Raw genomic sequence first — 273,460 nt, 5'->3', positions numbered from 1 at the left:
ATAATTTCTTGATTTTTTTTTTTCTTGAAAGGCTCCACGATCCACTTGCACGACTCCACCTGCCACATAATTCCATCCGCGGCATTTGACATCGGAACTCTGTCTCCTACTACAGTGGACTACGGAGTGGGCAGAGCTCCTGTGGGCACCGGCCGTCGGGGCGCTGGGCCGAGCCGCCAGCGGAGGCCGCCGAGGGGAGGCCCAGAGAGCAACACCCAGCGCGGGCGAGGCGGGCAGGAATGGGGAAACCCGCCCATGGGAACCAGGGAAAGGCCTTCAGGGGGAAAGGAGGACGCAGAGCCAGGCCTTAATGGGTCGGCTGCAGCTCGAAGCCTCGCTGGCTGCTGGGATGGCCTGGCCGAGGCTTCCAGGGCCCGGACAAGGGGCATCGCCGGGCTGCGCTGGGCACAGCCTGGTGACCGCCCCCCTGTTGGGTGGATCTGACACTTCCTGTCGTCTGGACCCCAGGGGCCCTCTCTCGGGGAGCTCCATCCTGCCCCCTCCGGGACCTGGGATCTCTCCCTGTAAGGGCTCTAACTCTTCTCCTCCTCATCAGCCTCTGTGCTCTTACCTTGGTGACAGGCACGAAAGCCACCGCAAGACGGTGCCGCTGTGCCCTCGGCCCCGTGCTCCTTCCCCTTCCAGCCAGACTTCCAGGCGCCGACAGCCCTTTTCTGCGTCTCCCCTGCACCGTGCTGTCCCCTCCACCTCGGGCCTGCATGAGCGCGGCTCTCCCCCAGCCCCCAGTAACGCCCCTCTTGCTCCCTGTTGTGGGGCCTCCAGAACCTTCTCTCCTGGCCTCTCAGTGGCCTTAGGCCCCTGCCCCCTCTGTACGCCTGTTGCTCTCGGCTCCGGGACCCATCGCCCTTCCGACGTCCACGGCTTCGATGGCCTGCTCTGTCCTCTCTGGGGCCTCTCGGCGGCTCCTTCCATCCCTGTTTCCATTGCACACTTGCTGGCGGGGGGTCCCCTCTGCTCCCCTAATTTCAATTACTGTCTCTCTCGGGCTTCAGATTTCCACGTCCAACTGCCTACACGACATCGCCTGCTGGGTACACACCAGGCCGGGACAGCAGCGCCACCCGGCCTGAGCTCGGGGCTGGCCCCCTCCCGCCTTCCCCCGGGACTGGGGGTGCCCTCCTTGGCTTGTCCCTCACCATCCACCGCCTCCTGCAGGCGGGGCCCCTTCCCTTGCCTCCGCTCCCTCCCCCTGCCCCCCTGGAGCAAGCACGTTTCCCATCGGTCAAGCTCCTACCCCCTTGGTCCCCCCCAGAACCTTGCTCTCCCCCACCTGTTCTCCGCCGCCAATCAGAAGGTGTCCCCTGCGTGCTGACCCCCCTCCGCAGACCTCCCGGCCCCTCGTGGAGAAGCCCTTTGATATGGCTTATAAAGCTCGCCATGATCTCATCTTCATTTTCCTTTTCAACCTCATTTTTTTTTTAAGTTTAAAATTTATTAAGCCAAAGGGAACTGGCTTCACTCCCCCCAAATATAGGCCAGAAGCCACAGTGAGGAGCACAGACTCTGGCAGCAGACTGTTTAGGCTCAAATTCCAACTTTGTTACCTACTGATGTCTGACCCCAGGCCAGTTCCTTAACTTCTCTGTGCGGTTTTCCCGTCAATAGAATGGGGTGATAAGTGACTTAGGGGGACGATTAATCGAGTCAGCTGAGTGTAAAAGGCTCGGAGCTCTGCCTAATGGACATTGTCTCATCACCACTGGCCCTAAACGCTGAAAAGACCGTGTTGACCTCACATTTGGAATTCAAAATAAAAACTCCAAACTGTAAAATACCTAGAGACAATACGTAAGCCTTACCAAGGTATGCGCTTTTTTTCACCCCCAATTTTCAATGAATGCCACATTGATTCCTTTTGAAAATAGATTGAAAAAAAAAAAAAAAAGAGAGTCCGTGGTTCCTGCTTTGTTGGCAATTGACCCCAGTCTTAGTCTTGGGTTTTGATCCAGTGCAGGCTTTTCCCTCTTCCTAGAGTATTCCTCCCTGGGACGCCCGGGGCGGGGGGGGGGGGGGCTCAGATGCTGAGCGCCTGCCTTGGGCTCAGGGCGTGACCCCGGGGTCCCGGGATCGAGTCCCGCGTTGGGCTCCCCGCTGGGAGCCTGCTTCTCCCTCTGCCTGGGTCTCTGCCTCTCTCTGTGTCTCTCATGGAGAAATAAGTAAAATCTTAAAAAATAAAAATAAGAGTCTTCCGATTCCTACTGCCTCTTTCTGAGTCCAACGCTGCTCCTCCTGTTGAGTCTCAAGTAACACGTCGGTTCTTCTCAAGGGCCGGCCCGGGCCTAGGCACTGTCCTTGCAGGCCGCACCCCCTAACGTGGCACCTGCCCTTCCATGTCATAGACGCCCCCACTTGCTGTGTCTCCCTCTGCGATGCTGTCCCCGCGGGGGCGGAGACCACGCTCCCGGCCACAGTATCACCCCCCGGCCTGGCGTAGGACGAGCTCAGTAAGTCAGAGACTGACTGTCAGGAGCTGCATTGTTCTTCAGGCATCATCTCACTAGCAAAGAGATAATTCTGTGTAAGAGCAAATTCACCTATTCTGAAAATACCATTTGTTTATTTTCTTCTTCTGACGTGACGGTGGCACCGCCTTAAAGGCCACTCATAACTAGCTCGGGCTCTGCCGCTTTCTAATTCAAATGAGGCAGAAATGAGGCAATGCATCTGCTAAGAGTGTGTGCTTGAAAACCTTTTCAAAAATGTGAGGTTTTCTGTGCGCGGGGGTTTAAGAACCGGTTGTGGAGGCATCGCTTATCTTTTTTTTTTTTTTTTTTAGTTAATTTTTTTCTATTGAGTATAGTTGACCTACAGCGTTATTCGATCTGTTGTCCTAAGTCTACCCCCAGACCCTCAGTGGTGGGAATCCCAAGCCTGGGCCGACTGGCGAAGAACAGATGCCCGTCAGTGTCTCGGGGCAGTTACGGGGTCACTTGCATACGGAGCGGTTTCTGTGTTTGAGATCTGGAGGCCCCGGGAGGCCCCTGATTCCCTGCTGGCGTTTAGGTGCTGAGATCTCATGTTACCATCGTGAATTCTGCAACACACATTCCTGGGGGTTTGACCGGTGCCTGGGAAGCATGAGGTGATGCTCAGAGACAGACTGGCCCTGCCCTGCAGAGGAACTATCCGGACGTCCCCTGCTGCCCATGGGAACCTGTGCCGGACACCGTAAAGGGGGTGCCCGCGCCCGCCCCAGGGCCTTTGCAGGTGTCCCAGGACTTTGGCTGCATCTCTTGTGTCTGCGGCTCTGATTTCAGACCGATGCTGGCTCTCTGTGGTTCTGCTTTGCGCCTCTTCCTTGATCCCTGCCGGCTGCCCCCGGACCTAGCCCCGCTCTTCTCCGGGATTCCTGCCCCAGGCTCCTGAAACACCCGTGGGCAGCAGGGAGGGGAGTCAGACGGCATCACTCCACAGTGGGATGGCGTGAACGGGAACGCGGCTCCCCACCAGCCACCCGAGTGGGACGCGATGCCCGCTGGGCTGCCTGGCGCCCTCCCTCCGTCTCCTCTCCAGCCGCCTCTCGGGCCGCCCCGGGGAGAGGACGAATCTGTCCCCGCACCTGTTTATGCTCCGCGATCCAGGCCTCTCCGTCCCCCAGCCACCGACTGCTGGTGTGCTCGGCACTCAAGGCCCCGCCGCCCGCCCTCCCCCTTCCCCCCGGGTGTGTGACTCCGGCCCCTGCCAGCCCTGCCTCTGGCTCCTCTGCAGGCGCAGGTGGACGCAGTCCCACCTGGTGGGGGACAGTTCCTCCTGCTTTCCCCATGGAAGCTCCAGGCCCGGGGAAAGTGTAGAAGAAGGAGAAGAAGAGGAAGAGTCTCTCCACTGAACGCGCTCCTTGGGCACTTAAGAGCCAGGCCCAGGTGTGTTCAGTGTCGCACCCGGACCCACTGTGCACCCAGGCTGCCCTCAACATGTGTCTGTCCCCTGAGGGACGTTAGCCATTTCTGGGAGAGCGACGTCGGAAACACACGAGTCCCTTTCTCCCCCCATAGCTCGCCCCACCTACTCTTTCTAGTTACCTAGCGCATACTGCATTCTAGAATATTCGGGGCACTATTCATTTGAAGCCAGGTGTAGTCATCTGGCTTGCAGGCTTTCCAGAGCTTTCTCCCTGACGTCTAAGGCAAAACAGCAAGGACTTGGCAAAGCGCTTTGACTTTGCAGACTGCGGTGCTGCTCCCTGCAGGGGCCCTGGCTGCCACTATCTGCACCCCCCTCACCCTTGCCCCAAGATAGGATGAACCTTGGCTCTGGGCACAGCACCAAACCTCAAGCTGTTCCCCGCAGGAGGCAAGAGCTCCGCTGGGGTTAAGGACTCGGTGGCTCCTGCTAGTGCTTTCGGGCAGCTTCGCCTGCATTTGCACCGTGAGGAGCTCTGTGCCTGGCAAGCACGCAGGCCAGCCAGAGACCACGGCGGGTTTGGGGTGCGCCAGCCAGGACTGCGGGGAGTCCAGCTCTCGGGATGAGGTCTGACAATCATGTTTTTCTTTAAATAAACGCCAACAGCTTCGCCACCCGCAGCCGTCTCCTGTGTGTGTTCGAAGCATCGTGTCCTTGGAAGGAGTCTCATCTCTCACGTAGCCTGTTTATTTTTGCAGGTGAAATGATCTCAGAGACGCACTCATTTAATGGGATTCCTGGCCTGGACCAGGGAGCTTTATGTGCCGACGGGACGCTTCTTTTCCTTCCGTATAGCTTTTCAGTGAGGAAGCTGCCGGCGATTGGGCTGTTGACCTCGAGGATGAACTATCTGCCTTTCCGCGCTGTGCCCTTTCTCAGGGGAAAGTTCGGTTATTTTCTTGGTCCTTCGGTGAAATATCGCGGTCGCTCACATAGGGAGGATGCTTGGATCCTAGACCTACAATGTCACAGGTGTCCCCACGCCGTCCCCCGCGCCCGCATCCTGTTTGGAACCAGCCGAGCAGGGCCGCCCCTTCGCCGTCTCCCTCCTCATCAGAAGGGCTCCTCCACCAAAACACAGCAGCTGCGCTTCACGCCAGTGAGGGGATTGCGGCTCCTGCAGTGAGGAGTGCTGGGGAGGAGGCCTTTCGGAGACCCCGCCGTTTCCTCCTGCCCCCAGCGGGCCATCCGTTAGGCCCTGAGCTCCCGAGGAACAGCCTTATAGTTCCTGCCCTGGTGTGGGGGCCCTCTGGCCGCCCTCGGGCTGAAACACAATCCGAAGGGTGACAGTGTTTTGAAATGTTGCTCTTCCGTTAGCAGCTGGAGAAACACCTTAGATTAGTAGTAGTCTCTCAGGTGCTGCAAAGAGAAAGGGTTTTGTGAGTCGCCTTAGAATGCTGTTCAACTACTCTAACCTACGAGGGTGTTTATGGTCCTTCGGTGGCTGTGTTCCTTCCCCTCCCCTTTAACGTATTATCCAATAACCCAATCATTCTATGATTCTTGTACTCTTTATTTGTGTATTCTTCAACACGCATCTATTTAGTGTCTTTTCCGTACAAGATGCTATGTAGGACTTGACGGGATGAGCACTGGGTGTTATTCTGTATGTTGGCAAATTGAACTCCAATAAAAAATAAAGGTAAATAAAAAAAAAAGATGCTATGTAGGATCATCGATCCTGCCTTCCTCAAAAAACAAAACAAAAACCCTCAAAACAAACAAAAATGGTTGACGATACAGGGTGACTAAAACCAACAGCCTTTAAAAGGCTGCGTGCCTTTTTATTTTTATTTTATTTTTTTTACAATTTCCTAATTACTTCCACCTAGATTATCAGACGCGCACTCCACAGTGTGTACACGTAGAGACAGGATTAGAATTCACACCTTCTAATTCTCTTTCATTTTGTAATTTTGACTTTATCATCCTCATGCCAACTGTATTTTACTTAGCCTTAAAATTATGCTTAAAGAGTACGTTTGCTTTTCTGAACATTTTGCCAAGGAATGCATAAGGACATTTTCTTTCATCATAATAATTTCCCCTGTGTCATCGAGGTTGCTCGTTCTTTATTTATTTATTTATTTTTGAGGTTGCTCGTTCTGGTATTTCTTTACATGCCTGCTTATTTCCCTTCATCCCGAGACCATTAGGAAAAGGGGTCATGTCGTAATTAGAATGTTCATTGAGAAGTCGGATGCCAGACTGCATGTCTGCCGGGACAGCAGCAAGACACAAAGAAAACACTCTAGAATGTACCAGTAGCCACCACTTAAAATATGTGCTTGGAGGAAGGAATTTCCTTCTTTAGAGGATACAGTTAATTTACTTTTAAGGAGGGACACAATAGTCTGGAGCAGATTGTACCGGTCATTTAATCCACGAAGGGGGAAAACAAAATAATAATTCCTAAATAAACTTCCCTTTCAATTATGATCTCTATGTCTCCTGCAGCCAGAAAATTCAATGATTCTAATTATGTTCTGTGTGACTGTGCGTCTTGACCTCTCTAACAAAAAAAAAGACCGCAAAGGTTAGGGTAAAGTGGAGATAGGAAAACAGCCAGTTAACGTGACAGACGCAGAAAATCGGAGCCAGACTTATGATCCCCTCCTCCTTGCCCCCTGGCTTACATGACTCAGTTCAATTTTGCGTTGGGTAAGTAAAATCTGAGAGAAGAGCCACATCAATGAGTCTGGCAGAGACAGACCGATGGATTTATCAACCCCAGATTATTCCATAGCGGGAGGATGGGCCTATTTAGGTCACCTAAAATGTCACATTTAGATTTCGTTTTTTTTCTAGCAAAGCATTTTCATATTTGTTATTGTCACAACCTTGTGATATGGGAGCTGTGATCATTGGCATGACCTGAACCAGAGGTTCTAAAAAGATTTTTTTTTTCTTTCTCAAAATACCCAAGTGACTCGATATGCTAAAATCAGTAATAGGGCTAATGACGGTAGCAGTTCTCAGTAGGGGGGATGCTTTTCCAATATGGAATGCATTTCCAACATTATGGACGCATATTAGAAATCTGAGGAGGGGGCTCACTTCATAGCTCACTATCAACCCAAAGAAAATATGCTCCTCCCAGCCTCTTCCAGCTTAAGTCATTATTTCTAACTGAATGATTATCTTTGATTACCTGGGAGTCCTGTAAATATCAGTGGAGGAAAAATCAAGGAAATCACCAGGATTTCTTCCCAATCAGAGTGGAGGCATCAGGAGAGGGGCACACAGGGAGAAGGTCATTTTTCCAATTGATCTTTACCTCAAGATGGTTTGGATTGACACAAAGACCATGTGGTGGAACCACGTAGGGAACCTCTTTGGAGAACACTGGGGTCCATCATCTAGACAAGTCATATCTCCCAGTTGTTTGAATTTGTTGTTACCCTAATCATGAGGATATTTACTTTTCATTTATATCATAGGGAAGAATCACGACTATTCGCCTCTAACATAAGTGTAGCATGTTTCACAAAATGAGCTCAGACACAAACCCTGCTATCTTATTTTCAAAGAAGGAACACTGGCAAACTGAATGGTGAGTTAACATGTATCTATAGAGTGGCTGAGTTAGTAGTTTACTCAGTGGGAGAAGATACTGGTAATACCTCAAATGTAGGAGGATTTGCATAATCTAGAGGTTGGGTAGGATGCAATAGAAAAAATTTAAAGTTGGGCTGTTAGTGCATTCTGCTCCAAAGCGGTTGTTCTGAGAAGTATATGCCTTGTTTGACTGGAAAAAGCGATGTTGAGTGGTTGGCGTATTAGAATAAGTATGGAAGGAGGGAAAATTGGAATAATAGGACCCAGCTACAGCACCCAGAGCCTTTAGGGCCGGGTTAACCATTCTTAAAACAGAAACATGATAGACGTTTTTGAATAAGGGGTATGTCGTTATTCCAACCATGTTTTCGAAAACGAGCTTTGTAGCAACGTGCGTATAACAAAGACTGATTGGAAGGCTCTTACGACGCTCCAGGTCAAAGGCTTGAGGGCAGAAATTAGGATGCCAGCAGGACCCTATCCTGAGGTATCAAATATAAAGAGAAATGGAGGTAGAGTCACAAGATTTGGAAGTGACTGGATATAAATTTAGGGTACTGCAAACAGAGTCAGGAATGAGTTGAAGTTGGTCCATTGGTGAGTATGTAGAATGTATTTTCCCAGTGAAATAATGTTCCAGTGGTTATGTCCTCATTTTTATCCATAAAGTACGGTTTAATTTATAATGTGGCCCCTAAATTAGAAAAGCATGGCGGAGGGACGCCTGGGGGGCTCAGCGATTGAGCATCTGCCTTTGGTTCAGGGCACGACCCCGGGTCCCGGGATCGAGTCCCGCATCCGGCTCCCCGCAGGGAGCCTGCTTCTCCCTCTGCCTAGGTCTCTGCCTCTCTCTCTCTGTGTGTGTCTCATGAATAAATATAAACTCTTAAAAAGAAAAAAGAAAAGCATGGTGGGTGTGACATTCAGAGGTCAACGCAAGAGGTCTTGAAAATCAGTGCCATTTATGTCAAATTGAGCGTGGGAGACCAGAGAAAAGGGAAGATGGTTCCCAGGTTTGCAACTGGTGAATAAAGAGATAGTGATGCTATGCATGGAAATGGGAGCATCGCGGGAGGAGTTTCGGATGAGTGGAATTTGAGTCGGGGGCTGACCCCCAAGGTATAAGGCCTGCCAGCTCTGCACGTCGCCAGCGCCCTCCAGAGGGCCCCGACCATGGGGGCCTGGGGTTTATAGAGGCCTTTGGAGGAAGCTGAGAGTCTGATGGTCGTTCTCTACAGAGGTGATAGTGGGAGTTACAGGAAGGAATGGGATGCGGTTGCTAAATCACGAGTCTAAAACGAATAGAGAAAGGGCCCTGGGGAGCTCTTTGGAGAATATAAACGTGAGGAATGGCTGACAGACATACAGGTTTGGGCAAATGCAGAAATCACAAATCAAAAGTGGACCACCGAAATATGCAGCTTCTCTGGAATCACGTGTGTGTGTGTGTGTGGTCAAATATCAGTGGTTTCCACTAATACCAGTGGTTTCCACTCCTTAAACCAAGCAGGGCAAAGGTGACATGGTCTGTCCAGGTTCTCAGTTGTTGTGATATTTGTTTGCAGCTGGGGTTGTTTCTTGGAAAGATTAAAAAAAAAAAGCTACAGCTCTACGTTTGCGTCCACGGAGTAATTCTCCTGGTTTGCAACACACGAGCTCCCCAGCCGCTCTAGCAGCGACCCCAGATGTGCCTCAGAAGAAGTAGCAGTCAGCGCAGAATGAGAAATGATTCATTTCTGGTTCAACTTTAGCCTTGGGCCTGCTCCTACATGAAGAATTGCCTGGTGAGCCTGATTATATGCAGAGGCTTAGAGGCTTGAGCTTCCAGAAAGTGCTCTCTTAATCATCGCACTCAGGTCCTCAACCTGACATGGCCCGGGCCCCAAGGGGAAATGCCAAAGGCTTATCGGTTTTCCACCAACATCTTAAGGGATTTTACTACTCTGCGGCCTGATGCGTCCCTCGCCTTGTCCCCTTCCAGTCTCCCCGAGCAGGCTCAATGTACGGACTAATTGCGGGAAGCCTCTGAGTCATCGCTGTCGCTCACGGGGACCCCGCAAGCCGTCCCTAATCCTGCTCCCTCGCCGGCCTCTGGGGCCTCTGCACTTGCGTCCACTGGGCCGCGGCTGTGCCTCCTTCCCCGGACCCTGGCCAGCTCCCCCTCCCTCTGGGCAGCCCACTTAGTGCCCGGCCGCCAGAGTGGGGACAGTCGCCGAGCCGAGCGTCTTGCCACAGTGCAGCTGGGTCCCACGGTGCCCGCCGCCTGTCCCGGGAGCTTCTTGGTCGCGTCCCGTGCTACCCCGGGGGCAATCACTCCACAGACCAGCGCCGGTCCCGGTGTTCCAGCTCATCGGGGCTCCACCCTCAAGTCAGGGTTGCTGGCGGCCCTGGGCGCCCCCCGCTCCCCGAGGGCAGAGCCTGTCACCTCCTCCTTGCGCTCGGCTGCACAGGGGGTGGTGCGTGGCCCCGCGGCCTGTTCTAACCGGCTGGCAGAGCCCAGGCTAAGGACTTGTACCGGTGTCCGGCGGGGGGGCCCGCAGGAGCCGTGGGCCAAGCCGTGGACCGAGCCGTGGGCCGCTGTGGGCCGCCGTGGGCCGAGCCATGCACCAAGCCGTGGGCCGCCGTGGGCCACTGTGGGCCAAGCCATGGGCTGAGCCGTGCACCGAGCGGTGGGCCCCGTGGGCCCAGCGCGGCAGCTCCCGGCAGGTGCACCCCCGGGCCGCGCACGGATGGGACAGGTGCGGAATTGAGAAGGTGGCGTGGCCCGGGGCCCCGAGCCTGCGGAGTCGAGGGCAGGTGACACTCTTTGACTATGGGCCTCCCTCGGGCATTTGGAAAATGAGGATGGCCTTGCGGATGCCCCGAGGCACCCCTAACCTAATGTCACGCTCCTTTTGGATATTAGGATGTACGGCAGCCCGGGGTAGCTGCCCACGTGGCTCTTTATAAAAAAATGTTTGGAGATGCTCCTCTGAGAGCAATTTCGCTGCAGCTGTGATGATCGTGATTGGCATCGTTGCCTTAATACTTGGGCGTCATTCCTAGGACAGCTTGTTGAGAGTGGGCGATAGCTTAATGGCCAAGTCACCCCTTCTCACCCCCTCCACTGACATTCAACTCCCCAGGATAGCAAACGACAGAGTCATTATCAGCGGAAAAAGCGCTCTTTTCTAGCAAACAGACTTGAAGGGGATGTATATTCATCGCTGATTTTACATTAATGTTTAGAATAAACTTAGTGTAAGTGCTGGTACCCGGGTTGCTAAGCAACCGGTGGTGATTCTTATGCCCAATATTCACCTCTTGAAGGTATGCTTAATGGGTGTAATCTTCAATTTAGCTAGAGATTAATTTAAAAATGTATAGCTTGGAATGCTTTATGTTAATAAACTTTTAAATATTGCAGCATGGTATTAACACTGAATGTGTCACAGGCACTGAATTTCAGAAAGGTTCCTTAAAACTGTATCAGCTTGTGGTTAGAGCTAAATTATTCTGCCCACTAAAATAAGTGTTGAATAAATTAACAAATTAATTAGCGTTATCCTCAAAGACTTGGTGAAAACCTGCATATTTCTGGGTAAAAGATTGCAGACATAGCAAATGTAATTATAAGAGCTGTAGCCATCAGTTCAGTCTTTGGCGGTTTTTCTTTTAGCCTATTGTCTCCGGGATTAAATAAGATCACTTTTCAATCTTTACTGTCATCAGGAGAAATACAGGAGGAACTCTGATTTACTACATTGGATGCAGTACTGAGATTTTAATATTTATTTTGGAATGATGATCCACAATAGTCTAATAGAGTTTTCCACTCGGAGCGATTGTGATGCTTAAAATTTTTTACGATCTTCTTATTTGACTCTTCTTTCATTTGCTTCTTTTTGTGGTTGAAATGTTATTTATTTTTTCTTCATTCTTTTTTTTTTCTTCATTCTTAAAAGTAAAGACAGTCGTGCCTCTTTTTGTGGGAAGTATGGTCGACCTGTTGTCTGAACATTTGGACGTTGAAGGAGAGCAACGAAATTAAAGTTAAATAGATCGTTGACTATTGGAGACACTGTTGTTGGTTCTTTAACAGAAAATCCTTCTTGTGTTTCCCTGACCCTAATTTCTTGCTTCAGAACCCAGCTTTCTTTTCATTTCCTGGAGGAAACTGGGACTAGCTCCTCAACAAGGTGGATCAAGCTGAGCCAATCACAGTAATTCTAGTCCCTTTGCCTGCCTTTGGCTTAGGGCATGTGATGCAATTCTGGCCAAAGCGATAGGAGGAGGGAGCCCGGGTGGCTCAGCCGTTGAGCGTCTGCCTTCCGTCCAGGTCGTGATCCCCGGGTCCGGGGATCGAGTCTCGCATCAGGCTCCCCGAGCCTCTCCCTTTGCCTCTGTGTCTCTCATGAATAAATAAATAAAAACCTAAAAAAAAAAAAAAAAAAAAAAAAAGGAGGGGTAGCAGAAAAATATAAGCAAAATTTGTGCCCTAATTTCTCAATGTGGCACTTGGATATTATGTGATCATGTGATGTTTGAAGCTACGGCACCAGCTTAAAACCCCAAAGGAAGCCAACAGGAATCAAAGCCTGAAGTTAGCAGATAAAAAAGATGCCACTGTTGAACCACTGAAGTAATTAACCCTGGAACTTCGGGATTCTTTTTCTGTGAGATAATACATTTTCCTTAGTGTTTAGGCAATAAACTTCCATTTATTTATTTATCTGAGAGAGAGAGGAAGAGAGAGAACAAGTAGGGGTAGGGGTAGCGGGAGAGGGATGAGCAGACTCCTCACTGAGCAGGGAGCCCTATAAGGGTCTGGATCCCAGGACCCTGAGATCATGACCTTAGCAGAAATCAAGAGTCGGGTGCTGAGCCGACTGAGCCACCCGGGCAGCTCCAAACTTATCATTTCTTGTAGGCAAGACATCATGACTGATTATTACCTGGCATAGGTAATATTTCATTTTTAGGTAGGATTTGTGCAAAGACAAATGTTTATGATCTCTCCTATGTCTTATTTTCTTAGATCATTAAAATTGCAGACAATGGACAATATTTTTCTTTGCTTCAATTGGCTGGCTCTGTATGGCATATGCTTGCACGCTTGCTTTCCAGGCAGCAATCAGATGAACTGTTCATCAATCATTTGGAGGCAAGCCCCTCTGCCAGCTACCTAGGAACAGTTATAAATACAACACAATCCCTACAATCAAAGGGCATTCAAAAAAGACAAAACTGGATTTTTGGTGCATACTAAGAATGCATCTTTGACTGGAGAGTGGGGGAGGATGATGGATAGGGATAAGGGAGGGAAGAAAGCACTTAATTTGTATTTTCAGCAATAAAGCCCTGTTAGTAATTACATTTCCATAGAAAGGCATCAGTTCTCTCTGTGTCAGTTTTCCTTTAAAGTGTTTGCAGGCAAGGTGAGCAGAGGTTACAGCAGAACACACCTAGAAGTCCGGTCGTGCAACGTGCCTGTTAATGGCCAGGAGCAACCGCACCGCGGGAGTACGGAGGGATCACCAGGGCCTCACCTTGGAATAAAACTGTACAACCATACAATCCAAACGGACTCATCTCAGTCGACAGACCCCAATTAGAGGAAGGATGGACGCAAATACACATAAAGGACAGAGGCTCTCGTGATTGCTTACTTTTCATCCCAACCACGCCCGATTATTCACTGTTGCCCAAATACCAGGCTATTCCACACTCTGTACCTTTGCACACACTGTGACCTTTATGCAAATTGCCCTCTGTTTCTTGTTTGTTGGCTACATTTTATTTATTCTTCAAAGACATCTCCGCCACTGTGACCCCCCCTTGTGGGCCCCTGTCCTGGAAAATAGTTCAGAACCCTGTTCTGCTGCTTGGAACTGATACGCTTCCATGGCCGGGATTGCTTTCTCTGTCTGTCTTCCCCGTCTTCCTGCTTTCTCAGGCTGCTTTGGGTCCTGTTTGTGTTTTCAAAGCCTAACACGGGGCAGGGCCCGTAGTAGGCAGCCCGTGGGCACCGCTGTCCTGGTGGCGAGTCGGGGAGCTGCCGCCACATGATTGTTAAGAAATAAAGTTTTATTGTCCTGACGGTACAGACGCTCCCCTTTCACCCAGCACTGGGCCGCGTTCTAGGCTTCTTCGTACCCACAGACGTGCTGAGCCAACTCACTTGACAGCCTATTACCGAATGTATAACTATCTGTGCCTTTTGTTTCTCTCCTTTACGAAGTCTCATCTGGGGGCAGTGATGATGCTTTGTAAGGAGACAAAGAGGAAAGATGTGACTCAGAAGGTTGGTCAGTCTTAGTAATGTTTGGGGAGGGAGGAGGGAGGTTCAACTGACCCTAGCGCGAGGGTGTTTGATCGGCTCTGGGGTTGCCTTCTTCTCCCTTGGGCCCCATAACTGAGAGAATAGGCAAGACAAGGGAGATCCCAGCCTCCGTTGGCAGGTGTGATTGGATGAGACCCAAGAACCTTCACTTAGGTTGCAATTAGGAGCTCACAGAGTAGGTAACAACTTGACTGCTGCCTTCCTTCCCGTTATTCCTGGGAGAACCCCAGTGGAGTCCGTCTTTAGCAGTCTCTTTGGGTCTTTGATGAACAGAGCAGTTAGGCCCGAAAGAGCTGTGAAATGAATAAGAGAATATTGATGCCCCACTCTTTAATTGCCTTCTAAATCCATGGTAAATTTTCCAATGATTTTAAACTCTGAAAGAATAGCAGACTCATTGATTTCCATAATTCATTTATTTAGGGATTTCTATTATCAATGGAATTTGATTGATGGCTTTATGACAAATAGCTGTGTGCTCAGCATATACCAGCCCTCTGTAAGCTCACTCAGCCATAAACAATGTGTGATATAATTCTTGGGTCGTTTTGCTGAGTCCGTACTTTGCTATTTGGGGAAAAACTGGTTGAGATGCCTTAAGTGAATGAGGTAAAGTGAAATTCCCATTTAGTTCCCTTGGCTAGGGAAAAAAAAAAGAAGAAGAAGAAGAAGAAGAAGAAGAAGAAGAAGAAGAAGAAGAAGAAGAAGAAGAAGAAAGAAAGAAAGATATCTGTATGTAGACCCTGAGATTTCTCAAAGTCCTGTCCTGAGACTCTATGGCATTTTACTCCAAGATTGCAAGCCCCCTCTCGTGATCCAGAGCACAGCGGAGGCACTTGGACCACAGGAGGCTGGCGCCCTCTGTATGCTGTTGTAGGTGAGCCTATCATTCAGTCTTATTTAGAGGGATGGTAGATAGGGATGATGTGCCTTCATCAAAAATTAAAATGGAGCCACATAAATCATTTTAGTTTGTTTTCCTTATAAAAGACTTTGATTCACAACTTCTACATGGATGGAAATCAAATGCATTTTCTATTTTTAGAGAGAATGAGAAGTCATTATATAAGACTCCAGTTCTGAAAACTTGCTTGCCAGTGAGATATCCTTGACTCTAAATATTCCTTCCCATTATATAAATATAAAGACGGAAAATTGTGAGACCCATTTTTAAATACTCTTACTGCTCTTCCTGGTTATAAATCAATTAATGTCTATTAAAGGCAATTAGAAAAAATTTTTAAAAATATACAGGAAATTAAAATTACCAAGTAAAACCACTAGCCAAAGACCACCATTATTATTAATATTTTAGTTGATTAGCTGTTGTAACTGAATCATTTTCTTTCTTGCCAAAGATCATTATTAATATTTTAGTTGATTAGCTGTTGTTAACTGAATCATTTTCTTCTTAGAACCCCCAAGCAGGCAAGGTTATTAGGCAAGGGCTAATATTGGTCACAATGATGAAGGTATCATATTTTTGCTATTTACCTAACTTCTACCAGATAATGTAGAGATTGAATCCAAAAGTCGGGTCAGGGACACTGAGACAAGGTGGACAAGTGTGTGGCTACACTGGGCCCCAGACATTGCTCACCTCTCTTGAGGTGACACATGAAACCATGGCCACCATCCTCTGGAAGAGAGAAACAGGAAATTCCACTCTAGCCTCATTTTTAGCATCATAACTTATCAACTCACAGGTCAAAGTGTTAGCTATCTAAGCCATGATGAACCTATGAACAAGTAGAACTGAGAGATAAAGAAATTATGTTACCTTTTTCGATAAGTAGCATGAAAATGTTTACTTGTGGAATGTGGTGATTAGTTGTTTTTTTTTTTTTCTTTTTTTTAGCACAGATCATGACAAGATTGAAAAGCATTGCAGTAATTTTAGGGAAAGATCAAATAAGCAAATATCTTGATGGACAGTATTCCTATTGTCATTTTATCTTTATTTTGCATTAGCTTCCCTGACTGGAAAACAACCTTTCTTGAATAGTTACTAAAATGAGTTAACCATTTCATATTCAGCTCTTGGGATTTAAAAGACATGACATGAGTCACACATTGAAACAATTTCTTTTAAGAATATTATCTGCCTTCTGTATGAGTAAAAAAATTATAGTCAACTAGTGTTTATAAAATATAAAGCAAATTGTAAATATAAATATGCAAAATATAGTTTTTAAGGAAAAACTGAAGAAAAGTATTAATACTAATTTTCTAATCATTGATGAATTTAACTATATAAAAATAATATAATAAATCATAATACAAATATTTGGGACTTTTAGTAGGCCCTTTTTTGTTATATTTTGAATTGTGGTAGACAATTATCCTCATAATGAGTAAAGTTATGCTTTATAATATTGAATTATATAACTGAAATGTTTGTGTAATTACAGTTAATTTTTAATTATAGTAAAAGAAAAAATGACATCGGGATCCCTGAGTGGCTCAGCAGTTTAGTGCCTGCCTTCAGCCCAGGTGTGATCCTGGAGGCCCAGGATCGAGTCCCACATCAGGCTCCTTGCATGGAGCCTGCTTCTCCCTCTGCCTGTGTTTCTGCCTCTCTCTCTCTCTCTCACGAATAAATAAAATCTTAAAAGAAAAAAAGAAAAAGTGACATCAACACATTAAAGATGAAGTTAATCCAATAAAATTTGTAGTGTTGTCCATGGAGTCTACACTAGTCCAACCCCTAGAGGAGCACCAAGAGATACGTAGCACTTTTTTATTTTTGGCCCTTCTTACTTTCTTCTTTTTTTTGGAAAAAAATGTAGAATTTTTTTTTTTCTGAATATCCATCACTACTGCTCAGTAAATTGGACATAAATGTAAAATTTCCTTCAATCTCTTTGCATTTTTTGTTTCAACCCATTCTTGGGGGTAGTGTGTTTTTTAAGTTTGCCCTCGGTGTACAGTATCTTACAAGTTTTATTTAAGAACTAAAGCTTTAACGTTTCAAGGAGTAGCCTTTAATTCTGTCCATCAGTGAATGAAGCCCTCATCGGTCTATTTATATGCTTTTTTATTCAATAAACATTGATCGTATAATATCACTCAGGGGTTGTGATTCTAAGCTAAGAAGTTTTAACAATTTAAACCTATTAGGAGACTGTCTACTTAAATCCTTTACTGATCCTTGACGCTGTTTACTGAACTTCACTCAGTTTGGTTGTATTGCCAAACAATACAGGTGGTGACCAGCAAAGGCAGACACTTGGCTGCTTTAGATATGCCTAGGCTTGAAAATGTTTTATTTCAGAATAAATTACTAGGATTTTAGTAATTGGTAAGATCTCCTATCTTATACATATATAATCTGTATGATATTTTCTAAAGCGTATCTTTTAACATTGGTCCACATTAAAGATCATCCACCAATTTTTCTACTTAGAACTGGAAGGTCTTTGTTTGCTTGTTTGGGTATTTATTATTTATTTATTTATTTATTTATTTATTTATTTATTTATTTATTTTTATTTGTTTATTTATTTCTCCCTAGGAGTTGGGATAGCCCGCCGCTGAGATCAATTTCATATCACCTACAAACTTGATTTCTTCTTTTGGTCATTTTTGGGAGGGGGAGAAATTGTGTATAAAAGTGGTTCATCAGGGATACCACGATTATCATTTTACCATCCAGAGACATTCCCGTTAGCCTTTCCCCTTTGCCCCATTCATTACAGCTGAAAAACAAACAAATCAACCCACTGTGTGTGTGTGTGCGTGCGCGCGTGCATATAGCATGTTCGTATGGAACTTTGTCACAGCGTACTCAAAAGTCCAAAAGTCCACTAGTTTCTCTTTGAACTTGTGCTTATAAATCCCTACATCCTCTCCTTGGCTAATATTTGGCTTTATTATGGAGATTTTCAAACACGCAAAAGTAGAAAGAAAAGGATGATAAACCACTGGGGGCCCATCTGATCAACAGTCTGCTTTGTTTCTTGTTACATCTGTTCCTGTTCCTAACTGTTTTTCTTCCTGGGATATTTTAAAGCAAATCCCAAATATTATATGATTTATCCATAGATACTCAGCCTCCTTTCTAACAGATAAAGCAGTCTTTAAAAATAAACTCGACCAAATTTTGAGAATTTCTTTGTATCTGCTTTGTGCTTCACAGCCCATCTGAAACCCGTCCCTTGTAGATGACTAGCCAACCCTCATACACAAACCCTAACTCCTCTAGGTACTGCTTTGTTTAAAGTCTATGCAGAAGCTATCACCTCATCCCAGGCAGAAATCAAGCGGAGAGGCTTATTTCCAGAATCTCCCTTGGAGTCCCCCCAGCGTGAGTCACGCTGGCGAGCTGCCCTCTTCTCCTACCCTGGTACTTAGTGACAACAGGCTCTAGGTTTTTGGCCAACAGGTGCTTATTTCATCCTTGAGTTCCTTTGAAAGTCTTGGGTGGATGCCGTCTGGTCCTGGTGATTTATTTATATTTGGTTTTTAACTTAAGTCTAGGAAAATTCTATTTCCTACTGTTTGTTCTAATACCTCTGACTTGTCTGCTTCAAAGTGTTAAAAAAAAAAAAACAAAATTCAGCCGAGTAAATCTGAAGATCTAATTGGTTTATTAAGCGATTCATGAAACCGGCGTGTGGCTGGTGGAGGGATACTCCGGGGAGCTGTACAGAATGGAAGGTTTTTGTAGGTTTTTATTGGAAAGCAGGTGGGGCAAACAGTTATTAGCGAAACACAAGAAAGAATTGTTTTAGGCCCAGGATATCTTTTCAGGGGGAGGGGACCTGCAAGGTCTTTTATCATGTAGATGACTTCCCTAGTGCTGATCTGGAAATTTCAGGCCCACAGTTGCAAGGTCACCTGCCCGGGGATAGGTAGAAATTGTAATTAAGTCTTGGGTAGCTTTCATGGAGGGAAATGACTCCATTTGGAGCTTGTTTTTTGTTGTTGTTGTTGTTGTTGTTTTTTTTTTTTTTGCTTTGTGTGTGTGTGTGTGGTTTGGTTTTTTTTTTTTTTTTTTTGGTTTTGTTGTTGTTGTTGTTTTCCAAAAGCAAGATGGAAATGAGACTCTTTCTAAATTTTTTCTTCATTTACAGACTGAGGCAACTAGTTCACTGATTCTCCCTCACTTTTTCATCCCCGATCGACCTTGGCTTCCTCTAGCTGTTGTACTTCCAGGGTTTGCGGCTCTGCCCTGGAGTTCCTTGTGCGGGGCTCTACTCATTTCTTCATGGACCATTTGTTTTTACTTTGCCTCTGACCTGCTCTACATTCCTGTTCCTCCAGAGTAGCAAGTTTTACATTTAAAACTATTCACCCGGCCCTTTTAGGTTACCAGCCTGGCCTGAGTGGCTTTTGTTTAAGGGTTGTCTGTTCTGATCGGTGCTCACATTTTTCCTGGTCTTCCAACAAAGTGTTTTAACACAGTCTCCAGGGCTGCTTGCTGGTTTTGAAAACTTCTCCTCTCCAAGCACGTATCTCTTCTCCTTCACCCTCTCTCGCAAGAATTGGCAAACTCACGAGATGGATTCTGAAGTTTTCCCTGTTCCACTTGAATGTCTGGATCCTAGGCGTGCTTGCGGTTCATCCGTGGATCTCCCACGGGGTCCCTCTGGCTTCATTTCACAATCTGCTCCTGAGGATCAGGTGATCTGTGTCTGCTTCTGGAAAGTGCTTTCCAACTTTCTCCTGAAGCCCCTGACCTGCCTGCCGGTATTTCCCTCACTCTGATCCTAGGACTCTCGTCTCCATTCTTTCAATTAACTGAACAGTGGGGAAAGGTCATTGGAAATTTGTTCCGAGTTTACGTGGAGCCAATTTGACTTATGTCATTTTATCATTTATGTTTATCATTTAACCACACGGATAATATCTACAGATAAGTAAGATTTGGACTATAAATTTATTTATTTATTTAAGATTTTATTTATTTATTCATGAGAGACACAGAGAGAGGCAGACACACAGGCAGAGGGAGAAGCAGGCTCCATGCGGGGAGCCTGAGGCAGGACTCGATCCCAGGTCCCTGGGGTCACGCCCTGAGCCGAAGGCAGACACACAGCCACCGAGCCACCCGGGCGTCCCTAAACTTATATGTTGTTTAGATGATGCAGAACAAGAGTTTCTAGTAGAAATGTGAAGTGAATTACACATAAAATTTATATTTATTTATTTATTTATTTATTTATTTATTTATTTATTTATTTTTTGAATTACACATAAAATGTAAGAACTTCCGGTAACCACATTTAAAGAGGTAAAAAGAGGCAGTTGAGATTAATTTTAATAACATAGTTTATTTAGACCAAATACTGAAAATATAATTATTTCTGTATGTAACCGGGATACACATCGTTGAGATACTTTATGTATTTTGTACCACACTTTTGGCATCGAACGTGTGCTCAATAGGTCACAGTGCATCTCTACGTTAGCTCGCCTTTCCTCAAACCGCGTGTGACAGTGGCTACCTTAGAGGACGGGCCAGCCTTATATTGGCTTAAACAACAGTCCCATAATGCTCTACGAATCATTCGGAATTTACACACACAGATATCTATATATATTTAGTGGGGATTTTTTGCTTTTTGTGTTTTTTTTTTTTTTAACTCTCTACTTTACTCTTTTTTTACTTGTGTACCTGCAGCAGCACACGAGAAGGACCAACTCTGAAGGAGCCGCTTCACCCAGCAATGGGAAGCTGATGAATGTCTTTAACTTTACTGCTCTAACGTCCTCGGCATATTGCCTCTAATTAAAATACGATTATCTTACAATTCTGAAATGACCACCTGGGATAATGGAGTCAGAATGTGATGAGGGTGTCTTCACCAGGTGCTAAGATAGGCTGCAAGGCCTGGCATTCCATCTCGAGTGTCCGATGATGTTGACATACCCTTTGGATCTCGGATGCATTTAGGGCTTCGTAGGAACTCCTTCAGGAGCTGCAGATTTGCAGGACTGGCGGGGTGACCCTAACCAGGGGGTCCTCTGCGAGCAAGGCGTCACAGCGCTGGCCCGCAGCAGGTGCACAGGGACAGAGGGCCGCGAGAGGGCCTGGGGGCTCCGTGGTCCCTGCAGGGTTGCAGGTCCTGTCCCGGGTCACCTAGGTCATCCCCACGTGTGCGTGTCCTTGCACGCTTGCCCGGCCGCCCGTGGCGCCGTCACCTGCCTTCCTTTCACAGGACAGAAAGCAGGGTTGACCAGGGCGAGACCCCTCTGCCTAAGATCCCCCCTTGCCATCAAGGGGGGCGCCCCGAGTATGTGCCGAGAACCACGTTCTCTGCCTCCCTTATGAGCCCTGGGCGCCCACTTTGGGGGGCTCTTGGCTGGTGCTCGTCTTGCTCTCACATGTGTCCTACGGCGACCCCTGAGGGCTCATCCCCTGAAGCTGCTCCCTCAGCCCAGCAGACGACCGTGGTCAGGCTCCACACCCTGTTAAGAAAATGATGTTCTCTGCAAGTGTGGGCGAGCGGCCTCTTCCTGACCCGCGGGCCCGTCACAGCTGGTCCTGTCCCTCCTGATCCCTGAGGATGTCTAGCGCAGTCTGCACGCCCTTTACGAGCTCCCCTCGGCGAGATTTAGTTTTCGAAGGAGACTGCCCAGCGCCCTGAGTTAGAGACCCGATCCCAGCCGCCTCCCCTGAGCCCAGGGGCTGGGGGGGGACAAGGGCCCCAGCAAGAGCCGCTCCCGCAGGTGACCTGCTGCATGAGGCCGCATGGGAAGCCTCTGCGGGAGGGGGGCCCGGACCTTAGGGGCTCACTTAGCACCCCTCGTAGATGCGGGAGCTTCTGCGTGTTCATTCCCTGCTTGGGGCGGGGAGGGGGTTGGCAGAGACACAGAGACCTCGCTCCGGGAAACATCGCCAAGTTCAGGAGAAGTACCACCTGGACTCTGTCTCCACTCCCCGCTCCAGCCGCTGACTGGGGTGGAGGGGTTTCCTCTGTGTCTCGCTGCCTTGTCAACTGTTCGGCTGGTTGACCTTGACTTTCTGACTATGATTACTCGTTCATTTTTTTGCGTCTAGTGGAACGAGAATTCACACGTGCTCCAACGGCCTATGGACTCAGTGTGGACCCTTTGGCCTCTGACCCTGCTCCTGACCACAACCCCTGTGTTTCTCTGTATGCCCGGCTGGAAACCCTGGTCACCTGAGCCCACATCTGTCATTTGGTGCAATCAGCATCTTTTTAGCCTTCTTTGCCACTTTGCCATCCTCAGGACCCACAGGGCCACTGAAAGCCATCACCTTGGGGTGGGCCTGGGAAAACAGATAGGCTGGTTGTACTAAGCACAGGCTTTCTGAAAGGCACCTGATATTTGCGGCTACGGAAGGACAAAAAGAGGAAGCAATGCGTGGAAATCACAGTGTCTCATATAAACACCTCTGCTGAGAGCAAAATGAAGGGTAAATTGTGTCTGACATACAGCAAAGGCAACAGGGCTGCAGGTTTTAGGGGAAGTTGCTTGATAACATCATTCTAAAAGCAACCAAATCTCTGGAGTTGATACCAATAACAGGTGCTATTATGAGCTGATTTTCCAAACATTCTAAACAGAAACTTTTTCTTAAAACAAGTCTTTTTTTTTTTTTTTCTTTTCTCCATTTTGCTAGCCTTTAGATCACTTCTCCTCAGCTGTCACTGAGCTTCACAGGCTTTAAGATCAAGATGCCCAGGCTGAAGGGTGCTCACACTCATTCTGACCCTTTCTCCTGCCTGGACTTTGCCTGTTTGACCCTATGGCTGACTCCCCCTTTCACTAAGTGCAAGCCCCAGATCAGATGGAACGCCTCTGGCCTATTGGGGATGATCTGGCCGTATGACTGGGTACAAGAATTAGGAGGGTGCTTTGTTTTGTTTGTTTTGTTTTATGCTGTTCATTCAGGGCAGAAGTGACTGGTTTAAATTCCGGGTTTACTTCAATTTTTATTTCAAGGTGTAGGCAGACAGATGTCCTATGTCAGAATTACCAGGGGGTGCTTGTTACATATTTAAATTCCCAGGGCCATCCTGGGTCAACCAAATCTGAATTGATAGTTCTGGAGCTCAGGACCTTCTTCTAAACAACTTCTTTAGATCATTCTTATGAACACAAAATATTGAGGTTCAGTTCTAGTTTCCAGAACTCATTTTTATAATCTAAGATACCTATGAGATATTTAGAAAATGTAGACAATCCCACTTAGTGAACGTTCTTTCTTTCTTTCTTTCTTTCTTTCTTTCTTTCTTTCTTTCTTTCTTTCTTTCTTTATGATAGTCACACAGAAAGAGAGAGAGAGAGAGAGGCAGAGACACAGGCAGAAGGAGAAGCAGGCTCCCTGCAGGGAGCCTGACGTGGGACTCGATCCCGGGTCTCCAGGATCGCGCCCTGGGCCAAAGGCAGGCGCCAAACCACTGTGCCACCCAGGGATCCCTGAACGTTCTTTTAGCACAACTCCACGAATGGGTGGTACATATTCAAGCAAGTGTACAGTGGTCCATTTGCGCACCTAATGAGTTGTGTTAACAAAAGCCATTCAGTGCCTGCAGATGTATGTTTAAGTCCTTCTCATTATACGTCGCTTGCCCTTATTTGGCAAAGAATATCATTAGGGTGTTATAGCTTCTTTATTATCTGGCAGTCATTCACTGGGTGAGCAAACATTGCTGAAAGGGTGGGAATCTAATTTAAAAAAAAAAAAAAAAGATCAAATGAGATCTGTAATGTCAGAAAGCATCCCCAGGTAGCCTTTCCACTGACAGGACCAAGACCAAAGTGTGGTATATTACTAAATAAAAGTGAGACAACTGTGGAACACATTTTTTAAAAAGGTTTTATTTATTTGTTCATGAGAGAGAGGCAGAGACACAGGCAGAGGGAGAAGCAGGCTTTCCGATGCGGGACTCGATCCCAGGACCCCGGGGTCATGACCTGAGCCCAAGGCAGGTGCTCAATCACTGAGCCATCCAGCTGCCCCTGTGGAAAGCATTTAAAGCTTTAAATGGAAAGCGTTTTAAAGCTTAACTAGATTTGAAGTCCATAAGTCATTATGACAAAAGACAAAGTGAGAACTGTCATGGTTGTGTCTGAATGTAGCCTGATGGGGTTTTAAAGTGGCCTGTGCACATTATACGTGGATTATGGACCGTATTGGTGAGTTAGCTGAACTTCCAATGGCTGTTGTAGACCACATAGAGATGAGCCCTGCTGGGAAGGTGTGACCCCCCCCCCCCACCGCCGCCCCAGCCTTGGGGGGAGGGGGGAGCAGGAGGACAAATCAGAGCAGGCAGGGAGACCTTTTTGGAAGATGTAGGGGTGTGGAGGGTTAGCGGCCTTGCCCTTCTCTTTTGGAAACCATGTCTCCCTCTGTTTTTTACCACATTATACTGCCAACCGCCAGCCTATGGATCAAGGGGAGGATGGCTGACCCTAGCTGGATAAATTAGAAAACTTCTCAAGAATATGAAATCTGGGGCTGGAAGACCCGAGAAGAGAAACCCTAGTGGACCACAGTGAGGAGTAGGGTGGAGCTGGAGAAGAAAGTGCAACAAACTCCCGTCGCTGACTACCCTGGCTCCTGACCCGCTTAGGCCTTTCGTTAAACCCTTTGTCGAACTTGTGGTTTAAGGTTTTTGACTTCACGCAACTGAAAGATCTGGGTATGCAGTCTCTAGAGATAAGGCTACGAGCTAAGCACGCACACTGGCCCCAGATTCAGGGAGGCTGAAGGGGGAGACCCAGGGGAAGGCAGAGCAGTTGCGGGCTGGCTGCTGCCTCGTGCCCACGGGTGAGCGAGCTGCCAGCCGCGACGTAGCCGCGTGCTGCAAAGGGGCTGCTGCTTCATTTCCACACTCCAGCTTTCCTGCGCAATGGGTGGAACCCAGACCCAGTTCAGGGAACTCAGCCTTAAGATTCTGTTCCTCTGGCACCGCCCTGAGAATCAAAACCTAAGTTATCTATTGTTGCGGGATACGGTATCCCCACACTTGGCAGCTGAGGATAAACAAGTGTGGGTTAAACTGGGTGGCTTGAAACAATAAACATTTATAGTATCTGCGGGTCGAAAATCTTGGAGCTGCTTCCTTGGGAGATTCTGGTGGAGACTGTCACAAGGTTGCCATCAAATATGGGCTGGCACAGTGGTCATCTGAAGGGTCAACTAGGGAAGGATCCATTTCTGAGCTCCCGCTTGTGGCTCTTGGAAGGCCTTAGTCCCTTGCTACCTGGGCCTTTTCACAGGGCTCCTGGCTTTTGCCAGACAGAGTGATCCCGGTAACCAAGGTAGAAACCACTTTTTCCTATAACTTAATATTGGGTGTGACATCCCATCACTCCTGCCATAGCCTATTAATCAGAACTTAATAAATCTAGTCAACACTCAAGGGGAAAGGATTAGGCAAAGGCATAAATACCAGGAGGTGGGGATCGTGGGGGCTATTTGAGGCTTCCCACCACAACCCTAGGTTGGTTTTCTTTTCTTATGCTAATTTGAATTGTGTTCTGTTATACAAATAAGTACATTTTGTTCTATAAATATGACTTCTGTCAGATAAATAGGCGAGTAAATGTTCCCTAATGTTATAGGATTGCAGTAAGTCTAAGCAAGAGATCGGGGTTTTGCAACGATAAGGACAAGAGAGATTAATTCAGAAAAATACCGCTTTATATAATAAAAACTTCATTATTAGAATTGATCATCTTGGCAATGTTAAACACAGGGTCAGAGTCAGAAAGATGGGTTTGCATTTTGGCCCTTGTGTTTATTAGATACCCGGAGTGGGGCAAGTTCTAATAAACCCATTGGAGTCGTGGTTTCCTCACCTATAAAAGCGTACTTACCTCACGGCCGCGTTGTTGAGAGGATTCTATGCACAAGCATCACTCGGGGGTCCCAGTAGGGAAAAGAGACCCCACCCAAGTCTAGTGATTGACAAGAGTTTAATGGAGGGAATGTTCACAAAGATGTGGACAGGGCTGGGGAAAGAACAGGGGCTGGTGAAACACAATAGTTAGCACGTCTAGGCCTTAAGAGCAAGGGCAGGAATCTGTAGCTGTGACGCTTGGTGGCCGGTTAGGGGTTTTCATAGCAGGACACCACTGAGCTGCTTTGACAGGGAAAGGGGGAATGATGCCCCGACCTCATTTTTCTCCCTTCCACCTGTGGGCTGCCCGTTACTTGTATCTGTCAGCAGAACCCATCCAGAAGCCCAAAGGTAAGGGAGCCTAAGGATACGGTCGGGAACGGCCAGCCTCTCAGAGCACGGAGAGGGGGGCCCAGGCTGGGGGGGGCACGCACAGGGTGGCTCTGCTGGGCACGTGGAATGATTCAGCCTGGCACGTGAAGCTCATGCGGGCTCAACACCATCATGTCAGAGTCGGTGCCCAGTTCATGGCAACTATCATTATAATTATTACAGCCTGCCGACGGGGTACCTAAATGGGGATAAACTGTGTAGAATGTGTGTGTGTGTGTGTGTGTGTGTGTGTGTGTGTGTGCTGGGTGGGGGGGGGATTTCCAAGAAGCTGAGTTAGAAGTCTCCCCTGGAAGAGGAGGTCTGGTTATGCCAGCATCAGGAAGCCCAGGCGGAGCAGCGTGTATCGAGTTGCCCTGCACCCTCTACCCGGGCAGTTAGGGGGCCGGTCTCAGTCTGCGAGTCTGTCCGTGGCAGCCCATCGAGGCGTCCTCTTCCCTTTGCAGTCATCTTGGAGTAACAGAACACTGCCCCCCAGAACATCTTGTAGCAACTCCTGGCATAAGCCTTCAGCACCCCGTCCGAGAGTCAGTCTTGCTCGGCAGGACCCCGAGGAGCTCTTGGAGCCCACGGCCCCCCAGCTGGCGGCCGCTGCCCGGTGCATGGGACTGTGGACGGTGCACCCCACGCGATGGGGCCGGGCTTCTGGGGTTTCCTAAGCGTCAGGGTGGCAGCCAGCAGCAGATGGAGCCGCTGCAGGGAGAGGGGGGCAGTGGGGCCGGGGCCACGGGCAGCCTGGGCGATGGGGGGCGGGAGCGGGGGACAGCGCTGGCTGCCACGGGGAGGGATGCCTGTGACGTTGCAGGCTTCGGGCCTCACGTGCGCCCGGCCCCCTCCCCGCAGCCTCTCCCAATCCAGCAGGCCTCGCTGGCCCCACCGTCCTGGACGGGGCTGTGCCCTTGCAGCCCGTGGGTCGGATTTTCCCTCTGAGGCTAAACTGCAGCAAGTCCATTGTGCCTTTAAGGAAGAGATCGCCACGGTGCAGATGGTGTTTCAAACATATTTGTTTCTGTGTCATCTGCTCGGAACATAAATATCAATTCAGCGACTTCACTGTTGTAAGTGATAAGTTGAAACATCATCAGTTGTTTTTTGGTTAAATGACAGCAACAAAATGAAAATCACCATTAAAAAGGCTATATTTGCATATTTTCTTATGCTGTCAAAGAACACGGCACTAATGCAGCATACGGAGAGTTCTTAAACAGAAACATTACAGTTTTCTAAATCTAAAGACGATCAAAAAAATAAATTCTGAAATTTGGTGTATGAAAAGGAACAGGGAACGGTTATTCTCTGGGCAGAACAATAAAAGCACTTTCTAGTGACATTTTTAATAGCATATTAATTCAAAATTGTAATTTTCAGAAGGAGTGATTCCATCTACATAAACACTAACTGCATTCTAAATGCTTGGTATTATCATAATGAGTAGAAATTAAATTAATAATGCCAGGATAGCTAAAATCTGAGGCAACCTTCTTGAATCTTTTGTATCTACATGAATTATTTCTCATTCCCATTGAGCTCTCATCCTGAACTTCGTTTGTTGTTTTAGTTTTTCAACGATCGGAACAATTCTTCAATTTTAAGAGAGTGTCACTTTTGAAAGTTACCTTCAAAAGGCATTTGTAGTCACTTTGAGCCCGCCGATGGTTTCAACAGCCCAGGGGGCCTCCCTGGTCACCCACACTCGGGCGTGGGCACAGGGTCCCCCCCGCCCCAATGTCATGACGTTGCCACTAATGGTCCTGCTACACTACGGTCGCTTACCACAGCTTGTAACAAGGACGGTGGACCTAAATAGGTACTTGTTTTAATCCTAAATGAATAGAGGATGCCTTTCAATCTAAATTAGATCGTCTGAGCAACATTTCATAAAATTAAGATCCTTAAGCCAGGGGGACAAGTTTTCTAATCCCATCCTGAAGAAGACCGTAAAAGCACTACAAAGGTCTTGGTAAAGAGATTCCTTTAGGGAGAGTTTCTTGGTTTCCTTTCTTGTCTTTCAAGCTTTCATCAGGATGGTTGGCAAGTCCAATCCTGCTGCTCGTAGCTCCTTTAATGAGGCACAGGGCAGCAGGCGGTCTTGGTTTCAACAGGTATGTGCTATTTAGGGCTTCAGAGACTCCAAGTCAGACGTGGAAGTGGATGGTCTGCTGTAGGAGTATCTAGGGTAATTCACAGAGAGGACGTGTCTGCTAGGAAATGTAAACAGTATCCAGGACATTGAGCAACATGTTATGCCTCAGCCCCTCACCACTTGGCAAGCTCTGATGATTATTTTAGAAGGCCTCAGATCGCTTTGTTTCCTATAGCACACCTGAAAAAGATGACTAGGACGTGCAACTCATTATGATACAGCATCAAACCAGGCAGGTTGTGCTTCTCTCAGGGTTTTCCTTCACTGCCCAAGCACCCCGCTACCCAAATGCCAGCGTGGTATAGGTTTTGGCTACAATAGCCGTGGCCATCGCAGTGCCCAGATGAGACTTTTCAAAGGATGTGCAAAACATCCACCTTCCGCAAGCTGGTCTCCGTGCTCTCAGACCTGCTCCTCCTTGCACCTGCCCCAGGTCTCCCTACTTCTCCAGAACGGTACCCAGAATGGAAAACGCAAGGAAATGTTAAACTGTAAATGTCCACGATCAATTAGGAATTATTTATTCTGAGAGTCTCATTGGTTTCCAACCTGAAAATGGTAGTGATGTTTGTTTGGGAAAAAAAAAAAAAAAAGGACCCAGGGTGCATTATTCATGGGTAGCTTGGTTTCATAGATCTCCTTGCAATTTGTTTTTAGAGCAAGTCTCTACACAGAGATCAAAAGTGCATTGCTAACTCTTTGCCTTGGTTCCCATGCCTCCGGTGTGGAGGTCCTTGCTGTAAGTCCCTTTATAGTTACCTAAGGCTGGCCTTGCCCCGAATTTGTAGCTCCTAATATAGTTCTGTCCCTATAGCCTCCTCTTGGAATAGTTCATTGGACCCAGGACAGATTTGAGTGGACTCAGTCCAGACAACAAATACAACCCAGTTAAATCTTGCTGGACATCAATCTTATTTTTCTCATCCCAAGGAGGGAAAGAGTAATCAAATTTTAATAATAAATGTGCAAACAGGGATCCCTGGGTGGCGCAGCGGTATGGCGCCTGCCTTTGGCTCAGGGCGTGATCCTGGAGACCCGGGATCGAATCCCACGTCGGGCTCCCGGTGCATGGAGCCTGCTTCTCCCTCTGCCTGTGTCTCTGCCTCTCTCTGTGTGTGTGTGACTATCATAAATAAATTTAAAAAATTATAAAATAAATAAATAAGTAAATAAATATGCAAACACATAATAGCAACGTATGCAATTAAGAAGAGTTTAATCTCCTATTGGATCTTACAGATTTTTTTCGCTCTAGTACATTTTGGGTCTGACAGATTCAGTGCCTTCTTCCTACTAATCATTTCTACTAACCATTAACAAAGCAGGTTCTTTTTACCTCTGTGTTTAAAACAGGCAGGAGGGGATCCCTGGGTGGCTCAGTTGTTTGGTGCCTGCCTTGGGCCCAGGGTGTGATCCTGGAGACCCGGGATCGAGTCCTGCGTCGGGCTCCCTGCATGGAGCCTGCTCTTCCCTCTGCCTGTGTCTCTGCCTCTCTCTCTCTCTCTCTGTGTCTTTCGTGAATAAATAAATAAAATCTTAAAAAAAAAAATAAAACAGGCAGGAGCAGCAATGCAGCCCCTTCGGGTTAGGTCACATACCACAGCTTTTCCCCTCCTCTCTCTCACACTTGCCATGTGACAATGGTCGGTGGGCAACATCCAAAGGTACGCGCTCGCCTCACCGTGGGATGCTCTCTGGTTGCCTCTCCTGGCCGTGATTTATTCTGAATGCATCTCGTTCATGTACAGCTGACCTCATGGAAAGTAGGTTCATTTTACAGTTTCTACCTCAGTAGCTTTGGAAGTACTGTTCTTCGGTCGCTCACATTTTTCTCTTTTACTTGCATCCCTTCACATGAATGGCTAATGATAGAATCAAGACCCATGTCTTGAACAAATGAAATCAGACTAGGTGCCCCTTGTGGGAACAAGATTTGTGTTTGGGTTTTATCCCACATATCAGTTCACGTTTGGGCCCTTCTGAGCTCCACCGTGCAGAGTCAGCCATTAAATGAGTTTCCCTTCCTTAAAATCAGATCAGAACCAAGTCATATTAATAAGAAATAAAATGAGAGGCTGTTTCCATTGTATTTAAAGGAAATGTGTATGCTGCCTGGAGATTCCAGGAATGACTCAGTGTTCCCTCATTTTCTTTTTTCTTATTTTTATTTTTTTATTTTTTATTTTATTTTATTTTTGGTTTCCTCATTTTCTTGGCAAGATTTTTTATGCATGTTTGTTCGGCGGTCAAGGTGGTCACGAGGCCTTGGGTTGCCTCGTTCCGGGCACTGAAAGGGCGGGCTGAGAGACGCAGGGGAAAACAAGTTTACAAAAGGACCTCGGAGTTCCAGCGCCTTTCAGAAGCAACAAGTCATTTTCAGACTGACAGCTTCTAATCCGATTGATTGTGAGATAAAATGCACCCAATCAGTGTCAGAGTCGCCTGAGTTAAAAAGGAAACAACCAACCAACCCTGGTGTGTTGCAAGAGGTATTTAAGGTTCCCAAACCTTTCAGAAAGGAGATGCCCTTGAAAGCTCTCATAGCAATGAGTTAAGGGGCTCAGCTGGGGCTGCTGACATGTGGTAATGCTGTAGTTCATAGCACGCCAGCTCCTTACCAGCCTTTGCACCACCAGGGTGCTGCCTGGAAGCTGGTGCGGCCTACAGAGCGTTGGGACGAAGAAAGGGGAAAAGAAATAGGACCTCAAGACCCTTTTAGCAGCGTCTGTCTGGTGAGCTGAGAAGCTGAGACTTTGAGGCCTCCTTTAGAGACCAGTAACTTTCAGACTTTGTCCAGATAAATCTTATTCAACTTCTGATTTACGCCATAATAACATAGCTATGTCCACGACTTATGTGGCCAGCATTCCAGGTAGATGGGCAAAGCTCAGAGATGACTTTGATTTCATTCATTCATTCATTCATTCATTCATTCATTCATCAGGTATTAACTGAGTAGCTACAGTGGTCCAAGAACTGTTCTAAGCACGGAGGTCATATAAACAAGGCAGTCTTCTTGATCTCATTTAGCTTAACATACTTTGGGGCAGAGAGGCCAGAGGTGGAACAAGGATGGGGAAACAAGTAAAACCTATACATGAACAAGTATCATGTCTGATAGGATATCATGTACAGGGAAGTCTGGAATTATCTTGTTGACCCCTTTCCCCCGGCACCTCTACTTTAGGAGCTCTGTGGACAACTGAGGTCATCAGAAGTGGGAGAGTAAGGAGGAGAGGACGGCAGGAGGGAAAGCCAGGAACCCTTTTAATATATAAAGAAATATAATATATAAATATATAAAAAATATAATATAAAGAAATATATATTATTAATATATAATATATTTATTTATATATAAAATCAATATATTTATAAATACATATAAATATATAAATATAATATATAAATACATATAGAAATATATGTTATATATAAAATATATAATAAAGACAGCACCCTTTTAATATGTTGAAACGGGAGTTCTGGTGTGACTCATAGGTTGTCTCTGAGGATAATTCCCATAGAAAAATTTCAAACTATTGCAAAAAAAAAAAAGAAAAAAGAAAAATTTCAAACTAATTGGAGCAACAGCAGCATTATTGGAACAAGTATCTGGCTGGCCAACAGGTAACCCTGAAAGATGTACCATTTCTGACATGCTAGTAGAAAACAAAAAGTAATGGAAACAGCATGTTCCATATAGTGGAACCGAAAGCGTCTTGGGTTGACCTGGATTCAAATTCTGACGACGGTCCATACCAGCTCTGTGACCTTGGCCAAATGATTTACAACCGTGTAAGCTATTTTATGGCCACTCCATCATAAAACTGTTGACAATACCGACAGGTCTCAGACTCATTGTAAGAAATAAGTGAAATAATAGTCAAAAAATGCCCCAAACAATACCTCTCCCAGAAAAGATGGGTAGGAAATTAATACATGCCGGTCTTGCTTTTTTTTTTTTTCCCCTTTTTCTAAGATTTTATTTATTTGTTTGAGAGAGAGCACGAGTAGGGGGGAGGGGCAGAGGGAGAGGGAGAAGCAGCTGCCCGGCCCGAGTTGAGGCTCGATCCCAGGACCCTGAGATCATGACCTGAGCCAAAGGCAGGTGCTTAGCTGACTGAGCCACCCGGGCGCTTTGTTTTTATCCTGAGTCATAAATGATAATTTTATGTACACCAGGCGCTATCACGAGCAGTAAACCAGAGCAGCAATTCTTAAAATCTTTTGACATAGTTAGAAAAAGTCAGCCCTCTGAAGGATGACTTCATTCCTCACCATGGGGTCGAACAAGGGGTTATGTCTGAAATGGAAGGAGTTTTGTTCTGTGTATTCAGGATCAATTCTGGCGTTAGTGTTCCTTTGAGTATGGCCACTATTCAAGTTAGCTTTTGAGTTTTTTTTTGATATTGTGAAACAACAACTCAATGAAGGATCAAAGGATGGAGAATTCCAGGTTGATTCATGAATTTTAAAGTGAGGATGTCTCAGAGTATGAGGCATGATGTGAGGCAGTGAGTGAGTGTCAGGGAGATGGAAACTCTAGAGAACAGAAAGGCCTTGATTTCAAAGAAAGGAAGCAAAAAAAAAAGAAAGAAGGAAAGAAAGAAAGAAAGAAAGAAAGAAAAAGAAAGAAAGAAAGAAAGGAAGGAAGGAAGGAAGGAAGGAAGGAAGGAAGGAAGGAAGGAAGGAAGAAAAAGAAAGAAAGAAAGAAAGAAAGAAAGAAAGAAAGAAGAAAGAAAGAAAGAAAGAAAGAAAGAAAGAAAGAAAGAAAGAAAGAAAGAAAATCAACAACTTAATCTCTCTAATGCCTCGGATCCTGACAGAGAAACTTGCCATGATGAAAAGAAGGAAGCAAAACACAGACGGCTGGACCAATTTTCCTCGCATGACCAGAGGCCTGCACACTGTCCCCCAGCAGGGCCCCCCGGGTCCGGGGACTTGGGGAAGGGCTCCTCACTCGCTGTGTTGCTGCCAAGGGGACAAACAGGCAGGGGTCACGAAGTCAACTGGTTTTGGGGCCGTAGCCGGTGCTTCCGGCCACGACCTGCGGGGTGGGGCGCGCGCCTTCCTGCAGGGACCTGGGTGTGCTGCAGGTGGCTGGCCTCCCCGGCGAAGTGACGACGGATGGCACCGAGGAAGGCGGCCCGGGCCCCGGGTCGGGGTGTGACTCTCCGGTTCTCCACTTTCTGAAAATGAGGCCCAGTCTGCCTGGTGTCGACGGACAGTCCTTCGCTTGCCAACGCAACCTGTCCCGAGTAGAGGATCCTGCTCTGGCCTGGGTTTTGGGGCGACTCTCGGCTCGTTCGCCCCCTTGCAGCCTTTCCTGCGGGTGGGAAGGGGAGGCCGCATGGGCAGAAGGGCGCGGTGGGCGCTGGCTCTCCCTGGGGGTTCGAGCAGCTTCGCGGGAGCCGGTTCCCGTGGCTGTGCCAGGCTGGGGCCTCCTGCGGCGCCGGGCCCGGGGGTTGGAGGGGGCCTCCGGTTCCCCGCTGAGCTGCAACCTGAGGTCGGATCCCAGAAAAGCTGCCCCCCTTTGTGGCCAAGCGGAGCGCGGAGGAGCGACGGGCCCCGAGAAGAGGCAGCCCGCCCGCGCTTGGCTGCCCCGCCGCTCTGGGGCGCCCTCTGAAGGAGCATCTCCCGGGCTTCTGGAAAGGCAGAGGCTCGGGCCCTGCCCAGGCGGGTCCCTACGGGCCGGCCAGGCCCCGGGGCAGCGCTTCTCACCTGGGGCTCGGCCTCGGCTACCAAGCTCGGGCCTCCCACTTCACAAGGTTCCTTCGGATGCTGGGTTCTAACCAGTTAAAGACGCTGGGTCACCGTCAGCCCGGCGGGGGGACGGAGGGGAGAGATTGCACAGGGAGGCCGGGCCGAGGCCTGCAGCCGCTACGGAGTCAGGGCCCTTCGCCCTCGGGCCCGCGTGGCCGTGGCCGAGGGGAGCTACTCACGTGGGGGTCGGGCACCCCTGGAGCTGGGCGCCAGGGCCCGGCGGTGTAGACGGGACCCGGGCCGGGCGCGGGGAGGCACCTGCTGCCTGCAGCTCTGTGCCCTCGCGGGCACCCAGGGTGGCAGCCCGGGGTCCCCGTTCCCACTCCTTTCTCAGCCCCCACCCCCCCTGCAGGGCAGGTTCTGCTCGGGCGACTCCCCTTCTCAGAGCTAAGCTGTCCTTGGGGCTTGGGGCGTCTGCTCTGCTCGCAGGCCCGCCCCCCCCCCCCCCCCCCCCCGCCCCGCAGACGGCAGGTGCACCGGCCTCCGGGAAGCGGGCGCAGCGGCCTCCGTTGCTCGCTCGGCCTCCCCGATGCCACCGGGCCGCCGGCCACTCAGGACTACCCCACCCTGCCCCTGCCCCGAGGCAGGTCAGATGCCCCCGCGGCCCGGGACGGGGGAGCCCTCCCCGTCTCCTCCGTCTGGAGAGACTCAGTGCCTTGGCACCAGGCTCTTCAGCAGAAGATAAAGACCTAGGCTGCCTGTCTTGAGGCCGAGAAGTGTGCGGGGAAGAGACGCACACGACCAAACCCTGACGCGAACCCCCTTCTCCGCCTCACCCAGAGGCCTGCACACTGGTTGGCGGAGCTGCGCCCCGGCCTCACCCCACCACCCCCGCCCCGCCGACCTGCCCCCTGCACCCCCGCCTCCGCGCACCTGCCGCCCTGCCCTGCTCGGCCGGACACATGCCTCCTCGTGAGGGGCTGCTTGAACGAACCATCTTGCCGTCACCACCCGTCTCGTCCGCTTCAATTACGTGGCATCTCCGTGGCTCTCCCCTGGGCTCCTCCCTCAGCTCTCCCTCCCGGGCTCCCCCCAGCCCCCCTCAAACCCGCCTTGTGCGCTCCCACGGCGTCTTACTTGAGATGCTGTTGGTCCGGAGGTTAAGGATACGAACAGGTGAAATCACGTCCAGCTAAGAATTATTTTTTCAAGGAAGTGGTAAGGACCACAGTGACCACAGTGCTTTCGACTTTGTTTCCTAAACAGCTCCCTTGCAGTGACACGTAACAGAACCTGTCAGAGGAACAGACCGTCTTTACTGGGCTAGTTCATTCCAGGCCCTTGTGCCGTAGCTGACCTGGGCCCAGGCGACGGCCGGCTGCTATCTGTGCACTGTCCATGTCCTGCAACACTCTGGCAGCATTTTTTTTTTTTTTGGTATTTTTAATTAGTCGATTTTATATTGTGTCCAGGGTTGATAGTTGGTTCAAGTGTTTTTGAAAAGTACCGTATGATACATTCTCGAGTGAATGAGAATAAGAAGTATGTTCCTTCACGCCATTGCTGTCTACTGTGGCTCAGTGTTAGACTAGTCATGCCAACGCCTGGCTCTGAACCAAACCTCATGCCTCAGTTGATGCCAATGCACGGCCTCTTTCTCCCAGCAATCGAGGCGGGAAGGAGAGTCCCAGGAGAGTCTGGGGGATGAGTCAGCTCAGAGGTCTGCACCGTCATGAGCTGGGTCTGACTTAAGTGCAAGGTGTTGGCGGAGTGACAGCGTGGGCACAGGTGTGCGGTGCACGCGACGGTGACCTGGCCAGGGTGCGGAGAGCAAGCGAAGGCTCTCACGGTGCGTGGAGGGAGAGCTGTTGAGGCACCCGTGGATCGAGGCAGACGCCAGTTAGGTGGAGGGACAGTTAAGGAGGAACAGTTGATCTGGCCCCCTTCCTCTGGGGACACACGCCGGAGAGCCGCGGAGCACGAGGCCGGGTCCCTTGCCAGGGCTGCAGGAGCGCTGAGAGTGGAGGGGCCGCTCCCGAGTCGCGTGGGAGGGCGTGGGAACCAGCGGTTTGGGGACACAAAGGGGAAGATGCAAAGGGGCCCTTTGAGATCCTGGCTGAACTCCGAGGCCCCCGCTGGTCCATGATGGAGAGGGGCGGTTAAAGCTTCCTCCAGAACCGCACGTATGGGGGCCTAGGTGACCATGACACTTTGTGACTTGTCGTTTCGTGCGGATTCTGTTTATTAAGAATTATTTATGGTCTTATAAAAAACCTCGACTTACGTTCACTGAAGTTATCTGAGAGGCCCTATGCCAGCACGGCGCCGTTCCTCTCTCGGTGGTTTATGTTTCTGGCTTATCTGGGGTTTCTAATTTTAGTTAAATGTGATTTGTGCCGCACGTTTACTCGTAGCTCCGTCTCCCGTGGTGACAGCTTAGGACATTATTCTGTGCTTCGTTTCCGTAGCGGGGCTCCTGAGAAGGCCTGTGTTTTCGAGCCTTCACTCTGTGGAGAAGAATCGAACTTGCAGCAGGGAAGGCGGTAACAGAGGACGAAGGCTTGGTGATGTGAAGGGACCGGTGGTTGGGAATCAGAGAAGGGGACAGGGCCCCAGCAGAGGGGAGCCTGTGGCCCTCTCAGAACACCCTGCAGGATGGCTGGACTGTGCGGGGCAGGAGGACGGCTGCTGCAAGCCATCTGTGGCTGAGCCTCCCGGGCTCAGGAGGGCCAGCAGTGGGGTCACTAGGACCAGAAGGCCACGTCTGGCATGGCGTGGGCACCCCGTAAACGACTGTTGAATAAATGGGAACAACTGGCAAGGCGCTAACTTTCTTCTTTCTTGCTCCTGCCCCCCTGTCCCGCGCGACACCCGATTTTGGACTTCTCATTAACTCTGAGTCAGGTGCTGGTTGGTGCTGACTCGAATTTGGTCTGGAGAATAAAGGAAGGCATCGTTTCCTTCACTTCCTATCTGATGCGAGAGAAATCATGAGAAATAATTTAAAAAGTTAGAAGTAAATGAGAAACCGAAGTCAAGAGAACTCATTCAGCACGACTGGAGACAGGTATCAGCGGAGGTCACATTCCCAGAGCGGGTGAATTATAAAGTCGACTTTTGTCCAGAGCGAGGCTGGAGGGAGGCCCGGGTAGGAGCAGGTGGGCTGCACACCACCCGGACCTTCCTGACGCCGACGGCAAAGGGCCGGATTCCTTTGTGTGTCTGTGCGTACGTCAAGGAGCCTCACGGTACATCATCCCTCATCCCGCACATCGTGTGAATGCTCACGTAAAGATAGCGATTAATTACCCGAAAAACTCTGGTCATCGATCCCCGGATGAGTAAGCATGTAGGTGAGATGTCTGCTGTGACTGGGGAGCGGGGACAGTGGGTGCAGGGGCTGCGGAGCATGGGGAAGGGCGGGGGACCTGAAGATAAACGTTAGCAGAGAGTCTAATATGACTCTGAGATAATCTCTGTACAATCTTGAGAGTCCCCACTGACTTCTCCTCAAGGATTTGCGAAAGGGAAGACTTCAGTCCTGCAAAGTCCCTGCAATATTGACTCGCTCATCCTGGGCCTGGAAACTCACACAGGAGGTTTAGCAGTATGTGCGCTAGCAGGCTAGACCCTCTTTTGAAATGAAAGAATGATCCCTCCTCTTGTTCAGACACGATGCCAGTGAACCCATTTGAAAAAAAAAAAAAAATTAGAGGAACTGCGTTCTTAACTCCCCCTTGCCTCATTTTTCCAGAACCAGTTTTCTTGTCTCCCCAAGAGACAATCATCAGAGTGAGAGCTTGATGCCTCCCGACTCTAGCCATAGGTTTCCATTCATATTTCACTCAACTGATGAAAAACATTTTTTTTCTTCTCAATTATTTGTTCAACAAATAGTTTATTGCATCCCTGAAAAAGATTTCCATGTACCGAAAGTATACTCTGAGCATGTCATCGTTCTAAATCGCAACGTGGATGGTCTTGCTTACTTCTCACGGCGGTGACACGCAGCATAGGAAGGCGTCTTTCTCTCCACTTAAAATATGATGGAGACCGAAATTAGGCAACTTGTCCGAGGCTGAGTAGTTAGTGAAGTGGGGCTTAGACCGGGACCCACTTCTGTCTTGCTTCAGAGGCCAAGTACCCACGCTCCTTGGAGGGATCCAGTCCCCGCTCACCACCCAGCCACCCCGAATCATCTCGTTCTCTCTTTAACTCTTTGAATCAAACTTATAACTTTACTGTTGTGCCGTTGTTTTTTGAATCGTGTTTAATTACTCATCACCTCTATCTCCTTTGCTAGAGCGTGAGCTTGAGAGCACAGATCTGTTAGCGACTTCATGGCCACGTAACAGCGGCTAGAACGACGCCTGCCGTGGTGTGGGCACCCCGTGAAGGATTGTTGAATAAATGGAAACAATTGGCAAGGTGCTAACTTTCTTTTCTTCTTGTTGCTCCCAGGCTAATTGTGCGGACCATTAAGGAATAACCCAGAAAATGCTAAGATGGAATTAGGAAGACTGCCAAGGGAATCACGGAGGCTTCACTGGTAAGCTGGCATTTGCTCTGCGTATTGTGGGGACAGGAAGGCCATACGGAGAGCAGCGAGAAGTGGATAAAATGTCAGAAGCAAGAAGTCAGAACTCGTACGGGGGATGAGGAAGTCATCCTGACTGTCTTACTGTGAAGACGCGCATCTACTGGGGCCTGCAGGGTCGCCGAGTGCTCTGCACCAACCACTGGCATAGTCTTTGGTCTTTTTTTTTTTAAAAGATTTTATTTATTTATGATAGAGAGAGAGAGAGAGGGGCAGGGACACAGGCAGAGGGAGAAGCAGGCTCCATGCAGGGAGCCTGATGCAGGATTCGATCCCGGGTCTCCAGGATCACACCCTGGGCCAAAGGCAGGCGCCAAACCGCTGAGCCACCCAGGGATCCCTAGCCTTTGGTCTTTGATCGTGGTTCTTATCATGGTTCATTTACTCTCAGTCTCCTGCTAGGGGTGAGATCTCTGAGGTGAGGAACCAGGACGATCTGCTAGTGAGCTCCTTACGGGCCGGGACCCTGCCCTATTTATCTCTGTATTCCCATTGCTCAGCACCGTGCTGCTAATTGGTGGCCCGCAGTACATGTAGAAGGTAAAATCAATGTGCCATGAATGAATGGGTGAATGATAGGGCTTAATAGCAGTTTAATGAAAAAAGTGTTTTAAATCTAAGGTGAGGACAAGCAGCAGAAATAGTTCACGTGGTCTCTGGTGGCAATGTCTGGTTTCTGGATATCTACAATCTTGGAACTAGAGATAGAAACGGTAAGAGAGATAGGATCGGCGATGTGAAATGACTTGTTCATGGTTCCACAACAAATTTGTGTTGAGAGTAGGAACTTGGATTTAGAGATCACGGCTCCCCGTTAAATCTGACTTTTCACGAGTTCAACTCTGTTCTCCTCTGGGCAGACTACGTCGGTGCGATTCTGAGCTCGACGCTCAAAGACATGTATAGACAAAGTAGACTTTGTCCAAGAGGATGGACGAGGATGACGCAGATGCTTAAGGGAAAGTGGAAACTGGTATCACATGAGTATCAGATGAGAACATGAAGGATGCTTCACCTGGAGAAGGAAGTACTTGCAAAGGGGCTGTGGGGTGAGTGGAAAAATCATGATATCTCTTCTAATATTTTTAAATACATGTCATCACTCCTTTGCTCCCGAAAGGGAAAATAAAAACCATGGGTAAAAATCACAGAGAAATAAATTTCAACTCAATCTGAGAGGAAAAATAATGTCTCACCATTAGAATTGACCAAGAACGAAATTCCTAATTATAAGGACTATTCAAGTAGAGGCGGGATGCTCACCTGTCACTAGACTGGGAGTTCCTTTAAAGACCATGTTCTATTTGTATTTCCCTAAGACTTTGAATAGTGCTGGGCACATAGTATATGCTCATTTATGATTCACTATGTATCTTTTAAAAGGAATTCCTTTATGGGGTAGATGAGCATGGAGGGGACTAGGAATGCACCGTATTATTAACTCCAAGGACTTTTCCAACACTTAGGTTTTATGATTCTTTGATTTAAAAAAATCCTGCAAGATAGCATACCAAATATTTAGCAAAGCAAGTCATTTCATACCCTGATCAGGGAAAGGTCAGTGGAGTTGCTGTTTCTTTTAAACTCTACGAAGCTCCATAGTGTCGCGTTGCAGCTCTCCCTTTGGGAGGAAGGATTTGTTTGCCATTGACTACTGTCTTACGAAGGAGATCACTGCTAGTACATCTCTGCACGTGTTGATCAAACTAAAGCTCCATGCACAATTTTAAATGGAGTTTATTTTGTACAAGGACCAGAAGACAGATTTATGGAGACATTTGCGCAATGGTTATGCCAATAGATTCACACTTTTCAGAGTGACTAACCTAGGAGACCAGGTTTTTCAGAGTCCTAAATCCTATTTATTTTGTCACCTTTTTAATAAAATATCTTAAATATCACTTCAGGAAACTTATTTTTCACTGAATATTTTATACCCGGAATGTGTTGATTTGATATTTATGTGGGTTTTTTTTGGACACAGGAGTGTCGTTCCTTTTAGTCCATGCGGAAGTGATCAAAAGGAGGCAATGAAAGTTCTAGATTTACTATATTAGCCACAGAAAGCTGGGGAGAACTAAGCGATCATAAGGCGATTTTTTGATTTGTTATTTACCTCTTATTTTTTGAGAGTTCTCATATTTTATTTCTTCCCAAAGTGATCATATCTATTTATATGCTCAAAAATCCCTATCAACTTTCCACTAAATTCTTTCGGATGCTATGGGATTAATTTGCTTTCTTATCTCAGCATATAAATAGGCTTCCAACGTAATTCTCTGTCCTTATGAAATATCATCATCACCATATTCCACTTCAAATAATGGCGTAGCATTAACCATAAAGCCATTCCTAAGGAATGTGGTGGCAATTCTAGGTCCTTTTTAAAGAACTCTATGCTATAAAATGTAGCACCGTGCTTCTGAGAATCTGTGGTGCTGGTGTTTCACTTTTAATGGTGTTATTACATTTTTCCACAAGTTCTTAATTCCACTCACCTAAACGGAATAGATTTTGTGCTCTGTGTATTCCTGAGATGTAGCTTGTTCTGGACCCTTCAGATATATGCACTTGACGGCGAGATTCTAAGATGCTTTCCCAATAAAAACCAATATCTTCTTTCTCTCTCTTTTATGAGTTATAAAACACTTTCCCTACCCTTCTTCTTTGATTTAATTTATATGCCAGAGATTTTTCAGCTCTGGGGATGAAAATGGAAGACCAGGGAAGAAAGTTGATGAAATAGAGATGATTCAAAGATCTGAAATATTTTATCCTCACTCGATATAAAGTAAATTATTTTTTCTCTTTTCCAATAACCATCATTTCCCTTGATCTTGGAATCACTCAAAACCTAGCCACCGAGTCCTATATAAACTAATGCTCTGTCTCAAGATATGGGGAGAGATGAAATACTGGTGCCTGCACAGATTGTACCAGCTTGATTATATTTACACTTATGAGATACCGCAAATTTAAGAATGCCATTTTTTTCTCATCACTGAGTATTTATTATATATAACAAATACATGGGAAAGAAAAAACTATATTGTGTGATATAAATAGTTTATTTACATTACAGAAAAAACATCAAGACAATGTATACTATTTCAAATATATCCATACATAATCAAATATAGCTGTAGTACATGTTTTCATTGGTGTAGATTACCACAAATGCAAGGCAACATGTGTAGATCTCTTGTCTTATTCTTTTGTCTATAATACTGTATTGTGTAGTCCCAGATCTCGGTAGTCCAGCCACTGTGCAACATGCTCCCTTTAGATTAACCTCGTGGATGCTCTTGTTGTGTTGTCTGAACTGTAGTGCCCTGTATTTTGCTTCTGTCTGTGAATTCTGTTGCTTCTGGGGCATTTCCTAGAAGGTTGGAAAGTTTACAAATCTTAGTCCAGTGCTGTTACCTAAAGTTTGGTCCTACAATTACAGAATGAAGTTGTGGATTAAGCAAACTGTTAAAATATTTCAGACAAAAGAATTTATTATCAGTAGAGGCTGGGATTATTTTGGAAGATATATATATATATATATATCTTCCAAAATATAATATCTTCCTATATATATATATATATATATATATATATTTATTTTATTTTATTTATTTTTTATTTTTTTCTTTTTTTTATATATTTTTTTTCTTCCCCATCTCCTGGCCGTTGTCTTTAAGCGTCTTTTGGGGTGCACTGATGAACAGAGGCAGACGTTGAAGAGGAATACATTTACCTGGTCTTCAACCACTTACTCAATAAGGCACAAGAATGACTCAGCACAAGGCAATCAAGCAAGTTGTGAGCTCATCCAATCTCACTTTAAATGTCTTCAACAATTTTATATTCTAAATGTCCTCAGGATGAATGTTATATTGACATTTCAGTGCTACAAGTTTAAACCCTTTCCAACCAGAGGATGAGCCAACTGTTAATATCTGATATGTAATGAAAAGGGATACTGTTTTGGTTCAGCCAGATATCATTTTTATATATTAACCCCATAAGCTAGAGACATAAATTGGTACCAACTATTTAGCTTCTATAAAAAGCTAAATTCAGTCAAATTATCTGAAAAGCTCTCCTCTGGTGTCTTTTCTCTTGTAATAAAAGAATACTTTGATGATGAAAATAAGAACTACAATTCAAAGTTCACATAAAATCTTATTGTTGATGGGTTTCAGAGATTATATATTCATATATATCTTCACATATGAATAAATACATATGTTATCTATGTATCTATTTTTTTTTTAAAAAGAGGTCAAAATAAACATGGAGCTGAAAGTCACATTCCCAGCAAGTGGGAGCTCTTGGAGACAAAAAAGATAGAAAATCCATCTTCTCAACAGGGCAACTCTTTTTCATTCCAGAGCAGGTCTCTAGATATCTATATTTATGTGACACATGCTGTATTTAGGAGGGCAGATGTTTGACAAATCATAAAAACAAGGGGAAGCAATTAGAAAAAAAAAAGAAAGTGGGAGGAGGAGGAGAGAGAGAAAAGAGGAGAGACCAGGTGATGGAGAAATGAAAAGAAAATTGAAGAGAATGAAGGGACTTCTGCTTGGTACAATTTGTAATTCTTTTAGCCAACGGGATATATTGGAATAGGTCTTCATGGGCAAGTGTGGTCAAGGTGGATGGAAAAGGGGAAGGTTTGGTGAGGGGCAGATGGCCTGGGTGGAAAATCTGGTTTTTGAGTAGAACATTCTCAAGTGAATAGAATGAATCCACACTGGGGAAAGTGTGGCTTATTGACTAGCATGACTCCTGGAAATACTTTGGAAGACCTGGACATCCCAAGATAGATTTATAAAATGTGTTACAATAATGCTAATTTAGACTCATGGACTCCTCCTCAAAAGGAAATAGAGAATAGGTTTTGTTCCTTTTTTCACGTGAAAATGAAAACGGCCATATGCCTTAAAAAAATGGCTTACTTCTACTTTGGAGCTCAGTTTAGGTCATCTTGAGCTTTAGAACACACAGCATGATGACCGGCCGAGGGGCAGGACTAGAGCAGTGGACAGGCTCTGACGCCAGGCAGCCCGGACTCCGTAGCTGCCCTTATTGCTCGGCTGTGTACACTTAGCGATTTGCTAACTTCTCATACCTCAGAGTTTCTATTTTTCAAATGAGGATAACTGTTATTAAATGCGTATGCGTCTGTGTGTACACACATGTATGACACACACACACATAACATATATGCACACAGTGCTTGGTGAGGTCAGAGCCCAGTGTATCCCGGTTGTTCTTGGAATGTATGGGAACAGAACTGTGATTAATAACAAACTTGAAAACATCTGCTAAAATGTCGAAAGTCCTGCATTTTGGTCAGTACATGAAGTAGCAAATCCAGTCGTTAGGAGATTAGAGGTCTTAAATAGGAACTTGGTTTTTCATGTGTTGACCGCGTGTACATATCAGAAGGCTCAAGACCCCTATGGTAATATGGCACCGCTTCTTGTGTTTTAGATTCTTTTCTATCTTTCCTTTATACTCAGTATTTTTGGTTTCTTGAGTTATCTTTATGTTCCCTAGAATCTATTTTAATATAATCCATTGACTCACTTGGCATCTAAACGTGAGAGTCTAGTTGATGAGCTCAACTTGGCTTTGAGCAGCACAAAGCTCCAGTCGATGATATTCCCTTAAGCTTTTAGGCCCGGCAAGGATTTATGAACCATATTTTGTCTTTTTCAAGAGCAAATGCCACACTTGTCCTCAAAGAAGATAGTGCAATACAGCTACGGAGATGTATCATGGCCTTTATTTTCTAAAGATATGATACTTTCTTTTATTTTCTTGTCTTTAGAAAAATAATTTTGGAGGAAACATTCTGATTTACTGTAGAGCTGTGCAGATGAATGAAAGTTTAAATGTCTTGTGAATTTGGCAAAAGCCTTGAAAAACTTTCTCGGAATTTTTTTCTCAAGGAGAGTGAAATAAGGTCAGAGAGGAGTGTCTTCAATATGATTTCTGGTTAGACAGGGCGTAAATAATAACAGATTTAGTTGTCATGAACTTACACACTGAGGAAGCTAAGCAAGTAAATACCTGGCCCTACTCCTTTGCTCTAAGCACCATGTCAGACATCGCTAATTAGCCATGATTTTTCTCTCCTGTTGAAACTGGATGAGGTGCCTGGATCCCTCTCAACCTAGCTCTCCAGGAAACAATTGCCATTTGGTTGATATACACGCTCGTTGTCATGTTTGTCGCATGTTTCCATATATCAAAGGTTTTCATGTACTACAACACAATCTTTTTTATTAAAGCTATTTTCTTTGAATTTTGTGATTAAAAGCTATATCATTAACTTAAGATAAAAATGTACCTGTCGTTTACGCCAAATATGTTCAAAATGATTATGTTGGAGAGTGATACTTGGAAATCTAAGTACCGTAAATGAAAGCTCTACTTTGACACTTTTCTAGGCCGTCTACACCATCCCTTCTGACCTCTTTCAGCACACTGATCTGGGTCTGGGTAAATAAGGCCACGCTGTCATCTAAATAGTCTGTTAGTAGTTCGAACGGAGACGGACTTTCTATAGCTAAAAGAGAAGAGCTTATTTAAACAAAGATTGGCATCACAGAGTAGAGAAAAAAGATCTTTGCTTCAAAACTAAATAATCATCAAAATGCAACAATAAGGAAAATAATTTGTACCACTCCAGCATGAAAAATCGATGCTATTCACAGGCTGTTAGGAGGAGGAAATAGGACTCCAGAGAACGGATGGCCGCAGAGCCCACAAAGGGCCTCAGGAGGAGAGTAATCTAAGTAAGGCGAGGAGGAACAGCACACTCCGGCATCGGGGTGGCCGACTGAGCACTGCTACTGACCTGGTGATGCAGAGGACCACCACACAGATGACGGCAATCTGAATGGTTCCAATCACAGCTGCGATTAAGACATACTGAAATCGCACGGGGCCGGGAACAACGTACAATACACTGTAGTCCTTTTTTTCACAGTGTTGTCCAGTATAACCAGCATCACACCTGGAAGAAATGAGAGTGTCCAGTTACCTGCAGCTGCTGGGCTCATTTTTTTGGGGGGTGTGTGTGTGCTCATTTTTATAGCTGGCTAGACCACTTTTATCTTCATTGTGAAATCCGGACTGTTGGTTTCTTTTCTTTTCTTTTTTTTTAAAATGTTACTCTGTAGATACAGGTTACAACTCTCTCTTTTCTTTTCTTTTTTTTTTAATTTATTTTTTATTGGTGTTCAATTTGCCAACATATAGAATAACACCCAGTGCTCATCCCATCAAGCAACTCTCTATTTTCAACAAGATCTCTTTCTGTGTTGGGTTTCAAAGATATGAGGTGTTTCTTTTACACTTAAAATAAGATTTTGAAGACAGGAGGATTGCCACATAGTTTGTGATGATGATGATATAGAGAAGCAGTGGATGTCCAGAAACCATCGTTCTTTTTACTGTTTTTTTTTTTTTTCAGGCAAGTTTCAGATTTTATTTAACTTGTTCTTTAATCGACCTAAGCTGACATGATTACTTGACAGAAGGTTTGTTTCTGAGGATGTGGGGGTAAAATGGGGCTATTTATTTATTTTTGGATAAAGCGTTCTCTATGCTACTGTGAGGACAAATGTTGAAAAATATTTAGACCAGGACTATAATAAGTAATTTCTTTAATTCGTTGATCATAAAGTTGCCTACTCATGTTAGAGAGCTAAATTTCAGGAGGAAAAATAATAATCATGGTGTAGGCAATAGAGTTCCACAAAATAAACCCGTGTGCTATTCATCTGAGAATGAACACCACTTCTCACTTACTCAACCCTCATCAGAAAGCTCCAGGAGACCATCTGCGTGTTAAAATTAGCATTTGACAATGAAATGAAGAAACTGTTCACATAACAATACCAGCAAGGATCAGCTTGTCTTTGGCTTTGTGCAATTGTTTCAGTATTTCACTTGGAATTTCTGCATCCTGGGGCCTTTCCTTTTGCCTCGGAGGGTTCAATATTGGGGGCCCTGCTAAGGATGACAGGGCAGCAGAAACAACCTCTTGGTTTTGTTCACTCTAGCTGGTTTCACTGGAACGTGCTAGTGTATTCAGTGAAGGAAAATATAAAAGGAAGACAGTTCTTGAGAGAAAGGGAGAGAGAGACAGAGAGAAGGAGGAGGGGGAGGAGGAAGAGAGAGAGAAACTCTTCGCTGTATAATAGACAACCTATTTCATCATAGGATACTTGTATATTCCTTTAATAAAAAATAAATTTGGTTTTTCACCTTGGCTTTACCATCTTTTTGCCAACTCAATAATTATGTTCTATTCATGAATACTCAGCAGATATTTATATTTATTAACTAAGTCCGGACAAGCAATTTCTTTGTGTCTCAACTGAGTTAGAATCTGGGGAGGTACGGCTAACAATCTCACTATACGAGGCTTGTGGATAACAGGTATGTGCCCAGCAAAACCAAGACTGATAATGCTTATTAGAAGGACTTTGGAAAAGATGACCTCACCAAAGCAATAATGTCCTCTTAGGGACAGTAAGTCCTCATCCATTCATCTCAGAAGGACTTAACAAGCACCTGTCCTGTGCCAAGAGCTGCTCTATGTCCATGGGAAAGAGTGGGGAATGAAACAGGGGTCTGAGCCTTTACGAAGCTGGTAATGCCCAAGGTACAATTTAAAATTCTACAAGAGAAGTACACATAACGGTGTGTTACTTAGTGCTCGTGTGTGTAAGGCACACATTTCATGGTCTTCGTGTGTGTGTGTGCAGGAGAGGCAGTGAAACGCCTTGCTGCCGGTCACTGCGGGGGGATGCCATCCAATTCTTTACAAACACCCAGAATTTGGTCCTCTGTTTTCACTGCATACATTTTAAGAGTTAAAGAGCGAAAACGTTACCTGCAAGACGGCTCCTGCATGTTGATAGAATGTTCGCACTTCCCATGCATGCAGAAACCATTGTAATGTTCTGGGCAGGGGATGTGGTGCTCTCTTGCACTTTCTTCTAGCTTGTTAGCATTCTCTGTGGATACAGATAAAAGCAGGCACCCCTTGTAAATACTTCCTCAGCCCAGTAAGATCAACCAGTACATTAAGAAGCAAAGCTATAGCAGGCAAAGATATTTAAAAGGGTAAGAACTAAAAGGCTCTGGTTCAGAAGAAAGAGGGAAGAAGAATTGAAAGACAGACATCTTTACAATTGTGTTTAGAGATGAAACTGCAAAATTACCCAGTGCTTTTCATGCTTTTATGCAATTTCTCCCATCTTTAATAGCCCGTGATGTGTCTGTGAGTTGTTAGACAGCTTTAATTTTCCTTGTGTAGGGACTGTGCATTGATCATAAAATAATTCAAGAAGAACTATCTTATTTTTTGAATTTCAAAGGCCAGCATAATGTCCCTGAGAGTAAATTGCTGTAATACCTTGATACTTTCTCAGTGTGGGAGCTTAAAAGTTAAAATATGGCTGTGTTCAGTTGTTAAACAGACGTTTTCCAAAACTAAATGCAAATTGTAACAAATGTATTCTTTCAGGCTTTTTTCATTTACTGTGAACAGGAATTCTACTAGCACCCATACATTTTTTTATTGCCAAAATAAAGCTATTGAAAGAGCAAACGTTATTTCAGAACCATTTGTGTAGATACTAACACAGTACGTACCGCATGCCCTAAGTTACGCCAGGGCCTGGGAGCTGGCCTGTGTGAACGATGGGATGTGAAAGTTAAACTTAGGATGAAGAGAGAGTTTGCCTTCTAAAGTGAACTCCTTCCTCCCTCATTAACAAGTTTTGTTTCCTTATGTTTCTACAAAGACATTAAACTCTTTTTTTTTCTGACCTTTAGCCCAAATACGTTGGCTTCACATGTCATGCTGTCTCTAAATAGTCTTTTGACGATGTTCATTTTATAATATAAAGTTTTCCTTTTTTGAGTCTTTTCCATAATCTGTGACCTGACCAGACTTTAAAATTCTTGCCTTAAAAAAAAAAAATTCTTGCCTAAGCACCTGAAAAACTTCATTTTCTTGAGTTCAATCTGAGATACTTTTCAATCCCACAGTAATAGAAGTAATGGAAGCATCAGTAGTGGAAGATTAAAAATGCATTACTGTTTTTGTGAAATAGATCATTTCCTATTATTTCACATACAGGTATAGCTTTTATTACAGTGCACCCTTATAGTTTCATACTGGCAGTCATGGATGATGAGTATCTTCATCAGGAGAAAAAATACTTTTAATATGGGTGAATCGGACAAATGCATTATTTATGTTTAAGCAGAGCTGTAAAATATCCATACCTTTTAAGATCTAGTTAGTCATCTGCAGAACTTTAAAATTTGAAGTATATTGTTAAATATGTTAAGTGAAAAAAATATGTTAAGTGCTTTCCCGTGTGGGGATATTTATGCACATTTGTATGATGCGTAATATTTCAAACCACGACTCAAATTAATAAAGGATTTATCATAATTATGCTAGAGAGACTGGAGATGACATTTAAATCATTCTTCTGTTCTGTATTTCTGTCTCTGTACCTATTTAGGTGATATTTTGTTTATTTTATATTTGTTATACATTGTCATATTATATTTCTACTTTGATGAATTATCATTAAAATGAACGAACCACTTCCATGGAAAAGACTAAAACTATACAAAATTTTCTCTTTTGGCTTCTCCCATTCCTCCAAGCTACTCTGGAATTTTCATGTCACGGTGTTTTTGGTAACAAATTACAGCTGTAGTGAGCAAACACGCATAAACTGAGATAAATAATGTTGGGTGAAATTTCCAACTTGGGAAATATGTGACCAAAATAGAATCAGGACAACCCTGCCTTTTTGATGCACCCTGGGATGGCGTGTGGTCATTTGTGAATCCACGGAGAAGACCTGGCTCATCTGTTGCTGCTGCCAGGAGGCCACAAGCTAGCGTGGTCAAACTGCGCACCTGCTGCTTAAAGACGACTTTGACAAAAAAAAAAAAAAAAAAAAAAAGGACGACTTTGACAGTGGTGTTTGCCAGCCGCACTGCTGATGTAACGAACCAGCACGGATTCTCACTCTTATTTCTGGATCTTCTCCTCATAACAAACTATTCAACACTTCTACTTAGTGTTTGTTAGTAACCCTCCAGGGCTTCTGCACAGCTGCATGCAGGAGAATTTTCTGTAACTTCCCTGCATTCAGTTATGCATTGTGATCTTAGGCATAGTATTTTTCAAACACATCCTATTAGGACTATTTTTCTTTTTGTCAGTTGCAGAAGAAGATCAAAGAATTTCCTTGACTCAAAATCCATTTTTAGGCCACTGTATTTTTAACTCCATCTCTCACCCCATATTCTTTTTGTACCGTATTCATGACTATGAACCAAAGTCTAAGGACAAAGTGAGAGCTTGTTTGAGGGAGGATGTTGCCTTAGTGTGGTAATAACCAGATATTTTCATAAAATTCATTATCTGGACAGGATGATCACGTGTGAGGGGAATAGTTTCCGTCATAAAATCTGCTAATTAGTTTACACCATTCCTTATGAGCTTGGAGTGCTCTGTTATGCTGTTCACAGGATACTGTCAAATAAGAAAGTTAGAGAGATTGAAAATAAATGAGTAGAAGAAATGATCCCTGAGCAAGAAAATGAGGAATCATCAATATATGTCAACAAATTTATAGTCAATCCAACCAAGTAAACCAGTTGATTGAAAACCTGAATATATAACCACTTCTAGTAATGCAATAGACATATTTGAGAAATGAGATTTGAGTATATTAAGAGGAATAGAGACACAGAAATCTAATATTCCAACCAAATATGTGTATGGACAACAGTATTTGTAACCCTGATGTTTATGCCTAGGTATTCAAGCAATCCTGAAGCATTTAAAGATTTAAAATCATCTAAAAATGATACTTTGGAACTTTGTATGTTTCCTATAGTGGCTGATGATTTAGACATCGATTTCTTTGTCCTCCATTGAAAAAGAGGTTTAATGTAAGGGTCGTGCTCCTTTTACTAAAAGAGACAGTGACAATGGTAGAAACTTCTCATGTTTTTGTTTAAAATCTTCAACCAGTTTCCTACTTAAAGTTCACAAATGATTTATTCTGAAAGAGATCCTGACCCTTTTAAGGAACCATTTCTTAGCCAGAGCATCCTTTTTTTTTTTTTTTAAAGACTTTATTTATTTATGAGAGAGAGAGAGAGAGAGAGAGAGAGAGAGAGAGGCAGAGACCCAGGCAGAGGGAGAAGCAGGCTCCATGCAGGGAGCCTGATGTGGGACTCGATCCCGGGACCCCAGGATCACCCCCTGGGCTGAAGGCAGGTGCTAAACCTTACCTTACCTTACCTTATAAGTCAAGTAAGGGAGGGAGGTAAAAAAGGGGCAGAGCAATTCAGAGACTTAATATAGTGCAGAGTGTGTGCGTGCGTGTTTACCATTATCCCTGCCTTATTCTTCCCCGAAAGCTGGGAATAAGATGTTGTTCAAAGAATTAATCTATCAAAGCAACACATTATGGATTGAAGCAGAAATACGACAGTGCAAAACTTGACTAAAATTACCCATGCATTCAAAGAAAGAATGTTTCCTTGGTCAAGGGTTAGCACTTGCAAAAGAAGGTTCTAAAAGTCATGTTCTCTATTCAAGTGCTCTCTGGAGTGGTGTTGCCCTGAGAAGCCAACCTGAACTTACAAATCTAGACTCCCCAGTTGCAGAAATGGATGCACAAAACTTTTTGTGTTTATTGCTACTAAATACTCAGTCAACCCATTTCTCTTGTTTTGATGTTCTATTCTCTGAACAGTCTTCAAATAATTTGACTTCTATGTAGCCTACGTGGCACTACCTGTAGTACCACCTGGATTTCTCATCCATTTGACAGTTACACATGTCATATGAGTTGAATTGATTGGTTCTGACTTTCTGTGGGTGGTTTTTTTTTTTTTTTCTTTTTTTTTTCTTTTTTCCGTAAGTCAGCTTTCTCCAGCCCACTGGGTTCTGGTGTTTTGTAAGATGAAATTCCTGCACCTACAGGCTAGTGGACCTGCCGGGCCCATGATGCCCTGCAGTCCTGGAGGCCTGTCAGGGGGCTATAGTCAGATGATATTTCGCTGAAGATGACCCTACTTTGCTTTAATCAGGCCTTTCTTTGGAATATTTACCTATCTCTTGTGCCACTGATTTCAGAGGAGTGGCCTGCTTCTGCGCAGATTTCAGAGTAGGTTGGAAAGATTCTAAACTAGAGGTAACGTGGAGGATTCAGTGGATGTTTTAGGGAGCCAATTTCTAGTGCACATTTTTAAGCAACTAGAGCTGTTTAGTAAGAGAGTGAGGAGCATAGTGAAGTAGTGAGTTTCTGGTGGTGTTAAAAAAAACCCTTCTTACTATTGCTCGGATTTTGTAGAGTGTTACTGTGTGGTAGATTTGATTGTTTCAGACCTCTAGGTTCTTTGCACTTTGAGAGTAATATTTATCTTTACTGCTAATATTTACTTCAAATAAATTACCAACAAATATTTACCAATATTTATTGTAAAATATTGTTTTTGATATGATGGGAAAAATAATTAGACAAATAGGAACATTATTTAGGTATAATAAATAATGAATATCACTTTGCCTTAATTATGGGGACATTTTACTTTATCAAAGGGTATAAAATATCTTCAATATTTACAATGGTTATAATTTAGGCATTCTAGTATAAAGTGAGCTCTTTTATGCATTATCTCCCTTTGGCGGAAAATATGTTTGTGGATTAAATTCAGTTTTTAACATCATGCTTTAACATTGCTAATTATCTTTGACAAGCACAGGCACATGAGTAGTACCATTTCGTTTATTATATTTTTAACAAGCTTTTCCTGTGAGCACACAAAAATGTACCATACTTTTCCAGAAAACTAAAATCTTCCATTTTGAATATGTTTATATAATACTTCTATTTTTTTTCACATTTAATAATGGCACAAGGAAACCCCAGCACTGAAGTACTCATGTATTTGCACACCTGTTGTGATTACTCATTGATCTGTCCCCTACTTACTGCCATGGCTCCAAGGCCATTTGAAAAAGGTTTAACTGACAAAGAAAAATCATCTTTCTATTATATTTATATTGTACCTAGCATATTATGAATTTAGAAGTGAAATCATGATTGTCCCCGTTGTTGATTAGAGTTGGTTTCAGAGAGGATATATAATTCTTAGGATTTTCTCTCCTCATCTTATTAGGAATAAACATATGAGGTGGCAGTCAAGCCTTGTATCTAGCTTGAATTGCAATAGAAGTTTTTTAAAGACCAGAAAAGTCTTTCTATTGAACAGTTTCTGAATATAATGCAATAGGAGTTCTTGAAAATTAAAAAATTCCATAATAACTTCACCTGCTGTCATAGTTTCTTGAAGGCACAGATGAGTAGATGAGAAGAGTCTTCCCTTTTTTCAAGCCTCCATGACAAAGATTCAAATGAGAATGCTAGCTAACGGTGACAGGCTAGTGGAAGGGACACGAAGGCATTTAAGGACACAATCAATTCTCAAGTTTTATAAAGAGCAGAGACTCAGTCACAATGTCCCTTATTATTTAATCTCTGTTATAGATTTGGAAAAAAATAACTTCAAAACAGAAACTAAGTTCTTTGCTACAAATTCAACATTTCTCCTACCAGTTGAATTTTTTTTTTTCCCCAGAAGAGTCATTGAAACTATTTGGATCCAAAATTTTAGGCAGTGGTCTGGGTTGGGAGTAGGATGGGTAGAGATAGAGAGAAATTCTTTCTTACCCGACAATTGACCAGGCACAAATATAAGATGTGGAATGTGATTATCCATATTACCACTTGTGTATATAAATATTCCTATTGGACATAAAAATTAAAATAAAGCTGAAGAAAACTAATTTTCATGTTATACATTCTCAGGCAAGGCCTTAATGACATTATTCAAGAATTGCTTGAATTTAAATTGGAAAAAGTACTAGCATCTGAAATAGAAATAGTAATTTGGGGACTGGAGTGATTGAAATGCAACAATATTGCACGATTATTTGCATGAGGTTTTATTATCTCAGTTTCTACTGGTAATATATTTACATAGATAAAAGCTGAGAAATCTGTACAATCTTGGGAAAGAAACTTGTATGTAAACATTTTAACTTATGATATCCAAATACAGTTATTATAATTCCAGGACTTGGCATCATAAGGCTAAATCACAGATTTAGCTGTAAATTCTGGACCTCCAAGAAATATATATATATGGACTATATATATATGTAAAATATAAAATGAATATATATATGAATATATCTGTTTATTACTAAAAGAAAAATAAGCAGATTTTTAGCCATTTGCTCTATCTTTTGCCCCGAAATGCCCTTCCTGGCTTTGGATGGCAGCACCCTCCAGCAGGCTACTGGGAGAAATTGTACTCAGCCTCTAATGGGCATTTTCAAACTTCACCATTCAGTCAAGAGCCTATTAACTCTCAGCAAGTGGGTAACTCCTATAGGTTTAGAAGATTTAGCTTGAAGATCTTTTAAAAATATAGTATTTTAGGGAACTTTAGATGTCTTTGACAACACTTCATAAATATCAGGCCTTGAGAAGAGGTAGGGATCATTAACCTCTCAGGAGTCCAGAGCTGGAGTTGCTGTAAGCTTATCTGGGGCAATTTGCTAGAGCTCTCCCCACTGAGCTTTGGCTGCAGCAACGCTCCTTACTTCCAAGCTGCTCTTCGGAGACAAAGTTTACTACAAACTTTAAAGAAAGAAAAAAAAGTATGGGAGGCCATTTCATGTCAAGAATACCCTTCTTTCTTTGGTCTTAAACTAAATCTATGCATTTCTGGACAAATTTATTTGCTCAGTGGCTAACTGGGCATCCTTTCTTAGTGAGCCTGTTTGGTGACAAGGGGGAAAATCACAGAGCAAGTGACAGAGGGTTCAGCTCCTGTCCACTTCTGCCTTCTGGACTATGTGAGTCAAGCTATTTTTTCCCTTCATGGATCACATTTGCAGAAATGGTTAAATAGTTCAGATTAACCTTCTCAGGTGACACATTTGTTTTCCTCTATGACTCCGAAGTTATTTGCCAACACAGAGTAAAAGGAGGATTTAGGTTGGAACATTCACTTACATGCAGCAGAAATAAAGGTTTTAACCATGTAAATAGGACAAAAAATGGCTTTTGGTAATTTGTTATATGAATATTTCTTGCGTACCTACTATGTGTCTGGCACTGTGCTATATACTGTATCTATTGGTTGTCTCCCTATGATTTTGTTGTCTTCTAAACACAGCCAAGAAAATAGATTTGCAAGACAAGCTGATGATAAATATATCTACATTTACTGGAGAATCTACAACATGCCCAACACTGTGTTAATACTTTATATGATAAAAATGTATTCCTTATTATGGCTCTTTAAGGTAGATTTCTAAAAATCCCATTTTGTATAAATGAAGAAATGTGAGCTCAAATAGGTTGAATTTTTTATCTTATAAATTTGCATAATCGATAACCAGAACCGGGGGTCAAAGCCAGTTCTTGCCAGTATAATGCGCAGATCATGCAGTTAAGAACTCATGAAGACAGAAGACAATATCTGCCTCCATATCTTATTTATTATTTGCTTTTTGTGATTCCTGACTCTTTATCCCACATGGATCCTACTGTTGCTCTGAAAACCAGTTCTTTTCTTTTTTTTTCCTTCTATCCTTGGAGAGATACTTTTTCCAAGGCCAAACCATCATGAATCCCAACCTTTCCATCCTCCTCAAAGGCTCTCCCCATCAGTGATCTCCTTCCTTTCCTTTACCTTCAATTCTCCTTCACTCCTTGCTCCTTGCCACTAGCATTTAAACATTTTTGAATGTTTTCCTTCTTAAAATAAAAATTTATAAACTTCTCTTAATGCATGTCCTTTCGTAGGCCTTTTGTCTCCCTTTTCTTCATAAGAAGCTAAACTTCATAAAAGTGTTATCTCTATTCCTATTCTTTACTTCCTGCACTAACTCCCGTTCACTATTTACCCACTGCTCTCTGGTAATCCCTTCAGAGAAACTGCTGTAATCATGGTCAACCCACAACATCTTTATTGATAAAATTAGTAGTCTCTTCTCTGACTTCAAATGTCCCAATCTCTCAGTAATTTGATACATGTGACCACTTCCACTTTTTTGAAGCTTTCTCCTCCCTAGAGGGGGAGGTACTATGTACCTCTTGTTTTTTTGGTTATTTTTTTCCTAGACTATTTTGTAGGCTTCTCTTTTCCAACTGATTCTTCAAGTGTTGATGCCTTCCTAAAGTTCTTCTTTTTTTATACTTTAATCATTCTCCCTGAAGGGATCCCTATGAATTTAGGGCTTCTGTTATCACCTAAATGCCTCTGATTTCCAAATTCTGATTAGTCAGCCTAGATCACCTTTTCTGAGTACTTAAAAGGCTAACCTGTATTGTGAGAGGACAAGAAAGGACAAACATTATGGGATGTTCTTATTTAAGGGAACTCTCTTTTATAGGAACATTTTGTGGGACTGTCCCAGCAGACTCCATTCTGGGAAACGTTGCATTGGACAATGGCATCTTTAGATTTTTCACATAACGACACTCGTAGAAAATGATAACATTTGGTTTTAGGTAAAAGAAGACCACTAGCCTGGGGGCTCTAGCCACCCAAGCTCCCCGAAAGCTAAGGTGGACTGATGAGCTAACATACCTGTTACTCATTCAGGGCACCTGAGAAAGCTTTGCATTAGACTATACTTTCTCTTAGGGTAAAGACTGTACTGTTTACTGTAACATCTTCAGGATATAGAACAAGGACTGGCACAAAGTGAGTATTCAACAGTTAGTATGAACAAATGAAAAAATATAGGCATGGACAACATATGTGGAAGCCACAGGTACCTTGGTGTGGCCACTTTCAAAAGATTCGTGCCTCTTAGTTGTGTGCATCAAAGAGCCAGTTGCACCTAGGTAATGTGTCCTTAAAGTCACAGACAATCCCTACTCTAAATGACAAGGTAAGGGGGTGCCTGGGTGGCTCAATCAATTAAATATCTGACTCTTGATCTCAGCTCAGGTCTTGATCTCAGGGTTGTGAAGTTAAGCCCTGCATTGGGCTCCATGCTGGACATGGAGCCTACTTAAAAAAATGGGGGCACTTGGGTGGTTCAGTCAGTTGATCATCTGACTCTTGACTTTGGCTCCGGTCATGATGTCAGGGACTTAGGGTTGAGCCTTGCGTCTGGCTCCGTGCTTGGTGAGGAGTCTGCTTGAGGTTGTCTCACACTCACCCTCTTCCTCTGTCCTCCCTCAATCAATCAATCAACCTTTAAAAAATGAGATGTAAGGTTCAATATGGTGGAGAACTCTAGAATACTCACTAAAATGTATGTATTCAGTATGTCAGGAGTAGCACAAATAAAAGCTGTATTTGCTGTGCGTCTTCAGTCTTTCTCAGTGAAAAGCAAAAGGTTGGAGAGCAAAAATGTGTTGCTAACCATAAAAGACAAGAAAGACACCTATAAATAACTCGAATATAGGTGGGTTGATGAGTTTGCACATTTCTCTGGTATGATGTCATGGCCCAAAAAGGGCAATTAGAAAATTTATAGTGTAGATTTTGATTCATTTACAAAGTTGGAGTACTGCCATATGTTAGTATCTGACCAAATTAATGTAAGTGATTCTCATTGAAAGGGTTAGAAGGAAAAAAAAAAAAAAAGAAAGGGTTAGAAGGTACACCATCTTTTCTAATATTCTTTTTTTTTTTAAATTTTTATTTATTTATGATAGTCACAGAGAGAGAGAGAGAGAGAGGCAGAGACACAGGCAGAGGGAGAAGCGGGCTCCATGCACCTGGTGCCCGACGTGGGATTCGATCCCGGGTCTCCAGGATCGCGCCCTGGGCCAAAGGCAGGCGCCAAACCGCTGGGCCACCCAGGGATCCCTCTTTTCTAATATTCGATGATGAAACAAAATAATTTTAAGAAACAAAAAAGGTAGCTTATTGTGTTATGAGTATTTTTGAAAGTTGGCTTAACATTTCACATTAATATTCTATATAAAACTGACAATAAAAAAGTCATGGAGTCAATTCCAAGCAGAACTTTACAGTTTTTCCAAGAAGTAATTTCTGAACATAGCATATAGCCCCTGAGCAGGTTAATGGCATTAAAAAGTTATTCTGTTTTGATAGTTTTCTCAATTATATCTTGGTATATGTCTACAAATCAAGTATCTTTGTGTTTAAGCAGACTAAGACAGCTAATAAAAGTGGTATTGTTTCCTAAAATAAAACTTTTAATGATGCGATAATCCATCATAGATTTCCATGTAGTTTCATTTAGCTTGTTAAAATAGAGACATAATACAAATGAACAAGTATTCCTCATGCCCAGTATTTTATATATATAATTTTTACCCTCAGTAAAACTTTTTGTCTAATGATTTTTTGGTAATACAGAGCCACATATTTTATTAGTTACTGCACTGTATTGAATAATGTACCCCCTCCCCCCCCCAAACTCACACCCAGCTGGAACTTCAGAATGTGATCTTATTTGGAAATAATTAGTTCAGATGAGTTCATACTGAATTAGACCATACCGAACCCTGAATCCAATGACTGTTCTTATAAGAAGGCTACACGAAGGCACACAGTGGAGTCATGTGAAGATGGAAGCAGAGATCGGAGTAATACCACGACAAGCCAGGGAATACAGGAGCCACCAGGAGCTGGAAGGGTCAAGGAAGAATTTCTCTTCTCTTTGAGCCTTTGGAGGGAGTGTGGCCCTGCCAACACCTTTATTTCAGACTTTTAGTCTCCAGAACTATGAGATGAAAAACTTCTGTTGTTTTAAGTCACCCAGTTGGGGGTAATTTATTCTGACAGCCCTAGCAAACTAATACAGTTACAGTTTAGCAATCAAACCCTTACACTAATGAAATATATTTTTCTAATAACCTATACAGAATCAGTGAAAATGAGCTGAAAGATTTGTTTCAGCTCCTACATGACTTGGACAGTCTCAGTTTATGTTTATTTTTTCAGCATAATTTTACTCTCAAAAGTTTTTGAGTTTATGTAATAAATCATATGGTTACCTTAGTTTAAGTTTATGTTGAAATATCTGTGGTTCACTGAATTCACAGCACAAAAACTATGTTTTAAAGGTGCTGATATGTCAAAGGATGCTAATAACCTCAGTAAAGAAGAATTTTTGAGAGGAAAGTAGAACTTCATGGAAGGGGCTACTTTTGGTTCTGATTGATTGATTCATCTTGTAAGAAAGGCAGTTATTTTGCATAATCAGTTTGTCATGCAACAAATCATGTTGTATTGCCATACAACAAATGACCAAGAATCAAACTGACACCAATGACCTTTCAACAAAATGATTCCAGGTCACATGTGGTGTATGATCTCCCACACTACCTCTGTTTGCATTTTCAGGATGCCTGAATAGGTAATGCTTTATGGAATTGACTCATTAAGAAAATGCTAGTTTATTTAGCAGGAAGGATGGGAGTTTATAGTACACCACTAAGAAAATTTGAACATTAAATGTTTTTTTGAAGTGTTATCCCTCAGTAAAATGCAAATCTTTTAAATCTAGGACAATTAATTCCTCAAATATTCTAAATAGCTATGGGTTCAAGCCTTCTCTCTCTCTCTCTTCTTTCCAATTTTGAATAACTGATTTGCTTCTGATACTTCCTTAATTTCTCGTCAGTGATAACTTTGAGTGTAAGAAACCGCTCTAGAAATAGTTAAGGATGAGGTGTGGATCTTGGTTTCTTTCCACTTGGACAGCATTTAGGGCTTAAAATTAGTTATTAACTAAATGGTACTTTGTGGTCTTAAGTGTTAGTTTACCTTTTAACAGGTCTAACACACTCCCAGTGTATACTTTGCACTCTCCAAGTACACGGTTAACCACTCAAGAAATCAATAGGGGTTATAAAACATGTACAAATTTGAATTTGGAGAAAGTCAAACACTTATTCTATCCATTAGAAATAAAACAGCTGACATTTAGAATTAGAGCTTATAAGGAACCATTTATTTTGAAATAGAAAAAGCACAAGATGACTATGTCCAGAAATGGGAGTGGAGTATAGCATAGATAATTCAAACAAAGCACCTCACTTTTCCTGCAATGATTGCCGTCAGTATCAACCTACAACCTTTGGCTGTTAATATGATTACGTAGACCTTTGGATCCATAGTAGATGAGAAACATATTTTTCTCTTATGATGTTTTGAAATTTACTAGACCTCGGTCCTGTCTATGTCTAATTAATTCACCAATTTATTTATTCAATTAAAAATATTGACTGATCTCCTCCTATATGCCAATTACTACAAGTACAGGATATACAGTGGTGAGTCAAACAGACAAAATTGGTCTCCTGAAGGGCATAGATAGTAGAGAGAGATGGGCAGTCTGCACAATGAAGAAAAAACAAATACCCAACATCTCCATTAGAAATGTTACAGGGAAAAATAGAGTATTTAGATATAGCAGACTAGGGTGGAAGATCTACTTTAGAGAGTGAGAGAAGGCATATTGAAGAAGGACGGATGAATAAGAGCCTGCTAGGAGAAGAGCCATGGGAAGACTCTCTGGCCTGAGAGAATGACACAAATGGAAAAAGACTCTAATGTAGGAAAGAAGTGTTCCAGGAACCACATTGTAGCTAGAGTAGGGGGTGTCAGGTGGAGTAGACAGAGGGCCAGGATGAATCAGAGAATAGGTGAGTTCCTTTTTATGTGAAACTTTGTAGGTCATGTTAAGGAGTACCAACTTAAAGTGCAGTGGGCAACCATTTGGATAGTTTTGAGCAGATCTGACCGATAAAAATAATGTGTCATAGAGGGAAAAGGGAAAGGACAGAGAACAAATAGGATACCACTGCAGTAGTGTGGGTGAAAGAGAATGTTCAAGTCTTGGACTTGGAGCAGCAATGAAGGGAGAAAACGAAACAACAGAATTTCTATTGCACATAAATCTTAAAGGTAGACTTAATATGACTTGTTTGTGTGTTGTAACATGGGAGGAATGAATCAAGGATGCCTCGGCTTTGGCTTGAAAATCTGGGTAGTGTTTTTTTGTGTAATGGAGAAGACTGGAGGAGGATCAATTAAGCTCTGATGTATAAACAGGATCGATCTCTGATTATGATTTTTGAAAATTCTATGTTTATGTTTGGGTATGTATATAATACAACTGATGTTAACTGGAATAAATTCACAGTTTAGTAAGAAAACTATTAAGGGGTGAAACGGTGAAATGCCTATTCATAATATTAAGCAAATTTATGATTATTAAATGGAAATCTTTAGTAGGAGAAAGGACATCTAAAGTAGGAGGAAGGACATTTATAATGGTCTACAGGGGACCTGAAGATGTAAATTTAAAGGCAAGATAAAAAATATCATGACATGAAAGGGAAAAATTAGACTGTGAAAAAACATCACTGAGGCATGCTTTTAAGCAAAGCACTTTTCTACTTTTCTCTCTTTTTGAAAAAATTATCACAAGAAAACATAAATTATTTAAAGATGAGAAGTTTGTAGATTTGCCATCTTCAATTTCCATTATATAAAATAGGTCCTATTTTGGCCAAAAGATTATTGAATTATTATTTCATTTTGTTTAATGATTTACATTTCTGAAAGTTTTTTTGTAGCTCACCCTTAAACATTAGGTAATGGACATGAATGTGTGTGTGCATGTGTATTTTTTTTTCTTAATATATTAGGAAGTAGAACCCAGAAATAGTCAATTATTCCCTAATGTATAGTAGCTCAAAGGCAGAAAACTAGCAGAGGCCATGTGTTTTCACTTTTTTTAAATGAACTTTTTTTTTTTTAGAATAGTTTACATTTATAGAAGAGTTACAAAGATGTACAAAGAATTCTCATATACCCATAACCCCATATTTCTGTGTGTTTCCCTTTTTAATCTGGTGTTTTCTTTACAATTTTTTCAATAGTAAAGGATTGTCTTAGAGTTGTACATGTAGAGTTAGGAGAAAAAATGAAAGAGGCAGTCATCTGGATAATTCCAGGCCTGAAAACAATTTTGTCTGAAAGATATAGATAATTGAGACAGAAATGTTTCTTTGGCCTGGAGAGATCCCTATGATTGCCTTCCTCCTCCACTTGAATTTGTAGGTATAGCTATGACTATAGGTGTTCACTTACTAATAGGAAACTGTGTATCATTTAATGTGAAGAATGTGGGGTGTTTTTGAGAGGGCTAACTTGCTTAGTTTCTATATTTTTTTTTCTTATAAATCACGTATATTGGGTATTTTTCATTATAAAAGCAATTTGCATTGATTTAAGAATAGTAGGAAATATAGAAAGTAAAAGAAGGATAGAAAGTCCTTATTGTTGACAACCTAAAGAAAAACACTGTCAACATTTATTTCCTTCTAGTCTTTTTACTACACATAGAGTTTGAGTCTCTTTACTTGGATTAGACGATACATGGGATATTCTTTTTATTTTAAGCTTTATATCAGGCTGTGTCTAAAAGCTGATAGCAAATAAGCAGGAAAGCTCACTTATTCAGTATGGTATCTGCTAAGTAGGCCCTTCAGACTATCTGGACAAGAATTGTACTAATTAAAAGCCCACAGCTTGTGTTAGTTGACTTTAGCTCAAGCCATGATCTCAGAGTCCTGGGATTGAGCCCCACATAAGTTTTCCCTTCAAGCAGGCAGTCTGCTTGTCTCTGTCTCCCTTTGCTCCTCCCTCCACTTGTGCTCTCTCTCTCAAATAAATAAAATCTATCTCTCTCTATGTACACACACACACACACACACATATAATTTACTCTTAGTCAATTAGCTTAGATTTAAAACTTTTTATTACTTACTAACAACCTCTCCTAGTAGAAATGTGAAATCATACTTCCCTTAGCTTATTAAAGCTTCAATACTGACGGTCTTCATGCTCTCATACTGTTTTTAAAAAAACAGATTCTCTAGTTCCCAAACTTGACTGAGTATACACTCCATGCTCTTGGAGCTCCACAATCTTTTCGATCATAGTTGCCAGTGCCAGGGATGAACTAATTGTTTTTGAGGGTCAGAACTTCTTTCATATCTCTATTTTTGATTGGTCTCAGGTCACTGGAAGCACTACCATGGTGTCCCTACTGTGCTCAGACATGACAAGACTGTCTTTTCAGAGCCCGGCCCAGCTTAAACACATACAGTGTGGGAATCTTTGAGAATCAGAATAATGAATCTTCCACACCAATTAAAGATCAGTTTATACAGCGAAGATGAAGGAACAGCTTTGCAGAGTCTCAAGATCCCATCTGTCTTTGTGCTAAGCAAAGTTGGGCCCATACAAACCCTTTATCATCTTTTCAAGCTAGGTCATTCCAAAGAAATTAGGAGCAAAGTACGAGCATGAAGTGCTTTAGGCACACTCATTTCTCTCTTAATTCGCTAAGTATTTGTAAGTATTCTCTGAAGGGTATTGAACATAAGTCACGTTTGCTATTAGTCCATAATACACAATTGATATGTTATATGAGTCAAATAGTTTTGGTAATTGACAGTGAATTTTTGGTAACAATGAAAATAATGTCATTTCTCCTACAAGTGAAGAGTCGTGTCAAAGTAAGTTCAAAATCTGATTCCTGCACCTACCAGTTGTGGATTTAAAGCAAGTCACATACCCCTCTGTGGATCAGTTTCCTCGTCTGTAAAACGGGGGTGATAATAGCGTTTATGGGGTTATTGGGAAGAACGAATGGGAATATCCACATAAAATCCTCTGAACAATAGCTGGCAAACAATAAGCGCTTAATAAACATTTTAGTTATTATTAGTGATTGTCCTCACATGTCCTCATAGTCATGTTTTACAACGTATCTAAAGGGACCAAACAAGAATGAAGCAATAGTCCCAACAAGAATGAGGCAATAGACCTAGAGATATTTTCTGTATCCTTGCAAGTCACTTTGCTTTCATTTTCACTGGCATGCACATCTGTGGAGAAACTCCCTGGCTCACATTTACAAGAGATTATTCAGCAGAGGGAAAAATGCAGACATCGGAGCAGAGAGAGCCCAAATCTCAGCATGGACATTTAGTATCATTAATTGTCTTTTGGCAAGTGATTTCACTCCTCAAGGCTTCTGTTTCCTCATCAAGCAAGAAGGAAACGGAAAAGCAAAATGGCAGACACAACACGATATGATGCCGGGTAAGGAGAAAGGCCAAACAGCATGTGGAAGAACTTATGTAGAGACCCAGGGTGAAGGTGGGGAGTGAAGGGCCTCTACTTCTTCATTTTCAAAACAGTTGAAATGATGGTCCTACCTATGAACACTTGTGGGGCAATAAGATCATGGGCTTGGGAGATTGACCTAATGGTTCAATTTTGGTTCCCTGCACCACACTCCCCAACTCTGTGACCACAACCAAGTTATTTAACCGTTATGCATGGCTGTGAAACATTTAAAGCAACACCTAACACACAGTAAGTACCTAGTGGATTATAGGTATTTTTAACCAATATGTGTAATGAGTAAGTGAGCTTTTAAATGTAAAGAAGGATTTATTAATTAAGCACAGCACCTGGCACATAGTAAGTCCTTAATTAAGCACAGCGCCTGGCACATAGTAAGTCCTCAATAAATGACAGTGATTGTCATAATCATCACCATCCCCAGAGGAAGATTATCAAAGCTGAAACATGAAGAATAAATAAGAATCAGACAAATGTGAGCATGTGAGTGTCCCATGTTGGAACAATATATACAAAAACGCAGATGGCAGATAGAGCACGGTTAGTAGGGAGACTGGCAGTTTCTGGAGCATAGGGGAAGGAAATGAGGGTAGAGGGTATGGTCTGAGGAGCGCAGAACATGCCATAAAAGCTACTATCCCATCCCGCTATAAAGTAGACACCCACCTACTGGCACATGCAAATATGTGTAGTGTTCCCACTCATAGAGAGGCTGCCTCTCCGTCAGGAACTGTAGTTCCACTGTCATGGTGGTCTTTGCCAGCCTTTGGGGATATGCTGTTGCTGGTGTTTTATGGAAGCGATTCAATTATATTCAGTAGTAGATACTTGTAAGAGCTCTGAGTAGATGAAGGAACCCTCGATAAAAGCCAGGGAGTAGGATTATAGAGTCAGTAAAGGTATACTTCATTTTGACAATCTACAAAGGAGACAAAGCCATGGTGTCTCTAAGTCTAATAAAATAATCTCTCTTCCATGAAGTTCTATAAAAGAAATGGAATTATCTCTTGGCAAAACAAAAAAATATAAGAGATTTAGGCCATTTTTCAAACTAAAGGCAGTATTAATAGTGTAATTTGAATCACTTATTAATAACAGATCTTATGACTTGAAATGTATTCTTATGTCTTAGATACAAGAGTTGCTGACTCAATATGATCTATTCTGATGGAAAGAAGCTTGTTACAAGAAGATAACATCCATGTTCCACTTTTTAAAAATAACTTTATGTTTTTATATTTGATGGAATGATGAGACTCTGTAATACGCTGGAAAAAACATGCATAATATTCATTCATTGTGGCAGTATATCATAATTACTCAGCTTCTTTTTATCATTAATAATGGAAGATTGTGAATAAAAACATACTAATATCCACCAGATGTTCGGAAAAACATAAATATCTCCAAATGTCAGCACATTTCAGCAAAAAGTCAACAAAATTTTGTCTACTTCTTTTTCCTTTTTTAGTTTTCTGAACATGTTCTTTGATTTGATATTTTTAATCCTCATAAAGGATTTGCTTTTGGTTTCCTTAATATCTGCCGCAAGAGACTGACTGCATAGTTCAAATGTAGCCAACATGCATCCTGCTACCCTTTTCCCTGTTACTCTATATGCCAAGAGGCAGGCTGGTGTAATGAGAAGAGATTAGCCAGCTTTGCAGTATCAGTTTACACATTTTTTTGACTTCTTACTGGTGAGGTGACCTTGGGGAAATCGCTTAAACTTTCTGAGCCTAAATTTCTTTGTCTTTACAATGGTGATAATAATTCCTTCATTGGAGAGTCCTTTCAGAGAAGCACTAATGAAATGCCAAGCAATCAGCCATATTCAATAAAAGGTAGCAATTATATTATCCATTTGAAGACCATTCTGATTTCTTGGGTTCCTTTGACTATTGCATTTTCCCTTTTCTTCCACATTGACACCTTACACTTATTAAAACTTCTTAACTTCTTTTTTTTCCCCTAGTGTTTCCCTTCAGTAATCATTCTAGAAGCTTATTTCCTTAGCCCCAGCGCCCTTGTAAATATGCCAGGCGAGGATGAGGGCAGGCTTTGTTAAACTTTTAAGCATCCAAGATGCAATTGTGATGCAGGCGCGACCTGACACATAGCAGGTAGCTCCTCCTGTTAGGGAAACACAATTCCCAGGTGGACTCCATAAAATGGCCAGTAAAAGCTGCATAAGATAATTTACTAAGTTTTTTTTTCCCTGTGATGAATTCTATAGCCTTAACTTGGAAAGGGACAAATGACCTACTGTAAAAATCACACCTGGGTACCTAGTGCCCGTGAACGGGCTGGGCTGCCTGTTTGGATGGATGAGACTAGTTAACTTTTCCAGAAGCAAGGAGCCCCCAAACAGTGCAGAAAAAAATATGCTTTGTAGAGTGGTACCCTGGTGTCCTGGAAGGATAATTCATTTAATATAAAGGAGTCACTTATCCCCATCTGGTAGTTTACATACTCTGGTTTACCAGAGGGATTTTTCCGAAGTAAACTATTTTGTACTAAGGCAATGGAACAAATATGAAATAGGAAAGAGGTAAAAATTATAAGTCTTTGCTTTTCTGGCACAACCTTTAAGATTTCACATGAAAAACAATCCCTGGCATAAAGGTTAAGTGGAGAAGACGTCACGAGGCCCTTTATTTCTTTGTCAATATTTAGAAGGAAGCAAATACTTGATAGGAAGTTGTCTCTCTTTTTTCATTCCTTTTTTTTTTTTTTTTCATCTGTGAATCCCTTTTCTTCTAGCTTGTTCATTTCTATTACTCATCAAGTATTGTGGGATTTGATTTCATTTTGGTTTGAATTTGGCCAGGTGGTCTATGACCTGAAGTGCCACAAACGTACGAAGAGGTAGTGAAGATGCGTTTCTCCATGTCTTGACTCATTGCTACTCTATCAGTTTATTTTATTTTGATATAGAAATTAGCTGATACTCTACAAAGTCTCCCTTCCCTGGAAATTCAGAGAGCAGCTTATTTATATGTAGATGTAGCTATATGACATTTTCAAATGCCATACATTTGCATATGAAGGTCTCTTTCTTCCCCTTTTAGTAAACAGTCTTTGCTATTACTTCCAAAGCAATGTTTAGAATTATATTTTCTATACAGGTCCTTCCTTAAAATGTTTTTTAAATGCCCAATAGAGATAAAAAAAATAAACCCTCAAGCTGAAATACATTTTTAGGGGTGAAAATGTATATATATATCTTTTAGCAACTTCTGTTTCTGCAGTTTTACACTAAAAGTCGTATAAAATGATAAAAATATTAATATGGTCAAAATCTCCCAAGAACAAAAGTGACATTAATTTGATATGGAGCTTCCTTTAAAAATTCACATAGTTTTGTTTCTAGAAAGATGACGGTCAGTCTTATTTTATTCAACAAATAATTATTTAGTGTCTACTATACACCAGGCATTTGTTCCAGACACTGCTTTTACAGAAGAAGAAAAATTCTCTGCCTTCATGGAGTTTATATTGTTCCAAAAGAAGACAGAAAACAAAAAGGTAAAAACACATACACAATTCTGTTCTCCCTCAACACCGTGAAGAAAAGCAAACATAATATTGGCAGAGAGAATGCATAGGGTGCAGGTGGACATCAAGTAGGGTGGTCAAGCAGGCTTTCTCATGAATGGCATGAAGGGTCCTGCTAGGGGAAGATACGAGGGAAAGGCATCTCTGAGAGCATAGAAAAAGCTAGGTTAGACATAACTGTCCAGAAAAAACCAAACCAAACCAAACCAAAACAAAAGACAAGTTTTCCAATAAGAAGGGGGTTTTTAAATACAACTCTCAGAGTGAAATGATCATTTATTTGACTTTCAAGTTTTAAGAAATGCGAAGAAGGAAGAAAGGAAACAAAGGAGAGAGTCTAGTGAATGTTTCCACGGTTTCCACCTGCTTCCAGAGCTTCCTGTTTCAGGCCCCACTGCTCCCTGCGGATTGATTCTTGGTCGTCTTTGCTTTTCACAGTACCTGAGTTCCCTGGCACCCTCAGACTCAACTTCTCCTTGAGGATTATTGCTTCATTATTTTAAATTCTATTTCTCTCCAGACCTCCAGCCTCATATGTTTACTTAGATGTTGATGCCCTTGAGCAAAGCAGGGGAAAAAAACCAATGAAGTAGTCTCCTCTTCCTCATACTGAGGAAACTTCCCATCAGTTCTCCCCTTCTCTTGGCATTCATATCTGATCAGTTCTCAAATTTGGTGACCTTTCATCTCCTGAATCCACACGAAGTCTGTTTCTTCTCTATTGCAGTCACCATCTGCAACATTCAAACCTCATTGTCCTCTGTTTGGTTAATACCATATTCCATATCCATATTACCATAGTTCATATTCCATAATACCATATTCCATATCCAACATCATCTTGCCTAGGATTCTTCCTCTCTAGCTTATTCCTCACTTTGCTGCCAGTATTTTTTTTTTTTAAAGATTTTATTTATTTATTCATGATAGTCACACACAGAGAGAGAGAGAGAGAGAGGCAGAGACACAGGCAGAGGGAGAAGCAGGCTCCATGCACCGGGAGCCCGACATGGGACTCGATCCCGGGTCTCCAGGATCACACCCTGGGCCAAAGGCAGGCGCCAAACCGCTGCGCCACCCAGGGATCCCAGTATTTTTTTTTTAAATAAAGAATATGACATCATTTAAGATACCTCACTGTACCTCTATTGAACAGAGGACAAATTTTTCCTTTCCTTGCTAATGAGAAAAGAGACTTGTTTGAAGCTCCAAACCACTATTCCAATTTTAGTCCATTTATTTCTCCTTCTTATCTATGCTTTAGTCACCCCAAACTATTTGCTTTCCCTAAAAATGCCTGCTTATCAAAGCCTTTTTGCCTTTATCAGTGCTGTTCCCTATGTTTATAATCATCTTTTGTCTCCTCTGCCAGGTGAACCCAATGCAACCACCTTCTCCGTGACACCCCTGACTTGTATTGACAGTCATCGTTACTCCATCGGCTTGAACATCTACTCTATTACATACGCATCTCCAGAATGCGTATTTCTTATTTCTAGAAAGGACTAATTATACCTCTTCCCCAGGCAGGTTGTGAGGAGATAAGTCAGTGTGTTGTATATATATAGTAGATGACACAAGGTAAAAAAAAATGAATATGATTTTCTGTTATTTTGTTTCTACTTTAATACCCCTAATGCTTTATTTTCTATTTGTTGTAGAAAAAGTTATTTGAACAGTCATCATTTAGTATAAGAGTGCTTATTAGAGTAAGAGCCTCTCTGAATTTAATGTTAGAGAGAGACTTGGGTGTAGTCTGCCTCTGAGTCCTTGTTTCCAAAAAGAAGAAAAGAAGGAAAGAAAGAAAGAAGAAAACATGACCATGCCAGTGAGGAACAGATGGCCCCTCATACGATGCTCACCAATTAAAATTCTGAATCCAAATAATTGACTAATAACAATCTCTTTAAGACACTGCATCTTCCACGTGAGCAGATATCATGGGTCTCACGTTGTTTTGTTGTAACTCTTCTCTGAAGTCCTGGGTACCACCATCCAGAGAACCAGGGCACTTTACTTCAAGGGTGTCATGGTTAAACTTACGTCACTTGATAGTGTCTGCAAATCTGCAAATAACTGGCACTGTTCTAAGCTTAGAATTTATTTTGATGAAAAAAAAAAGAATTTATTTTGATGAACTTGGGGCACTGTTGTTGACTGTAGCAGGAGGATTCTGAAGAGACACTGTACTAATCTGCTAATCATTTTCAGGATTTCATCCTATTTATGCAAATTCGGGGGGAAGTCATTGTTTAGCAAGGACTGAACACTTCAGTCTGTGGCTTTTTTATATGTCATCACTGTCTAGGTTATAGATGAGACTCTTACCTGGGAGACATTGAGATCACCTATATAAGACCTGTGATTTTCACGTAAGAACACTAAGGCTAGCTGTCAAAAAAAGAAAAGAAAAAAAGAAAAGAAAAGAAAAGAAATGAAAAGAAAAGAAAAAAAAGAAAAGAAAAGAAAAAAAAAAGAAAAGAAATCTAACCACTTGCAACAAAGTGGATGGAACTAGAAGGTATTATGCTAGGCAAAATTAGTCATTCAAAGGAAGACAGTTATCAGTTATTTCACTCATATGTGGAAGTTAAGGAACAAGACAGAGGATAGCAGCCAAAGGCAGGGAAGAATAAAATAAGACAAAATCAAAGAGAGATAAAACCATAAGCGACTCTGAACTCTAGGAGAGGATGGGGGGATGGAGTAACTGGGTGACGGGCACTAAGGAGGGCACGTGGCGGGATGAGCAATGGGGGTTACATGCAACTGATGAATCACTGACCTCTACCTCTGAAACTAATAATACACTGTCTGTTAATTAATTAAATTCAATAATAAAAACAAACAACAACAACAAAAAGAACACTAAGGCCCAGGGAGGTTATGATCAGATGCAGGAGCTGCCACAGGTCTCCCTGGGCCCTATAATGGCAATGACTAGAATCAAGGATGCAGTAAATTTCAATCCTGCAATTTTCCCACCTGGAAAATTGGTGGAAATGCCTCCCTTATTCAAAGATACCAGAATCCATTTTACGGGTGTTAGCAGAGGACACAGATAAAAGAGGGGAAAAAAGGGTGAGTTATACTAGCTTTAAAATTATATTAGATGTGAAAGAAAAGAAATGTTAAAACTACTTAAGATCAGTAAAAAATCTGACTTGCCCATTTTAGGGATTATGACTTTCATATTAAGAATAAAGGATGAGATGTACCATCATAGGGTTTAAGTTTCTGATGCTGAATCCTATCTTCCTATCATAATTTTAATTTAATTGTAATTTTTTCAAAGAACAAAATGGTTACATTTTGATGGTTTTATCAGAAAAGTTTTGCATTAACTTCTTAATTTAAAAAGGCTTGTTTTTAACCTTTTGGAAATCATGTCCCAAGACAGGAATATTGTGGTGTTTTTAATGAAAGTTATTTACTGCAAGTTAGATGGTAGTAGAACTTGCACCAGACACAAAAACCCCAGATGTACACATTTTCCATTAAGCCTGGTGAGACACTGAGCATTGTTAATTTGCTGGTGAGAACTCTGGCCCTATAGCAAGATTTCACTGCCTCTTATATATCTGACAGTTTCAAAAACATCCTCTACCCTAATGCTCTAAAAACACAATGCGAAAGGGAAATGACCAGTAATAGACATTGGTAGTCGGGATAATATGACAAATTGGATGAACTGACAGGTGGGTGATGAATAATTTTAACATGACCCTAAAAATAGTGAAAGGATGTTTGCACATTGACACTTCTTTAAAGGCAGATGGATATGCATGACCTGCGTTTTCAGACAGGTGTCAGGAATATTGATGGCTGGTATGGGAATGATCATTTTCTTGGCACTGTGGCAGTAGACAGTTTGCATGATTAATGATGCATCTTAGTCTTTTTTTTTTTTTTTTTGCTTCTAGGGGCAGAAAGGGATATGAACTTTTGTCACCCCAAGGGATGTAAGAATTTTGCCTGAAGGGTAAGGCAGGAGAGCTTCATTCACCTAAAAGCACCAATTTATTTGTTGGGGGGGGTGAAGACATAGTGAGATAGACGAGTGATCTTGGCATCCGAGATGACGGTTCCTGGTGGGATGATCACAAGGCGCTTCTCACGGACAGGGCTCTACCTCAGGGCAGAGAAGCCTCGCACAGCCGTGGAATGTGGAGTGTGGGTAAGCCCGGGCTCTGGCAAAAGCTCTGGAAGTGAGCTGTGGCTCTGGGATGCATCCGATCACATGCAGCGCGAGTGAGGATCCAGGACCACTCAAAGAACACAGCCGAAGGCCGAGGCAGGAAGTAAGAGGGGAGATCATCTTCCGAATGTTTGAATTCATTTCAGGTTTTCGGAGACAATTTTCTGATCCAGATCAATTCAATATTGTTCCTAAATCCTGAACCCAGTGAGAAAGAGCTTTTCTTTTCCAAGAATAATACTGTTTGCTCAGGTTTTTAAAATGTCACATAGAACAGTGAATGAACTATGCTATTTCAAGCCTCAAAATTAAATACAAAGTCTTATAATAGTTTGTAGATGCATTCTGCTAAACCCTCAGTAGCCTATCTACTAAAAATATCATGGTAAGTAATGGTAAATATAAACGACGGAGGCAAACTATGAAAGCTTTTTTTCTTTATCTTTTTAAAGGGAAAAGGGCAACCATGGGAATCAAGACCCAATGCGGTGGGGTGGGGGGCGACTTGTTTATTAAAAGAAAGCATTTTTTTTTTCTACTGAGAGTTATTAGCTAATAGATTTATGTGATTAAGAAAGAAGGCAGTTTATATCTACAAAGAAATTTAAATACAGAATAGAGGCTCATTTATATGAGAGGAAGGGAAAGGGTGAGAATTTATTCTTCATGAACACAGTGGACTCATGGTTTATTTTTTTTGTTTATACAGAGAGATGACAAGAATTACAACTTAAAACCCCTCCTTTGCCTTTCTAGAAATATTTATGTATTTATTGATGAGACTCTTAGTAGGTAAAACTCATAGTCAAAACGTGAGAATGATGGAGCGTGTCTTATCTGGAATAGGCCCTTAACATTTCTAACTCATGCTTTTAATTGGCATACTGCTACATTCAAATTCTGTAATAGAGTTCTCTTAACAGGGCTAAATAACATTACCTTAGATTAGTACAATTTTTACTCAAATTCTGAAACATTCTATACATATTGAGTACAATGAACTCTTCCATTACCTAGGCACACATCAAGCGTTCGGAAAAAAAAAAAAATCATTGTAACAATATGAATGGTTGCTCCAAATAGCCCTTGTGCATTTGGAAAATGGGAGTTGGAATAAGGCGTAAGCCAATCAGCCGGGAACAGAACTACCTGGGGCATAATTCAAAGCTCTAGACATAGTCAAAAGAAGATTGAGTCAAACAGCCTTGTTATTTTTTTATATCACTCAATTAATAGATCCATATGCAGAAATAGAAAAAAAATGGGAAATCTAGAAGCTAAAAATCTTCTGTTTAAATTTTGTTAATATTAGATCAGATCGTGTTATCCAAATTAAACAATTATTTCAACCCGAAAAACAATTAAAACTTTGATGACAAAATGAAAAACATGTTAGAATAGGTTTTTATATTCCAATGATAATTTTTTATAACTGCATAGTGAGTCACATCTCACAAAAGGGCTTTCTTATCTAAAACATGTGAAAAAGGCAGGAAATATACAATCTTCACTTTAGAGATTCTCAGAGAGGCTAGAAGACTCTCCCAGATTACGTAACATTTGTGAATTGAGCAGCTGGGTTTAGAATTTAGGTCTGATATCCTGTCCAGGGTGTTTTCCACAAAATCAAAACATTTCAGTAGGGAATTATTAACCGAATAACTTCCAATAAATTGATTTCAATAAATGGATACTTCTAGGTTATTTTGTTCATCCATTCTAGAAAGATTTTCTTCACCTCTCTTTCTTTTAATGTATTAACTTTTGGCATAAAACGAGTATAGATGAAAAAAAACAAAAAAACAAAAAACCAAAAAACCCCAAACTGTTCCATCTTTCAGAGAGAGTCTGTTTCCCAAAAGAACATCATACATTCTTAAAAAACATTAACACAAATCTCTCAGTCAATTTACTTACTAACTCCTCTTCCTTAGGTAGGGTTCTGTGCTGGTATAAAGGCCAATGGTGCACATACTATATGGATTGGTAGTAGGATAATCTAAGACAGAAAATAACATTGCTCTGAAAGTTATTCATTTGTTTCAATACTAAAGTAATTACTGTAGCAAGGACTTGCTCATTTATCATTTCCTGTTGTCTCTGCTATTTTTTCAAGTTGTCTTTTTAAACAAATATCCTCATTGTCCTTGTTACAAAACCAATAACTTTATTTTACTAGGGAGATAGCAAATGGGATGTGGTGGGGTTTCCTCCCCATTCCAAGGAAGGTCTGTGCCCGGGAGCTTCTAAACCGTGCTGCCCCTTAGTGTCCTTCCCTGAGGGGTGCGGCACCGTCGGGCTGCCCACTGGGTGACATGGGAGAGACAGCTTCAGGTCCCCTCACCGTTTCAGCGACGGAGGTTTGCATGCACACCTGCCATCTCATGTCATACCACGCAGTTTGTTCCGCCAAGAGCACAATTTTAGTCTTAAGAACTGCTGCTGGAAACTTTAGGAGATTTTAGCCAGTTGCTTTTAAACAGATTCTTATGAACCAAGGTTCACAGATATTTATTCTGTGAAAATGCCTGATAATAAAAAGAAGCTTGGAAATAGTTGCTTTTTGCTTCTCAGAGAATATCATTAAAGATCTTTCTTTTTTTAAAGATTTTATTTATTTATTCATAAGAGACACAGGGAGAGGCAGAAAAGCAAGGCTCCCTGTGAGGAGCCCGACATGGAACTCGATCTCAGGATCCTATAATCACAACTTAAGCCAAAGGCAGACGCTCAACCACTGAGCCACTCAGGTGCCTCATTAAAGAGCTTTCAGACAGGTCAGCAATTTGGCCAAAATCTGTAAGGAACTGCTAATGTGAACTAAAAGGTGACACAGCTTTGAACAGCAGAGCAGGGACCCAGGTTGTTAGAATATTAGTTAAGAATAGTGAATATGAGATGAGGGGCCCACTTACGGCTGAGACTTTCCTCAGTCACTTCTGATAACTAAGAATATGACTTCCTTTTTAGCTAGACGAACTTTTATTATTCCGATAGGTCTTTTCAGAGATAGATATTCATGCTTATTTGTGAAACTTTTCTATTAATGGAATAACTGTTATTTTAGAAAAAAAGAATGTGTGTGTTTGAAGCAGTGAGATAAAAGTTTGTACTAAGCCAATGATCCTTGGTCTGGGATTTTATCTCCTTTTGGAGGAGAACTGAAAAATGCTCTGGACTTCATAGTGTCATTTAGTTTCTCGAACCCATGTCATATGTGCTTTACCATAATTTCTAACACCATAAAGCAGGGTTTTCAAACGTGTGCACTATTGGCATTTTGGCTAGATAATTCTTTGCTGTGGAGCCCTGTCCTCTCATGGTGGGATGCTTAGCAGCATCGCTGGCCTCCACCCACTAGATGCAAACAGTACCTCCTCTCTCCCAGACAATCAAAAATGTCTCCAGACATTGTCATATGTCGCCCTTTTTGAGAACCTCTGTCATAAGGTAATGGTCAACAACTTTCCCTCAAGTTCATGATTTCTGAACTAAAGCTATATACTTGGTTGTAGAATCTGAAATCCAGAAAAAAAGGAATATTATCAACAAGTTTTACTCATGGGAGAATTTAGGTTCCGAGAGGCTAAATACCTATTTAAGTTTCAAGTTTTCTTGCGCGAGAGATGAGACTAAGCCACAAGTTTCTGCATTGCTATTCCAGTCTCTTTCTTCCATAAAATGATATTTGTAAGTCATGTGCTCTGAAATTCAATTGGAATTAAGAAATAAATATGATTACTCATATCCTTGGAGCATAGTTTTGTGGAGCATTCAAAACAGTAGATAACAAACATAATTTCTAGTCGATTTTGGAATAAAAAAAACGAAGTAATCTTATTCCAGTGGGATCATTTTCCTGATGATGATGATAATCATGATTGTAATAATATATAATGATTATACATGAGGATGACAATGGTTTTCTTAGGGTAGCATCACAGTTAGCTGTGTTTCCAAAGCATGTACCAATTCAAGGCCAAAGTGAACAGCTAAGAAACATGCTAAATTGTAGAAGGCAACCAGCTTGAAAGTGAGAGTACTTGATAATCTACGGAGATAACTGAGAGTTAATCGTTGCTTATCACTGCTGATGGGGCGTTTCAGCTACTATTGATTGTCCCACTACTTCTGGATGACAACGGGGATACTTTCCTAAATCGACCACATAGGCAAGCTCCTCCGGCCTACCTGTTAGGTCCTCCTCACGCTTTCAAGCTGTGTTTCATTAAAAAATCAGAAACTAGACCGAAAGTACATGTGCCAACTGTGGGGAAGGATGAGCTGCTAGGGATGTGGGGACGGGAGTGGGATTTGCTCAGAGATTATTTCAGACAACTGGAAACCTCCAACTTCCCTGGGGCTCTTTAAATAACAGAAAAATAAATAGGAAAAAAAACCAGTGGTGCAAGATTTGTAAAATAATTGTGACAGTACATGAACAGTCAATCTGCAGAAGTGAATTTGGATGTGTACTGCCTGACAAAACACTAATTGCTTGTTGGTTTAAACTCTGTAGACTAATAACATGCTCTTTCTGGAATACTTAATTTCTGTAGGACAAATGGAGCTTGTTTTTTAAGCTTCATTTTCTGAGTGATTTCTAAACATTTATTTAAAAAAATTTTAGTTAGACATTTGTTTCCATTATTAAATGAATTTTTTAACGAAATACTCTTGGGAGTAGTTTTTGATGTATGGCACACACAGCTCTGAATCTTAGAAAATGTAAAAGAAAGTGGAGAAGCGGTGGATTTTTTTTTTTTTTTTTTTTTTAGTGTCCTGGAATATATTTTACAGGAATTATTATGTAACAGTATCAAACACTGATAATGCATCCACCACTCTTTGCAGAACTCTCCATCTCATTCTGTGTTGGATAATTAATAAATCCATCCTATTTGTTTTATGAAATTAAACATAAATCACCATAAATGACATTTGTTAGCATAAATGCTACAGATTATCATAGTAAACCCCCAAAATATCAAACTTCGCTTTCTAAGATTTATTCATTCTTCTTTGTTATTGGTCAGATGTCTCTGGAATAATATGTTAAAGAATGGGCTTAAAAGTTAACTTTGTGTAAAAACTTTTGTATGTTTTACAGTGAAGAAGGACCTACCAATCCAATATGGCTAATGCTGATACTCTGTACTAATATTATCATTTCTAGGGTTATTGAGGGAGATCCCAGAGGATTCAGAAGTAAGGAGAACAAGATTGCTCTGTACTTTTCCAGAGCACCAGAACGCCTTAAAGTCATGAAATGCTTCTGAGAGAACAGGCCTAACTTGATCCAGATTAAATTTATTGCACCTGGAAAAGAGGTAGATTAGACAAGCATTAGCCAGAAATGGAAACTCAGTGTTAGGTAAGATCTGATCCTGGGAGAGGATGTGCTGGCCGAAGGTACGTCTCCTGATTTGAGGGTAGGGGTATCTTTATTGTGTAGACATTTGCATCTTAGCTTGATACCTTAAACATTTGAAAAATAGATCTTCTGTTCAGGCTCCCTAAGTGACCTCATTATGATTGGACTTCTCAGAGAATTCAACTCTAGGAAGAGAACGCATTGTTCAGGGGACCCAAGTCCTCGGGGTAAAGCCTTCCCATGGCAAATCAAGACACAGACGCTGAGTTTGGTTGAGTTCACTGCTGAACCACAGCTTACTCTTGCTGTGCTGAAAATTTAGATTTCTAAGTCTACAAGTCCAAGAGCTTTATAATGAATTCAGTCGATGTCCAATTCCTGCCCTGTCCTGTCCCAGTTGTCTCTCTCCACTGAATCACCAAGTCCATGACATGCTGCCATTGTTGGTTATCTATCCTTGACTAGCTTATCTTTCTGCCCCCAATTTCCAACCACTTCCCAAAGCTCACCAGGAACTCTGCTCTAAGGTCAGCAAATTCCTCCTCCCATCTTCAGAAGTTTCGCTGAAATTCTCATCTCTCTTCTTAACATCCTCAAGTACCAGCTTTCTCCTAAAATACCACATCCCTCGAGTCTTCTCACAAGGTGGCCATATGCGGGATCCTCCTCTTCTGTATCTCAGGACTCAGAGGTGAGGGTAGGTGTTGACCTTCTTGGTCCTTATTACTGTTTTCAGGTTCCTGGGCCACCTCTCCCCTCAAGCCTTATCACCAATTTCCATACATTGTTATGCCTGGAGTTTGGCTCACAAGTCAGATTCTCTTGATTACATCTGAGTTCAAACTAAAAGTCTAAGCAATTTCTAAATGAACAGTTAGAGGGAACTAGCTGTGACCCATGAAACAAGTAACAGTCAGTGTTTAGAAACACAATTTTTCCGAGAGATTTTAGTTTCACAGATACTTAAAAATATTTTTAGTTGATTATATTTGTACACAGTCTCAAATCATCAAGATGTGAGAACTGAATTTTTAATGTGCTCGATAATGTGGGTTCATATATTTGAAGCATATCAGACTCATTAACAAAAGCAGCAATCAAAGTGCTCCGGATATCTCCTTTTTTTTTTTTTTTTTTTAAACTGCTTGAATTCTATTTATTAGTTTTATGGAAAACAGTGTGTCTTGAGATTATAGAGAGCATTTGGACATAAGCTACTCTTCTTTGAACTTCTCACTCTGCCCATACTTATACCACTTCTCCTAGGAATGGAAATAACAAGCTTGAGGGGAAAAAGGTAAATTAAGGTGGAGAATTATGTCACTTTCACTAGTGATAGCCAGACGTTTGAGTTCCACCAGTTTTTCCTCTTTGCCTTCTGTACTAAACAAAACAACAAATCTAATCAAGGAAAGACAATTCTTCCTTGATGATTAGTTTCTGCTGTAAGCATCTGTCCTGACCTTGATGCTCTGACTCTTAATGGTGTACGTGCGTGCACGTGTGCAGACTGATGTTTCATAAATACTACGTTTTCTGAGTGGAAACAATGTTTTGTATAACAGATATTAATTCTTATATGCCACATTCCTGTTATTTTTGCTTGATGCCTTCCCATCACTCTGATCACGGATTATGCAGGTTTCTTTTAAAAAATGAATGTGTAGGTCCTTCATACACATACCCTGGGATATAAATGACCAATTTTACAGGTGAAGTGGAAAACAAATCTAAGTGATACCATGATCTGGAAGTCCTTTCTTTCTTTCTTTCTTTCTTTCTTTCTTTCTTTCTTTCTTTCTTTCTATTTCATTTTTTTTTGAAGTCCTTTCAAATCTTATATCCTCCTACTAAATTTCTATTTGAATCTCATGTTCTCATAATCTGGTAGTCGTGTTATTTTATTTTATTTATTTTATTTTTATTTTTAAATCAATCTTTCTTTCTTTCTTTCTTTCTTTCTTTCTTTCTTTCTTTCTTTCTTTCTTTCTTTTTGGTCGTGTTATTTTAAAGTGATCAAACTGTGCTGTACATAAAATCATGTCAACTGGAGGAAAACTGACAAGTTAGCTATGTGAAAACTTAGACACATCAGTGTGCTGAAGACTTATAAATGGTAAGTACTCAATAAATACTTCTTTATAGATGAATTAAAAAGTCAACCAGAATCTCCTGAAGCAAGTTCTTCTATGACTTGAGTTGGAAAAAAAAATAAGCCTCTTGTAATTGTAGGAGTTCATAAATGAAAATATTTGTACAAAAACTCTGAATAAGTATCAGAGTTGGACAGACCGTAGCCCATACAATGAGTTATATTTCCCATAAATTTTCAATTGTCAGACCAAAAGGAAAATAATTACAACAGCTGGCTTACAAGTTTCTTGCTAATATCTTACATAATGTCTTTTAATTCAAACTCTAACCCTGGGGAAGTAGGCTTATTATGTCTACTGAACACATGAAGAAATGAGGCTCAGAAAGGTCAATTAATTGGCTCAAGGTTAAATAATCAACAGCATGGCCAGTGTTTAAACTCAGCCCTGTCTGATTTTTAGTGACCTTAACCACTAAACTGGCTGCCACATCTTCATGAGAGAGAAAGGTAGATGAGTAACACCTCAAGGTGAACAATTTGTTGCAGGAAGGAGCATTTCCAATAGGAAAAAGTGCACATAAATGATGCAGGATGCATTTATGAACTGGGGCATAAACACAAAGTTTTCCAGAGTGTACCAGGGCCCAAGGCAACCCTTCAGTAGGAAACCTTCATCTGTATTGCAAATACTATTTCTGTGTTTATCTATAACCATGAACATAACATAATATTACAGATGACTGGCTACATGATTTTATGGGGAAAACAATGAAAGCACAGAAGTTCAAGAGAGCAGGAAAAACTGTGAGTTAGAGTTCATAGAAAGCTTTATGAATTTTGCAGCACTCTAATGTAAATCCCAGAGGGGAAAATACTTGAATTGAGACGCTTTCCCTCAGAAATCTTGAGAAAATCTTGACATCTTAATTCATTTCCTGAGCTTAAATATTCTAGGCTAGTCCGGTGGCACTGTAATAGCCTGGGCAAACATTTTTATTTATTTCACTGTTGATACCAATATTTGTGCTACAAGCTGCTGCCTACATTTGCTGCTATTTATTTCTTTCCTACAGATCAAATTATTGGCCTAGACATAACATGCTTTCTGGTGAAGTGTTCCTTGTGTTCATGAGCAAATGGAAAAAAGCTTCCCATTTTAAATGCAGATTTTTTTTCCACATGACTGAATTAATTCATGTTATAAATATGATATGTAACCACTTGATATTCATGTCGATACATATATAGTGGAAGAGCAATCAAGGCAAGCAGCAGACAAATCAAGCAAGTGCTATATTTGCATGGGTGGTGGTCAATGTGCCAAAATACCGTGTCCGGTTCTGGGTTAAGCACTTGGCCTTTCGGACCTCCAATTTTACTTCCCCCAGTATTTGTGACCCTGTTTTATTGGATTGACATGAGAGCAAATAAGGTAATGTGAGTGGATCTTCGTAAACCTAGAAAATATCACACATACGTTTTCTATTAATGTAGGATTACTTGGTAGCAAACACTGTTCGTTCTCTTTGGTTTCTCTTGTCTGCGTGGGGAAACAGAAAACAGAACAGTAAAATCTAAGACTCAAAGAGCACTTGTAGGATGCTTGGGAGAGAGAGACAAATCAAAGAGAGGAGTAACTCTTTGGAGCGTTTTACAGCAATGCAGACGATTTGGTGAAACATTTTTGAGTCCAGAACACTCAAGGGGTTAACCTCTAAGGTGCAGAGTGGGGCCAAAGGTCTCAAAGAATGTTAGGCAGTGACACTTCTCCCCTGGTCCTATACCATTCGCACTCTGCTGGGTTCTGGAATTAGTGATGATGGTTTGAACCTTAGCTCTATCACATACTCCTTTTTTAGTTAATCTCCTTGAACCTCCATTTCTCACCTGTCAAATGCATATAATATCTTCCTCACATTTCTGTCACCAAGACTGAAGGAGACAATATATGTGAAAAGCCTTTGTAAATTGCGAAGGCTTCTACAGAGAACAGGTTATTATGACAATTCACTTAGACTAGATACCCTTTCAAGATGTCAGTTTCCTCTTAGTGTGAACAAATGAATCAACGGATAATGGAATGTATGGAATTTGGTTTAAATGTATATTTCCGGTTTCTCTCTTTCATCTTTTAGAACTGAGCTTAATTATCTAAATTATTGCTCAAAGATAAGGAATAGGTTTCTAAAGAGAAAATTTCCTAAAAATTTAAGACTCCCTAAATGTTACAAAAAATGGCAAATGGCCACAGTATAATGCAAATAAGAAGACACATAGACTCCAAGCACGCTTGTACGTAGACTCAGAGCTGACTCTGGCTCCCTCTCAAGGCTGGAGACCACATAGGGCTAACTTTTCTCATTAACTGCTAATAAAAGCAGGGGAAATTTCTTTTCCCCATAAACATACTATAATTTAACAAATTTTTTAATCTTTATTCCGGCTTTCTGACTGTTCTGTTAATTCAGTTCCTGTTAAACCTGTAGATACATGAGAAAGATAAGCTGAACACATTCTCCCTCATAGCCATTTCCCTTAGTACTCTGTGGTTTTTATTTTTTTTTCCAATTTGGAAATATACATAAATATAACTCATTATGTAATCTGCCACAGAAAGACTACCATTGACTTATACGTATTCTAATGCGATGCTCTGGAATCTTATAAAAAAAATGTTATGAAAAATCCCCAGCCATGTGAAAAGCCCCTTGGCATATTTTATAAAATCACTATTGAAGATATTTATTCATTCTGTGTTTTCCAGCGATGAGAAGATCTATGCCAAAAATTTCTTTTTAGAGTTTAGCATTAGAGAAATTATGTGTTTGGTTTCTGAACTAATTATTTATTTATTTTTAATCAGGCAGGCAATGAAAACCTAAACTCCATTTTGATAGAGACCTAGAATGATGTATTCACGTTTGCAAAGCCCAGTGGAGTGCATATAGAAGGCACTCTAAATATTTGCTGAATGAATTGATCCAATCATATTTTCTCTTTTTACATTGGTTGCAAGGAAGCTTAGGGCTAAATGCAGTAGCTATAATAGTCCCTGTTGCTGATATATTTATTCTCCTCTACAGTTCTGCTTTATGTTTACACTCTCTCTTTAAACAATCTCTTTGAATATATTTTAATTATAAGCCACCACAAATCCTTTTGGAAACTGGTGCAAAATGTCATAAAAGAAAATCGTTTATTTTCTAGATGATAAAAGACAAAATCGTTTAAATTCATGGTTTGTTTTGCTTTTCAGGTGTGTTTATGTGCATGTGTATATTTTACATCTAACATTTTATAAAATTAAGTAAATTTTCATTGGGAAAAATATGTAGCTACTTTTTCTGAAGCATGATCAGACTTTTATACAAAAAAAAAAAAAACAGGGATCCCTGGGTGGCGCAGCGGTTTGGCGCCTGCCTTTGGCCCAGGGCGCGATCCTGGAGACCCGGGATCGAATCCCACATCGGGCTCCCGGTGCATGGAGCCTGCTTCTCCCTCTGCCTGTGTCTCTGCCTCTCTCTCTCTCTCTGTGACTATCATAAATAAAAAAAAAAAAAAAAAAAATTAAAAAAAAAAAAAAAAAAAAAAAAAAAAAAACAACATAATCAGAAAATACACATACCAGATTAAAAAAAAAAAAAAAGAAAAGATTGAACTTCATTTTTTTTTCATTCCAAGACATGAGGGGAACTTTTTTTAAAAAAGAAAATGTTGCAGATTTCAAGAGGTGTAAAACATTTGCTATTTATAAAATATGCTACTTACAAAAACTTCCAGAAGGGAAGTTTAATATTAGCATTTTGAAACAATGGAAATCCCTGAAAGCTCCAGCTCTGTGGTTTTTATAAAATTTTGTTCTCTGAGCCTTTCTGCAAATGAAGAGAAAGACCTACACCTAAGCTTGAGTCTTTGATGAAGGCAGGATGACATTAAGTAGCCTGTTCAGCTTATCAGACAGAAAGTCTGTCAATCAGCCTTGAAACAGACTCAGGCTCACTAACGCCTTGGGTCTCATTAAAGGAGAGAGGGCCAAAGAGAGACCCAAGTCAGGCACAACAGAAAGTAATGCTGGCTGGCATGATCTGGGAAATTCCTTGGTTTCCTAGAGTCCATTTCAGGTGTATCTTGGAACTCATGGCTCTGCACAAGTCCAGGCACCCTGCAGTCTACCTCCCCTTAGTCTGGTTGGGGCATGGCTCTCTTTGGTTTTGCTTTTGTGTGAATCGGCCCTTGCTTGCCCTTCCTGAGGTCTCTATTTTATAAATGATATTGAATATGAGACGCAGCATATTTATTTTTAGATTTAGGCCCTCTTTAAATTAATTCTCATTTTTTTTTGTAATCAGAAATGTGTGTTTTTGTACTAACAGCTTTAAGGTAGGCTCAAAGGGGAAACATAAGGGTGTCATTAAAGGTTTTTAACCTCTAGTATTAACAACATCTAAGAAAAAAATGAGAGTGTGTTAAGACCAGTACTTCCCTCCAGTGGAAGCATCCATGGATGTTTGTCTAACAAGGGAAGTGACTGTGACATTAAATGAGCTTGTGAGCACATAGCAAACTTCTAGGAATGTGAGTCACACAGTTTCTATTTTACCTCCTTGGGGAGGTTTGAAAATGTGAAACAGAAATTAAGAGGACAGTGACATACTGAGTCTCCATTTGGCTCCTTTTATGTTTCCAAAGTTTGTATCCCAAAATTTATCTTAATGCAAATACTATTGAGAGCCTGGAAATATTGAGGGATGTGGCTATTATTTAAATAATGTCTAATGAGGGGTATACTTTGTATTTTCATAAGATTACCAATGAAGATAAAGACATCTAAATTAACTTCCATGGAGTTTTAAAGTATGTAATCAGTGCTTAATGACAAATTGTAAGCTTCAATTGACATTACCTTTTTCTCTCTTAAGTTTGGATTTCAACAAACACATATTTTTAAACTTTACTTTTTTTTTTTCCAAAGATTCCATTCATTTATTCATGACACACACACACACACACACACACACACACACACACAGAGGCAGAGACACAGACAGAGGAGAAGCAGGCTCCATGCTGGGGGACCGATGTGGGACTCGATCCCGGGTCTCCAGGATCAGGCCCTGGGCCAAAGGCGGTGCTAAACCGCTGAGCCATCCGAGCTGCCCTAAACTTTACTTTTATCTTAAAAGTTTTTCTATGGAGTTTACTAGATAGATCTGATGTCAAACTAGTAGACTTAGGACAACACTGAGGGTCTGAACAGTTCATTTGCATTGATTTAAAAACACATTCTCTTTCCTTCTCATGTTCAATAAAGTAATAAGATAGGAAATAATGGCAACTAAAAGCATTGACCCTGAAGGTCAGAAATTACGTTTGAAACAAAATTCAGATACAAATTGTTTTGGAATAAAAACTCAATTTCCAAACTTTGTAATGGGCAAACCGTAAATAGGTAATATGAATGCCAATGAAAACAGTTATAACTGTTTAACAGTCAAAAACATTCCTTTAAAAAACAAAAACAAAAGCTCTACATATCATTATCAACATCAATAATTTTATCTTTATAATACTAAATTTTAGTAAAATTTAGTAACTTATTAAAGTCATATTTGCATACCCATAGATAATTTCTCACCCTAGAAGCATTATATTAGATATAATTAGTTCTCAAAATAATATTCTATAGTTGCTAAATAAAATTTACTTCTTTAAAAAGATTTTATTTATTTATTTGAGAGAGACAGAGAGCACAAGGCGAGGGAGAAGGAGGCCCCTGCTTAGCCGGGAGCCTGCTCAATCCCATGACCCTGGATCATGACCTGAGCCAAAGGCAGATGGTTAACTGACTGAGCCACTCAGACACCCCTAAAATTTACATTTTTGTATAAATGCTTGATAAAATTCTGCAAAAGTCAGAAACTACACTGTACTTGTAAAATAAATTATTATTTTAAGAATAAGTTACACATACCTTTTAAACTTTCCACTTAGAGAGATAGCCTGTATTATTATTTGTAGCTGTCCTTTCCAGCTCTTTTAGAAACCAGCAAACTTTTTTATTGTTGACTTTAATGAAAATTCAAAGAACGTTTGCATTCATTACAATATACTGCCAAAACTGCATTAATTTCCAGTGATGCCCATTAATTTGATAAATGTTTTGTCATTTGTACCATTTGCTCTGTCAAAACAAGTTAGTTATATCTTTCTGACATTTTTGACAATTGCTTTAACTCTGGCAAAAAAAAAAAAAAGTATTTTATTTGCTTCAACAAAAATTCACCATTGCCTATTGAAAGTTTGAAGAAAGCAAGAGGAGATTAGCACATGTCAGAAGTCTTGCAAGATTCAACTGAGGATCAATGGTAAAAAAATGATTCCCCCAGGACTCTTTTATGGAAGTGCTCACACTCTATAGTAGAAAGTATTATATGTACCTGCATAATCTGTTCTTGCAAAATGCCCATCTTCAGATTTAGTAGTTGTAGTTGTGTTATCTGTGTTAAAAAATAACAAGATTGATTAATTACTTCCTAAGCACCTAACGTCAAATTTATATTATTCCTCCAATAGTACCTTCACATCGATTAAGAAAGTTTTACAACGATAGTTCTAACCTACCTTTACGCAAAGACAGATTTACATCAATTTTTTGAGAGCGAAAAATAGAATGATATCAGCTTTCTAGAGTTTGGGACAAAGAGAAGGTTCACAATTATAACTGAGATAAGGTGGATAAAAGAATAACAAGTCAAAAACCAAGAAAATGTTTGTTTCTGAATAAGAAATGAAACAGAACATCTCAGTACATCCTGCTTTAAAAAATGTACTTGAAATATTTCTATTGAATCAATACATAAACATGATGTGCTTTGTTTTTAATTTTAGGGTTTTCTAATAAATCCTCAGACTCTTTGCTAAAGATGATTTTGACTTTTTTTTTTTCCTATGCAAGGAAATGTCTGCTGAATATTGGCTTCTGTGTTACAGCATTGTGAAGATACAGTCCCTTTATGTAGAAAAAGATATGGGCTGTTGCCGATAGGCCCTCAAACGTCTACAATCACCATAAATGCCACAGTAGACTCTACTATCCATTATAAATAAGAACTGTCTCCAGAAATGAAACAGCTTGCCTAATAAGGAGTTATCTTCACTTTTCATTTCTATACTAAGACTAAAAACATTCTTTGAAATGAATTTTGGTACAAACATTACCTTGACATCGACCCAACGACATGACTTCAATTTTCTCCTGTTTCTGACATGATGCTTCTTTGATTTGACATGCATTATCATAAGATTTCCCATCAGAAGCACAGAGGGGATTGAAGTTGGTTTGAGAACAGTCGATGTTGCACACACACCTAAAGGAAGAGAGAAATAAAAATGGTTGAAGGGGTTTAATTATATGGTGATGGATACTGACTAGACTTATGATGGTGATCACTTTGAAGTGTATACAAATATCGATTTATAATGTCATAGACCTGAAACTTATGTAATGTTATATACCAGTTTACTTCAATTAAAAAAAAAAAAAAAGTAACATCGCCTTCGGCCCAGGGCATGCGTGATCCTGGGGTCCTGGGATCGAGTCCTATGTCGGGCTCCCTGCAGGCAGCCTGCTTCTCCCTCTGCCTGTCCCTGCCTCTCTCTCTCTGTGTGTCTTTCATGAATAAATAAACAAAAATCTTTAAAAAATAATGTAACATCAATAGCGTTGCTATCACATTATACCTAAAACACAAAGTGGAAGATTTGCTAGGTTGGCAGTATACAAGTTGGCAAAACTGAATTGCATCTTTCCAGGGAAGTTCCTTTACTTTTCTACCTGAGATGAAAAGAAGCACAGAACTAATTGAAAATAATTCAAAAGATTGAGAAATGGATTAAAAAAAAACGAAAAAGGAAAAACTCAGAAAATAATCATCAATAAATCTCTGCCATTGGAACTTTTAAAACATGTACATACGCTTGCATTGCTGATGCCTGCAGAATTTGAATAGACTGAGGTGGCCATGAAAGAGTCTGCTTTACAATTTCCTCAAATGGGCCCTTACTGGGTTACTTCTTTTCTCAGGATATTTGAACGGTGAAAGCATGAGGAAAATGATTCAGAGGACATTTATAAGAAAGTAAGCAAAGAGATTATTTGGAGTGGAATCAGGAGTTCTATTTCTTTAGCTGCAAGAGGATGCCCAGGATATGTGCTAAGCAGGAATCTTTGGTCCTTAACATTTTGGGAGGGGCAGGGTTTGAGAATCAAATGAAAGGTATGGCTCTCTCCTCAGAAATACTCATACTCACACAGAACAACTTTCTCTTTTAAGATGTTATTTATTTATTTGAGAGAGAGAGCGCATGAGTGTTGGGGGGAGGAGGGGCAGAAGGAGAAGTAAACTTGCCTTTGAGCAGGGAGCTCGATGTGGGGACTCCACCCCAGGACTTGGAGATCATGAGCTGAGCCAAAGGCAGATGCTCAACGAGCTGAGCCACTTAGGCACCCACAAAACCAGTTTTTGCATAAAATTTCAGAGTGCTTGTGGGCCCCTTGATGTCTGTCCCGTGGACCCTGTTCCCAGATGCATACTATTTTTTCTAATTCTGGCCTTAAGTAATAAATACAGTTGATTACCCTCATGATTTTTTTCTTTAATATACATAAAAAAAATGGACATTAATTAGAATTAGGTTACCTGAAGTAGAAGAATTAGACATCTTAAAGCAAGCTTTAGATGACTTTTCCTATGTTCTTATAATTCTCTGTATTTTATAATCGACTTTGTTACTCAGAATATTTTTTATGTGTGTAAATATGTTATTGCCTTAGAATATAAACCCATATTTTAAATTTCTATTAATATTTACATTATTTTTCTAAATAGGTTATACGCTTCTCAAAAGTGGTGAAGCACACATTTTACTTCTGTAGATCTTACTTAGAGCTGGGCATATAATATAATGATTACAATAATAACTAGCGTACTACATGCTGGGTTCTTCCCATGCATTGCTTTATTTAATCTTTATAATAGCCATTTTATAGACCAATGATAGAGCAATTATAAGGTCAGAGAGCTAGTAAATTGTGGAGCAAGGACCACCTACGGATGTGTTAAAGTAACATACAGCCCCTTTCCTCTCTACCTAGGCTAGTACCGTAGGCATTAGAGTTTCCTCGAAAATTTTTAAATATAGCAATTTACTAGCAGGTTTCTGGGCCCCAGTGACTCTGGGGGTAGAGCCTAGCATGCTGCCTTCTTAGGCAGCCAGCCTGGCACCAGATTCACTTCCTGGGAATCGCTGCTTGATCCATTTGTCGATTAAGTGAGAGAAGGTTCGTGTACACACCCGTGCTTCCCGGACTGCAGTCCTCACACCAGCTGTATCGGAATCACCTAGGTCTCTGTTAAAAGTGCTGGCAGAAATTGTGCCAATGCACTTAATTTTGAGAGGGCGGGGGTAAGAGAATTGCTTTGGGAACACTTGGTTATTTTTACTTTTACATACTTAGGAACAAATAGCTCGGACAGACGGTAACCATGTCCAAATGCTTAAGTCATCGAGGAGTGGTGGTTCCTAACCTCAGCCCACGTGTGGCTACTGAGCTCCCAACTGTTGCTACCTGGGCTGATCCCTGGCATCTGAAAGATCTGAAGTTGCAAGCCGCCTACATGTTCAAAAGCTTATAGTCCTTTTCACCATGCATTTGGGGAAGTGACTTTGTAGATCAGCCTTGTTCTCCTTAACCATTTGTAGTAAATAAAGAGATGAGGGGACGGACGTTGTATGTTTTTTGGTTTTTTTTAAAAGTTGGTTCTATGTACCTTCAAGCCAGTTTACTGTTGTGTTAGAGACTCTGGGGATTATCTCCTTGCAAGATACCAACATAATTATCTGTTACTAGCAGCGGAACACATAAAAAGTTGTGTTTTCTCATCATATCTAAAGAGTAAATTATATATGATACAAGGGCTCTGCAGGTATCTTCAAATTATGTTTTGTATCTGAGTTTATTAAACTTCATTAGGTAGGAAACCATGCAGGATTCCAGGACCGTAGTCTGAAACTCTACTGCTAGTAGCTTTATGCTTTATATGCCGTTACTCCTTTCGTGATTCTGTCTCTATGAGGTATCTACTATTATTATCTCCACCTTACAGATGAGAAAATTGAAGCTTGGAGAAGTCACAAAGCTTGTGTCGGGAAGAACCTAAATTCCTATATACGCAATTTGATACCAGAACCTGCGCTGTTCTACATACTGTTCAGGACAATGAAAAACAAGACAGACGTACATTCCTACTATTAATTAATTAAAGGAATACCTTGGATGAATAGGACTTGAAAAAATAAGACTAGGTCTACTCTTGTATTTAGCATGATTTTATGAATCTAAGTCACAGTGACTCTTAGTCTCTGTCTTCCCAGGCAAGTGGTCCAGACTTTTTAGCAAGATTGGGATGTATCAGTGAACAGTCACTTGAAGACATTCTGAACTAACACCTGATTTTTAGAATGAATAACAAACTGACATGTAGTAAGCTAATCAGGCTACCTAAGACATCAGTTGTCTAAACTATTTTATCCTTAACAAAATTCTGTATAAAGTTGTTTCTATTTTCTATAAAAATACATGTTTAGACACACACACACACACACACACACACACACACTCACTCCAACTGACTCTAAGCTTTAGCACCAAATCTTTTGCAAGTTGCTCCTTCGAACCTTTTAAAGAGCCTGGAATTTTTGAAATTTCAGATTCATGGGGCAGAGAGATTTTTGTGTATTATGAGTAAATAAATTTGCGTGTGTGTTTGTGGACAATGGGCTCTGGGGCGGCATTTACTGCATTCTTTTTTTTTTTTTATTTAAAAAAATTTTTTTTTTTTTACATTTTTTTAATTTATTTATGATAGTCACAGAGAGAGAGAGAGAGAGGCAGAGACATAGGCAGAGGGAGAAGCAGGCTCCATGCACCGGGAGCCCGATGTGGGATTCGATCCCGGGTCTCCAGGATCGCGCCCTGGGCCAAAGGCAGGCGCCAAACTGCTGCGCCACCCAGGGATCCCCCATTTACTGCATTCTTAATGTGCCTATTCATTAGTTCATACCTTCACTTTCAGCAACCTTCTTAAGGCAATATGTCTTTTTTACCGTTGAATTCTTGGAGCCTAGTAGAGGGCACCATAGCAAGTCATCAATAAATAACTGATAATTGGAGAAAAGAACCGGGATATGCTCATCTAAACCCTCCCCTAACTCTGTGTTACTTGGCACCTCAAGAAGGCCACCTTCCTCCTCTACTTTGCGTCCCACAAAGGAGCCATAGCACGAGCCCTTAGCTACCTCAACGGCATCAGAGTAGTTGTGAAAGGGACATGTTTCACCATGCAGGTGGCTCCTTACACTTTGTGGTATTTGGGTGCAGTTTTTAAGAGCCAATATAATTTAAACATGGTAGTGACTTGTCAGTTTATTGCTGTTTTAAGCCATTGAAAAATACAGGGCACCAATAAAAAGGTGACAGAAATATCAGCCGGTGTAATGGTGAAATTGCAGGTCACTCTGTGCTTTAGCAGCTTATGTAAATTAATCCACGGTTTTTCTTTCTACAGAAATGAAAGGCAGATATTTTTAAAAACAGAAACTATCCCTTCTTCACTGCTTTTGGCGAATAATTGCATTATTATTCATTCTGAGAGGAGTAACTAGTTAATTACAGCATGTCACAAATACTTTATGTGAGCTGAGGATTTGTAAGGCTGAGGGCTGCATGGATGCCTTTAAGGGTTTTTGTGTGTGTGTTTTCTTCCCTTTTCTTCTTTTTTCCAACCTATCTGTCTTTTGACATTTTGACACTGCGATTATATAGATTTCTTTTCTTCTAGGCTACAAAGAAAAAGAATCAGCCCTACTTGAAAATAATAATTTTAGGGGTCTCTATGTGGGAAATACTACTCTCTGAAATCCGTCAGAGAAAATGAACATTGACTGAAAACCTTAGTTCTCTGAATTGTAATAAAGAAGAGAGGCGTCCAATAATTTAAAAAGACCACTTGATGGAGTGAACCGAAATTATAGGAAGTAAGAGGTGGTATCCATGATGGCTCACGTGCATTTATAATTATCTCATGAATATTTTTTTGGGGGGGCTTGACATTAATTTAGTTCCCTGCCTCTCTTGAAATGGCTCTTCCTAAGGGGTTCTGCAGTGAGTGAAGGAAACCTTTCCCTTATATTTAGGAATGCCTCATTGTCCTCCAGAGTGTGAGGTTGCAAAAGCTGCCAGGTAGCAAATTACTTATTCATGTGGCTGGTTGGTGGCTGCCCTCGAATCTCACTAGATTTTGTTTCATCTATTAAACATGCCTGTCACTTGTTCCTCTCCCAAGGTCCTTGACTTGTCTATTCCAAATTTTGTCCATACAACATCTCTAATCAGTTTTAAAGCACGCAACTGTACTGCAGCGAGGATGGCTTTCTGGGTTGTTTTGAACCGTGGCTGGTTTGTTTCCCTCGAGCCCGTCTGTCGCTGGGGCCGTTATGCAGACCCTCTCTGGCCCGGCCAGAAAATGAGGTCAGAGCTACTGTCTGTGCTCTCTCCATCAGAACTGTAATGGAGGAGCTGCATTATACTAATAACAGCGAAAACAGTGTGCATTTTTCATTCAAGACTCTTGAGATACTTTCAGCCTATTTACTCATTGACTCTCATGGAACTCCTCTTGATGGAGCCTGATTATAATTATTTTGTCTATAAAGAAACTACAATTCAGGAATGACAGGGCTGTGAGGGAAAAAGTGAAATAAGAGACGTGAACATCCATTGAAAACAAAAACTCTCTAGACAGAGTCTGGAAAAGCATTGACTGGGAAGTAAAACTGCTCAGTCTACCATGTTGTTACTCCGTCGACATATGTGACTTTGGGCCCATACATTTTTGTTATTTGTTTGTTTCTGTTTTTAAATTTGAGAAGGGCTATCCTTTTAGCTTTGAAATCTAGGAGGAAGGGATAATGCTCTTCTCCAGACATACTACCAAGGACGACAGTTAAGTTTTCCAAGGGTGACCAGGATTGTTTTGTACAAGGAAAAAGCTTAGTTGCCAACAATATCTATCTCTTTATAAGGCGGTAAGGTATAGAAGATGTTCTATTAGATGGAAGGTCTCGGGAATATTGGGAAAAAGCCTCGGGCAATAAAGAGCCAACCAATGAGTGTGTGAATGAAGAAAAACTAAGCTGAGAGACCCCTCCTTGGGGTGGTGTCAGGACTTTCAAAAACAGAATCATATACTGAAAAAGTGGAACAATTTCTAGGTAAAAGGCTGATGACCATGTATGGAAATAACGTCTAATACAATAGAGGTAGATGGGGAACGTGACTAGAACCTAGAATTCAGTATCGGACAGACCTGTGTTTAACTGGGGCTTGATCCTTTACTAGCTGTACGGCATTGATCTCGTTATTTAACTTCCCTGAGCCTGTGAAAATGGAGATACTAACTCCGGATTGTGGGGATTAAGTGGAATAATGCACATAAATTCCTTAATAAAGTTTCTGAGAAGTTGTAATTACCTAATACATATTGGTCATCATTAACTCTTGGCTTAGTGGTTTCTAATCTTGGATGCAAAGAAAAGTCTTCTGTGGAATATTTCAACCTTGGCCTGCAACCCAGGGAGGTCTCGCGTGAGGCTGCAGTAACTAACTGGAGTTGTCAAAGATGCAGCAGGGGATTCTGATGTGCAGATGTGAGGAGCTGCAATTACAGAAAATACTCTTTCTCACCCTCTAAGACTAAGAGATTTTTCTAATTTAGTGTACGTAGCATTCCCTTGAGAAATGCTGATGCACTGGGTCTGAGGTAAGGCTCAGAAATCAGCATTTTTAGCGACTTCCTTAGCTCTTTCTAAGGCAAATAGCTTGCAGAGCCTATTGAGAAACCCCAACTATTTTGGCTCCCAAACACCCTTTTCTCTCTCCCCTTCATTCCATCAGAAGGAACTTAATACTCTTGTTTAACATACATGATTCAGCGACCTGTATTAAAAGGCTTTCCTCCACATGCTACGGGTGATCCACGTGTGGTGTCAGGTGACAGGGACAGGTGCTTAAATGCGCTGCTACAAAACCAGCATCCGTGCACAGCAGTCAGCAGGAGTGACTCACCAAGCAAAACCAAGGAAGGGTGGTGGGAAAGGACGTGACGCTATGGAGAGGCTCCCTTGTGCCCGGCGCGGAGCTCCAACTTTCACAACACACCTAGGCTGTAATAACGCTCATGCCACGGGGCGCGCGCGAAAAGAGGAAACTGAACAATCTCCAAAGGTGAGTGGGGTTCAACAGATCTGTGATGGGGCAGACGAAGTGGGGCGGTGCGGAGGCAGGCCCGCACAGGGGCTGGGGAGCTGCAGATCCATGGGTCTGGCCGGAATGGATTCTTCCCAACCAAAGGGGCAGGATGCGACCCTCTAGACAGGTTTAAAGGGGCTCAAGGCCATCGAAGGAGCGGCCTTTATCTTCTACCCAATGCAGAGTCCTGAAAGGTCTTTGAGCACAGGGTGATGAGAGGTCAACAGGACGGAAGGGCTGTTTGGGGGCGACTGCACTCACAGGGGGTGCAGGCAGAGGGACTAAGCACCAGGCCAGCACTGTAAGCTCAGCGGCTTGCAGGGAAACCCGGGCCGGCGGGGTGCTCACGCCCACGAGGGAAAGGGTGCTTAGTGGCTCCCTAGTTAAGGCCCGGCGTGGTGAGGCTCCAAGCACACACGTCACGGCCGTGCCCTTCCTGCTCTACCCTTTCCTGCCTTTTTCCTGACCTGCGCTGTGTTCCAGAGAGGAAACTAGAGCAGCTGCGTGGGACTCAGGAAGACACGATTTCCTGGTGGGAGCGTTTCTGCGGTTGGGCCCGGGGCAGGGGTCCACTGGGGAGCCGCACGGTGGGTGCAGGCACCCTCACCTGCAGGGGAAGGAGAAGGATTCTTGCTCTGAATGTGCACACCGCCTGACTCCAGGACCGACTAGGTGACCGCAACAACACAGGCAGCAGGCCTCTACTAACGCCTGCCGCCCTGCCAGCCAGCAAGGCCCCCTCCAAGGCAGCGAGTGGGCCCTCGCCCCTTTCTGACGTGGACACTGCAGTTGAAGCCGGGGTTAACTGGAGCTCCATTTCCGTGTATCCTTGCTTGCATTTCTCTCAGGATTATTTTTCTCTTTTTGAAGCAGCTGCATTTACATCTTAAAATAATCAAAGTAAACAATTCTCCTTACTCATATACATTTTTAAAAGTATCTTGAAGCAAAAAAAAAAATTAAAAAAAAAAGTATCTTGAAGCAAAAATCCCTCATTAGCATTACGTGGTATACGCTCTTGCTCGTTAAGCTGGAAAACGTATCCAATAACCAAGGGTGACTATGTGACTGCTAAGAAGTGCGGTCGTTCTGACCGGACAGCTCTCACTGCACAGCAAAGCCAGAAAGCATGGAAATCCCAGAATAAGAGGTTGGAAGTTAAAACAATACAATGAACCCGGTATTTGATTAGAGGAGATGTACTGAATTCCCGCTCGCCCCTTTCGGGCAGGATCATATTGCATGTTCTGGCACTTTCCTGCGGGCCCAGCTGTGGGATTCCTACGCTCACTTCCACTAGCAACATGTTTATATTTTGCACACTGGCCCTCTGGTAGGCTTTCATCCGACCAAGGACTTTCAGGAATAATATGTATGAATATCATTACAGACTAGATTTTTCCACAAAACTACAATTTAATATAATACCCTTGGATTCCATCCATGAGATATAAAAAGAAGTCGATGAATAACCGCTCTGCACTGTGATAAAACTGCTAGTTTGAAAATATTATCCAACACATTGTTCAGGTGGTTTTCATGGTGATGGTTTCAGGTGCTAGCATGAACTCATTCTGTTTATAATCAAAATTTGCATTAAATGACCCCCCCCTTATGCTTACGTCATCCTTTATTTTTCATTTATTAGAGTCCATATAATTTAAATTTGCTTTTAAAATAACATTAAATGGATATTATACCATGATAGCAAAAATTTCATTATTTAAATAATGAAAAAATACAATAAAAATATTCATAATGGGGCATCTGGGTGGCTCAGTTGATTAGTAAGTGTCTGCCTTTGGCTTAGGTCATGATCTCGGGTCCTGGGATTAAGCTGAGAGTAGGGCTCTCTGCTCGGTGGGGAGTCTGCTTCTCCCTCTTCCTCTGCCCCTCCCCCTGGCTCATGCCCTGTCTCTCTTTCTCTCTCAAATAAATAAATAAAATCTTTAAAAAATTATTCATAGGGATGCTATGCTATAACCCTACAAAGGGAAGGTGGAAAATAGGACTGAGGAAGGAGGATGCTCTAACTTTATATATAATGTTAAGGTTCTTAAGAAACAACCAAAAGCAAATATGATAAACTGTTTGTATTTGTTGAAACTAGGTGGTGGATGTCCAAGTGTTATATTATTTTTGATAGTCTCAAAATATAATAAAAATAAAAATATTAGATTCGACATTTTGGTTAAAGTGATTAAATTACCAAGCTTGGTGAATACTTTTTTGGCATTGATTTGATCTGGATAATTCATTTCTAAATTGTTTAAACAAAATTAAAAATATATATGTGTGTGTGTGTGTGTGCGCGCGCGCATGTGCGCGTGTGTATGGAGAATTCCCAGTGGAACAAAATCACACTTCTTTGTAAATAACTATTTAAAATTGATTTTATGTTCGTATAAAAATGACTTTGAAGAGGAGTTTATTATATGAAGGGACTCATCTCTGTGTTTCTTCCTCTCTCTCATCTTGCTTGTTCGCCCACTGAAATGTTAAACTCGTGAACACATGGTGGCATTTTCGTTAACAGACCCAAGCCAGCATTCTTCATTGACTTCCTGCAGCACTGCCGGTGAGTTTTGATTGCTCTGAAGCAGGGCTGTATGGCAGTGTTGTCGGCCAGGAATAGTCATGAGCTATTCTGAAACCTTAGGGGATGAAGGGATTCTAAGTTAGAAATGTTTGAACATTTTGCCTTGAAATAAGCATGCTTTAGTTTCTCAAAAAATATTACGCTTAAAAGGTAAGAAGGAGAAGGAGGTGTGACCACCTCCCTGCTGCCAACTCCTGCGGGGAGAGAGAGGTCCTGTTGTTGAAGGTGCTGGGAGGGCTGTAGCCATTACTGTCACTCTTTTTTCATTTCTGTTTTATTTTTTCCCCCTCTTGGGCACATTCATTTTCATTTATCACACATTTCATTTCATTCAGTCTAATCCCATCAGTGCAGTTGAGCACCTACTTGGTGCTAGGTACTGGGCTACACGTCAGAGACACCAAGATGGCTCAGGTGATCCCTACTGGTAGCAGAGATCACAACTAAAGGAGAAAAACAAGAAAAAAAAAACTCAATCGAGACTCTAAAATGGTGTCATCGGAGCTAGACTTTGTTGGAGTGAACAACATGATTTGAGAGCACTGAGGAGGAATAATGACTTCTTCCTAGAGGCGCTAGAGAAGCTTCATAGAGAATGTGACTCTTGAACTGGAAGTTTAAGGGGGAGTAGAATTCCTGCAAGTGGTTTCCATGATGACTCATAGCAAAAGGAGCTTGAAATCCATTACTCCACTGAGGATACCTCCCTAGCAATTCACTTCTCATTCTCATCCCTCATTTGATTCCTCTCCTGCGTGTTCATTTATATGATATAGCAGAACATTTTTCTTCTTCCCTAAAACTCTTGTGTCACATTCCATGTCAGAAATGACAGAAAGTGTGTCCTATTTATGGGTCCAGAGTCACAGAGGCTTCTGGAAGTCAGGCCAGGCCATTGAAAGAACCCAACTCAGGAATCAGGGCTCCATGGTCTTGGTTTGGAGATTCTCATTCTCCAGATGCTGGAACTCTGGCTGCAGGATCCTGAAGGACAAGCTGACCCAGCAAGATGATGTCCAGGGTGGTCAGCTCTAAAATTCTGACCCTTTGTTTCTTGATACTCAAATATCTAGCACATTCTTGCCTTCCCATCATCCTACAGTCTTCGCTGCTTCCTAGTCTCTGCTAAATCCTCTACTGAATGAGTTTGACATTCATGCTTCTTTCCTAGGGCTGATGCTCCCGATGCTGGGTTGTTTACTCTTTCATCATCTACAGCCTTACTCACTTGCCCTCCAGCCTGTCCTGTGTTCCACATCTCTGCAGCTGAGTGGGAAGTACATGGACTCGTGAATCGTGTAATTAGAGCCTCCGCCCACTGTTTGTATCTAAGAAATGCTTGATGAATAAATGATAGACTTGAATTAAAATCTTAATTCTGCAAGTTGCTTGACACATCCATAAAAGGTGGAAAATAACTCCTGTCTTATAATAATACCTACTTCAAAAGGTTTCTCTGAAAGTATAAATCAGAAAAAAATGGAAGCAACTTCGCGGGATATTTGTTGCATAGCAGGTTCTGTAGCTTCCCTTGCTCACGGAGAGTTCATTCTCCATTTTGTGTTAAATTGGTCTAGTCCTTGCCAGGCTGACCACCAAACTACAATATTTTTCCACTTATACTTAATTGATCAACTGCAGATAAGCTTTGACCTGATGTGGATGAAAGAACTATTTGCCACACATATTTATCTGCACTCTATAAACTGAAGCTTTTTTCCTGTCATATTTGGAAGTACTAAAAAGATTAATCTCTCTATGTCTCTCTCTGTCTCTCTGTCTCTCTTTTTTTTTTTGGTTAAAAAAGAAAGAAGCTATTAATAGCATTTCTAATGCACTTTATTTTATTTTCGGGGGATAGGGGTGAGAGCGACAGGGAGAGAGAACGAGAGAGGGCAAGCAATCTTAAGCAGTCTCCATGCTTAGCACAGAGTCTGACACAGGGCTCGATCTCAAGACCTCGAGATCGTGACCTAAGCCGAAATCTAGAATCAGATGCTCAATAGAGACACCCAGGAGCCCTTAATGTATTTTATTTTAAAGATGAGATACTTGGCCTTGTCCTCTTGATTTTAATATCTTTAAATTTTATGTAGCTTTCAAAAAGTAGAAACCTATTTACCTGAAATATTTTAAACTTATTTATCTGAATTTCCAGAAATATTATAAATTCTCATAAAATTTTAGAATATCATTATATTGAAGAATGTTAAAAATAAGTTTGTTTCACTCCTACTTTTTCTCTAGACCTTGTTATCTCTGTCCTGTTCTTCTTTACCTTTCTCTCTTTACTGCTTGCTCTCTCTCCAAAGTGTACTTCTAAGTACTTAGGAAAACATTTCCTGCCATTGATGGAGCTTACCATCTAACAGAGAAGCTTACTGTTAAAACATGGAAAGGTTCAAAATTCCTGCTAATAATGTAGGGAAACATTTTTAAAAATATGTTATCTATTAAGATGATGTAAATGTATTTATTTGCAAAGACAAAATAAATGAAATGGAAGAGAACTAAATCTTCTTGCTTTTAAACACAGTATAAACAAACTCAATTTATAGATTTTAGATAAATATACAGAGCAACATGCAAAAATTCACATTGAATTCTTTTGCTTTCATTCATTTTTTTTTTCATGCTGGAGTTATTTGCTAATGGTGATATTCTTTTTATTCTAATTATAATGTCTGCATTTCTGTTCTTAAGCACGGGTGTGCAAAATGGTCCTGTTCTTGGTTTCATCTTGGAAGGCTTTTTAAGCTGCATAATCAAATGTGGACTTTCTTTGAACACTAGCAAATGGCCACTACAGGAACACAATATATTTCTTAAAAGAGGATTTTGAATTACTTCTAAGAGGAGAAATTCTTTTAATGAAACCCAATAAGCTATTGGCTATAACAAGCACTAGAGTTATCATAAGTGTAATTACTGAAACTTGGAAATAGATTATTTTAACTTTCTTGTGACTATGTATTACATATAGTGTATATTAGGGATTTGATTTATCCCTACCCGTGCTATATATCCATTTCATAAATTGTCAATCTTCCACTGTAAGTAAGTTATATTACAATCTCTTTGAATTCAGAACAATACTTCCTCTTATCACATAATATCTTTTATTTTTTTCAAAACAAGCACCTTGAAGTGCCACACTATAACAGGATAGCATAAAACATAATCATTTCTATTTAAATAAATCAGCCTATAGTTGATTATAGCTTAAAATCATTGAATACATGTATTCTATGCCTTTTTCACTTACAAATGATCTACCGAGATTTGACAGTTGTCAGGCAGGCCAACCTGAGGCTTGCTGAGACTGTTATCAGATATATATCAAGGCATCAATGGGACCAGTGCCAACAATCCATACAGGATGCTCTCATTACTCATCCAGATGTTGTATCAGTCAGGGGCCCCTTCAACATGAGCTGCTTATATTTTCCTTGATAAATTTTTCACCCTAAATAAAATAAAAACTGTTCTGTTCTCTAATTTGGAATTTTTCTAATATCAAAAAACCATTTTTTAAATATGAAGTTCTAATCAAGGTAACACAATATAATTAAAAATACATAAAACTTCTAGAAAGAAATGGGATAATTTTAGCTTTTATATCATACTCACATAGATCAGAGAGTAACTTGGATCATACGAAGTTCAAAATATTGTATTGAGAAAAATGATGAGTATATAAACTGGAATACTAAAGTTTTATACTAAAATTGGTAAGAGTACATACAAATGAAAAATTCTCTTTTCTGAACATAGATAAAAAATTAGGGGCTAATTCAGAATTAGGACATTAAGATGCTCAGAATCAAAAAACAGCTAAAGATATGTACTCTGCACTGTAAGTCACTAGGGAAATGCAAGGGCCTCTCGATTGCTCTATTTCTCCTCTGCCTCCCTTGAGTCCCTTCACAGCACAGCCCAGGTGATACTTTTAAAATGCAAATGAGATCAAATCATTTCCTTGCTCAAAACCCAGCAAAGCCTTCCCATCAACCTTAGAATAAAACCTATGGTTTTTACCATGGTTGATGAGGCCCTGCATAATCTGCCTTTGGCTACCTCTCCAATTTCCCTTCTTGTCAATCTTCTCCACCCTTTTCATGCTCCAACCACAATGGATTTTTACTGCTTCCTAAACACACTGTATGTGTTTCTGTCACCAGGATATTTCACTTGCTGTTCCCTCTGCTTGGCATGTTCTAAACATGACCTTTTCAGAGAAGCCTTCTTCAGCTACCTATCAAAATCAGCACACTTCCATCTCTGAATCCTGACATTATATTGCATATTTAAATTGTCTGTTTTCTCCACTTTGTTGCATATTATGTGTAAAAGGTGACTCTATCTGATTTGTCTACCGGTATTTTTTCAGGCCTAGAACAATATCTGACACACAAGAGGCACTCAGTAAATACTGTTGAATAAATGAATAAATAAAAAAAAACACTTCTGACTTTAAAATATGTTTATACCTTAGTGATCTAGACAAAATTTTGATTTGAATTATATGATTAATTAGATCAATGCATATTATTTTGCATCAATTATCAAGAAAAGTATTTCTCATTCTTATACACAATATTTATTAATTTCTGTTAAAGATTAAGCTCTTAGTGGATAGCAGTAAATATTTGCTAAACAAATAGAGTGCCACTATGTACAAGTTATTATTAGGCATTGGCATTTAACTATTTTTTTTAAAAAGACCAAACATCCCTGTTAGGTGGATTACGTTATTTTTAACATGTTGATGGATTTCATGTCCCAAGGATCATTCTTCAGTGGGGTAAAGGTCCTCACAGTTTGACAGCCTTACGCTTCATGCAGTGCATACAATTAGTTTTTTCATTACCTATGTATATTTTTGGCAATGAAATGCATTTTATATGATTTCAATATTTTTTTATTGCAATGCTTAAAATGGTGTGGACTCCCCATCTGTCAGAATTTTCTTATTCTGAACAAAAATTCAAATCAACCTTCCTTTTTTAAATGATTATTTAATTTGTGCCAACTTTTGTTGTTATTAACCTTAACAGCACCTACCCTTTACAGTAGGAGTCAGTGTTTACTGCCGTGGTAGAGAATGATTGAAGGCTACTGTCTGCTATAAGGCTTTGACCATCAAGCAGTTTCTTCACCTTGAAGTGATTGGATTTACTTGTCTAATTTCAGTAATTTGGTCATTTGATCATTCTGATCTGAATCACAATTATACTTCTATCAACAGATCTATTTCATTTTAAAGATACTGCAGCAACTACTGAAAACTAAATAGACATGGGTCTGTACTGGTTGAAAACGCTCTCTGTAGGTTCAAAAATTTAGATAGAACAAGGAGAAAAATGTGTATTAACATATTGCTTATGTTATATGCAACTATTACTAAATCATGAATAGGAATCAGGAGGGGTGTTAAATGCTGCAGAAATATCTTGGATTGAAAGACTGCATTTCACAGACTTTTTTTTTTTTTTTTTTTTGGACTATGGTTTCTAGAGACTACTAGTTAGAGGGTCTACTTTGCAGTAAACGTGGGTAATAAGCAAGCAAATGCAAAGCAGATAATTCTTCCCTTTCCTTAGCAAGATTTCTTAAGCAACAGCAATGGTCTGCTTTCCGGATCCACATGCTCTGCCTAGACAGACAGCACAGTGCTAGGGTGGTTTTTAGTTAATATTAGGGATTGGACTATATGTTGCTATCTAAAGTTACATTTACAAAAATGATTTAAAAAGTTAAATCCAGGGGAGCCTGGGTGGTTCAGCTGGTTATGTATCTGCCCTCGGCTTAGGTCGTGATCCCGGGGTCCTGGGATCGAACCCCGCACGGGGCCCCCTGCTGAGCGGGGAGCCTGCTTCTCCCTCTCCCTGCCCCCTGCTCGTGCTCTGTCTCTCAAAATAAAAAAAAAAAAAATTAAAGTTAAATCCAAAAATTATAACTGTGACTTGTTGGAATAAGATTGTTGACAGAGGGACATGAAATATGTTTGAATGGCATTCCGGAGGCTGTCATCAGAGTTTTCTTGCCAGGCTGGGAAGGACTAAAAACTGGTTACAGGTTTCAGATATTAATTCTGAAGGTAGTTCATTTGGCTACATATTCTGCAACATGGGTGTCCTTTTGACAGAATATATGTCAAAGGCTGAAGCTGTGGCGAAATTGCACAATTTATAGTCTATTTCTTTAAAGGCTAAAGGATGATCGTGTTTCTGATAAAACGTTCTTAAATCGCAGGAAACACAAGCCTATTAAATACGCCTTGTAGGAATCTTACCTAAGCAACCTATCCCGAATAAAATGCCGCCTGCTGTATTTTTAAAAGAATAATCTAAATGCAGGAAACAATGGTCATTTAGTAAGCAGATCCAAACATATGAATAGTAAGTGTGACATTTAGAAGGCCGCCCCTTTCCGTGGAAGGTACACAGTATTTAACTTGGTATCACTTTCAGGAAGTGGTACGAGAGCTGTCAGGTAGCTTGAGAGACTGGGGTCCGTCCTCTTTCCCTTGAAGCATAATGCCAGTGTCACCAAGTGTTGGTGTTGTCTCACTATATCACACACAGTGTCATAGTTCAAGCAATCACTGTGTCAGCCTAACCCAACGGCAGTGTACACTTGCAGGCATAGATGATGAAAAGCTTCACAGGACAAGACACTGAAAATGAATGTTGGCAGCGTGGAGGGTTGATACAGAGACGAACCAACGTATCTACGCCATGTCCCGAGTCACACAGGAGGAGAAGCACTTTTTAACCTAGAAGTTCTAAACGGAGAATTTAAACGGAGGATGATGATGGTCCCAAGTTTTGGAGTGGTGGCCATATCATAAAAAAAAAAAAAAAAAAAAGAACTTGCATATGGACCAACAATGATAGAATCCTTTATTTTTGTAAAAAGATTTATTATTTATTTATTTATTTATTTATTTATTTATTTAATTTATGATATATATATATATATAGAGAGAGAGAGAGGCAGAGAGACAGGAGGAGGGAGCAGCAGGCTCCATCCCGGGTCTCCCCTGACGCGGGCCTTGATCCCGGGTCTCCAGGATTGCGCCCTGGGCCAAAGGCAGGCGCTAAACCGCTGAGCCACCCAGGGATCCCCGATAAAATCCTTTAAATCGAGAGGTATGATTAACTTAACTCTGTTAACAAATTATTAGAAATATGCAACAAGGTATTAGACTATAGGGAACTGCATGGGATGATTCTCACTTCCATTCCACATAATCTAATTAGTGAATATACGTCTGCCTTTGTTTATTAACAATTCATAATTAGATTAGATTTGGTCAAGGGCCATTTACTCTTTCAAACCTTTTGAACACTACAGTTTGCCCACAGTAACCCAAAATGCTTTCACAACTATCTGCATAAAGAACTCAATCAAATAAGTAATAGGGTTTTAATCCCATGCCTTATCGACTGGAACATGAACTGTGTGTGAATCACTGATCCTCCCAGCTGGAGCCTGCTCTCAGTTGATGAAATGTACCTAGGACCCTGTGGGTCCGCCTCACAGCCTTTCACACTTTTTGCGCTTTTGTGCTTTTACCAGCTGGTTACTAGAGGTTCAGTAAAATTGGATGTTTCTCTAGTTCACCCAGCGAGTGGGATTCAGAATCTAAAAGTTGCTTCCCTCAACTGAAGGAAAAAAAAAAAAAAGAAACTAGGTTATATATTTTTTGACATTAACATTACCAAATATTGCGTCTTCTGCTGGGTAATAATAAGGCAGCATGGCAGAAAGCTATAAAAGAAAAATGACAAAAGGCAGACTCGATGGACTCATTTGTTTAGTCATTTACTCAATAGATTTGTGCTGAACATCTAACTTGTGGTAGCATTTTTAAAAATTTTGTTGTGTTCTTGTTTTTTTTTTTTTTGTTTTTGTTTTTGTTTTTGATACAAAGGTAAACATCCCTCTACCTACAGTTAAGAGCAAGGGACAAAAAATTAATAAGAGAGTGCCGTTCGAGAGGTATAGGAAAGGTTGAGAGAGGAACTAAGCTTGGACGTGGAGCATCAAGACTTCTTCGAAGAGGAATGGAAGTTGAGGAGCACTTAGTTGGGCACAGCAGTGGAAGACACATCTGCAAACTGGAGGGAAGATCTTGTGCCCAGGGACAGAGGCCTGAAGCCTCTGCTCAAGGAGCTGCAGGTGGCTTGGTAAGAAGTAGAGTGACGCTGAAGAGGTGGGCAGATCCATGACTGGCTGGGGACTTTGAAGTTCACGGGGAAGGCTCACAGAGCTTTGCAAAACGGAAGCAGAAAAGTAACAGGGGGAACGGGAGTGGGTTGGAAAGATGGGGCCTGGGAGCAAAAGCCATGCATCCATATAGAGGACAAGCGGTGAGGCCTGAATGACCTGATGACCCCTGGTAGCAGCTCACCCTTCTTTTCTTTTCACTTTGCATGTTACTGTTCTTTCCTGGTTTTCTTGTACTTCTCGGCACCCCCCCCCCCCTTCTCAGCCTGTTTCACTTCTCCTTTTCTCTCTCACACCCTGCAGGGTGGTGTTCTTCAAGGCTCCGTCCTATCTTCCCCTTCCTTCTCTTTTTTACAGTGTTTGTCTAGGAAATCTCTTCTGGTCACCACCTGACAAGTTCAAATTTATTTTTCCAGCCCGGAATCCACTAGAATCCAAGCCCCGAAATCCAGCCACCTGCTTGATATTCCCATGTAGGCGTCTCACAGGCACCATCAACTAATATTAAAAATTAGACTTTTGTTCTTTTTCCAGAAATTTGCTTCTACTTCAGTTTTCCCACCTCCATCAACCACGTGGGCAAGCCAGAGCCGAGGAGGCAGGGTTGGTGCTTCCTCTCTCTCTTACCTCTCAGCAGATCTACTCCTCACTCTCCCCACTGCTCCCTAAACCGGCAGCTTATCTGAGATAACAAACCTCTGCTTGTTGGCAGAAAGCAAGGGAGTAGGGGGGTGCGGGGGGCGGTGGTGGTGCTTCACTCTTAGATTCTGTTAAGACGATAGGTTCTGTTGAAGTCTGAAGAAACAGAAGCCCTGTTAAGAGGCAATTTTGGTTCCTCTGAGCCTCAGATCACTACTCTCTGTCAATAAACAGATATTCTATTTGGTAAAGTCATTAAAAATAGCCAGAAAAAAATTCTACATCTTAGATTTTTTTACTCTGAAAAAAAATGAAAGTGGGTCAACATTTTCCGTTTGCTTATAAGCTTTAGCTTCTCCTTATTACAGTTTTTTTAACCTCACAGATTAAGATATCATAAATAGCCTCTTCCTGATTCTCCGATCTTCTCCGTTTTGCAAACAGTTTTTGTTTATTCACACTCTGAGCATTTAATCTAGTGTATTTGTCTTTCTCTCATTTTATTTTATTCAATCATTATTTAAAAGGGGATTTGATTGTCTTTGTCCAACTGCATTGACATCCTGAACATGACAATGTCAGAGGGGGATTAGCTGGGAATGACATTAGATCCTCTCTTTCCTTTCTCCCTCTCTTGCCCTCCCTCACTCAAGTCCCCTGATGATTTTTCTCTGTGAAACTTTGATCCAATTACAGTTACGGTTTTTCCATTAAATTAGACAAATTATATTTTTGGTTTATTTGCAGTATTCTTTCAAGGTAGCAAAATTAACTTTGCTACATGTATAAAGTAGCCAGGATATGTGAGATCTTAATTCACCGCACCTATGGCATCAAACCAGTTCCTTCTAACCACAGCAACAGCAAAATCATTACATAATATTATTACTCTCTACTAAACATCCTCACATAACATCTACCATAATTCTTGCTATTTATTTTAAGGCAAAACATTCTAGAAAATAATTTTTCTGGAAGGGAAAATCTGGTGAAATTATTATACTAACATTTATTTTATTTATAACATTTTTTGTTATAAATGTAAAAAAGTAAATAAATATCAAGAAGTCTAATATTTTACTACTTGTCACTATTTGGATGGTTACTAGCACTATCGCAAAATATTATGTTGAACAAGTATTTTTTTATATTAATGATCATTTGCCAACTGTTTGATTTCAATAAAAGGAGAGTCGTTAAAGTGGATGATGCCATTTTTTTTACATTTATTATTGGAACTCTTAAACGTAAAAGGTATTAATAGATTACTGAACACAGAATCACTGAGAAGTATTAGGAATATCTTCACCTAGATATGCTGTGTAGAATTTGTCTTTTCAGCTCACAGTGCCCTCAGATGTTTAAATAATGGGTACTCTGATCTAACTTTCGCTAAACAATTTAAATAACAAAAAATAAAAGCACATTGCATACCAGGAAATTAACTTTGACAATTCTGAGCTTAAGGAAGGAAAAGATAACTCTACCATAATGGCTGTGCATTTAGAAAAAAATAATGTTAGTGTAAAAATAGCTTTCAAAATTTGTTTTCAGAATTGCTTCCTTCCTCTGAAATGATGATTATAACATGCACAAGATATTGCATTTATAAATATTGTCTTTTTTTATCTTTAAGGTTCTTGTATTTTGTATTGGCTTTTCATGATGGTTTATCTATACTAAAGTTTGCACATTTTCTTTACTGGGAATACAAAGCATTTAGAAGTTGCTAGATGGCAATTCAAGAGGACAGAAAAGGTTAGTCAAGTAATTAGAATAATACATCAATAAATATGCTCAAAATGATGAGAACACCGCATGGAGAATTGGTTTTGCATGATGAGAATAATTTTAAAGGCCTTCAGGTTTCATGATATGAAGAAACTAACTGTAATACTATTTTTGTTTGCTCACATAGAGAAAGTGTTCTGTTTTGGAAATGTGTCTGAGCTGATACACACTAAAATAGTAGGTTTCATCTATGCTTCTAGGAAACGACTCTGTTGGGAGCTCAACCAAGATGTTTTGTTACTAAAATAAAATAATAACAGTTTTTTTTCCAATTCTCTGAGAAAAACAGAACATTTTTTTTCTGATTTTTCTCCATTTTTTTTTAATTTCATTGGTTCTTCAATTTGTAATTGGCATGTGCTGTTTGTTATATGATGATGAAATGAATGAACCAAGAACACATAGAAAGGAAACAAATCTTGTATGTGTTAATTCTTAGATATATGTTATGAATCATTATTCTTTATATGTAGAGACTTGCATACATCTGGAAAGAGTCACGTTTCCACAGGTGTATTTCCTCCTCATTCTTTCATTCTCTCAATTCAATTAAAATACCATTATGTCAAGGAAATCTGCAAAGAATGTCATAAGGTTCAGGTGCTTAAGCACTTAAGCACAACTGAGAACACTGAATTAAAATGCTAAATTTATTTTTTATTTTATTTTTTTAAACTCTGTGAATTGTAATCCAGAGATTCTCAGCTATATTTGAGAATCATGAAGTATGATGATAGTACTTTATATTGTTTGGGCTCAACATTTTCTCTGAAATAGCAAAGAAAACACAAAGAAGCTAGGAAACACAGTAACTCATGTCTTTGATGGGGAAGTTATTTTCAAAAAGCTTTATGTTAAGTGACACCGTTAATGGCTGCACATCTAATCTAACTCAAGACCTTGAAGATGGTCTCTGGTTTGCATTCCATTAAAAGTTTTTAATAAGATTCCAACAAAAAAATAATAATAAAAAGCATTCCATTTCACCTTTGCTTCCCCTTAACAATTCAGAGTATCAATTATAACATAACCTTCATTTGACTTGCAACCATCCCTGTGCTCTCAACAGCATATTAAATTGTATGTGAACACTTTAGGGGCAAAGAAAATGTCTTGTTTTATTTTTTAACTTTTGTTCCATTTTAAACTGACCTCTCCAAAGCGTAACATTCAACTGTTTCTATTAAGTAGTATTTATAGGCATTTGTCTTCTTTCTTATTTTCCAAGCTTTTTGAATAGTCAAAAAGTATTTTTAAAAGTTTCAGAATATGTGTTCCTAATTCACATCTTACAGGGAGATTGCATCTCTCCAAACACAGGTGTTGTCTTTTCTTTTTAACTTATCACACTAATACTATTCTGGGATTGGAACAGTTACTTAGTGAATTTCCTTTTATTTTACCAGTCACTGGCCTAGGAGGGCTGATCACAGGACTCTTAGAAGAAATAGGCTGAAGCAGAATGTCAAAGAAAGAAGAAGGACTTTTGATTATTTAAAGTCCCAGACTCTGACGTCCCTTTGAAGGAGTGTAGAAATTAAGGAAACAGAGTAAAATTTGAAAAGAAAGGAAAATGAAAATATATAGGAAAAGCTGAAGGATAAAACAGATGAAACACTTCTGGTACCCACAGAACTATCATCTTTAAAACCAGACTCAGCAGTTCCTATCCTCTGTTGATCAGTGAACAAATATACCATTAATCTGCTTCCACAATACTGTTCCTCAAAGCCTGGTCTGCAAAGAGAAAGAAATGAGGGCCTCTGGGAGTTTGATGCAAGTGGGCAGGGTCTGCCCCCGTGGAAGCAATGGCATGAGGCATGGGGACTCCAGACGGCTCGGCTGGGATAGTTTGCCTGGAGGATATCACTGTGCCAGGAATATTTTTTTTAACTTAACTTGAAACTGAGTTTCTCATTTATTATCAGTGGACCATCTAAACCATTTGAATCTGGTGAAAAGAGCTTCAATATAACTCTAGAGTAACACCCAAAGAAAGGGCAAAGCCCTTGTATTATACAAATAAAAGTTCATGTTACAACAAGAATCATATCAAATTGATTCATACTCTATTTTCCTTTTTGTTGTTTTTTTTTAAAAGGGAAGATTTAATTAATGGCATCTTGCCTATGTATGCCATTGATTTTAATTAATTGATTTTAATGACACTGCTAGCTCTTTCCCCAAAATTCAGTATTTTACTTATATATTAAGTTAACCGATTTAAGGAGAACACAAACAAAAACAAAGCAAACATATATTCCAGAGTACTTATAATTTGTGGGCTGAATTTGGTAACTGCAACTGGGAAGCAAAGTTTAGGAACCACACGAAGAGAAGCATGGTGGGAATTGGGATCAAAGAGAAAATTACTCAAGAGGGCCTGGAATTTTGTTAATAAGCAAGGATTTGGATGACCCTAAAGATTTTTTAGGTACTGATTTTATGGTAACCAACTTATGTTGAATTTCCCAATGTCATGAGGATGAAAAACAAAGAAGATGTTGGGGACTTTTTTTTTTTTTTTTGGTATTCCCTGCCCTTTTCCTCTTGTACATCTGACTGGTAAACTGATGACTATATATCCTATTCCAATGTCCAACGCTCAGGCTTTTTATCTAAAATGACCAGTCTTTCCACCTTTAAGACACTTTGAATAGATTGAGTACACAAAAGTCTACAATCACGGATATGCCCAGCATCTCTCTATACCACTCCTCACCTGTAGCATTTGTGTGCGCAGGGATGGGGGACCAACACCAGGTACTTCTGCCTAACTATATTCTAGGAACTGTAGTTTCTGCTTTCACTTCAAGAGAGAGAAGTGGTAACGAGAAAGAGGAGGGGAACAGCAGCATTTTTGGCTTTCTTCAAAAGTAGCATTATCTATATAGGAAAGGCTGCCCAGGTTTCTGACTGGTTTCAGACTGGAAGTAGAAATAGGCAGTCTTTGTTTCTGAAGGCAAAGAATTAGTGGGTGTGGACTACATCTTTAAATCCAGGTTTTTTTGGCCTTATAGTTTGTAAAATACCTGCAGGTTTTGGTAGTTTTTTGTTTGTTTGCTTTGTTGTTGTTTTTAAAATATCTATCTATCATCTATCTATCTATCTATCAATCATCTATCTATATCTATCACCTATCATCTATCACTTATATTTCTAGTTGTGTTTTTTCTAGGAAAAAGTTTCATTAGGTTTGCTAGCCAGACTCAGTATTAAACTGGGAGATCTTTCCCTTCACCATACCCCTAATCTGCTTTTTAGAAATGTTTCTGTTATCCTTAGATTACCTGAATTTGAGACAGACTTGTTGAAGGAAGGTTTAGCAACTCACATTAATTAAAGATAATCACAAGTTTCAAAGTGACTAAAAGTTATGTTAAAGAAAGATTAACACTAGAGTCTTTTCTTTGAAATTCTGTGTAAGAACACTGGGGGTGGGGGGTTGGGACCACAGCTGGACCAGTTCACAGATGTATTTGCGACAAATCTCCCTATGCACTTATTTATTATTGTGAAAGCCCAACAGTCCTATATTTCTTTATTCATGAAATAATTTTGAATGTATTTTCCGTACATGAGGGTTTTTTCATAGTTGATTTGTCATAAATATTGAAAGGGAATTATATTTTATGGATACTTTCTGCTCTTCATTTTGTTACAAGTTGCATTAAGTCAACACAAGCTGTATTAAGCCAACACATTATTTCAATTTAAATATAGCATAACATTGTAGTCTGTAAAAAATTCATGAGTGCCCTTCAGTGTTTTGTTATTTTTGTTTTGTTTTTTAAATTTATAGGCTCTTGTCTTTTTACAAGTAAAATAAAAAGAAGCTATGAAATTTATCAAATTAAATGGAATGCTTTCTCCCGTTAGTGTCATACGCCATAGAGCTGGGTCAGGCATGTAGAACACTGGTAGTTCTTGAGTGGAATTCTAAAAGCTATTCTACAATAAAATTTTTAAAATTTGAGGTAGAATTAAATTGTTGTAAATTGCGTATAGCAGACATATTTTCCAATACCGAAGACACGTTTTAAAATACTTGCTCTAAACATAGGGCCAATGTTTCCTGTGTGTTTTCGTTTTAGTTTTCTTTCTTTTTTTTTTTTTTTTTACCTTAAGGATAAGAAAGATGGATGCCAGAGTTTACTTTTCCAAGCACTTAATTTAGAGTTTAGCCTCAGCTTTATTTAACAGTTGTCTAATGTCTTCTACAAACACATCTTAAATTCAGTGTCTACCTCTCTGTCAGTGACCATTGAGAGGCTGCAGCATGAAAAATAAGCGGATACTGGACTTGAGAAGAAGAATGTTGCCACCTTTTTGTGCACAGTTTTCTAAATGAAGCTCATTGCACGAGTAATTTCCTATAACCGCAGGGTAGGGTGGGGGGGCTAGAGCTGACTGGTCAACTGGGTGAAAATTAATGAGGAAAGGCACACACAAAGAGGGAAGGAATGAGGTATACCATTGCCTAATGTAAGGGAGATAGACTAATGTCTCCATGTGGGGAGGTGATCAGAAGTTTACTCAGTCAGGACTAAATAATTGATCTGGAGAAAATGCACTGGCAGTGAATGAGAAATCCATACTTTAAGCTACATCGGGTGTTGTGTTGGTGACTGAGAAAGTGCCTACAGTTGTTTTGCTTGAATGATGTTCCCTTTTCTAGGGCTGTTAATGGTGGCTCAGTTTTAATTTAAAGCATTTCTATCGAGCTTTTGAATTATTGAGTAGGGGATAATGATAGGCCCACAAGTTGTGAACTTACTGGTTAAGTTGGTGCTGGGAAACCTCTTATCTGAAGAAGAAATGCAACATATAGGAAAGCCTTTCACTGTAATATAGGATTTTCGTTGGAAAAAAAAAAAATGGATGCTTGGGACACCTGAGTAGTCAGTTGGTTAAGCCTCCAACTCTTGACTTGGCTTAGGTTATGGTCTCAGGGTGGTGAGACAGGAGTCCTGCAAAGGGCTCAGTCCTCAGCGAGGAGTCTGCTGGAAATTCTCTCTCTTTCCCTCTTTCTCTGCCCCTCCCCCTTTCCTTCTCTCATAAATAAATAAATAAATAAATAAATAAATAAATAAATAATAGAAAAAAGAAAAAAAGCATGCTGGATGAGGAAGATATAGAAAACAGCACAGTTCAAATCTAAGAAGTTGGTGAAACTCTTAGCCATCGGTTATAAAGGGTAGAAATGTGTTTTGTGTAATGAAAAGCAAAATTTCTGCTTCAGCATATTAGCATGGTATAAAATTCAGTACTTGCGCTTTCTATAGGAAAAGATCCCAAGACGTGCCACAGTAATAGAAATTCTGTCGGGAAGCAATACGTTGATTTCGGGCATATGTCTTTTTAAATTGGGAGATTTAGAAACGCATAAACAGATTTCCCAGGACTTCCTTCCTATCTAGGTGTGGTAGTAGTCAGTAGTCTGAAACAAAGCAGGATGCGGGACGGGTGCCGGCTCGTGGGGGCGGGATAAGCAGCGGGAGGTGGAATGTCTGAGTGCAGCGCACCGATGCAGCTCGGCTGCTTTTTGTACCTTTGTACAAAAATTAACAACACACACTCGGCTGAACTATTTAACCAACACTTCTATTTCTATGCTGCAGAGTTGAACTGTTGCTTGGTTTTTCTTACATTCTCACACGAAACGTGATGAAAATACAGTGCATTTATCGCTAAAATGCTGGTTAAGAAATTCTGGTTTAAGAGAAATAAACACAGTTTGCCAACTTCTGCCCCCCGCCTCCTCCCCCCGAGCCCCTGCATGGCTCGCACTTTTGCTTGGGTCACATTATCCCAAATCTGAAACAATAAATACCACTCCTGTCTTGATCACACATCAGCCACTAGACATTCTATTGTAAGGAAGTAGACTGCTAGGAGGACCCCAGTCACGTTGCGGCCAGAATTTTCCTTGGAGTTGATGGTTAGGAAACACCATACTTTATTCTGTTTGGGTGTTAGAGGAGAAGGGAAGGCTCAAGTGTGGAGACAAAGGTGAAGAAAGGCCTAGCCCTACAGTGGCTCCGGGTGGGCACTTCGCTGCTCTAACAGATGACCATGTGTCGACGGCATTAATATTTGGTGTGCATCAGCGTGTCATCCGTCATGTGGACTTTCACAACATTGTGAGGGAGCCGGTTGCTCTAGACGAGGATTTATATAACCAAGTGCAGTGGCTTTTACTTGGTGAAATCAGCACACATCCTGTTCTTGCAACGTCAAAAGGGATGCTTCTGTTTATACTGAATAAACAGGCAGAGGCTGGGTCCAGCCTTTCTTAAAAAACACTGTATTATCTTGAGTGCATAAACAAGACTGACAAAATAGTTTTTCTTAAATGGCACACTGATGCATTTTGTAGTCTGCTCTGTGGAAACAAAGACTTAGCTTCTGTCATTATAAAAGACCCTTGAAACAGATCTGGAAGTGAAAGCTTATGCATTATGGGATAGACCAATGAAGAAAACTGAAGAAAATGCTTAGATCTACAAAGGCTTCTGCTCATTTTTATTTCCTTTTTCTGAAAATTGAATACGAGCTCTTGGAAGCATTATTTGCTCACACAATGCCTGACCACATGTGCAAACCATTAAAAGGGCGTAGTTCCCCCCGCCATTTGATGTAGTCCAAAATAAAAATGTACATGCTAATGGAACAAGTTTCTCCAGATATGCTCCAGCTGTCCTTTGTATCATTAATTCTTTTCAAGTACAATGATTCATTCATGACAATTACCTAAATAAGACTTTTTAGAGGTCAGAAAGGACCCATGCATAGATGGGAAGACAGTCCATGACAAGGGGGTAAAAAAAGAAAGCAGTGTTTGTGGTTTGTGGAAAGATAAGCATCTGAAATCACAAAGGCAGTCAGTCATAAGATCTTGCAACATTTGAGGAATACATTAAGGTCAATTTCTCTTATTGATTGCTTTTCACAAAGACCACTCATGAGAATATAAATCAAGCTGCCACATCATTTATTCATTCATCCGTTCACTCAAGCTTGCTCTGTGTGGCATATTACATAGGACAAGGGAGTACCAGAGTATGTATCAGGAAGGAGCCCTGTCCTTGAGGGGATTACCGGCTGGTACAGTGCTGAAGATAAATATGCACAGAAATCACTAGAGAATATGAGGGAGAAAGGAGCAAGCCAAAAGAGAAAAATGATATGAATGATATGGTAGGCAGCCCCTAACAAGGTCCTTGATGCCCCCAGCCACCTGGTATTTATTTCCTTGTGTGATCCCATCCCTCTGAGTGTGGGGCTGGACCTGGTAACTCCTCTTAGCAAAAGTGATGGGCACGGCTGGTTTCATGGATATATGACCTGTCCACACAGAGCCCTGCCCTTGGTTTAATGTTCTGTTGTCATGGACTTGAAGTTCTATCTTTGAATTTCATAAGTGAAATTCAGTGACACAGTGGAACTTGTACGTGAGCAGAAGAGTGAGATTGAGTATGCGTGTGTGTCTTCTCCTTTTCTGGCCATCCTATTCCCATGCACGTGTTCACGATGCTCTATGAACATGGGATTCCTTTGAAGCCTTGATTCATGGGAGTTCAGTGAGCCTCAAAGCAAGGACAAAGTAAGCAGCTTACTTCTACAATTGAGTGAATGGGGTCCTGACAGCCTGACATGACGTCCTTTCCGTTCAAACAAGAACTGGCTTAGAGTCCAGAAGAAGGCAACAGCATCTTAAAAAGCATGAATGACCAAGGAACTCAATCATACATATTTTTCATATATATTTTTTCACTTTATTTCTCTCAATTAACTGACCACTTGCACTAAAAATTATGACTTAGCAGGAAAAAGAAAGGACAACCCATAGTTCCTGGTCCCTTTGGTCCTTCTTACTTACAAGGAATCAAAGGCAAGGAGTCTTGGTAGAATGTGTGAACGGTTGTAAATGTATTAAAAATGGTTGAGTTAGTTTCGTGCAGCTGTTTCCACTGTCCTGGTACGAATGAAATCAATGTGCATATATGAGCTACAAGGTATGGTTGCATAATTTTAGTGACTCTATATACAAATTAAGAGCTCTTATATTTGCGTTTAAACTTGGATTTGTACAATTTAAAAAATTAACTGTAAAACACATACTAATAATTTAAGATTTTAATCCTTTTCTATGCTGAATGACATAGCAAATAAAAATTACTATGACAACTCAAGAAAGAGAGACTAATGGAAGAAAGGAAGAATGCTTTTAATAGAACTTTTCTCTGCTTTTTCAACCAGGGACATTGCATTTTCCTTTTGCATCGGGCCTTGCGAAGGGCAGACATGATGATAGCCTATCACTTCTAAAATAAGGTTATTGAAATATTCTGGCTTTAGTGATGGAGGACGTGGCATTGCAGGTAGAAGAGTCTATGTAATCTAGGCTAGGGCAACATTTCTCAAATCTTTTGATCACAAGACCTTTAGAGTCTTAACAATTTTTGAGGGCCTCAAAGAATTTTTATTTAGGAAAATGATAGCTATCGATATTTACCATAATAGAAACTAAAGGTGAGGCATTTAAAAATTTGTATTTAATAATTCATTTAAAAACAATCATAGACTTATTGCATGTTAGCATAAATAACATTTTAATAAAACGATATATTTTCTAAGAATAACTTTCGTGAGAGGAATGGCAATGTGCTTATTATTGAAAATCCTTTAGTGTTTAACTTAACAAAAGAAAGCTAGATTCTAATTGAATCTGTTGAATAGTACATATTAAGTAGCCTGTAGAAAACCCCACTGTGCCTGTGTGTGAAATGAAAATGAAAAAGGCAAATACTATCCTCGTCCCTGGACCACACCTTAGGAACAACTGATCTAAGGCATGGATATAGGAGGGCTCAGAGTACTTATTGGTTCAAGTATGCTATAAAAGGAAAAAAGAAATCTCACAAAGATACATCTCGGGAGGCTTGAGTATCAACTCAATATTTTATTCAGTAGAAGGTTTGGCAGAAATTCTTTGTTGTTAATCCAAAAGCTACTCCTGTTCTCCTTCTTATTAAGGAATTCTTGATTCTAATCAGATTTTGGAAACTCACGTTTTGGGAGGGGGTGCATGTTGATTGGTCTCCCTTTCCCATGATTGTTAGAAGCCCACATATGTGACACGAAGTGGCAGTGAAAAGAAGTCGGCCATTGCAGGTAGTGATAGCAATGTGGAAGTTTCTTTCAGACAGAAGCTTGCTCCTTTCTGCCCTCAGATGCTGCGCTGTAAAACTACGATGCCTGAGCTTGCTGTGACCATCCTGTTTAATGATGAAGAAGGCCAAGGGGATCTGAGAGAGCGGACTCAGGGCCTGGATATTGTTAAGCCAGTGAATTGTTGAAGATTTTGAAACTATGAATTGACAAGCCCATTGATGTTTATGAAGATTGATCACCATGGATTGGATTTGAGGCACTAACTAGGTGGCTACTAACATAGTCCAAGTAAAGGTAATACACGTCTGAAATATACTGGTATTAACAGAAACAAAAGAGAATAGAACAGATGTGAAAGAATGGTGGCAGTAAAATCTGTAGGACTTGGCAGATGAGTAGATGGACATTGATTGGTGTGTGTGAACGGAGAATGGAAAGGAAGTTTTTGCTTGCCTGCAAAATAGTAAGCAGTACCTAGAAGAACAGTACTGCCAGAAACACTGCAGGTGTAACAGGTTTGGGGGGGAAGATGATGAATTAAATTTGGACAGATAGAGTGCAGGAGGTACCTAAAATACACGGCACATGGTTGGCGCTCAATAAATGTTTGTCATGCTATAGGACGGAATTGATCTGGTATCTATAGGGTTCGTTTCCTCATATCCTTCATCCTTTTACTGATGTGTTGCCTTCTTACTAAGCCTTCCTTGAACACTCTACCTATAGTTACAATATTCACTCTCCACTTCCTTAACATGTGTCCTATATGTCCTTATAAGTTCCATGTTACTTTTATCTTTTATGCTTTTTTTTAACCTGTGCACTTAATTTGAATAAACTACATATGTTTATTTATTTACCATGTTTTCCTAATTGAAGCTCAATAATGAAACTTATTTGTTTTATTCACTTCTGTGCCTCTAGCACCTAGTCCAACACCTGACACATAGTAGATAATAAATATATGTTAAATGAATAAACGAATGCTCAGACCATGAGAGTCAGAGCTGTAAAATATTTGTCCATCATGTACCTAAAGGTGCAATTGAAGCCTTGGGACTAGATGAATGTACTATAAATGGATATAAAACTCACGAAGATAATATCAGATTTTTACTGAGTACCAAGGATGGTCCTAAGTGTTTTATACGTGTCTTAGCATATATATATATATATATATATATATATAGTATTTATATATATAAATAGTAGTATAGTATAGTGTGTATATATATAGTATTTATATATATAAATATATATACTATATATAGTATAGTGTCTTAGCATATATATATATATATATATAGTATTTTTAAAAGATTTTATTTATTTATTCATGAGAGACACACAGAGAGAGAGGTAGAGACATAGAGGGAAAAGTAGGCTTCCTGCAGGGATCCTGATGCTGGTCTCCATCCTAAGACCCTGGGATCATGGCCTCAGCCAAAGGCAGACGCTCAACCACTGAGCTACCCAGGCATCCCTATGTCTTAGCATTAACACTTAAAAACATCCTGTGTGTAGACAGCTCTCCCACTTTACAGATCAGAAAGTTTAGGCAACTCAACTCACATCACAAAGCAGGGCCTTCACGTAAAAGACCAGAATAAGCTCTTTTGGAGAAACTTTCACAGAAACTTCACCTCTAACAGATACAATTTTAAATCGTATTCAACTGTGGTATGTAGTTCTCAAAGAAAATGATCTGGAGCTGTTTGTTCCTGCTTTCTGGCTTTGTAACAGGTAGAAGTGACCCCTTGGTAAACTTTCAGGAAAAATAGTGCCTAACTATGACATCAGAAGACTATTCAGATAACTATACATACTTGGCCACATCTCTCCTGAAGCCTGAATAAAGTAATGGTCAAAATTGATCAAATAAAAAATTAACATTCAGAAATAAAATTAGTCGGTCTATCGAAGAGGCAAAGCACCTGCAGCCCATTGGTTTCTACCTGGCACTGTAGTGAAGGGACCTGGAGCGCCTTACAGAATGAATACTACTAGCAGCGTAGGAGAGATCACACTGCCCTCCAAGCCAAGTGTTGGCTCTAAGTTGAAGTTCCCTGACTTGGAAGGTCAGTCCTGACATCCTTTCCCTTAATGCCTCAGAGGTGTTCTTCACAAAGAAAATGACTTCATGCTTATTTCATCCAGAACAGACTCAGTGCAAGGATGGTTTTCCTCCTTCTATGAAAAAGCAGGCTATTAGTGGAGATGAGGACTCTTGGCTTTGCAACATGTTTTTACATTTTATTCATGGGCATAAGATGGAAAAACAAGATGAAAATGATTCTTTTATTGAACATTCAATTAAAAAGTGTCATGACTTCACCATTAGTTTGTATAAATCCTAGAAATGAGTTTTAAACGAGACTGTGTTATTATGTTGAGGAAAAGAATGGAAGTGTATAACCTTGGGCAGATCGTTTAACTTCTCTCTGCTTTACATTTACAGGCAGTAATACAAAGAGACAGGATTATCTGATCTCCAAGGTCCCATCCAGCCAGATTTAACGCACTATGATTATTTGAGAAGCAATTTAGTGTGGTAGTGAGGAGCCGGGGCTCCGGAACCAGATTGCCTACATTTAGATCCTGCTTCATTCCCCATATTAGCAATAATATACAGCACGGGGTTAATCATGGCCCTATAAGCCTCAGTTTCCTCACTGGTGAAGTGAGGATAACAAGACTCATAGGATCCTATTGCGTATTAAACATTAATCACCTTTGTAAACTATTTATAATTGGATTTAATATGAAATCAATAAACAGTAGTGTGAACAATTGCTATTTACTTTATATTGTAAATTAAACTTTTTTTTCCCCCTCTTAACCACCACAACAAATGACTTTACTAAGAATTTGGGATGGTGTGATTTTTCATGGTTTAGATTCTTTAATCTACTTAACACCCACGCTATTTTTTGAAGTATTAAAAATAATTCAAAGCATTCATTTCATTTATTCAATTTCAAATAATCAGTCTGATTGTTTTCACTCTCTCCTCACCCCCACCTCAGTAGAAAAAGTGCTAGCATTCAAGGCCAATTTAAAAGGCTGCTTTGGAGACTTAGAAGTTTCTGAGATAAGCTAGGACACCACCATACAGGTCACCGATAATGACAGTATAAAGAATATTTCTTCAAATCAGAGTCTGAACAATAAGGTATTAGGATATACGCAAAGAGAAACATTTTTGAGATATATGTTTATGGATAAAAAATTCAAAGGAAACTCAAGTTAATGAATTATATTCTTAGGCACCTTCCTAGCACCCTTATAAAATAAATGTTCTAATTTGCTTTACATGGATGAAAACACGGAGACTCAGGAAGGTTAAGGAGCTTGCTAAAGCTGCAACACAAGTAAGTGGCAACACCAAAATTTAAGCTCAGAGAGTCTGACTTCAGCATCTGAACTCCTAATTAAACTAATTTTAGCTTAAAAGTCCTCTGCTCATTCAACCTTGTGCCTTCGGTTTGTTTTACACAACATCTATGGTCTTTCGAGACACTGATTCGCCTTATTATACATCTACCTATCTATTCGGTATCTACCTATTGATACACTCATCCATCCATTTATCCACCCACCCATCCATCAAAGCATGTTTTTGTCTATTAAAATGTGGATTGATTTCTTGGTTCATGGTCAATGCATATCGTTTTCTCAGACGTATTTTAAGTATAAATCCTCAAATTTAAAATTAGGTCAGTACAAGCAGTACTAAAGATTGGGCTAAAAAAAGATATTCATTTCCTTCCTTTTCCTTCCTCTTCCTCATCTCTCCTTGAACGGAAAAAAAAATCACTAATATGGTGTACATTATCGAAAGAAAAATAAGTTTACTTCTTTTTTTGTTCTTTTTTTTCCTTTTACTAGTCTAATTGTAGACCTCATACGGAAAATTAATTTCTGCTTTATTCTTATAAGCTTGGTTTTATCTTTCTAAATATATCCTTCTTATCAGAAGTCAAACAAGCATTTTGCCCCTATTTATAAATTGTTGTCCTACTTTATGCTTCTGATTCAGATGATCTCTGTTGCTTTTTTCCCCTCCTTTTTCATAGGTATTGTGGTGCTGGGGATCTAGAAGCTGCCCTCTCAACTTCCTGATCCTCAGGCAAGTCAACCCTAATCCATGTTAGGAGGTAGGGAGGATGACACAGCCGGCCAGCTGGAGGACCTCACCAGTCTCCCTGAAGCAGGTGGCTTAGTCTATTTCTCACTGGGTAGAGCATGGACGGGCAGGTGGATACATCTGCAGGTATGTTTTCAGGGACACCCTATGCAAGGCCTTTGGGGATAACCACATTGGAAACGTGGCCAATGTTTTGATCCATTTGGGCTGTTATAATAAAAATACTATAAACTAAGAGGCTTCTAAAAACAGAAATTAATTTCTCACAGTTCTTGAGAAGTCCAAGATCATGGCACCCGTGTCCAGTGGTGCCCACTTTCGCACAGATGACTGTCTTTTTGCTATAGCATCACAAGGCGGAAGGAGTGCGCTAGCATTCTAAGTTCTTTTTTTATAAGGACACTAATCTCATTCATTAAGGCTCCACTCTCATGACCTAATTACCTCCCAGAGGCTCCGCGTCCTATTACCATCACCTTGGAGGTTACGTTTCAACATATGATTTTAGGAGGAAACAGATGTTCAGACCACAGCACAAAGTATCATTTGCCAACTTTGAGTCTCTGGTCTTCTTTAATGACCCTTAACTTCTCCATTGTTTCCTACCTCAAGAGTCAATCTCATTAGGATAAGATGTTACACTTCAGTACTGAACATCCTACCTCAACATCTCAGGGGCTTAAAGCAACAAAGATCTATTTCTTTTTCACGTTACATTTCACCCAAGGGTCTGGGATGACAAAGCAGTCACCTACGTGAACTCCGCCAAGTTACTGTGCCAGAAAAAGGCAAGAGCTTGGCAGAGTTTTGTACTGGCAATCAAATACTCACCCCCTGGTCAAGGTATGGAACTAGACACATAAATTATCCCAACCCTAAGGGTGCCAGGAAGTACAACCCTGTAACTCAGTCCTATTGTCCCTACTCTGGAGCTGGGCAATCAGAAATATTTAGTGAGCAAGAGGGTGGTAATTTTATCTTTAAATTAACAAATGGAGGACAGCAGCTTCTTGGTTTTTTTTCCCTTTGGTATATCTCTAATTTCTTGTCTCTTAATTAAAACATACCGATATCATTCTATTTTCTTTTACTTAATTTTGTCCTTTCTTCCCAATATCACATTATTTTCCATAAACATTTTGTGTCCTTTTGCCTAGCAGTCTAATGTTTTTCTACTCCAGTGTTTATTTCCATTGCTTATTCCCGAGTCCACTTTCTTTATTAGATGTCTCTGCACTCCTGCAGCTCTTTCTGTCTGCACCACACAACTTAACCTTTAATCATTTGCCTACTGGGGATTCCCCATGTCTCAGCCTTTTATCAGCTGAATCAGAACGTAATTTTTTCTCATCACCCTCCTCTCATGCTCCAAATCGACTCTACCTCCTAATCCCTATTTCCATTATTCTCCCCCAGTGCTCAGCCTCAAAATCCTATTTGCTTCTCATAATTGTGCCATTACCAAACTCTTCTGCATGCACCCACTGTGCTCATGTGGATCAAAAACATAGCAAAAGGGAAAAGCACGTTGCAGACTCCAAATACAAGGAAACGTTGCTCTTTATCCCTCTTTTTCTTTCCTTCATTTATTTATTCATCATTCATGTATTCATATACTTACTCGGGCCCTAAGTGCTTTCTCGGAACTGTGCTTATTACTGAGGAAGCCCCAAATCATATACAATTCTCTGCTCTCCAGGAGGTTGCATTTCAGTTGAGAAAATCCCATATCTACACTTCCAGGTAAGGAGTATGACAAGATGGAAAGGAGGGAAAGTGCTGTACGATCTGGGAGAAAGGGGCAATGACGACATTCTGGAGCGGCCTAGTAAAGTTCAGGAGGAAGTCAATCCATCTAAGACCTTTTTAGTTTTCTGGCTCCAGCTGCACTAAGCTTCAATCGGCTCGGTCAGGGCACCAAGCTCACTGCACTCTTGTGCCTTTGGGCTCAGACTTCTAGAACTTCCACAGATTTTTTGGGGGCTGGCTATTGCCTCTTATTTGGGTCAACAACAATCAGAGACACATTCCCTACATACCCAACCTTAAGCGGCATCTCCTTCTCCCAGGACCCGGATTTTCCGAACTCTTATTATTTGAAAGTATCTTGCTTGTTGAGTATTTTAATTCTTTATCACTGATGACTCTTCCCCCATCTCTCCTCTTCTTTGTATGTCTGTGTCACCATCTTGGATGAGAAACTCCCCAAAATGTATATTTTTTACTGGCTGGAGCTTCGTCTTTGTCATGCACGGTATTGCCAGGGCTCAGACAGAGGATGGATGACCCAGCACGCATGCTAAATAAATACCTACTCCTACTGTACGGCCACTGTACGGCCTCCTTGATTCCAATCTCTCTCTTGTAGGCCCATTACCAAACTTTATTACTGGGTTCTTTCTCCTTAATGTTACTTTTACCATGTGGCAAATGTTCTGGCCAGAGGGATAGATGTGGAAGTGAGAAATGCCATTTCCAAGACTGGCTGATAAAAATTCCCATGTATGATCTTTTCTTCTCTTTTGCTTTCTATTAAATGAATGAATAGAACCTCAATGATTTAGGGAAGGGCAGGCCCATGATATGGAAAGAGACACAGTTCCTAAAAGACCATGTGAAGATTCTCTGAATAAGAACATTTGCTTCAACAGTGGTAAGAGGAAGAAATAGGTGTTTGTGTGTGGGGGTGCTGGTGGGGGTTACACCTCTGAGAATTTGACATTTATCTATTATAACATTTAGTATTGTTAGGTAGAAGCTGGACTTAAGCAGTGGAAGGAATGTTCCGAGGCATAGCCCCAAGTCCTCAAGGGGAATGACAGAGCAGGAGGTGGAAGCAAGGATGGTAATAAATAAGCTACACATTAAAAGCCCAGGGACACAACATCCTGACCTGGTGGCTTTGAAGACCTTGAGGCTGACAGATCAAGAGCCACGGGGCAGAGTAAGGGCTCTCCTCTTTCACCTCTGTCCCATGGTAACCCGTAGGCTTATTTTAAAGCACTTGCCTTGCAGGAACAGCCCCACCAGAGGGAGAAAGGCTGCCATGAGCATTCTGGTACAAATCTTGTAGGATCAAAGACTCTCCCTCCAAACCTGTGGGAGGAGTTCCCCAAATGATCAGAAGCAGCCTTCATTAGAGAGCACCTCACTGTACATCCCTGCTTCTCTCACCCAGAGAGACCCAGGGATATCCAATCCCAAAACTACCTATGGGCCAGCTCCACTCTGTGGAACCTGCCCCCCTCTCCCACCTCGAGAGTGTACTTTTTGGTTTAATAAACTGCTTTATGCTTGCTACTTTCCTTCTGGCTGTCTTTATTCCAGCGTGGATCCCCATGTAAATCTTCCTGTGGGGAATCCAAGGACCGAGACCTCCACTAATACAATGCAGACTCTCTGACCAGGAACAGTGTTACTCTAATATATTTGACAATTAAGTTTTCCATCATTTGGCTATGGGTACTTTTCGGTTACTACACACAATCTCAGACATAAGCTATTATGTTAAAAAAATCTGAGGTTGAACTCCACAACTGCCCCTACCTAGCAACATATATTTGCCATGTTTACTGATGTCCCCCAAACTTGGTTTCCTCCTTTCTCGAAGTGGAGGAAAATTAGGACCTAACTGACCACACCTTTGTGAAGGATTCAATCAGATGATCCACTTGACTTCCATAGAAGGTGCACTGGACTTCCAGCCTAATTAAATATGTTTCTTCTCTGTGTCCCCAAGAAAATGTAAAACTCCTCAATTTTCTGGGACACCATGTTTACAGACTAGATCAGAGTGTGGCCTCTGGGTTCAAATCTTGACCTTGAACCTTAATAGCTAAGTAAATTTAGGATGAGTTACTTGGCACCTTTGTGCTTCAACTTCCTCATATTTAGAATTGGAATGGTAATAATATCCAACTTTTAGGTTTATGGAGATTACATCAGTTAATAAACACAAAGCCCTTAGAAGAGTGCAGGGCACAAAGTAAGTGCTCACTAATGCTTAGTTATTATTTTCCAAGGAAAATATAATCAATTAAAATCGAAGTGCACATCTCAATAAAATATATTATTTTATTTCTTTGTCATAATTCACAGTTCAATGTTATATTTGAGTGTTTTACAGTACTATGTTTGAGGGGCTCGTGGGTGGCTCAGTCAGTTGAGTGTCAGGCCCTTGCTTTTGGCTCAGGTCATGATCTCAGGGTTGTGGGATCAAGCCCCACATTGGGTTCTGTGCTCAGTAGGGAGTCTGCTTGAGGGTTCTCTCCCTCTGCTTCTGTCCCCACTCTCTTTCATAAATATATAAATCTTAAAAAAATAAATAAATGAAGTACTATGTTTATGTAGATATCTGTGTTTATTACAGAAATATATCACTAATTTTTTGCTAATGTGAAGCTAGCATTTTATTTGTTTTTGCATTTTCCCCAAGTTTTACATACTACACTTCTTTGACTAGTTGCTGATTACAGACACTATAGCTAGTTGTGGGTCTAGCATTACTTTTATTATCCTGGGTAGTACAATTTTGACTGTACAAAGTTCATTTTAGAATAAGCTCGGAGAACAGAGTAAACTACTCTGTCAAAGACTTTGAAAAGACTGAAATGAATGAAAAAAAAAAAAAAGCCATGGTAAACAACCTTTAGAAGATCATCCGTCCTGGGGATCCCTGGGTGGCTCAGCAGTTTAGCACCAGCTTTTGGTTCAGGGCGTGATCCTGGAGACCCAGGATCAAGTCCCGCATTGGGCTCCCTGCTTCTCCCTCTGCCTGTGTCTCTGCCTCTCTCTCTCTCTCTCTCTCTCTGTCTCTCATGAATAAATAAATAAAATCTTTAGAAGATCATCCATCCCAAGTGCATCATCCTGATTTCTTATATTTCATTCGTAGCATATGATAAGGACATGAATGGATCCACTCCTGATTAATTTTATTTGGCATTGAGTGGGGGGCCAGAAAGATCAGATATCCCTTTCCTTCTTTTCTTTTCTTTTTTAACTATAATAAGCATTTAGATCTTCAGTAATATTAACTGTTAGGTTGGGTGTTGCATGTAATTTTGCAATTTGTTTGATCACCATTAGATAGTACACATCCTGTTTGTAGGGGAATGTGTCTGGGACAGACTGATGTTGGCTGCCGAGGATGGCTTACTGATTTGTTGGTTAGATGAACCAACACATGCAATATATTACTATTTGGAAGTAGATACTGAAGACTAGCAACAGTTTCTACCCAATTTAAAACACCTTTGGGAGGACAGCTTCTCTGTAAATAATGCTTATAACTCAGAAAGCTATTTATTATGAGTGCTCTGGATACAATGAAATGTTTTCAGTATACATACCATCCAATCTCTTGGAGTTAACCAAGAAAAATGTCTAACGTAGACTTAGAAGGGATTTAGGCTTTGGTAAATTTTTTAGGTCACAAATGTTAGGACAGTGCTCCAAAATCCGTTTGTCTTGAGAAGTGTACAAATTTTAAAAGGATAATCAGACTATGGGCCATAGCAATTATGTTCGAGTCTAAATATATTCATCATAAATTTGTTTAGCATTCCCCCAAAATCTCCAAACTCAGCCTTAATGTTAAGTAAGATTTTTAAGAGAGAGGCTCTGTGGATGTATACAGTATGATTCGATTTTCACTGAAAACCTATATAGACACGTGTATGCACACATACAGAAACACAGGCGTTGAGGGGACTATACCTCCAAATTTTACAGTGGTTATCTTGGAATGGTGGGATGATGGATGACGTCTTAATGGGTGCAAGAATATTATTTGTAACAAACTCTCTTTTGCTACTTGGAAAGGGGCATGGAGCCCATCAGCTATTCCCAGAGATACTGGGGACAACCTTACTTAGCAGGTGGCTTACTGAACAGGGTCCTTGCTCCTCAGACTCCTCAGTGCTGTCTGCCTCTTGCATAGCCTTTTGAAATATCGCTGATAGTGGGACACCAGCATCAGAGGAAGGAGCAGTGTTATATTGGCCAGTATCTAAAAGCTGTGTCACATGCCTCTGGTCTGAAAAAAGAAAAAAAAATCTGCGACCTACTGGTAGTTATTGTATAAATAGTGTTCACTTTGGTCCATAACTCAGCAAATAGGGTTGCTGCTGTCACTTCAAAATCAGCTAATGGAAGTTAAATCAGCTCAAAATAAGCAGGTTTTGGTGAAGGTGTATCTGTTCTTAGCCACCTTATGCCTAATAACCTCATCTAATTGGGCACACATATTGTCCTAAGGATAATCTCCACAGATGATTTGATGCTTCCATAAAAAAGAAAACAACAAGAAACAAAACCCACACAGTTTCTAAGGAAATAAAGTATATATACCTAGTGAGAAAGAAAATACGTTAAGGCCATCATAAGCAATGTGGACCTGTTAGTAGTGGATTTCATCACTCACAGCTTTGTTTTCATATTCTATTTCTCTATTTCAAGGGAAAAAATGTGAAATTCAGTGCATGTATGTGTATACATGCTACACACACACACACACACACACAATTTACATCATTAAATATCTGAGAAAACAGTGAGTGGTTGTCTCTGGAGTCAATCTGATGGGGTTCAAATCCTAGACTTCCACTTATTGTTTGGCTTTGGGCAAATCACTTTGCTTAACTATTCCGTGCCTCAGTTTCCTTTCTTATAAAATGGGAATTATTAGTGTGTTTAACTTCATGAGATTTATATTAAAAGGATTAATTAGCTCCATGTATGTAAACATTGCAATGGTGCCTGTCACATGGGAAACCAACTTCTCAAGTTTCTGATATTTTAGTAACCACGAGGTTCATATTTTTATTTCTGAGACTGGAGCATTACACTGGGATGCTGGAACATGGGACGGGTGTCCTCCGATTCTGAGGGACAGGAATCTTTGACTCAGAGTATCCAGGAAACTGAGACTCAGAAAAAATCAAGAGGAAATTGAGGCTGAGTGTTTGGGGAGTGAGCACCAGAAGTCAGTCAACAGCCCAGTTAGCAGGGTACAGTCCAAAACAAGACTCAAAAAGCAAGTAAAAAGAGAAACAACCAACACAGTTAAGTTAGCGGTAGAAACACGGTTATGTACTTAGGAGTCTTGTTTCCTTTGTTCTGCCTACACGTGGTATTTCATTATTTCTATATAAAATGTAAGTTACACGATTTATGTCGCATGAGCTAAATAAAAACCATAAAAACATATACAACATCTGTAAATTGAGAATACTTTATTCCGCGTTTCTGAGCAGTCCACCCCAGATTATGTTTGTTATCTGATATGTCCTAATTAAGTTTCATTAATCACTGTGTGATCGCACAGTTGTGGCATAGTTACCGAGAAAAATTCAAAAGCCTTTGGAACTGATGTGAAAATCCAATCTTTTTTGAAGGAGCCCAGCATCACAGAAGACCTGAGCTAAGCCTTTGTTTTAAAGCCCAAATTTGAATGGTTTTCAAATTTCAATTTTTTTTTTCTTAGTTTTACTTTTCACAAAGTATAATGCTCCATTTTTGGAGGGTGGGTTGGTGGTTTACCTGCTGTTTGTTTTTTGAGACTGCCTCTTGTGCACTTGAGTGGTCATGCATTTAACTTTCCAAGTGACACTTCGTGTGGTCGCATTCCACTTGCGGGTTTGTGTGTTTACTGGCAGCTACTGTAGAAGGAAGTCTGGGTCACAGATAAGGTATTTGTCGGCACAGACCTTTATCCAGACCACATAACAAGTACTAGTCCTATTTAACTCAAATTGCATTCTGAATTCTAATTGCATTCTGAATTTTATTTCATTGTGTGGAATAAAAAAAAAAATACACATTTTTTTTCTTCTTGATTCAGAGAAGTAGAAGAATCCATAAAAGAAAGTCAAACTTTTACATTTGGTTATAGATTAGCTAAAAATATTAGCATTTTTCCCTTGAAATTGTGGAAATGGAAGTATGTGTGTGACCTCAAATCAACAGCTACATATTTCAGTCTCTGGAAAAATGTTCTGGGCGACTGGAGGCATGGAAGAGGAAAGAAGTTTATCTTTACCCGCAAACTCCCCACCCCTCTATACAGTCCGAAACTGTTATGGCAGCTTTCAGAGGTGAGTGCATTGTCTTCGTGGTGGCGAAGAGGCAATTTGAAGGAGTCAATCTCCCAACCACAGGAATCTTGAAATCAAGAAGGTTTTATCATAAAGTCACATTTACTTTTAGTTTATTTATTTATTTATTTATTTATTTTTAGTTTATTTTTCTTTTTTTTTATAAAGTCACATTTACGATCAACAGAAATCTTGGATTTTCAAGAACAGTCCTATTTTTATTGTTGTGTGTGTGCACGTGCGTGCGTGTGTGTTTTATTCTCTCCATGAGTAAACTCCTGTTAGAAGTCAGTCCTAATTATGGTCAGCACACTTCCAGTTCTGGGGCAAGAGAGCAAAGAAAACTCATAAAAGGAAAAGCATCCTGAGGGGGAGAATGAATGGGCTCTTGGATCACTAGGACGTCGTGACTAATCGACATCCTCCTCTTTAGAAATTCCACATACGACCCTAACCAATCTTCTTTTCACTTAGTGGAAAACAACTGGAAACTTTCCAAATGCAACACGATCCTTTGGTTCAACTGTTGACTGGTAGTAGTTTTAAAAGGAATCATTCTCTGTATTCTCCTCAGAGGTGTCTTAATTTTCCTATCAAACTCATAATCCCAAAGCACTAAAGTCAGCAGGACCTAATGCCTAATTTGCTTCTATGTATGGTGAGATCTAGTGCCGGCGATCATCCACGGCCATTGCCCTGCTTCAAATATTCATGATTCTCCGCAGTCCAAAATGCATTAAGGGTGGGAATGATGCCAGCAACACACAGCCTTCCTAGGGACAAGGAGCCTTCTCAGATCAAAGAAGCAAGATGTTAAGGACTTCAAACTAAACTGTCTCTGTAGGAGACACTCACAAAAGGGATGCCGAAGCCCACACCCTGCCTCAGTTATGGAGCGTCAACGAAAAAAAGAAAAACATAGGTGCTCATTCAGTTTTTCTGAACTCATTTTGCTGCAACTCCTTTGCTTTTCTCCTTCCTTTCCCTTGCCGTCAAAACTCGAGGATGTTATGCAGTAAAACATTATTAATGCTTTCAGGGACAAAATGAATGACTACTGAGGAATTAATAGCATTTTAGCCAATATGATTCTGCTAATGGAGCCCGAGTAGCATGTAGGGAATGATACGAAGGCAAAGTTAAAATGGGACTAGGAGCCATCAAGCCTACACATGAAGCAAATACATGTAATGTAAATTGCCCCTTTATATCATTTGTCACAAGGCACATCTGCCTTTACACCTGTGCTCCCTTTCTTGATCTATCTTGACACCCTGGAAATGTTAGGCATGCAGCCAGTTTCTTACCCAGTCATTCCTATGATCAGACCCAGCTATCAGCTTGCTTTTTTCTTATATTAAATCAAGTATCAACCCCGGGGCTCTGAACTACTTCTGACTGACAGGACCAACAGAAAGTTCTAGGCTAATTACTTCTTAGGAGTAGTTCCCAGTGCAAAGAGAAGTTACCAATGACCTACTTTGGACTTACTGAAATAATTTATCAGGTAAGATAATTAAGGGAGTGCAAAGCTGTTTCTAAAACTAACCAAGTATCAGAAGTATTTGTCGAAATCATAAGTTGGTATTCCCAGTGCTATCCGTTGGGGCATTACTTTGCATTGAGTCAATTTTATTATGTTTGACTTATTTATAAGCCATTCTTTTTCTTTATAAATTATATTTGGCAGGATGTATTTGAAAGTCTCTTTGATGTATAAACATATTAGTTTTGACTTTTTTTTTCCGCCTAGATATAAAGAGAGACAATCTTTTAAGCCCTTCTTTCCTTCCCCTCTTAACCCCTTCCCTATACACAAGCTTGCACATCTCTTTGCACAGGTGTTCCATTTGTTTGAGGTCTATCCTAAATAAAGGATGCCTCCATATGACAGTGGATATATCTGTGTTGTGAGCCACTTCCCACGCGGACTTTTAATTCTCTCTTTTGGAAACTTAATTCTTTCCCTTTCCCTGACCTAAGGGTCAATAACTGTAACAGAAGAATCCTCTATGGCAAGGGTTTTTCTCCGCTACTGAGAAAACCTGACCCTCTTCTGACTTCTACAGCCTTGATGTTCTCCATAAGAAGAAAAAGGTGAGAGGAAAACCTTGAAATGAAATCCGAGAATATAAGTGAGGGGTTTATATGAGCTTATAAACCATCTGTTCTTTCAAAAGCATTAAAATGTAATGTGTTGAGGACTATGGTTTACCAATGCCATCCTCTAATTATTATTTTTTTTTCTCCTTTTCCTCATTTTCCTTAACCCTCTACCACCTACCAATCACCTGTCTTTCTTCTCCAAGTCCAGTGTGACTTGTGCAACTCAAAAACTCGTCTATGAAAAGATCAACTGATTACGATTGATCGTAATTGATCAACTGGCTTTTTTAATCCTAAAAATGATTTATCTTCATCCAGAAAGTGCCTAAGCAGTTTTGAATAACTAGATTTAATTTTTCTGGTGAAACGTAAAATAGTAATTTCTTCAGCCAGGGTGAAAGGAAGATCGGGCATTAATTTTTTTATCTTTGTTTCCATATTGCAGATACCGTAATTACATAATAGTATTTTATAGCATCATGCAGGACTGAGGAAATCTGTATACATAAAATCGTACTTTAATCAAAGGAAAAAATAAAACTAGACACTGAGTTGTACTCTTTGTTGCCACCCAGCATATGCAATGTTTTATGTTTGCAAGAGGACCTGGTCATGGTTTCATCCCAAAACAACAGCACATGGAAGCTCCCCTGCTTCAGCTGACCAGTCCTACAGTCAGATCACTCCCCAACTGCTTCCTATCGGACTTTATAGCCTCTTTCATTCCACGCCTACTTAATTTCATTTATTGCTTTATTCTTGTGTCCTTCAGCTGTTCCAATCTGCCCTTCATGGTCATAACTAAATACAATATGTGAACATACAAAGGTATTTATGTAAATGAAAATCAATACACTTCCCATTTTCAGCACCATCCCTTCTTGCTTACATTGGACATTTTAAGTACATTTTATTTAAATGCTAACAACTTTTCATTCTTGCCTGGGAAGTATAATGATCTTCTTGGCTCCCTGCCCCCTGCATCCCTCTAATCTTCACAGCTATAGCCACTTAGCCCCATCTGGAGGTTCAGCTTTATTCCGCATTTTGGAACTAATCTTGTCTCTAGGCCGGGGGCGTACAAGATGTCCTAGCCAAAAGCCAACTGATTCAGCATCCAGTCAGCCTTGCTGCTGGTTTCATTCTGACCTTGTAATTTATTTCTGAGATCTAGACGCTTGTCTCGGCCCCTCGTAACCAGGGCTTGGCTTTCTACACGGGTTCCGGCAAGCGGGTATCTATCCAGCCTCTTGCCCGTATCTGTCTCTGTTTTCCTGATAACCAGGTCCCCGATAACCGACGTTCTGCTTTGCCCTTGTCCTGTTCCCTTTTTAACTGAGGTTCTTTTTATCTGAAGACTGGGACTTCTGACCTACCGTTGAATCTTTCCGATGCCGCCAGCCTCGTCTCCATCTCCTCATTCCACCTGCCCTCACGCCTTAGATCTGAGCTTTTGCTAGGATACCTGGAGTGATGCTGCCTACCTGGACATTTTCCCACTGCCTGCTGTAGGCACCTCCCTTGTCACCAGCTCTAACCCTGCAGGTTTTGCATCACTACGTCTAAGCTGCCCGCAATCTGGCTCTCTTATTATTCCAGGCATGGCGGGAAAGAAATATGATTTTAATTGCATCTTTGGTTGAGTTGCTAATGTTAACACCTTGTGGTTACCTTCACCTCAGATCTTCACTGTGACCCTACCACTCAAACCCTTCAAAACTCAGTTTCTTCTTCGCAAAGTAAAATAATGGTGGAATCTACCCCTAGGGTTATTTTGATGGTAACCGAGAAGAAAAAGTATACAGATGGACCAAACCCAGAGTCAGTTTTTAGGTACTATTTATCTCATTTCTTAAATCTTTGCATTTGCAAAGTGAACTATGTTACTTAAGGATGATCACTGAAGAGAGACTAGGGCAATGGAAATTCTTAAGAAAGAATTAGGAACCCATGTGAATTTTTTAAAAGTAAAATAATTGACACAAGATAATTAACAAAACTGTTAACCACAGATGTGGTCACCAGCAAACATTAAAAGTGGGATATTTAAAGGATACCTTTCCTATGTGTTTTAATATATAATGACTATGATAAAATGGAGCCCTAAAGCATTTAGGGAGCAAAATGATTCTTTGAGTCAGTCGATTATTTTAGAGCAGTGTTTCATGGCCATTTGGGGAGTTTTAGATAAGTAAAAATTTAAGCCCTACTTCTCTGAAATTCTGACCCATTGATTTTGGAGTGGAACTAAAAAATTAGTGTGTTTAAAAAATTTCCAAAGTGGTTCTGATGATCAGCTGGGTTTGGGAACCATATGTTCATTAGCCATTAAGATGCCCAAGATGTTCTTAGGAAAATATGGATTTACCTCAGGATGGTTAAACCAGTATGTAAACTCTCAACTGGCTGCTAGCTGCCCATTGGTGAGAAATATTTGACAGGTACAGAAATGCCACTGATGTCTGCCTTTGTTAAAGGGTGGCTATTTTACAGGGCTATGATCTTTACCTGCAAGCACCTGATTAATTTACCCTAAGAACTCCAGTTGCTCCCTTGGAATCCTTAAAAATCTCTAAAATGTTTCAAGTGCAGACTGTTTCACTCTTGCCAAAATTATCTTGCTTTCAGCTTTTTCTGCTTGTCCCTTAGATGAATTGTTCCCTCCACTCACAAAAGTTTGATTAAAATTATTTTTTTCTCCCTCAAACTCTACTGAAACATAATTGACACATAACTGTATGAATTTGAGGTGTACAACGTGTTGATTTAATGTGCTTATATATCGCAATAGGATTACCACCATAGTGCTAACTAACAATCCCAACACATCACATAATTACTATTTCTTTTTTTTTTTTTTTTTTTTTGTGGGGAGAACATTTAGGATTTAATCTTAGTCAACTTGATCAAAATGATCATTAACTCTAGACGGGGATCCCTGGGTGGCTTAGTGGTTTAGAGCCTGCCTTTGGCCCAGGGAGTGATCCTGGAGTCCTGGGATCGAGTCCCAGGTCAGGCCCCCTGCATGGAGCCTGCTTCTCCCTCTGCCTGTGTCTCTGCCTCTCTCTCTCTCTCTCTCTCTGTCTATCATAAATAAATGAATAAATAAATCTTAAAAAAAAAACTCTCCTCTAGACAAACATAGTCTGCATAATGAAGAAAGCAAAGGGCACTTGGCTGTTTTCCTGAAAGATACGTGCGTAAAGTGAGGTGTGTAAATGAAGGGGAATGCAGCCTCTTTCCACCATCATGCCACAAAGACCTCAGTCTGAACTCTGGGTTGTTCCCTTTGGGTATGATGAGGGCAGAACCAATACCCAGGGATGCCCAGAACACTAACATTTTGGGACTCATGCACAATAATAAATGTTATTCATTATTTGTTCAGAATACCTTTACAGACGCTGAGTATGGCTCAGATGAAGGAAGAAGCTGATCCTAGAAATAAGCCCAGAAGTCATTCCTTCCTTTACCACCTTCCCAAATCAGCTCTGGGTGTGCATCGGCATACACTCTTAAATAAATCCTCTGCAGGGACCCAGAGTCACCATCTTAGAAAGCAGACAGCAACCATCCATTGTTTATTGAGCACGGTTGTTGAGAGGTCTCTGATGCGTATGATGTTTCCATCGCTTAACGTCGACAGTATTTGGGGGTCTAAGTGGTATCTTAAATGTATCTCATCAAGCAATGCTCTTAGCACTTGCATGGTTAGTCCAGCTCTTAATTCAGCTTCAGAAATTCCTTACTGTTATTATGGCCCTCCTTATCCCCCCTTAGGAACTGGATAAGACAAAATGGTGAAAACGTCTTTTAAGAGATGGTTGGTGGAGTAAAAAGAAGTTAGTTCTTGCTATACCGTTTATTTAAAGAATAAGAAGAACACGTTACCAGACATCCTCGGCATCTTCATCACATTCTGCACCAAATTGGCAAATGTCACAGGTTGAAGTCTCCTTCTGACTGGTTTCTCCTGAGCCTTCATGAACTGGAATAAGGAAGAAAGTAAACCAGAAGCATTCAGGTAAGTATGCTCAATACCAGCACTCTAAGACTATTCTGGACCAAAGCTGCCTCTTTTCTGACAGACCTGTTTGCTTTTGGGTCCTCAAAGAACGTCTCATTCACCTCCTCTCTTCCCTCAATTTAAGGAAAACACTGGCAATAATATGCCGCCCATTAGGATGTAGTAAACACTTCAGCTTTTTACAAGCGGAATGAAACAACGAACAAGAGGGTTTACTGGATTTATCAAAAAAGCTTGGTTAATAAATAGACCATACGAAAGGGTTATTAATTAAAAGGGATTTAGACTGTTACTTGCCTAGAGGAAACATCTAGTGCTTACTTTATAAACAATATTTAGCATTTTCTCTTTCCTAAGTTATAGATTTTTTTCATTCTAAAGCTTTTTTTTTTTTTTAATTAAAAGAAATTTAGATGGGCAGTCCCGACTTGTCAGATATGTCTTCTTTGTTTTTCCTCAAGGTGTTTAGTACTTAAAAGGAAAATATATTGATGTTAAGTTTTTAGAAAACAGCTTTCAGTTGGTTTATAATTTCTTGAATTTTATATAAATATTGCACAGAGCCTAACATAGTGATATCCTCTAGGACAGTTGTGAACATATATTTTATTTTAAAAATACGCTTTCTCACTGATGATGATTATGGATATTGGCCTTTTTTTCTCCTGTAAATTACAAGTATGGAAATAAGCAATGTATAACTTGATTATAAAATTAACTTTTCAAAATCAGCACATAATAGTGTAAGTTGAACTCAAGTATTTTCACCCCAAGGAATGAAAATCTGAGCACCACTTTTGAGAGGATAGATGACTATTTACCCAACTAAGAAATATGCAGTTGAAAGTAAAAACAGTTTTGGTTATAGATGAAAAATTGCAGCAACCTAACTACTATATAGATAATTTTATTCTGTGGACAGATCATATACTTAAAAACAGATGTTTAAATCAAGAGGATCTTTAAAAAGTGTACTTCTGCCAAAGGTTAGGTATTTTCAATAGAAAGAGAACATAAGCAATTAAATATGACATTGGCTCCAATCTTTATGAACCCTAAAAACATCTTTAATAAGGACACATGCATTAATATGCGCCCTGAAACTAACAAATCCAGTCCTACTTACTTTGTCTTAATATGATATTTCCCTCATTGCTTCTTTGTCTATTATTACCTACAAAAGCAGAGGCCTTACTCTTTGGTTTTCTTTATTTTACTGCTTTGCAGACAAGCAATTTGATTCACACACACACACACACACACACACACACAAGGCAGAAAGACATCTAGGAGAGTTCTCTGTTTTATAGTTTTTCCAGGAAAGATAGAAATAGTTTTTCTGAAGCAATTCTTTTCTCCCTGTTCTTGATGGTTTGCACTTCCATTTCAAAAAAGTCACGATTTAAACAGATCAACCTCAATTGCAGAAGTATAGATGGTCTAGTTTTAGATTTGGAAGTCTTCAGAAAAAGGCGCACCTCCCCAGAACGAAGAAGGCGTTTCAGCCTTTGAAAGAACAGACCACACTTCTTACGCACTCTATGACTTTAACACAGGCAGGACGGTTAGAGTGGGCCACAGGGACGAGAAGGAAGCTCGGCCTCTCCTCGGGGGACACGGAGCAGCTGCGGCCTCTTTATTACTTTCTTATTATTAATGCAACACAGAAGCTGCTAATGGGGGAGAGCCTTTTAGTGTGAGCAAGATTAGCAGCTTCCAGACTGAAACTGGCCACCACTCCGGAAGTACGACCTACGCCTGGCCAAGGTCCTTAATGAGCCCCCTTAGTCCCTTAAAGGCCGCCCCCTGCTCTCCTGCAGGAGATCCTCGGTCAGGGACCTGCTGGAAGCAACCTGGAGGAGGGGTTGTGCTCCCCCAGCACAACTAATCCATTTCCACGGGAAGTCACAGTACATTTCTGTAGATGGACAGTTATTGGCAGAATGAAGATGTTTGCAAATTCTCCCATAAGGGGGAAAAGCGGCAAATTCAGAAGTAGCAGCAGCAGCAGGGCCTCCATCAGTACACATCCTGGGAAGTCATCTACGGTGAAAACCAAAATCAAGTCCTTCCATGAACCTGAAGCACAGGCTTGCCCCTTCTTTGTTTGTTTTTGTTTAAAGATGTTATTAATTTGCCAGACAGAGAGAGAGGGAGCGAGCACAGCAGGCGGAGCGGCAGGCGGAGCGGGTGAGGAGAGCAGCAGGCTCCCCGCTCAGTGGGGCTCGAGGACTGGGAGCAGGACCCAAGCTGAAGGCAGACACTTAACCCACTGAGCCACCCCCCGATTCCAGGCTTGCACCTTCGAGATAAACAAATCAGGCCATTTTCATCTCACCAAGTTGACTAGTGGTTCTTAATGGGGCTCAGTAACTCTGGTAAATTTTGTTTGTTCATTTATTTATAGTTTTTTTTTTTCTTTTTTTGGTATAACTGCTCTGGGATATCCTCGGAGATACTGAATTTGTAACTTTGATGCTTGGATATGTATATTCTTAAAAAAGGGACCATCCCTGTGTAAGACCTAAGGAGCCCCTCTCCGCCCTAAGGAGCCCTGGAAGGCCCCGGCGGCCCCCGGCATCTCTGTGCAGGCCCGGGGACGGCTTCCAGGCGCCGAGCACCCGGGCGTGTGATCAGGAGGCAGATTCTGATCCAGTTGGGGTCAGGGGTGCCCGAGGTCACGCCGCTCCAGGAGCAGCAGGTCCGCAGACCACGATCGGGGGAGCAAGGAGCGACCGCGGTCTGCAAACCACAAGTGGCCACTTATTAGTGGGTCGAGAAGCAGAGTTAGTGGGTCCCTCACCAGAGTTTCTGTAGACACGAAACAATATACTAGAACAGAAAACGCCGAGTGCACCTCCTTTAGCAAGTACAGGCCTTATTTCATGACACCGCTTTAGCTACCCGTATGTCCATCCATACAGAGCTGCGACATAAATTCCATTTCTTACTAAAGGTCACAGTCATAAAAGCTTGAAAACCACTGATGTAGCCCACGGAAGTTGCTCGGTAAGTGCGTATTGATAATCGGACTGTGTTTTCTTCTCGTTCTTTCTATATTACCAGAAATGAGAAGGGTCACTTCTTAATCACTTGTGTTCACCCACTGATTATTCGGGAATAAAATTCATTTATCCTAAAGTAGTATTTCCTCTACGTGTTTGCATTTGAATCCTTTCATTTTGGGGAAGTAAAATCATTATTTCCCTTTATCGTATAGAAACTTAGATCTCAGCAGGTGACTGAGGGAAATGTGACGGGTGAAGGACGGAGAGCTCCTGAAAGCCTGTTTTATCAACTGTGCTGCCCGATGGTTAGGACGGATTTAATCCTTTAGGATTCTGCATTGGGAGATTCTAAGAGATAATCAAATTACTTCCCTCTCAATGCTCTTTGCCCCATCGGTTTCATCGGGAGGTCACCGAAGTTCTTTTACTTCCACCTTATTCTGGACCCATCTGGGTGTTCAGACTGGACGTGCCAGCGTGAAGAACGTGTGCCCTGTTCTCTCCCTGACCCACCAGAGTGGCTCCGGGGTCTCTTAGAACATCCTAACCTGTGTTAGGTTGTTTGTGAAAACACAGTGAAATATAATGTACAGCTATTCAACGCCACTTACTTTGCTAAAAATTGCAGTAGAATTTATATTTGAAATGCTCAGATCTTAAGTCTATTTTTCAATTTGGAAGAATGCATTTCAGGACAAGGAACAAGTCTACCTCCCAGAGAGCTCCTCTGTGCTCCGTCCCAGCCATGGTCTTATTTTTTGTCACCACTGATTTGTTTTCATTATTTTAGAAATCACATCAATGGAATCCCACAATGTTGAGTTATTGTGCCCAATGGTTTTTGAGATGAACTCAAGTGGTTGTGCGTATCAGTAGTTTATTTCTCTTAACTGCTTGATATTCAAAGGAATGAATATGTCACAGCCTATTTATTCATTTTCTTGTTGAAAGACATGATTGTTCTTAGTTATTAGCCGGAAATAATAACTGTGTATTTATTAATAAAGCATCCATAAACATTCTTGTAGGATACTTTTTGTGCATATTAGCTTTTATATCTCTTGGACAAATACCTAGCAGTGGTATAACTGGGTTTTTCAAGGTAAAAATTATACTTGTTTCTCTTTTTATTCTCGAGTTGTAGGAATTTTTAATATATGTTGGGTATCAATTTCTGTCAGATGTGAAAGCTGTCAGGTTATGTGAAGTAGAAGTTGAGGTTCTGTCTGTTTTTCCCCTATGAACATGATTTTTCTCCCTTGACCTATGAATGTAGTGAAATATGTTGATTGATTTTCCTTTGTTAAGTCAACCTCTCATTCTTGGGATAAGTCAAACTTAATATGGCATATAATCCTTTTATGTAACGCCGAATTGCATTTGACAATATTTTGTTCAATTTTTAAAAATCTATGTTCATAAGATAGACTGGCTGTAATTTTCCTTATATTGTTTTTGTTTGGTCTTAGTATCAAGACTTAAAATTGTCTCATGATATGAGCTGGAAGTGTGCCTATTTCCTTTATTTTATGAGAGAGTTTGAGTATGATAGTATGATTTGATTTCTTTATTTAAGGCTGTTTAAATGTTCTATTTTATTGATTTCTGATTGATTATTGATTTTTATAATTTCCTTTGTGCCATATGCCTAAAGTTTAATTTATTATTTTTCTAGTTTCTTAAAATGAAAGCTTGATTTTATGCCTTTCTCATTTCTAAGACAGTCATTTAAATCTAAAAACTTTCTTCTAAAGACCAGTTTAGCTGCAACCCACAAATATGGATAAATTGTGTTTCCATGTGTTCATGTTCAAAATACACATTATAATACCCTTTGAGGTTTTGTTTCTCTGATCCATTGATAGTTTAGTAAGTAGGTTTTTAACTTCCAACTATTTGAGGGTTTTCCAAGTTATATTACTTTTATTTATGTTTAGTAACTCTATCATGGATGAAGAACATATTCTGTTTAATTTAAATCCTTTGAAATTTATTGAGGATTGTTTTATGGCTCAGAACCTGGTCTATCTTTTTGAATATTTCATATGCATCTTTGAAGTTGTAACCTCTTTTGAGGAGTGAGTTTCTATAAATGTTAATGAATTTAAGTTGATGGTTAGTATTGTGCACATCATCCATCACTATACTGAGCTTTTGTTTCATTGTTCTATCTTCTCCGGAGAAAGGAGTGTTAAAATCTCTCTCAATGACTGTAAAATTGTTTCCAGTTCTCTTTTGCTTTTGTTCTTTTGTTTTGTCCTGTATTTAGAAGCTTTGATATTAGATGTATAAACATTTAATAGTCTAGTGTCTTCTTAAAGAAGTGACCCTTTTATCATTATGAAATGCCCCTTTTAATCTCTGGTAACACTATTCATCTTGAAGTCAACTTTGTTCAGATCTTTAGCCACACCAGCTTTTTATTTGCTTATTGTTTCTATCCACTTACACCCAACGTGTTAACATGTTTAAAGAGCATTTCTTGAAAACAATATAGAGATGGATCTTGATCTTTTTTTTTTTTTTTTTTTTTAATCCAACCTGAATACGTCTGCATTTAATCAGGGCATTTAGTCCATTCACTTTAATGCAATTAGTGATATGTTTGGTTGTAAGTCTACCATCTTGGTGCTTGATTCATATTTGGCCAATCTTTTTGGGTTCCTCTCTTTTCTTTCTGTTTTGTTTTGCTTTGGTGAGTCAAATATTCTATTTAATTCATTTGATTTTATTTCTCTTATTTTTTTGGTTATACTTTTTATGTTATTATTTTGGTGGTTGCTTTAAGAATGACAATATCCATCTTTATTGCTTCATGAACAGTTTAGGAACTTTATGATAATATATTTTTGACTATTACTGGTCATATTTTACATTTTTATTGTCATATATCATGCTTCTACCTATGCTGCCAAATTCACATTCCTTTTTAAAATTAGTTTGACTTTACACTGCTGTCCTACTCAGTTTGGTTAATTTCTATGGCAAAAGCCAGAGATTTCAGTACTAATAAAGACTCATGCCTGTCATTGTTAAATGACTGACCTCTGACATGCATTTGCCCTAACTTTTCAAACTTACTTATAGTCTCACATTCTCCATGGAAGATAGTATTGGGTTACAAAACTTATCATAGACTGTTTAATTTTTTCCCATTATTTTTCTACCCTGTTCAAGAAAAGGACCATATATTCCTTTCCATAGCCATGTTTTCATTGAGTTCCATAATATCATTGTTGGTCTTGTGACTTGCTTTTGCCATTGAAATGTGAATGGAAATGAGAAGCTATATAAAAGTCATCATGTGGATTTCTACTTTCTTGCTCTTTCCCTTTGCATGAGAAAAAATTCATATTTCAGAACAGAAGTGGTTCCTTTAACCAAGCCCAGAATGAAATGATATTCTGAGCAGAACCACAGTTGAGAGTAAGACATGAGAACAAGAATTATGCCACTGATGCTATAAGCCTCTGAGATTTTCAAGTCATTTGTAACCATAGCTTTACCTACGGAAAGATGACTACTAAGATGTCAATAATGCTATTAATAAATTCTAAGGAAAATTTTTTTCACACAATTTTCTACATCTCAGATTTTGGTTGTATTACTTACGTACACAACCCTAGATCTACTTTTAATTCTCCCCAAATCTGCCTTTAAACTTTTTACTATTTATTTTCTATACTAGCATATATTCTGCAATTGTTAAGGCAGGTTTCTTTTTTTCATTTTTTTCCACAACATAGCAGTACCCATCCCAGTCTATGCATGATTCCCATGTTCTCACCATGTAGCTCTCTAGTATATTTCTTTGACAGATATATAAAGTGACTCATTTAAGTTAAGCGTAGCATAAACATTAAATATAATATAAACATGTATGAATAGAAACCTCCACATGCATCAAATCTGAAATAAAATAGGCAGTCCCTAAAACACCAGATTGTATCGACAAAAAGAAGGAAACTTCTAAGCTTAAATATGACCCATATATATACTGGTTCTAAACTTAAATTATTCTAAAATTGAAAAATAATACACAAATTTTATGTAGAACTTAATCTGATTTTGTTTCAAAATCTTGAATGCATTTTTTTTCTATTTTATAGCTAGTATCAATCTAGTATTCAGTGTTCTTTCTTTTCTTTTGTTCTTTCTTTTCTAAATGGGTAGAATGACAAAGTAATTCTTGGCAGACTTAATTTTTTTCCACTTTGTTTACATACGAAAAGACTTATCAGTGATAACATTCAATATATTTATTGTAACTAAAATTACTTTGATCACCAAATTATAAAGATTTTATTTATTTATTTGACAGAGAGAGAAGGAGCACAAGCAAGGGGAGTGGCAGGCAGAGGGAGAGGGAGCAGCAGCCTCCCTGCAGCAGGCTCCTCGTGGGGCTCCATCCCAGGACCCTGGGATCATGACCTGAGCTGAAGGCAGATGCTTAACTGACTGAGCCACCCAGGCACCCCAATCATCAAATTATAAACAGTAATTTTTTTCAAATATAAACAACATTGTTTTCATTCTGAGTAATTTGCATAGCTTACTATTTCATTATCACCAAAAGGCTGAACTTTATTTTCCAATGAAGGAAACATTTCCCTTAGTAGAAAGAAATTTTAAATCAAAACTCTCCATGTACTTTGATTGGTACAACTTGTCTATTTTGCCTTTTATATGCCAGTTTACCGCTCATGTGCCTTTCCCACATATAAGTTGAATTTAAATGATGGGAGTTGCTAACAGTTCCTAGAGACTCAGACAGTTCCAAGCTGTGGTTTTTTGAGCCATAGTCATGTTCTCTTTTACACTTTCCAATATTTCCCTAGAAACCTCAGTAGGATTTTAAAGAAAAATAAGAATAAGAAATATTTTCCTTTTATTCATATTATAATGTGAGGATATTTGTTATATGAATAATAATTACACCATTACATCATATTATGGAAATGCTAGAGCAAAAGAAGTAGCATTTTGGTCTGCTGTTTATAAAACTAACACAGATTGTGTATATGTATCAGTGCCACAATGCAGTAAGATGTGTTCAGATTTTAGGGAGGAAATCCATTATTTCTGCTTCATTTTAATTAAAAGATGTACAATTCTACTGATAATTTTGAATTTTTAAGTGATTTATTTATTTATTTATTTATTTATTTATTTAAATTTTTGTATTTATTTATGATAGTCACACACAGAGAGAGAGAGAGGGGCAGAGAAACAGGCAGAGGGAGAAGCAGGCTCCATGCACCGGGAGCCCGATGTGGGATTCGATCCCAGGTCTCCAGGATCGCGCCCTGGGCCAAAGGCAGGCGCTAAACCGCTGCGCCACCCAGGGATCCCTGAATTTTTAAGTGATTTAGATGCCAAAAACTAAAGGAAGGCTGAAATTACAGTTACACATAATGATTTAAAATTCTAAAAAACACATGAAAATCTAAGAACCAAGTTCATGACTGAGTAAATGTAATCTTACATTAAGCACTCCAGAGAAGAGATCATTACAGAAAATTTAATTTTTCATAATTAAACTAGTTTGCCAAAGCTTGACAAAGCTTCTTTAGAAATCACACGTAATTTATGTGCTGCACAACTAAAAAATAATTTAAGAGATTAATATGATGCTACTATGTTGAGGCACAATTCTATGGCCATCATTGAAATCTGACTGATTTTATTCAGTCCCTCCTGACCTAGAACCAAAGATACTTGGTTGATTAGGAAAAAGAAGCAACAGAGAAATACAATAAGGAAAGAAGAGATGAGAGAAGGGAGGATAAGAGGAAGAAAAGAAGAAAAATGAAAAGGAAAAATGCTTATTTAGTTTGATATCATGCATGCCAGAACTGATAGGGGCAAGTTACTATGCCAGACTTCAGGAAACTCTATCAGATCAATCATCCCATAGTTATAAACAAAAATACTTTTATTCTTCTCAATATATTTAATTTTAATTATTTTATGCAAATTCACATGAATAATTTAAATTTGTTTCTTATTAAATGCCTAAAAGATGAGAAATTTATTTTTCACCTATAAATTAGAAACACTGGCTTGGGCTAAATGAGCTACTGTGGAGCATGGTGAATACTAAATCCCATGAGAGGAGACTGAGAACAGATTAGGTGGTGAGTGGAAACTGCAAACGCGGGGGACAGTCTTGTACAGAGCTGCTGACGAGGCAACACAGAGCGGGGCATCTGTGGGATAAGGATGTAGAGTCAAGAAAGGGATTTTTCTGTAGTCGAGGCATCACCGTGTGCTGACAGGAATGACGGATGGAGAGGAGCAAGTGTATGTGTGAGAGGAGGAGGACAATCAGACAACGGTCCTGAGAAGGGATGGATTTTCATGCAGGTGTAGTGGTTGGTCTCAGAGGTGGGGACACGTCTTCCCCTCCAGGAGGGATAGCAGAGTATGTGGGTGCAGATGTACGGACGAGGGGACCCTGGAAAGGGAAAGATGAAGCAGATCTCCTCTGGTTGTCTTCATGGCCTCCACTGTGTCTTTACTTAAAAGAAAGGCCAGCGGTTGACAGGACGTGTTAAGAAAGGAGAAAAGGTGGGGGCCCCGGGGTGGCTCAGTGGTTGAGCCTCTGTCCTTGGGGGTCCTGGGATCAAGTCCCATGTCGGGCTCCCTGCGTGGAGCCTGCTTCGCCCTCTGCCTGTGTCTCTGCCTCTCTGTCTCTCTCATGAATAAATAAATAATCTTTAAATTTAAAAAAAGGAAGAAAGGAGAGAAGGTGAAATACTGTAGGAGAGTGAATGCAAATGAAGACCGAAGGCTTTTTAAGTCTTTCTTATACTAATTTGTTGCTTTCCAATTCTGTGCTCAATTCTTCCAATTGGCAAATCTCTGATGAATAAAGATATATCTTTATTAACTTTCACTTCTGTATGTCTTTAGTACATGACATTTGGTATTGATAACTTAAAGGCATTTTGTGATGTTGAAAGTTTCCTTTGCATCATCAGATAAAGGTTAACTGAGCAACAGGGTTAACTCTAACCTAATTAATACTTGTTTTGGTAAAGGGGCTTCACAGTTTGGTAGCGTTTTACATGCCATGTCTACTCCCCAAATATTTTCTCTTTGCGTCACCACTGAGCTAGTTGAGATCCACATCATGCCACGCTGAGACTTCTAACTACAGGACCTCCGTACTTGCAAACTTGCCTCTCTTAAATAGATCTCCCACGTATCTTTTTGAAATGCAAATCTGATTATACCATTTAACAACACTGAAAATGACTTGAAGGAACCTAAAGGCAGTTGCATGGTATATGGAATCCAGGCCTAGGGCTGAGACAGCTGGATTTGGTTTGCCTGGATCCCCAGGTTGCTTATTTGTTAAACGAGAAGCCTGCCCTGTTGAGTTTACAGGTCAGGGTGAAGATGAAATGGGAGGGTGTGTGAAAGCATTTTTCACCCTCTAACTTGCTCTGCCACCCTAAGGGGTTGACATTAAGAAAGTGTTACAGGTGAAAAGGTCATTAGGTTCTTTGAAGGATATTTAAGGCCTAACATCACCAACACGAAGTTCTGGCCGTTGTAAGTGGACCTGGACTGTTGTCGAAGTAGGAGTCTTTGTGGGAGCGGGGAAAGAAGAATCTCAAACAAATAGCAAAATAGAGAAATAAGAATATTGAGAAAATCAGAGAGGAAGTCTTGCACCAAAACATCCTCATTCAGTTTCTTCTATTAAGGAGTAAAAAGGATGGAGGAAAGTGCAGGTGACAAGTGGAAGGGAAGTCCCTGAAAGATATGCTCAGAAAATACCAGAGCTCCAGGGCTTTCTGTCCTTAGAAACAGAGATCTTAGAACAAAGAAAGCACTAAAGTGATATTTTCTTTCTTTTTTATATTGATGAACATAAGACTTCAATAGGGCTTTATCTATTTTTCCCCACCTAATCTACGATGGGCCTTAGTTTTCACTGAAAGCCTGAAAAACATATTCCATCTGGTTCTGACTTCCAAGTCCAAATGAGACTTAAAAATGAAATTTATAAAGATCAAGACTTGTTTAAATATATAGCATATTGATATAAATAGGCCAGTGAAATAAAAGAGCAGCAGTAATAATAGAGCCAGTTCTAAGAGGTCACAGCATTTCATAAAGTTGGTAGTTAAAGCAATAAAGCAATAATTTTTCTGAATTGCCTGTAATATTTTCCAGCCTAGTTTTGCCATCGAAGGTCCAGCCTTTAATTTTGGGAATCACAAACACTAAAATAATAGGAAAATGTCAGGCTGGAATTCAGTGTTTGTGATTAGCTTGTGATTAGGTCGGTCTTGAACTGGATCTAGCAACACGTCTTCCAGCACACTCATTTGTTCTATACTGAGAGTCCTTGTTCCGTTTCTACAATTTCCCTTCTTCCTATGGGCTCTAGTTGGTGGAGTCTGGTTACTCTTGAGATTTCTTTATCCAGTTGACAGCTGTCTTTCAAGTTCTCATTTCAAATCTGTAGCTTACTGCTGACTCCCTAGTCATCTTGAAAACCTCTCTTGTGATGCTCTATTTTGGAATCAGCCCCTGGTAGCAGCCAGGTAAGGCAGGCCTCACTATCCTGTTTCACTCCCTCCCAGCAAAAGTACTTTCACATATTTTATTTTATTTCAAGTCAACATGAACAAATGAAAACGAGAAAAAAAATATATCCTCAAAAGTTTAAGGTTAAAAAGGTCAGAATCATCCAATTTGAGGTGTGAAAGAAGACATGAACGTCTTCAACAAAATGGAAAAAAAACACAAAACAAAATAAAACCCACAAAATGGTCTAAGAAAGCTAAATGCTGGAATAGGTTAGAAATTGACTTCAAACCAATCAATATGTCTACTTACAGAACCATTAGCTCAGTCTGAATCTGCCAAGTGGAAAGAATGAATAAATGTGGAAAGGACAACTAGACTTCTTAAAAAAATTGCACGGAATTTAGAGGAAATTTTACTGCCATTAGATTGCCAGAGATATCCAGAGATAAATGGAAAACGATAAAAATTTTAAAATTAACAATATTCTATTCAGGATTTCATAATGAGACCAATTTTCTCAACTCCAGGTTTTTAAACTCAGACTACTTTCATTTATAGTTTCATCAAGATTCACGAACTTTTTTTATTTTTGAACACCTTACACCTGTATTGTAAGATAATTGAAACTAAATTAGTTTCCTTGTTTTTGCAGATTTGGGGAAAATATCTTGTTTTAGGAAAATTTGCTGTTTGCCTAAACCATGAAGATTTAGGTTTAATAAGGACTGCAGCTTATTACTTTTGTTTAAGTTTTGTTTTCATAATTATAGTATCAAAAACATGTATGCTGCTGAGTGAAGTAAGTCAGTCGGAGAAGGACAAACATTATATGTTCTCATTCATTTGGGGAATATAAATAATAGTGAAAGGGAATATAAGGGAAGGGAGAAGAAATGTGTGGGAAATATCAGAAAGGGAGACAGAACGTAAAGACTCCTAACTCTGGGAAACGAACTAGGGGGGGTAGAAGGGGAGGAGGGGGGGGGTGGGAGTGAATGGGTGACGGGCACTGGGGGTTATTCTGTATGTTAGTAAATTGAACACCAATAAAAAATAAATTAAAAAAAACATGTATGCTAAAATTATCAGGTATAAAAATATGATTTTACTTTGTGAATAAATAAAAACACATTGGTAAATATAATAGACCCAAGAAGGAAACATGTTAGAAGGGCAACCCATTTGTATTATAATATCAAGAGTTACACTGAGGTGGAATTAATAACAAAATTCTGTTTTTAAGCCATATTTTTGCAGAGCTTTACTATTATTCATTTAAGATTGTAGTTTCAGTTTAGAAGTCAATGAAACTTTTTTTTTTTTTTTTCAATGAAGCATTTCTAATGACTATGAAATACTGGTCAATAAGCAAACCTCAATGATACATATTATATTTAAAAATATGAATCTTTTTTCTTTTTAGGATTTTATTTATTTATTCATGAGAGACACAGAGAGAGGGGCAGAGACACAGGCAGAGGGAGAAGCAGGCTCCTGCAGGGATCCCGATGCGGGACTTGATCCCAGCACCCCAGGGTCATGACCTGAGTCAAAGGGAGATGCTCAACCACTGAACCACTCGGGTGCCCTTAAAAATATAAATCTTGATTATGTTACAACTCTGCTTAGTTTAAAGGTTTCCTTTACCTTTAGGATAAAAACCCAGTCCTTACCACTATATTTAAAGTCTTTTATGAATTACCACCAGCCTATCACTCCAGCTTCATCTCTAAGTTCCTGGCTCGCTCCTCATGCTATAGCTGTACCTGCCAACTGGCTGGGATTTACACATGCAGTTTCCACTGTCTAATGGTTGATTCTGATTCGAACTTGGAAGACTCACTCGGCTGTAGCGCCACACTGTTCAGGGAAGATGCCCTCACTCTCCTCCCTTGTTCTTTACCCCCAGGCTGTGTTCTTTACCCCAAGCTCTTGGTTTGTGCTCCCAACACCTTCTTTGTCCTTATCACATTGTGGAAGTAGAGTTACTTTCCTGATTCTCCCAGTAGTCCTGGGAGTTTTTCAAGGTCAAGTCATATACCTTATTTGCTTTTATGTCTATTTTTAGCACAGGACTTGGGAGATGATAAGAAGCAGTGGTCAGAGGGGGGCAGAAGTCCAGAATTTGAGGCCTTTGTGTTGTAGCAGTCCCAGGCAATGACAAGGTGTGACCATATTTCCAGTCAGCTCAAAGGAAGTTGAGCAGTCTGAGGAACTATGGGGCCAATATTGAGAAGAAATAGAAGACAGACTCTGTGGTAGTTACATGTTGTCCAAAAAATGTTTGGTACAGGGCAAGATGACCTTTCCTCAGGTGTTAGTAGGCCCTGGAACCAGTTCTGGCTAATGACTTGTTGAGTGGCAGTGACTGCTGGTTGAGGATCTTATCTACCATTGAAGAGCACCGAGAAGGGCAGGAATGGAGGCCCAATGAGGAGGCCATGGCACAAGGACAGCAAAAAACTGATAGATGTGGCACAGAATTTGGAGAGAGAGTGGAAAAGATCTACTGATGGGTTAGGTGCAAGCATGAAATCAACATTCAAGAGAGCTGCTCCATCTGTCAGGTCCTTGAGTGACTGCCATGGGCAGAGTCCTCTCCCAGCACCTCACCCAGTTAACCTGTAGTAAACACGTATTGAGAATAAAAAAATAAACCTTGGTTCTTTTAAGCCAGTAAGTTCTAGGAGATGTTTGTTTCTACTGCATACCCTTGCATAAGCCAGCATAACTTGAACGTGTCAGAAGATGAGGCGAAGAAACACGAGTGCAATCTGTTCCATTGTGTTGGTTTCACCAACACCCAGTTACCCTGGAACAGACTATACGAAAGTGAGCCAAGCACTGATTCATTGAGGACAATGGCAGTGATGTGGGGTTCAGCAGCTCATTCCTAAAGTATGGGAAAGGGTGGTATCGGCAAAAAGCACGAGTTCCGAAGAAGCAACAGTTTATTGAGTGATAATGCCAGCTTTCCTTGATGATGGTTTGAAGATGAAAGTATGAAGACAGAAATATATGGCCGCTTCCTAGCTTTATATGGGAAGGTAGGGAAGTAAATAAGGTTTGGGGGGTTATTATGCTGTCACTGGGGAGAATATACAAAAAATTATTGAAACACTTAAGACAACTTAGCCTCACTCTTTCACTAGAGCTAATAGTTACAAAAAAGGGGGGGGGCAAGGATATACTAAGTTCCTATACCCTTAAACAGGCCCCATTTTATTTTCACCAGGCATATAGGAAATATTTCCTACTAATTACTGGCATTTTAAAAGCTATGCTTACATGCATGCTTCTAATGCCTTAAAACCCTTTGACGTAAAGGTCAGATTGCAGCTGATTCGGGGTATCCCCAAATGGAAAACATTTTTTTCCCTATCTCAAAATGCATTCTGCTTCCTGCCCAAATTTCATACCCACAAAACATTCTGTACTGTTGCTTTCATTTTCCCCAATGCTGCTTGGATTTCTTCATGCATATTCGTATTTTTAGATCAGATAAAATGAATAGAAGTTTCTTTCCCTGAAAAATATGGAGTTTGATTCAAAGAAAATGTTAATTAAACGAAATACTTAAAGTCTTGTGAAATATTGACATGTAGCAACTAATTTTGTCTCTATACTCAACTGCTTTCCCTTTGTGCATCTCAAGCACCGTTCTTATGGAATTATGTAGCTGTGCAAGCACCGGTATTGGCAGCATTTTTAAATGCAAGAGAAGGGGGATGGAGGAGGGATTTAAATGTACTAAACACCATCTCTTTCAAAATACGCCTAAATATGAGTTAGAACTCAGGGGCTTATCGTATCTTTACTGCGTTATATTCATTTTTAAGAAAAACCACCTCCAGATAGAAATCCTTTCCACCAACACAAATCAAATGCAGGTATCAAATGAAGAGGACTCCTCCTGCGTTGTAAAATTCCGTGTCAGAAACATGGGCTGTCTTTCATGACAACAGCTTCATACCTCCTCGGCTCCCACACTGCCTGATAAGCAGGTCACAGGGAAGGTTGTAAACCACATTCTTTTGCCTAAAAAGTGATTTCAAAAAAAAAACAAACAAACAAACAAAAAAAAAAACATGTACTTTAGCTTTACTCTTAAGAGGGTCAGATGGTTGAGGCAGTGATTTGCTTGTGTACAGATGAGCTGGTGCAAAGGGATGGAAAAACATGCAGGTGAAGAATTTCTAAATGCGGAAGGTGTCTTTGAAAGCCAGCCTCTATCACGTATCAGCCACACCTGCCAGAGACACAGAGCAAGGTGAGCGGACCGTAAGCTGCACAGTCTTCTTAGTGAAGAGAGATCTGTGGGTCGGATACAACAGCCAAGACTGTCAATTTTATAGTATATGTTCTTAAAAGCGGGTTTCACATCAGTTTTAATGCAACTGGGAAAGATTTCAACATTTTTTTTTTTTAAAGACAAATTACTTGGCTTTTTCTCCTCTTAAAAAGCCCAAGACTATATATGTTAAACAGCCACATTAGACTGGAAGTAAAATTAAGAAGCCAGTTGTTGCATTCTTGGTGCATAGAAATGTACATTAAAAAAAACGACGAGTTTGTTTAGTGCATCTGTTAAATGATACAATATCCATATCTATGATTACTCCAGAGATCAAATTAAGAACATTCCTCATTTGTTGGTTGGTCTCTAAGGAAAATACAGGAAAACAAATGCTAATCAAAAGATTAATGGGCTTCTCAATGTATAATACATTAACTACCCCTTCAAACCTTTGGGAAGCAAAATAAAAATAAAAAAAAATGTTGTCTGACATCTTCTTGGTAATTATTGCACTGTTTTAAGGTCCTTGTCAATATGAATTTGACTAAGTCTGGGAATTTTCTGAATATTCGTATAGCCATCTAGATAGAAACATCATACATAGAAATGTTCCTTATTCCAGAACAGATGAACCTCCCAGTGGTGAAAGATTTACATATCTCTGAAGGTTTCTTACACCCAGCAACATAACTCTCTGATGGTTCAGTGCCTGAAAGAGTGGGCTGAGATCACTCACCAAATAAATCAAATAGTTGGCTGGCTACAAGAGTGGGAGCCTATAGTAATCCTTTGCTTTCAGACATCAGATCTTTCCCCTACTAAGTCAGTAGAGAAGTTAACAGTTCTTTGGCGTACCCAACCCTGAATATCGACCTGCCTCACGTTGCTGCTGATAATTCTGAGACCGACTTAGGCAACAACTATATCTGGTGTTAACATTTCAAACCACAAATCCCGAATCCTTGCTATGTGGAAGGAAAAGGTGGTGGCGAGAAGGCTGGAAATGTACTTTGTTTCATCTCTAAACACCTTGAAGGAATCTTACTGAAACACAGAAAATCCACTTCAGGGGGGTGATCTTAAAATATTCTATAAACATTTATTGAATGATGATAAAACCATGTTTTATGTAACTTTTTGGTTAACATTTGACTAAAAGCAGCATTTTACATTACTACAGTGAAAAGGAGACTTTAGAAAACTAGAAATCAGGTGCTGTAGGATCCCATCGTTCAATACGGTAGCCAGCAGCCCCCGTAGCTGCTTAAATTTATGATAAATTAAAACGAAATAAAATAAACAAAAAATCCAGCGTTTCAGTTGCACTTGCTCTGTTTCAAGAAGTAAGTGCAACATGTGGCTAGTGATGACTTCTACTGGACAGGACAGATGCAAAACATTTCTAGCAACACAGAAAGTTCTCCTGGACAGTGCTGCCCAAAAAGATGTACTCAGATACAGCAGATGATTGTATTCATGAATGTTTTGTTTTAGAGCCTTTCAACCTATATAATAAAATAAGAAATGGAACTACTGCCATTTTCGTCTTCCCACGAGCTGAAGACCACATCTTACCCCGATGCATACGTGTGCGGTATGACTATGTGTGTCACTTTTGATGTATGTCCCTCGGTAAATAGACACAATAGAAATTCTTAATGAACAAAGCTTTGTTTTTTCTTACCGTATCTCAGGTGCTCAAAACATAGCTATTTTCTAGTTTAGTCTCTGAACGTGCTGATGAGGGGCATCAGTATCACTGGTGTCAAGCTCAACAGATTAGAACTAGCACGATTGAGCGAATGTGGTTTTAATGGGTATGTTTTGTTCCTCTGTCCAAGGCTCTGCCCACCAACTTGCAATTATATTTATAATTTGGATTAGTGTGCCTACCTCATACACCGAGATTAATTATCGTGCCTGGAGTACAGCACCGGTATAGACACACTGCTTAGCACAGATCCTTGGAAAAAATGTTTCTTTTTCATGGGGACCTAATTCTTCCATGTATAAACTTAGCCATGTGAGTTTAAACCAAGACAACATGGGAGCCTTGAGCAGTATATTATTTGTAATAGGACAGGCTTGATTTTTGTTGGCTAAAAACTTCCTACAGAAGAATTATCTTCCCAACTGACATCAACAGGCTTTTCATTACTAGCAGTTTGAGGAGGGAGATTAAAGCAAAATGAAAGCATATAGAGATTTAATTCTGTGTTCACATCTAGAAGCAGTGATAAGCTGTGGATCTGCCATTACCTTGATATTTTAGAGATAAATGGGTATCTGAATAAATAGAAGCCTCTGGTTTCTGCAGCTGCCACTAACATATCTCACCCTAATTGCAAAATACTTCTTTTTGCAAACACTAGAAAACACACTGAGGAAGCTAACCTCAGCTGGTAAAGAGGAGATTTTCAATTGCTAAGTTTTCTAAATTAATTCAGTGTGAGAGATACCAAGGATGTCATTTTATCCTTTATACTTTTCACTTTGTATTCTGTGTGTGAGGAAGGAAAGAACTACTTCTATGGTTTCTCTGTGGGTAAGAACTGTTTTATTTTGCTCTGTGCCCTACTACTCACATGGTGAGGCACTTAGGAAATATTTATGAACAGAAGAAGGAATAGGTTTGGCTGAGACAAGAAAAAGTTCAATTTTTAAGTTTACTATTTACAGGTAGGTATTTATAGTTATAACATTTCTTTGCTCAAATATATGTCTACATATTACTTTCTTACATTTGAGAAAATAAGTGTGTATCACTGTCCCTCCCACACACCCTCCCTTCCTTCTCTCTCTCCCCAAGTCCTTCTCTTCCTCTTCTATTGTCAACGGGAGTTTTAGATAATCAATCACATTCCCTCCCGATCGTGAAAGTCTGAACCACAAAAATATCTTCTTGTTTATTTACTTTAAAATATGATGACATTGAGAAATTAGGCCAAAACCAGATATTGAATTTTTAATTTAATGATATCACCCATTTCTCTAGTCATTTATTCCACCAACTTTTACTGAACACCTTCTATCTGGTAGTAATGGGGGTAGAGTAGTGAGCTAACTAATGTTCCTGTCATCGTGGAAATTAAACTATTGTGAGGACTTTTGAAAACATTTTTGAATAATTTAGGACTGCACACATTCTCTTCTGGAAATGAGTGAGTTCATTTGCTCAGTTAGTCCAACTCATCTCCCTTACCTCACTACTACAACCACTTTCACAAGAGAGTGAAACCAAAGGAGTCAGTTTTGCAGAACCGAACATTGATACTGTGGAATCTGGGCTCTGGAGGGGCCCCCCACAGATTGTGAAATGGCATGTGGGTGAGCAGGGAGCAGCCGGTGAGCCAAAAAGTGCACAGAAAAGGCCTCGGTGTACAGATAGGGTAGGAGTGAGCATCAAGCTCAAGGCTCAGTCTTCTGACCACACGCCATCCCTCACGATTCTCCAAAAAGGGCAATCCAAGCTTCAGTTTGACCCTTTTCCCACTCTTTTTCTTTCTTAGAGAAATTTGGTTTCAGAAAATGATATCTAAATGATAATGTGTCATTGTGCTGATGAGTAGGATTACAATGCTTGAGACAGATAGACACAAGCAAGAAAGGCAGCTAGATGGCAGATCAAAGGCATTTCTTGACCAGAAGATGGAAAATAGCAGTTGGGAGTTTTAGCAAATGCACTTAAGAATCTAGAGGAGCTTCTCAGGCATTTATTAGAAGCTAATTCAAACCCGGAGGAGGGTTATGGAAGACTTTGTGAAAAGCACCTCTTAACTGACCAACTGTCAATTTAGCAAAGGAGAAAATGCCTCAAGTACTCCATTATGATGATGATCAAATAAACGGACTTTGATTACTATAATAATGGTAGAATAATTTATAAAAAATCTCTGGTTTTAGATATGAAAAGAATTCATAACTGGTGATCATCTGTAAAACCTACTGCGGGAAACTACAAGTATAATTGCCCAGTGATGCCAATTTATTTTTTCTTTTCTCAAACTTTTCAGGTGATCTAATATAATGAGGAATAATAATCATTAAGGTTTGATCATGCTAATATGATTTTCTGGATGGCTTATTAACCTTCCAAGGATGTCTTTATTCTATTTCTTGATCATTAGATCAGGCAATAATTAGGGCAAGAATGAGGAATGCCAATTATATAATGATATGTGAGGAGATGCAGAACGGTATCCTGGATAATCAGACTTAGGTTTCAAGTTTGGCTACATTCATGTATAAACACACACACACAAGCACAACTTGCTGATTTCTAATAAGAAAGAGATTGTTTATTATTATTTATTTATTTATTTATTTATTTACTTATTTATTTATTTGATGGAGAGAAAGCACAAGCAGGGGAGTGGCAGACAGAGGGAGAGGGAGAAGCGGGATTACTGATCAGCAGGGAGCTCCATCCCAGGACCCTGGGATCATGACCAAAGCTGAAGACAGATGTTTAACCAGCTGAGCTACCCAGGCGCCCCAACAAAACATATATTTTAAAATATGATTCAAGTATTTTTCCCTAAACTGAATCTGGTCCCATGTGTGTGAGCTCCAGAAAATACAGCCGCGAGTAAACAGCCTCTATTTAACAGGTCCACACAAAGTTCTCTCACCTTAATTTGTACTGAACTAAAGTCTTTTAGGAACAGCAATACGTTCCAATTATGACTACATGTAAACACTCATAAGAAAAGAATGATTATTCCACAAGGGCAGTTGATTTTAGAAAGACAATGGAATTACTGAGGAATGATGGGCACTGGTATCATGGGATCTAAGCTCAACTCCAGGTAAACTCTGTACTACATAGGCCTTTGTGCAGTCACTGAAGCTCTCTGAGCCTTTGTTCTATCACCTGCAAAGTGGGGATAACAGCAATTATTGCAGGGATGTTACAAGATTGGATGCAACATACCTACAGATCCTGATATATACTCAGACTTTTAATAAGTGGTAGAAAATCTTATCCTTTACCCTTCTGAATGGGGAGCTATTTCTTTACTGAATTAATTTACTGGATCTGGACAAAGATATTTATATTCAAATCTAGTCTTTTGTGTTTCCTGTCATCCGAAATAATTCCAGTTGTTGGATTTGGACATGAATGGAGAGTAAGAATCCTTAAAAACACCATTTTACCATGGATGTTAAAGATATACTGCAGCAGTGCTTTTGATATGAATCAGGAAAATTTGCAATTTATCACTGCAGATTCTCTATGTCTATATTGCAAATTATTTGTGGTGACTTCAGGAATAGGGCCTTCACTAGATCTTTCTCACTGTTTCGGCTCAATCTCACCTCCTACAAGCTGACAATTATATTCTATGTAGTGTCAGCTTATAAATAAAGAATACATCACAAACTTGACAACAAAGTGCACTCTATAATCTACTATGGTTTGAGGACTCTCCCAGCCCTATCCTGCTTCCTCTGCATTTTATCTTTCACTTCTCCAATAAACTTTTTGCACTCCTAAATTCGTCTTGGTGTCTACTTCCCAGAGGACCAAACTGACACATATGGTACTAGAGTTTTAGCAGGGCATGTGGAAATCTACGTAGAGACTTCATTTGCCAGCCCATCTTATGCCTAGATATGGCCAGATGGCTAAATTCTTGGCAACGGAATATGGCTGAAACTGATGTACAGAACTACTGCTTTAATTCCTTAAGAGGAAATTGCTTGCCTTCTACTTCTGTTGTTTTCCTTTCCCTGAAAGTTGGTACATTGATGCGCACTGATCAAGCTTCTAATATGCAGGATATTTCCTTAAGGTAGGGCTCAGAAAACTGCTGCCCACAGGCAAAAGCTGCCCTGTGGACTGTTTTGTACGATCTGTAAGCTAAAAATGGTTTTTCACATTGTTAAAGCATTGCTAAAAGAATAAAAAGGAGCAGGTCTATATGACAGAGACCATAGAGAGCCAACCACCCTAAAATAGTTACTATCTGACCCTTTTTGGGAAAAGATTGCTGACCTCTGGTTTAGAGGACTGCAGATGAGCAAGTTAGGGAAAAACCAGGTCTCTGAATGACCATGTGGAGCAAAGCTGCCTATCTGTCCTGCAGACCCAGGATGTACTGTTAGAGCAAAATAAGCATCTTTGTCTTCTGAGCCACTGTATTATGGTGTCTTGCTCTGATGGCAATAGATCCTAGCTAATACACGTACAAATAAATAAAAGGTTAAAGATTAAAATGACTTTCCTTTTCTCCCCAAATTTTATATAACTCAGCCACTTCTTCCTCTGAGCTTTGACCAGTTTTTTAAAAAATAATTTCTTGGGGCACCTGGGTGGCTCAGTTGGTTAAGCTTCTGCCTTAGCCTCAGGTCATGACCCAGGGGTCCTGGGATGGAGCCACATATCAGGCTCCTTGCTCAGTGGGGAGACCGCCTCTCCCTCTGACCCTCCTCCCCCACTCCTGAGCACACACTTTCTCTCTTCTCCTGTCAAATAAATAAAATCTTAAAAAAAAATGAATTCTTCAGCTGTTCAGTAGTTTTTAAAAGCCTAAAGTATTTCTATAATGCTTGTTACTTATATATCATGTTGCACAAATACCACCTAAGAAGACAGAAAAATATGTAAACTTGAGATGTCATAAGAAGTATAAAGTCTAATGTTACTAACTTCCTTTAATTCAAAATGTCTTACCATTATTTCTAGAACTGGCCTCTACCTTACAAAAAAACAAGGTGATGATAGTGATGTAATTGAGGTTGGGGGAACAAAGATAATTTTACAAATGGCTAAACAATGATTGCATATGCAACAGGGTAATTTATTATAAACATAGGGTCTATTAACTCACATCAATTAGACTATATTATGACAAAATCATTTACCATCATAGAGGTTTTCTACAGTCAGTTATTCAGGAGCTTATGCAGCAAACATTTTTTGTACACTTTTATGAGTCTTGTATTGAGGTAGAGAAAGTAACTCATTTTGTTTTTTTCCAGATATATAGCAACTGCACAAATTTTATATGTATCAATTTAAATGACCATTTTTGCTGCTCCCTAATTTTCTTTTTGGATAGCAATAAAGAATTGAACTATATAATCTCTTTGCCAAACTCTAAATGTGTCCTCATTTAGGGTACTGTTTTATATACTCAAAAGCTTACTTGCTTGCCAAATTCTTATCTGCTTCCCATTCCACAAAATGCTTTGCAAAATATTTCATCAAATAGGTATGATATTTACAAGCAAATCTTTTTAAAAAATCCTATATTTTATAATTTTACTTGTGCTACCTAAATAAAATATATATATATATTTTTAAAAATCACCAGTCATTGCAGTGATATTTAGAAAGATGATAAAGGAATGTTGTAAGAACAAGCGAATTTTGTTATGACAGCCGATGAAGAATGCAAAAAAAGCTTCTTGTGATAGGTATTTTCAGATGCAATACTGGGAGCTAATTCAAAACATCTAAAGTACTGGAACAGTAAAGTGGAACTCTGCTCTAGCAGTCTCTTGGTGCATAGCTTATTGGTTTACCACAAATCTGCAGAAAATGCAGTATACTTCATAATTTAGTCTTGCAGCTTTCTCTGAAAAATGTCTTTGCAAAGAACCTTGTCTACTCTAATACTAAGCCTATAAAGACAGGGCATAAAAATATGTTTTGCTCCTAAGTAGTCTGAGGTTTTGTTTAATTAGCAAACTTCACCCTAAATAGGCATAAGATGGAAGTCATTTCTTTCTAGTCTTATTAATTTTAGTTTAATAAAGATAGAACAATCAGCTGGATGATATTCCAATTTATTAAATTCATATACCTGAAATTTAATTTCTACTGAATTAACTGTAATAAAATATCAAGCATTCTTTTCCAAAGAATCAGGAAATCATAACTATTATCAAAAAATGCCAAGGGGGAGGGGAATGATACAAAACTGATCACAGTAGCAAACAAGTCTCAGTGCTTTTGAATTAATTCAATTATTATTGCGTTTGCCTACCACGGGCATGTTATAGGGAGAAAATATAATGGAGGAAGTCTTAAAGAGTTTTCTATGTGGTCTGTAAATCTGTATTTCTTAATGCATAAAACTCAATGATAAGGCTCATAGTTTACTAACCAATTTTACTTGTTTTGGAAGTTGTTCTTTTTTTGGTCCTTATAGTTAATTTTGTGATGAGCACCTGCATAGTTGTTTTGTCTTGTGTTGAAAGACGTGCATAGGCGTGGAGATTTTTTAATCAAAGAATTTGAAGATCTTCTATCTTTATTTATTTTTATGCCCTTCCCACTTCTTGTCAGGTCTAGTGCTCTTTCCTTCTAAGACCCCATGTGGTTTAGAATTCTTGGAGCATTGTGTTCCAAATAGCCACTGTAGTTATATAGAAAGTCAGAGTTAGCATGTTGAGTATTACCTGTTACCCTTCTCCTGTGATTTTTCTTTTTTTTTTTTTTAAAGATTTTATTTATTTATTCATGAGACACAGGGAGAGAGAAGCAGAGACAGGCAGAGGGAGAAGCAGGCTCCATGCAGGGAGCCCGACATGGGACCCAATCCCGGGTCTCCAGGATCACGCCCTGGGCTGAAGGCGACGGTAAACCACTGAGCCACCAGGGCTGCCCTCTCCTGTGATTTTCTAAAACGATCTTCCAAATTTCAATGCTACTGAAAATAAATGAATTTAGCAACATCATCGAAACTTTGCTAACATTTCATCACTTTTTTATCATTTTTAAACTTTGTATCACTTTTATCATAAAGCTATTGCATTTGTATTCCCTACACAGTGTGTGAGGATGAACTTTCTTGCATATGTATGCTTGCTAATCACCGTTACTCTGAAATAAATTTTATTAAAATTGTTTTGCCTGGGGTTCCTGGGTGGCTCAGTTGGTTGAGGGTCAGACTCTTGATTTCGGCTCAGGTCATGATCCTAGGCTTGTAAGATCCAGTCTTGGGCTCCACACCGGGCATGGAGCATGCTTGAGATTCTCTCCCTCTGCCCTCCCTCAAAAAAAAAAATTATATTGCCTACTTATTGGGATTCTATAGATGAATGACCTTCCTTGATAGTGAAGATTTATATCGTCTTTTCTCCATCTGGTATTTATTTTGGTGTACTTCCCCAAAAGGTTATCCCTAAAAACCATTTTTATCACTTTGAGTAACATGATTTATTTTTAACTGTAAAATATGTTTTCAATTAAATACAAATAGAAGGCAGTAAAAGATGTCAAAATGCTAAGCAGGACATTGTATGGTATCAGTTACATTTCTTGCATTTTAGAATATGTCTACACTAGCAAAATTTTTAGAGCTGTAGGAGAAAAGATGTTATTATTCTGTTTGAAGTCAAATAGTAGAGGAAAAATCCCTTACCTAACACGTAGTATTTAGGTAGTATCATTATCTCTCAAGATGGATATGAAAAGGAATACTCAGAAGGATTGCTCCACACAATCAACACTTAACCACCTCCCTCCCCCACACATATAAAAATAGTAAAATAAAAATCCAGTATTGTTTCTTGAATGCTCCAGTTAACACTGGCAACTTGCAGACTTTGTTCACTCTTTATTCACATCTGAAATGTCCATCCCCATTTCTTTTTTTTTTTTTTTAAGATTTTATTTATTTGTGAGAGAGAGAGAGAGCATGAGCAGAGGGGGGTGCAGAAGGAGAAGGAGAAGTGGACTCCCCACTGAGCAGGGAGCCTGGAGCGGGGCTGATCCCAGGACCCCGAAATCACAACCTGAGCCAAAGGCAGACGCTTATAACCAACTGAGCCACCCAGGCACCCCCGTCCATCTCCATTTCTAAACTTCTAAGATTTATTTTGACTTTAGGTTCAACTCAAGCAATTAGAGAATTAAACTGTATTGTAGATGAAGAGAGGGCTTAGGGAAGGGAACTCAATTTTACTTGGATGCTGTTCTAACAGATTCTGGTCCCGGATATTTAAAAAAATGCCCTTAATACTATCACCACTTAGAACCGTTGTACCACTGAATTGCACCTCCTAGAGATAAACCCTGGAGTATGTAGTTAGGTACACCACCTTTTTTTAAGCTTTTATTTATTTATTTGACAGAGAGTGAGCTTGAGAGCACAGGCAGAGGGAGAGGGAGAAGCAGACTCCCCCCTGAGCAGGGAGCCCAGAATAGGGCTTGATCCCAGGACCCTGGGATCATGACCTGAGCCAAAGGCAGATGCTTTACCAGCTAAGCCCCCCAGGTGCCTCTGTACACCTAATTTACTACTTGAAACACCTCCATGGGGTAGACATAATCATGCCTACCTATCCACGTAGAACCAGAGCAGTTAAAGTCCTGCTTAAAGGCACACAGCTGGTAGCGTAGAGAAGGGATTTGCAAAGGGGTCCATTATAATCCTAAGTCAGGCTCTTCTTCTTACTGCCCTTCATTATTTCCTGTGCCTCTGCTCTGATCTGAAATGCTCACTTTTTGCTAGGACATTAGTTATTTCCTATCTAAACATGTGTATTATTTACTGCGTGTGCCACTTCTTTGGCATTCCCTTCCTGGCATCATAGATGTATGCTTGGATCATTAAATGTATGCTCTGCTCCACAACCAAATTGTTAACATTCCTGAGTGAGGAGGTGATATTTATTACCCAGATAGTGCCTTACACATAAGGGGGTGCTTAATAAGTGAATCTTACTGAGGGTAATTGTTAATCTAAGTATCTGTGGGAAAGAAAATGGAATCTTTTTATATTTAAAAAATAAAAGAAGAATGGATTGAGAATTCTCTTATTGAAAGAGACGAAAAGGACAAAAGTCACATTTTATAATTTCTCCACTTTTATTTTCACCTTTCTACCCCTCGACTGTAATCTTAAACACACTTAAGATACTGAGTCTTTATTTCTTGTGATATTATTTTGTACTGGAGCTCTATATATGTGAGCTACTCTATTAGTAGCTACTAGTAGCTACTCTCTACTCTATTATCATTTTGATTCTCTGTTTAACTGGAAAATGAGATTCCACCAAAAAAGAAAATTGATGCTATGTATTTTTTGATGGCAGTAAGTATTTAAAAATGTGTGAGTGGGTGTCTAGCACAGGTTGATTTTTTTCTTTTTCTTTTCTTTCTTTTCTTTCTTTCCTTTTTTTTTTTTTTTTTTTTTTTAGTTTTACATTAACGTTTAATCTGGAGGAGATTCATTAGGTTTTTGCCACTGAATTACAGGCACTTTTTAGTTTCCTTGCTTTATCTGCTGCTAAAAAATGCAGTTGTAGCTATTCTTAACCTAATACTGCTTGGTTTTCCTTTTAATATTTTAAACTGAAACTGGAATAAAAGTCCTTTTAAGATGAACCAGCCTCCAATACAAGTAAAGGTTTAACTTCTTTTCTTGTCTGCTTCTCAGAAATGAAATCTGTATTCAGGATGTAACGCTTCTTCTGAAGTGCTTGGAGAATCAGAGAAAATGGCCCATTTTCATTTTAATGAATCATGCTGGAGAATAAATTTACATGATGTTAATACTGAGACCTGGAAGATGGTATAGTATAATGCTCATAATAAAGGATTTAGGAACCATGACAGTTCTGGGGTATGAATTCTGGTAAGCCACTCATGTGTGACTCTGGATAAGTTACTTGAGCTCACAGTTGCTCAGTAAATTGAGATGGAGTGCGGGGGAGAGGCAGCACATCGCTGAAAACCAACTCCATGAGGCCAAAATGAGGTAAACAAGGCATCAGGGCTGTCCTTTCCGTATGCACCCCGGGATTCTGTGCACACAAACCGCACTGAGCAGCCAGGCACCATTCACTGCAGGGTCTTTAAGTGAAATGGACAGCAGCAGCTGAAAGGCTTTTCTCGTAGAGGTTGAGGGACGTGATCCCATCGCAGACAGTCCATGAAGAGGTAAATGGGACGATTCAGACCTCGAAACAGTATGTTTGGCTCCATCTCCCTCTCTCTTGTTGTGGAATCTTCAGCAGTTTGTAGCCAATAATCATTTCGAAGAGAAATATGAAAGGGAAATCCAGATCTATGGAGACAGGTGAACTCACAGAAGCAGGAAAAACAAACCTGCTAAGGAGGTAATTTCAGGATTCAGTAAACTAGTTAGATCAGAAAAGGTAAGTATGCAAAGGTGTAATTCTGGTTGCAAAGCTTTTAAGAGAGACTTTTACCATCACCTCCCAGCATTGCCTCATCGTGCAATCAGCACTCCCAAGAGCTCTGTGTTTCAGAGGATCCGCTCATGGGCAGGAGCCATTTCCCAAGTGTGAAGGGGAGCCACTCTCAAATGGCTATCGTGGGCTTTAGTCGGTTGCTTTTTTTTTTTTTTTTTTTAAGATTTTTATTTATTTATTCACGAGAGACAGAGAGAGAGAGAGAGGCAGAGACACAGGCAGAGGGAGAAGCAGGCTCCATGTGGGGAGCCTGATGCAGGACCCGCAGGTCCCCAGGATCACAACCTGAGCTGAAGGCAGATGCCCAACCCCTGAGCCACTCAGGCGTCCCAGTGGGTTGCTTTACCTCTTCTGTGTGTTCTCTCACCAGGAAAAGGGACCCTATCAAATTCCACAGGCCATTGTAAAGATTAAAGGCCTTAGCATATGACAAATGCAATGTTTGCTTCTTTATCCAACATAAATCATCAGCACTATTAGAAAAGAAAAAGAAAGACCTAATAAGTAATTGGTTGTTGAATTCACTGACATCTCTCCACAACAAGAGCATTTAAGGTTTTGGTACATTCACTTATTTGTTGGTTTGTTTTTGCCTTCAAAATCGCTATGCAGTATCAGTGAGCTGCCATGAAAACTGTATAAAAGTATGTTTAAAGTGCTTTTTTTCTTCAAAAATCATACATGAGTAAAGGTAATTTCAATTATCCTATAATTTAACCTTTTTTTTTTTTTTTTAAATAGGCTTCTGACAAGATTTTGCTTGAGTAAAAGTTGATGTAGACTATTTCGAATTACTGATTATGGAAACTGCCTGCAATCTGGTTGCCCATGAAAAATTCCTACTACAATTCTTTTTTTAGTAATGCACGCTCTGTAGTATGTACCACCCTGGTAACACTCCAAAAAAGGAAGAGGGCTGTTAGCTGATGAGATAAAATGTTCATAGTAACAATCAAATTTTATGATCCTTCTAGATCTTGGTAGGTGCCAAACTAATAAAGAATTAGACAAATCTACCAAGGGAATAAGTTCCCATGCCTTATTCCCTGGGGACTATACCTCCCATTGTGTTTAGCCTATATGCAACCTCTGAAGACACTTGCCTTGAAATATTTTTATTTTGTTAACATATAGTGCTGCAGTTTATTATCTCACTGTTATACATGGCAGAAAAAAACATATTAGAAACCAATTTTCTCTTTTAATATGACATGTGTAATAACAATTAGGCCTCAAAAAAAATTAGGCCTCATTTGCTAGATTGGACTTCAGAAGGAAAGAACTGGAATGCATATCTTTTCGACATTAAAAAAATTCACACTATACACAACACTCAATCTGGGAGCTCATAGGTAGATATTTATACCCTACTCTGGGCAAGAACATGAGGGAAAAAAGTCAAACTATGTAATCAATGAGGAGGACTTTACTGTTCATTGGGAAAAACCAAATAGTGCTTCATTTATTTATTTCCTAACCACAAAATATTTAATCTCCATGATGACTCTAAGGAGAAACACCTTGAGAGAAAACAGCCTAATCCATACAATCTCAGGGTTGTGGAAGTTATTAGATAGAAAGAAGACATTATCCAGGTTAGAAAGAGGAGAATCTAAGGAATAAATATTGGTCCCAAAGCGTGTGAATTCCACTTTCTCAGTGTCCGGAGTCTCAGTACCAGCGGAGTGAAAAGTCACCTTAGGGGTAATATTACAGCTGCAAGAACTACCTGAGGGGCTAGGGTTTAGAGACAGCCCATCAAATCTTTGTTTGTTTAATAAACCTAAGGCATAGTGCCAAATTGGTTAAATGTACCATGTCTGTGCTCACTCAAGCATGTTACCACAGTGAAATTAAAAGAGAAACGAAAGGGAACTGATCCATTACAAGTAGATGCAACGAAAGAGACTACAGATATTACAGACTTTTCTGTTTAATGTCCAGTAATGGGATGCTGACAAATAATACTTCTGAGGAAGTTCTTTGCATCATCCCTCCATAGACTCAGGTCCCTGTACTATGTCTGTTGACTTCCTCCATCAACATCTAAAGACTATATTTTTAATCATTCATTATATTTCTACATTGCATATTTCAGTTGTATGTTTGAATACGAAAGAAGAGATATCTTGCTTATTAAACCAAAAATAAACTTATTTATAAAGAAGTAATGTTGGGAGGCAAAGTTTAGTACATTAGTTCCTGTCATTCCACTTGAGCCAAACCTTGATTTAGAAATGACAAAGTCCCTCCAGGATGGTTCCAATCCCTACGGCTAACCTGATTCACTAGGACACTATAGTGTTTCAGTGTTGGATTTTTTTCTCTGTAGCTTAACAGTGAGAAAATGCGTTCCTTTCACAGGCTCCGCAAGGCAATACGGGTATTGGGACTTCAATTCCTTTCACTGTATCCAGAAACTTTCTATTCAAAACAAATAAAATCTATTTAACACATGCAAGGAAGCTAAATTGTGCCTATATTGAGGAAAGGACTGAGTCCAGGAAGAGCCATGGAAGATTGAAGGGTAGTGGAAAAGGAGAGGCTCATAGTTTTACTAATGCCATTTACAAGGTCTATCGGCCCCCCAACCATAGAAATATGAGGTTAATGTATTTTTAGCTGATGAAATCCTTGCATTTTCCCACACCACCATTGGCTGTAGAATTCATAATGAGAGAGGGATCCCATCCGGCCTGATCGGCAGAAGCAGTGAGTGACATTTGGGTCGGGGCAAGTTGACCCTGCTAACATCACTAGTGGTGTCAGCATCAGCTGCTTTGAATGAAACAACAGACATACAAAATATAGCACAAAATTGAATCAATTATCCTGATATTTTCTGAAATATTCATGTATCCTTTGCTGTCTAGGCAGACCCTCATGTTGTTTCTTATTCATATTTCATGTTCCTTTACCTTTTAGTCTTTTAACTCATGCCATTCCTTTTGCCGAAAACTGGCTTTCTTTCATTTCCCTTCTCCAAATGCCCAAAGTCCATTACACATATTTCAAATATCACCTCCAAAACAGCTTTTGTGCTGTGCTTAGGCTTCCTCCAGTCCTTGTCCCCATTTTCCTGAAGTAGGTCTTCCTCTTCTGAAATCTGGAGACATAGTCCCTACTTTGCTGTCACCATGTTCACCTTGGCTGTGAGGGTTAATTACAGGTATGTGGTCTCATAATTCTCAGTGAACTCTGTGAGAGTAGGATCCATGTCTAGATCATATTTGTAGCTCTTAAGCCACTTACCATCATAGTAGGCACTCAATTTGTTTAACAAACACGTATATTGAAAATCAAGACAAAACTGACATTTGGGGGTTGAATCAACTAATTGCTGCAATTTGTCACCGAGTTTATGGTATCTAGACAAAACCTCAGCTCCCTGGGCTCCAGTACAGTCTTCCCTAACCTCCTTTCCTTTTCTTTTCAAATCTCTCTAGGCTCACATAAGGTCTTTCTCCCCACTCCCACTTAGCTGTTCTTCTTCCTGCTTGACCTAGTTACACTGATAGAAGAACTAGGTCAGCAGTCTAGGGACCAATCATCTCAGCCTTTTTTCTCCCAAAGGTGAAGATGACTGAATATTTGTCTCTAAGTGGCAAAGAATCCTGCTGTTGAAGTTCCTCGACAACTCCAAAGAGTGTGGGGTTTTAGAGAAGAGACTCTCATCTCCCTTTCTGAGGCTTAAGGTCAACATTAACCTCACAGGTTAAAATCTTTAGAGTCCTCTTTGACGATCCCCTTGCCTTCCTTCATCTCTAGATAGCTCTGAATATCTTCCCAAGAAAGCATCTGTGTTCTGGGTCCTCCTCTGGGTTCTCACAGCTCCCACCCTAGATTGAGCCTGCAGGCACCCACTATGTGCCCCATGCTCCTCTCAGGGTGCATGCATAGACTGGGCTTGAGTTCAACTTCTATTGTTTCCCAGCTGTGGGAACACTTTGTGGAACACTTCTTAAGGTTTTGTTTCCTTATCTATAAAATGGGAATGATAATGTCTGCTCTGTGAGAGTATTAAACAAGAAAAGGTATGTAAATCAGGTGGCACAATGCTTAGAAAATGGTCACCTTCAAGCTTAAGAAATGGTGTCACCTGTTCCCTGCACAGCCACATTCTTTTCTTCTTCCATGCATTGATCTCCTTAAGTTGTCGTCCTTTCTCCTTTTCCTTAACAAAATCCTATTCATCCACCACTTAACTGTCAGACTGTCCTATATAATTCTACCCTTACTGATCTGCTTCTCTCTTCTGTAAGCATCACTTATCTTCTGTACTATGTAAATTAGAAATAGTATGCATTATCTTGCCTTCTTTCATGTTGCCTTATATAAATGTGACTACAGGATCTTTAAGGACAGGGTCACGTGTGTGGTCAAGGGTTCGACATGGGCTAACGCAGTGCTAGCACACAAACAGTAACAAACATTTCTTTATCGACAATCGAAAGAAATGCCGAAAGACAAAAATTGTGCATTCTTTAGTGGAATGACTCTGTGGTTTCCCAAGATTGTTTATTACTGTTCTGGCTTGCTAATTTTAAACATGACAAAAATGCACTAGCCCATTCATAAAATTCTCTGGCATCGTGACATGTCTTTAATCTTCTGTAGTTAAATATCATCACAGCCAAATGCAGTGATATAATAAAAAGCAATCTATTATCATAATAAGTTGCCAGGAGTACAATCCGTCAAGATGGCAGTTCTCTGACACCTCGCCATCTCCAGGCTCTCCCCTCCACAATGTGTGACATAAGATAATTTACATATTTGCTAAATAAAGGAGAATCAAGGAAATCTGATAATTGACATAGAAATAACAGGAATAGCTTAAAAATGGTAACATCAAATTTGCCCATTACATCCGGGATGCAATTTAGAGGCGGGAATTTGTCTATTAATTTATTAGAGTGTTACTCAGTTCTGAAAATGCCTACCTCCATAGTCCAGGTGCCACAGGTAGTTGAACAGCCAAACTAGTGTAAGAAATTGAATTGAACAGGTATGATGGCTCAGGAGTCTCATTAGTTATACACAAATTTTTTATAGGATGAGAAAGACTTCATTGCTCTGACAAGAAGTTATTCATCTACATTTTAAAACTGGCAAGACATTACCAATTTCATGGTTCTATTCCTGTCACTAAGCATGCCACGAACTCTAATGCTCTGTTAATGTGTTGGAATATCACACGTGGGAGATGGTGAATGCAGCAAGGAAGCAGCATCTGTCTCGCACACTCAAGCCGCATGCTCTTTCGCCTCCAGTCCTTTGGACAATGTTGTCAACACCCAGCTCCCAAGACTCCTACTCTAAGTAGTATCACACCTGCTGCAAGGCTTAGGGATCCTCCACAGCCAGCTCATGGCAGTACTTGTGGTAGGCTCCCATGTGTGTAGCTGTTTAATGCTTTGGTAGTTGTTTAATGGCCCCTTTCTAAGACCTATTCCTGAATGACAGAATTATAAATCCCAGCCAAAGCAAAAGTCACACAGTAGCAGCAATGTCAGGAAAATCATGGAGATTGTTGGGGCAGTGGAGTAGTTAACTGAGCAGTTACACTCAACATACTCTTCCTCTGCCCTACCCCTACCTTCTCGCCCCTGCAGCACCTACAGAATTTGTAAATTCATAAAACAGAAGGATGGAGTACTCGCTTTCTAAAAGAGAGAAAAATGACCTCCTTTGCCTATCTGTAGTCGAGTAAGTTTATTCACACATTTTAAATTAAACTCTTATTTTAATAACCAAATACAAAGAACAAACATTTGGAAAGTGGACTGTCTCTGTAACATTTGCTGGGAGAGTCTTCCATGCTGTAGTTGGCATTCTGGTTTTATTATGTGACTTTATGGGCAATAAGATTAGTTTTTTTTTCAAATGCAATTTATCTGACGGAAAATACTAATTTGGAGGTTATTATCACAGTACTGAATTTCAATGTAGATCTCCAACTCATTAAAAACCATGAAATGAAATGTGCATTTCATGCATAAGTATTCAAAAACTGGAAAAAAAAAGAGAAAAAGATGGGGGTAACATTTCTACAGTCCAGTAATACCTATGTCCTACTACTCTGCTCTCTCTCCAACAGGTGTGTGTTACTTCTTGAGAATGATTTATTGTTTATGATGTAGTGATTATTTTCTCTTAAAAGTTTGTTTTAAAAACACAAGGATTGCTTTCTTTGTCAGAAACTTAAACATCTGAAGTATAGGTATTTGCCCAGTCTTTGAGCCTTCAGCTCCCAGCTCTTCCGGTCTTACTAAAGCTCAGTTACAAGAAATAATATTCCCGGATTGTTGTCTAGTTGTTTCCTGGTCATGACAATTCCTGTTGTATTCTGTGTGATGATGGCTCCTTTTTTTCTGATTGCATCGATGTAAACAAAATGGAATCATGATAAAGTTTGACCGTACTGCTCAGAAATTCTCTTCAATATTCTTCATTTCCAAACAGGTGGGGTTCTATGTATTTATTTTCAAGTATGTAATATTCTTTTGTACTCCCATATGGTAATTGACATTTATCAAATGTGTGGTATTTAAGATAGAGGATTATTTATCTGGTTAAAAAGAATCTGGGGACTTTATAAATGGGCAATCAGAATGTTTCAGGAAGTTTCAGGGAAGCCTTCAGTGTTCCCAAGGACAAACATTCTTGTCATTGATTGGGGACCACTGGGAAAGAGGTTTGTGTGGAAGCCTGGGACAGAAAAACAGAATAACGCCCCCCCCCCCCCCCCAAAAAAAGATGGTCACATCCTATTCTTCAGAACCTATGAACATTATCTTGCATAGCAAAAGGGTCTTTGCAGATGTGGTTAAGGACTTTGGTGGGAAGATCCTCTTGATCATCCAGGCGGGCCCAATGTAATCACAAGGATGCTTACAAGAAACAGGACGCAGAACAAATGAGCAGAAGGCAATGTGGCAATGAGAATGGAGTGAAAAGTCAATGTGCTGCAGGGCCATGAACCAGGAAAGGTGGGTGGCCTTCGAAGTTGGAAAAGGCAAGAAAACAGATTCTTCACTAGAGCATCAGTAAGAAACAGCCCTTCTCATACTTTAGCCCCTATAAGATTCATTTTGGACTTCTGACCTCTAGATCTGTAAGATAAAAACATCCGTGTTGTTTTTAAGCCACTAAGTTTGTGGTTTTTGTTACAGCAGAAATAGAAACCTGATAGAAATCCAAAAAACAAAGGGTTTACTTAGGAAAACCCCTTTTGATATTTTCTCTAGCTGCCCCTTTCTTGGGCAGATACATGTCACTGCCACTTGTTGAGCTGTTCTTCCTTCTATGGCTTTATTCATGGACTAGGGATCATTTTAAGGCAGTTTTCCTGATCTGTGTGATCCTGTTCTCATGGAGCTTTTTACGGGGAAGAAACAGCTCCTATGTAAATGGATGAATAGGTACGGGATACAGTAGATGGCAAAAAAAAAAAAAAAAAAAAATCAAACAAGGAGATGGAGAGCAATGTCTTAGTCCTAGTTATTTATTTTGGAGGGAGTATTTGATCCGGTTAAATAACTTTTTTTTTTTTTTTTTCTAGAATGCATTTCAAATCCTGTTCCTATGTTATTATCAGTTATCTGTCCATGGAGAAGTATTCATTGGATACTCCTAAAAAGACTCCTCCTTCCTTTTCTTAAACAGCGTCTCACTGGCTTTTCACATATTGGGAAGCTAGGTGTACCCCATCAGTAAGAGCTAGCCATAATTGGACACATGGAAAACAGTACAAGAAATCATTTGGATGCAAGTCCCAAATCTGAATTTCAAGGCCTCAAATGCAAGAGCATATAAACATTTGATTCTCTTCCTTAGCAGTGGCAACATGGGAACCAGACAAGAAGAGCCTGTGCCAGGAGTCTCCAGGTAAAATTTGCCACTTCATGACACAAATCTAGGTTCGGTCAGATCTTATTGGTCACTTTTAGGTCAACTGCAGTGATTTCAAAGTGGAAAACCAAGGTGAGAACCTTTGAAATTGTATTTAAACCCTGACAGCTCTAGTGTTAGAAGGAATAAACAGAACAAACACAAAAATAAAGGGAAGAAGAAAAGGAAAAGATAAGGAAGGGAAGTCATAGGTTTTCATACATGTTGGGGTTGCTCTTAACGACAGAAGTATTATGCCCAAGACTAGGTTTTTGGTTTGTTTTATTTTCTAAACTTCAGGATTGTTTTTAGACACATGGTATTAGCAGTAGGGCATGGTGATTCTCTACATGGTACATTCATACGTCTTGAACTTTGATATTCAGGCAGTTATGTTGAATGTACTTACTATTAATTTGAGTTAAATCAAGCTTATCTGTTTTATTTAAATGACCTTCAGAAAAGGAGAGGTATTTATAGACTGTATTCTAGTTGTTGTTTATGAGGTCTATGGAGACTGAGAGGGTCAAGTAAAGTTGGGGCCCAGGACACAGATAAAAGATTCATATCATATGAATTCTATTATACTGCTCTTCAGGTTACTTTGTTTGTTCTTGTTCTCATTTTAATGTATAATGAAGCCTCTCTGCCCACCTTTTGTTCCATAGAACAAAAGGCTAAGTTCCACAGACACTGACCTAAACACATTTAAAGTGGTATTTGAACATCCACCATTTGAGATAAAAGTTTACCACATACCTAAGGGGAGAAACATTCTTAGTCATTAATTGTGTGTGTGTTGTGAGTATAGTTGATATGTCCATCTCAATTTTTATGTTGCTTTTAATCTCTCTGTGGCTGAAGAGGATGTATCACTCTGATAGAATGAAGAAACAATATTCAAACTTAAAAAAAAAGTCTCTTCATAATGTATATTGGTATATATTTGATTAGACATCATATTCTAACATTTAGTCACATTTTACTGATAGTCAACTGAAGCCCTTCAAATATATCCTATAATTTTAATATGTAATTAAGAAAGTATTTGGAAACATCCTCCCTCTCCTCTACTGTTAAATTCATCCGTAAGAATTATTACACTTTCTATTTCTGTCTTGACTTGCAAAGGGCATGGTAATCAATAATAACTGTAAAATAATGTGGAACAATTAGTTTTTCTTGCATGCTCATAATTTGTGTTGACATCAGTTGGAGTTAGTTAATGCATATATTGGAGAGGGGAAATTAAGGTGCCAACAATCAAGGTTCATATTCACTTTTATTAATAACATTTTTTTTTGCTTTAGATAAAGAATATTTGAAAATTAGTATTCTAGCATCCCACTAGCAACAGAACGGGTACACGGTACTTTTTCATAAAACCCAATGACTTTCTAAATACAATGATGCTCTTAAAAAATGAGTCAACATATTCCTTTGTGTTTTACCAGATTAAGTGTTTATACCTGTTTCAAAACTGAGTCTATGCTGCTTTTCGATAATTTAAGTAAGGCAGTTTTCACATTTAAATTAAGCATAGCAAATGATCAAAAGTTGAATTTGAACATCAGAGTTGAACTTTCCTCAAAGGCGCATGGCTCCCTATAGTGACTGATAGTCTACCAACTTAAATTATTTCCTCATCATTTCTTTCTCGCATTTGTTATGTCCTTGGTATGTGTGCTATTGTTTTATTAGTCTCCCTTCATTGTGTGTGTGTGTGTACTATATCATAACAATAATAATTATTATTTTTGCCATGTGGTTCTGATTCATCCATTGCCAGCTTTCATTTCCCCGTAGATGGGAAAGTCCTCTTGAGCTTCTCTATTCAGATTTTACAAAGACAGGAGCTTGGAAGGTAACTTGAGTGAGAGGACAGAGCTGAAGACATAAAGAGTTCCATGTTTTGAGCCTAATGATATTTTACAACTAAAATCCTAGATAGTAGGAGAATTGATTATACACAGTCTACTATTTAGGTTCAGAAGTTGCTGCTTATTTTGCCACTGAGCCAAATCCTCAATGATCAACTATAGCTTTTAAATAACAGCTTAAAGAAGAATATAATTCAATTCCTTTCAGCAGCATATTTATTGCAGACAGTGAAAAAATTTATAAATATAAATGGAGGAAGTAAAAATTGATCCAAATGAAGGACAGAGATGGATAGAAATATACTTTTCCAACTAGATATATGCTTTTGTCAGGGTCCTCCCATGTATTATAGGCATGGCATGGTAAAGAACTCTTAAGGAAGTCCTTAAGGAAGTTTTGAAAGAACGTCATGGAATCCAGTAGGGAAAAATGCAGTTATTCTTCTTGCCTTGAAAATAAATTCTAAAAATAAAATGACATGCTTTAAAATGACAAATTAGGTCACAAACTATTCTAAATTTATTTTCAAAAGTGTTCATAGTAATATTAAAATTATAAATTTGTCGGACAACTCACTAAAACCGACACCTTTCTTGAAGAAAAAGAAATATAGAAAACATTTAAAAAAAATAAAGAAATGATAATAACAACAAAAATCTTTATGATATAGAGAATCTTGTCACTAATTCACTTTAGAGGCAAAGACCAGAAGACTTTCCATAATGATCCCGGGATAAGCTAATGGCAAAGCTAGATATTATCAGAGTATTTAATTAGGGCTTCAACTCAAGTAGAAGCCTAGTGCTTCCTGCACTCTGGGAATAAAAGTCTTCTGTAACCTACTTTAAACACAAAATAAATAAAATAAACTGTCAAAATATTTAGAAGCCACAACCAACAAATGAAATATATATAATATAAATAGGCTTCATAGTTTTTGACATAATCCATACTTTGAGGTTAAGTTATATTCACAGGTCATATGACTACCTTAAAAACTGCTTTGGACATTTGTCATGGCTTAGTCTTCTGTTCTTACCCTGTAAACTGCAAAGAGGTTTTCATAAAGAGAAGAAGGGTTATTATGGTATTTGGAGACATTGCTACACAGAACATAGAAAATAGAATTTGGATGATGTCCTATGGCTTTTTTGAAAGAGGAAGCAGCTGACATTACTTAACTTTCTCCTCTGCTTGGGCTGTGACCTGGTCATCCATTAACAATGAAATCAATGGAATATTAATTGGGCCTTGTTCCAAAGGACAGTTGGAATATTTTACATGAAGAGATTTTCAACTAAAATTGAAAATTTTATATACATAAATGTAGAAAAGCATTAATTTAAAACAACAGAAATGTGACTATATTTATTAGACAGGTGAATTTTTTAATGATTTAAAGAGTACTATTCCAAAGCTTATTCTTTGCCATTTAAAAATCATAAATACATTCTGCATATAAAAGAATGTTTCTTGCATGACTGATTTCTTTCAAATTAGTCTTCTATGTTTATAGACTTAATTTAAGGGTACAAGTGTACTCATGATTTCCAAAATTATAAAAAGAAGATATATTCTAAAATTTGGATGCATCTTTAAGTTTGAGTCTTCTAAAAGTGTTTTAAAAACACAAATAAATTTTTGGATCATTTTTACTATTAGTTTTTAGTATTTGCATATAAAAACATAATATTTAATAAGGAATTAAATTACCAAATTTGTGTATACACTAAATTTTGCAGACAGAATAGTTATAAGCATACACTTTTTTAAACAACTTAAAATCATGTTGACTTCACCTCAGGTATTTATTGAAATGATTTTTTAAAAAAATTGCTTGTACATTTCTCCATGTGAGAAGCTGCCTTAATTGTTAATTACAAGCACACTTACCACACTGTGCACAGCATGCTTTGCAAAAAATTGCAAGTTAAGGACATTTCACAATAGAATTATGTGGATTTAACTGTAATTCCAGTTTATTCATTTCCTAATTCATGTATCTTATCATCTTATCTACAGCCAAAGCTTACAAAGCGCATATATTTTTTTTACATAGTCCCTTTTGATCTATGCTAACAGAAATATATTGTTAGCCTGGATAGCAATCACCTGTCAATTTAGGCAATAATTCACTTAAACATTTCAAATAGATTTTAAGATACAACAAATACCTTCAGTTGACCTACCATACACTCGTCTCTCTGAGAACTAAGCATTTGACTGTTCATTTTTAATCTAACCAAAATGGAATAAATTTTCATTGCATTTCTAAGTAGTCCCTTTTGTTCTTGTGGTGTAGCAGAAGGAGTAAGACAATTACAGGTCATCATATTTCAACGGTACTTCACTGTGCTCTTTGACCTCCATTATTACTATCTTTTTGGTCCTCATGTTTCTATATTTAATTGGGTTATGGAAATCTATCACCGACAAAAATATATTCCCATTTAGAGCTCCCGTTAGCCTGAAAAATCTTTTAAATGAAGTGAAGAAGGTGCAAGGCTATGATTATAGGTACATTACACATTATCACCTTTAGACTTCATCAAAGCGGTAATAACACTCTGTTTAAACAACAGCTTAGAAGAAAAGAAAGATGAAGGAAAGAAAGGTCACAAGCATCCGCGTCTCAATTAACCAAATACAAGAGTGAAATACGGATAATTCTGTGCTTGCCATTTAATAGCATATAGTATCATTTAATATTGCTTTAGGGTAGGAAGTGGCTCCCCCAAATAATAATATCTAACTTGAATTTAACCACAGTAGCAGGGTAAAATAAAACACTAACATATATACTCTTTAAAAACAAAGTGACTTTTTACCCAGCGAGTAGTATGAAATGTAAGGTCCTATTCGACTAAGAAAAAAACACTCTCAGTCCAAATCTTATTTGAATGGACCCCTGACTTCCCTTTGCAAAAAATTTATTTTTTTAAATTTATTTATGTGTAACTTTAAAACTTTTCAGTCGATATAAAATCAAGGTTTTCAAATTAATTAATTTTCATGCCATTCAGAAATAATTTGCTCCAAAAGTACTAAAGTCACGGTAAGCAAAGTATTAAGAAATCAAGGCTTAAACACAGTTTCCCTGATTAGCTTCCTGATTAGCTAGGAGAGTTTTAGAAGCAAGAATGTACCAAGTTTCCACCATGTTTCCCAACATCATGTATGGCAGGGCAGCTGAGCTAAGAGGTAGAAACACTTTGCTGCTCTTCTCTCTATTGGAAGATAAAAGTAAAGTTTAAAAAATAAGGACAAATTAGCTAAATTGACACTTCAGTAAAACTGTAATTCCTGAAGATTTTTTCTTCTGGGTAAATGGCAATCCTCCGAAGGGCAGCTGAGTAGGATCCCTAAAAGCATATCATCCGCCAGCTGATCATCATAATGCATTACATAGATCTCACTGAGTATTGCAGATTTTTTCTTAGAGAAAGAACTGAGAAAGACTTTGGTAAAATACTAGTCAGTTTAGTTATTCAAAAGGAATTGACATAAATTTTTTTAGAGTATTTCAGTGATAGAAAACAGGCATGAAATTCTGTTTAGAGTTGGTTTTTAAAACTAGATGTATTATATTTTTGAAATTTCCAAAAATGTCAACTTTCCAAAACTACATTAGCACTTGGTTAATATTCTCAAAAGACAGTCAGGTAGTAGCCCCAGGGCATACACATTTTGAATTGAGGAAAAATCAAATATAGACCTCCTTCCTTCTTTTCCCTCTCCTTCTTCCATCTATTTCAGTTGTTTCTATTTCAATCTTTAGAGCAAACAAATAGTAGTGTTTTCTTTTCAGTAGAAATAGGAACTGAAGGAACTTGAGCAATATTCATAGTTAAATTGCATTCTTTAGTAGCCAACATGCCTGTTGTATTTATTTGATTATTGATTTGTGTATTTAGTATCTGAGTAATATCGAATTAGGTTTCACTCCTTGAAGGGAGGTCCATGAATTTATTCTTTGGGTAGCTTGGGACATTAGGCTGACAACTTTCAGACACATATTTTCATTCAAACCAAGTATTTTTTTTTTTAAGATTTATTTATTTATTTTAGAGAGAGAGAGAGAGAGAGCACGAACAGGAGTGGCAGAGGGGGAGAGAGAGAGAATCTCAAGCAGACTCCACTTGGAACCTAGAGCCAGACATGGGGCTCAATCTCATGACCCCGAGATCATGATCTGAGCTGAAACCAAGAAAGAGTCCAGTGTTCAACTGACTACACCACCCAGACTCCCCTCGAACCAAGTATCTTTGTGTGAATATCTCATTACTATTGTGTTCCACTTGGATTGGTAATGTTCAGTTTCCCTAAACCCTTGAACTAAGACCAGAATGAGTTTCCTTATTCACAATTATGTAAGCATAACTCGAATTGTCCCAATTCTCTGATAGTTCCAGATGGCTCATATACAGATCCCCACAACTTAGAGAGATTGGCTTCAGTTTTTTAACAACTATGTCAAATTAATTACTGGCAGCTTCAAAGGCTGTTTAAAGGAAAAAGGGTTTTCTACTCAATTTTCTCAGTTTGGCATGCAGAGTTGCATCATATGCCTCAGACTATGCTGCTACCCAACAGATTCAGGCACTAAAAGCACATAGACATGTATGTTCATTTCAAGATTTATTTTTCCCAACTTCTTTAGGTAGACCTAATCCCATTGGCTCCTTTTATGTCTAAGGAATCTATGTCATAAAACATTTAATGAATTGTTCAAAATCACATTGGCAAGTACAAATCAAATCAAGCTCCTGGTAAGAAGGTAGGGTCTTGTTTCCATGCCTATGCCTTCCCCTACCATGTGGTAACAAACTGCATCACTTTTTTTACGCCTTAGAAGTAACAGTATATTTTGGTTGCACAGAGCTGCTGAATAAAAATAGGTTAATTAACGGAAAAAATGTAGACATCTTTTAGTTTTTCAAATGGTTTTATAAGTGTTACTCATATTCAAGTGTATCATAAATTTGTATACTAATCTATGTCATAGACAAGTTTCTGGTAAACATTCACAGAAGGATAAGTGTTATCCTAATAATGGGTTATGGTTCTGTTCACATTTTTATTATCAAAGTTAGCAAAATAGCAAAAAAGAAGTTTTATTTTTTAAAGATTTATTTATTTATTTTAGAGAGGGGGGGCATAGAGGAGAAGAGGCAGAGGGAGAGAAAGAAGAGAGAATCTCAAGCAGACTCCATGCTGAGTGCAGAGCTCCAGGTGGAGCTCAATCTCACAACTGTGAAATCATGACCTGAGCCAAAATCAACCAACTTAACCAACTAAGCCAGCCAGGCACCCCTCTGCAAAAGTTTTAAATTCAACAAGCTTCTGCATATTTTATACCAAGGAACCTGTCTTACCCAACTTAATTCAAGTTTAACTCAATCGATAGAGAGGAAATGCCTATAGCAGACAAGTTTTACTTAAAATGTATGCCATGCACACTTCAAGGTATTTCTCGACTGGTTTGGAGGCTAAAGAACTGATCTTGTTCGTGATGTTCTGTTGGAATAGTGGCCTACTGGAAACCTTTGTCCAGAAAGACCCTGGGCTTCTAGGAGCGTCTGACTCCAGTTATTTTCTAACAATCCTTAGTTGTCACTTTGACTAAAAGGCATAAGACATAAGCTTATTTCTTCTGGAGTTGATAATGTTTATGGTATTTTAAATTTACATTTTGCTGTGTTTTCTTTTATCTGTCTAAATAAATATCCGTTTTTTAAAAAAGATTATTTCTTTCTATGTTTCAGAGAGATAGAGATAGAGAGATGAAATAAGTGGGGGTCAGGGGACAGAGGGACAACAGACTCCCTGCTGAGCAGAGAGCCCAATGCAGGGCTCAATCCCAGGACCCTGAGATCATGATCCGAGCCAAAGGCAGATGCTTAAATGACTGAGCCACCCAGGTGCCCCCCAAAATATTCACTTTTATACCTAATTTTGTATGCTTTCCTTTAAAAAGTGAGCTCAAAATCTTATGGGCTTCATAGGGATTGCACTAAATCTGTAAATTGCTTTGGGTAGTATGGAAATTTTAACAATATTAATTCTTCCAACCCATGAGTACAGTGTATCTTTCCATTTCAATTTCTTTTATCAATGTCTTATAGTTTTCAGAATACAGGTCTTTCATCTCCCTGGTTAAATTTATTCTAAGTATTCTTTTTTGATGTGATTGTAAATGGGATTGTTTTCTTAATTTCTCTTTCTGATAGTGAACAGATATCTGTATATTAACTTGATATTCTGCAACTTTACTGAATTCATTTGTTAATTTTAACAGTTTTTTTTGGCAGAGATTATAGGGTTTCTTTCTATATATAGTACCATGTCACCTACAAATAGTGACAGTTTTATTTCTTTCTTTCCAATGTGGATGCCTTTTATTTATTTATTTTTCCTATTAATTGCTCTGGCTAGAACCTCCAATACCATATTGAATAAAAGTTGCAAGAGCCGAGGATCCCTGGGTGGCTCAGCGGCTTGGCGCCTGCCTTTGGCCCAGGGTGTGACCCCAGGGTCCTGGGATCGAGTCCCGCGTCAGGCTCCCTGTATGGAGCCTGTGTCTCTCTCTGCCTGTGTCTCTGCCTCTCTTTCTGTGTCTCTCATGAATAAATGAATAAAATCTTTCAAAAAAAAAGTTGCAAGAGTGTATATCCTTATTTTGTACTTGATCCTAGAGAAAAGCTTTCAGCTATTCAGCATTGAATATGATGTTAGCTGTGGGTTCCTCATATATGGTCCTTATTATGTTGAGGTATGTGCCTCCTATATACATTTTTTGAGAGTTTTAATCATAAAGAGATGTTAAATTTTGTTAAATTCTTTTTCTGTATCTATCAAGATGTTCATACGATCTTTATCCTGCATGTTGTTAATGTGCCATATCACATTGATTGATTTGTCGATATTAAACCATCCTTGCATCCCTGGAATGAATACCACCTGGTCATAGTATACTATCTATCTATCTATCTATCTACTTATTTATTTATTTATTTATTTATATTTTATTTGTTTTATTTTAATTTTTAAATTTATTTTTATTTTTTATTTTGGTGTATGATCCAAAATAATGTATTAAGTTGAATTTGAATTTGGTTTACTAATATTTTGTTGAGGACAATTTGATAATGTATAAAAATATTGAATCACTATCAGTACACCTGAAACTAATATAATATTCTTTTTTTTTTTTAATATAATATTCTATGTCAATTTTACTTCAATAAAAGACTTTAGGCTTGCACCCTACTTTAAGTATGATCATTTTACAGAAGAATCAAAATAAAACACAGGGAAATCATGCAGCTGGTAAACAGAGGGGCGGGAAGAGGAATTCCTATGCTCTAATTCAAATGCACATGTGCTGAATCACTACACTATACTGCATCCTAGACAGTACCTCAGGCTGTAACAAGCTCCTGAGGAAGCAGGTTCTGTCTTCTTGCTTAGAAATCTAGTACAACATGGTAAATGCATTTTCTCCTAATTAAATATTAGTCAGTCTAAATACAGGTATTATGCCAACTTTAGGCAAAGCACATGCTATGAAATTCCAAAGTTTTTGCATTACAGTTTCCTTATCAACATAATGGAGATAATGATTGTTCCAAATTGTTGGAGGAATAAATCAGATTCTGCATGTAAGTCATATAGCACAGTACCTGGTACATACAAAGACTCAATACATATAATTTATTTTAGCTTTAGATCAACTGATCTAAAAACTCAGAAGGAACTGAAATGTTAAGTAGTAAAGCATGTCAGAGAGATGTGTATAAAACACAGCACACACAAATTACTGAAGTTTATATAATAAGACACTATTATCACATTAAAAATAAGAGCAAACAAAATCAAAGTCATTTGCTTCTCCTTTAGCTTTTAGTTAGTCATTTTGCAATGGTTAGTCCAAGAATGAAGTCATGCTTTGAGCCTACCATTATTGTATAGATTATGTATTCTTCCGTTAAAAGCCACTTAATGGCATTCTATCTCACTCACAATAAATAACAAAGTCCACACAATGATGGTGTATAAGGCTCCCATAATGTGCCCCAACCCCAACCTCATTTTCCACGTTTGTCTCCTTCTTCACTCTGCTCTAGCTACACCAGTCTTATAATTCTTCAGACAGGACCCAGGAGCTCTGCCCCCCAGAGATCTCCATGGCTCATTCTTCCTCACATCTTTAAGTTTTCACTTTAATGTTACTTTTCAGTAAGGCTCTTCTACTAATCATCCTATGGGAAATTGCAATCTTTAGTGTATTCCTAAATTGAAGATCATTTTTTTTTCCTCCATGGGCATTCTGTGGTGTGAAATACTGAAGCTGGGTCTCCTTGAGTTTTACCCAAAACTCTAGGATCACTGTGGGACCTAAGTAATGGGAATAGTGATAGTCCACTAATTTAGAATTACAGCTGGTTGCCTGGAAGCTCAGAAATTGAATTTTATTATTCTGCGAATCACGGTTGTTGCCCTATGACTCAATTTCTCATTGAATATAGTCTTTCTGGATATTATCTTTTCCTAAAATTCTGTTATTCCTGATTCCCTAGGATATCCTTTTCCTGAACAGTATACCAAACTGGGTACAGTTGCTTTCTGCATTTCGTTTCCTTATGTCCATTTGCTAGTGTCAACTGATCAATGACACAATTATTAGATTTCCTCCCATATCCTATCACACCTATGCTTGGATCTTGGCCAATATATGAACCTTTTGGTTTGGGGGTTCATCTTCACACGTGTCGTGTATTTGTGTATTTGTCCTTAGAACAATTGGTCTTTATTTTGCTTCCGTTTCAGAACTGTAGCAATTTTTTAGTTTCATGAGGGGTCAGATCTAACCTTTGTATCTCGTCTGGTTCTTTTGCCAACTATATATTAACAAAGCCCTAATGGTGACTCAGTATCTAATTCTTAAGAGAAGCTTTTAAGAAGGTAGCCTTGCTTTCAATTCTGCAAATAAAACATCTTGCAGAGTGTTATATAAATCATATATTATTATGCATATTGAGTCAGGCAGTCAGTCAGTCTGTCAGCAGTTAGAGTTGGATTCCAAGGTTCTCATGGTGAAAATCAAATCAATGGTGAGGTCATTAGTAGAAGGAGAATGAAAATGAAATTGTATGCCTATGCTTTATGTGCAGAGCTGCTGTAACTTTAAGATGTTTGAAGAGCTGAAGAAAGACGAAAAAGAGCAGTAGATAACATCAGAGATGTAGCAGAGTCTAGATCATTATATTGTTGTGAAGTTCACTACAGGACTTTTGGATTTTACTCCATAGGAGATGGAAAGCCATGGGAAGTTTTTTTTTTTTTTTTTTTTTAATTTTTTTTTTTTATTTATTTATGATAATCACAGAGAGAGAGAGAGGCAGAGACATAGGCAGAGGGAGAAGCAGGCTCCATGCACTGGGAGCCCGACATGGGATTCGATCCCGGGTCTCCAGGATCGTGCCCTGGGCCAAAGGCAGGCGCCAAACCGCTGCGCCACCTAGGGATCCCAGCCATGGGAAGTTTTGAGCAGAGGAGTGACCTATTCTTTTATTTGTAAATTTTTATTTTTACATTTATCATATTTATTTATAAATGTATTTTTTATTCTGACTGGTCCATTGGAAAGAGGCTCTAGGAAAGTTACCATCAAAACAGGAAGAAACGTTACAAGACTGCTTTCAGAGATAAAGAGTCTGATGCAGAGACAGAAAGACCAAGGCTGAGGCGGGGGTGGTCAGAGATGGTGGCTTAGCAAGGGTGGTAGCTGTAGGCATTTGTGAGAATCCTGTATATATTCTGATAGGATTTCCCGATAGACAAGATGTGGATTTTGAGAGAACAAAAGAAGTTGAGAGTTTTGGGCAAGATGCTGAAACTTTTTAGTGTGAACAACTGGAGAATGCCCTTAGACACAGAAATTGGGAGAATAAGGTAGGTCAGATTTGGGGGAGATTATCAGCACAATTTCCAGCTAAGTTATTTTTCTTTGAGGGAACATAAACCTACTTATATGAGATTTTATTTTAATGTCTGAAGATACAGGTCAAATATTTGTAATCCCGCCAATTCATTACGTTGTGTACTTCTAATTCTTATTGCAATATATAAAGCCATTAAAATAGTAATCAAAAGCAGAAAGTGGTTATTGGCAAACACTTTAATGCAAAAATCTGACAATTTTAAACTTCTATTCATATTGTATTCATCTTGGATAATTTAACTGGATGAATTAAAGATAACATAAATTATTCAACTGTAAATGATTTAAAAGCAAACAGCACATTCATTTTATCATTTTTTTTCTTAGAGCCTTTCATTAAAATTCAGCCATTCTGCAATTAATTGTCACAATTTTCTGGCCAATACATTCATTTCCTATCATATTCAAAGAAAATTATTTGAATTTAAAAAACCTTATTCTACATGTAGTTTATCGAACATTTCAAGTCTTGACAGTTTAATTCTATATTTGTGTTATGAAAGGCAGTTTTTTTTTTTACCTGTCTTATTTCTTTAAGTTAGTTATAGGTGAAATAGTAACCCTGACTGTTACCTTATGTTAACTCAAGACAAGAAAATATGTATAAATATCATGAAGAGATTTGACCTGCAAACTTTCCATTTATTGAAAAGGCTGTCAAAAAAAAAAAAAAAAAAAAAGAAAAGAAAAAGAAAAGGCTGTCTTTGGACTTTACCACATGAATTATTACCAGAATGCTTTAAATATTCATAAGAAGTCTAATTGATGTTGTAATGTCGAGCAACACACTCTTTTCATTTGACCTATTTCAAAATGACACAAATTTTTTTTACCAAATTATTTCAATGTTCATGAGATAGAAGTTGATTATATATGTATTTCATGAAGTGTTACAAAAGTAAACCTAAAGTTTAATATTGTTTTTGCACATCCCTCTCTTCTTTAAGTAGTATAATCCATTTTACAATAAACATAATAAATATAATCATTTATTGAACTTATCTATGCAGTACTGGACCTGTATTTTAGGCAGTTATTTTCCAAATATTGTAGATAAAAATAATAACAGCCAGTATTTTACAGAGATTTTCTAGGTAGCAGGCACTGGGAAATGTACTTTCTAGCACTATCCCACCCAGATTTCACAGTACCCTTCAAAGAAGGTGCCTTTGTTATTTCCATCTTGTGAATACAGAAATGGGAGCTAAGGGCTATTAGGTGTGCAGCCCAACATCACACAATGGTAAGTGGTAGGTAGCAGTTTAGGCAGTATAACTCCAGAACTGGAATACTAAATACCAAATACAATGGCATGCTCCTTTAATTCAGTTGGCATTTCTGAACTTGCAATATCGAGTCACTGTATACTATCTGCCAGTACTGTGTCATGATGCAACTACAAAACATGTATTTTCAGATATGTAGGAAATATAAAAGATAATCTGCGTTATTACATTCTTAATCCCATTGCTTTTTCTTCAGTAAGGACTTCAACTAATGTCTTCCAAGCAGATAGGAATTATAAACTGTCCCAATTTTAAGGAATATTTTAGAAAATGAAGTTTGAGTCAGAAAAAGGAAGTTTAAGAAAGTCACTAATGGGCACTCTAAAATATTCTTGCTTAGGATAGAAACTGGCAAACAAGAAAAAAAAAAAGCTTGAAGGGCAAGCTATTAATGCATATGAATAGCTTTAACATTCTGTGTATATCCTGAGTAGGACAATTCTATTTCTAGGAATTTATCCCAAGTAATGAAGATGAGCATAAAGATTAAATCCCATGTATGAAACATGGAAGACTCCTAACTCTGGGAAACGAACTTGGGTTGGTAGAAGGGGAGGAGGGAGGAGGGTGGAGGTGACTGGGTGGCGGGCACTGAGGGGGCCACTTGACGGGATGAGCACTTGGGTGTTATTCTGTATGTTGGCAAATTGAACACCAATAAAAAATAAATTTATTATTAAAAATAAATAAATCAATCCCATGTATGAAGGGTGATGTGACTTAGATACAGTGGAAAACTAGGATCTGAAATGTCTAAGAACAGAGGTTATATAAACAATAAAGGAACGCTAGGCATTCAATAAATACAACGTTTAAGAAGAATATTTACTGATACAGAAATAAGGTTACAACAAATCATTATTAGGAAACCACAAACTATGGAAAAATATATAAGTGATGTTCTTCTTTGGGAATTTAAATATCTTGTTATGTTTGGGGTTTATCCTTGGTAATGCAGGTGAAAGTAATTTTATTATTGTGGATTTTTTGTTTCTCATTATTTTATACAATATACAGATAATGACAATAAAACCAAAGTTATTTTAAGAATGCCACCATTTCATGCATCTTCATTTCCTGAAACATTGCCACTGCTCAGTGTACATCATTTTCAAAGGAGGTCCATGATTTACTCATTTCTTTGTTATCCTACTCAATGAAAAATAAATTTTTTAAAATGACTTTTTAAAAATCATGTATTTTTAAATGTATTTCACTTGAAAATGTGAAATCCATTAATTCAAAATAGTAAACTTTATTTTAAGTACTTCCTGTCTACATGACAATTTTTTAGTGCTTTGGGAGATTCCAGAAGTGTACATGGCCCCAGCCCCTATGGAGCTCACAGATAGAAGAAGAAATAAAACACATAAAACCTAAGTATAATTTCAGACAAAAGATAAGAAGTATGTCAATAGTGATTAAAAGTCTTATAGTAGCAGGGAGATGGAAAATATTTTCCAATCATTGAACCAAGAGAAGTTTAATGGAGATGAAGGACCTGGGGAAAGGATTGGACTTTTATGGAGGAAGTCAGCATTTCCAGAGGGTGGGAGTTACATGAGAAACCCTTTGGAGGAATCAGAGTAAACAGCATGGTTTGTTTTATAGAGCAAGTATTTGATAAGTAATAGTGAAACATAAGGCTGTTGGGGGGAGGGGTTAAAATAAGTTCTAAATATTCTGGAAAATAAGGCTAAGGCGTTTGGAATTTATTATCTATTGATTAGGGAGCTATCAAAATTTTTTGAATAAAGAAATGGCATTATCTATGTTAAGTATAAATAATGTTAAGGTTAAATATACTTAGGTCAAGGGACTATTAAATCATGTACAGAACAACTGAGCCATAGATTCTGAGTGCTTCAGCATTACATGAAATAAAGAATCTTGATATTTTTTTTGATCAATACAAAAGTAAAAGAGAAGAAACTTCAGAATTTCTTTATTTAAATTAGAGTATGTAGAAAATAATCTGTCTTCTTACTAGAGACTGTTTTTAAGATTCTTAAATTGACTACAACAATATTCTAAATCTTACCATGAATATCAGTGCAAATACTCATGCTAGCTACAATCATTTGTGGATAATTAGGAATCATAATTAGGAAAAAAAATAGCTTTTCTACAGCAACACTGCTCAAAGGATATGATATTATGGGCTAATAAAACAGTCCAGCAAAACAAGGGTCAAAGTTTTTTTGTGGACCTGGAAAATGTTCATGCATTCACAGGATATTTATTCTATGTTTATAAGACACTGAGACCTCTGTTAATTTCCCAAATAAAATAATTCAAGTGACTTCTCCACATCTGTCATTATGAGTGCATATGCCACAGTAAATATTTCTGTATCTCAAGAATTCCCTCAATATGAGTAGCATTGGATAATCAAGGAATCACAAGGCAACAGTGGAAATTAACAGATCATCTTTCTCATCTCCTGTTTGCCTTATCAATATCTTTCTTGGATTCTCTACCAAAGAAACCATGTGATCTCTATTTTAAGAAAATAAAACAATTTCTGTTAACTAATGTTATACTGACCATGTGTTATAAAATAAGTTCACTTTGTTGTTCTGGAATTGAGTGAGTAAATGCAAATCGTTAGCCAGTCTTCTAATAAAAGTGATCCATTATCTTAGTTAGTTCAAGCAGGTCAACCTTTTAAATTGATTTTCCTGGCAGGTGATTAACTGCTCATTTCCACAAACAAGTTACTAATCTAGCCAGCAAACTCAAAATGGGTACTTTTGGTTAAACAGAGCTTGGATACAACAAATAAAACAAGGGGCTGAAACAAAACGATTTTTTGATAACCCTCGCAACAATCTGAATTATATACCATACTCATAAAGATCGTTAGTATAATCTACTTCTAGGAAGGACAGGACTTTATTTAAACATAAATCTTTATGTAATAAAAAGGAATGTTAGATAATTCCATAGCCTTCTCTAGACTAAAAGCTTTTTCCAGGTCATGATTCTATGCCTGATAACTTTCACCTTTAAATTCTTTAATAATCTTTGTTAATCCATTGCAACAAATTCTCTAAGGCAAACCTAAATTGTTAAGCGTTAGACTACTACTATTCTTGAAAAAGCATCAGTGAGAAGGATACTGTACAATACACGTACAAATGTAAAATGGTGCAGCTGTTGTGGAAAATAGGCATTTTCTCAGAAAATTAAGCCTAATTTTCATACGTCCCAGTACTTCAACTTCTTGGTATGCCCCTGAAATAACTGAAAATAGGGACTCAAACAGACACCTGTATATCATGTTCATTGCAAAATTAGCCTCAAAGTTCAAAAGATGTAAACAATCCAATTATTCATCAACTGATGACTAGATAAACACAATGTGGCATATATACACAGAATATTATTCAACTATACAAAAGCAATGAAGCATAGATGAACCTCTGAAAACATACCAAGTGAAATAAGCCAGATATAAAAGCATAAATGTTATCAGATTCTACTTCTGTGAAAAACTAGAGTATCTAGGCACACTCATAGAGCACAAAGCAGATTATAGTTAATCAGTGGGGAGTTATTATTGTTAATGGATAGAGTTTCTAGAGTTTAGGGTGATGGGAATGCTTTTGAAATAGAAAGTGGTGGTGGCTGCACAATTTTGTGAATGTAATTAATGCCACTGATTGTACACCTAAAAGTGGTTAAATTGGCAAATTTTATGTTACATATATTTTACATTTTATATAAATGCATCAATGAAAGCTGTGTGTAATAAATAATTAATATGAGTCCATGCACTATATTTTTATTTATGGATCCTAGAGTGCACTTTTAAAAAATCAATATAGCCATATAGTTGGTTCATATATAATCTACTGCAGGCTAAATCTCTGCAAATCCCTTTCTGCTATATTGACGCATTGCTGGTTGCCACATCTTTACTAATTTTCTATCCCCTCAAAGTATTTTTTTTTCTCTAGTGCATTGATCCTCACTGCATTTAATTCTAACCACTTTTATTTGAACAGGTCATGTTCAATTGTTAACCAATAATAAATGGCTAATTATCGAAGATGCCTCTGGACTTAATGAACACTCTCCTTATATTATTATTATTTTTTCTCCTTATATTATTATTTCTATTATAGATGATGAAGGGAAAAAGTAGACAGCTTCAAGATAGACTTTGAGTGCCAGGTCCATATTATGCAATGTTACAATGTACATGGTGCAGAGGTATGAAGGAAGGACAGATATTATAATGACTGCTTGGTTTCTGGCTTACAGAATTGAATTGAGATTGGAAATTTTGGAGAACCAGATTTTGATATGTGTAAAATGCTTGCATGTATGGTGTGTGGGAAGATAATTTGGATACGTTGCAGGTGTTTTTAAAGAAATTTTGAGATATGCCTAACGGCCATGTTGTGTAAGCAGTTACATGTTCAATCTGAAACTGAAAGAATTTTGTATTATGGACATAAATTAAGAAGACATTAGCATACAGATCACAATTAAAGTCATAGGTACAGGTGATATGGCTTAGGGGGAAATTTTAGAACAAGATGTGGAGATGAAACAAAAAAAGAGTGGAAAGAACAGTAGACAATCTTCAACCTTCCATTGAGGAACTTTAATATTTAATGCCTGGATGATGAGGATGAGCCAGCATAAGAGACAGCGAAGTCCTATTGGAGCTATAAGAGGAAACTTGGCCAAGCAAGCCAGGGAAACTGAAGAAACAGAGAGTTTTCAAGACAAGAGGTCAGTGGAGTCCGCTCCTTGTAAGCACTCAAATTGAGGGTGAAAAACCTCCTTTGCATTTCACAACCCACACAACACTGCGGTGTTATAGAGCTGATTATGTGGCAAGATGAGGTGGAAAACTAAGTTGAAGTGGGTGGAACGGTAAGTAGGAAGTAGAGTAATTGAGTTGGAGAGTATGCGCACTTCTCAACAAGGAGAGAAGAGGGGGTTGGTACTTACAGGTGGAAGGAGATCTTGGTGGTTGTTTTTAGCTTGTGTCCTTCATCTTTAGAATAAAAATCTAACTGTACTTTTTTTTTTTTTAAAGATTTATTTATTTATTTGAGAGAGAGAGCAAGGAGGGGGGAGGGGAGAGGGAGAGGAGAGATCATCTTAAGCAGACTCCCTGCTGGGCATGGTGCCTGTTGCGGAGTTCAGAGCTCGATCTAGATTCCCCAAGATCGTGACCTGAAGTCAAGAGTTGGCAGTTTACTGGACTGAGCGATTCAGGTGCCCCCCAAATCAAACTATACTTATATCTTCTTTTCTGTCTAAACAACATCTCTCCTCCCTTTCAAGACTAAACCCTTGCCCAACCCTTCTACCTTCCCCAGGACAAACAGCATTTATTAAGTATTTACTACACGCTAATTTATTATTAAAAAAAAAAAGATTTGTTGCGATTCCTGTACATCCCTTTGAATCACTTTTTCATTCATTGAGAACTTACTCCTTTTCTTTCAAACATAGCTGAATCAATTTTTTTAAAGATGCCTTATCTATTATTCTGTATACAAATGGCTTTTCTTGTATAATAACTCTAAATATATATTTCACAATGTCATGTGTTTTCATTTGTTTTCACCAATGCTAAAAGTTGTACAAAAGCACTTAAAATTCATATTACCATTTATTAAAGGTATTTTTAAATTTTAAAATGTTTAGGCTTATGTACTATTGAAAAAATATCAGCATGGCAGTAGTTAGATTATTTAAGTTGTATTCTTTTTTCTACCAGTGATTGCTAATAATGAAAGATTAATCATTAGGTAGTTTGAATAGACAAAGAAGTCCTCCTCTTGCTATTTTTCAGTAAATTACAATGTTCTATAGAAAATATAACTGTTTTCATATATTCTTGAATATCTTCATTATTATATATCATATGTTAACATGAAACAAGAAAACTAATATACATGAATTAATACTAGTCTTATGATTATGGAAAGTAAATGGATGCACAGGTCATAGAACATATTTTTGTTTTCGATATTTCTTCATTAAGAACATTCTTTTTCTTAATAGAAATGATTAAAATAAATATTGCATTTAGCCACATTAAACTAATTCTAGGGCAGCCTGGTTTAGCACCACCTTCAGCCCAGGACGTGACCCTGGAGACCCGGGATCCAGTCCCACGTCGGGCTCCGTGCATGGAGCCTGCTTCTCCCTCTGCCTGTGTCTCTGCCTCTCTCTCTCTCTCTGTCACTCATGAATAAACAAATAAAATCTTTAAAACAAAACAAAACAAACCCTAATTCTAATAAGCGGTTTTAGATTGTTTTGAATATATATGATAGCAAATATATTTAGCATCTCTAAGAATCGTAGAATAAGATGAGAGGCATTTTTCAACAATACCGAACGTATAAAAAAAACCTAAGTTATAAAATAGTGATTTTAATATGGGCAGTTGCCCAAAAGTCAGTGACATTAATAGTAGCTAACAGTTACTGAGTACTTCGTTTTCACTAGATACTTTATCTCATTGTTTATCTACAATTTCCTAATGAGGTAAGTATTCTTATCCCCACATGGACAGCAGCTGAAGCCTGGAGATGGGGACATCACGGGTCAGCAGTAGAGCAGGCATTTGGACTTGGATCTGACTTCAAAGCATGGCTCTTTTGGTAACATTCACAACCAAAACTGGTACAGGGCCTCTTCTTGAAATTAACTCTTTTCCCCAAGAACAATATAGTATCAAGCTTAGAGAGTGTGTATGTGTGTTATGTAATCCTTGCAATCAATACTAAGTTTGGGGGTGTTTTTCATCAAAAAACAAAAAACACAAAAGCAAGTATCAAACTAAGCGCTCAGATTTGGAGAACATGAACATCGTCCTTATTCCAAAAGAGTTATGTGAAAATAAAACTCACATACAATTACCTATTTTTGTAGAAGACAATTTTAAATTATTGGGTAATATTTAACCCTGAATTCTGAAACTATATTTGGAGTAAGATGAAAGTTAAAAATATGAGACATATAAGCTAATTCAATAAATATGTTTAATAAAGGTAATCACAAGACTTGCCTGATAGAAGTCTGACTGTTATTCAGTAAGCAAAATGAAGGTAAATGAGTGAATCAATTCAATGCACATACAGTGAAGTTACTCTATTTTACCAAAAGAATATTATTTGTTGATATTATCAGTCATTGGGTATAGCCATAAAGAAAATAATTTTGTGGTTTTTGTTGTTGATGTCAACAGACTGAACAGATTAACAAGAAAGACGCATGATTTTATTCAAAATGGAACAACTTATGTCTAAGAAAGTTTTTCTTGAGAGGTGATCTGCGTCTGCGGGAGACTCATCTTTCAGGAATATTTTGATATGAGTTAACATTACTGCCAGTACTGTGACATTAGAAATGAAAGAAGCAGTTCTCACCTGAAGATCAGAATCCTGAAGGATGTTAAATCTCAGTGCAGCATGTTATTTACGACTGCTGATAGAAATTTGTAAGACTTTTAAGCAAAGATCAAACATTTATAGCTCAATAATCATTCAGAACAATAACATTTTATTTATGTATTTTTATTGAAGGAATATGTATTTTTTCTTACTTTCATCGCTAATAGCTCCATTTTACTAAGTGCTGATATGTATATATATATATATATAATATATATATATATTATATATATATATATATTTTCCCAATAGATGGTTTCTGGTTAAAAACACTCATTCTTTTTTTAGCTCTGATATTTGTGACTTTTTTAACCAACTATTTTTTATAACAAACAAAACTTTAAAATATAATTACCAATAGATGGGGGCTATCAGAGATTAGCTGTAATCTAAAATGATACAAAGATTACTTGTTTCAGAAATCTTATATAAGTGTGGTACTCTTTCAAAGTTATGAAAAGCTACATTTAAAAATATTTCTCATGACCTATGGGTGTTATGCAATGTATTTCTGAGAACTATAATAAACTCAATGGTAAGCAGACTTGAAAACGATCTAACATCAAATTGGCATATACTCACAGAAACTTGTCATAAGAAAAAAACAGTGGTAGTAGGTTAATTACTAAGTAGAAATGCTAGATTTTTGAAGTGGAGAGGAATGGAAATTTTTTTTAAGAAAGCTAGAGATCCAAATAAAATATTCGGAAAGAAAAAATGGGTTAAATGTGTTTAAGTAAATGGAAGGCTCTTGGTTTCTACTGAAAAAATTGGCAGAATGGGAATAAATCTAATCTACTAGAGAAGAGTCTGCTTTTATGCCTTTGTGATTTACATCTGAAAGACGATGAACCTTTTCAGTCTCAACTCTATAAACTCCACCATGTTCTAACCAAAATGGGGGGCGTGTACCAAGAATTTTAGACTAGAGCTCACTTCTTAACAGAAGTATGTGCCATCAGATGCCTTGGATTCCCCTCAGTTGACTACCTCGAGTGACTGCTGGCTTTTGAGCAAGTTCTCCGAGAATCCCGTGTCTAACGGGCAACCACTTTGTGGGGGAAATTTCAGGAACGACATAACTACTCCACTATGATGGCTCTAAGAGAACCAAAGTTTCAACACAGAAAATTGCTTCATGTTTAAGCGATGCATGCGAGTTATAGTGAAAGGAACACCTTTCCTCCTTCTCCAGCTCTGAAGAGCCCTCAGCGTGTGTTCCCTGAAGCCTCCGTATGATGAGATGCTCAGTAAACAGTGAGGAGATACTCGCGGAGTCTAATTATATAAGTTATTTCAGGAACTGAGAGCTTATTCAGCACACCTAAATATGAAGGCTGTTTTCTACTTTTAAAAAATTATAACAATTTATGCCTGAAAAAGGTAAATTCTCTGAAGACAGTTTTCCTTGTATAGCAGACTTAAAATGTTTATGAAATCAGTCTGATCTAGACCTGGATCAATTCAGATATGGAGATTCTTTGTGTTTATTTCCATTTTTGCCTCCCATACAGTTTTTATAACCCTTTCTGCTGATGGCTATTCCCAGAAAAGAATTCAAATACATCTTTAAAACCACATCATTTTTATAGTTATATACTTTACCAAGATTATTTAGGGAATATATGATCATATAACTTCTAAATTGGTGAGAATGTCTACATGCTATTCCCAGACTTATTAAATATGTTACCCACTTTTAAATTTCTAATCTCTTTGTTTTTGGTTCTAGAGCAGAAGTCAGTAATTTTTTTTCTGTAAGGTGCCAAAAAAAAAAATACTTTAAAATCTTGGACCACAAGGCAAAATCAAGGACATTACATAGGTACTTATATGAAAAGACAGAAATTAAGGTTCCGTGATTTTTTTATTGATTAAATTCAAAAATGTAATAAAAATGGAGTACACTTTTGCATAATACAGATCTACTCTTGAGAAAATGTAATTCTTTTGGAAGATAACATTTTGCTTAATTGTGGTCCAAAGTTAGTGTTCCCTATCATCAAAATTGATTGTAAATGTTCTTCTGCAATGTGACTTCATATATTAATTCTTTGAATATATTTTTTCACTCAGATAGGTAATGCCAAATGCTGATATAAACGCATGAACACACGGCTTTAATTGAGTGTATTTATCTCTTGGAAGGAATTTATAGAATTCTATTAGATCATCTTGATATTTGCCTTTTAGCTGGTCTTTAAATTGTAGATTAATGACTTCCAGTTGAAGGTTAGGTGGAAGCTCCTCAATTGCACAGCAAAAAGCATTTTGAAAAATGCAAATTTCTCTTGCCCTTGCATAGAGGCTTGAAAAGTGCTGTGGGACTATAGTTTGAGCTGAGAAAATATATGTGCTACAGATTTGTGTGGAAATGGAGATCTCACTTCTTGATTTAACTTTGTAGCAAGTGTGGCTAAAGCAGCTTGACATTGCTTGCGATTCAGATAACATCAGTGTTCTCAAAATTACTTTATTGCAATGTAAGTGTCATATGTAGACACTGTTTGCTTTGTAATTTTAGAATGAATTTATTAAGAAAATTTATCAAATCTGCATCAAACACTAATTTCTAAAGCCAATTTGGCATAAATCACAGTGCTGGAAGGCTATACTTGGCCTTGGGTTGTAGGTTTCAGACCCAACGGCAGTGGTTTTCATTGTTGTACTATAAATATTTTTGTTTGTTATTTGCCTTGAGCAAGATGTAGAGAACTCTTACAGGGCCATTCTTTCATGAATTTCTTGAACAATCATTTGGTAAGGGCCTACCATGTTATTTGAAGTCTACTAGGTGTCAGGGAATTAAAAACACAGTCTAGTGTTGGAGACATGTCGGCAGGCATTCCCATAACATATAGTAAGTGTTAAAAAGAAATATGCAAATGCACTGTAGGAGCAAAGAGGAGAGAACCAATTAATTGTGATCATTCAGATTTATCAGACTGTATTTTAAATCAGATGCCAAATGAGAAGATATCAGGTCTTAGTCATAAGGTAATTGTAATGATTTCTTAAGTTGAGAAGTCAGGAAGGGGAACTTTGGACAAAGGGATCACTTTGTATAAAGAGGGCTGGAGGCATGAAACGATGCCAGAAAAATGAGAGCCAGTGGAAGTCAAGTAGAAGGAAAAGAAGACAGTCGGGGAAAGACGCAGCTGGAGAGGCAAGAGAGGTCACTGAGGTGGCCTGTGGAACCAGGGCTTCACAAGCTTTGATGTGCAAACAAATCACCTGGACAACCTGGATAAAATGTAATTTCTGATCCAGTTGGTGGGGCCTCCACTCATCAAGATCCCAGCTAGTGGGAATGCTACTGGCTGGAGGACCACACCACACTTGAATAGCAAGACTCCAACAACACTAAGGTTTGAGCTCTCCTCCCTCTTCTGATAGTGAATCCAATGCTGTGGATATTTTAAGCAGGGAAGTAACACAATCAAACTCTGGAATTTCAAAGATAAAGCTGTAGCTATAAGGAGTATGGACTACATGTTGGAAAAGAATGAGGATAGGAGAGAGCTGCCGAGAGAAACTTGTTCAGGAGAGAAACCCCGGGAGCCCACGGCAAAATGTGATAATGATGATACAAATTGTACAAACATTCAACAGGTAAATATGCAAATTATGTGGAATGGCTTGATAAAAATAGTGAAGTAGCAATAGCAGTGTTCCCTGAAAAATATTCATCAGGCAGCCATAATAAAGTCTGGCCTCGCTCCATCCCAACCCCTCTATTCTGCAGTGAAAAAGCAAAAACAGGATTTGGTTTCCTCAGGGCTAAAAAAAAATACTTAGTAACAGGACTCATTCCAACAGGATATATACAAGAAAAATATTTTGGCATATAATAGCTAACCTCCACTCTGCTAAAAGTGATGTCAGAGAACTTAGACGCTGCCAAAGCAGGAGCTTTATTTTAAGGTTTCAGAAAAAAATTCAGATGGTAAATTATGCAGATTTTCTTAAGAATGGGACAGGCATTTCTCCTTTTGAAGTGGCTTAGTTCTTCTGCCAAAGAACTGTGTGATTTTCCCTGTCCTTTTAAACATACTGCCTGGTACTTTCACTGTATGGCTTCTGTAGTGATCAATAGACAATGAAATCAAGTTTGTTTATGAAACTAACTGTAATACATTTGCTTGATCCAAAGACTAATTTAGTGAAGAATAATGAGATCAGAAGATTACCCTTACAGAATGAATATGCATGTAAACACTACATAAAAAAAATCACTTTATTTTATAGGCCTTTTAAAAGAATACTATCAGGTATTAATAAATAGGCAGAACTATATGCTTGCCTTATTCAATGTGATTTAATAACAATTTAACAAATACAGAAAAACATACCAGGATGGCAAAAATATAAAGTGAGGGTATAAGAATCAGATTGGAATCCAGAAATGAAATTAAGGAATGCCTATTATTTTAAGATATATGTATAATAACAAAGCACACAGATTGGGCTCTGAGCTTATAGCAGCCATGCAACAGATAAAGCTAGTTGTCTATTTTTCCATGTGAATGTTAAAACAATTTCTCTTTTATACCAAATGGGAGGAAAGTGAATAAGCTACCATATAGCTTCACTATAAAATTATATTCAGGGAGAAAATTACTTTTCAACCTTTGGCAAGTTACATGTAGCTCATTCTTGATGTGCTAATGGCTGCTATTTTGTAGTTCTTCTGAAGCAAAGATTTGTCCTTTAGTGTATTTACTGAGGCAATATTCTTGATATTTGGCAGCTTTTTATTTCACATTTAGTTATCCTGTGCTGAACTTGTGATAACGATGCACTAATTTGATTTTCTCTTACTTGTTTTGATAAATAAATGTACAGTTTTTTTTTTTTTTTTTTCTTGGAGTCAAAAACTGAGGTCATTTCTCTGGGTTACAAAGACACTTAAAATTGAGTGAATCATGGGAAGTCAACAGTGCTTATTAAATCTTTGAAGTCTAGAAACAGGACCAAAGTGTGCATACAGAATTGGTTTTCCCCATGTAGTCTGTAGTGACAGGCAAATATGTGGTAAATCCACAATCATTATTAGGATGACAACTAGGAGACATATTATATCTGCTGTAAGAAAACAATAGTTTAAAATTGACCTTTCTCCTGTGGCACTGATTTTCTACTACACTACTACACGGGAATCCTTAATGTAAGGTCTCAAAATCTGTATCAACTGCTATTCCCAACTAAGTCGTATTCTCTTAAAATCAATATTCTTGTTTATAAACTAGTTCTGTGAGTTATTACAAATCATGATGATGTTTTGAACAAGCTAATGGTCACAAGAATGTTGATCGATTTTCCTACTTGGAAAAAAACTGTGCAGATAGCTGCCTTTTATTCAATATTGAGTGGGTTCATTTGTAGACTGATTTAATGTTGATTCAGGAGGATTATGAGAAGTAAGAAAATGTTTGAATTTTCAACTCACTCCTCTCTGTTGTGACATTTTGTTCTTTCCTTCCATCATCTCCATTAGTTTGCCAACTGGCACTGACAGGAGTGTAAAACTACTGCAAATTGTTGCTTCAGCGGTACCCTGCCTGCCAAGATCGGATCAGCTGCTCCTCTAAGTGCACCTTTCACTCTTTCCTAACTGAAGCAGTCTGAGCACACAGCACTGCTGGGTAATGAATCTCATCCAGCAGCATTAATGGAGTCACCTGACTTCCACCACTTTAAGAGAAACATGCAAGAATACGATCATTATGAAAATGAATGTCTAGTCTGCAAATTGGAAGGGTTGTGGGGTACAGCAGCACAGGGGCAAGCACTCATACTCGTGCTCTTTGTGGCTTCATTTGCACTGATTTATCTACCTCTTTCTCATCTCCCTTGTTTCAGCGGTTATAAACTGCATCCCCTTCCCTTAACCCGAGAATGCTGTCAACTTTTTCCCCTATTGAAGACATTCTAATGGGGCTCTGTGGGTCACCTGACAAAGGCTGGCAGAAATGATGGATGCTGTGGATCTGGATGCTTTCCACCTTCTCTGGGTCAGATTAGGACTCCTGAGAATAATATCTGGATCCCCCACACAACTGTGAAATGTCATGATCTTCTGAATGGATAAGATCAGCGAGTATTTCAAATTTATGTAGCCAACCTCAGAGAACCAGACTGAATACATAAAACTTTCCAGATGACAGAAAACATGAATAAGCAGGTAGAAAATGGGTTTCTTGGCTGACACCTGGCAAATGAAGTTTAAACATATAAGGACAGGAGAGCAATTCATATTGATTGTAAAACTAAGAGGAAACACAAATATATTCTTCCAGTATTTTAGGTTTTGTCACGAGTCATGGTGCCTACTTATTTCCCATAACCCATCCTCATTGCCCATCAAGCACATCCCTTTTGAAGACTAGATATCAGTCACTCTAGAACTATTTTGTTTCTTGCATAGTAGTGACCTCTCAATTTTTTAAAATTTATAATATAACCAGAATTAACTTTTTCCCATTAGCTCGTGGGGCCTGATAGTCTCTCAAAAGCTGTTATTACCAAACTTCTCACAGAAGAGGCATTAATTATTTGGAAAAGCATACCATGAAAGAGCCATCACCATTTATTGTCCCAAACAACATCACTTGTATGACATTATACACTACAGAAATGCACATATAGATTTTTTAAGTTTTCTCATTTGGAAGGGAATACATTTGGAAACCAGTATGTCTCTAAGGTTTGTGAAAGTACCTTCCCTGACTTAGCTCCAGCTGAATATCATCTTAAAATAGAAGTCAGATCTTAAAATATATGCATCAGAGAGAAGATAAGCAAATAAGTGAAACAGATAAAATTATTCCCTAGCAATTACATAAGGAAGGTTCACTTAGGTTGTAAGAAGAAAAATCATTCGCCACAGCTTCAATTTTAAAAGTATACCTTGGAGGTGCCTCAGTTGGTTAAGCATCTGCCGTCAGCAGGTCATGATCCCAGGGTCCTGGAGCTCTGTGTGGCGCAGAGCCTGCCCCCCGCCCCTCCCCCCAGCTTGTGCTGGTGTTCTTGGCATTCTATCTCAAATAAATAAAAATCTTTTTAAAAAATTAAAAGATTTGATTTAAAAGATACCTTGCACTTCTTCAAAAAATGCTATAGAAATATAAATGTTCTCGTGTTATAATCAATATTATATTCTACTGAATATAGGATTAGAATATTCAGAAATATTCTAAAGGATTAGAATATAATTCTAAAGGATTAATTTTTAAGCTCACCAAGAACAGGCTTACTGTGTGCTGTTAATTTCACTTAAGTTCGGACAAAAGTAAAATATTTTAAAGAAATTTTAATAAAATTTTTGTTTTCGTAAATACCAATAAATGTAGGCATCCTTACCAAAAATCCATGGAAATTAAAAAAATTAAGTCTATTATTCAGATATTCGAGAAAGAAGCAAACAAAAAAAGGTGAAGTATTTGTAAAGCACTTTCTGAAACATTTTATCTTCATTCATTACATCTAGTTGGATACTGCTTTATGCATAAAATAAGTCCTTAATATGCTGTGCTAATTAATTAGGTGATGGAGAAAAAGTACAGTCTGAATAATTTATCATTTCTTTTCTATGGAAATATTCTCATTGTGAATACATTTGCCAAGTCTATATGACAGGTTGGGTAACAGAGAAAATCCTATAAATTATTCAAGTATCTCAAATACATTCAATTATTTGTATGATGATACTATCTGATATATTTCAGGAAAAAAAGTCACCAGGATTTGTATAAGGACAAAAGGTGACAACTAAAACTGCCAGTTGGGAACTGAAGATACTGACTACATCTTTCAGGTCTCATGTCACAGCTTGATGCACTCGAGATACTGCTGTGCTAAAAATGCATTTGAGATAAAGGAAAGGCACACTTGCAACGAGAAGGAAGGGAAACTAATGAACACTTAGTTAATTATTTAGTATTTTACACTTAGCACCTTGGTATCTTCTCCTCCTAGTCATATCACGGAAACGGAGGCTCAGAAAGCTGTGTAAACTCAACAGGGTAGTAAAACCCATGTCGGTTAGACCTAAAATCTGTCCTCTTTCACTATGTGGGGCTATCTCCCAACTACAGAAACACTTGCTCGGGCTGCTTTAAAAGAATGTCTCTTTTCACTTAGGCAACTCATTCATTCATTTTTTTTTCTACAGTATTTACGGATTCATTTTTATAAGGAGTAATTCTTGCTTTGGCTTTTTAAATTTTGTTGTTTCACTAAATAATTTAGAACTACTGTATTTAGTCGTACATTATGTCAGGAAAGCGTCCTTCCTCTGACAGCTATAACGCCAAGTATGTGAATGAGGTTATTATCTCCAAGCAACTCTTCCCTCCACCAGGCTCTCCGCCAATGAACCTGCAGCTCCTCCCCCAGTGCTGAGAGCATCCAGTGCATAAGGGCATCCCGATGGCCTCCGATCATTTCTAAATGCTTCTCTAGCAGCAAGGAGAAAGAAAAATTTACCAGACCTTATTGTTCATCAAGGAATAATTTTGTAAATGCTTACAGAAAGCCACATATTGACTCACAATAGAGCAAATTACACAGGGTTCATTAAACATCACGAGCCACCTAATTCACAGCTGTTATCTCTGTGAATTCTTGATGGTGTTAGAATAGTTTCTGTTCTGTCTTTAAGTGCTGCCCCTCTTGCCTTCTCTCCTACCTCTTTCTTTCCTAAATCCAAAATGTAAAAATTAGTCGTTTGGGGGAACTTTGGATAAATCAAAGGCAGTGTTTGTTCGCTTTAAACTAGATTAGAAGTCCTTCTATTTGTTTTGGAGAAATCGGTGACTTACTGGCATGGAACAGTGATTTGGGGCAAAAGTTGAAGCAGGTGCTAAGCCGTGACAAGAACAGAGCTATGTGTAAAATAAAAAAAGGGTGGGCAGCAGATCAACTTCATAATTTTAATTTTATTTTACAGTAATTGAAAAGCTCAATCCTTCAAAAACCTGAAATATGCTAGTCTGAGATCTGGGGCATTTTAAATAATAATCTCTTTATATTTGTATGTTATTCTTTCTCCTAAAGAAACTTGGCAAAAATCCTTCAAAGTATAAGGAAAGTTGCCCAGCACAGCTTACACTTCTACATCCACTAAAACTTAATTTTAATGATGATATCACACATATACAATCTTTAATAAATCATTAAAGTTTTGAGATATGTAGGTCTGGACTACTTTGTAGTTTCTTAGTGCAAAATTGCACAATCCTACTGTGCAGAATGGTGATGCAATTCCTATTTGGAACCTTGATTTGCCATTGCCACTTTAGACTGCAGATTGCTGCCATTTTTAACCTTTTATATAAGGTTAGCTTTTCACTGATTAAACTTAAGTCCAAATAAATTGCATCCATCACATTTTTTTTAAAATTTTGCATTTCAGAAAAAGCCTATTTTCAAAAAGCTAAAAATGTTATTTTACTCAATGTCTATGCATATATTTTTCATTTTTCCCAAATCTCTCCATTTTAAAAATATTTAAGAACGGACCTATGAAGTCGCAACCCATTGTGAAGCATAGTACGATGATAGTCTTTATTTAGATAACTGACAAATATTCTAAATCACTTTAACCTTCACATTTACTTTTAATATCACCTATTATAAATATGCCCACATTAGTTTCCTTTAAAATTCTTGCACAGATATATTCTGACAGAAGAAAGAATATGCTAAAGATGAATATTTGAATTTACAAGTAGAAAATTAACTTCAGAATAACTGTTGCTGCCTTATCTCAAGAAAAAAAGTAGATAGCATATATTATAGCTCTTGTGAAACTCACTTAACAGTAAGAAAGAAAGTGCTGGGTTAGTCAGCATTAGCAAGGCTGCAGGATTTTGAATATGCCAAAAGCTTATCAGATACAATACGTCAATTTTTTTCTAAGAGTGTAATGAAGTCTGAAGCTTTCAGAGATGTAGCTTTGATAATGGGCCTGTTTAAAACAACATTAAGAAAACCTTAAAAAAAAAAAACAAAAACAACCTTGATTATGGCTTTCTTGGTAGCTTCCAAACGCTAAAGGAGAAGACAGTTTCTTCATAGGGTTGCTGCTCACAGAAAATGTATCTCCACTGAAGTGCTGCAGCAGCACAGTGGCAACCCCGGGGGGCAGGGGACTCCAGTGTGTGGCCCTGACTGTGCATTCCGGGTAACTTGTGTATCTGACATATTTTGACATTTTATATCTTTCAATAGCCACATATTTCCTCTGGGACATTCCTGGGCGCCCCTTAAGTGTGTCAAGCACAGAGTAACCTTAACCTGTTCTGGCCTGGGGCTCCTAAATTAGGCATCTTAACACTGGGGCCAGTTTATGTTTCCGTGTCTAGGTGGGCAAGGCTGAACGAACTACCAGGACTCCTGCAGTCTTCCTGCAGGCCCGAGAATCAACTCTTTGAGAATTCACCAATTGTATATTCTGGATTTTTTTTTTTTTAAGTCTACTAATTCTCTCATTTGGATACCTCTAGTCATCTCGAAAATATAACGCAGTGGTAGATTTATAAGGGGAAAAAGTGAAATATCTTGACACGTTTTACTAGCTTGTTATTATAATATATATATATATATATTACATATATAATACATATTATATAAATATATATTATATATATAAATAAATATAATACATAAATAGTATTATCCTCAGAGCAGGGCTTTCTGGCCATGAAGTAGGAAGTCCTTGGGCTATTCAAGGAAAAAGGACAGTTTTAGAGGGAAACATTTTAATACTTTAGCTCATGTTACCCTGAAACATCCCCCATGTGTGGTGGAATAAAAGTTGGAAGACCTCATATTTATTTTTTACATTTCAATTTTAAGATGCATCCTTATTTTAAAAGTTAAAATATGGGATCCCTGGGTGGCGCAGCGGTTTGGCGCCTGCCTTTGGCCCAGGGCGCGATCCTGGAGACCCGGGATCGAATCCCACATCGGGCTCCCAGTGCATGGACCCTGCTTCTCCCTCTGCCTGTGTCTCTGCCTCTCTCTCTCTCACTGTGTGCCTATCATAAATAAATAAAAAAAAAATTAAAAAAAATAAAATTAAAGTTAAAATATAAAAAAGGAAATATGATTTTATGATTAAGGATTTGCCTGTATTGCTCCACAAGAGCACTATCTCAGGACCACCTTAATGTGGCATCTATGGGAAGGTAGTCCTTTTTGGTATGCTTGTAGAAGGAGCTGGAAAGATTAAGGCACTGATATCACACTGTATAATCGACATTATGTGCATAATAAAATAGTCATTTAATTTTAGTTGTATAATTATTTGCCATACCAAGAGTCATTAATTTTTTTAAACATCTCTTTATTCATATGTTCCCACAATTCTTCTAAAAAAATGCACCAACATTAAATAAGGTATTACATCAGATGCTAATATAGGTCACTTGGCCTAATTTAACTGAAACTGCATGATTTTTGGTAAATATGCAACAAACATACAAAATGTCTATACTTAACCAAGATTATGTTGCATTGTAATTTGTGATCTTAAAAGTAAAGACATTTACTGGTGCTGTTATTGTTATTTTCAATTTTTATTGTAATAATCTTAATTTATCCAAGGAAAGAAAAAATTAAAAATTACTACTGTATTTTTCTTTCAAGATTGAGGGAAAAATAATAATTTAAATTCAATAAATATAAAATTAGGAACTTAGATTTTTCCCCATATTTCATGTTATGCCATTCTTTCTTGGACTTCCTCCATTTCTTTGTTTTTAAATAATACGACCTCCACAATTTTAAGTTTATACCAAAATTTTAAAGTTTCAAAAAGTATTTTTTCATTCTTTCAAAATACATGGGAATCTACTAATTAAGCTCAGTATTTCATGACCTATTAATTCAGCAGTTATTATAATCCATCTTTAATTGGATTAGCTATAATTACAATTAAATGGCTCTCTGAATCATAAAAGGTTAAATACAAGTCATTTTCCATTTAAAGACTTAAATGTAAGTTGATCATGGCAAGAAAGGAAAGATACTTCATCCTAAGGTTAATTGCTAAGCCTTTTTCTCTATTTTCATGAAGCCAACTTTCTTATCTGTGCTTTTCTTATGGTTCATAAAATCTTTAAATTTTAAACTCTATTATAACATACTGTCCAAGTGCGTGGTATTTTCAACAAAAAAATTTTTATACTTTATAACTGACAATATAACTACCACTTACCTGTATGTAAATGTGTAATAAAATAGTTCTGGTCAATAGGTTAAATTTCTACTTACGTTAAGTGTATAATAGTTATACTACTGACAGGAGGGGAAAGAAAGACTGAAGACCTTTGTAGCAAATTCATTCTTTGTGAATTATTTCTTTTTTCTTCTCTTTCTTCTCCTCTCCCTCCCTTTCTTCCTCCTCCACCACCCCCCCCACATATATATTTATTTATTTTATTTTTAATTTTTAATTTTTTTTAAATTTATGATAGTCACAGAGAGAGAGAAAGAGAGAGAGAGAGAGAGAGAGAGAGGCAGAGACATAGGCAGAGGGAGAAGCAGGCTCCATGCACCGGGAGCCCGACGTGGGATTCGATCCCGAGTCTCCAGGATCGCGCCCTGGGCCAAAGGCAGGAGCTAAACCGCTGCACCACCCAGGGATCCCCACACATATACATTTATTATGTCATTTTTTTTTAACACCAAGTTTTTAAAGTTAATGTTTTTCACCTATTTCCATTAGAGGCAAGTTATTCAAAGGTGAACAATTAACTTTAGACTTATCAAAAGAACACTGTGCTCATTATTGTTTCATCAAAAAGATAATACATTATTGTTTTGAATCACTAAGTTAAAATAATTTAGAAGTAAAGCCCTGGATTTCCCATTTAGGTACTTTGAAATTAACTCTATCACTTGAGATAATTTTAGAAGGAGAATACAAAGGAAAGAATAAGGTGCATAGAAAAAATGATAGAATGTATTGCTACAGCATGATATTTATTGCAATTCCATAAATACAGTTTAGGAGAAAGCATACATCAGAAGTCTCCTAATAGAAGTATGTAAGTCCCCAATCATGTTGTACTATATGTTCATCAGGAACATATACTGTGACATTTTGTGTTCTATTGGTGTTCACCAGAGGGAGAGAAAAGTTGACGTCTGATCATGTTAAGTAGCAAAGGATTCATGAGGTTGGGGTCCCCAAGGGGATATGAAACAAGAGAGTGATGGCAATGGTACGCCAAGAGGAAGGACAAGCATAAGCAAAGGCCTGTGGGCAGGAAAGTCCCAGGAACAATACCTAGTCCCATTGAATTGGGGTATTGGCTATAAAGAAAGGGGTCATGAAATGAAATTCTGGAGAAAGTGGTTTAAGTCATATTATAGACAGTCTCAAAAGCCAGTTTGAGGAGTACAAAATCAACAAAGAATTTCCAGCAAGGAAATGACATAATATTAGGGCTGTGTTTTGGGGTCAATTCGTAGAAGAACAGATCAGAGGGAAGGGAGTCTGGGAGTAGAGAGAGTAGTTATACAGTGGCTGTTCTAGTCGGAGGAAGACCAAGAGGGCAGACAGGACCAAGAAATTCTCAGGAGGAATAATCCTGAATGAGTCAGACTAAATGAAAGGCCTCAGTTACATGCTTATACGCTAGGTCTGATGGGTGACATATTTTGGAAACACTGGCAATTTAACATTAGAAAGTTGAATAATTTTACAAGTATCACAATATTTTGGGTGATGCAATTATATCTGTGATATAGAAGACTCCTAGTTCAAAAGAAGTAGGTCGATAGGAAAGGCAGGAACATTCTACTAGGTGGTAATAAGAAGTACCTCTGCTTAAAACCTGTGAGGTTAATAGACAATAACCTGAGCCAGTGTAAGTGGCTAAGGGATAGTACCCTATATTGCTCCTTAGTCAGAAAATATGGATGCTGCCTAACAACTTTAGTGGGCCCAAGAGCTTGTTGAAATACAAATTGCTAAGGATTTCAGGGTTTCTGATACAGGCTGAAGATCAGAATTCACAGTAATAATTTTTAATAATATTTCTAATAATGATGCTGATGCTTCGTTAGAAAGGTCATACAAGTGTTAAAAGAGGTCATCTATGGGAAATTAAAACATCTGGGCATTTACTAGAAAGCCCTTTCTCCTAATAAAGAACATCAGAAAATTTGCTGCCTTGCTGAAACAGCATTCCTCAGGTTGAAAACAAAACAATGAAGATAGCTTCTATTCCTGATTCAATTTTTACCAGCACCAAAGAGCTTAGTCCTGAATCTAAAATAATGGAAACTTTTAGAGAAAGCATATATGATATTTTAGTAGTTGAGAAAAGGCTACTAAAGCATATCCTAATTTTTAGGAAATTATATCAAAAAACAATTTAAGAAGAAATAGCTATTATAGTCCCCCTGGGGGTTCCATGGCCAGAAAATTTAAAGGAGGTAGAGAATAAAAATTGAAAATCTGATAATGCAATCACAAATGATACTGATGAGGAAAATAAAGAATCAGTATCCAAGGAAACCAGTGTGGTTGCTTAGGGCTCTCTTTCTGATGAGCTCCAATTTAAATGAGACGTGTGTAAAATATGAAGGGAAGAACATATAACCAAAGAGGAAAACAAAAGAGAAGAAACAATCTTTAAGAATAGGACCAAGACACTAAAATATCTGATCTTTCTTACCTATGCTAAGCACACTAACGAGTTTTCTCTTAAATGTGCATAAAACATGTGTATATATGAGATAAATACAGTATCAAACTAAAAATATTTTTTAAATGATGAATGCAATCACTACTTAGGAAAAATGATATACTGTTAAATGTGATAAAATGGTGGTTTGCTTCAATTTCCCTCCACTGGGAGAATTATCTTCACATTAGGAATGATAGCATCATAAAGAGGTAATTGAAGCACAAAATAAAAGCAAAGATTATGAGAGCATTTAGCCTCTTTAAATGAATGTTCAAGTCCAGACACCGATGAATTTCATTTGAAAGGTTGTGAAACAAATCATTCTGCATAATCACTAGGAAATGATGGTAAATAGAGGAAATCCCAGAAGATTAGAGATGAGCAAATAATCCAATTTTCAAAAATGGATAGAAGTCAAAGTATGGAATTCACAGAGTTGTCAGAGAATTACTAAAACTAAAAAAAAAAAAAAATCACAAAATATTGTCAAACTATTAGTTCAGAACCTCTAATGGGTGGTGAACATGCAAATGGATAAACGAATGAATAAATAAGTAAATAAACAACAGCAAGAGTGCATTCAAACTAAGGCACACCAAGCCAATTTCATATTTCATGGGATTTCTTTCACAGTCTAATTAAGACACGTAAAGAAATTTCATGATGTCCCTGTAACTATGCAGGGAATGTGTGACAAAGGCTAGACCATTTAGGTCAATTTGTCGCTATGAAAGAGTTCTCCTTAGATTCTAACTATGAATCAGAAGAATGGACTCTAGAGAGCCACCTTCCCTCCTTGGCTCTGCTTCATTCAGTCCAATTTTTTTCTGTCAATACTATCATTTAGCTGAAAACTAAATGGTGTCCTTATCAAATATGTATTTGACTCAAAGCTAAGGAAATACAGCCTTTTTTAAAAAAATTATTTATTTATTTATGATAGTCACAGAGAGAGAGAGAGAGAGAGAGAGAGGCAGAGACACAGGCAGAGGGAGAAGCAGGCTCCATGCACCGGGAGCCCGACGTGGGATTCGATCCCGGGTCTCCAGGATCGCGCCCTGGGCCAAAGGCAGGCGCTAAACCGCTGTGCCACCCAGGGATCCCAGGAAATACAATCTTTGACACCAGAAACAGGGTATCAGTCTGTCTCAACAGGCTATAGAGATGGGGCCAATCTGACATCATGAAATTTAGCTGGGATAAATAAAAAATCCTAGATTTGTGCTGGGATAGCAATTAAACGTGCTGAAGACAGAAGATCTTAACAGTAATTCGTCTAACAATGAGTTCAGAGGTTTAATCAACTACAAATTTACTGAGACAACATATGTGGAAGGACTTTATGATGCCTGGCACATAGCAGGCACTCACTAAATTGTCGGGGTTTTTTTTGTTGCCGTTGAATCTCACTACGAGGCAACGTCATGATTTGGCTGCTGAAGTTGTCAGCTCAATTTCAGGAGTGAGGTGTTCACATTGAGGGAGATAATATTTCTGTTGCATCCTGAACTGGTCAAATCATTCACAGAGTATTTTGCCCAGTTCTGAGTTCCTCATTAAAAGAAGCAAACTGATAAAATAAGTAACATTTTAGAAAGGGTGGCTGAAACGATAATCCTATTAGGAAAGCAGAAATGTGGGGGGTAAGGGGTGGGTGAGCTTTAACAGAAGAAGAGGATGACTAGGGTAAGCACAATATTAATATTTAAAGGGTTGCCAAGTGGAAGAGGGAAATTTTCAGTATTTAAATTCTTAAGAATAGCTGAAAACAAACTGAAATGAGAAAAATATTTCAGTTCAAAACAAGAAATACTATCTAATGATTTCAATTTTCCAACAAGGAAAAATACTATGTAATGAAGTATTGAGATTCCATGTGTTTCTGCCCGAGGCTGGGCAGTGGGGAGATTGTAGAGGGGATTTCTTTTTTTTTTTTTAAGTTTTTTTTTTTTTTTTTTTTCTTTATGATAGTCACACAGAGAGAGGGAGAGAGAGGCAGAGACACAGGCAGAGGGAGAAGCAGGCTCCATGCACCGGGAGCCCGACGTGGGATTCGATCCCGGGTCTCCAGGATCGTGCCCTGGGCCAAAGGCAGGCGCCAAACCGCTGCGCCACCCAGGGATCCCTGTAGAGGGGATTTCTAAATTGGTTTAGGAAGCTGGTTTTCATGGCTCCCATGGTTTCTACCAAATCAATTCAACAAATATTTATTGAACATTTATTATGTGGAAGGCAACCTCCCCGTTTTGGAACTATACAAAATGAATGGGATAAAGACTTTATCCTAAATGTACCTGTGATCTTGTACTAGAGCGGAGGTGTGTACTTCATTAACTTTAAGGGTGTAAATACTTAGAGATAAGTGATTTTTAAAACCACACGGTGCTCTGGAAGTAGAGAAGGGGAAGTGGTGTAGAGATATTCCACTGAACAGGGCCCCAAGGATGTGTAAGGTTCTCACAGGCTATAATTGGTGAGAGAAAGAGGTAATAAAATAATTTCAAGTAGATGCAAAATTCTAGTAAAGATATAAACTGGAGAGAGAAGCTAAAGAGAAAGTTGTTTCGTTTGGAAAGATATGATGGTAAAAGGGAAGGAATGAAAGACAAGCTCAGGGAGGGCCTTGGAAGCTGTGTCCCGTCTTCTAGAGGGAAGAGCAACTCCTTAACAGGTTGCACTATGGAATCGTCATGATTGGAATTTTATTTTAGGAATTGGCATTTGTGGATAAGTTGGATACAGTGGGTGCGTTAAGAAAAAAGGTGGCCAAAATAGAGGCAACTAAAGACATTCGTGTTTATCAAATATTATCTATATGTTGGGTCACTAAGTAAGATCCTTTACATAAAAAACATCTCTCTTAATCCTCAAAAGCTTATATGAGGAACTATAACTGAAAAAAAAATGGGTATGGAATCAGGTGTATGTTATCACAGTGTGATGATAATATGAACCAGAAACAGCCACAGACATCAGGGTCTTCTCAGGAAACATAAGAAAGCAATTCATTGGGATATTTTTGAAAGACGTCTTTGGGAAGCCAAAGGGGAAACGGAAGGGTTTCATGTTTTTTTTTTTCATTGTATCTAGGATCAAAATATTATATTTAGGATCTTATATGAGAAAGGAAGTTTACACATTCAAATTTTAAACAGACCTAAATGTTAGGTACCACGTGTTTGTTGCATGTAGGTGGGAAACTCGGGCTCTCCCACAAACAATGAACTTAACTGGGCATGTAGAGATCACCAGGGAATGAGTCACTTCCCAGGGGGCCAAATACGGTACTCGTAGGTCTAAAATCACATATACTTTACAACATTGATTGAAGATAGCACCTTTATTTATTTTTTATTCTAAAGCCATGAATGAATGAGTTTACATTAAATTTGTATCACAGGGATCCCTGGGTGGCGCAGCGGTTTGGCGCCTGCCTTTGGCCCAGGGCGCGATCCTGGAGACCCGGGATCGAATCCCACATCGGGCTCCCGGTGCATGGACCCTGCTTCTCCCTCTGCCTGTCTCTCTTTCTCTCCCTCTCTCTGTGACTATCATAAATAAATAAAAAAAATTTAAAAAAAAATAAATAAAATAAATTTGTATCACAAAGAGAGTGGTTCCTTGCTGTCAGGAAGGCAAAAATTCTGCCAGAAGATTGACAAATAATAAAAGTAGCAATTAGCAAAAATTCTTTGACTGGAACTTATTTATTTATTTATTTATTTATTTATTTATTTATGGAACATATTAAACTTCTTTTGTGAACCACAAATGATTGATAACTAAAAAAAATAATAATAATAACCATGGCTTGGAATGCAAGAACTAATAGGATTTATCGGGTGTGCACCTGAGATCCAGTGGCCTCATGAAATGCAGACTTAACACCTACAGACTGAAACACTTATCACTTATTAAAAGCCCCCACTGATAAAATGCAGTGGGCAATTTCATATTCATAAACCTGTGGCTAAAAAAATACAACAAGATTCCAGATTCCAACCAACAAATTCTCTGATTTTAACCTATTTTTAGGACAACTGTCCATGAAGACCTCTCAGAAGGGCCAAGCTAGTTACTAGCAGCTGTTCTTTTGTGACCCATTAGATGATTTCAATGTTTTTTATGTTACTTGCCCACATTTAAAAAATAGGTTTTGCACAAAACCCAGGTTTCTGTGTCCAGACTCCCATGAAAAATCAGAGCGAGCATGTATGGGTACAAATTCCTACAGAACAACAATGGGAGAAATTAACTTGCTCATTTAGACACGGCATGAACTCTTTAGTTGACTGCGGGCTTCACCAATCCCTAGTACTTCTTTGCTTTTCTTAAAAACACTCATAGTAGTTACTGACTTGCCTAATCTATTTCTCTAATCTAATCCAGATCTGTTGTTTTTCTATCTTACATGAGCAGCAAAATTGGGCATTTAAAAGCTGCTCGAATGCCATCTGAAGGCGTGGTCTAGAGCTCAGCATTATAGCAATTTTTTTACACATCAGATGACTTCTGCTCTACGTGGCTATTAACATTCACTTTGATTTATTTTGTTCCCATTAAAAAGTTCAAAAACTAACAAAAATTCAGACTTTTGTTTTTATAAGTTCATTTATATATTTATTTATGCAAACTCACATGAGAAAATTAAAGTCATAAGTGAGTAGCTACACTTTATTATATTTGCTGTGAATTTCAATGACAAAATTTGCCTAATTTACATATATTGCAAATATGGTATTTATTCATTTTTTTAATATCACGGGTGGCTAGACATTCACATAATAAATATGCTTTTACCTTGCATCAGCTGAACTTCAAGAAAAATTAATTACATTCATCATTTCCTGATTTATTTCTTTTTGTAATTTAAGTATCTCCATGACAATGACAATTTTTTGCTAATTTCTGAGTACTAGATGCATATTCCTGTAGTATTTTCTGCATTTATCAAGTGGTTTCCTTGAAAGACAGAAGATCTATAGTCTCTTCTTAGTGATATTTCTTTAATAGTCACCCTTAATCTAGAATGAATGATCATTATGTGCATTACAACTGTTTATTTCTTTTGAGTTTTACTTCATAATATCCTATTCTTAGTTGAGCCAGTCTGAATTCCATTGAAACGTTAGGTACGTGTTTATACAAGCAGTTACATTAAAAAAAAAAAAAAAAAACACTGCCTGGATTACTGGGTTATTTTGAAACCTTAGCTGATATAAAAACACTTATAAAATTATAAAATTTGAGTTATTTGGTATGAAAAATATATAATTCCTATTTGCTTTAAACTTCTGTTCAAGTATATAGGTGAACAAAGAAAACACATTCAAAGCTTGCATTCCTTCCCATATTGTAACCGTCATCATCACTCTCCTCATTGTCTGATTTCATTTGTTAAATATCACTTGGGAAAACTTCCCCTCCTTTTTCTATAGTTTATTTTATTTTTATTTTCTATATTTTATTTTTTAAAAAGATTTACTCATTTATATATATAAATATTTATTCACGTGTATATTTACTCATATATATATATTTACTCTCTATATATTAACTCACACACACACGTGGCAGGGGAGGGCCAGAAGGAGAACAAGAAGCTTAACTTGATCTCACAACCCTGAGATCATGAGCTGAGACGAATCAAGAGTCAGATGTTTAACTGACTGAGCCACCCAGGAGCCCCATCCCTCCTTTTTTTTTTAATATTTTAAGAAAGATTAGTATAAAAAATTAATTTTTCCTAATTGCCAAGGGTGAATGATAATAAGACAATGATATTTATGTAACAGAGAATAAGTAAGCAGATTAATTTTTAAAAAAAACGACCCTACACATTTCCATCTTTCTATTCCCACTCCATTTTGTTTTCTCTGCATAACCCGCTCTCTTTGTCCACTATCAGTGGGACAAAGACAAAGGCTCAGCTCTTCAGTTTACCCATCCCTTGGCCAGCAATATTTTTACTGAATTGTTTTCCATTATTTCCTTTATTTTGATTCTGACCTTTGCTTTGTAAACAACCATTAGATGGCTAAATAAATGTGTGTGTGTGTGTGTATTTCAAGGTTGATTTAATATTTTGAGTTTCATTCCAGAGTAAGAGAAAGTGAATGACAAGAGGTTAAACAGCTTATTTAAATGTAGTAGGGTCAAATGAAGAATTATTTTGCTTTCATTCAGTTTTTGTTACCTTATTCAAAGAGAAAATATGCTGTTGTACATGATGAAAGTAGGTGGTTTAACCTATAGTTTCTCTATTAAGTATCATATACACTTGTGGAGTATTTCCAACTTGATTTTGTGAATGTCAACTCTTCTGGTGTAAAGATTAAAGTAATTAAAGGCCAACTAGTGACTAATTTAAGATTTGGGAGTTTCCTGGAAGTTTCAAAAAATACAAATTTTAATGAGTTAAAACAATAACATACATAAGTAATCATTATGAGTTGACATACTAGAAACAAATGGATATTATTCTCTAGGATAGTTTCCTTTCTCTAAAAAAAATTGAAAAACTTTTTTTTTATAAAGATTTTATTTGTTAGAGCACTAGTTGCAGGGAAGGGGAGACAGAGGGAGAGGGAGAAGCAAGCTCTGCACTGAGCAAGGAGTCCCACGCAGGGCTCGATCCCAGGACCCTGGGATCATGACCTGAGTTGACGGCAGATATTAAACCAAGTGAGTCACCTAAGTGCCCTGAAAACTTTTTAAAAAATATTTATTTATTTATTTATTTGATGGGTTTGGTAGAGGAGGGCAGAGGGCAAGGGAGAGAGAACCTTAAGCAGACTCCAAGCTGAGCCTGGAGCCCAACCCCCAGGGCTCTATCTCAGGACCCTGAAATCACAACCTGAGCCTAAACCAAGAGTTGATTGCTTAACCAACTGTGCCACCCACAAACCCCTGGAAAAACATTTTTAACAGAACAAAACCCATTTCCCAAGGATATAAAAGTACGTGTTATATAGTGCTAGCTACAGTACATAGAACATTAAATTATTTGATAATATTTAACATTAAATCATTTAATACAGGAATTTGATTTTGTATTTTTCCGCCAGTTATCACTGTATTTTAATTTAACCTACAATTTTTAGTAGAAAATGTGTGATTATGTATCTATGATTCTGCTTCTGTATTCTATAAAATACCTGAAGAATGTTTTTCTATTATCATTGTACATATGAACCTTTAAATACATATGCATTTTTTACTATAAAATATTTAGCTGAAAAGAGAAGCAATAGAGGATGTGATAAACCATAGTCCCAGCTTTTAAGATAATTTTTATTTAACATAAGATATTTCTTTTTATATCAACTTGATATGTAGCATTTTTTAAAGTTTATATTATGCTAGGAATCAGAACAATTCCAATTAATAATGATTTAATATTTTTGTAGTTTTTCTACTCATCTTACATAACCTTTTTGGGGATATCCCTTCCATATAAGTGAAGAGCCATAAGTAACTTTTTATACGAGGAAGAACCGTAATAGCTAAAGTTAGATTCTGAATACAACTTGCTTAAGTTTACACCCTGACTTGGCCAATTACCAGACATGCGATCTTGGAAAACTTCTCTGTGCCTCAGTTCTCATCTACATGCTTTAGGGTTGCTGCCATGATGAAATGTTTGATTTTAGCTAAAGAACTTAGAGAGCTGGATATAGCAAGTATCATATAAATATGTTCTATTATGTCAATATGGCACTTCTAAAAATCAGAGTTCTTTTGAAGAAGCAAAAACCCGAAAAGTGACTCAGTCGCGTAAGTGAACTGATGAAGTGAAAAGGCCTTATATCTAATGGTAGCAATTGAGTGAAATAAAGTATGTTTACTTCTGTGTTTACTCTCCTGAGACATCCAGAAGAATGAGATCATTAAGGCAAATATTAAAATAACCATAAAGGATCTTTGTAAAAATGTAAATATCACACCAGACAAAATAACTGAAACCCTGCTGTCTTACAAGGTGCCATCCTTAGAGCAACTATAGAAGATTTAAAAATCTTTATTGTTAGGAGAAACTAGACTATTCTCGGAAGGTAGGCTACTGGCCAATAAAAATACTGTGAAGAAAAAAAATAACAGAAACTTTATCTTCAGTTTTTTAGAGTCTGACATTTGATATATATATATACATATATATATAGTATTGGGTTAGATTACAACGCCACTGGGGGCGGGTGTGGAAGGGGGAATGAGGATGAGAACTAGAAAAATTAATGACCTAAAAATATTTTAATTAATTTTCCACATTGACTTTCCTTAAGTGATAATTATGTTAGATTTTTAGAGTCTGATGACAGCATTCTCCCTATAGCCTGATTTGCAAGTTCTTCTCCCAAGTGTCTGCTTAGTCATGTGGACTGTTACATTTCTGATTCATTAAGAGAATGTGAATATCCTATTTTCTGAATTTGTAAGCTTTACAGAGCCCCATGGCGACAGCCTGTAATTTTTGTGTGTGTCTGTGTAAATTATTTTCCAATTGCACATTTTCTAGCATCTCTTTCAAACAAACAAAAAAATCTTCCAACAAAGTGTTGGGTAATACTGGCTAGAGAAACTTGTGTAAGAGCTCCCAATGCCATATTAATGGTTCGATGATTACCCTTGAACTACTCTGTCCCTATTTACGGGCTAGTGAAAGCTAAGCAGTGCTGATGCTTTATGAGGCTGCGTGGGATTTTTTTTTTTTTTTGTCTGGAAAGGTCAAAGTAAGAACTTTAATCACAATAAAGAAAACATAAGCATTTCCATTTTAATTTTCAAGATCTAACATGCAGGTTTTATTTTTAACCGGAGTAATATATTAAGGGACATTATTAAGATACTATGGGTATATTAAAATCACTATTGGATTCCACTTCAGACTACTGCTTTTGGGGAACACCCTTCATCTTTAAAATAGCTTTAAGATTTCTCTTTCTAGTATCATTGATATCAATAGTCAAAGAAACAAGTAGGAACTCTTGTATATGTATTAAAAATATGCAGATACCTAAGAGAATGGGACAGACTAACCCACAGTGGGTATACCTACGTTCAGGTGTGCACTGTGGGCTAGAAGTGGCATACAGTAGTTTAGAAGGCTTATAACGACAAATAGTGCATTTCTCTTCTTTCATGTTTTCAACAGACATTAAAGAGAGTTAATATCCAATTGTGCTTACATCTTGATTCCATTTCAACTAATCCTTCTATCTCATTATAACCAATCCCAACCACTTGACTGAGGTCCAATGGAAGCATTTTTTTTTAGACTTCCAGCACCACAGCCATTAGTTATTGAAAGGCTATGTTTTTCTAACAGTAAGCAGTTTGCCTTTTTTGCCTTACATCCCCAAGGTGCAAATAAATAGATACAGTACTGTATTAATGCTGTTTCACGAAACTGCTTCAGTTGTGATATACATTTTTAATATAATAAACTGACTGCATTATGAAAAAAAAATTCCAGAACGAATAAACTCATAAAAATTCATTGGTAATGCCTGTTCCTCAATTAAGGAAAGTCTGTCTATCGAGCTTAGGAGAATTGCTTGTAATGAGTGGAAAGCTCCATCATGTTCCCCCAAATCACTGCAGCTAATGCTTACAATGCACAGAGTTATCAATCTGGGCTTATTTCAAGGACAAGTTCCACCGACCTTTTTGTTGCTTTCATCAGTAGTATTACTTTGGTTCAGTCAAAAATAAAAACAAAAAAGCCTGGTTTTTAAGATCCTGTTACTAGTCCATCTGGAAAAAGCAGCCACGTTATTTGGCCAAATATAACATGTATTCTGAGGGGAAGGTGCTAGATCTGAGAGGTTTCAGTTTCCACTATAATATGAATGTCACAGAAGGGGAAGCTGAGGTTATCAGAAATTATAATCATAGACTTGATAGACAGTCCATGGAGAAACTTGAGATTTCTGTTCCCCTAGGTTTCTGTTTCCTTGCCTTGTCCTTCTTCCCACACTTGACACGTTACAGAATTTTGACAATTGAAGAACATCTCCAGAGTGCTGATTACTCTGCCTGTGATCTCCTCGCCTATGTGGAGCCGTGTAGTAAGTCATTGACTATCAGAGGAGCCTTTAAAAAGACAGTTTACTTTTCATTATTATTGAAGAATGCTACAGTGAGTGATCTGAGTAAGTCCAAATGGCCAAAGGACACATTTTAAATTTGTTTTGTTCCAAGGCTTTACAGAGTAAAAGCATGGTGCAAAATTAATCTCATCGGCAAGAGAGTGCAGGGTACACAAAGCATCTGCTGGCTGCCTCTGGAATAAAAACACTGCATTTGTCTAGACTTTATTTATGATCCGTTTTTTGGCATAACTAGTCGTTACTGTTGAGAGCCAAATTATGGCAGCCTTTTGTAACAGATTACCTCAAAAGAAGACAAATTCTAGAGCAGACTTTTTTTTTTATTTCAAACAAATGTATTTTTAGACTATCTTCTATGTCCAGGAGGTCCCTAAGTCCCACAGCATTTCCAGCTTTTTTAGAATGACAAGAAAACCACAAAGACAAGAGACAAGGAACAGAAGAATAGCTTATTTTTTTCCTCCCATTTCCCCACAATCACAATCTACCAATCGCGTTGTGACTACAATTTCCAGGCCTTTAATTTTGCCTTCAAGTCCTGTTTATTGTCTAACAGGTTTGGGGGGATCGGGAGGTCCTGTGGCTCATGTGTAGGGACTCGAGGGGAAGGGAGCTGCGTTCCTCAGGTTGGCATTCAGTGAAAGCATTTCCAGAAATACTTGTTAGTCTGATGAGTGAATTTCAGTTTCACATCAACATTTTTTTTTCTTTTTGAAATTTAATTTGCACAAAAAGCAAGCAGTGATCTTCTGCCTCCAAAAATATGTATGAGTGGGTGTGTACACAAGAGTGAGAGAGACAAGCATAGTGAAGGGAGAGGAAGGAGGAATTGAAGAAAAAGCTTAAATTATGCTTGTTCCATCTTTCAAGCTTCATTTGGGCTTTTTCTTTATTAGAAAGCAGTGCTTATTAAAGACTCTCCTGGGAGTTTTTAATATTTGAAGAAATGGAGCTCTGAACTGAAAAGATGGGAAGGAAATATTCGAGGCACATTAAATCTATTTTTTTTCTTTACGTATTTCTCTTTATTTTTTTGTTTCAAGTTTTTATATAAATTCTAATTAGTTAACATATAGGGTTATATTGGTTTCAAGAATAGAGTTTAGTGATTCATCCACTTATAAGTATCACCCAGCGCTCATCACAAATGCCCTTCTTAATGCTAATCACGCAATTAGCCCATCCCCCACCCAGCACCCCTCCACCAACAGTTTGGTTTTTAGAGTTACGGGTCTTTTATGGTTTGCTTTCTTCTCTCTCTCTCTCTCCCCCCTCCTCGATGTTCATCTGTTTTGTTTTTTAAATTCCACATATCAGTGAAATCACATGGTATTTGTTGTTCTCTGGCTTATTTCCCATTGCATAATACCTTCTAGCTCCATCCATGTCATCGCAAATGGCAAGATTTCATTTGTTTTGATGGGTGAAAAACTGTCCAGATATGAATTTCAAAGTAAGAGCTTAGTTGGTAAAGTTCTTTCTATACTTGTACCATGTAACTGGACTCAAAATTAATGCTTAACAGTAGTGATAGTAGTGGTTACACTACTATACCCTGAAGTAAGTACTTCTTACCCTGGTAAGTAACCTGTAGTGAATTGGGTCATGATCACACATTCCAATGAGAAAGTGGGTATATTTTATCATCATGTGCTTTTATACAATTTCTTGGTGAAGGAAATAACTAAATACAAAATCCAATGAAAACAATTATATAACCTCATGGCTATCAATCAACTACAACTACACGGCTAGTATTTTGCTGCCTCTATGAAGTACAACCTCTACCTAATATTGGCTGCTCCAGAACACCCAGTAGGGAACAATCCCATTTAAAGCTCTAGTAACCAAATTATTGAATCACCATATTGTACATCTGAAAGTAATATAAGATTGTATGATAACTAACTGGAATTAAAATAAAAACTTAAAAAGCCCCCCCCCCCCCAATAAAGCTCTGGAAACCAATATATTGTTGCCATTCAGTATTTATAGCTGGTATTAGTAAGTTCCATGTGTGATTTTTGAGACATAACTTGTTCATCTATCTATAGCCACAAAATTCATTTAAAAAAATTAATTAGTAGGGCACCTGTATGGGTCAGTCAGTTGAGCATGGGACTCTTGATTTTGACTCAGGTCATGATCTCAGGGTCCTGGGATAGAACCCTTCATCATGCTCTGCACTCTTGTGGAGTCTCCTTAGGTTCTCTCCCTCTCCCTCTGCCCCTACCCCTCCTCACGCACTCTCTCTCTCTAAAATAAATAAATAAAACCCTTAAAAAAATTAGTGAGCAAATGAACAAACTACACTATCTTTTTGATTTTTATAAATTTATGTCTTTTGCTCGATGGAAATCCAGCTACCAAAATGTATCTCTAAAAAAAAATAATAAATAAACAAGGGCAATGACACATAGGAATTGTTGTTATTGACAATGAGATGTAGACCCACACTGACCAAAGGATAAAAGGAGTAGCCAGGTGTCAGCCATGCCCGTGAGAGTAAGGGCCACTGTGGGAAGTTTCATTTATCTTAATTAAGGTTTGATTCAGCATCTTGGAAAAACTCTCACTTGCTCAGCCCAACACTGTCCAGGTGAAGGCTCTCTGCAATGCTTAAGAAACAAATCTAAGTAACAGAAACCGAAGTGATCATTTGCAGGGTGATTCTGGTATATCCTACAATGCAAGATTATTCCCCAGAGAAATGCCCAAAGGGTATATTCCACCCTTATGTTGCATCCTAAATTCTTTGTGCCATTCTCATATCTTCTGACTTGGGTCACTTCCCCAAATGTGTATCACACTCAAGCCATCGAGAGTAATCCCTAGGCACGTATTCTATGGTCCAAGCAGCAGATACATCATAATTTCCTTTTACATTCATTCCTATTATAACTTCCTAGGAAACAAGTAGAGCTGAGGGAAGAACCTCCCACTCAGCATGCCCCTCCTCAACAGCCTCTCCTTCGTCTTCAGGTACAGGTCCTCCTTACTATCCCACAGCCTTGGAGAAAATGCTGAATTTAATACATGAAGTTCAATTTTTTTTTCTTCCAAGTTTTTATTTAAATTCTGGTCAGTTAACCCACAGTGCACTGTTAGTTCCACGTGTAGGGTTTAGTGATTCATCACTTATATAGAACACCCACCGCTCACCCCTTGAGTTTACATTTTAATTCTCTTTAGAAAGTCCTAGATGGGGTGGGTCATTCATTATGTCCTTTGAGTTTTTCTTCTCTAAAAATGTCTTATTACCTGGGTTAAGAACACAGGCATCAGTATTTTTTAAAGGTGCTACAGGTGATTCCAATGTCCAGTAAAATTTAAGAACCACTGACCCAAGTGGTGTTTTAAGATGATCACAATGGCTCTAGTATGGAGAACTGTTTAGAGAAAACAAGCATTCTATGTTTGCATGCTAATTGTGGGATGTCTGAAACCCTAGTCTAGAAGTAAATACACTGATTAAGGAACTGGAGGGGAAAACTGTGAAACATGAGTTTCTGTTTTAGTGAAAATCAAGGAAGAGATGATTGGAGTTTAGAGGTTAATTTCAAAGATCAGTCCTCTATGCCAGAGGTATGTGCAGAAACTGGAGTAAATTGTTTTCACACAAACTTTCACGCTCGAAGTGCCACTTGTTAGGGACCATCATGTCATGGCCTCCTTATTGTCCCCACTCCTGCAGAAGGACTTTAGTAATGTGTTTTTTTTTTTTTTTACAAAGTCTGACCTTGGGGTAGCATGAACAAGTGACAACACTAGTGGGTTGAAGCTGTACTCCCAGCAGGCCTGCAGCTGGTGCCCTGAGCAATATGACCAATGAGAGTTGGGCACAAGAAGATGAAAATTGGTAGATGTTCCACATTGGGTGAGGGTAATTGTTCAGGAATCTTGTGAGTCACGTCCTTAGGGGACACTAGAGTAGCTGGGAAAGATTTGTTCAGGGAGGAAGAGGGCCGGAGGTCCCATAATAGCAATTAGGGGGGTGGTAATCCAAAGAAACATGTGTTACCCGCAAAAGAATAATGAATGCATTCATGCATAATCAAGAACTGAGTGCACTAGGACGTCTGCCAATTTTTGTCTCATACATAGCTCAGTAATCCATACTGTCCAGCTCAGGACGGCACTGAGGTGGCCGTGAGTGACTGTGAAGAGCTGCCTTTTGTATTTGTTAAATACTAATGCAAGGCTTGCAGTAAGATACTTGGTCGTAGGGTCTCTTCCCTTCCATATCTGTACCATTTTTAAAGGACTAAAGTAGGCACTAGAATCAGAGTTCTCCTTTCATTCTGTTGTATAGGCACTAAATTATTTGGTGCCATTGCTGCTAGAATTATTTCTAACCTTCTGGAAGGTAGTTAAGCAAGAAAGAGACCAAGACATCATATAACACAGGAGTCATGCAAAAAAAGATTTGATGCTGCTATAAAAGTAATGAATGCCCTCAGGGAACAGTCACACTTATCAATTGCAAAATTTCTTACTTGAGGGTTGTTACAAAGACTGCAAAATAGAACATATGTAAAGGTAGCTAGTATAGTGCTTGCACGTAGTAGACAGTAAATATTTATCTTATTAGAAGTAAGTGTAAATTAAAGAAAAAAATTTTAAGAAACTTAGAATTATTTGATCTACTAATGATACCTGATTAGTTTAACTAACAATTGCATTTGTCTGATATGCACAAAAGGACTATGTCAGAATAACCTACAAGCCACTAATATTAAAAATTGAGAAATGCATAGGGCTCCAGGGTGGCTGAGTTGGGTTAAGTGTCTGGTTTTGGCTCAGGTCATGATCTTGGGATCCTGGGATGGAGCCCTGTATTAGGAGCCTGCTTCTCCCTCTCCCCCCGCCTGCCACTGCCCCTGTTGGTGTTCTCTCTTTCTGTCAAGTAAATAAATAAAACCTTTTTTTTAAAAAAAGTTGAGAAGTACAGAAAACTATTGTCTAATTGTTATTATAAGCAGAGACAACTATCCTTAGAATACTGTTATCCAAAATCTTATTTCAGTGAATTAATTAACATGCACAGTAAGAATGAAATGGTCATATGCCAGTCCCCATTAGAACCCTATAATTTAGAATCTTATTCATCAATATTAATCCAGTGTCTCATTTAAACTATATACTAGGTTATTTTAAAGAAAATTCTTCAATACTCAGTAGAGACCCTACATTTAAATATTTAAATTACCCTTTATAACAAGTCTAAGAATTAGTTTATTTGTTCAAGAGATACAGTAGACCTTTATAAAAGATATGGTGTCATATCTTTTTTCATATCATATATGAAAAAATAGAGACTAAACCAAATTATGTGTTCATATTTATTTTTTAAGGAGTATTTATTTATTTCAGAAACAGAGAGAAGGATCCCTGGGTGGCGCAGCGGGTTAGCGCCTGCCTTTGGCCCAGGGCGCGATCCTGGAGACCCGGGATCGAATCCCACATCGGGCTCCCAGTGCATGGAGCCTGCTTCTCCCTCTGCCTGTGTCTCTGCCTCTCTCTCACTCTCTGTGACTATCATAAATAAATAAAAATTTAAAATAAAATAAAAAAAAGAAGCAGAGAGAGTGTGAGTGGGGCAGGGGGTGGGAGGAGCAGGGGGGAGATAGGGAGGGGGAAAGAATCTCAAGTGGAGCCCACCCTCAGGACCCTGACATCACGACCTGAGCCGAACCCAAAAGTCGGATGCTTAACCAGCTGAGCCACCCAGGCGCTCCTGTGTTCGTACGACTGTAACGCTAACACTTATAATGTGAAAGCATTGTATACAGCATGATATTCCTGGATCATGGTAAGTTTTAGTAAAATTAAGAATTTTCTCAGAGAAAAAAATCAAAATAAATAAAAATAAAAATAAATAAATAAATAAAAATAAAAAAATTTAAAAAAAGAATTTTCTCAGATGGCTCTGCATCCACTGTTCCACTACACTTTTTCCCGACAGATACTCGCTTCGGATCTGCCGTCGTACGGATGCACCGCCAGTGTCTCCAAGCGTCACGGGCTGATGCATCACCACTCGCGTGCACCCACTGACGAGGGCCAGGGACGGGCCCTAGTGGCCACTCCTGGCCTGCCCATGACAGACCGACATCCACTGAGCGGGCTGGCTGTACTTTGCATTCTGCCAACCACATGACGTTCTAATTAGACTATTTAAAGTTGACATTCAGGAGACGGCTCATCACTCCTGAGGGCTAATATGTGTTGATTCACCTTTCTTCTATTTCCTCGGGGAGAAACCGACACCTGTGGTCTGAGAAATGCATACTATGGACTGTCTACAGGGTTTGTTTTCCGTTTTGAAAGATGCTGATCTGCCACAGACACCGATGTACATTGTGATACTTGAAATACTGTACACTCGACTGGAGGTAAAAGTGCTGATGCTGCTCAGCTACGCGGGAGGTGGCTGGTGCCTACTTGGGAATGCACCAGAACTGCTGGCACCGGTTCAATCAGTAAATAAACACAAAACAGCTTTTTCATTTTTAGATACAATTTTATCAAAACCAGCTTATATTCCTTCGTGGTGGCGGAGGGAGGGGGTGAATACAAAACCAGTGCTTGTATCTTAAATTTGAAGGCAGAGGAGATGAAAGGCGATGCTAATTCCATTAGCTGGTTTTTGGTTAGAAACATGGTCGCTTTTGAAAATGGGGCAGATTTTTCTGGGTACTTCCAGGGGCTCTTCTGGGTTCCTTTTATTAGAAAAGTCTAACAACACCAGAAGGGACAGAGATCTGGCTTTGGCAGTGTCACACTTCAGTGACTTGTCTCCCAGAGAAGCGGTAGTGTGTGTGGGCGGGAGTGAACGAGCGCCAAAGAATACAGGACACTGTGTCAGCTCTCTCTAATGGGTAGGGCAGGGAGGTCAGAGCTTTGTGCAAAAGAGGGCATGATGGCAACGCGCACACTTCACATGTTAGCACAATAAACACGCTAATTTAAATTGCTGGCTTGGATATGACTAATAGGCCCTCCTCGAATTCCACAGATCAAGACGAGTGGAGGGTTTCTACTTAGAAACTACAGGGAGGCCTATGTCTATGAGAACTGCAGACAGAGCTTTTGTACCAACTTTAATAAATTTCATCGTTTTACTTTCTTTGTGGGCTTCACTGTTCTGTAGCAATGACTATATGAATTCAAATAGATGCTAATACTTGAATAATCTGTCTAAATTATATGTGCCTCCATAGTGCTAAGAGCAGTTATGTTCCCTTCTCTATTTCGTCTGGAGACCGTTCAGGCAGCCTCTGGAGGGTTGGCTCTGCTTGGATCCCACCTCCACAGTCCCGTGAAACATGGGATGTCCCCATAAGGCTGAGGACCGTGCAGCCACCATCTGCATGCAGCTGGCTTCAAAGGCTCTCCTGCTCTTGACACCCTCATCTTTGGAAAGCATCCTCCTCCAATCTGACAGGATTCTCTAATATTGCATATTAGAAGAATGACTTTGGAGGTTTTTTTTTGTTTGTTTTTTCTTTATCCTCCCAGAAAGCCCATGAGATCTTTATGCAAAATCTTCCATAGCCTTCCCAGAAACAATAAATTGGGTATCTACAGCTCTTCCTGTTAACAAAAAGTGAAGTTTCCTCATTGGCCGATGTACCCCACTGGAGGACAACCATTAGATTTTGGTATTATACATTAACTCTTTGTTTTCAATAAAATCATTTAGACAACAATAATATATTAAAATAGTGTAAAGCTGGAAGGCACCTTAAATATCGGCATGTTTGTGACTTTGAGCCTATTAGGAGAGGTAATTTAGTTTCCTTAACTAAAGTGGCTGCCCTTGTCACTCTGGAGATCAACGGTGACTTGGGAACAATGTCTGTGTAGGAAAGAATAAGGGGAGAAAGGATTTTTTTTTTTTTTAAAGTAGGCTCCACTCCCAGTGTGGAACCCAATGTGGGGCTTGAACTCACAACCCTGAGGTCTTGATAGACCTGTGCCGAGATCAAGAATCGGATGCTCAGCTGACTAAGCCACCCAGGTGCCCTGACAGCATGTGTTTTTAAATAAAATAATATAAACGTTTTGAAAATCCTACGAACACTTGGGTCCATAACTGTAATTCTAAAATATTGTTACTAATCTGAGATTGTGTGTAAGATTTTTATCAAACTTAGAGGATTCAAAATAGGCAGGGATTTGTTTCCAGAAGGGCAGGAGTCTTAAATTTGGAATCTATGATTCTCGGTCATAGCTTCTAACTGAACAAGGGAGAGGAGGCTTATCAGGATTTCTGGAGTTCCTAGGTTATTTTTCTCTCTGATATCAGTTTTAAGCCATTCGAGGTAGTTGGCCATGCTGCCCAGCAGCTGCCCAAGTAGCAACTGCAACAGCTGGAACCATAGAAGCTACTGTTGTAACACAGAGGATGCCCACGACCCATGAAATGACTAAGTAAGTAGAGGATGATTGTGTGTGTGTGTGTGTGTGTGTGTGTGTGTTTTAAAGATGAAGACTAGTAATTATTTCTATGATATCTGAGATTTTCAGATATCTCTAGTTGCAATATCACAAAGAAACCAGAACAGACATTAAGTTAGAGACCAAAGCTATTAGCACGCATTATGTTATATAATATACAGGATAATGCATTTGAATATAAGAAACATTAAAATGGGGTGCCTGGTGGCTCAGTGGTTGAGCACCTGCCTTCAGCTCAGGGCGTGACCCCAGGGTCCTGGGATCGAGTCCCACATCAGGCTCCCGGGTGGGAACCTGCTTCCCCCTCTGCCTGTGTCTTTGCCTCTCCCTGTCTCTCATGAACAAATTAATAAAATCTTATAAAAAAGAATCTTCAACACTATTTACTCTTGACCTATTCTTTCTTTCAACAAATAACTACTGAACACCTAATCTGGGCCAGGCACTTAGGTTGGTACTGAGGAGAAAAGAAGAAAAAAAAAAAAGAAAAGAAAAGAAAAGAAAAGAAAAGAAAAGAAAAGAAAAGAAAAGAAAAGAAAAGAAAAGAAAAGAAAAGAAAAGAAAAGAAATGAAAAGAAAAGAAAAGAATAGAAAAGAAAAAGAAAGAAAGAAAGAAAGAGAGAAAGAAGAAATAAAGGAAGAAGAAAAAAAGAAAGAAAGAAGAAAGAAAGAAAGAAAGAAAGATAGATTGATTAGATCCCTGTCCTCTTGGACCTTATCTTCAGTGTTTTTATTTTATACACTAATTCTACAATTTTTTAAAATTCAAATAAATGATATATCATCCAAAATGTTAGCAACAGGTAACATTTCATGAATATTCATATGGGCCAATCGCCGTTCTAGGTTCTGTACATACATGGGCACATTTAATCCTCACAGCAACCCTACAAGGCAGAAACTATTTTACAGAGAAGGAAAGACACAGAGCATGGAATTTACTTGCTTAAAATCCCACAGTTAGTAAGTAGCACCAAGATTTAGAAGCCATAGTCTGGTCACAGAATGAACCCGCAACCTCAACCTCTCCAATCCCACTGCCTCTCATGATGACAAAGGGTCATCATGGTATTTATTAGTAGGTATTCCTGATTATTTTGTTTCTATTGATTTAAATATTAAACACACTGGGACCTTGTTTTTAAAGAATAATTTTCTGTTTATAAACTGCATATATCACCAGTAACAAATCCTACATATGCCAGAAATATATGCAGGCCATGAGAGTACTTAAAAATAAACACAAAATCACAGTTCTCAAATCTGAGTCTGAATTTGGCATTTATAAATAATTACACTTCAAGTGTTCTCTCACCTCTAAGTCAGCTTTTATTGTATCTATAGAATTAATGACATTTATTTTGGAGTATGTGCAGAATCCTGAGGCCAAATCCTGAGGCCAATCCGTTAGGATTGCTAGTCCAGACCTTGCATTTCAGAGATGGGAAACAGGTCAGAAGAGGTTTTTTTAAGATGAGCTTCATCTCACTTGGAGACTTCCCACTTCTTCTTTAAACAAATTTGAGAATTATTATTATTTTTAAAAATATTTTATTTATTTATTCATGAGAGTCACAGAGAGAGAGGCAGAGACACAGGCAGAGGGAGAAGCAGGCTCCTTGCGGGGACCCCGATGCAGGACTCAATCCCAGGACCCCGGGGTCATGCCCTGAGCCAAAGGCAGATGCTCAACCACTGAGCCACCCAGGGGCCCCATCAGCAAGTTTGAGAATTAATGGACAAGTCTGCATAGAAAGCTGAAGATAAGCTAGCTATGAAATTCTCTGGCAACTTCCAGAATGTTTAATATGAATATTATGATTTAGGGAAGTCAATGCCAACATTTCCTGACTCTTGGGACTGTTTAATGAAGGATTTAAGTTTTCTTCAGAATAGAGAACATTCACACTCAGATATAATAATATAGATGAGGCCTGAGCAAGGGAAATTGGCATCCCAGTATAAACTATTAAATTTGGTGTCAAACAGAACTATGCTTGAAACTCAATTTTGTCCCTTAGTAACCTGGAAATCTTGGGCAATTTTTCCTGAGCCATCTGTAAAATGGAGAGATGAATATCTATTACTTAGGTTGCTGTATTAGTTAAATAGGACAATGTGTTTTAAGCACTAAAACAAAAAAGCACACAGAAATTGCGTTTCAGTACCTTCTGTGGTTAAAAAAGGGAAATAATTAGCTCACAAAAAGTAGACATCACTTTGATGCCACATGTTGCACTTCTAGGCTTACCTATTCCATTGGTCCTTCCTGTCCTAAATCTCTCAAAAATTATTAAATGTATCCCTGAGCAGCTTACTAGAACTTTCATCTAGACTATGGCAAAGAGGACAGATAAAATCTTTGATAATACAAACTCTTTTTAAGCTTAAAAAATATTTCATTGTCTGGCTTAAAATAACGTTTTTAGCATCACATGTACCCTTCCCCTCCTTGCATTTTGCATTCTTGTCATGCCAAGCCATCTGTTGTTCCCTGAAAATGCCATGCTGTTCCATACTTCCATATATTTACACACCATCTCCTTTCTCTTAAATGGCCCTTTTCTTCTTGTTCATTTGCCAAACTCTTGCCTGTCCTCTTGTACTAAACAAAGCTCCTAAAAGGCAGCACCCATGCCTTTCTGGCACATTGTCTGCAACAGAAAGGGTATGAGGATCATACAAATGTCACAAGAATGAATGAGGAAAATGATCAAGTAGGGCAATATCATTTTTGTTTAGATTTCTTAATAACATAAGTGAATTTATTTGTGGAGTTGTAAAATGGGATCTCTACAAAAGAAAGAAACACAGACAGGAAATCCATTGACTGATGGAATTATTATTGTTCAACTGCAATTATATTTTCGCAATCTTTATTTGCATGTATGTTTTGATGATCATACCTCTAATATACTGTATGTCAATAAGTTTTAAATCTACTTTTAACATGAAAACTAGACAGATCTGAAACTAGCCAAGCATTTTAACCATCAGCAAAGTATATAACATGGCATATAGTTGGCACTATTAATATAGTTTCAAAATGATACTACATGATACTCAGTGGAAGATAATACATTCAAAGTCTACCTTAAAATATCTATATCAGAATATCACAAGTCATAAAAATTATCTATGGTTACCTATGGTTGAGACTGGAGATTATTAATGTTTCCCTCTCTTTTTATCTCCAGTAAGGTTCCCTGACCCTAGAGTTTATTACCTCTAGTATGAATTTTCCCTTAGAGCTAGAAAAATAACTAAAACTGGGGCACCTGGGTGGCTCAGTCGGTTAAGCATCCGACTCTTCATTTTGTCTCAGGTCATGACGTCAGGGTTGTGAGATCAAGCCTCAGGCTGGGTTCCTTGCTTAGTGCGGAGTATGCTTGAGATTGTCTCCGTCTTTCTACCCCTCTGCCCCTGACCCTGCTCCCATTTGCGCGCTCTCTCTCTCTAAAATAAATAAATGAAATATTTTTTTAAAAAAAGGAAAAAAATTAAACTATTCATAAAATGATCTGTTGAAACCAGGAATAAAAGTAATTTTTCACTACCCATTTGTCAATAAGAAATGATTAGTCTGTTAATTAAAAAAAAAAAAAAAAAAAAAAGCAAATTGGAAAATGACCGAAAAAAGTCAAGTTATTCAAAACCTAAACTCCTTTTCAAAGTTTCACTCATGTCCTACCTGCCTTCTGAGGTTCTCCCTACCATTTGATCAATCATTCCTTTCTAAATGACTATACATCACGCCTTTGGTCTGATTATTTCACATATGTATGTTTTCACTCTCCTAAAGGACTATGAGCTCCTCCTCAAGGAGAAGAGTTTATTTATAAAGATTCCTTCCTAACCCCACTGTGCTGCAAACACAGTAAATACATAATAAATATTTGGTGGTTCCTATTTGTTAACAAATGCCAAATGGGGAATTGCAACCACAATAATTGAGATCGTTGTGTACTACTATTATTTGTCGTTAAGAAAAACCCCCAAGGCAAGAGTGTGTTCAAAGAGGAACAGAGCAGATAGTCTTGAGAGAGGAGTCAAGAAAGAGGAATAGCATCGGGGACTAATTCATCATTTGAAAAATAGATTGTCTCCTGTTCCCTAGGCAGTCTGCTGCTGAGCACAGATGAGCTACAGTAACCAGATTGGTTCATTAAAATATGGTCCCTTTAGTTCACCATGACTCATCTTTACGATGAAGCTGTGATTCTGGGAACTGAATGCGCTAATTCTGCTACTCTCATGACACACAAAAGAATAACATAAAACTTAATTTTTAATGACTTCATATTCAGTTTACTGCCATTATATAGCTCAACCTCTGTATGGACCCAACATGTAATAAAACCTGGTAATTCAAAGCACTGTCATAGCAGTCCCTTTGAGCAATGGCCTACTGTAACTGCTTGGTATTGAAAGTTTGTAGATCTGCCTCAAGGAAATGCTCTAGATAATTAAAAAGTCATTCCCCATCCTTCAATATCTCCCACCTCATTGCCCTGCTTCACTAAACATTGCTGCCGTGTTAACACGATTACTCTTTGTTTTCCACATCTGTATCCCCAGAACAAGTGCTTGATACATAAAATGTTGAATTGATGAATAAAACCATTTGCCATAGCAGTTCTAGACCTGAAAGTCTAAACCAAGGACGTGAGCTTCAGTTTTATTGGAGACCAGAGCTAATGATGAAAAAGTAACAGGGGCAGTGAGAATTACTGAGTCACCATTTGCTTTAGCAATGACTTAGACAGACTTCACGGTCGCCAGCAGCTTAGCATTGTGAAGAAACTTCTCATTGTAATATTACTGTCTAGGAAGGGGGCACCTGTTGGGACTGTTTTCTGAAATTCTGAGAGCCTCTGACCTCTGTAGTGGAAACGTGTGTGTGTGTGTGTGTGTGTGTGTGTGTGTGTGTATGTTTTGGGGGAAGAAGGAGAAGTGGATGGAACTGAGGGGATATCCAGTAGGTTTCACAAAGAGCCTGGTGTCAAAGTCACTGAAATTTGAGTCTCCGGGGAATCATATTAATGTTGTATGTCACCATTTGGCTTAGCTCAACTCTTATGCACTTTATTGAACACGTTCATATAAAATCTATATTATAATATCTGTTAGAAATTTAAATACCACATTTTAGAAGAATAGTTGAAAAATCCATTGAATTTCATTAGAAAGCCCAGCTTCTGACACAACTTTGGACCAAGGAGTTGCTTGGAAGAAAAATAAATGAATTAAATACATTCATTAAGAAAAGAGCCAGCACTACCGCAAGCTACCTATGGAGCCACAAAACCACCACCACCACAACAACAAAGCAATTGAGAAGTGAGCCAAAGATCTGAATATTAACATTCATGGGCAGAGACGGATCCAAGTTTCTGTAGAGCCTGAGCATATACCATTTAATGGAACTTCTTTAGAAACCAAACAATACTACAAATGCACGGTTATGTATGGAGGCCTGGAAGGGGCCCAGAAGGTGAAGCTGCATCCATTCCATGACGTAACAGCCTCTGCACATTGCCATGGTCACTCTGCTCATGCGGGACTGAGAGCATTTATAGAATAGCTTTTCCAGGGAAATTCAAGTCAGGAAAAGTAAGATACGTGGAGAAAGAATTGTGGACAAGTCAGGAAAAGTAAGATACGTGGAGAAAGAATTGTGGACAAAGAGAGAAAGAGGCATCGTAGCAGCAATGATGCCATTAAGCACTGAAGGGGGAACAATACGCAGTAAGGCTGACGGCAGAAGAAAGTCTGCTTTGAGGGGAGATAGGAGAAAAGAGCTTTGCTTTTTGAGAACCACAGAGCTATTTAAATCTGAGAAACCAGAGTAGGGCCATCACCCTGTCATGCCAAAGGCTTATCAACCACAGGACAGCTATTTTATCGCTAGAAAATTGCTGGACAACTGCAGAGCTCACCCCGAGGAAACAAGAGCCAATGCCTAGGCAGTTTTCCACCTTCCAGTCCTTTCTTCCCATTTCACCTCACATTCTTCTCTCTTCTTTCTCCTGTCTTGCCACTTCCATACCAGCATTTCCACACAGATTCTACCTAAGAAATAGCCCATTCCTGTGGATGAAAATTCTGTGATGGAAGTGATCGCGTAGGTGAAGTCCTTACAAATGCAGGTGTTGTACACTTCAAATTCAAAGACTTTCAGTTTGTTATACACAGTGTAAGCAATTAGTCAAGTGGCTTGAGCGAGAAATGATTTGAAAAATCAAACATTCAGACTAGTGTGGAGACAACCATGCCCTTTTCTTCTGATGAAGAGAACTTTACTTTGGAGCCATTCTTTCCCCAGCACACTGGGTGGTGAATTGCCTAGATCACGAGCTTGCTATGGGAAGAAACTAGTCTTGTTCATTTTTATTTTTTAATCTTGCGTCTCGTTCAGTGCCTGGCATTAAATGGGTGCTCAGTAAAGTGTAAGAAATGAGCATTTCCTGTGAACACATTAAATGCCAGGAGAGAAGAAAAAACTACATTCAGCACAAGATGCTCAACGGCCACCATATTAGAGATTGTAGAATGACAGAGTACTTTCAAGGATGCTGACAACTCAAAGGACATGACAACTTTGAAGAAGAAAAAAAAAAATGGGAGAAGGGTACTTTAGGCCCTGAGTCCTTATGGATTTGGGTAAAACTTAGCTAATAATGATCCCAGCGTCTGTCAGATGATATTGGACTCCAATTTAGTAAGAAAGGCAAATAGCCCAAAAGTAAACTTATTTAAGACACATTTATGAGAAAAACAAGTGTAAGTTTAAGCAGTTATCCATTCAACCCTACATCCATTGCCACTTCATCCGTGACCTGCCATGTGTACATCGACCTACAGTCATAAACAAACAAACGAACAAAAAAGAAGCCCTTTAAGAAGCACTTTAAGTCAGGTGCTGCGTCTGTTATTTTTGGAGGAAAGTAGTTTGATAATACACACCAGGGAAGAAATGTTTTAACATGCTTTAAAGCCACGTTTTTCAGATATCTGAAAAAATTCAACCACAGCATGCAGTTCCATCAACCAAAGCCACCTAAACTTTTACTGTAGTTAAATAAGATTTACGGCTTTAGCAAATCTTAACTTCTCAACTGGAGGAAATAACTTTTATTGCAATCCATAATCTCTGAGGGCTTTAGAATCAAAATAGCTCCACCCGAAGTGAACAAACCTACAAAAGTTAACTTTTCTACAACCCACAAAATAGGCATGGTATGAGCTCCCCCTGCTGGCACAATACTATTCCCACTTCATGAACCCAGTTCAGGGATCACACCTGTGAGTTCCAGGGTAAAAGAGAATCGCCATCTGATGTTAAAGAGGAGGAAGAACTGAAGTGAGTTTTTAAAAACCACATAACAACCCCAAACAAAACGAAACAGGAAAACAGTTATGCTCATTCTAAAAAAAGATCTCTGTGAAAGAAATACGCAATAGGCAGCTTAACAAATACTTGACAGCACCTTTTGAGTCTCCACCCAAGACTGGACAGAGGATGGAGAGTGAATTAAAAGGACTGTCACTCTCAGGATGCTCTAGTGTCCTTATTTGCTTTCCAAAATATCAGCAAGCAAGGTTTACCTGCCGTGGTGTTGATGGATCCCTCCAGCAGCACGTATGAGAGGCTACGGGCTTTAGAGAAAAATAGGGTAGCACCAGGAAGGCTCAACAAAGTCTATCTGAGAGCCTTGGGTTTTTTGCACTGGGAAACTAAACGTGGAAGGTGCAAGTTTTATATTTCAAGCCACTCAAATTAGCTGTCTCCAGAGGAAAAAAAATTCAACGTGAGAATCATGGCAAATACAGGTAAAAGTGCTATTGTGGGGACATTCGCACTGACAGGCAGGAGAACTGCTACAAAGGTGTTGCTAGTGATAAGCTGTTACAGAAAAAAAAAATATAATGAAAGAAATGGAACTCCCACTCTTTGAGTCAGCAGAAGGGAGCTGTTTCATGATATTTGCTATATTCGTAAGGCTGCAATTTGATTATATTGGATTCTGTTATCACAATCTGTTACATATCCTACATAGAATATAAATACATAAAGCCATTTAAAGGCCAAATTATAGAGCTGTCTATTTTTATATTTTACCTTTTACTGCCATACCAGTAGTGATGCTTAAGTGGTATAAATTAAAAACGGTAAATGAAAAACAGAAATATTAATATATGAAGGCTTTATAGAAAAGCCATTGGTTGAAGTCCCAAAAGGACATCAAACTGCTTCCCTCTTGAAGTCTGAGAAAATGGCCTTAAATGAGTATAACAGGCCCAATGCATGGGCTTTTTTTTTTTTTTTTAATTTTTTAATGATAGCCATTTTCCTGTCCTAAAAGCAAAGCTCTATATTCATTCATGTTGAATGTGAATGGAGAAATTGAGGACTACATAATGAGGGGATGGGATTATCTTTTTTTTTCCTTCTCCTTTCCAGATCCTCCTTTACATGGCATATAACATTTTTGCTCATACCAGCGTCAGTATGGGAAGGAATGGAATGTGACTTGAGTAGATGGGGCCAGGTCAAGGTCACCTTTACTTGTCCTACCACCATAATCCTTCTCATTGGTTTCTTTGCTTCCTCCCTTATTTCATCTACAACTCATTCTCCACACAGAAGGGAGTAGAGTCTTTTAAAAATATAAGCCAGATTATAACCCTCCCCTTCTAAGGCCTCCAGGCAGTATGAGTAAAATCCAGTCTCTTATCACTTCTCCACTCTCTGCTTCTACCATTTTCCTGCTTAATCACTGTGCTCAAACTATACTTCGTTTCTTTCTGTTTCTGGATTGGACTAAGATCTCCCTTAGAGCATTGACATTTGCTCTTTCTTTGCTCCAAAAGCCCTACGTCTGGATCATAGAGCACCTTTCTTTTCTATAATTCAGGAGTTCAGTGTAAAGCTCTCTCTTCCCACAAAACCCAGTCACTTTGTATTACATCGCCTTGTTTTACTCTATTAAAAGAAATGATCACTCGATGAAATATTCTTATCTGTTTATATGCTTACTTTATGTCTGTTTCTTCCCTTTAGCATTATGCTTCATGTTAACAGGGACTTTTTTTGTATCTCAAGCATCTAAAAGCACAGCTGGCACAGAGTATAATAGATTACGCTGTATTATCAATACCAAGAGAATATACCGTATAACATAGGAATATTATAAGAAAACACATGAAATACATACTTCAAATAAAAAAAAAATCTATGTGTGTAGGGGACTAATAAGTCAAGGTCAAATCACACGAAACAAATAGCATAGATTTTTCTCTTATTAGTACAAAATTCCTACTTAACAGCAACTTTCACTCAAATTCATAAATGAGTTTATTATATTTTCACAGAAAATACTGCAATTTTTTTTAAAGATTTATTTATCTATTTTTTTTTTTATGATGGACACAGAGAGAGAGAGAGAGAGAGAGAGGCAGAGACACAGGCAGAGGGAGAAGTAGGCTCCATGCAAGGAGCCTGACATGGGACTCGATCCCGGGACTCCAGGATCACACCCGGGGCCAAACGCAGGCGCCAAACTGCTGAGCCACCCAGGGATCCCAAAATATTGCAATTTTTAAGTTTAAATCCCCGACTTTAAAACTATGGCAGACTGCACATGAAACAATAAATAAACAGGAAAAATTGGACCCACAGGGTCTTGAGCCTAAACTCTGGCTGTGCCACTAACTACACGGTCCTTTGACAAGGAACTCAATCTTTATGTCTCTTCATTGGAAAATAGAGGTGATAGGTCTTGAAGAGTTATAGCAAGTATTTACTGTATGGCTATAAAATACCTGACACAAAGTAGGCATTCATTACAAGTCTCTTAATAGAAGTATGAATTAGCCTTTGGAGTGTTACACTGGGCTTATCAATTACTAGAGATTAGTTAATACGAATGTTAGTGGCTCATGTAATTATATATACACATATATTTGTAAATTAGCAGTGATGTGTCTTTATCAGTGTTTCCGTGATTACTCAATTAGAAAGCAGCATACCTCAAAGTAACACTCTACTTGAAGCCCTTTTCCATCTATTCTGTATCATTCCCAGTAAGCTCAGGGAGTAGTATGCAACTATTGCATTTTTCTTCTGCTTGGCCTTGTCCCAGACATACAAAAATTAGAAACTTTGTCAAAAGAAATGCTCCCTCAGCATGATCAGTAAATACTGTGTCCTGGAAACGTCAGTAATAGTACTTTTTAATTCTCAGATATGTAGAGCTGAAAACTACTAGAAAAAGTGAGAAAAAAATCTCTGAATTAAAAAAAATTAAGTCTTTGTTGAATCAAATACATCATTAAATATAACAGAGTTCCTTTCATAAATTCACATTTAGCCAATCATTTGGAGTTTAAAGTATGCATCATAGATTGTGAATTCCTTTGGTTTTTAAAAGGTTTTTTTTTTAATCTATGAGAGAGAAAGAGAAAGCATGACCAGGGGGAGGGGCAGAGGGAGAGGGAGTGGGATATGCAGACTCCCCGCTGAGCAGGGAGCCCAACCTGACTCAATGCCAGGACCCAAGATCATGACCCGAACCGAAATCAGACACTTAACCCACTGTGCCAGCCAGGCGCCTCTCCTTTGATCTTTAATATCTTTTTGTTACTCATTCATTCATTCATTCATTGTGCATGAGCAAGGTTGGGAGCAGGGAGGAACAGAGGGAGAGGGAGAGAATCTTAAGCAGGCTCCACCCTCAGCACAGACCCCTCGGGGGGCTGGATCCCACAACCCTGAGATCATGATCTGAGCCAAAATAGAGTTGGGCGCTTAACTGACTGAGTCCCCCGGGCTCCCCTGATTTTTAGTATCTTTGTTTAAGAGAAATGTTTCGTGGTCAGGTGTTCTTGGAAAACAGTTTAAACAAAAATGCAACATGCTTCTTACTGAAAGATTTTTCAGTCTTTTGCATGTGACTAAGCTGACCCATGGCCTCAGTTGCAGCCGAACTGAGAAGTTTGCTGAATTTAATATGCTAAAATGGAAAAGACTTGGGCAAACGGAAACAAGTTGCTCATCCTATATGTGACTCTTCAAAAGGGGTGAAGATATCCTGCATTTCCCAGTCTCATTTACCTGGGTGCCCTCTGATAGGATAGCATCCTGAAGCATTCAAGTTCCACAGAACACATTTTCAAAAGTGCCAGGGGAGGGGAAGGTTGTCAGCTCCCTGACTCAGCAGTATTAAACATTGATTTCAATCTTTGTCTTGTCTGGCAAGAATGAAACCGATTTTTTCCTAATGAAATATGTTCTGGCAGCATTAAATGCTATTTTAGACGGTGGGGAAAATCTGTGTGTACTAGAGTTAGGAAGAAAATCTACATCTGGGACACAATTTTTCTCGATTTTCTTAAAACAAACACGTTAGGGGTATAGAAACGACTGAGAGAGCAAGTGCACTAAATGAATAAATATTATATGGGCTCATCATGGGAAGAAAGGTGAGGAGTTGGAACACACACAAAAATACAGTCTACCCAAGCCAAAGCTACTTACAATTCCACCTGTTTTGTTTCTTACTTGGACACTAAAATTCTATTTCTAGAAAAATAAACAGTATAAACAGTATATCACTGTTTTCTCCTTTCTTCTTCTGACATTTTTCATGGAAACATCCTTTTCTCTCTCATCAGATTGTTCTATCTTGTTTCTCCAAACCCTCTTTTTTATCTCCCACAAATATCTTCTTTTCTATCTGAGCAAAGCATTACCACATTGCTCCAATTTCATTGATGAGGGAAATGGATGGGATAGAAAAGGATGGGTGAGAGCTGTGACTCTGAGTTGGTAAAAGAAATAGAATCACTCTCCCCCATTTCTTAAGGAATGATGTCTCTTCCGGTATTTTCATGCCTGCTCTAAGTAAGTTGAGGGGCATAGTTAGCAGTGACTGAGAAGTAGAAGACTGGACTCCATGAATATGGAGTATCAATGCACGTATCAATTACGTATTCATGCACGTATCAATTAATTGTTATTGTAGGAGCTGATATCATTGCCCTGTCAGTACATTTATCTGCCCTTTATTTCATCCAATATTTATCAAGCACCTACTACTTGTGAGGCACAGCTCTATGAAATCTGCTGGTTGCATCTTTTCTTGAACAGTGAAGTGATAGATATACTCTAAAATCACTGCCCTAGAATCCCCAGGGCATCACATGGAGGGTCCATCTTCCTCTTCTTCATGTTGTTGAATATTTCGTAACAGCTGAAGTTCAGAGTTCTGCTCCCTTATTTCATTAGATTAAGAAAATTTCTAGATGGAAGGAACTGGCTTTAAGGAACTAATATCCAGTGTTTTATTTTGCAAGTAATATTCTTTGATGCTAAAGTACATTTTATGCGGGGTAATCATTGTAATTCCTTGAAAACTCAGAAAAGACAGGCTTTTTTCACTGGTTCAATGTCAAATAAATGAAGGCATCAAATGGATTTCCAAATGATTCTATTCTCTGGCCAAAGTCATTTGGTATTTTAATAAGTAATTTGGATGTAAAATATTCACATAGTGTAAAATTACCTAACTTACCTACAAACTAACTAGAATCTTAAAATAACTTCAATTTTTTTCTCTCTGAATATCACTTTTAGGAGAATGAAGTAAATCACAAGTGAACAAGTTGATATACTAGTATCAGATCATGCTCTTCAAAAATAATGAAAATACAAAGGAAAAAGCCTTTCAAAGTAAGCTTGCAGCCCATTTTTGCTAGACTCCACTTTGATTATCTTGATTTTCCTTGGGTCTTGGATATATAAGTGGGTGCTTATTTTTGAAGCTGGTTTAGGTTTTTGAGTATCATCTTCTTGCCTATTCTTGGTGGGATGGGTCATGCTGTAATTTTTTTCAGTTTGTTGTTTTTCAGTCCTCTTGTAAAAATAATTATACAGTTATTTTAGTGCACAAAGCCCTTCACATTCAACTTTTATTTCAGATTTCAAATAATTTAAGCTGCAATTTGTAATCATGAATGGAAACATTTTGAAATTCAAACACACTTTTTTTGCTGTTAGTGTCACAGTCTTAGTTCAGCTGAGCAAATATTTAATGAGATCCTACTAAGCACCAGGCCTGTGCATAGGGTTATTGCTAACAGTGATCTCCAGGCAAATATACACACAGGTTATCTCAGTGAATCAGGTTGACGATACAAAGTGGAATTGACAAGAGGTATTTAGAACAATGAGGAGATGGAAGGAAACCGTCCTGTAGAATTGATCCCTGGTTTAGTCTTGGAAGATGAATAATAATTAAGCAAAAGCACAGGAAGTGTTCAGGAAGAAGGAAGAGCATTAACAAAGCAAAGAGGCATGAGATCAGTTGCATTGTATCCCAATGAACTACTGTCAATGATAAAGTATGCTGGAGTGCGGAGTCTGAGGTGAAAAAGAATAATGATAAGGATGGAGAGGCAAGTACTGGACTAATTCTAGAGGTCTTTGTTTCTCCTCCCGAAGACTGGCTTTAGTTCCAAGGATGATGGACAGGCATTGTTGGGTTGTAAGCAGGGCAATGATATGCTCAGGTAAGTGTTTTATATAAATCATTCTGTGTGAGTAAGAAAAATTTGAGGATGACGAGACTGAAAGCAGGGAGACCTGTTCGGAGGCTTTTTTTTTTCAATGTTACAGACGAGGGATGACTAGGGACTGAAATAGAGGATTGGTGGATGGTCTGGAGATACAGATTTGAGAACTATCCACAATGGAAAAATCCAGAGCGTGCTGATTTACAGGATTGGACTGGCTTTATTCTCTGCCACATCCTATTTCAAAGCACAGTGCGGCATACGGGCGCTCTCTCTTAGTGAAAAGGCCAAGGGAGTTTCCTGAATCGACTCCTGAACATTGGACAGCATGGACCTCAAAAGCAGTGAGAGTGTGAGCTTCCAGGGTACAACCATTTCATGTCATCTCACCATTTAAGATGCAGTATAATAACTCTACTACTAATTCCCTTCTTTTTCTAAACTGCCAGCTGTGTTTCTCTTTAATTATATTTAAAAATAACACCTACTTTCAAAGACAACCACATTCAAGCTGCTATTATGGTTGTCTTTTGAGTAACTGAATAAAGTCCTCTACATTGTACACTCTCCAACTCTTAAAATCTCAAAAAGCATCATGAAGCTCGAAAGGCTGAGGAAAGATGATGCTCTCTAGTTCAACAGGTCTTCACCAACCAATACCCTTTAAATCAATGCATCAGAAATTCTACTTGCCAAATGTCATGTTTTTCTGTTAGTGCTATGTTCTCTGGAGAGGACGGTCAGTGTATCTGGGATGACTGTGGTCCTAATTTAGTGCTTAGAAGATCATGAGAAATTTCTCAATTTTGCCAGGAACAAGTATGTGTAGAGCACATCTATTGTACACAGAAACCATCATAAAGATGGGTTTCCTATTTAACTGATTTCATAATAATGATCTATTTATGGCTTTTACCCCCACCCCCAAAAAAGAAAGGTAATAACAAAATAGCCACCTATTCAGCCAAATTATGAGATTAAGAAGTGAGAAAAGCATCTGGAAAATGAGAAAATGGGAGGAAAGATTAAGATTATAAGAAATATTTAATTAGAAATAAAGTCAGTTTAAATGATTCATCTAAGGAACAGTTCTTGTAAACATCAGATGTTATTTAAAACCCAGTTAGTTCCCCTTTTATTCTCCTCAAAGAGATCAGTAAGAAATACAAAACGGAAAGATGTTTCAAAACCAGTTTACTAACCGATAGGCTCTGGAGTAATTCTTTTGGTTTGACTCATTGAGCCAGGATGCTAACATTATTTAAACGTTGTTTTCTATTTATCCCTGGATTTTTTTTTTAATTCTAAAGCCATAACAACTGTGTAATTTAGCAGAGAAAATGAAATTGCTCTTTGTTAAGTACACATTGAAAATCATATGCTACAATATGTATTGTACATTTAGTACAGTAAAAAAAAAAAAAAGCTATATTTTCAAATCCAAATTTGAAACCAATTCAGTGCAATTTGGCATGCACTGCAGCCTACAGAGGAATTCCTATGTATTGGTAACAAGTGAAATTTTCTGCTTGCTTAAAAATATCAAAGCAGAAGGACATTTTAAATAAAACCTCAAATAAAAAGTACCTTAAGAGAAAAAAATGGATTAGACTATGGCAAAATCTAAAATATCTGTTCAATAAAGGACCACAACGTCCCTCAGAGGGTTAGCAGGCTGATATATCTAAGATAAACAAGGAGAATATACCACAAACTCCGGAAAATCAACAACCACCAGACAAAAGAAACTCTCTTTTCTTCCTCTCTTCCTCCCTTATTTCAACACAATGCATTCTCAACGTAGATCTCGTAAAATCACCAGTCCAGTCGGATCACATTATCCTCTTCTGCTCCAGGCCCTCGACCGCTTCCAGTTCACTCACAGGAAAAGCCAAAGCCTGCATGAAGGTCTACAGGGTCAGCCCCACCTCTTTTTCATCTCCAAACACCCTCTCCCTCACTTCAGTCTAACTAACCTTAGATCTTGATCTTCTTGGATCTTCTTGGATCACCCAGGTAAGCTTTTGCATTTGCAATTATCCTGGAATGCCCTCTCTTTGCTTATCTGCAAGTTTTGCTCCTTCATTTCCTCCTTATCTTTGTCCAAGCCTTCTTGATCATCACAAACTAATTAGCAGCCTGCCCCCATTCTCCCCACACACAACCTTTCCTTATCCCACGTTTTCCCTCCTACACAGAAATCATTATCATATGACAATCTATATTTCCCCTTGCTTATTTGTTTACTGTATGGGTCTCTTCACAAGAAATAAGCTCTATGAGATCAGAAATGTTGTCTGCTTTTTTTTTCTTGTTTTCAATTTTGCAGATTATAAAGGATGTCATGGTGCAATGTTCACATTTTCCTCTTCTCTGCTACCAGGAGTGTTGTATATAGACAGCTCATAGCTGAATCTCTCTTGAGGGCTAGTGTGCAACTGAAGAGAACCACCTGGTCCAAGGTAACGCTCACTTTTCAGGATTGCCCACGTCAGTGGTGATCAATGGTGGGATGTGAAGGCCAGTCCCATTGTTCTGATTCAACACAACTAATAGGGGCCCTCCCATCTTGAGAGCACCATACCCACCCTGCCATGGCTTTTTCTTTTTTAATTGCACCAGTTCAGCTTCTCCCTCTGCCCAGTCCTACTTTCTATCCTTCCACAGACACTTCTCTTGAGACCACTACTCAGTAAACTTTGCACAAATTTCAACCTCCGAGTCTACTTTCTAGGAAACCCTGACACAGGATCACAGATGAAGGAACCAAAAACAGAGTCTAAGTAAAAGTAACATGCCTGTGGTGGAGCCAGGATTGAACCTACAGATTCTAGCTACGGAGCCTGTGTTTTTAGTCATTACTTCCTGCTGCTACACACACAACTGTACTTCCCCCTCCCACCATCAATAATTTAAAGTATATTGAATGTTTACTTTAAGAGTGAGTATTTAGGATTGGGATTAGGGATAGAGGATGAAGGGGGAAATTAATAGAAGAGAATAAATGGCAAACATTATGCGCCATGGACTGAAGAGTGCTTTGAGTACAATGTTGAATAGACCAGATGATTTCAGAAATACAAAACAAAAAAAAAAAATGAAAGTGGGAAAAGGGCAAGGAGATGGAACAATGAAATCTCATGATTGTTGATAGGATTTATGATTTATATAAACCACAGAATATAGGGTCTGGTGGACTTGGTGCAAACAGCTACTGCGAAAGGTAGGGTAACCTTGTGCCTTATAGTTTCCTTCATTTTTGAAGTTCAAGGACTGATTTAGTCATCATATTCCCTGTTGTTGGGTTTTTGGGTAAACTGTTCATCCTTCATGGTGATCATTCACACATCCAAAGGCTATGGTTGTGGATAAATAAATGTTATGGTAGTGCTTTTTATAACCATAGAATATTTTACAAATAGTTATAAATGAGTATATGCATCCTAATAGATTTACCTAATGCTCTGACATCAAGTGGGACTATAATAAAATCTTTCCATCTATTTTCAAAGAATTTCTAAGAGTCTCAAGTCTCCTTAGAAAAAGAAAAACAAAACAAAAAAAGCAACTTTTCAATGCTTAGAATCCTAATGGAACTTCTTCCTTGTAAGTGTACTGAACCCCTCATACTGTGAATGCATCCCATTTCTTCTTTTCTAGTTTTATGTGGAGGCAATATGTCTGCCATTATAGTTCCAAGAGTAATTATTTACTGTTCTGAAATTTTAAACATTATTCCTTATTTCTTGCCTATCTTGTGTAACTGCAATTCCTCTGATATCAACACTGATTACACTTCCCTGAGAGATGCAGAGTAAGCTGTCTCCTCTAAATACTGAAAACTATGATTGGATTTGTAGAGTTCTTATTATCTCAGCATCAATACTTTAAACGATGGATTTAAAAATAACTGATTAAAAGATTCGAACTTCTAATTAAACTCTTCAGAGAAATTATATTCTTAGGATAAATGGGAATAAAGAGCAAAGGTAATATAAATTATTTTAATTTCATTTTTAATTTTTTGGAGTTCAAAGTTCCTTGCATTAGTTTGTTATAATCATCTTGCCTATAAGTAGATATCATTCTGTTTTACTGATAAGATAAATGACTCTCCAAGGAGACTGAGAGTAAAGATCAAATAGGCATCCTTTAAGCCAATTAAAAATTTAGAATACATATCTTCTGACTCATAATCCAAAGCCATTTCTATCACACTGCACACAACGATTGCATTTCTTTCCCCAGATATGGTTTAAAAAGAACATAAATAGATGATTCAGACAAAAGTTTGACATTCTCAAGCAATCTTCTCTAGAAATTCACACAACTATTACTATTCTACGGGAGGGGGAGGGAGTTATTTTTATTTTCAAGATGGTAGTCATGGGTGAAAACAAAGTATGGACAGGTTGGTAACGAAGGTTCCTTTTGTCCTCCCTTTTCTCACTGTTTCCCCTCCCCTCTTCTGTTTGCTTTTTGTATTCTTTTCAATTTCATTCACCATTACATGGTTCCTCATTCATTCAACCTCTATTTCGTTACTCCACTGCAGTATTGCTTCTCTTTGAGGTAAAGAGAAAGTAAAATGGATTGCAACCCAGGAAAAGCTGGGATGAGGTTTCAGGTGCAGTTCAGATGGCTATACGCCCATTTCCAGGCAAAAGAGCAGCTCTCAGGTGTAGGACTGCAAAAGCAAGGATAGTTTCCACTTTTTCCCCATATGTATTGCCCCGGAAGACTCTCAGACTTTACATGGTAAAATTTCTTCATTGAGTCAGTATTTTAGCTGAACCTGCTTACAACTGATGCCTGTCAGGCTTTGGCTGTCATGGAGAAAATGCATGGTGAGGCATATCGCGTTTGCTAGAACTTTACCACGACAGTAAGGTAGAGAAGGTACAAACCGAGGTCAGAAAAGGGAATGTGTACAGCAATGAGTAAGAGAAAACTTACTTAGCCTTATATAAGAATGTTTTATGAAATAAATATTCAGCTCTTTGTTATTTACAGTATATTCAACATTTTATTTCTGCAGGGGATTATTTTTCTTTTGATAATTAGAATCATAATTCTTCCCATTGTGTGCTGAGAAGAGAATTTACATGTAATCTCCTTGAGAGTAAAAAGAAAAAAAAGAAAAAACTGTGTCGTAGTCATTGTTACAGCTGCAGAAACCTTGCCACAATACGTATGTTTTATTAGGCTTGTTCAATTCAACCAAATTCCTGAATATCATCAAGTTCAGATAAGAAACATAAGGATTTTTTAAAAATAATTTCTAAGTTCTCAAACTTCTTACAATACTGTTTGCTAGTTTTTAGCAATCCACATAATCAGAAACAGCATCCTAGGGTCTAAAATTCGTTGCAATGTAAACATCTCTTGCTCTACCCAAAATGTATATAAAGTGAGTGTCCTAATTATGGACATCTGAGTAATACCATAGGGCAATTCTACATTAAATAAAAATATATCATAACTGGTTTCACATAGTGAAGTTAACACAACAATTACCTGGATATTAAAAAATCAGTTTTTATTCTAATAATGGATATAAATTTGATTTCTCACTATACATATCTAATATTCATCTATTAAATAATTCTCTTAAAACTATGTGATTATATAAGTTGTATAAGGCCCAGTGCTTCCTTTTACCTCATGAGATGAAAATATACCCATTGTATCTATGCTGTATGCCTTAGAGACATTTCATTTTTATAGATGTTATCATACAACTTCCCATAAGATGTTATTAAAATTTAATTGTGAATTTTCTTAGACCCATAGCAAGATAATACATTCATAATTATTTTAATAATTAAAATATAATTTTCATTTTACTGGACTTATTTTTTGTTTTTGGGAGCCTATCAAAAGTCTAATCAGTCCAGAAATATTTTAAAAAGAGAATAATGGAAAATATTCATAGCTTTGTCTTCATAATATGATTAAAAGACCTTGAGAGGAAAGCAGGGGTTAAAAATTATCCTTTAACCACCCACACATCTCTGGATTTTGAGAGGTTTCTTTAATACTTTCTTTCTTGCTGCAGTATTTGTTGCTTAAGGAAGTCTGTGGGTGGATAAGATGTTATTATCCCTCCTACACAGACCCGTTTTCTTATTTACAACATTAAATCTCCATATATAAAAGTACTTAAAACACCAACTCTTTCCTTTCAACTACGTTCTGAAATTCTTCGGAATTTGGTCCGCATGTTACCACACATTACCTTCCTATAGGACACATTTATAGTTAAGTATAGTTTATCCTGATTTTTTTTTTTTCAAGTGCGAGTCTATCTGGAAAGGGTCTTTGAAGTAGATGCCTTTCCAACTTTTTGTTTGAAAACAACAAGTCTGATGTTCAAAACTAATAATACAAAATTATTTTTTTATATTAAAGAGTTTCCTTACACACGAAGAGGTTACAGTCATTGACATGGGAAAAGCCAACCTTTAGGATTTGCATGCAATATTTCTTACTACACTACAGACTACCCTTATAAGTGAACATACATTTGCAGATCATTAAATATATTTTATCTAAATTTCATTAGCCCCTTGAATTATTTAGATCAATAGATAAAAATTTTAAAACTCCTTATAAAATGTGAACTAACCAATGTCATGAAACCTTTAAATCTCTTTCATATTGTAGTAAAAATGTTCTCTCAAATGCAGTAAATGACGGATATGCCCTTGTGCAAATGGGATAAACTTATTTTAAAGTAATCAAGTCTAATCTTCATTGCTAATATAAAATTCATTAATTTGAAAAATACTGGGCAGTTTTTAAAAAGTAATAAATTAATGTATTTTGAAGTGATTTTAGATTTGGAGGTTTAATGATATCATTTACAATAGCCATACATACAATGTGTTTTGCAAATAAATTTGTTCACTTCACTATTCAGATCAATGCATTCCACTTGGGAATTATGTTAACTTTTGTTAAAAGAAATTAGAAAAATAATCATTAACCACCCAAAGTGCTTGCAAAGATGCCCCAATTATTAACTAAATACACATTATTGAGAATATATCCTACAGAAACCAGTTAGAATAATCACTAGCTAGGATTGATGGATTAACCAAACAATCACAGGTAATTTAATCACTTCTGGTTAATTCAAAGGAAACGGATTCTGGCTCCTCTGATACCTTGGTAATAGGCACTATCAAAATACAGAGGCAAGTATATCCTCTGTACAGCAGAGGTGGTAAGTCAAATATAGTTTATGTACAATCCACTGGATATGTGAATTGTAATTCTTCAGGTTAAACTAGGTTTTTAGGTTATAGTTATTCAGCTTTTTTGGCACCTTATGATAATAGACTAAAAAATTAACGAAAATTAAAATCATTAGTATTTCAGAGCAAAGTAAGACAAAGACTAGAAAAAAAAGGAATTTAGTTAAAAAATTGCTTTGTCTCTGATTTAAAAAAATAGTTTATGTAGTAGGAATAAACACTCATTATCACAACTTTCAGAACAACTACTATTTAAAGAGTACAACTCAAAATTAAGTGGGAGTTATATGTTCTTCTCTTTTTCTAAAGCAATGATTTTTAAGAAGTTGCTTTGTTTTTCCTCGAAGTTACTATAAAGTACCTATAGTTGAAAGGAAGGGTAAAAAAGCAAACAGGAGAAGAGAATAAGAAAAGGAAAGTGGTTTCCAACTTACGCATAAAGTTCAAGTTATAAACGTATCCTTGACATCAAAATTATTTCCTAAAAAATTACCTTATTTAGATCCCTGGATAACTTAATAAACCCCAAATTTCAATACGGAATGCAACAAGGAAGAGTGAAGTTGACTTCATTTTCACTTGCATGAGCTAATTATAATGAATGAAAGCTGGAAGCCAGTGTCTGAGATATAAACTATGTCTTCTTAAAAAATAAATTAAAATGAAGAGATTATATATGATACGATAGGGGACTCAAACATAAAAAAGTATATCATTACATTTTAATAGAAAGAGCAATGTAGATTTTCTGTGTTCTAGCTTGTTTTGGTCTACGTCCATACCACCCTGAACCCACCCGATCTCGCCTAGCTTGTTTTGTTTTTGAAGATGCTAAAAAATTAACAAGACTTGTTGCATGAATAGTGGAACGTTGAAACTCAACATAATATCTGCAAAATTAGGTAATCTATATATAAAGATTAAATGTATCTGGGAAATAAACAGGGTTTTGCACAGTAACTACTTCATTCCAAAATCAGCATTTTTTTAAAAAAAGATTTTATTTATTTATTTCACAGAGAGAGAGAGAGAGAGAGAGAGAGAGTGCGCGAGCAAGCGTGGGCACACAAGCAAGGGGAGTGGTAGGCAGAGGGAGAGGGAGAAGCTGACTCCCCGCTGAGCAGGGAGCCCTGGGATCAGGAACGGAGCTGAAGGCAGACAGATGCTTAACCAACTAAGCCACCCAGGCGCCCCAAAAGCAACTCTTTTAAAATTGATGAATTCCTTAATATTCCAATGGTGAAACAGCTACTCAAGCAACTCTGTTTTTCCTTTCTTTTTCTCTTTAAGATTTAATTTGTTCTATTAAGCTCTTCTTTTCAAACAGCTAGAGAAGCTTTCTTAAGAATACTATATTAATCAGCCAGAGGGTTGGCAGGAAAACAGTTTCTTAGACATAGTGAATGACTGTCCTAACATCAAATGACTGTCCCATGACATGTGACATTGAAATAAATTTCATGCTCTCATGGTACTAAATCTTGACTCCTGTTCAGTCTCAGTCTTTATGGGAAAAACTGTGCTCCAATATTTTGCTGTAATTGTGTTCTCTGGGTATTGCTTATTTAAGCTAGTTAAGCCTTTCATTACATAAAGCAACTTGGTAAATCTTTGGAATATTGTCCAAACTAGATAATAAAGTGTGATAAGTCATATCTTTCCTGAACCCAAGGCCTTCTTTTCTTTATCTTCTATAAAATTCTGCTTTTAAAAACTAAAATTTACTTGGAATCATACATTTGATCATTTTATACAACTTAAGCAAGGCCTTAAGAATGTAGGTCTTCGTTCATTCTTTTTATTACTTTTGTTGAAATTTTATCTAATTTTGTCTTCTTGCTGTGCATAAAGGTGGAACTTTGAATTTCATTTGAAAAAGCATTTTGGGATTTACAATGAAGATTCAATTCATAAATAAAGTCTTATTTGGCAGTACCTCAGACCAAATTTTAAAGGTTTCTGCCTCTTTTATCTTCTATGTCTCCCTAAACACACAATTTAATGGTAAAAATATGTTTTGCTTTAGTAAAAATAAATATAATCAAAGAAGTAATGTAGTGAATTAATTTCATTGTCTTAAATTCTGTTTATCATTCTTATTTTCTTTTATGAAAAGAAAGCTTTCCGTTTCAAATTATTGATTTGGTAATTAAGACCTTGTTTACATGATATGTGTTAATATCAGTACCTGGCAATTTAGGGCGCTGCTATATACTTTAAATCTCTGTATTTAAGTGATTTCTTCAAGAATTCTTTCTGCCCTGCCAAATGATCTTGGAGGCTTCTGTTAGGAAGTTTGACATGCATATCTATCTCAAAGAAAAGTAGGGCACAAACAATAAATAGACTAATAAAAAATATTAGATGACAAAGTTCTTAAGTAAGATTCATAAATATTTTAAATAGTTTTCATGGTATATACATTTACTTAATAAGTAGAATGCTACTTTTTCATTTGCCTCTTTTCTAAAATGGAAAATATGAATTTGTCTCAGAAATCTATAACGGTAAATACATAAGTAAATATACATAAATAACATCCACATAGAATTCTTCAAATATATAAAAAGGCAAACCTTACCTCCATCTCCAGATCCTGATCCTGCATCTAGGGGGAGAAAAGAAATACTTTGGTTTTGTTTGAAAAACATATTCAAAAACTATTTATGACTTTATTTAGTTCATGTTTACTTCCTTTATTAAGACAGTAATATAATGGAGAAAATGATTACTATTTATTCTGAAAATACATATTCACATCAATTTAATTTAATTTGTATAATATAACTTATAAAATAAAGTATTATTTTCATTCTTAAACTTTGTAAAAAAACTATTATCTAACTGATATTATATCCTATTTTGATTATTATATTCTAAAATTGACTATGTAAAATCTCTCATATTTTTACTTTAACCAGGATGAATTTTGTGCCATTGACAAAAAAAAAAAAAAAATTGAAAATGAAATGCTTATAACAGTGAGATTCAGAAATTAAACAGGCTTAGACATGTGGCAAATAAACTCATAATTAAGGCTTATATTATTGTAAATCACATACACACAAAAAGAAAAACAATTTATAGATGATTATCTTTTTATATAATTGCTATTATGTTTTCCAAATACCACAATTGTGGAGGAGTTTATCTGCCACCAACAACATACTTCATTTTTGAAATCAATAGAAGAGTGAGATTAATTTTTGTTTTTGTGCTTAAAATTGGATAAACTCTAAGTGATGTTGGCAGAAAAAGCCAGTACCCTCCTGCATTCTCTTACTTTATTTCTTCTCTCCCCTCCTTCCTACGTAATTGCAGTTGGTCAAAGTTGTCTGTTTCAGACAACTTAGTTCTCAGAGACACCCAGTTTTCTAGTTGGGAGTCAAGACCGTTGAGTTTCCAACTGGTTCCACCTATTAAGTGTAGACATCATCTTCTTTCTGCCTCTCCACTTCTTTTCATTCTAAATACATTTTGTTCTGTATTTTTAATGCTAATACTGGGGAATCAGACTAATATTGATATTTTCTGTCTGAAATGCTCTCATCTCACACTAAAATCTCAACCAGGATTCAAGAACTATACCAAATGCCATCGCAATGAATTTGTGTTTGATGCTTTAGTCCAATTTAAAAAACAAAATAAAGCAAAAACCCAAAAACCCATTACTTCTTCTTGTTTGCTTCCATGACAGTTTATGAGAGGCATGGCATAAAAAAATGATAGGGCATATGAAAATCCACAGAAGGCTGACATATGGAAGAGTGGTTGCCTCCCCAACAGTCATGCTTGCCATCATGCTAGGCATTAGCAGTGTCAAGACGGAGCAGTAATTTAAATAATACGTCTTGGTGGAGACTCATATTAACTAAATTCACAGGGTCTAACAGATTAGGCCACCAGATTCTTTTCTTAAGGCAAGCTAATTGGTAAAACAAGTTAAAATAAAAACCCTACTTAGTAAATGTACAATCAAATAAGGATTTTGATCATATGCCTTCACTGTTTAATGATAACAGATCAAGAAAGGCTGAAGCATTTGTCACCCTAATAGAATAGTCCTGTTAGGGCAGCCCCGGTGGCGCAGCGGTTTAGCACCGCCTGCAGCCCAGGGCGTGATCCTGGAGGCCCTGGATTGAATCCCACATTGGGCTCCCGGTGCATGGAGCCTGCTTCTCCCTCTGCCTGTGTCTCTGCCTCTCTCTTTCTCTCTCTCTCTCTGTCTCTATGAATAAATAAATAAAATCTTTAAAAAAAAAAAAAAAAGAATGGTCCTGTTAACTGAACTGGTAACCCTAACTCATGGAACCATCACTTTTGGACAGGACAATGCATGAATGGTCAATATTTGTATAATTTCACTGCTAAAATTTTAACTAAATTTATTTTGATTAATTTGAAAGCTTAATTTAGTATCATTTATAATCATCAGAGGCTAACAGGTCGTACTATGATAACACTAATACATTCCACGAGGTTTAGTTGAATGTGTATAGTTTCTCTTCTTTCTAAGACTGTAAATCAAGAACCATGTCTTGTTCAGCTTTTTATACTTATATGCATGTAAGAGGAAATACATAAAACCTTACAGATTCAAACCTCCGAACGTTACTCATTTGATAACATAAGGAATGTTACATAAGCTTCCTAAGCTTATCTGTCCTCTATTCAATGAATATAGTAATGTCTATCTCATTGGGTTATTTTGAGGCTTACTGCACAATAGCATATTTTAAATGCTTATCACTGTGTCTAGAACATAAAAATTAAGATTCTGAATAAACATTTAGCCTATTCATCTGTGGATATTCTAATAAGTACATAATGGCTTGGGAAAAGCAAAAAAAAAAAAAAAAAAAAAAAAACATGGTAGTAGTATATTGGCTTGTCTTTCTCGTGTATCTTTCTAAAAAGTCAAAGGGCATAGCTCTTAAGACAATTTTGTTTGATGTGACCCAAATTAAGTAAGTAGGAAAGAAAGAAGTGATAGTGGAAAAAAATAATCACAAGTCCAATACATCATTATGAGATAGTGATGGGAAGCTTTAATGGTTTCTTTAGTATAAGATAAATATGTAGCCTACTGAAGTCCTACTGGTGAGACACCTAAAGAAGTCATGCTTTTGAATCTAAGAGTCTGAATGCCTCGTTAATGCATTTCTTATAACACAAAAAAGTGAAGTTGACATTGAGGCTGTTGAACAGACTGCCCAATCGGAAACCATTTTGGGACAAAAAAAAAAAAAAAGATTTGTAAATTCAGTGAAATATAACAAAATCATATTTTCTACTGTCTTTTATTCCTAGAGATCACAATTTGCCATCTCTATTCAGTGTCAAATAGCATTAAAAAATAAGTGGAAAAATCTGCAAAGAAAAGAATAAGAATTTCTTTTGGTTCAAACGTCAGAACTCTAATTTATTTACAGTCGGACCCAGCTAATCAAAATTACTTTGGTTCCTCTATCATTATTCAGCTCAAAATCCTTTTAGATTTACAAGTCATTAGGACACACATTCAGTAAAACTGGCTTTTACTAAATCAATCCTACAGAAATCTAAGTATGTGAATCAGCTAGGTATGGATCACTCAATTGTGGTTCAATGTTCTAGTCGGCTATGTATGTATTTTCATAGTACAAATAACATGTTAGGGACTAGAATGTAAAGACTTGAATAAATCAGGAGAACGTGAGTGCCTGAGCCTACAAGAACCTGGAAGTTGGCAAGTAAGAAAGAGAGATTTTGGTACCAAATATTATTAGCCTTCCCATAACTTCATAACTCTTTATTATGACAACTGCCAACTGAGAATTTGGCTACGTCAGAGACAGGCTGATATCCCATGTGATCTTGGAATAGGCGAACCTTTCCTCAGTACTCCCTGGCGTTGGCCTCCATCATTCTTGGTTTCTTAGAGTGTTTCCATTATTTTTCCCTATGCAATCTGTCTTAACATCTCACTTTAAATGTTCTTCTCCAAGGGTATGGCAGATTGATTTTTTGTAACTAGTTTGCTCCTTCTCTTTCTGTTTCCCCCATTTTTACTGTGAGAGCAGAATCCTGGTCCTCCTCCCTCCCCACTGGGGAAGCAAGTCCACTGACTCTCCCCTGTTACTGTCATTTTCATTCATTATTTTTCAGACAAATGGAGTGGCAGTGATCCCTTTGCGTTAGCAAATCAGAAGCAAGTGGGGCACCAGCAAGGACATTTAGTTCACGAGGCAAAGAATCATATAAAAGACTATTTAAAAATCAAAACCAAAACAAAGGCCTACAACATCATCTGTGAATAATAATACCATTCTTTTCTGCGAGTTCTTAGGAACTTAAGTAATCACTGGTAACATCTGGAACACTATCGATTACTAACAATCAATAGGCTTAGGATAATCTTTTAAAGAATACAAGCCTTCCTCTTTGCTTGTTTTCCAACCCACCTCAATCTACATGTGACTATTAACATGGTTCCCTGGAACAGAAATACCTGTTATCCAAAAAATATGTGTTATCTAACACTTGTTATCTTTCCAATAAATAAGATTTTTTTTCCTGGCACTATTTTGTCTTTTCACTTTTGAAGGAAGTTCCTATTTTGGGTCATTATAATTTTCCCTGACATGCTTATGCCATCCAATTCCTCAGAAATTATGACTTTCTAGAAAGATGCTTGTGTGCCATTAAAGACAGCTATCACGGACACTGAAGTCTGTAATATATGTGATTTTAATGTGTCAAGCCTAATCTGTAAACTCAGCTGTATTTTAAAGCATTACTCTCTCAAGCTGGGCTTTGTTGCCCTTGTTTATTGTTCTTCCTGTAATACTGTTCAGCTCTAACAATCACTGCACACAAAAGGAAAACCTGAGAAACTGACTCTTCTTCCTCACTCCCTTCAGAGCACTCTTGGTAAAGACAACTTAAAAGAGCTTCGTGGAATCCCAGGCTGACTGTGTTAGAAAGGACAGATGTCCTTCACAAATACATTCTTCAATATAATCATCTAAATGGTTAAGAATAATATTTTATAGTGCTGCGGAGGTCACCCACATTTTTATTTTCAAACCCAGATCTGCAAAACTGCCCTCCAGCAGACGATGCTGTTGTTCAAAACAAACCGACCAACCTTTTTAGTGAGTAGATAGGTTTCTCTATATTTGGGACGTGGGCAGTAAATCTAGACTTCTAATTATATTATTCAACTGTCTGCATTTCATTAAATAACATATGCATTAAAATCAACATCCTTATGGAAGATTTTCTTTTTCTTCCAGAAGTGATTTGAAATGTAAAAAAAAAAGACAAAATAAGGATAATGTATGCTTTGTACAAAAGAATGAGAGGCTTATCCAGCCAGTATATAGTCTGAATTATTTATTTGGAGATAATAGAAAAAGCAAGACACAGTCTCCCAAGGTTTCAGGGAGTCCTTGGGATCACACACGTACCTGTGGCGCATGACCCTTCAGACACCACAAGAATCTCGCTCTGCTGTTTGCATGCAGCCTGCCGCAAGTAGCACTCATTCTGATAGCTCTCCCCATTGGAGCCACACACAGGCACGTAGTCACTGTTGCACTGAGGGACACACAGAGAGAAGCGTAGGTTAGTACTGGAGGCCTTGACACCTTGAACAGAAATAATAATTTACCAAAGAAGGCATTTGTTTTCATTTTCAGCAATCCCATTGTATCCACTAAAGTCTTTAACCTTGTAAGAACATCATTCAAAGATACACAGAAGTAATGTTAAGTCAGCCAATCAGTCATCTGATTTTGTTGAGGGGCTGCGGGGCTGGCGGGGGGGGGAAGCTTTTAAATTGGTCAGGTGATTCCAACAAAGTGATTGGCAAGCAATACTAAAATATTAATACTTTTAGCAATACTAAAAAGGTATAACAACAAATGTTATCAACATTTTTTAATACTGGTTTTCAGATATACACCCATCTGGCTTGGCGGGGGGGGGGGGAATCAAAACATGCTACGATATTCAAGTATTAAAAATAGGTAATGCCTATCTGTGTTTAGAGCAGATGTATATCGCCAAAATGCCAATGAAATCAGTTACTCTTTAGTATGGTTTTTTTCTCTGTTGAAGTTTAATCTTTACAAACTTCTGTAAGTTGGATAAGACATTTGGGTTACTAATTAATCTGTCACATATCTTTAGATATTGACAGATATACTGCAAGAAACACCAAAAGAATGTGGAACACAGGGGGAAAAAACAACAACTGTTGAAATCTATGTAAGCGGTATTGATTATTGAAAAGCATGACTATTAATATATATTTCATAAAGAGAAGAGTTCATTTTTAAAACAGCCTCATTACAAAAAAAGTACACATTTCACAATGGAAATTAGGCAACCTACAGGGTATACTCATCATAATATAATCACACTCTAAGGCATTAGCGATCCTTGGCTGTGTCCTATACCTGCTAATTACACTAGAGATGTGATTATCTCATGATTACTACTACTGATGTGTTTCATTGCTTAATTGTAACAAATGTAATAACTAAGATGATTATTTATGAATACACACATATGCCAGAAACTAAGTAAAGCAAATCATACGTACACATGCATGTGAAAACACTTTCCTATCTTCTAGTTCTTATTAAAATACTTGGATTTTTCATGGCTGTAAATTTATAACACATAGAAAATAAACCCATGATCTAGTGAGATGGCTAGGAAACTTTTAACATATATGATAATAAACCTAAAACTCTATCATAAGGTAAATTCAACTCAGATTTATACCAAAAAAAGTACAAATTCCCAATAAAATTATAATCTTATCATAAAAACCTGGTATTTATTTTTTTACTCTATTTCCTGAGAATATCTGGACTTTCTCCTTCTTCATCAATCATTTAACTCTTGCTCTTTGCCTTTATGTAACAATGGCTTAATCATCCAAGTAATTTATATATGAAATAGGATAAGCCAATGTTGTCTGCAATGAAAGTCTTATTTTATGAGTCTTTGTATCTGTTATTAAAAAACTGAAACGTAGCTTAGTAATAGCGATACACTTTTCTTGCCATAGTAAATCCAAATTGTATGATACTCATATTATGATCTCCGTTAACTGCTAACATGATGATTTAGATATTAAATCATAACTACTTAGAAATCACTTCCATGTGATTAAAATGATTTAAATATTTTAAATATGACACGTTTTAGAAATCTTCTCTATTATTCCTAATTTAGATATTCTGGAAGCCCTCTGTGCAGTAATTCCTTTCCACAGTTACATTCTTGGCTCCCAAACTCAGTCTACCTGTGTTACTATATTTAAAAACTGTTTTGAAAAATAAATAAATAAATGAATGAATAAATAAATAAAAATAAAAACTGTTTTGATTAGAACCTTTCACTAATGAGGATCTTTAACTCGATAGGCATTCACTTCTGATCAGGTAATATGTGTGTAAGGGCTGCCTTCCACAAACTTTCTAAATACATATGTATTTTTTAGCTTACATCTGAGAATTGCCCTACCACAGGACCCAAAACATTATCACTATTGAAGAAGAAAGGCAATGGCCAAACGTCAGTAAGGAGTCGAATTCTCCAGTGAGCAGTACGGAGGGAACACCAACTACATGGGGCTTCTGCTCCATGGTCAGAACCATAGCCTGGGAGGCAGGTGGATGGACAGGTGCTTGATAAATGTGCCGTGTTCAGGACCAGGGAGGATTTATGAAGACCCACTAATACCACAGTGGTTACCTGAGCACACGGAGGAGAGCTCGGAAAGCAGGGAACAACTGTAACCTGTCACAGTCAATGGATCTGGTGACACTCGCAGTAGGCAGAAAATAGTCAAAATTAGTGCGATGGCTGGACTATTAGCTTCTCCTGTTCAGGTCCTAGAATTCTAGTCTTTGGCTACCTTTTAATCTCCATCTTCAGACCTGCCTACAACAATGTGTAGATTATCTGGGCCCACATTTTCTTCTCTCCAATCCCTGGAACCTCTCTATTTATCTTTCTCATCCACTTCTGCCGAGTATTTAGATGTAGTGAGTGGACAGGGGGTAAGGGCGGGAGGTATTTATCATCTCTGTCAAGCGCTAACACACAATGCTGATGTGCATCTCAAAAGACGGAACAAACTGATAAAGTGCTCATATGCCACTTCTGAGGGATGCAGTAAGCCAAATGTGAACAGTGCTAAAAACAGAGCTGCCAAGTTCCATGCACAAGCCAAGAGGGAGATTTGTATGGAGCTGAAAAGAGCTTAACTGTAGATTATCAGCGCGATGTTTTTGGCCTTTAATACCATGCCTTGCACTCATTAATATGAATACTACAAGGAGGAAGCACACTCTCAATCATTACGGCTCAGGAGTGGAAGTCTGGTCCTAGTTTCCTCAATTTCTCTCACTGCGCTGGTGGAGGGCCTTGTGTGTATCTCACAACTATTAAATATTTAACAAGCTTGTAGCTCAGTTTTCCCATTTGAAATGGTTACCTAAGGCATTTGGGAGGATTAACAGAGTCATGTCTTTAAAATACTTTGGAATACTCATTTATAAAAAGATATGTAAATTATTTGTGTCTCACGCTAAACATTTTTTTTGTTGTTTGAGTATAGTTGACACACCATCTAAAACTGACACTAAACACACGTCTAAAATTATAGAAATAAAGGAAAACAGAATAACCCCCACACATAAAAATAACCTAAGTATGCTGTTAAAATATGCCAAATTATTGGAAGTAGTTTTTAGTGGCAATCATGATACTGCTCAGTTTCAGATGAAAGGACGGATTCAGATGTTAAGTGACTTGCTAAAGGCCACAGAGTTGGCTGGTAAGAGAAAAAACAACACTCAGGCCCAGATGGCTAGACCCATAAATGTATGTGTTGTACAAACTCCCTCTCAGGGGAGGAATGATTCTATTTTTCTTAAGATGTTATAAAAATCTTAAGTTTATTTTCCAAATATGTGTTTTCCAGTGGAATGATTTTGCTCCAAAGTGTCCACATTGCTTAAGAAAGTAGCTACATATCACACTAGTGTATTCAATGACTTGACACTCTAGAATATATGGGATTCATTTTACTACAAATGAACAAAAATGTATGTGAGAAGTTTTTTCCTATGATTTATTGCTTGTTTGGTTAATAAGGATTTCTTTCAGCTGAGATTTCAGCATCTAGAAGCTATGTAGAACTTATATTTTATAGATTGTCGGCACCTTCCATAGAGTCTGGCATGTAGAAGGTACTCCACAGATGTTAAGTGAATTCTTGTTATATTCCCAGTTGTCAAAGGCTTAAGAATAATGGCTTAGGATATGGTAGGTTTCTCTTCCAAAAAAGAAAAAGATAAAAAACCTGCACATGTCCCAATCCTTTGATCATTCCATAAGTAACTTTTTCTTCTCTGTAACCACATTTCTTCAAATGAAAGAAAATATGACTTTAAGAGTGGGCAAGCCTGTGGCTATGGTGAAAGTGACTCTGTGTGACTTCTCAAGCTAGGTCATTAAAGGATACAGCTTCTATCTGGCTCTTTCTCTCTTTCTGGACACTTGCCCCTGACACCCAGCCATTGTGGTCTGAGGAAACTCAAACTAGCACATACAGAGAGAGATCCACATTAAGGACCAGGGTGTCCAGCCGACAGTCAGACATATGAGTGGGAGCCCTGAGAAGAGTGCAGAACCAAGCCTTTGAATTCTCCCTCTCCCTCAGCTAATGCCAAGGGAAGCAGAGATGAGATGCTTCCCTTAAGCCCTGTCCTATTGTAGATTCATGAGCAGAAGAACTGTTCATTATTTTTGGGGCCACTAAGTTCTGGGCAATTTGTTATGCGGTTCTAGTAGGTGGAACAATTACAGATCTAAAGCACGCTTATTAAATACAAATAATGAATACTTGAAATAAAGGATATCTGAAAGACAGAAGGCTTCATCATATTTTTAAATTACAAACTGATAAAATAAATAAATAAATAAATAATAAATAAATAAATAATTAATTAAATAACTGATAATTGGTCATTGTATGACCAATGCTATCTATGGATAACCACTATGCTTCTTCCTTTCGTCCTTTCTTCCTTACTTCTTCCTTTCATTCATCTATCCATCCATCCCTCTAATTATCTCTAAATTTTCCTCTCCACAATTGATGTATCATATTGACCAGCATGCCATCTGGTATTCTGATAGGAACACGGCTCCAGGCCGTATCTGGAACTCACATCATCACCTAAAAAACAGCTGTACTACCTTGGATACTGAATTGTCTACGATAACTTGGTATTGCTGTTGCTGATATTCTCACTTGCACGTATAATAATATTTGGGGAAAAAATTAGATTTGGGGTCAAAGGACATAGGTTCTTACTTTAAGATCACCACTTAATGATGGTTATTTATATTCTGGGCCTTAATTTCCTCATCTGTAAAAGGAGGAGGAAATAATTACCACTCACTCAGTTCTGACAAATAAAGGGGGAATATGTTTATTTTCAATCATCTAAGAGAAGTTAAGGCAAATATATATTCACTTTAATGTTCCAAGTTGGAAAACTATAGATCACACGCGCGCGCACACACACATACACACACACACACTTCTCTGAAATTTCTCTCTCCAACCAGAATGACCATGGTTTCCATCCTATTTGAATGAAAGAATTTCTGTAAACAGAATAAACAGAGAGTAGACAATCTAAGCTAGTTTAGTATTTAGGAAAATAAATTATCAGGACATCTCCCTTTTCATCATACAGGGGAAAAAAACAAACAAACAAACAAATAACAACAACCTCAAACTCATTGGAATGTACCGGAAAAGGACTGAATCAAGATACTCTTAACCTAAAATATCCTATTATTCTTTGCACAATTTGTGCATTTTCTTTGATCTTCAACTTAATCCAGCCATTCTATATTCTTACTATGTGTAGAGTCTAAATTTTCCAGAAGGAAATGTTTATTTTCTCTGGACAGACTGACAACCATCACAAAGCACAAGCTAATAGCAGTAGTAATCTCGTAGTAAATTTAAATGTTACAGGCATTAGGGAAAAAAAATACATTGTAGGTTCTTATTCAAACTTGCATTCATTGCCCACTCCCAAATCTACTCCACTCAAAAGGTATTTAAATTAGTGACGAACGTAACGGGCTGACCAAAGCACGAAAAACATAAACATTTTTGTCGGTAAAAGTTTTACCAAAACCCTTTGCGGAACCTGAAAACCGAACATAATTTCTTTAATAAGAAAACCATGCGTCCCTTTTAGTAGCATGCATCCATTTAGAATGTTGTGAACTCTGTTATTTTTCTCTTGTTGAAATCGTATTAGAATTATGGCTTTCCATTTGAAGAACGTTCTTTTTGGTTCATTTTATACCGTTTAGGAATTCACTTCTTATTTCTACCCTTGGTTATGAAAGTAAGACAAATTTATGGGAATCACAATCCAAACGGGGGGGAAATCCACAAAATACTTTGAGTCTTTAATTAATGATTTATCCACCTGTATTTTCTCCTTAGTTAGCATTTGGGGAAAGTATGAATTGGAGAGTTTTCATGCTCCATCTCTCTCATGTAGTTCATTGAAAGAACATAATTACATTGTTCAGTGTGGCTGGAGACCTTAGAGGTTGGTGTTACATGCATATTAAATATGCATAAATATGTTTCTAACACTCTAGTATGGTCTGAAAGACTGTAGTATGGTCACAACAATACTGACCCACCAGGAGGTGGTGCACTTTGCAAATATCAGTCATTTTATTGCTTTTCTTAGAAAGAAGAAAATAAAGTCCAAGCAGCTTTTAGCTTATTTACAAACCATTCAAACTATATTTAAATATGAATTCCCTTATCTCTCTCACCGGGAGGTTGAATGCAACTTAAAATATTTAATTTCATCAACAATTCTAAATACTACATGCTGTATCAATTGTCTAGACCGAATTTGGGCTTAATATTTTCATTTCATTTATTCTGTATCGATTCTTCTTTTCTTTTCTTCTTTTTTAAATTTTACTTTTGCCTACAATCTTGGAAAAGTTTTCCCTGATCCCACTTATGTAGTTTTGTTTATTCGCATATTTCCTGGTTGAACCTTGTGTTAGAATTCATGTGCGTTTAAAAAAGTAATTCAGCAACACTCAAAGGTGCATAGAAGACATTAGTACAACGCCTATGATAGTTGAAGGTATATATGCTTGTATACACATTTTGGGAGAAAAGAAGGTTTACAATTTACATGGGGTAAAGCATTTGTTAGATGATGACTGAAGAGCTCTATCTTCTATAGATACTCATAACCCAGTTTTGATGATACCAGTGCTGCAATCTTCCCCTCTTTTTTTTTTAATATTTTTTATTTATTTTTTTAACATGAGGCAAAGTATATTTTTCTAACATTTATGAAATGACTTGCAGCTATTTGTACTCTTTTGGATTCCTGGGAGATTCAGCTAAAATTGAATGTGGTCCATGAGAAGTTGATATATATTAGTAAGTTCCACGATTTCAAAAACTAGCACAGTGGTATTGAAGTCACATTAATAAGGAGTTTATTTAAATACTTAACCGGCTTGCCAGGATAATAAAACCTAAAGCCATTTAGGCAGAGCAACAGGATCAAAAAATGATAGCCCCAATGAAAAAAGAACAAAAGTACAAATCCACACTTCTTTTCCATTGATTATTTTGGCTATTAGCCCCAGCAGCTGATTTATAAAATGCATGCTAGACGGGACGCATAAGCATAATTTGCCTCTGACACATCAAAAGAACAACCTGAAGCTTTCTACCGCCAGTGGCATTCATAACTCTGGCATACACATTTCTCCAAAAAGCTCTGTCTTTTCTGACATCCGTTGGCTCTCTTTGCAGTACAGTACTCTTGCTTGGTGCCAGCTTTCCTCTTAGCTTGCATAGCTATAAATTGCCAGGTGATGGGTTGTAAAGGGAGATCCCTCCTTTGTAGTCTCGTTAATGAATACGAAGATGCAAAAATCAGACTTCTTACCTTGAACTGACAGACGCAAGTCACAGTGTCTCCAATTCTTAAACATTCCCCATCAAATTTACAGGTGTTGGTGTCACAGAGGAAGAGATCATTTTCTCTGTCATCATAACCTCAAATTTAAAGAGAATACTCCAGTCATTAAAATATGTTATAGACCTTAGGGGGAAAAAAGAAAAAGCACTATCTTGAAGCTTTAAAAGCATTGCTCTAAATTTTAATTCCAATAACCACAGCTATACTGCAAGGTCATTCTCTACTGATAACCTCCAAAATCTAGTTAAGTGATCAATATTCATTTCTTTCTTTTCACAGTTCTTTTCTAGCCAATTTTCCTTTAATATTCTTTTTTGATATTGCTATTTTATTTTAGCCAGGGTTAATGCTGGCAGCAGTAAATGAAGGTTTCACACTTGCTTCCTAGCTTCATTATTTTTTTTTTCTCATTAAGTAGACGGTAGTTTATGACCCCCACACTCCACATTTTAGAAATGAGCTGGTGATGGTCTCTGAATGTCATTTTACCAATTCTCCATTGTTAATCATTCTTTTACTTTAAGGTCTGGAACGGCCCCTTATTTGGAATTTCTCCAGACAAAGAGGAAACAAAGCCCCAATAATAAAGATAAACAGGCACAGTGTTTGCCGTGATGGTCTGCCTGGCTCAAATGAAGATTGATCACCTCTAAGTTAACAGGGGTGGAGAGGTGTGCCAGGTTCTCAAAAAATCGGCCAGGAAAACAAGTTTGTTCTCTTTAGTTTCTGCAGATCTCTTTAAGATAGCTGGCTCACAATAATACATTTCTTAATTGTCAAACTCAATTTCACACTTAGGTTAGTTATTTCCTAAAACAATACTATGCTTGGCAGGTAGCAGACCAAGTACGCGTTGGACCACAAAGCTGTGACCGTTTCAAACAAGTGATTTTGCAGGTTGTTGAACATGCCTATGATAAAGCACCGGAGAAGGGATTCGACACCTGCAGAGTGGAACTTAGCTTCTCACAAATATATATATATATGCACCTACGAACCAGGAAGGAGTTAAAGAAAACCTGTTCAATTTTACAGAGAATAACCAAATTTAGAAATTGCCAAAAACAGAACAAAGGCCATCTCTTTGACCCAAATTTAACAGGGCTGCAGAGCTCAACCTGTCTTTAGAAAGCACTAACTATGATGATGCCTAATCATTTTCCTGGTGGAATTTACAGCCCTTAGCAGCCTTGGACTGCGTGTTTTTTCATCCTGTGAGTTACAGTTGGCCGTTCCCACCTCCCCGAAGTTCCAGCCACTTGAGCTTGCATGCATCCCTGGGAACCACTTTATTCAGAGACAGATTTAACTACAGCAGGATCCCATCTACAGAAGATGAGAAAATTCCATGCACACTCGCGAGCACGAGCAGACAGCGGACCTGGGGGACAATGCCCCGGGCAGGTTGACGCCCGTTTGCAAAGCCAGAGAAATGGCACCACGACCCCGGCCCGGGGATGCGCGCTGGGCCGGCTCCAGGAAGGAAGGCCAAGGCCACTTGGGGTGCAGCAGCCCGCAGTCCCCCGGCCCGGCTTCTCTCCGAGGCTTCGGGGCGCGGAGCCCGCCCAGCTCCCAGCTCCCAAGGGGCCCGGGGGCCTGCAGGGCGCCTGGCCCCTGGAGCCGAGTCACCCCGCGCCCCCGGGTCAGGCCCGGCTGTGCGCACCCCCACCCCCCACCCCCGGCCTGGGAGACCCGCGAACCGCCTCTTTCCTCAACTTCCCTCCGCCCCGGAGCAGCTCGGGGACGCCGGGGAGAAGCATCTCTGGGCTGCAGACGCGACGTCGTTTGCAGCCAAGTGGAGGAGGAGGAGGAAGAGGAGGAGGAGGAGGATGTGAGAGAGGGAGCAAGGGGGGAGGAGGGATGGGAATCTCCCGAAACCTAAGCTCCAGGATCCGTGTGACCTGGGCTCGAGGGCCAGAGCAGGGCGCCTCGCTGGCACCCGGGATCCGCGCATCCCCTGCAGGGGCCCTATTTGATTGATCGCTTTCTCGCTGGTTCTCTCATAAAGTTATTTCTCGCTCCTTCTAGCTAGACTTTTTTTTTTTTTTCCCCCTTCTTTCTTTTTTCTTTAATGACGGGAAAAGGGTCTGCTTTTAGGCTTTCCCACAAAGGTCGGTCGGGTGCTCTTTTGGGTGGATCCACAGAACCATCCCGTTTACTCTTTCTTAAAGAAAAAAAAAAAAAAAGCATCCGCAGTCCTAAGTGCAAGGATGCAAAGGTCCCTCCACCTGCACTTTCGGGCCCCCCAGCCCCGCCCACCCCCCCACCCACCGTAGCGGCCTGCAACGGCTCCCGGGGCTCCTCGGGGTGCACGGGGGTCGGCTCAGGAATGGGGGGGCCCCCGAGAAGACGCACGGAGGCAGGTGCCCGGGGCTGCAGACGCGGCTCCAAGGGGTGGACGGGGGTCCGGTCAGGAATGGGGGGGATAGTGGGGGGGCCCCCGAGCAGACGCACTGAGGCAGGTGGGGGGGCTGCAAACTGGGCTCCTCCGGGTGGACGGGGGTCGGCTCAGGAATGGGGGGGCCGAGCAGACGCAGGCAGGTGCCCGGGCTGCAGACGCGGCTCCAAGGAGTGGACGGGGGTCGGCTCAGGAATGGGGGGGACAGAGGGGGGGCCGAGCAGATGCACGGAGGCAGGTGCTCGGGGCTGCAAACGGGGCTCCTCTGGGTGGACGGGGGTCGGCTCAGGAATGCGGGGGGCCGAGCAGACGCACGGAGGCAGGTGCTCGGGCTGCAAACGGGGCTCCTCCGGGTGGACGGGGGTCGGCTCAGGGATGCGGGGGGCCGAGCAGACGCACGGAGGCAGGTGCTCGGGCTGCAAACGGGGCTCCTCCGGGTGGACGGGGGTCGGCTCAGGGATGCGGGGGGGCCGAGCAGACGCGCGGAGGCAGGTGCCCCGGCTGCAAACGGGGCTCCCCCGGGTGGACGGGGGTCGGGTCAGGGATGCGGGGGGCCGAGCAGACGCGCGGAGGCAGGTGCCCCGGCTGCAAACGGGGCTCCTCCGGGTGGACGGGGGTCGGCTCAGGGATGCGGGGGGCCGAGCAGACGCGCGGAGGCAGGTGCCCCGGCTGCAAACGGGGCTCCCCCGGGGGGACGGGGGTCGGCCCAGGGATGCCGGGCCCGAGCGGACGCACGTTGGCAGGCGCCCGGGCTGCAGACGCGGCTCCTCCGCGGGCCGGGGCGGGGCGGCGCTGGGGCGCCCGGACTCACCGGAGCAGTTCCAGCCGGTGGGCGTCTGGCAGTCGCTCAGGGAGGTAGGGAAAGCCGCGAGCCTGGCGGGGCGGGCGACGAGCAGCAGCGCGCCGGGCAGCAGCAGCAGCCAGCAGAAGCCCTCGCACAGGGTCCAGCCGCCGCCCGGCCGCGGGGGCTCCGCCAGCACCATGGCTACTCGGCGCGGCTCCGCAGCGGCCAGCGGCTTCCGGGCAACGCGCGATCGCGGGGGCCGGGCGGCGGGCTCCTGGGCATCCCGCGGGCGGCGGCGGCGGGGGGGGGCGCGGCGGGCGGGGACGCGGCGGCCGGAGTTTCAGAAACATGCAGCGCCCCGGCCCTGGCCCGGCAGCGGGAGCGTGGTCGGCCGGCGGGCCGCGCCGGGGGCTCGGGGCGCTGCGGCCATGGGGGGCGCGGGCGGGCGCGCGGGCGGGCGGGGGCGCGGACGAGCCGGGACGCGGGCCGGGAGCACCGTCAGGGCGCCGCTCGGGCCCGCCGCCGCCGCTCGCGCTCTGCCGCCCGCATCCCCGGCGCTCGGGAAGCAGCAGGTCCTCAGCCCGCCCGGGGTCACGTGGGCGGGGGCGGGCGGCCGCCGATTGGCCGAGCGGGATGCGGCCCGGGGGGCGGGGCCGGGGGCGGGGCGCGGCGGCGGCGGCGGCGGCGGCGGCGCAGAGGGCGGCGGGGGGCGGGGGGCGCCGGGGGGCGCGGCTGCAGGGCGGACCCCGCGCCCCGCCGCCTGCCCCGCTCCCGCGCGCGACCCCGGGCCGCCTGTGCCCCCGCGGCGGGCGCGTCTCCGAGCTGGAGCCGGGGCGGGGGGGGGGGGGCGGAGCGGAGCGCACCCGGGCTCGCGCCGGGCGGACGCAGCGGGAGCGGGGACCCGGCCCCGGGGCCGGGGGGAGGGCGGCGGGCGGCCTGGAGGCGGCGGCACTTACCGCCGGAGCCCGCGACCCCGGACCGCCCGCCCCGCTGACCCAGCCGCCCGCCGGGCTCTCCGCCCCTCCCTGCTTCCCCCCTCCCCCCTCCCCCCTCTGTCTCACTGTCTCTCTCCCCCCCTTCCTCTCTCCCCCTCCCTCCCTCTCCCTGTCCCTCTCCCTCTCTCCCTCCTCCTCCCTCCTTCCTTCTACCCCTCTCTCTGCCTCTCTCCCTCCCTCTCTCCCTCACTCTCCCTGTCTCTCCCTCCTTCCCTCTCACTTTCCCTCTCCCTCCCTCTCCCTCTATCTTCCCCCCTCCCTCCTTCTCTCCTCCTCTCTCCCTCTCCCTCCCCTTCCTGCCCTTTCCCCTCCCTCCCTCCTTCTCCCTCCCCTCCCTCCCCCCTCTCCCTCCCTCTCTGTCCCTCTCCCTCCGTCTCTCTCCCTCTATCTCTGTCCTTCTCCCTGTCTCTCCCTCCCTCCTTCCTTCTCCCTCTCTCCCCCTCCCCTTCCCCCTCCCTCCTCCTCCCTCCCTGGAGGAGCCCCGACCCCCCGCCCCCCCCCCCCCCCCCGGGAGCCGAGGTCTGGAGCCCGGGCCGGCGGGTCCCGGTGCAGCGGGGACCCTGCGGGCGGGGCCGCGGGGTGGGACCGGGGTGGGACCGGGCCGGGCCCCGCGGGGGCGGCGGCGGCAGGTGCAGCCTGGGGAAGCGGCTCCGAGGAGGCGTTGGGGCTCGGCGGCGCCCTAGGGCCCCGGGGGGGGGGGGCGGCCCGCAGAGGCGCGCGGCCGCGGGCCCGAGTGTCCCCGGCGCGGGCTCTGCGCTCGGGGACGCCGCCTCCTGCCGCGGCCACAGCCCCCGGAGCGCCCCGCGGAGTCGCAGCCCCGCCCGGGAGCTTCCCGGGACTCGGATGCGGAGCAGCATCCCCCGGGGACCCGGCGCCCCGGGCGGCCGCGGTGTGGGGCTGACCCACGGGAAGAAAGCTCCCGGGGCGATGCTCAGTGATTCAAGGTTTCTTTCTCCCCCTTCCTTCCCCAGCACCCTCCTTGTAAGTCACCCCGTCCCCCCTTCCCTCCTCCTAGCCTGCCTTCCTCGCTCCCTCCTTCCTCCTCCTCCTTCCCTCCTAACTCCCCACCCCTCTCCATCCTTCCTCCCTCTCCATCCTTCCTTCTTTTCTTTTCTTGTCTTTCTCTATTTCAGGAGGCCTCATCTCCGGCTCGCCCTTTGCACCCCTCGTCTTCCCCTCCCTCCTTGGGGTCCCCCGGACTTGGGGGGGCGTGCTTGATGGACCCCCGCGGGCAACCGGCGTCCACCCCGGGTCACTTCCAGGAGGCCCCGGGGGCCCTTGGCCGGCGGGGACCCTCGGTCTTCCGCAGGCCCCGCCAGAAGCACGACTTGCGCCCCAGCTCTCCTTTTAAGTACTTTAACCTCCAACCTCCTCCCACTCCCTTGATTTCTAACTTCTCCTTTGAGAGATGCCATCGTGCAGCACCTCAGAGCCTCAGACAAACCTCATCTCCCCCCCCACCCCAGGTGAGACCCATCCCTTATCTTGCATCTCTACCTCCGCCCCTAGGTTGCACCCCCCGCCCCCCAAACGCTCCCGAATATTTCGGATCCCGCGTGTCTCCCTCCCTGCGATGAAGCAGCAGGTCCCAGTTGTGGTCGGTGGCATCTCCCCCACACCGACAAGGACCCCATTAAGACAGATCAATTAGACCAGACGCTGGAAGAAGCATCGGAAAACCGGCTTGGAGACGGCGCAGGTGAATTCTCCAAGGAAACGGGAGGCGTGTTGGACGAGCTCTAGTGTTGAGGCAGCGATTAGGGTCCCGCGAGGGGACCTGCTATAGGATTGGGCGCTGGGCCCACGAGTGGAATCCTCACCCACCCTCCTAGCGCGGTGGGAGGGCTCCTCAATCCCCTGCTAAGGAAACTCTGGCCTACTTTCTAATACTATGTATTCTTCCGAAGACATGTTGCCCAAAGTGACTTAAAACCCCAAAGAAAAGTTAATGACTGGTTGTGACTGGTTAACACATGCAGTTACCTCCACAGAGGTTCTTGAGATCATTACACAGTTGCCAGCAGAAGCCTTTCCCGGCAGGAATGCTGTGATCCCGGTTCAGCAGGCTTTGTGCTCCGGTGTTGGAGAGCCAGGAGCCACCCAGAAGCAGATTCCGAGGCTGGCAAGCACCACCAAGTGGCAGAAGAACATCACTCACCAGCAGAGTGTCGTGCAAATACATACGTTATTCAGCCTCATTATCAGCCCCGCAGAAACAGACAGGAGTTGTGTTTTGGGGGCAGTGAGGATCAGATTAGTGATGGGATGAGGGTTTCAACTCCCTCCACCCCCACCCCTGACAGAGTACAACCAGTTTACTCATTAGAACTGAATTAAAAACTAGGTCTACAAAACAAAAACAAAAAACAACCCCAAAAAACTAGGTCTACAAATTGCACTTTGCACCGTGCATTATGTGAATACCAGCCATACAGTCCAGTCGGCTCATGCATTTGCAAAATTTCTCATTTTAAAAGTGTACAGAATATTTGCTTTCAATATCTCTTAGCTTAGAACAGTTTTGTTTTTTTGTTTGTTTGTTTTTGTTTTGTTTTGTTTGAGACATACACACTCTAGAATCGTCTTGGAGGGGGTAGAGTCAAGTCGTATTTTTTTTTTAAGATTTTATTTATTTATTCATGAGAGACACACACAGAGAGAGAGAGAGGCAGAGACACAGGCAGGGGGAGAAGCAGGCTCCATGCAGGGAGCCAGACATGGGACTTGATCCCAGGTCACTGGGGTCACACCCTGGGCTGAAGGCGGCGCTCAACCGCTGAGCCACTGGGCGGCCCGTATTTTTAAGTAGAAATAGCCCAGAGATTTTTTCCCATGGAACTTTTTAAAAAAGTTTTTCCCCCTCTGTGGAAAGGTCATTGATAAGAACCGTGAGGTTACTCAGAGCGTTAATGGGGGTGCAGTTGAGAGAAGGGGGGGAAGTGTTTCTAGAACAAAAATAATTTAAGATAAATAAATGAACCTGAAAAAATAAGACCCTGCCGATCAGACCTCTATCTCCTTTCTGATCTCTACTACTTTCGGATGTTTCAATAACGGTAAGATACATAGTGCGCTTAAGTGTCGTGCAGGGGGGAACACCTTTTTCATCCCCACGAAACCCCTATGAGACAAAGAATTCCTTATCTCCATTTTATAGAAAAGACACATAGCTTTCAAAGTATCAGGGGACTTGGCCAGTGTAACAAACCTGGCCAGTGGCACAGCTAGGACTCAGCACAGTTTTGTCTGAGGTCAGAGCTCAAAACCTCTATCACCATTGTCTGCTGCACCACGATTACCTTTCAGCCTCTGAAAAAGGGAACCAACCAGGAATGTATTAATTCTGTCCATGCAGTCTCTGTCTGCAGAGTACCAGTAAGACCCAAACATTAAATCTCAACCCTGAGCAATCAGATGTAGTGGTTTCCATACTTGCAAATCTTATGAATTAATTCATACGAATTACTTATGAAGCCTTTTTAAAAGATAGACAAATTCCAGGTCTCACTAGCAGGGATGTTAATTCAGAAAGTTTGGAGTTGGACCATGGAAACTATATTTTAATACTCATCCTTGTTTGAGAACAGAGGTCTACATATAGGTCTACACCTATATGACAAATGAAAGGATATCTAGATTCTTGCCCAGTTTTCACAGAACTTTTGGTAGAGAAGTTTCTAAGACAAGGGTTTATTCTAAAAAAAATAATAATAATAAGATGGGAAGGATGCCTGGCTAGCTCAGTCCAGTAGAGCATGAGACTCTTAATCTCCAGGTCTTGAGTTTGAGCCCCATGTTGGGCATACAGATTACTTACAAAAATTTTTTTAAAGATAAAGTCTTATACTCAGTGTGTAGATGAGCTGTTATACACATCTGTCTCTATAGCTCTAATTATTGAATTTCCTTATGCATATATTTACCAAATATGTAATATGCATCTATTATGTCTGACTTAGTAGTTTTGTGACCATGGACAGTTGCCTCATTTGTAAAATAGAGGTAATAAAACCTACCTCCAAGTGTTTTTCTGAAGATTAAGGGAGATATAACATGTGATATAATGATAATGGGATGAATATATATATATTCATTATATATATATTCATTCATTATATATATTTATATACATATGGGATGAATCCTTATATAAATGAATGAATGAATACCTAAATACATATGTATGTAGTCAGCTATGTATTTATATAATATAATCATATATAAATATATAATCAAAAATAATTAAGGATATACAAGTTAAATATGTGTGGCATTAAAGTGTATATGTTGATTGTTAATAATGAGATATAGGGATCCCTGGGTGGCGCAGCGGTTTGGCGCCTGCCTTTGGCCCAGGGCGCGATCCTGGAGACCAGGGATCGAATCCCATGTCGGGCTCCCGGTGCATGGAGCCTGCTTCTCCCTCTGCCTGTGTCTCTGCCTCTCTTTCTCTATCATGAATAAATAAAATCTTAAAAAAAAAAATAATGAGATATAGTATCATTTTCATATCTAACCCAAAAACTTAACATTTTATCTCTTAATTTCTAGCCTACCTAAGATATGTAGATAGACACAAATCATTATTTCATTAGCTTTCATTTATAACTTATATAAAAAGTACATATTATATTATCAGTAACAAATATATTGGTATATCAGGTGTTTAATTTATAGCTCAAATGCTATTGATGTTTCCAAGAAGTCATCTTCATTTCGGGTTGACTTTTTTTTTTTAACTGAGAGTAAATTTGCTAATTTTCCATCCTTCGTTGTAATTATTTAATGATGCATAAATAACAAGCCATGATTTAAAGAAATTATCTTATAATGTAAGTTTTCCCATGCCTTATTGAAACCTGTACCTTTAGGTTTTTTCGATAGTTTATGTGTAGATTTATCATTTCAGCGCTAGAGAAATAGTATATTTCCTCTGATGGTAGTGGGCCCCAGTCATGACTGTACATTGTAATCATCTGGGGGGATTAAAAATAATAAATGCGGAGTCTTACTCCAAGGCCTTAAATCTCTGGAGGTGAGGTGGGGGCGTTGGATTCTTAAGTTTCATGATGACTCTAATGCATAGCCTTGGTTGATAGCCACTGCCCTGGGGAACTTAAAGGAGTGGGTGTTTCCTCATTATCCAAACATCCAAGTTTCAGCAAGTAAAACGGTGATTGTTTTTCCCTTAAAACTTTAAAATAAACATCTCGCAAAAGATGTTGTCTGATTTTTAACCAAAGCAATATGCAGCAGTTAATGTTTGCCACTAGCTTGGCAATAGTTTGAAAAAAAAGACCCACTGTTATTTTCTAAAATCTACCTATAAAAAGCAGTAGGCATCTCAATACAGTTTAGTGTCTTTTTATTTACTAATTCAGACAGTTTTCAATCATTAATTTAATCATAGCCTTTCTTAGAGCTCAAGACTTTTCTTCAAATCATAATGAAATTTTATTTTATTTTATTTTTTATTTTATTTTATTATTTTATTTTATTTTATTTTATTTTATTATTTATTTTATTTTATTTTATTTATTTTTTGCTGTTAGAACCAGAAGTTTGAATCAATTTGGAATGAAACTTCATATTTCTCTTTTTCAGTTGAGTGGGAGTTTTTAGGGTTTGTTTTTCGTTTTGGTTTTGTTTTGTTTGTTTTTAGCCCATCTTGCTTGTCAGTTGGCAGAGTCTCTTAGGAACTAACCTTCTCAGCTATTTTGATGCTCTGCTATCCAAGTGTTTCTTCCTCATCTCCCCTACTCCTCCAACAAGAAGAGAAAGAAAAATGGAAGTGGAGAGGCTTCTGTCCTAACAGAAATTTGGGAACCACCTAAGACAGACTACTTAGCTTCACAATGCACATTTGCATATTAAAGGCTCTGAGGAGCCCTGCCTTAAAATCAAACCAAAACAACATCAAATAAAACTAAACACCTATTTAGCTTTATTGAACTCAGGTTTTCCAATATTATTTGATCATGGAATCCCTTTTAGCAAGAGAACACCGCAATAAACTATGGCAATGGATTTTCATTTATTACACCATTAGTAACAATAGTTTAAAGGAATGAGGCTCTAAAAAAAATTATGTCTGCACGTTAGATAAGGCTGGTCATTTCCTCGGACTTCTGTTTCACAGAAACAGTAGTAGAGCCAGTACACAGTAGGGTAAATGTTCCTCAGTTCCTCTCTTCTGATACAACTTTCCCTGTCGGTATAAACATTTACAACCTTTAGATTTTTTTCCTCAGTTTTATCTCACATACCAGTGATTGTAACATAGGATCAGATACAGATGGTGTCTAATAACACTGCTTTCTGAAAAGCGGTGTATTACGTTGGTGAACATGCTACAAGTGTTCAAATAGAAAATTCTGCAAGATTTTTAAAAGAGTTTGATTGACTTCTTTACACTTCTATACTTACCTCTTTGCAGCATAAATCTGGACAGCATTTGAGAGCTTCTGATATCTTGGCGAGGGAGGCAAAGCTCTAGGCCAGGGGGCCTGGACAGGCATGGCTTGGCATACTCGCCCTGACACTTCCAAGCCGGGTATCCATGGACACGTTATTAGTTTCTTTGAGTCTCAGTTTTCTCTTGTCCAGAGTTATTTTTATTACTTGAGTAACAAGAAAGTTAGCCTGGTGTAATAGAATGGAGAATCGGGGGCTCCAGAGGAGGAGGAAGGCAAGTTACAGGAAAGACTGAAGTCTATAAATAGAAAGCCATCCAGAGAGTTAAGGCGGATGTTCATTTTATCTTTCTGGGGCAGCAGCATCTTTCTTTCTTTTTCTTTTCCTTTTTTTTTTTTTTTTTTAACTTTGTTAGCTATTTCCATTGCTCTTTTTCCTTATAGTTTTCTCTGCAATCCCAACATCCCCATCTCAGATGTGTTTATAGATTGCATTTAACTGTATTAGATGTCTGCTGAACGTTAGACACGTATCGTCGTGAAATTGTATATATTTGAAATTTTAGTACATCTGATAACGAAGGAAAGATGTTTCCTTGGCAAATTATTTAAATTATTCAATAACTATAAAACTAGTTTATTTTTTAATTTATATAAATTCTATTTATTTTCTTTATTTAATGACTATAAAACTATTTTTTTAGTTTATATAAATTATCCTATTTATTTTCTTTCTTTATTTAATGACTATAAAATTAGTTTATTTTTTAGTTTATATAAATTCTCCTATTCATTTTCTTTCTTTCTTTCTTAGTTTTTGTAAATGAGAAATTTACTTGTTTAAAAAAAAATCCAAATGCTGACATTGCCCAGGAAAATTTAACGGGTTTATAATTGTTATAAAGTTGAACTGCTGAGACTTGTTCCCTGAAACATTTTGACTTGAAATAATACTTTATGTCCCCACTTTTGTATTAAAAATTCATAGACAAATGAAAATGGATAAGCTGCCAAGACCTGATTTCTGTTCCCTATTTTTCCACTTACAATCATGTACTTAGGTACTTTCTGATCCCATAGAGAAAAAAAAAAAAAATCTAACGTTCAGAACTACCAATAACATGAAGAAAATAAATTTTGTTTAGAGAATGAAATGTTGGGACGCCTGGGTGGCCCAGTGGTTGAGCGTCTGCCTTTGGCTCAGGTCATGACCCCAGAGTCCTGGGATCGAGTCCCGCATCGGGCTCCCCACAGGTAGCCTGCTTCCTCCTCTGCCTATGTCTCTGCCTCTCTCTGTATCTTTCATGAATAAATACCTAAAATATATAAAAAAAAGAATGAAATGTTTTCCATCATAGTGGTTTTGTAAGCATATTCTCCACCTAGGCAGCATGCTTTCTGGGTGTCTTTGGCATAATTGTTACACATTTAGCACACAGGTTGGTGTCTTCAAAAAAGGCCCACCAATTAGGCCTCAGTTGCCTCCTGCAAAGCATCAACAACTGCACCTCAGAAGTGCAGATCTGTTTGAAGTCCCGGGCAATTTTTCACACCAGACTCTAGAAAGGAAGCTAGCGAATCAGAAGCCCAGTCAACTTTGGAGAAGGTCTGACTTCACAGCGAGCCACAGTCCCATGCCGGTACCACGCCTCCAGGAGAGGACCCACTCTTGGGAACGGGTTTTGAAACCCACTTCCTGGGTGCTGTACCACAGGTGGATTGACCATCAGTTTTGGCTTTGTAGGAGCCGTGTTAGAGACCTCCTTGCTTAGCCCCCTTCTCCTTAGGCTGGACTTCGGTGAGCTAGGGGTGGCGCTGGCGTGAGACAGCGACCTTCCCTATTTACTTTTTATAAATCCGGACTTTCATATATAAGATTTACTTTCCATGCACAATTATTAGTCAAATAATATTGAATTTCAAAGATCTTTAATTTCAGCTCAGGGACATCATTTTTTGTCTATTCTAAGGATGTAGCCAAATGCTTTAAACATAGCTGGCAATCAACAGCTGATATTGAATTAAGTTAAAATGCTAAAGCTGAGCACAGAAATCAACACATTCCAGAAAGAATGAACCTATTTAGACTTTTACCAGGAAAGATAGTAAATAACCTGGAAGTTCTCAGTAAAACCTTCTTTTAAAAGACAAGACTTACTTTGGAGTAAAAAGCCACTACTGAGAAGGTGATGTTTAAAGCTCATCAAGGAGCGCCTCAGTGGTGTTGAACTTCTTCTCCCTTCTTCCACCCAAGTGTTGCCTACTAAGTCCCTACGTGGTCTCAGCGCCTCCAGTGGCCAGTACTTTATTCTGGTTCCAGCCTATAATTGTGCTTTTATTTTTTACCAGCTTTGAATTTCCCATTGTTCAAGTCAGGAGATCAACCACTCAGTTCATCAGACTGTGAAAAAAATAATGATTAATTTGTTGTGAAATTTGAGTGATATGAATAAAGGAAAATGGTAGGCAACAGGTAGTATTTTGGGGGCCTCTCTCTCACACAGATACCATATATATATGTGCATGTGAATATATATATATGTATATATATGCCTACGTGTTTATCATATTAACATATATGTATGAATGTTTGTGTGTGTGCACACCTCTACACATGATAAACAATTCAAATCATAAACAAATTATACAGAGCCATCCCAGCATTATAGCTTCCAGGTCTTCTCATTATATAAAGTTGACTGCTGCCACTAGCTTTTTAGAATCTTCTAGATTTGTCCAGGCATATTTTCTCTATCTTCCATAGATAAAATATATAGAGACATAATTAAAAATGTGCTGAGCACATGGATCTGCCATGAATAGATAGAGAACTGGATAGACATAGAGATACATGAAAGAGAGGAATCAAAGGGATACACACACATATAAATACAGATAAATATGTATCTTTTTGATTTACAAATGGATATATACACATTGTTCTCTATCTTGCTTTTATTCACTTAATAAACACAGGAAGTTCTACTCCACGAAGCTTGGTAGTATTGCA

General features: G+C 39.2%; 1 protein-coding gene and 2 long non-coding RNA genes across 3 annotated transcripts; all 3 read right to left on the bottom strand.

Annotated features, from left to right (window-relative positions):
• Positions 1-41,508: 41,508 nt before the first annotated feature.
• Positions 41,509-263,293, bottom strand: TMEFF2 (transmembrane protein with EGF like and two follistatin like domains 2). The gene is made up of 10 exons (XM_077885621.1): positions 263,070-263,293; positions 259,828-259,937; positions 252,244-252,373; positions 247,374-247,400; positions 134,030-134,126; positions 86,199-86,347; positions 85,418-85,477; positions 47,365-47,488; positions 45,319-45,477; positions 41,509-41,838 (listed from the first exon to the last, which is right to left on the bottom strand). Exons 1-10 carry the CDS (start codon positions 263,239-263,241, stop codon positions 41,742-41,744), a joined length of 1,125 nt encoding a protein of 374 aa, XP_077741747.1. The 5' UTR covers positions 263,242-263,293; the 3' UTR covers positions 41,509-41,741.
• Positions 95,724-120,372, bottom strand: LOC144306197 (uncharacterized). The gene is made up of 2 exons (XR_013373201.1): positions 120,204-120,372; positions 95,724-96,002 (listed from the first exon to the last, which is right to left on the bottom strand). It is a non-coding gene; the product is annotated as an uncharacterized LOC144306197 (long non-coding RNA).
• LOC144306198 (uncharacterized) lies at positions 172,155-190,717 on the bottom strand. Its single transcript, XR_013373202.1, has 2 exons — positions 190,658-190,717; positions 172,155-172,424 (listed from the first exon to the last, which is right to left on the bottom strand). It is a non-coding gene; the product is annotated as an uncharacterized LOC144306198 (long non-coding RNA).
• Positions 263,294-273,460: the final 10,167 nt, after the last annotated feature.

Source organism: Canis aureus, chromosome 36 (assembly GCF_053574225.1).
Source record: "Canis aureus isolate CA01 chromosome 36, VMU_Caureus_v.1.0, whole genome shotgun sequence".
Classification (NCBI taxonomy): domain Eukaryota; kingdom Metazoa; phylum Chordata; class Mammalia; order Carnivora; family Canidae; genus Canis; species Canis aureus.
This window is presented reverse-complemented; position numbering and strand designations above follow the sequence as displayed.

Bases quoted from the DNA above. Each gene is read 5' to 3' on its own strand.
- TMEFF2 (XM_077885621.1), bottom strand. From the start codon at position 263,241: ATGGTGCTGGCGGAGCCCCCGCGGCCGGGCGGCGGCTGGACCCTGTGC. The intron at 252,374-259,827 runs GTAAGAAGTCTG...TGTGTCCCTCAG, and splicing joins CTTGCGTCTGTCAGTTCAAG to TGCAACAGTGACTACGTGCC. The intron at 86,348-134,029 runs GTAACGTGTTCT...CTCTTCCTTTAG, and splicing joins GAAGATGCCGAGGATGTCTG to GTGTGTGTGCAACATCGACT.